Source organism: Rhinatrema bivittatum, chromosome 4 (genome assembly GCF_901001135.1).
Source record: "Rhinatrema bivittatum chromosome 4, aRhiBiv1.1, whole genome shotgun sequence".
Classification (NCBI taxonomy): domain Eukaryota; kingdom Metazoa; phylum Chordata; class Amphibia; order Gymnophiona; family Rhinatrematidae; genus Rhinatrema; species Rhinatrema bivittatum.
The window spans coordinates 99386262-99674619 of record NC_042618.1 but is presented as its reverse complement, the minus strand read 5'-3'; the positions used below and the strand labels follow the sequence as shown (position 1 = coordinate 99674619).

General features: G+C 45.5%; 2 protein-coding genes across 8 annotated transcripts; one reads left to right on the top strand and one right to left on the bottom strand.

Moving 5' to 3' along the window:
• Window positions 1–45361: 45361 nt before the first annotated feature.
• Window positions 45362–60120, top strand: SRP14 (signal recognition particle 14). Of its 2 annotated transcripts, none has more exons than XM_029598508.1 (5): window positions 45362–45516; window positions 56275–56347; window positions 58149–58261; window positions 58666–58698; window positions 59176–60120. In XM_029598508.1, exons 1-5 carry the CDS (start codon window positions 45493–45495, stop codon window positions 59263–59265), a joined length of 333 nt encoding a protein of 110 aa, XP_029454368.1. In that variant the 5' UTR covers window positions 45362–45492; the 3' UTR covers window positions 59266–60120. The 2 variants fall into 2 exon arrangements, with proteins under 2 accessions (XP_029454368.1, XP_029454367.1); XM_029598507.1 differs by lacking the exon at window positions 45362–45516 and adding an exon at window positions 45530–45716.
• Window positions 60121–95385: 35265 nt separating this feature from the next.
• On the bottom strand, window positions 95386–288045 carry PLEKHG3 (pleckstrin homology and RhoGEF domain containing G3). Of its 6 annotated transcripts, none has more exons than XM_029598500.1 (20): window positions 287979–288045; window positions 264323–264390; window positions 238629–238967; window positions 138688–139172; window positions 129149–129252; window positions 126120–126189; window positions 124239–124285; window positions 121765–121915; window positions 120681–120812; window positions 118804–118986; window positions 118145–118237; window positions 117922–118008; window positions 113765–113798; window positions 112308–112403; window positions 110150–110188; window positions 109075–109085; window positions 108333–108662; window positions 107347–107460; window positions 97883–99446; window positions 95386–97206 (listed from the first exon to the last, which is right to left on the bottom strand). In XM_029598500.1, exons 3-20 carry the CDS (start codon window positions 238891–238893, stop codon window positions 96284–96286), a joined length of 4728 nt encoding a protein of 1575 aa, XP_029454360.1. In that variant the 5' UTR covers window positions 238894–238967; window positions 264323–264390; window positions 287979–288045; the 3' UTR covers window positions 95386–96283. The 6 variants fall into 6 exon arrangements, with proteins under 6 accessions (XP_029454360.1, XP_029454361.1, XP_029454366.1 ...); XM_029598501.1 differs by having other exon boundaries at window positions 108420–108662; window positions 287979–288043; XM_029598506.1 differs by lacking the exon at window positions 108333–108662 and having other exon boundaries at window positions 287979–288036.
• Window positions 288046–288358: the final 313 nt, after the last annotated feature.

Here is a 288358-nt window from a genome sequence, read left to right as displayed (position 1 = left end):
TGCATGGAATATATCTGGACTTGGCTTCTAAGATGGTTTTCTTAAACAATGACCACACCTGATATAAACTTTCTTTGTAGCTGTACCTTTTAGTTATTTTCTATTTTCTTCATTTTATCAAAGTCTCCCTTTTGAAAGTTTAATACTAGAGTTGTAGATTTACTTAATATTCTCCCAGTCATTAAATCAAATTTGATTGCACTATGATCACAATGGCCGAGCAGTCCCATCATCATTACCTCTCAAATCAAATCTTGCGTTTCACTAACAATTAGTTCTAAAATGGATCCCCCTCTCATCAGTTCCCAAACCAACCGTTCAATGTAGCAGTTGTTTATTTCATCATTTATTTCTATAACAGATCTTCCACATTGTTAATCTGTTGGAGCTGGAGATGCAGTGATGGCAGCATTCACAGTCCCTGTGGAGTAGAAAGTCATGGTTCTTATTAAGGGTGATTCCTGGTGGCTGGATTTAGAATCCATGATAAAAGGGCTCTGGAAGGAGCCCTGGTACATGGCTCTCAGGCTCAAGACTGCTGCTGTAATGACCAAACTAGGAGTAGTGGTAGGGAGGATGCATTAAAATAGGGGGGAAATCCTTGGGTAGGTGCCAATGAATGTTCATGACATTCATTGGATCCAGCACTGGATCCAACTAAGCAAGAAGAAAGAGGAGAAAGGAGGAACTACTGGGCCAAAAAATATAAATGGGTCACATAACACCCTTGTTGAGACATGATTAGTCTCCTACATACTGTGATCAGTATAGACAGGAAAAGGATGCTAATAATTTTTTTTCCACGTACAGTAGGACATAACATAGTGTTGTTGGGCAATGATATGGCGCAATGCTCTTAAACCTTTTGCAGAAGCACAAGAAAAACATTGAACCAAGTAAACTATCCTTCTCCTATAATCTTCCTTCAAAAGACTCCAGCAGACTTCAGTGATCACTTTACCGGCTGATGAACATCTTCCCCGTGAGTTTCATGGAGGTCTCAATTCAGTGGTTTGGTGAAAGTTGTTGTGATGGCATGAACGTTAGCTCTAAGTACCATCTCTGACCTTCTCCACTTAAAAAAATGGTGTTTGATAGCAATATGCGTTATCTTGGACTTGTCCATATAGTTCTTGCAATGAGTGATGGATACTTTTTTGTCACATCTGACATACAGGCCGATACAGTATAGTGCGCTCCGACAGAGCGCACTGTTAGCCAGCATTTGGACGCACATTTTCGACACGCTAGCTTTACCCCTTATTCAGTAAGGGTTAACAGCGTGTCCAAAATGCACGTCCAACCCCCCCCCCGAACCTAATAGCGCCCGCAATATGCAAATGCATGTTAATGGCCCTATTAAGTATTCCCACGCGATTTCAGAAATTAGCGCCTACCCAAAGGTAGGTGCTAATTTCTCCAGGCACCGGGAAAGTGCACAGAAAAGCAGTAAAAACTGCTTTTCTGTGCACCCTCTGACTTACTATCATGGCGATATTAAGTCAGAGGTCCCGAAAGTTTAAAAAAGTAAAAAAAAAAAAAAATTTTAAATAGGCCCACAGCTCGCGGGTTGAAAGCCGGACACTCAATTTTGTCAGCATCCGGTTTCCGAACCCGTGGCTGTCAGCGGGCTCAAGAACCGACGCCGGCAAAATTGAGCGTCGGCTGTCAAACCCGCTGACAGCCGCCGCTCCTGTCCGAAAAGAGGCGCTAGGAACGCTCTAGTGTCCCTAGCGTCTCTTTTTACCGCTGGGCCTAATTTAAATAAATGTATTTACTGAATCACGTGCACAGGAGAGTGGCTTGTGCGTGCGCCGGGAGAGTGGGCGCTCGCCCGCGTTTTTTACTGTATCGGCTCATTAGATTGGTCCAGGAATAAATTGTGCCTGATCCAGCTGGAAACCAAGTCCATTGTCAATGTAAATTCTCTTTAGGGTTCACAGAGTTCACCTCTCAAGTCTCCTGCATCTACTCCTTGAAATTCTTCAAAACTCCTCCTTTGTCTCATAGGATAGGCATTCACATATCCCATTGCTTTGTTGACAATGTTATGAATATACCTTGCCCCAAGCCAGATCTGCCAGTCATTGCACGATTAATTTCTCCCCAAGTAAGAATACAGACTAGTGTGCTCACTGAGGGATCGATTTTAAAAGCATTGCTCGTTCTCAAATACCCACATGTGCACATATGTGGACTGTGCTTCAGCCTCGCAGATGTTAAAAGCCACGATTTATCCGTGAATATGGGAGCAAAAAATAAGGGGGGGCGGGGCCAACTGTTATGCGTGTAACTCCGTATTTTAAAACCAGAAGCCGCAGCACCCAGCAGCTTGTTAGCCACTTAACTTTACTGCTGCTCCTGATGAGAAGCAAGTCTGTAGATCTTGCTTTTTTTTTTTTTTTTTTAATAATTTGCTGTTTATTAGCTTTTTCAATGATTACAATATACATTGAATTGAAAATGTATAGCATAATAAGAAATTGATTTACACACAAATTCAAATAAGTAACATATATTATTACACCAACAATAAGCCCTCAATATGGGTGGGAGATCCTACACAAGGAGACGACTCTTTTAAAATATAACACATATATCATTAGTAAAGCGCTATCTCGAGGGACATTATTACAAACAGAACGGTTACTTCTGCTAAGAGGATACTATTCAATCACCAGCCTTCATTTCAGAATCAGTTACATCAATAGCTCTCTCATCTAGAAATTGTCTTAACTGAAAAGGCAAAAAAAAGTATATATAAGATCTCTATATTTTACAATACATTTGCAGGGAAATTTAATAAAGAGTTGTGCCCCCAGCTTCAATACTCTGGGTTTTAACTCTAAGAATTCTTTCCTTTTATATTGCGTTTCCTTGGCTAAGTCCGGAAAAATCTGTACCCTGAGACCCATAAATGGTTCATGTTGACTCCAAAAGTAAGCTTTTAAAACCCAGCCTCTATCCGCTTCCAGGAGAAAGGTTATAATCAAAGTAGCTGATTGTAGTTCTTCCTCAGTTGATGTTTCTAGTATATTAGTTCAAAAACAAAACGTTTCTTGAGGGAAAACTGCAAATTGCAAAATATCTATATTTTTATAAAAATTGCAATTTGCAGTTTTCCCTGAAGAAACTTTTTGTTTTTGATATAATAATTTGAGGGGGTGAGCCGTTATTTTTTGGAATCTAGTATATTAGTCAAATTTAAATTTATTGGTGACAATTGTTGCATCTCTGTATTTCCTATTAATACTTTTTTCTTCACAGGTATATAGTATATTTTTGAAAGTGGAGGTAGAATTTCTTGTGCTATATTTAAATTTTCCATAGCATATTTCTTCCACATTTCAGAAGGAGATATTGTCTTTTTTTTTTTTTTTTGGAAAATTTATTAACCTGAGATTTCTGCTTCTTTGTAAATTTTCTAATTTTCTTAAAAGGTAACTTATCTTTCATTATATCTTGTTGTTGCTTTTTCATTTGTCCCATATCTGACTTTATGATATCTTGTAGATCTTGCATTTTAGGGCTCACATGACAGGGTGAAGGGTCAACTGGGGGGCATGCAGGATGAAGAACTAGAGGGTCTGGATGACCTCGAGATTGACTGGATAAGCTGGTGGAGTAATTGGAAAAACTGGGAATATCCCTTTCACAAGCATGTTTTAAAATCCACTTACATATGCGCATAAAATCCTTATGGAAGATATAAGGAATAGGTTTGCTCGAGTTCTCTCAAAATTAGGAGCATACTTAACGCATGGCAGGCGTATTGTAAATCTTATGCGTGCCAGTGCGTGCACGATTTAAAATTTCAGTTTATCTCTGCTCGCATGCCGATACATACATGGATACACACATATATAGGTGCACATGCACTCATTTAAAACTTAGCCTGTAAACCTTTCAGAATATATCTGGGGTGGAGTCTCAATTGAATTATATGTAACTTACTTTTAGTGCCTACAGCTTCTGTAGTTCCTCCCACCCTTCCTTTTGAAGCATTTAGATGCAGAACGTGCCACTGCTGTTTTGTTGGCTGCCCCTTTGCAGATCTTTGCATGTTCTCTCCCTCGTCTTGATGCACACTTACGCACTTTTTCCATTTCATTGTTTTCGGGTCTCCCTTCATCCAGTTGGACAGTTGCCCACAAGTTGCATTCCATCAACACCAGTTTCATCTGATAGCTCCATGCAGTGAAGTTTAGGCCAATTTGTTGACAGCTGTAGACTTCATTTTAGTTGTATCTCCCAACATCTTGATCTCATAATGTTATTTACAATATCTCACTCGCCACACAGTATAATTGTATATCTTGGGGCCATAATCTTTGTATGTTAATAATGCAGTGCTGATGCAAGTAAATTGAGTTGAGAACTGGTCACAAAAGAGGCCCACAACTTAACTAGTTTACCGAACACCATAATCACCATAGACAGGAACAAGTTTTTGCTTCACATGCAACAGGACATGACATAGACTTGGCTAGGCCAGCATTTCCAAACTAGTGTACCATGGCTGAAGTGCAGCTCTGCCGTAAAATTTTCCTTCCGCCAGCTGGAGCTTAATAGGAAAGAGCTGAGTCAGGCCTGAGCCACCATCACTATTACCAACCATGGCAAAGTATTCACTTTTACCTTTCCCTCCCCAACATCTCCTGACCTTCAGGATGTCTTCCTGCCAGCAGCGGGAGTTGGCGAGCAGCACCTATCTGCTCATTGCTCCTTTGCCAACTTCCCTCTGCATTCGAAAGCATGCCAGGCCCCAGAGTCTTGCAAGACCTGCCCATCCTGTGCAGTCAGAATTGCAGAAGGGAAACGGGCAGTGGAGGAAGCAGTGGCAGGTAAGTGCTGCTCACTGACATCTGTCACTTGCAGGTTTTGCAGAAAGGGACAGATGAATGCCTTAGGGTGGTGTGGGGAAAGGGAAGGGAAAATGATGGTGTCAGGAGTATGGGAGAGAGGGAAGGTGATGGTGTGCCACTATGAAGTAAACCCTGTGACATGAAAAAGGTTGGGAACCACTGTGCTAGGCAATGTTATGACACAATAGGGCCAATGCAATACCGTGCACTAGCCTAACATGCGACTGGACACGCGTCCATAACCTCCGATGAAATACAGGGATTAGCGCGTTTAAAACACGTGTCCAAATCTCCGTGTAAATTCATGTAGATTTACTCCATGTAAATTCATGTAGGAGAGGCTATTGGCTAATCCCCGCGATCCAATAAATTTTCCGTATGGCCAATGCACCCTTGCAACACAGCAATTTTAGGTCAGCCTAGGGCTGGCGTAAAGGTGTGCCATGCTCAAGAGTGTATTAAAAAAAAAAAAAGAATAATCCTGATTTCTGTGATCCCTCCTAATGGTATCGTTGCGATACTAAGCAGGAGGAATCAAATAAAGCAGTTTTTAGTTTAAGAAAAAGTTTTTGAAAAACAAATTCTGGATGCCCAGGACACACAAGATACATGGTCGAGGCTGTGTATCTTGAGTGTGCCTATGCCGGTAGTGGGAGAACACGGACGCTCGTAGACTGAGCGTCCGTTTTCCCAACCCGCTTGAAAGCCACCACTCCTGTGCGCCCAATACCAAGGAGGCACTAGGGACGCACATTTGTCCCTAGCACCTCCTTTTTAGCACAAATTGAAATATTGGATCTCGCGCCCAGGATCGGTGGCTGGGCGCACATTAGGGAAACAATTATTGCATGGTCCCCAATGTTTTTAAGCATTTCACACACTGAGCCTGTCCTGTATGCAGAGATCTTATGTTTGTGTTATGTTGCCACCAAGTGGTTATATTTAGCATTGCATTTCCATGTTTATGAATCTAACAAAACAGAACGGAAACCTTTGGGGTGAATTTTAAAACAGTTGCTTGTATTATATGGCCCATATTCATGCCTTAAAACTGGAAGAATACATTCATATATGCGTGTGCAATAGAACATGCGAAAAAAGGCGCAGATTTGAGGTAGGTCAGGTGCATTCCAGGGCTGGGCCAACAGTTTCACGTGTAAATCCCCATTTTAAAACTGGCAAACGCAGCGTGAGTTGGGCTGTTACCTGCACATATTTACTTCTGCTCTTTTTTCAAGTATAAGTCTGAATAAAACTCATAGCCCAAAACTGACAGGGTGAGGGTCTGTTTAAACTGGGGGAAATACAGGCTGAAGAACCAGAGGTAGTCTTCTGTGACTCCTGCAGAATTCCCATCCTGTGCAACTGCACAGATTCAGCGCAGAATTTGGCAGGCCCTGGCGTGTCGCGAGCGGGCTGTCCCGCTCCTTCTTCGCCACAAGTGGGGCAGCCTCTGTTCGCAGCATGCTGGGACCTGCTTCATCTTCGCTGAGAGCGGAGGCCATCCTACTCGTGGCACGCCAGGGCCTGCTCCTTCTTTGCCACAAGCCAGTGAGAGTGAGTCTGTGTGTGTACAACTGTGAGCCTGGGAGGTGAGAAAGAGAGCATGTGTGAGGGTGCCAGAGAAAGGGAGCCTATTTGAGGAGATTGTGAAGGCGTGTATATAAGTGCGAAAGATTGGGAGCTGGTGTGTGTGAAAAGGGGATTGTGTATATGTGAAAGTGCTTGTTTGTGAGAGAGGGAGCCTGTGTGAAGGTTGGTGTATGTGTAAGAAAGAGAGCCTGTATGAAAGGATATGTGTGGGTGTGAGAGAGAAAGAGAAAGAAAGAGAGAGAGGAAGCCTATGTGTAGGGGGGGGAGTGAGCAAGAGAGGGAGCCAGTGTGCAGGGGTATGTGTGAGAGAGAAACATAGGAAGCCTGTGTGAGGGAGTATGCGTGAAAGAGAAAGGGAGCCTGTGTGGGTGTATGTGGGTGTGTGTGTGAGAGAAAGAAGGGGTCTGTATGAGGGAGTGTGTGTGCATGAGAGAGAGAAGGAGGCCGTAGGAGGGGATGTGTGTGTGTGAGTGAGAGAGAGAGAGCCTGTGTGAGGGACTAGAGAGAGGGTGCCTGTGTGTGTGTGAGAGAGAGAGAGGGACAGAGGGAGCCTGTGTGAGGGACAGTACTGAGAGAAGGATCAAACTCTGGGAGTGGAGATAGAGGGGGAGGGAAGAGATAGTGGCAGGTGGAAGAGATGGGGCCTGAGAGGGCAAAGTGAAAGGAGACTGGCCAGGGGAGTAGGTAGAGAGGGTGGAAGAGACACTCTTATAGTGAACCTCTAGGGAAATTCTGCTCAAAATATTTAAAACTCTGCATTTTTAAGTAATAACTTTTTTTCTGTATTACATTTGTGTTATTTTGACCAATATAAAGTATGCAGAATTTTAAATTTTTTTGCACAGAATTCCCCCAGGAGTAACCAGAGGGATCTCGATCATGTAGAGATTGGTGGACTAAGTGATCAAACTGGTTATTTCTTTCTCACACACGTTTTAAAATGTGCTCACTTGCGCGTGTAAAAGCTGACAAGTCCTAAGGAAAGACACGCGAATAACATTTCCTCGTACAATTGCTTAAAATTAGGAGCACACATAAGTGAGCCAGGCCTATTTTATATTATACACGTGCATGTGCGCAAGTTGTATTATTTCACATTTTCATTGTGTCTGTTTTTGTGAAATTTAATAAAAAGATTTTATCATAAAATTCCATCATACGTGCATTCGCGCCCACATACGCGCTTATGTGAGTGCAAGTTTGCTCATTTTAAAGTTACCATCTTTGCTTTGATTAGGTGAGTACGGGGCAGGAAGCTGTGTATTCTAGTTTCACTGGATGAGAAAATCTCCATTTTTACACAGCCACTTGGTTGAGCTTGTTGTTCCCTAGTTACCTCGGTCTCTGCTTTCTTCACCTGATTCAGCTGAAATTCAAAGCGTGCCTCAATCCATCTGTGACACAGTTTAGAGATTTTGTTCTAGTTATTCTTGTCTCCAGTAAGATCTGTGTTTTGCAGTTTTCTTCAATAAATTTTTTCGAGAATCAGTTGGTCTTTATGTACGAAGCTGAATGAAAGTGTTGCGTCCGTCGCTGCTCGACGCCCTCACTCCGCCCTCCTTACCACTGTGGCGACTCCCTCCGGGCCTGATGGACGGGTTGCTGCCGCGGCGTCATCTTGCCGTCTTCCTCCGGCGTCCCCGGAGCGGCACGACGCTGTGGATCCACCATGTTCCTGATGACGTAGGGTGCGCGCTCCGAAATATGTACCAGCAAGGGCGCGAACCTCAGGGGCGTCCCCCTGAACTGACGTCATCTGCTTCCAATATAAAAGGTCTCAGTATTTGCTAATGAATTGAGTTAGCAAGGATTCAACCAAGCTATTCTGCCTCCTCGGACTTACCAGGGGTACCCGCTCCTTGGGGGCCTCGCTCTCTTTTCTCTATTTCAGATTGCTGACAGGAACTGGTACTCGCTCCTCGAGGGCCCATGTTCCTGAACACTCTGAAGATTCTCTACTGCCTGGAAGCTATCGCAGATACAGACATTTGTGAGTTACCATCGCTCTCTCAGAGCTTTCCCTGGAATCAGGTACTCGCTCTTCGAGGACCTAACCCTTTCCAGCTACTGAGCTTTCTAAAGACCTTATGTGAGATCTGTCATCCAGTTCTGGCTATGAATACAGCATACCCTGTCTACTCACTATCTATAGTTTCTCTACAGCTCAGCAACCCTGGGATCGCTGTTCCAGTACCTGAGGGACTTCAGCCCTGACAGGCATAATCAGCTCACCACTGCCACCTCTGCTGGTTCTACTAACCTGTCTAATAAAAGAATTATCTGTGTCTGTCTCCGTACTCAAGCCTAGCTGGTGGTCCCTCTCAGGATATCCTCCTGGGGGTGCAGTCATCTGCCATCGGCCCAAGGATTCACCTATCTACATTCCTTTACAGCTGAGTGTCCTCTCCAAGCTCTCCGCTGGTAACAGATGGCTACTCCTTCCCCACCAGGAGTCTTCAGCAACAGATTCATTACAGTTTGTTACTACTCCCTCTACAGGAGCTGAACATATCAGTATACTAACTTCTCCTTCCTCAGGAATAGATTATAACAGATTGCTACTCCGTACGGAGATTCATAATAGATTGTTAACTCTTCGCTCTTGAGGTGTCATTCACAACCAGCTTGCTCACTCCTCCCCTTCATAGGAGTTTAACCATCACAGATAGCTAGCTCCTCCCTCCAGAGGAGCTCGCTCATAACAAAGATCGCTAACTCCTCCTACCACAGGAGCAGATTCCTAACAGAATGCTAACTCCCTAGCAGACCCTCAACAGAAAGTTTAGCAGTGAGGACAGAATAGAAAATTATTATTGTATCATGAAACCTGTTAAACTGTCCTCACGCCAATATTCATGAGATCTCTTCCCACATTGCCTCCCCCCCTATATTGGACAGATTCTCATTCTCACCCAAAAGACCAAGAAATAACCAACCTCGACTCCTAGTTTAGTTCCTATATTTGATTTTAGCCAAAATACTGTGAAACACATAAAACCAAACTGCTTATGAGCATCTTAACTAATGTCAGGCATTCTTGGGGGATGGTGAATCAGACTTGGCAACGCTACAATAGTCCATCCTTCATCAACAGAATTAACGTCACAACTGCCGATGATCGGGGTGGTGCTCCGTTCGCTATCGCAATCAGTAATCAGAGATACAATACAGAACAATACGAGACAAACGCTTCTTGTGTAGCAATAAAGGCCGCAGCTTTATTATATAGTTAATAACCTTGAGATGCACGAGTCTCCCATCATATTATGTCAGTAGCAAACCAGCAATCCAGAGTGCCACCCGCCATATCTCCGAGCAAGGCGGCCCCTTCACCAGCCTCCTGCCGGGCTCCTCCTAGCAAGGGAACCCCCATTCCGGCCTACTATATTCGGCCATGATTCGTGCACCTGCCACCAGCAATAGGTAGTGGCTACTTACCTCATGCCCCCCGCCCCCCCCCAAGCTGCGGCCTTTTCAACCTAAGAATAGTTTGATAGCTTCCTGGATGGAAATATCGAACAGATCACTGACGATATCTGACAGGTGTATCTTATCCAACCAGTATAAACCTTCACGTATGTCTTCTGCCCATTCGTGGCTGTGATGGCTCACCGTCCGTGAGGCCTCGAACGCCGCTCTTCCGTCTCCAGGTCTGAGTCGCCACCAGTTGCCCCGGTCTCTGGAGTTCGAAGGGTCACGTAACTCCTTGAGTCTGTGCCTCTGCTGGCCCTGGTTTTGCTGGACTTCTGGGTTCCCTTCGAGCAGGGTTGGGGGTAAGCAGTCCCCCCAATCCCCAGAGACAACACAGAGAGAGGGATAGTTCCTTCAAAGCAGTTTAATAAGTAACAACTGGATGCATTACATGGGGGTTTGTCCCCTCCCCCTCCAGCCCTCTGGTTCCCTTGCAAGCAGTGCTAGTTCAGAGCAATCATTTACCTCCTCTGCTCAGGACTATTACAAGCCCCAACACCACAGGCCCCTTTAGAGTAAAGATTATACGTCACCCCTCCACCTGGATTACTCCGTATCCATGCATGAACTGGAGGACTCCTCTATCCCTGAACCTACCTCCATCTCCTCCTCCTCTGACTCCAAAGAGCTGGGTTTTTGTGGCCAGTTCCACCAAGGGGGCACGTCCTCTTCCTCCACCTCCATGGACTCATCGGTGTCTGCCTCATTAACGTCTATGCCTGCCATCTATTCGCCTTCAGGCTTTCCTCCCCTGTCTGGTGGTGTTTCAGGGAAGCTGGGATTCGTAGTTCTTCTCCTCTTCCCCTGCGCCCCCTGCTGTCTGGCTCTGGTACTCTTGTTGCTCTTATGGTAGCTTGTCAGCTCCTGCCTGCGGCCGGGCTGCGCTACATCACAGTGGCGTATGTGCAGCCCTCCAAGCCTTATAGCCCAACGACCAACCTGTCAGTTAACCTTTTTTCGCCCTCTTGTCCATAACCTGCTATCACGCCATTTCAGTCGCAGTATAATCTCAGACCAGATCATGCAGTTATTAGGAAACATGGCAATGAATTTGCTCCAATCTTGTTTGGTTTATTTATTTTACAACTTTTTTATACCGACATTTGTGGGTACATCATATTGGTTTACAAAGAAATAAGAGAAATACAGCGAAAAGGGGGGGGAGCAGCGAGGGGGATAAACAAGGCAAAGGCATAACGTAAGGGAGGTTCAATGGGTGCAATTAACAAGAAATATAAAGAATATAATATGGTGCATAGTAGAAACAGAATATAAGCTAACACAAGGATAACATAAGATTACGTTTAATTAATGTCTTGCATGATATAGTTCCCAGGTCGTTGCCGCTGAGGTGAATGACCACGGGGACGGTTTCGCCTGGCCTCACCGCCGCAGGAAAAAGGGCGATGGCAGGGCGTGGCAGGCTTATATCGGTGCTGCGCCGCGCCGCTGGAGCGCGTCGCAGCCCGATGACATCGTGGGCATGTCGGGGGGGGGGGGGGGGGGGGGGGAGGCGCACGCTTACGAGTGGCCCGCCCCAGACGCGCTCAGGAAGACCGACGCCGCACCGGAGGACGGTGAGTCTGTCGTCCCGGCGGCGTGCCGTTAAGGGCGGGCACGTTTAGGTACGCTAGCCCTTCTATTTCCTGTTGGTGACATCTGATATCATTTCCCTTTCCAAGGCTGCTGTTGGTGTGAGAGTGCGCTGTAACCTCGCCCTGTGCTGCTGCAAGAGATCAACAGCAGGCCACTGTCAGATGGTGTGGACAGAGAACCTGCCCTCCCTCCCCACTCTGCAATGCCAGGGAGGTGGGGGGGGGGGAGGGGTTGCACTCCAGCTGATTTTCTCCAGATCCCACACCCTACTAGACTGAAGCCTGACTAGCAGCGTTCACTTCAAATCCGTGGCCGGATGGAATGGGCAATATACTCTGAATGTACTTCTATATCTTGGCGAGCTTCAAAGAGAATCTGAATAAGTAGATTGCCCCCACATCATGGGGAGCCTGCCCGAGTGACTACTGTTCCTCATGGTATGAGAGGGCATGGGGCATACTAGCTTTGGTAATTCAGATTGTCTTTCCAAAGCTCAATGTGATTTAAAAGTACATTGACAACATAGTTTTACCTTTCAGCATTACAGACAGTGGCCGAGTACTGGGCTTCTTGTGGCTGACATTTTGGGACTGCACAGTTATGGGGTGGAGGGGGGCGGACACTGCTTGAGAAGCAATTATAAACAATTATAAACCCCTTAGGTAAGGCGACAGAGCAGCTATAACAGTCCCTCAGGTCCCTACCTGCCAGTGACAAGAAAACTTGGAGTTTTAGGAGCCAATGCAAAATCATGTGCTCAACTTCCAACTTGGACTCACGTTTTTTTGAATGCACGCATCTCCCCTCTCTTGGGCGCTCGACCTAATATGCTAATGAGCCGGCATGCTAAAAGGGACGCGTCCATGCCATCGAGCACCCAGGAGAAGAGGATGTGCACAGGTAAGGAAACCGACACTCAATTTTCTGAGTCCGTTTTCCAAATCCGTGCACAGCCTTGGGTTAGGAAAATGGATTGTCCCTTTTCCTAACCTGACCGCTGTTGAGCTTTTTTTTTGTATTTGGGTTTTTGTTGTTGTTGTTGCAGCTTTCTGTGATACCTCCTGCTTAGTATCGCAACAATATTAAGTAGGAGGAACCACAAAAAAAAATATGCTTTGCTCTTCTGAGCATGGCTTGGGGTGCCTCAAAACTTAACACCAGCTCTGGGCCAGCGTTAAGTTTTGAGCGAGCGTTAAAACGTGCACGTCGACCCTACTTTTTTTTTTTTTTAATCGGGGGTACTAGTTAATAGCCTCATCAACATGGCATTTGCACGTGATGAGTGCTATTGGTTGTGAGCCTGTATGGATGCGCGTTTTGGACGTGCTAATCCCGATATTGCACTGGGCGTATGACTAGCACGTTCAAAATGCGCATCCACGCGCTGAGCTCAGCGCCCGATATTGCATTGGCCCCTATATGCAGTCTTTCTCCAACACTCTTCTGGAGGCACACCTAACCAATCACATTTTCAGGATATCCATAATGAATATGCATGAGATACTGTAATGTGCATCCACTGGAGACTCAGGGTATGTAAATCTCTTTCACGCATATTCTTTATGACAATCTTGAAAACCCAGTCTGGATGGGTGTGCATCCAGGAGAGGTGGGAAACAGTGCTTTAATGAATGCATTGCTACTTATCAATTGACGGTATTCAGCCTAATCTGACAATCTGTTATCCTTAAAACTAAGCCTGTTCCAGCAGCCTAGGACCAGAGTTTGTCATCCTTCACTTTAGATTTAGTATTTAGAGTGATACAGATCAAGAATTCAGGCTTGGCACAGGACTTAGATTACATAAAATGATCTTTAGTGCCTGAAGTCATTTAAGAAGGTGCTAAAGACTTACTTATTTACACAGGCTTTTGGTGTCAAATCCCTTAGATAACTTTCCAAAGCCTGTATTTGACTGCAGAGCAGGTCTTTTTCTTTTGGCAGTGTTTGTCACTTGTATTGTTATTTTAATGTATTACGTATGGATTTTATTGTAATCTGCCTCCAGCATCACATATATGCATGCAGAAAATACATTTTTTTAAAATAAATAAATAAGTTTTCTTAACTGTCAGTTTCCTTTCTACTAATTCTGATGTTGGACTGTCTCTGTCTCAGGAATATATTCAGAGCCCCCGATTTCCTGCAGCAGATTTTTCAAGATTCTGTGGCAGGAGTTAGCAAATTCTGTGCCAGATTTTTCAAAATTTTGTGACAATTATATGGCAAATTTGCATAATTTTACATAAAGATTCACAACTCTCATTATGCAAAAATGGTCAAATCTTTTATTGAAAAGCATTCATATTGTTTGTTTTTAAACAATATTCAAACTACATACAAAGAAAAAATGTACCAAGTGGAAAAATAAACAATTTATCAAGTTAGGCCATATAAGTTACAAACTTTTAACTGTGAAATGTCACTTTTGTTTTGAATTTAAATAGTGCAACCATCCTTTCTAAGCAAGTCCTTATCGTTTTTCCAAGTATATGAGCTTCCATATGCTAAAAATACTCTCAACATCAGGAGTTTGTCATGCTATTAATTGCACAGAAAGATACATGCACATATAAAAAGGGGTTGAATTATTACAAATTGAAACTTGTCAGCAGTAGTGTCAATCATTAATACCTCCTCTGCCAGCCGTGAGACACCAGCTGTTGCAGATTCCAAAACACATCTAGGTCTTTTTAAATGGTGTTTGACTGGCTAAATGTACAAGTGCAAGAACCTTTGTATAAAGATGAAATTTGATAGCAACATCACTCCTTCCAGGAATTATATCGAAATCATCTTTGGTTTGATAAGGATTTAAGAGAACTTTGAGAGATCAAACATCAGGCAGGATGGCCACAATAGCAGCCACGGGGCTCCTCGGCCGCATGGCTGAAACTGGAAGGGGCAATCACCTTCAAACCTGGGGGAGATGTCATGAAACTGGGTGCAAAGGGCAGGGGATTTGCAGCTCTGTCTCTTTGCCTAGAGGTTTGCAGCTTCAGCATCGTTGTCTCCTGCCATTCCAGTTTCCAGGCCACTCTATCCCCTTCCCTCAGTCTTCCCCTTCCCTGCGAGCTGGCCCTCTGCCAAGCAGCTAGGCTGGGTGGGCTAACGAGTAGGACTCATCCGCAGGAGTGACTGAGCATCCATCGCTTGGGAGTAGGAAGCAGCAGCGCGATACGCTGGCCACATAATTATCCAGCGCAGTTACTGGCATGTTCTTGCCATCATCTTTCAGGGCTGGTCACCTTCAGTCCATAGCGCCATCATTTCCTGCACTGTGTGCTGTCTTCCCACGGTCCTGTCGTCATCCTCAAACACTGGGCGCCTTCAGTCCACAGTCCCTTCAATGTCCTGCACCAGCTGCCTTCCCTCAATGATCCTGCCATCACACCTTGTGCAGAGAGCTTTCAGTGTGTGGCCCCCTCCTCCCATCCAGCATCATATAAAGGAAGGGGGAGCTACAGCTCTCACACAGGCCGATACAGTAAAGTTTGCAGGAGAGCGGGCGAGCGCCCAGGCCACTCTCTTGTGTGCGTGATTCACTAAAAAAAAATATTCAAATTAGGGCCCGCGGTAAAAAGAGGCGCTAGGGACACTAGCGTGTCCCTAGCACCTCTTTTTTGACAGGAGCAGCGGCTGTCAGCGAGTTTGACAGCCGACACTCAATTTTGCCGGCGTCTGTTCTCAAACCCGTTGACAGCCAAGGGTTCGGACACTGGACGCCAGCAAAATTGAGTGTCCAGTTTTCAAGCCGCGGGCCAATTTTACATTTCTTTTTTAATTATTTTTAACTTTCGGGACCTCCGACTTAATATCGCCATGATATTAAATCAGAGGGTGCACAGAAAAGCAGTTTTTACTGCTTTTCTGTGCACTTTCCTGGTGCCGGCAGAAATTAATGCCTACCTTTGAGTAGGTGCTAATTTCTGAAAGTAAAATGTGCGGCTTGGCTGCACATTTTACTTAGTGAATCGCGTGGGAATAACTAATAGGGCCATCAACATGCATTTGCATGTTGCGGGTTCTATTAGTTACGGGGGTTGGACGCACGTTTTCGACGCGCTATTACCCCTTACTGAATAAGGGGTAAAGCTAGCGCGTCGAAAACGCGCATCCAAACGCGGGTTAACAGTGCGCTCCGCCGGAGCACACTGTACTGTATCGGCCTGACTGTCGGGAGAGCTGTGCCTTGCGGTGCAACCTGATCCTATGCACACTCCTGTGATACTTGAGGGGAGCATTGATGAGCAGTCAAAGGAAGGCTAGAAGCTCTTGGGGGCTCAGGGCTATGGTTGAATAAACAACTCTGTTGTAGCAGTGATGGCTCCTGCAAAGAAAGTCACCATCAGAAGTGCCATCTGTGCCCAGAAATCAGGAATGCAACCAGCCACAAAAGGGCATTCCAAAGCCGCAGTCCCCAGCCAGCAGCAGGCAACAACTAGAAGAAAAGAGTCAAAGAAGCAAACACCACAGAGAAAGTGGGGAGCTAAACAGAGACCACATGCAGTGTCCCAGCCTGATCAATACCTCGTCAGTGAGGAGGCCACAGAGAAGATCATGCAAGCTATTTTCCAAGGAGTCACTGACAACAGGCTGGAAGGGTTGAAGTGCAAGCTGGAGCTCCTGGACCAGGATGGTAAGCCACGCAAATGAGGAGGAAGGGCACCTCATCAGGAGATTGCAATCCATTGGCCTAGCCTGGGTTAAGCTCTGATCATGGCCAACTAGATCAGCCCAGTGCGTGTGGGAGTTGGGAAGGGGGTGACGTAGAGGGAGCTTGGGGAAGTGATGATCAACTGCTAAATGAGGTATATTTAATTCAGCAGGCAGGGTCAGAATGGAAACCTAAAAGGGGGTAAGAAGAGAGGAAAGAGGCTAGTTAGGCAGGGATTAGCAGCATTGGAGAAACTGATGAAGAATGGGTGGGCAGGTAGGGCCGATCTGGTGGATGTGTGGGCTTCATCTGCCAGCGATTCAGAGTTATCATTGGATTCGTCATCTGGGGGGGGAAGGGGAGGAGAACAGCATTGGGCAAGTTCCATCTCCAACCGAGGCCCCTTTCATCACCCCCTCTACTGGACATGGGGCAAAAAGGGGCCAGAAAGCAGAAAGGAAGCAGTGTGTCTCAAATAACATCCATTACTGGTTATTGTGTTTCCATGTGTTGTCCAGTATAGTGGTTGAAAAGAAGCCCAAGGTCTTAGCAGGCAGGTTAACGTACTCTGTTATGATTTTGAAAGCACATAGATCATTTGTGGGGTGGGCATGGCTCTATTATGATGAGAAATGTAGGAAGAAATTAGCTATTGAGAGGTCTGTGGCTTGGATTTTCAAGAATATTGACTTTTGGCTGAATGAAATGATACCGCAACATCCACTGCCTTTTCAGGCTCATATATGGCTGAGTTCAGCCACCTTCCCAGCCAAGGAGGCCTGCTTTGCAGGTTAGGCAGCTTCACCCAAAACGAGCACCTCCCCAGCCTTGCAGACTTTTCAATGCAGGGAAATGTGCATGGCAACAGGCATGCAAGTTTAGTCAATGACGTATCAAGTATCTCCCCTTTAGGTAAAAAAAAATGTAGGAGATTTTTAAGAGATCTTTAACTTTTAGTAAAATTTCTGAATTGCCTAAGTAACTAGGTGATATACAAATCTTCATACACAGTTTAAAATAAACAAAACGTTAACGGCCATGGAGTCCGGGAAACCTACCTGGGGAGAAGCACAAGACTACAAGGCAAGACTTGGGATAAGACAAGGTCTGGTCTTCTGCCTAGCCAGCCCCTTCCCCTGCAGGTTGAGCCCTTGGGTTCTGGGAGCTAGTAGGTCTCTGTGGCGGCAGTACATCATAGTGGTGAGGCCACACAGGCAAGGCTTGGATAAGGCAGGCTGGAGACAAAGCTTGGAAATGGCAGGCAGGCCTGAAAGGCAGGACAAGACAAGGCTGGATACTAAGCAGGACCTGGAAATAGACAAGGATGAAACAAGGCAAGGACAGGACTCTGGTATAGGCAGGACTGGACAGGATACAGGAACAGACAGCACAAGACTCTGGTACAGGCAGGACTGGACAAGATACTGGAACAGATAGAACAAGACCAACAAGGCAGACTAGGGCAGGACTTAGACAAGGCAGACAAGAGAAACACCGAACAAAGAACACTGAAGCCTGAAGGCAGCAAGGTTTAGAACAGACAAAATAAGTCTGAAGCCCTCAGGAATGATACAAGAGATGATACAAGGCAAGGTAGGCCTGAGGGCCTCAAGGCAAGGCAAGAGAAAATTAGGAAGGCCCATCGGCCACAAGGCTGGGGTCATGTATGGAGCAGTAAAAGGCTTTATGGAAAGGATGGCCTATATAGCAGGAAGGAAGATGCTAAGTGAGAAACTCAGATCATATATTAACAGATATTTAAACTAAAGAATAGGGGTGGCAGGAGATGGCCAATGAAATTGATATGTCACCCCTAAGCAATACAGGAAGTGGGAAAAGAAAATAACAAAATCAATCAGCTCAAAAAGGCAGAAAAGGTATCTAGGAAATGCAACAAATCAAGGGAGAAAAATTGGAAAGCTATGACTACAAATGCTGGCAGTTTGGGCAATAAAATCCCAGACCTGCAGGCCCTAATGGTGGAGGTGGACTTGGACATTGTTGAGGTTACGGAGACATGGTTCATGGATTCTCATGATTGGGATATGGCCATACCAGGCTATAACTTGTTAAGGAAGGACAGAGAGGTCAGAAGGGGGGGGGGAGGAGTAGCTCTTTATGTCAAAAACAATATCCAAGCAACTGAACTGCAAGGAATGAGAGGTAAAGAAGAAGCATTATGGGCCGTCCTAAAAAAAAAGATGATGGTACATCCATTGTTACTGGAATGGTTTACAGGCCTCCAACTCGGAAGAACTAGACAGAGATCTGGTCGAAGACATCCAAAAGGTGGAAAAGAAGGGAGAAGTGTTGGAGATTTTAATCTGCTGGACACAGACTGGAGATTCCCTGCTGCGGAATCTACCAGAAGGTGTTCTCCAAGGACAGCAGGATGTTAGTCCTCACACACGGGTGACATCATCAGATGGAGCCCAGCATGGAAAACGTCTGTCAAAATTTCTAAAACTTTGACAGACACACTGAGCATGCCCAGCATGCTGCCATCCACGCGTCCATGCGGGGTCCCTCTTCAGCCTTATAATATAGAATTCATGAAAAATAAAATAACATTGAAAGAAGCCCAACTCCGCGGGGTGGCAGGTGGGTTTCGTGAGGACTAACATCCTGCTGTCCTTGGAGAACACCTGTTACAGGGAAGCAATCCTGCTTTCTCCAAGGACAAGCGGGATGGTACTCCTCACACATGGGTGGATATGTAGCTATAGGCTGCTCCCGACATAGGTAGCATTTAACAGGTGCAAACGTGTACAACAACTGGAGATGCTAAAACATGGGGAGCGAGCCTGCACCCAAAGAAAGGGCCCAAGGTAGGAAGAGCTGGGTTTTTCGAGGCTGAAATAGATTACGGAGGACCAACTGACCGAAATGACTGTCACTTTGTCCATCTTTGTCCAGGCAATAATGTGTGGAGATAATTCCAGGGCGCCGTCCTGCTAATCTCGTGAACGGGTACCGTACACAAATGAGCCAGCGAAACTGTCATGGCCCGAACTGAATGAGCCTTGATGTGGCCTTCAAGTTGTAGTCCCTCTTGGCATAGCAGAAAGAAATGCAGACCACTAGCCAATGGGATAAGGTCTGTTTGGACACTACGACTCGCAATCTGCTTCTGTCGAAGGAGATAAAGATTTGAGTGGACAGACGATGAGGTACTGTTCGTTCCAGGTTAAAAAAACAGGGCCCTTTTGCAATCCAGAGTATGCTGTGTGGGGAAAATCTACCTAATATTGTTTTATTGTACTGGCTTCTGTTCAGCAAAATAAGCTCTGATATTTTTCCAGAAAAATAATGAGTCACAGATTTTCCAGAAAAATAATGAGATTTGTCCACAAAAATAATGAGTCCTCTGATTTTCTCCTGGTTTTGTTCTTGTTATAATTAACCCTGATAAATTCCTGGGAAAACTTAAAAACCGAAAATGAAGGTCCCTACATACAAGGTAAAAGAAAATCTCTATTAATGGTAATGGTAGTAATATTATCCCTTATCATGCCTCAGCAGCTATGCAGTTCTGCACATATACAGCCTGAGAGACATGAACAAAGGCAGCTCTAGTGTGCACACTATTTCATCATACTCACATTCTTCTGAATGTGTGCAAGGTGAAAGAACACTAATAAAATTTAGGTCACAGGACTCCAAGCTACAATTGGGGCACCGCCTCTCCGAGATCATGTTTCCCAAGAAAGCTAAGGATCAGCAATTTCCAGCTACAAGAGAGGTAACGCCACCATTCTAGCTAAAAGAAAACCTTTAGCAACTTCAGAAAAACTTTCGGCCTCAGCCAGCTGTTTGGGTTCTATTACAGTGTGCACTTTCAGATATGTGAGTATACGACTGTGTGTGACTGACATTATTTGAACCAGTGTATGTACATTTGGATGATCATGTGGGTGCGCATTTAGTTGTACACATTCTTTGCATTCTTGTGATCAACAAATCTCAAAATTAAAAAATGAGACTTCTTATCTTGAGCAAAAATAACCCACGGTTATCAAAATGGGCAGAATTCAGCAGCAGAAAAGGATCACATTCATGCCCCTCAATTAATGTAGCATATATTACTCAGTGCAGGACATGTGAAAAGGGATGCTACATCAGTAAAAAGAGTCAGAAGACAAAGACCGTCACAGATGCAAGATAACATCACAGAGAAAAGCAAGGAAACAGCAGCAGATGGAGGCAGACAACACTGTTTTCCTGTGTGACATCACAGCCACTGCTTAGGAGGTGGTGCTAGCAGCAGGAACCCAGTATCCTGACAAAGCTTCGGGTCAGACCCCTAACATCTGAGAAGTTTCAAATATTAACCCCCGAGAAGAAATGTCTCTGCCCCCTACAACAAAAGGGAGAGACTAACCCAACCATACCTCAACACTGCCCTACCTCAGCATTCTAAGCAGAACAGTCGGAAAATATGCAGCTGTGCATCCCTGGTGGGTCCTGGACTGGTGTAGCAGGACTAATAGAAAGGAAATTAGCAGGTAAGAAAATTTCTCCTTCCCTCTCGTCCTGTTACACCAGTCCATCCTTGACAAGTGGGAAGTACCAAAGCTTCAATTTCCCGGGTGAGAGAAAGCGAGGGATGCCCGCATAACCCCCGTCCCATAAGCTGTTTCCTCTCCTGCTGACACGTCCAAACGACAGTGCTTCACAAAAGTATTGAGGGACGACCCCGTAGCGGCCCATCATCGAGCTGCTGCACCATCTGCTGGAGGCAGAAAATACTGAAGTCCTGCTGCCTGCACCACCTCCTAAGTAGTGGCTGTGACGTCACGGAGGAAAACAGTGTTGCCTTAGTCCATCTTCTGGTAGGGGGAAATAATCCGCTTGTCAGGGCTGGACTGGTGTAGCAGGACGAGATGGAAAGGAACATTTTTCCAGGCCACATTATTGTAACGATGACCTCAATGATCAACTGCAGCTATCACCATATGTGCTCCAATTCAAAAAGACAAAAAAGGTTACAACCCCAAAATCATCTCCAGGAAGATTGCTTGTTCACTTAAATCACCCATGAAAAAAAATCTATTTCAGCACAAAGAAAGGAAAACCAGAGAGCGTACCCGCTGTAGCTACATACAACCCAGAGCTAGAAAAACAGAGAAAATCATAAACTATCTATAGCCACTACTCCAGGGAGGATGAAGCACTGAAAGGAATGTACCCTGCTCCACCGGAATTCTCCTTTAGGTAATCATCTCATATGAAGCAAAAATGAGTAAACAGGAATTCAGAAAGAAGAAAATGGCACGGACCCCCTGCAATGTACCATGCTGCAAGCTATGCCAGCACATATCACAGGACCCCCATGGAAAAGACATTCAATGAAAGGGGATCAATTCAGAAGGCAGCAAATGTGAAGAAGAGTGCCCCACTGGGGAGCCAGGACAGACATTAAAGGCAAAAGTCAATTCATACAAATACAACATCACACCCCACACAGGGAAGAGCAAGGTGACATGTCCATGGGGGGGGGGGGGGAGCACGTCTCAGAACCAGACCACTGCTTCAACGATCGGGATTCTTAAAGAACATTTCAACACTATCCAGGAATATAAGACTTAAATAAAAAATGATCAGACACTTCAGCACCGACAAGAAAGGACTCAACAAAAACCGAGGTTTCTTAACTCATTATGAGCCATAGAATGCCTCTGCTTTTCATCTTCTGATCAGCCATCTAACCGCGTCCCTCACCACGCCGTCACTGGAATGCCTTTCATGACACTTACATTTCTGTTCTGACCTGAGGAAGAGAGAATCAGAGCTTGAAATCTAGACAAGAAATGTATTACGTTAGTCCAATAAAAAAATATCACCTTTATGTATGTTTTTATTTGTTAGGATACTAAAGGGAAACTTCAAAAGAATGCAAGACCTTTGAAATGAAAATGACGTAGCACAGTGGTTTTCTTACCCATTACCAGGCACAGTCCTTGTGTACCTGTAAAATGTTGCTGTTTGTCTCACTCGGTCTCTCCTCTCCACAAACACATCCGCCCCCTGCTTCAACCACCAACCCTTTTACCTTGTACTTTGAAAGCAAACCACCCTCGAACCACTCTGTCAGGGCAAATATCATCTCTAGCTCATTCTACTCTGACCTGAGGAAGGGAGCAGAGCTCAGGAAAGTTGGGTCTCAGATGGATTAAGTGAGTCCCTAAAACTTGTTTGTTGAACTGTGTGAAAAGTAGCACAAAATGACTTTGTGCCTCACAGTGGGGCAGGCTCTCAGTTACTGCTTCTCTTCCTACTAAATTTACTGGCACAGAAATCTTATTTAAGAAGGTATATGGTGGCCTCTACTGGTGCCAGAGCAGAAAGAACAGTTTTAAATTTGGGTGGCTGCTCTGGAATATGAAGTCCAGGATCTGGGCTCACACAAAGATTTTGTAAACTGATACGTTAAAGGTCTCCCAAGGCTTAAGAAACATAAGCTGGGAAAATAAGCTAACTACAAAATCTGATGCTAGGTCTGTGCATGGAGAACTCTTACGTGGTTCTCTTTCTCAGCACTGTTCTTGTTAAACACAATTGATATTTTTGCATTCTCTGGATTATTTTTTTATTTATTTATTTGTCGGTTTTTATATACCGTTGTTTGGAGCAAGCCTTCACAATGGTTTACAGTGATAATAACAGTTTACATCAAACAGAGTATAAAACTGGTTACATTATATCAGGAAAGTCTAAACATATGCTTAGAGGTAAGAATAACTATGTACATAATATTAGCATGTTTACATGGAATTGCATTGGAGTATGAGTAGTATGGGAATTAGGGGGAAGGGCGCAGGAAGATAAGATAAGGGTGAAGGTGATACTATGAAATTGTTGGAAAAAGCGTTAGGAATAAAGATTCTGGAACGTGGAAATTGGAGCATGTAACTGTGAAAGATGGAAGAGGTTTGTTTCTTTTGTAAATACTTTGGATCCAGGTAAGTCGAGTGTGGAAGTCCATGTTAGGTAATGGGGGGTTGGAGACGTATGATCTGTGATAGAAACAGGAGAGTAGTAATTTATCCTAGGCCGTCTCTATATCAGGCCAATAACCTGCCCTTGGACGCGCGTTTTCCCTTACCCCTTATTCAGTAAGGGGAGGAAAATGCGTGTCCAACCCGCGGCACCTAATAACGCCCTCAACATGCAAATGCAAATGCATGTTGATGGCCCTATTAAGTATGCCCGTGCGATACAGTAAAATGTGCAGCCAAGCCGCACATTTTACTTTAAGAAATTAGCACCTACCCAAACTGCTTTTCTGTGCACCCTCCGACTTAATATCATGGCGATATTAAGTTGGAGATCCCGAAGAGTAAAAAAAGTTAAAAAAAAAGAAAAAAAATGTTTTAATGGGCCGGCGGCTGTCGGGCCGAAAACCGGACGCTCAATTTTGCCGGCATCCAGTTTCCGAGCCCGTGGCTGTCAGCGGGCTTGAGAACCAACACCCGCAAAATTGAGCATCGGCTGTCAAACCTGCTGACAGCTGCTGCTCTGGGCTAAAAGGAGGCGCTATGGATGCACTAGTGTCCCTAGCCCCTCCTTTTGCCTGTTTCTACCGCACCACCTAATTTAAATATTGAATCGCACGCACCGGCGAGTGGCAGGTGAGCGCGCCGGGAGAGCGGGCATTCGTCTGCTCTCCCACGGACTTTACTGAATCGGCCTGTATGTTTGTTCAAAGAGCCAGGTTTTTAGGAGTTTTCTGAATAGTTTTATGTTGCCTTGTTTCCGTATGTTTTCAGGTAGGGTATTCCATAGGCATGGCCCTGCTAGTGAGAATGCTCTGTCCCATACTGAGATAAGTCTGGCGGAGGTGATTGTGGATATTGCTGGTAAAGCTTTATTGGAAGATCTCATGTTGCGTTTTAGGTTGTGAAATTGGATTGCATCTTTTAACCAGTTTATTTCCTTTCCATAAATTGACTTGTGTAGTATGGTGAGAATTTTAAACTCGATTCTTTTTTCAATGGGTAGCCAGTGCAGAGCTTTTAGTGTCGGTGTGATGTGCTCTGTTTTCTTCTGGCCGGTTAGTATTCTAGCAGTGGAATTCTGTAGAATTTGGAGTAGACGCAAGGTTGATTTGGGAAGGCCTAGTAGAAGTGAGTTGAGTAATCGAAACTCGTGAAGATTAATGATTGAAGAATGGTTCTAAAGTCTTGGGGATTTAGTAGGGGTTTTAGTCGTTTTAGAGTAAGAAGTTTGCTGAAGCCTTCTTTTATCTTCATGGAGATGGGCTTTTTTGAAATTGAGTTCGGGATCAATCCAGATCCCGAGATCTTTCACTTTGTCATTTAGTTTGACGATTGAATTTTCATTGTCATTGGTTTTCGACTATATTAATTACCATTTCAGCAAAGTAGAACATAGGGCCAACTTGATCCACCTTACAAAAAATGTTTATGAAACAGTCAGTAAACCTAATACCTTGTTACCTCCACAACTCATGAAACAGAAAAAAAAACCCCAAAAGGTGAATTATAGAAGTTAGGCTGACATCTGAGGGAATAGAAATCATAGGAGGTGGAGGAGAGAGGGTTTGCTGCTGGAGGGGCTTTATTACCTGCAAATTTGATTTCCTTCCCTGCGGAGCCCTTTCGAAGCGGAGGAGCTGCTGTGGAGATCCATTTCCGGATCCTGACGTCAAGGAGGCGGGACTTACTATCAAATAAGAAGCGACGCCCAGCAGTAACCCGGTGAGGTGGAGGAGAGAGGGTTTGCTGCTGGAGGGGCTTTATTACCTGCAAATTTGATTTCCTTCCCTGCGGAGCCCTTTCGAAGCGGAGGAGCTGCTGTGGAGATCCATTTCCGGATCCTGACGTCAAGGAGGCGGGACTTACTATCAAATAAGAAGCGACGCCCTGCGGCGCGGCGCCGAAGCCGCGCGCGCCAAAGGGGCGCGCGGCTTTGTCCTCTTCACAGCGCCTTAACAAGAAACGCCTGATAAGAACGGGAGAAAGTAAGTAACCCTTAAGATTGCAACTCTCTAACCGAAGCCTCCTCTTGTAAAGCTACCCAAATTTAATTGAGTAAAGGCAAGGAAGAGGACTCAGCGGCGAATTGGTTATTTGCCTCTGGTTTAATGCCTCATACAAAGCGTAAGGCTAAAGTAAGGGGGATGTCCACGTCGTCACCTTACTTGAGCCTTCACAGCCGCAGATTCCATCCTTCTTTGCCTCAATAGCAGGTTCAAACCCGGTGCACAAGGTCGCTGGAGGGGGCAGAGAGCAACTGTCTCCCTCCCTGACCGAAACCACCTTAAGTCCCGGGGCCCCGAGCACTCCTCCTCCACCAGCGCAAATTACTTCTGATTTCTTAAAAATATTAAATGATCCTTTATATGATGGAGAAGGAAATTCAGTCCCAAAGGGGAATTTGGAATCAGGTCTGCAAGAAATTCCAACATTGAAATTGGTAAAACCTGCGGAGATAACTTTGGACACACTTTGGGAAGCCATTAAAGCACTAGAGATATCAGTGCAGAAATTGACAGAGATAACATTGGACTCGAATCAGAAATCCAGAAATACTGAAACCTTGGTATCCCAGATGGAAGTTAAAGTCCAACACACAGAGAAAAGGCTAGAAAATCTGGAAGTATGGCAACAGAAGTTTGCTCGTGCTGAGATATTATATGACAGAAAATTAGAATTATTAGAAAACTCATTCAAGTATTTAAATCTTAGAATAACTAATTTTCCTAAGCATGATATGATATTGCCGTATGATATGTTTAAAGAATACTTGTTAGAGATTTTAAAGATTCCACAATCTATTATACCAACTGTATCAAAAATTTATTATGTGACTCCTAAGAATTTGATTACCCAAGTAAATTGCGAAGAGCAGAACTCTTTAAATTTAACTGGATTAATCGAATCAAATGTTGATACAGTTATTTCTAATAGATCTGTCCTACATGTGTCTTTTTCCTTTGCGACAGACAGGGATATTGTCTTTAAAACCTTTATGAAAAATAGAATGACTCCATTTCATGGAAGTAGGATCTGGATTTATCTGGACTTATCCAAACAGACTCAGGATAAAAGGAAAAATTTCTGGGTCTTAGATCCGAGGTTGAGGTTAAAGGTGGGAAAATGTTGTTAAAGTTCCCATGTAAGTGCGAAATAACTTTTCAACAGCAGAAGTTTATCTTTTTCGAAGTAACACAATTACGAGCATTCCTAGATTCCCATCCCCAAGATAGTGTGACTGAAGGCTAAGGCAAATAGAAATATACCTGCTTTAACTCAATATTTCAATTGTTCATTTTCCTCTGGTATTGCTCTGATTACGGTTAACTTTATGAGATATTACAGATTAGTTATTACACATGAATAGTTAGACAGGATAATTAATTAGCTTTGTTTGTAACTATGAATTGATTTCAGACTGTCTAATACTCAATGTTATTTTCAATTTTTGTTATATTGAAATGCATAAATAAAAAATTAAAAAAAAAAAAAGAAATCATAAAATATAGACTGCTGCCAAGTGTTATCACTCTTTATACACCACTGAGATTTGAACCTTCCAAGCCCAAATCTCACAGCAACTTGCCATTTCACTGCTCTCATCTTACTATCATTACAGGTGATCCATTAACAAAATGTATCAAGTCCATCGGATCTCTTCCGTATGTTTCTATGTAGAAGGCGAGACAGCTGGTTCAGAACGTGTCCCTGGTCAGTGTAACAAACATCTGCAAGTGGCCCCTTGTGTTTAATCGCATTCTAACAAAACAAGTTTTCTTTTTTGACCTAGTACTTCCTCCTTTCTCTTCCAGCTGTTAGAAGCAGTGCTGGGATCCTGGCACTTCCCGGGGATTTTCCCACTGATTTTAATAGACCCAGCCTCCCACTAGTCCTTGCAGCCCCTGTCCTGAGCCTGGGAGCCTGGCACCAAGACTGCTCCTTCTGGAACATGAGCTGTAAATCCAGCCACAAGGGGTCACCCTTACTGATAACTACAGCTACCCCCTTACCCCCTCCGGGGCTGTGAACACTGCCTCGGGGCACGGAAGACCCGATCCAGAAATCCAACCAGGGACCTTCCACTGAGCCATTAGGCTGGCCTGGAGAAGAAGCTTTCTAAGACTCTAATTGTGGTGTTCGTGCCACAGGAGGCAAAAGACTTTAGTTTCTCGCCTCAGGTTGAAATACTGATTTAAAACCATGTGCTAAAATGCTCAGCTTGCAGATCGGGTGCTAGCAGCTCTTGGTAGCCCCGACAAAAGCTGGAAAAAGATAATTTGACATGTTCGTTTCATGAACTTCACCGAGTTTTCAGAAAAGCTTCTGCCATTCTTCCACTAGATGCAGAAAGGCCATTTGACTGGCCAGCGGCAGTTATTACCTCTAACAAGGGCTTGGAGGGGGGTACCCTGCATGGAGCAGCAGTTACCACCCTATAATAAATAAATAAATAAAGCTTACTGGGCAGACTGGTTGTACCACTTGGGTGTTTTTCTGCCATAATTTACTATATCGGTCCTAATATCTTTCGGTTTGGTTATAAATTTAATGCATGGCTTGTAGCTCTTTCACTTCTAAAAGCTCAAATCTTCAAAATGTGGTCCCTCCCATTCCCAACCTGACACCACTGCTGCTGCTCTATACCCCCCTCCCCCAGTACTACTGCAAAGGGTGCCCGACACCTTTCCCCCTGCTGCTACTGTCTCCTGTCAGTTCTCTACCATTGCTGACAAGGTGCCCCTCTGGCCCTCCACCCCTGCTCAGCTCCTAACAGGTACATTAGTCACACAGGTGACTGAACATGGGGACCGTGAGCCAACAGGTGCTTGCAATCCCTGCTACACAGTGGCCCAGCCTCCCACCCTTACATTGGAAGTGTCCCCAGGGTGGAGAGGTGAGGAATTGGGACATCTAATACTGAGCAGAGACGTGAAGCAGAATTGTCTTGCACATCAATCAAATCAATAATCCCAGCGTGCAAGAAACAGGTAAACAAGTCCATCAAGAGACTTATAGTGAATTTTTTTTATTGAAATAATGCTTTTAAACAATCATTCATGGCAACTCCATAGTTCTTCAAACATGCAAGTGAAAAAGTCCCCCGACACGGTCCGTGTTTCGCGGTGGCTGCATCGGGAGGGACCCATGGTTAATTTAATCTATGATATAAAGAACAATGAATGATGGACCTTATAAATATGGCTACTAAACTTAAACAGGTTTTCAAAAAAGAACATACCTTATATATTCATCATGGAGCGCATCGGCTCGTACAACAAGTGAACTATTTAAAGAGACAGTTTTGGCGCCAAAGACAGGAGATATCGCGAGAAACTCTCAGCTAGACCCCGCCCCCACAAAGATGTCAACTAAACAGAAACCATTCAATATCTTTGTTAAGACCTTTTGGATGGACAGTAGACAATTTAAAGATCCACTTTTGTTCACGCCTACCCAGGATTTCAGAATAATCCCCTCCCCGAAGTGGGGGCACAACGACCTCTAAGATTGAAAATTGTAGATCAGCAATGGTGTGATGATGTTGAGCCCAATGTGTGACTAGAGGTTCGTCCATCCTGAGTAGACGGATGTTCGAGCAGTGTTCTATAATGCGGGTCTTGAACATCCTGGAGGTCTTACCCACATACAGTAAAGGGCAGGGGCATTGTATGACATAAACTACGCCCCTCGTAGTGCAGTCTGACTTGTTTTGGAGTTGGTGGTGAAATCCAGTAGCAGGATGAGTGAAGGAGTCTGACTGAGTGGTGTAACTACATACTGAGCAATGTCCACAAGGACTATGCTGGCCAGCCCTATTCTCCCTTGCTTGTCTATTAAAACTAGCGTGAACTAACTGATCCCGGAGATTGTTACCTCTCCGGAATGTGAACCGCAGTGGTCCTTGAAAAAGCGATGAAAGGGATAAATTCTCCCAATGTCTCCGGATCATAGCTGCAATAGCTTTACTTGCAATGGAAAAGGGTAAAATGCAGTTGAAGCATTGACTATCATTATCTGATGAGGGGAGGAATAACCAGTCATGGTTAGTATATAAAGCCCTCTTAAAGGCCTTTTTTACCACCCGCATGGGATACCCCCTGTCCAAAAACCGCTGAGACAACAGCTGGGATTGTTGCAAAAAATCTTTCCTGGATGAACACAAGCGTTTTAATCTTAAGAATTGTCCCGTAGGAATGTTGTCTTTCAGAGGTTTTGGGTGACAGCTAGAGTATGCCAAGAGCGTGTTCCTGTCAGTTTCTTTCCTGAACAGTGTAGTAACATATTGATCCTGTTCTACAGAAATAATTACGTCGAGAAATGCGATTTGTGAGGCATGAATACAGTAATTAAATTGGATGTGTGGGTTTAAGGAATTTAACCAGTCAAAGAACACAAAAAATTGGATATCTGTCCCTGTCCAGATAATCAAAATGTCATCAATGTACCGTAGCCATAGGGCCACATGGGAAAACCATTCAGAGGGGTATACCAGTGAGGATTCATAATGGTCCATATAGAGACAGGCCAGTGAGGGGGCCATGGTGGCCCCCATGGCCGTCCCTTTAATCTGTTGATAGTATTTTTGGTCGAACATGAAAAAATTTTTTGTCAGGGCTAGAGTGGCTAATTGCGTCAAAAATGAGGTAGACAACCGGTGAGGGGCAGGTCGTTGATTCAAGATATTTTCAATTAATTGTAGTGCTTCCGACTGGGGAATGTTTGAGTATAGGGAAATAACATCGAGGGTAACAAAGAAGAAACCCCCCGCAGGAACAGAAGAATTAGACAGTTTTGTGATCAAATGTGCAGTGTCTTTAACGTACGAACGGATCTGGGCAACGAATGGTTTTAAAAAAATATCAGTGAATTGTGATAATGGCTCCAACAATGAATTGATTCCTGATACTATTGGGCGGCCTGGAGGGGACACCAGCGTCTTGTGAATTTTTGGCAGAACGTAAAATAGAGGCATGACCGGGGCGGAATTCACCAAAAATTTTGCCTCCCTTGTCGTGAGCATTCTGCAGTCAGAAGCCTCCTGAACCAAGTCTTTGATTCTTTTTAACAAATCTGGTGTGGGGTCCTCTAAAAGCAGTTTATAAAAGGAGGTGTCGCTAAGTTGACGCAACACCTCCGCTTCATAGTCCGCTTTGCCCCATACCACTATCCCTCCACCCTTGTCAGCCGGTTTAATTACGATAGATGGATCTTTAGACAATTCCCTTATTGCTGTGGCCTCCCTTGGTCCAGGATGGTCAAGACCCACATTATAGAACACTGCTCGAACACTGCTCGAACACTGCTCGAACATCCGTCTACTCAGGATGGACGAACCTCTAGTCACACATTGGGCTCAACATCATCACACCATTGCTGATCTACAATTTTCAATCTTAGAGGTCGTTGTGCCCCCGCTTCGGGGAGGGGATTATTCTGAAATCCTGGGTAGGCGTGAACAAAAGTGGATCTTTAAATTGTCTACTGTCCATCCAAAAGGTCTTAACAAAGATATTGAATGGTTTCTGTTTAGTTGACATCTTTGTGGGGGCGGGGTCTAGCTGAGAGTTTTTCGCGATATCTCCTGTCTTTGGCGCCAAAACTGTCTCTTTAAATAGTTCACTTGTTGTACGAGCCGATGCGCTCCATGATGAATATATAAGGTATGTTCTTTTTTGAAAACCTGTTTAAGTTTAGTAGCCATATTTATAAGGTCCATCATTCATTGTTCTTTATATCATAGATGAAATTAACCGTGGGTCCCTCCCGATGCAGCCACCGCGAAACACGGACCGTGTCGGGGGACTTTTTCACTTGCATGTTTGAAGAACTATGGAGTTGCCATGAATGATTGTTTAAAAGCATTATTTCAATAAAAAAATTCACTATAAGTCTCTTGATGGACTTGCTTACCTGTTTCTTGCACGCTGGGATTATTGACATCTAATACTGCCCAGCAGCGAGGAGGTAGGGGATCCCACTAAACAGAGTGAGAAACTGAGGGGAGTGCTGCTGAGTGGGGTGAATTTGCCATGTTTTGTGACTTGCCACCCGAGTCACGCAGGCCCTAAAATGAAATTCTGCAATGCACATTCAGACATCCCAAATTTGGATTAAGAACTTCAAGGTAGGGTGTGAGAGCAGGGCTTAATGTATAGATAAAAGGAAGTAGAACTGTGAAGTCTAGGGGGGAGGGATGGGGAAGAGGGGGGGTCAGGAGTGACATGGTCGACAGGCAGGGGCCAGGACTGGTTGTGAACTGTCTCCCAAACACACACACATATTCCAAACGCATACTTACTCTCTCTCTCTCCGCTACACATATCCAAAACTCTGCTAAAATGTGTCATTTCTTTCTCTGTAACATCACCAACATCTGTCTTTTCCTTTTTGAGCACACTACAAGAACTCTTATCTACTCTCTCATCTCCTCCCACTTGCAACCTGCTCCTTCCAGGTCTCCCAGCGAGCCATCTTTCTCCACTACAATCCACCCTAAATTCAGCTGCATGACTTATCTTTCACCATAGTCACTACACCCATATAACTCCTCTTCTGAAGTCACTGAATTGGCTTTCTAGCCATCCCTGCATACAGTTCAACCTCCTCTTACCTGCAATAGCCTTCACTCTGCAGCTCAAACTACCCCTCCTCTCAACCCCGCTCGTCAGATAAATCACTTCTATCTGTGCCCTTCTCCTCTACCACCAACTCCCAACTCCTTGCTTTCCACCTGGCTGCACCATGTGCTTGGAATAACTTCCTGAGCTGTGTGTCATGCTTCCTCTCGGCCTTGCTTAAATCCCATCTAATAACTCACTTTTTAGAGGCTACTTTTAAATCTTAAACCTGATTGTCTGCCTTCAGACTCATTAACGAATTCATTTTAACCATTGTCTTACTATAGAAGCTGCCCAAGTCTCTTGACCTGAATGTTTGTCTTAATTAGATAACAAACTCGGGACTGTCTCTTATATGCTGTTTGTATAGCATTGCTATGTCAAGTAGCACTATAGAAATGTTAAGTAGTAGTAGCAGTAGTACTGAACACATTCTTCCTCCTTCTTATCTCAGTGATCCTCAGCCACCACCAGTGCTCAGCCTCTGGCTTCACCCCCCAGAACTGTTTTACATCATCAGCTCTGCTCCACTTCCTCAAGAGCTGGAAAAAAGTTTACAGATCACCATTCTAGATTGTTCTTTCAGAAATTAAGCCCTGGGTAACAGACACAAAAAGAGGTTGATTCCTGGGCAAGTTTGAAACTTGTGAGCAGTAGCGTAGTGGCCAGGATTGAAGCCTTGATAACTGATATTACTGCTCACAAGTTTCAAGCTTGCACTAATTCAACCTTTGTGTCTGCTGCAGGATCACATCCTCCCCTCCTGTTCTCCGCACAATAGGATGGGAGGGGAATGGCTGAATTAGGGAGCAGAATGGCTGTTCTTTGCTCTCTCTGCTCCAGGCATACCCGCTGCTTCCCTGCAGGCTGTCTGGAGGGGTGGGGGGCATGAACGCTGACGTTCTGCCTCTTAAATTTGAAAGGCAGTGGACAATTAAGCCTTATATAGTAGGAGAGAGAAACAAAAGTTACAGGGCATGCAATGCAACTCCACTCTATATTACATTCAGGTGGCAGGCATTACAGCTAGAATTTAAAAAAATATAACAGTAATGAAGACAGAAAAAGACCAAATGGTCCATCCAGTCTGCCCTGCAAGTTTCTTATCGTAGTAACTGCACTCCTTGCATGTTACCCCTATATTTCTGATAAGAGTAGTAACTGCCGCTCCATGTAAGTTACCCCCCCAAGCCTTATGTTAAGGGTAGTAATATTTACAATCAAAAAACAAGCAATTGTCAAACTTATAACAAAATTGCTGCTAGCAACATTTGTTCGGGGTGAGCAGCCTTCTTGATAATTCAGACAATGCTGCTTGAACACGCTTTGCCTTTGGATCATAGAAGCAGTCTTGTGCGTTCTCCCTAATGTTTGCGTATCAGTACCCCAGACCCTAAAAGTCAAGCTGTCTGAATCTAATTCCCCTCCCCCACCTCTGCCATCAAAGCAGAGAGCGATGTTGCAGTTGCCTCAAATGCATCAAGGCTAATTGGTTGATAGTAATCCCCTTGCCTTCTTTTAAGTGCCGAAACTGCCATTTCGTGCAGATTACCCTGTATGCACCCTTTTCTTCATTTACAAATTCTAGCTTGTAGGGATCCTGTAATCAGCAAGCTGGATTTTCAGTGTCCAGTCAGTACTTCTGATGGGACACTGTACAGCACAGCCAAAAACCTGGCTGTCCTGTCCATAACCGGGCAGTTGGCAATCCTACTCTCAGTCTGTGCACGTTAGTTATTCACCCACAATCACATATAGTTCTTTTGGATTATCGTACCCCAGATGCATGACTCTGCACTTCTTGGCTTTGAAGCCCAGCTTCCAAATCTTCGACCACTCTTCAAACTTTCTTAAATCACTTTTCATTCTCTCTACTTCAGCGCAGATATTAGTATCATGCACAAATAGATAAACTTTACCTTCTATCCCTTCTGTATTGTCGCCCACAAAGATATTGAACTGATCCAAAAAATGCATAACAATTAAATATTTTCCAAAGTCACATGAGATATTTTAATTGAAAATAGAAATATTTTTCCCCTACATCATACTAGTGTTCTCTTTTCTCTTCTTTCATTTTATCTTCTGTCTTCTTCTTACTCCTTTTCTCAGGTTTTCTTTACATTTTACTTTTCCTTCTATGATGTTCTTCCTTTAGCTAACGTTGTTTACCTTCCATATCACTTCCATCACCACGTCACACTTCTCATTCATTTCAGTCTTGTTTAGTTTTACCTCTTACCCCTTTACCTCCATCTTATTCTTCTATCACAACATCCCAGCCGTCCCTCGCTTCCCTCCAATCATCCATCTCTTACCAGCCTTATGTATCCCCTCTTTTCCTTGGCCCCTCCCAGCCTTCCTTCTCGCTATCTCCCTCATGCCTCCTTTGAACCTTTCACCTCATCACCCCTAGGTGCCCTAATTCTCATTCTCTCCCCACTCCATGCCCTGTTCCCCCCTCCCCTCCTCCTTATTTCATTCTCTCCTTCATTCCCTCCCCAGGCCCTTTCCATCTCTCTCCATACCCTCTCCTAAGGCCCCTGTCTTCTTGATGATTTCCCTCTCTCTCCCCTCTCTCTCTCTTACATCCTACCTCTCCCTTCCTCCCCTCCCTTCTCTGGGGCTCCCCTCTAACTCTCTCCTCTTTGCCCCGCTCCTGGGTTGCCAAGTTTTTGTTTTTTTTTACAGTAACAAGCCCTATTGACTGTGAAAATAAGCAATGTTGTTCTTTTACAAGGGTATGTAATACAAAACAAGTCTCCTCCCCCTCAGCCAGCAGGATAGTGGGCACTCTTTAAATGCATTAGTTCTGCCGGGTAGCATCAGAGATGGTTGAACTTAGGGTCTCACAAACATAAAGAAGAGTCTATCGGACAAGCGTTAAAACTGAAAAAAAAAAACAACTTAATAGGAGAAACACTGGATTTTCTCAGACCTTCTTTCTCGAATGACTGGGGCTGGCAGAGGGACAAGAAGGTAAGCAACGTTTGAAAGAGTGGCTATACATCATTCTACACTCTCTCATTCCAGATGGAACTTAACCCTCAGCCTCCAGTCTTCTGCAGCAGCTCAAGAGAGATTATGTAGCAAAAGTTAGAAAATTCTCCAGCGAAACGACTGAAATTCTGAAGCGAGTGTGCAGAACATTTACATATTAATGTAGATTTTTATTTTACTTTAGAAAAATAAAGGTATTTTCTGAAATTTCTTGTGTGTCGGGACATTTTATCTTGTTCTTGTCTGGGGGAAAGGGATTCAAGTGATGAAAGGGAGAAATAGAGAATAGGGATAGGGGAAAGGATCTAGAGGAGAAGAGAAGCAGGAAAGGGAAATTCTTCTTACCTATTAATTTCCCTTTCCACTAGTCCTGCTACACCAGTCCAGGCCATAACTAATGGGTTGTTTCCCCCCTACCAGTACATGAAAGCAGACTATACCGATTTCTCTCCGTGACATCACAGCCACTACTTAGGAGTGGTGCCAAGCAGAAGGAATCCAGCATCTCTGTGAAAAAAGCTTCGGATTAGACCCCCTGAATTAATCAGATAATAATCATGTAATAATAATCTAAACATCCCCTGAAGAAGCAGACAAAATCCTGAGAAGAAGCTTCCCTGAAATCTAAAGAGAACAGGGAAAGAACACAACGAAAGACAAATGACATAACAAACAATGTAACACACAGGAGACATAGCATCAGTACGACTGCATTTAAAGTTTTTGCAGAAAGATCGACTCGCTTCCCAGGACTTAGGGAAAGGAAATTAACATGTAAGAAAATTTCCCCCTTTCATTTTGTCCAGCTATACCAGTCCAGACCATAACTAGTGGGAAGTACCAAAGCTTTACCTCCGTAGGCGGGAGGAAGTGAGAACCGCCCGGAGTACTCTGGTCCCATAGGCCAACTCCTCTGGAAGGCCTCTGGATTTCATTCCCATGCCCCAGGATCTTACCCAGTGTGACTAAAGAAATCCACCTACACATTTTCCTATCCGGCGATATGGGCCGCCGATAGCATTTGTATGTTCTTCTCTGCCGATTCTTCATGGCTTTTGGTTCCCCCCCGGTGATTCACATACACCACCGCAGTTGTGTTGTCCAAGAGAACTCGGATCACTCACGCTCAAACCACCGGAAGGAAATGTAAAAGTACCAACCGAATAGCTCTAGTCTCCAGTCAGTTGATGAACCACGAAGCTTCCTCCTGAGTCCAGTGACCCTGCAAAACTTGAGTCGAACAATGAGCCTTCCATTGCGAGAGACTTGCATCCATTGTCACCAACACCCAGGAAGCAGTTAGTAGGCTAACCTCCTTCCACAGATGTGCTAAATCCATCAATGGAGTGACTTGCGCATCAGAGACAGAGAAAGGTGCACCCCGTAGTCCTGAGACTCGAGAGACCACCTGGACAGGAGTGATGCTTTTAGTGGGCGCAAGTGGGGTCTGGCCCATGGTACCAAATACAGAGCCCAACACTTGTAGATAATTCCAAGCCAAGGGACTCGGGACAGCCAGCAATCTCTGAACTTGCTGAACCATCTTGGACACCCTTTCATCTGTAAGGAAGGCCTGTCTGCTTCAAGTTTTGAAGCACGTTCCCAAATACTCCAGGGACTGGGTAGGCTATAGCTTGCTTTTGGCAAAATTGATAATACAACCCAAGCCTTCAAAGACCTGAACCACCCAGCGTGAAACATGCACTGCTTCCTGCTGAGGCACTGCTCAGATCAACCAGTCGTCCAGGTACGGGTGGACCATGACACCTTTGGGCCTGAGTGCCGCAGCCACCACAGCCATTACCTTGGTGAACACCCTCAGTGCCATTGCTAGGCCAATCAGCAATGCCCAGAACTGAAAATGTTCTTGCAACACACAGAACCACAGATATTTTTTATCTTGTTTTTGAATGGGACGGTGTAGATAAGCTTCTGACAGGTCGAGGAAGCATAGAAATTCCCCCTGCTGGACAGCAGCTAGGACCAACTGCAAAGTTTTCATGCGAAAATGGGTGATGGGCAGGCACCAGTTCATCCCCTTGAGATCCAGGATGGGCCGAAAGGCCCTGTTCTTTTTGGGTACCACAAATTTAACCAAATAGCTACCACATCCATGCTCTAGTGGAGGCACTGGTACCACCACCTGGAGAAGCTGAAGCTTGAGTAAGCTGAAGCTTGACTGCCCGCTGCTTAGCAGGAGCCGAATACAGAGAAATCATAAACGCTTCTTAAATGGGCTGATGCAGATCTAGCATGTATCCAGAGTGAATGATCTCCAGTAGCCACTGATCTGATGATACGTGGGTCCATTCCCTGTAAAACTCCTGCAGTCGGCCTCCTATAGGAGTAAGCAGATTATCATGAGGATGGTTGTCTGGCCCTGGAGGTGGAGCCGGCATCTCCTCTCTACTTTTGGGCATCATGAAAGGACTGTCCCCACCCTCTCAAAACCTGAAAGGGGACGAAGCAAAGAAAAAGCTCCCAAAAATTGTCTTCCCAGCCTGTAATGCTGGAAAGCCTGGGACTGCCCCCAATCCTGTCTGGCCCTGTAGAAAACCAAACCCCTATCATTTGGAAATCGTTAGGGCTTGGGGGTCTCCCAGATTCTTCAGCAACTGATCCAAGTTCTCATCAAACAGCAGCTGACCCTTAAAAGGCAGCTTACCTAAGCGGGGTTTGGACCAAGAATCAGCTGCCCAATTACGCAACCACAAGAGACAACACACCGCTAGAAAAGAGCTACTGAATACGCAGAGCACTGCAACAGGGTGTAGAGGGTGTCCACCAAAAAGGCTGTGGCATTCTGTCCACATCCTCCTTTCCGGGAATTGCTGTATCCAGCAGAGGAGAGCTCACACCACAAGATCTATGCAGAGAACCAGATGGCCATGGCCAAAAAAACAAATAAGCACCGTAAGGGGAGGCTCCATTTTGCAATCCTATGGATCCCGCAATGATGCAAGCCCCCCCCCCCCGCTTCCACTGGAATTATGGTATGACAAGTCACTGCCATGATTTGTGCATCCACTGCTGGCACCTGAAAAAACTTCTGGAGCTTTTCCAAGGGAAGAATATATAGCTTCCATTGGAAAAGTTTCACACTTTGCAGTGATGCCTCAGGGGACTCCCACTCAGCCAATATCATCTCCTTTATCTCTGAATACAGAGGAGAAGCTGTGAAGGATTTTCTCTTCCGCTTCATAAGATCCCAATGCGGAGCTACTTGTGGCTGCGAAGCCTCCAAACAAAGACAGGAGAGGTCCTACTCAATGAGGAAAATTATTTCCTTCTTGTGATACAAGTCATGGGGGAATTTCCTCTTCCTCAGGTGTTCCAAGTCATCAGCATCCTTGGGATCCTCCCCTCCAGTGCAGTGCTCCCACGACGGACCTGGCACAGCCACGTGCCCTTCACTTTCTTAGCAGATATCTGAGGAGTCAGAGCAGGTGGAGATGCCTCCAGGGCCTTACAATCCATCCTTGGCTGGGGTCTCCCAGGTGGGCAAAGGCACAAAACATCTGGTGCAAGAAATGAAAAAATTCAGGGGTAAATTCCCCATGTATCCCCTGAACCAGTACAGTCACCGAAACAGCTAGTAGGAGGGTCAGCGGCGATTCTGATAACCCCCCAGCCCCAGCAGACTCCTCCTGTCAAGGCCTGTCGATGTGGGAAAGACATCCAAAATGGCTGCCAGGGCTAAAGGGCCTGCAGCCAACTGCATGTCTAGGACTTCAAAGAGCAGCACTGTTAGCTAGCTGCCACAAGTGGGGAGGAGGGGGCCAAGCCAGTGACTGAACATGCTTATGGTAGCTCCCAAGTCTGACACACGCTAGGTACAATGGGCCTCTTTCTGATGCAGCCCTGAGCACGCCACAGGCCTTGCACTGCCACGTGTTGCCCTGTCCTTGATGCAACCTCCCTTACCAGCTCCGATAGCCATCCCCACATACCCCCAAACAAGATCTCCTCCTTACAGCAAAGACTCACCACTATCCTGCCATTGCTCTACCATCTCCGTTTTCTTCTATTTATTTTTTTAAAACTCTACTGACAGACATCAGGAAGACACATGGCTTAAGAACAAGTGGGGGGTGGGGGTGGAAAAAAGGGGGGAACAGGGGAGTCAAAACAGGAGAAAGGGACTGAGAATGCAAGAAAACATCCTCAGCCCCCTACCAGGCTCTACCAGAGCCTGATGGGAACAAGAGCGGCAGTGTGGGCTCACATTGCTGGTCTGAACCAGAGGCCTGGCCCAAGGTCTGATCACCAGTCCACCGACGAGCTGCACAGCACACCACTCTTTCCTACCATCTGCTGGAGGCAGAAAATACTGGATTCCTGCTACTTGACACTACCCCTAAGTAGTGGCTGTGATGTACGGAGAGAAATTAGTATAGTCTGCCTCCATCTGCTGGTAGGGGGAAACAACCCACTAGTTATGGCCTGGTCTGGTGTAGCTGGACGAAACAGAAATAGAATTTCAGAGGAGGTAAATGGAAAAGGGATCTCAGCGATGAGAGGTAGAGGGGGATAGAAGATTACGAGGTGATAGAGGGAATGGGGGACCAAGGAAGGGAAGGGAAGCAAAAGGAATCAAGAAAAGAAAGGGGCAAAAAAGGAGGCTCAAAGAGGGGGAAAGAGAAAGAAAGTGGATCCCAGATCAAGGAGGGGGAGATCTAAGACCACAAGTGGGTCAACTCTCTCATGCCCCTGCTGCCAACTCAAATCCTTCTTCTCACTCATTTATTCACACACACACATACACACATCCCACAACTTGTCCAATCGTCAACTCACTCATATCCTGTACTATTCTCACACTCATATACTTGTATACCAAACAGCCCCTCTAATCCTCACTTTCACACACAGACCTTAAACTCCTCCTCATTCCCAATTGCCAATCCACTCTCACCACTACCCTTCAGCTCACAATGATCCTCTCCCTCCTCCTATCTCTGCCACCGATCAGGACTTGGTGCTCAGAGGATAGCAGTGGCATGTCGGGCTGCTGTCTTTTTGCCCAGAGTTGGATTGTTGTGGTTTGTCAAACTGTGACACTGTATCCTTAGAGGATGAAAAAAAAGCTTAAGACGTTGTCCGGCTGCTGTCCTTCTCCAATCATCAAGCCCAGATCAGTGACAGGCGAAGAGAGAATATGAAATGAAGTTGGCAGTACAGGCAAAAACTCATAATAAAAACTTTTAAAAATATATCTGAAACAAGAAACCTGTGAGGGAATCGATTGGAGCGTTAGATATCCGAGGGCTTAAAAGGGCTCTTAGGGAAGATAAGGCCATTGCAGAAAGTCTAAACTAATTCTTTGCTTCCGTGTTTACTAATGAGGATGTTGTGGAGATACCAGTTCTGGAGACAGTTTTCAAGGATGATGAGTCAGATGAACTGAACCAAATCACTGTGAACCTGGAAGATGTAGTAGGCCAGACTGACAAACTAAAGAGTAGCAAATCACCTGGACCATACGGTATGCATCCTAGGGTTCTGAAGGAACTAAAAAATGAAATTTCAGATCTATTAGTTAAAATTTGCAATCTATCATTAAAATCATCCATTGTACCTGAAGACTGGAGAGTGGCCAATGTAACACCAATATTTAAAAAGGGCTTTAGGGGTGATCCGGGAAACTATAGACCAGTGAACCTGACTTCAGTGCCGGGAAAAATAGTGGAAACTATACTAAAGATCAAAATCACAGAGCATATAGAAAGACATGGTTTAATGGAATACAGACAACATGGATTTGCCCAAGGGAAGTCTTGCCTCACAAATCTGCTTCATTTTTTTGAAGGGGTTAATAAACATGTGGATAAAGGTGAACCAGTGGATGTAGTGTATTTGGATTTTCAGAAGGCGTTTCACAAAGTCCCTCATGAGAGTCGTCTAAGAAAACTAAAAAGTCATGGGATAGGAGGCGATGTCCTTTCGTGGATTACAAATTGGTTAAAAGACAGGAAACAGAGAGTAGGATTAAATGGTCAATTTTCTCAGTGGAAAAGGGTAAACAGTGGAGTGCCTCAGGGATCTGTACTTGGACTGGTGCTTTTCAATATATTTATAAATGATCTGGAAAGGAATACGAGTGAGGTTATCAAATTTGCAGATGATATAAAAATTATTCAGAGTAGTTAAATCACAAGCGGATTGTGATAAATTGCAGGAGGACCTTGCGAGACTGGAAGATTGGGCATCCAAATGGCAGATGAAATTTAATTTGGACAACTGCAAGGTGTTGCATATAGGGAAAAATAACCCTTGCTGCAGTTACACGAAGTTAGGTTCCATATTAGGAGCCACCACCCAGGAAAACAATCTAGGCATCATAGTGGATAATACTTTGAAATCATCGGCTCAGTGTGCTGCAGCAGTCAAAAAAGCAAACAGAGTGTTAGGAATTATTAAGAAAGGAATGGTTAACAAAATGGAAAATGTCATAATGCCTCTGTATTACTCCATGGTGAGACCGCACCTTGAATACTGTGTACAATTCTGGTCGCCGCATCTCAAAAAAGGATATAGTTGCGATGCAGAAGGTACAGAGTGTTGTGTTTGAGGCATTGTGGACCCTTGGTCGCAATGGAGATGACTCCGCCCACAGGGAGGAGCCCCGTGGGGAACTCCTGCGATAGGCTGACACAGCAGACACAGAATGGATAGAGTCTTTATTGAATTGCTGTAAATAGATGGTGATGCAGGAAGGTAGGGCACTGATCCACGAAGTGCCAATACGCTCAACAGGCTCAGAAGTATTGTCTCACCCAGATGTTCACGATAGGCAGGAGCCCGCAGTGCGGGTAACGCCGCGGCTGGTGGGTGGAGTTGGAGCGCCGGATCGTAGAGGTACTCACAGAGTGAAGGCATCTTCCTGATGGTAGAAAGGTGGGACCGAAGGTCCGTGGTGCAGGATATGAAGTGGATAGGCCCTCGAGGAGCGAGTACCCAATGGTCCAATATCCTGGAAAAAGAATAAGAGAAAAGACCCCCAAGGAGCAGTTGTCTTGGTTAGTGAGGACCCCGAAGGGAAATTGGAAGCGAGAGACCCCCGAGGAGCGGGTGTCTAGAGCTTCTGCTGGAGCGAGACCCTTAGCGTGAAAGTGGAGTCTAAGCGTACAGCTTAGAGCAGGCAGAGTAGCGAAGCGAAGTCTTTGCTAACTCAAATTGGTAGCGGAAGCGGAGGCTCGATATACCTGGAGATACTGACGTCATGCGGTGGGGCCGCCCCCGAGGTTCTCGCCATGACATGTATTTGAACGTCGGAGATGTGCACGCTCGCGCCCTAGGAAGCCACGGGAGTAAGCAAGGCGGATGGGGACGCCCATGCTGGTCTAGAAACGCCGAGGTCCTTGGCACGCAGCAACGGAGGTAGCCATCTTGCCCAGAGAGAGATAAAGGGAAGAAAAAGAGGTAAGGCAGAGCAGTCGCAGCCGTCTGTGACCGACGGATGCAACACAGAGAAGGGCGAACAAAATGATAAAAGGGATGGAACAGCTCCCCTATGAGGAAAAGCTGAAGAGGTTAGGGCTGTTCAGCTTGGAGAAGAGACGACTGAGGGGAGATATGATAGAGGTCATTAAAATCATGAGAGGTCTTGAACGAGTAGATGTGAATTGGTTATTTACACTTTCAGATAATAGAAGGACTAGGGAGCATTCCATGAAGTTAGCAAGTAGCACATTTAAGACTAATAGGAGAAAATTATTTTTCTCTCAGTGCACAATTAAGCTCTGGAATTTGTTGCTAGAGGATGTGGTTAGTGCAGTTAGTGTAGCTAGGTTTAAAAAAGGTTTGGATAAGTTATTGGAGAAGTCATTTAACTGCTATTAATCAAGTTAGGGAACGGCCTCTGCTATTACTGGCATCAGTAGCATGGGATCTTCTTACTGTTTGGGTATTTGCCAGGTTCTTGTGGTCTGGTTTAGCCTCTGTTGGAAACAGGATGCTGGACTTGATGGATCCTTAGTCTGACCCAGCATGGCAATTTCTTATGTTCTTAAACCTAGAAACATGCAGGCTGATGAAATACTGTGCACTGCAACCAGCGCAAAGTTTAACGTGATTGGACATGCGTCCATAACCCCCAATACAATACGGGGATTAGTGAGTCAAAAAACGCACGTCCAATCAAGCACAAAGCTAATAGGGCTCATCACATGTAAATTCCATATAGATGAGACTATTAGCTAATCCCTGTGATTCAAAAAATGTCCTGCGCGCTAGTGCACCCATTGCAACGCGGCAAATTTTATGCCAGCCCGGGCTCACTGGAAAAAGAAAAATTCCTGCTTTCTGTGATTCTTCCACTTAGTATCATTGCGATACTAAGTAGGAGAAACCACAGAAAGCAGATTGAAGTAAAAAAAAAAAGCCTTGAAAAAAAAAAATTCTGGTGCCCAATATAGACGCACAAGATAGATGGTCCTGGCCGTGTATCTTGTGCCTTTCTGACAACCACCTCTCCTGTGCGCCCAATGCCAAGGAGGGACTAGGGATGCACAATTTTCCCTAGCGCCTCCTTTTTAGCGCAACCCCTCATTTAAATAATGCATCACATGCTCAGGAGAGGTGGCTGGGTGCACATTAGGAGAGTGGGCGCTCAATCATGAGCACCTGTTTTACATGAACCAATATTGCATTGGCCTGATAGAATATGATAGTCTGCCCATCTATATCTCTGACTTAGCTTCTGCTCCCTCAGAAATCATGATTGTCCCATGTTTTCTGGAATTCTGAGATGGTCCTCATTTTCACCATCTCCATAAAGAGGTCATTCCATGCAACCACAACCCTGTCAAGATATATTTTCTTAGAATACTCCTGAGTCTACCTCCTTTCACCCTCATCTCACAGTCTTTCTGTTAAAAGAGGCCCACCTCCTGGTCATTTATTCGTGAAGATGTTTAAATGTCTCTGTCATGCCTCTTTTCCCTCCTATACATGCTTAGATCTTTTTAAGTCTGTCCCCATATACTTTATGATGAAGACCACTGACCTTCTGGAATAAATCTATTAGATTTATATAATTTTGAAGGTGGGAGTCTCCAGAACTGTACTCCAAATGACATCTCTTTTCCCTACACACCCAAGCATTCTTCTTGCTTTTGTTATTATAGTGGCCACATTAAGATAATTAGATGCGAACACCCCCAAATCCCATTCTTATTATGTATACAGAAAAATTTCACTCCCTATACTATACTGCTTCCTTGTGTTTTTAAAATCCAAACGCATAGGACTCTTCAGTTTAGAGACGAGATGGCTGAGAGAAGATATGATAGAGGTCTATAAAATAATGAGTAGAGTGGAACAGGTAAACACAAATCGATTATTTACTGCTGGAAATAGGATATTGAGCTTGAGCGCCCCTTTAACATGTGCCGATATCGCATTGGCCCGATTGTGATAATACAAAACAGGTGCACTATTATACATTCAGGCCGATACAATAAAGACACATGGGAAACAGTCGCTCAGTGTTGAGCACCCACTTTCCTAACTTGCGCCCAGCACCTCTCCTGGGCACGCGATACCATATTTACATGAGGGGTTACGCTAAAAAGGAGGCACTAGGGACAATTGCACATCCCTAGCGCTTCCTTGGCAGCAGACGCTCAGGAGAGGTGGCGGTCAGAGGGTTAGGAAAATGGATGTTCAATTTTACGAGCATCCATTTTCCTAACTTGTACACAGCCATGAGTTAGGAAAATGGATGCCCATTAACTGAGTGTCCCTTACCCTAACCTGACCACCGGCATACTTTTTTTTTCACCTTTTGGTTCTTCTGACTTAATATCGCCACAATATTGTTGGAGGATGTACAGAAAAGCAGTATTTTCTGCTTTTCTGTACACTTTCAGACCGATACAGTAAGGTGCGCTCAGCCAAGCGTGCCATTTAACCTGCAATTGGCGGTGTGTTTTTGACACGCGTCTATTACCCCTTATACTGTAAGGGGTTTAGGGCATCAAAAACATGCAGCCAACCACCCTGAAAACTAATAGTGCTCATCACATGTAAATGCATGTTGATGTGGCTGTTAGTCCGCGGGATACTGAAAGTAAAATGTGCGGCTTGAGCGCACCTTTTTTTTTGTATCTGGGGAAGATAGTTAATAGCATCAACATGCTATTAACTATGTGATGAGCGCTATTTGTTTCGGATGGGGAGTGGGGAAGGTTGGACACGCTAAACCCCTTATGGAGTTGTGGACTGGGGTCAACCACGGGTTAAACAGAGCGCTCAGCTGAGAGCACTGTATTGTATCAGCCTGATTGCTGGAAAGTGACTTTCGTGTCAGCTTTATCGAAGGGCTGCTTCAAAGTTTTAAAGTTAAAACAAATCAAAATGCACATGAAAGCATTTTTGTTTTTGGACAAAAATGAAAAAAAAAATATTCGTAAATAAAAACGTTTTAGAAATCAAGTACTACCTATTCGTGAAATATTTATCACATAACCCTTACAAGTTTTATAACACTCAGATTCAGATTTAAGGCTGACATCTTTGTATGGATTAAAATCTAGCCATGAAAAATCTCTTTCTAGGAAAACAAACACCCGCAACCATCCACCCGGGTGCTCCAGCAGTAGTGCAGAGAGGCGGAGGGAGGAGTTAAGTGCTCGCTTCCGGTTACGTATTTCCGGTGCCGGAGCGGAGCTTGGTATCAGCGTTCCTGCAAGATGGTGCTCTTGGAGAGCGAGCAGGTGAGACTCTGATGGCACAGCTCAGTCTTTAGGGGGAGAAAGTAGGGAGCGAGAGGGCCAGTCATAGAGTCATCGCCGAGACGTACGGAGTTACGCGGTCTTGAGAAGGTTTCTGTAGCCGGCTAACTAAGTACAAGTCATCTTTATATCGTGGTGAACGGCGGAAAATGCAATCACGCTTGGAATTTTATTTGAATTTGGTAAATGGTTGCGCCCCCCACCCCCCCTTTTTAACTTTAAATTTCAAATTAGCTATACAACTACTTTAATTTCTGTTTTGGTTATCCTGGTTTCTTACGGATATGAGACTCCCACAACAAAAATAAAACGAGCATTCTACTGACTGAGTTTCTACTGGGTGGAGAAGGGTGTGTGACTTATGGGAAATAGAAAAGGGCCTTACAAACTTTCCGTCTCTGTATTCCAGTAAAGTAAAATTCCGTTACAACGAACAAATGGTTCTCGAGCAATTGGGTAGCATCATTTATTTTCGTGGTAATTTTTACACTAATCCTAAAACCTTTTTCGTAAAATTAGAAAATAGAGCCAGTCATTAAGATCAGTGAATTTGTGGACATGGTACATGTTTCAAGTACAATTGTTTTGTTGCTTATGGGAAGAACAGCGTTCTGTTTAATAGATGAAGAAAGCTTTAGCAAACACAGATATGTTGACACTAAAAAAAAAAAAAAGTGAAATGCAGATATAATTCAAATGAATGTGTAACGTCATAAATTATATTACCTTATTTTTCTTGGCCCAGAGATTTTTTCCTGCTCCTTTTGGGTTTCTAGCTCAGTTGGAGCCAGGTCAGAGATCTGATGCTATAAAAACTTCATTCATAATTACCTGGAGATTTTTTTCTGTTTTACACCAAAAGGTCAAATGGTGCACTTTGAACCATATGCTTCAAAGCATGATATTCAAACTCCAGCTGGGGTGGAGGGGAGGACATGCTGGAGGAGGTGCAAGGCTCTCATCATCCTCCTGTTTGATGAAGAGTAACAACCTTTGGCACGGTTGGCACCATCAGCATAGCCACCACTCTCATTGCGGAGGAATTCGGCATCATTTATGTATTCATCGAAAGTGAAGTATGCAGCACGGTTAGCACCACCCAAGCATGTGGTACCATTGACACATTGGTGTTGTCAGTTGGAACCTTTGGTGCAATGAAAAGAAGGGTGTGGCTGGGCTGCAGGTCAGGACTCTGTGCTGGTCCCATCCTCATTTTTTTTGGGGGGAAAAAAATACCAGTGCCGCAGCCTCACTAATTCTACCCTTACTTGTCCCAGAAGGATTTCTGATGATAGGGAGAGGCACACAGCTTTCAATGCAGGTAACTCTGAATCCCATCACTACTGGTTTGACAGAAGTAGTGGGTTCCAACCAAGTTCAGGAGGTTGTCAGGGGCTCTTTTTTGTGGAGCTTGGGATGGGGAATTTCTCAATGTGATGACTCTGTGATGGTATTGAAGGAATAAGTACCTGGCTTTACACCCCTTCAGGCGGTGCAGCCACCAAGTCATGACATAGGTACTGTTTAGAGCCCAGTTCACATTGCTGGCCTCTGGCAGTAGGGACCCTTGCAGCCTTTGTTCCTCCATTTCTATCCTCAGCGAGTTCCAATTGCATCTAATCTCCTTCAGCAGCTCCTATCCTGGATGTTATTCCTCGGGATTTGGCTTTATCCCTGGCCCCTGAAGATGTTCACCAGATATCGGAAGGCTACAGAGGAGCTGGTTCCAGAGTGTCTCCGCAGCTTTCACTGCTAGGGCTTTCTTGATCTTCCACTAGATCACTGTGGTTGTCTTTAGGCTCATGGATGAGCGTCAGAAGTTTGTCACCAGGGACTTGACACGTGTGCCTTCAGACCCTCCCGCTGGACCTGCCACAATATACTACCCCCCCCCCCCCCCATCTCTCCCGAGGACCTATCTTACAGTAAATTTCTTGACAAGCTAGGAAAAATGCTTATTTCTTAGCGTCTAGTCAGATGAACCCAGAACCAGTGGGTTATGCACCTTTACCAGCAGATAGAGCAAAGCCGACATCATAGTATATATGCACTTGCAGTGACATCAGCCCGCCAGTATTCTCTATCTCCAGCAGATGGTGGATGTGCATCTCCCTACTGTGGATTGTTTTAAGTTTGCAAAGGAGAAATAAAGGCATTTAATTTTCCCCGCTCTCCTGTGGTGTTACCAATTGGTACTCCCCCAGTTGAGAATTCCTGAGGTGATTTCCATGGTCCCTCATATGCATGCCTTGATCTGGTAGCTGCTTTTCTCAGCCAGCGTAGACTTAGCTGTTAAAACAGCTGAAAGGCAGTGGATGCAGGAAGCAGAGTGTGGCGGTGAGGGTGTATGCCCTCTCCCCCCGCAGCTGGAGACAGTCTCTGTACTCTGCTGGGAAGGGTTGAGCTCACGTAGGGCTTTAAAAAAAAAAAAAAAAGGTAGAAGGGTTGTTTGTAAGGTCTCCCCCTTCCTCCAGTCTCTGTGCTCAGCATGCCGTTCTATGTTCGTTCCCTCCCCCGAGGGAGGTTAAGGGACATGGGTAGCCTAGCAGGTTGAGCAACCCGTGTGGGCTAGGCTCCGCTGTTAGGCTTTTCTCCATGCGCTGCGTGGTAGGCAACGGCTGCATTTTTGCGCACCTTTTCCTACACGTTAGGCTGCACTCTTCAGGACTGTGTGCAAGCGCGTCTGGCTGTGCACCCAGGTTTTGGACACTTATTGGACGCCTGCTTGGACGTCCAGGTGATAGCAGCTTTCGTGTTAAGCACGCGCTTGCCTGTGCACTTAAACTTGAGGCATCTAGCCTTGGGGTGCTTAAATTTTGGATGCATATTTTACAGCGTGAATTCAGCTGGATGTACACCTTCAGTCACCTGTTAAGCGTACTGACAGACTGATGGCAGCTGTGTGGCTAAGAAACCTAAGTGCCTTTCCCTCTGTCTTGCCTGTCATATTTGGGCATCTCAGCCTGGCGTACCCTCTAACTTGTGCCAGTGCTGCTTAGAGGCTTAGAGAGATTTTACTAAGCCTGGTTCTTCCCAGCCTGATGATGGCCTGGGTAAAGACATGTCAGGAGGGGTGCCTGACCTTGGAACTCCCTTAACTGGTTCATCGGCGGGGGAAGGTAGCTCGGGCATGGATCCTTCTACCTTTTCTTGGGTAGAATTTTCTTCAAGGATTGCAATCCCTTTCTTCAGGCACAATCCTCGGCCCCGTCCAGTCCTGCCAGGTCAGGGTCACAGGTGATGACCTCTCACCCAATACCAGCACCGAAGTACAAGTAGATCGGCAGCAGGTTCTCCCTATAGAAATCCGGATGGCATGAAGGATGGGGAAATTTCTCCGGGACTGGAACCGTATATGACTATGTTGCGGTTCTTTCATAGAGATGAGCAACTAGCTCTGATTTCCCAGACATTAAAGATGGTGGGAGTACCTGTGGCAGATCCCATGTCTGAACCAAAGAAAAATCCCATTTTAGTTTCTTTGCATAAAGCCTCTGGGGGTTTTTTCCCTGTTATGGAGGCTGTTCAAGAATTAATTGATCTTGAGTGGGGCACCCCGAAGGCTAATTTCAAAGGGGGTCGGGTTTTGGAAGGCCTGTATCCCCCTGGATCCAGTGGTGAAAGAGTGTTTGCATTTTCCAAAAGTGAACACACTTGTCTGTGCCGTCTCCAAGCGGACAACCCTCCCCATGGAGGGAGGAGCGGCCTTGAAGGATGTGCATGATAGGATTGAGGCCATCCTTAAGCAGTGGTGATGACCTTGCAGATAGCTTCTTGTTCCCTGCTGGCTCGTGCTGGTTTACTTCGCTCTCAGGAGGTTGATGAATCTGGAATGAATTTCAGGGCAATTATGGAGCCAGCAGCCAGCTTTTTGGCAAGACGCGGGCTGCGATTTGGTCCGCACCTCAGCCAAAGGGGTGGCTTTGGTAATAGTGGCCAGGCGTTAATTATGGCTGAGAAATTGATCTGCCCTTGTGATCTCCAAGGCTAATCTTACGAAATTCCCCTTTATAGGCTCACTTTTGTTTAAGAGCAAGTTGGAGAATCTCCAGATCCCTGGTTTCTCGGTTGCTGGAGGATAAGAAGCAGATGCCGCACTCCTTTGGCATGAGAGTTTCTGCGTTTTTGACCCTACAGAGGAGCGACCTTTCAGAGGACTCAAACTTTCGGTAGGTCTCAGTCCTTTCATCCCAGACAGCATAGACGGGGCTCAGGTAGTGGAACCTCTCAAGCCTCCCAGTGAAGGTTTGCCGACCCATCCCTGGGAACAAGAGATAGGAGGCTCCTCTCTTTTTTTTTTATCAGAGGTTGGTTGAAATCATATCGGACCAGTGGGTCCTGGAGGTGATACGGGAGGGATATACACTGAAGTTTCGCAGTGTTCATGGTGTCTCCCTGCCACTCTCCACAGAAGAAGCAGACAGTGGAGTGTACATTGTCAAGGCTTTTCAGTCTGAGGGCTGTAGTTCCAGTGCCCATGTCATTGTGCCCAAGAAAAAGGGCTCCTTTCGTCCCATCCTGGACCTCAAAGGGATCAACTATCATCTGCATGTGACTCATTTTCGCATGGATCATTGCGGTCAGTGATAATAGCCGTGCAATTGGGGGAATGTCTGACCACCTTGGATTTGTCCAAAGCGTACCTGCATATTCCTATCCGTCTACAGCACAAACGTTTACTGCGAGTTGTGGTTTTGGCACGCCATTATCCATTTCAGGCACTGCCTTTTGATCTGGCCACTGCATCTAGAACCTTTTTCAAGGTTAGGGTGGTGGTGGCAGCAGAGTTGAGAGGATGAGATCCTGGTACATCTGTATTTGGATGACTGGCTGATTTGGGCCAAGTCTCTGGAAGAGAGCTGCCTGGTAACCCGCAAGGTGACTTCTTTGTTGCAGGAGCTCAGCTGGGTGGTGAACCTAGACAAGAGCAGTCTTCAATATTCTCAGTCGCCAGAGTATCTCTGTGTTCAGTTCAACTCAAAGCAGGGCAAGGTTTTCCTGCTGGAAGCTCATGTTCAGAAACTGATGGTGCGGGTGCTTTTGTTGATAAACACTGTACGCCTGACAGTGTGGTCCTATCTGCAGTTACTCTATTTGATGGTGGCAACCCTGGAAGTGGTGCTGTAGGCAAGGGTGCATATGCATACTCTTCAGCACTCACTGCTGTCTCATTGGAGCCTATAGTCTCTGGACTATTCGATTTGGCTCCACCTGCCAATGGAAGTCTGCTCTTAACTTCAATGGTGGTTACAAGCGAATCATCTAAGAGAGGGAGTTTTCCTAAAATCACCGGACTGGTTAGTTCTCATAACAGATGCGAGCCTCCAGGGTTGGGGAGCTCACTGTCAGGAACTGTTGGGACAAGGGCGCTGGGATTCAGAGGAGTCTGTCTGGAACATAAATGGGCTGGAAGCCTGAGTGGTCCGGTTGGCGTGCTTGCAGTTCAGAGACAGTTGCAGGGTCGAGCGGTCCGGATAATGTCAGGCAATGCAATGACAGTGGCTTACATCAATCGGCAGGGAGGAGCCAAGAGCCAGCAAGTGTTGTAGGAGATAAACCAACTGATGGAATGGGTGGAAGTGCATCTGTAGGAGATCTTGGCCTCGCATGTTGTGGGAAAAGATAAGGTGAAAACAGATTTTCTCAGCAGGGAGAGTCTGGACCCAGGAGAATGGGTATTGTCAGAGGAGGCATTTCAACTGATAGTGGATCGCTGGGGCCTTCCATTTCTAGACCTGTTGGCGACTTCTCGCAATACAAAGGTTCCTTGATTCTTCAGTCGCAGGTGAGATCTGAAGACCTTGGGTATCGATGCTCTCGTACAGGAATGACTAGAGGACAAGCTGCTGTATGTCTTTCTCCCTCCGTGGCCCATGTTGGTTCAGAGGGTCGAGGGTCACAGAGAAATAATGCTTCTGGTGGCACCAGATTGACCCAGGAGACCATGGTACGTGCATCTGCGAAGTGCACAGGAATCTGTTGTGGCAGGGATATGTTCTTCTCGAAGATCCGACTTGATTTTGTCTTGCAGTATGGCCCTTGAGAGGGCTCACTTGCTGAAGTGTGGATATTCTACTGTGGTGATTTCTACCTTTACTACGGGCAAGAAAGTTCTCCACTTCCTTGACTTATGTGTGGATTTGGTGAGTGTTTGAGGCTTGGTGTGAAGCTCGAGGTGTTCTTCCTCGTTTGGTTAAGATACTGCTCATTTTGGAATTTTTGCAGGATGGATTGAATAAAAGGTTCTCTCTTAATTCCTTAAAGATACAAGTAACGGCTCTTGCCTGTTTCAGGAGTCAGGTGAATGGTGGTCCCTTGTCAGCTCATCCAGATGTTCCATTTCTTGAAAGGAGTGAAACATCTTTGTCCTCCCTTGCGGTTACTGGTGTCCCTGTGGAGTCTTAATCTGGTTTTGGATTTCTTAGTGGGCCCTTTGTTTAAACCGATGCATAACTTTTTTTTTTCCTTGTGGTTACTGACCTTGAAAACAGTGTTTCTTGTGGTGATTTGTTCTGTGCATCGAATTTCTGAGATGCAGGCCTTGTCTTGCCAGGAGCCGTTCCTCCGCGTGACTCCAGGGGCAATACAGCTGCTTATAGTTCCTTCCTTTTTGCCAAAAGTGGTCTCAGATTTTCACTTGAATCAGTCCATTTTCCTGCCGTCTCTGGATAGGAAAAGAGATGTAGAGGAATATTGCCTGTTGGGACCCTTGAATGTCAAGAGACATATTGTGAGGTATCTGGAGGTTTCTAAACCTTTCCGGAAGATGGATCACCTGTTTGTCCTCCACGATGGTAGTAAACAGGGCAAGCTGGCTTTGCAGGCTACAGTAGCTCGCTGGATTAAAGAGGTGGTTGTGGCCATGTACGTGGATGCTGAACAGACATTGCCTAGTCAGGTCAAGGCTTATTCCACTAGGGCTTAGGCAGTGTCATGGGCGGAACTTAGATTGTGGTCTCCCATCGACATTTGAGAGCTGTGACGTGGTCCTCCTTACACATCTTTTCCAGGTAATATCGTCTGGACGTGGAGGCCCAAGAGGGCACCTTTGCACATACAGTTTTGACTGAACCACGGGCAACCTCATGCCCTGTTCGGGAGTAGCTTGGGTACATGCCATTGGTTCTGAATTCATCTGACTAGAAGTTAAGAAATGAGAAACTACTACTTACCTGATTAATTTCCTTTTTCTTTAGGATAGTCAGATGAATCCAGCTTCCTGCCCTTGGCTGTCAAATGATTGTGCTATGGGCGTCCTGCGTGGCTATGTGTTCCAGGGGTTACTGGTGTTAGTCCAGGCCCTACACTAGTGTTAATACATTCTTTCTGAGCTTAGTGTTTCCTGTTGACTGAGTACTGAAATGCTTATCTGTTATTGATTAAGTGTTTGCTTGTCTCTCCACAGTTGGCTTTTGAAGAGAATACTGGCAGGCTGATGTCACTGCAGGAATATATATATATAGTGATGTCAGCTTTGTTCCACCTCCATCTGCTGGTAGAGATGTATAACATATTTAGTTTTGGATTCATCTGACTATCCTAAAGAAAAGGAAATTACTAGGTAAGTAATAATTTCTCAGTATTCCTGTACAAAAGAACAGTTATACCTGTTCCAAAATATTCAACATCTTATGTGCAAGAAAGCCCATCTGAGCTGGTAGCCCTGCCAGTGCACCACATTCTCCAGGACCTTCAGTTTAGAATGTTGTAGTCCCCGGCTTCGTGCGCACCAGTAGCTTGCAAATTAGACCTAAAGTATAGGATGCAACAATTCTAAGGATTTTGAGTGGGCCACCTTTAAAAAAAACAAACAAACAAAAAACAAACCCAAGAAAATAAGATTTTATTCTAATTATCTGCCTGGAAGGGATACAAGAATTCTGGATATATTTGAAAAAAACTCTTGCCAGAGTGCCATTGCTCGGTGCTCGGATAGCTAATCACCAGTATCTGCATGATTCTATTAACAGAATAAGACCTGGGATGGGTCACTGGCAGAGGAGTGTGACTTGTCACCTTGTCTGCTCTGTATATAAATCTTTTGACACGGTGATTAAGGGATCTGTGGCAGCTAGTTGAAGACCAAATGGCATGGCTGCGAATGCACGGGCTCAGACAGGACATTCACAATAAGTTGGCAGATGTTTCCTATTTGGGGGGATATCTTTATTTGGTGAGAAGGTCAGGGAGACTGTATTGCAGAGTAAACTGCAACCTATGCTACACCAGTCCATATCTTTTGCCATTGATCAGTCCTTGGTGCAGCAGAGACCGGTTTTCCCATATAGGCAAGTGTATTGCCAATGTCATCCTTTAGAGAGTATCAACGCTACTAGTCCCTTCCAGTGCAGCAGCAGCTACTTCTGCCCAGAGGACAGCCTAGAGAGCAGTACCAGCAGTGCCAGCCCAGCCATCACCTGCCAAATGGAGCCTAGATTTCGACCTTCCAGCAGCCCTGCTTCCCTGTCTGCCCTTCTGTAGGAGGGAGACTCCATCAGTTTGTCCATGAGTGGAAAGCTATCACCAAGACTGCTGGATATTTCAAATTGTGGATTCGGGACTGTGTATTTTGACCAACCGCTGGAACATCATTGGTGTCCTGTCAGTCTAGATCTATGCCCCTCATCACAATGTCATGCTGAGTTAGACAAACTAAAACTTTAGCATGTGATTAGAGTTAATTCTGCCATTGGAGCAGAGCAAGGGGTTGTATTTCCAATATTTTCTTTTCCAGATGAGACGAGACTGATAATTGAACCTGGAACTAAAAAAGGAGATATTCAAGATGAGCTCCCTCTGCAGCATCCTCTTTTATTCAAGCAGGAAACTGGTTGTGCCCTTTGGACCTGAAAGATTTATACTCACATTCCTAGTGCCCCCTTCTCATTGGCAGTACCTCAGGTTCATGGTGAATGTCCTACAATGTGGCCCCAAGGGTGTTCATGAAGTGCTTAGCAGTGGTAGCTGCACATCTTTGCCATCAAGGCCTATTAGTGTTTCCCTGCCTGGATGATTGGCTAGTGACTGGCCCTTCTAGCTTGGAATCCTTAATCACTGGAACAGATGATTCAGCTTCTCCAGTCCCTGGCATTTGTCTTTGTAGCTTGTTCAGTCCATGTGATACACTTTGCCTTCATTTGAGACCTTGCCAGTGGATGTGTTGATCACAGTGGGACCAACTTCGGCAACCCTCGTTATCCCCTATCAGATTGCCAAAAGTTTTAAGGTTGTGGCTGTGACCAGCAAGCTTTCCTTTGAGGATTCTATCACATCAAGTAATTCTAGCAATGGGCTGGTGTGCATATACGGGCCCTTATCAGATACAGGGAATATGATCATGGAGGGAAAGTACCTTCCAGGTAAACCATCTTGTACTAAGGACAGAGGACATACATCAACCTGAAGAGGAAAGTACAGCTCCATGCCATTATCATCCTTACAGTCTTCGTTCACCCAGTGATCTCAAGATTCATGAAAGGATTATGGCACAAAAACCTGCAGTTCCTTGGGATCTCAATGTGGTTCTTACAAGTTAATAAAACATCCTTTTAAACCATTAGACTCTGTTCTGGTGAAGTTTTGACCGACAGTTATTTTCTCATCACTATCACATCAGCAAGAAGGGTGAGCGAATTACAAGCGTTGGCTCCCTAATCCCTTCCTCACCCCAATGTGCAGTTTTTTCACAACAGGGTGGTGCTGCGCATGCGTCCCAAATTTCTCCCAAAAGTTGTATCTGCCTTCCACATTAATCAGGCCATTGTACTTCTGACTGCCCACAGCAGGTTTTTTGTTTTTTTTTTCATTCCTGTATAGACCTGATCAGTGACTTTCGATTTGGTTTCAGTCTGCCTCTCAGCAGCAAAACAATGGCTATTTCGCAATATATGGGTCCTAACCTGAAAATAAGAGGTTATTGTCTTTCGGAAATTTTGCTCCAAGGATATCCCATCCTCTTAAGTTCAAAGATTGTGAAATACCGATTGTGTAATGATTGAAGAATGTAGGGTCACACTAGACTCAAATCTGGCAATGCATGATCATGTTAAATCTGTAAAAGCAGATCCCTAGAAGTTCCCTTGTTATGTCATGCTCTGCATGCAGAGACGGAGAGAGGGCCACCTCTGCGGTTGGCCCTACTTTCTGGAACTCTTTACCTGGCAATCCTTTGCCTCTGTACACAGACTCTTCACAAAATGCTAAAAACATTCTTATTTCATCAGACTTGCTTAGGTTGGTACTAATTTGGAAACACAATACTCCCTTTGAACCAAGTGGATGATGTCAGGTGGTATAGTTTGAGGCTAAGTGTCTCTCTATTATATTTTACAGTTTATTTTATGATGTTTCTCTGCCACCTTGAGCTGTGGATTGAAGAGCAGGATATAGATTTTTAAATAGAATATCTATTTTCCTCTTAAGGCCTGCTTTTTTTTTTCTTTTTTTAATCGGAGCCCTCTCCTTTAGAAAAAAAAAATGTAAACAATTCTTCATACTGTTCTTGGAAGTTGACACATTTCAAATACTGATAGGTGTTCAATCTAGTTATTTGTGAACAGAGAACAGTATTGTTATGTTGAAGACGAAGTCTAATTAGAATTGAGCAAACATACTAAGCATTTTTTCTCATGGACACAACATGGGAAGATCCTTTTAGCACCGATTCTAATGGGTCAAACTGAAATTCTTGCTCAGTTGGTTTTTGAGCTGAATTAACAAGCTGTCTATTTTTTTTTGTAGTTCTTGACTGAGCTGACGAGGCTGTTCCAGAAGTGCCGGACCACAGGGACCGTGTACGTCACCCTGAAGAAATGTAGGTGGAAATATCAGAATGCCTTGTCCTTTTCATTCTCTTGTCATTAGTTAGGGAGACTTCAGGGTGGCTTACTAAATGGTGTTCTTCCCTAGTTTTGAATTCTGCACTACCTGGGGTCATTCTTTTACCACTTCAGTTATTGGATGGCGTAGGGAAGGCCCAAAGAAGTAATATTCTGTGTAATTTCTGCATTAATTTCCAGCTTGCCCAGTAGAGAGGGAAGCTGTATTTCAAGCCTATCCTTAATATGTTCATTTCAGATGGGTTGCGTTAGTCTTCCAAAGACCGGACACACCAGTCTCTCCACAGGCCTTAGTTAGTGAACACGAGGCTCTGCTTCAGTTTGGAGTTCTCCTCCGGGTCCAGGACGAATACTTCAGAGCCCCTATCCATGGGTCTTAACACATTGTCTAACCCCCTACTAGGATGGTAGAGGGAACTGAGCATAGCTGCAGGCAGGGCTATGGTACTCTACCGGTATGGAGCTGCCTTGCCCAATACCTTTTTCTTTTTTTTTTTTAATGACACAAATTGTAGACATTCAGTGGGATGTCTGTGAGAAAACTCTGATTTCTCTTTCCTCTTAAATAAGAGAAGACTGGGATTCTGGGTAGATAAGCTCTAAGTTTTTTGTGTCACTGACCTGTGCTGAGGAATTGCCATTTTTCTACCCCTCAATGTAATGATTGTGGCAGAATACCAAAATAGTGAATAAAAAAATGATCGATCATTTTGAATGCTGTCTCTTACACATTTCCAAGAATATAATGAGGCTGATGTAATAAAACCTGCTCTAAAAACTCACTAAATGGGGGAGAAAAATGTTTTTATAATCCATGGTCCATTTCATGCTGTAAAACAGAAAATCTGTTCTAAGGCTGAAAGGAGCTAGAAGGCAGTGACTAAATTCAGGCAAGATGGAATCAAGAGAATTGAAAGAAACGATTTATGAGGAAAGATGGACATGAACCGCCCTTTTCAAAGTCAGTCTGGAGATAGCAGGCAGAGGAGGGCTCTTGCATGGCTCTTCCTCGTGTGGCTGCTGGCGGGGAGGTCTCACTTGTCAGCAAGTCCATCTCTCCTCCCACATGCTACATACAGCCCAGTCTCCAGCGGGAGCCTGGAGCCATGAAAAGTTCTCTGCCACACCAACTTCCCTAAAGGCCAGGAGAGGATTTAGCAACAGGAATTCCTTCTGTCTCCACTGACGTCTCTTCAGATGAAGGAATTTGGGGAGAAAAAGACACGGCAAATGGTCATTTTTGCCTAATGGAAGGAGGCAGCTATGGAGCACAGAATAAAATGCAGGTGCAAATCTAGGATAAGGGAAAAGTGAAATGGACCAGTACTTGGCAGGAAGGGAAAAGTTCAAGAAAAGGATTTTCTTCAGTAATGGGGGGAAAAAATGTCATCGTGGTAGGCTGACCACTTTTACTCCACTGAGACCCAGGCATTAATTTTTAGCTGTTAAAATGTATGCAAAACAGTCTTCCCTTCTAATACACTGCTCTGCATTGTCTAGTAATAGCTAGTACTGTCATTTACATGGACTTAGTACATACCCACGTTAAGCCTAGCACTGGTTTCAGTCTGGCTTTTTAGCACTTGTTTGTTTTTTCTATACATGAAACTCTCTTTCCAGGGTTAAGTTTGAGTGGAAAAATCCATGCTAAGGTCAGTACGGCTTCTTACATCAGCTGCAGTGTTTGGCTGCATTTTAAGAAAAATTGTTTATCATCCCTGTTTTATTAATATATATAATTTTTTTTTTTATTAAACGCAATTTTCTACTATTCAGATGATGGGCGAACAAAGCCAGTTCCACGTAAAGGGCATTTGGAGAGCTTTGAGCCTGCAGATAACAAATGTCTTCTGAGAGCCACAGATGGGAAGAGGAAGATTAGCACAGTGGTAAGGGGACTTGGGAAGGAGATTCCAAAAGAGCCTTTATTGTCTGTTTTAAAATACGTTTCTGAGCTGTAGCCTAACCTAAACTGTTCTCTAAAGAACAGACTGGGTGAGGAATAGTTAGCATTCTCAGATGCACGCTAGAATAGGCTTGGGAAGGCCGATATGGCTGCCGCTGGTTAATGGAGGGGAGGCGCTAGAGGTGCAGATGGGTCACTAATGTGTTCTGTAGATGTCTGAAGAAGGAATGGGTGCCAGGACACTGGCTGGACTAAATGGCACCCGGGGGGGGGAGGGGTGGCCCTGACGAATGCCTCCCATGGTCTGGGTTGTGCTGCATGTAAAGGGGTAACTCGTGTGATAACACTGTACATGTGGACAGACTAACTAGTTCCTTTATTTTACAGGTCAGTTCCAAAGAAGTGAATAAATTTCAAATGGTGAGTTCTGTAATGCAGTTCTCTAGTGAGGCTCATGTTTTAGTCCTGAAAATTATACATGCAGTCTGTTGAATGCACTTGTGTGTTGCAGGGTTATTATAGTTCACTTATGAGACACAGTTTGAGTGTTTTCTCCATAAAACATCCAGCTTCACCTTCCAGAAGTATGTAACATCACTTCCCATTATTTTTCCACATGTTGGACATTCTTTAGGGGGCATGGAGCTAAGTGATCCCCGTGGAAAGGATCTGACTCGGCCTTGACGGCCTGTACTGTAAGGTAGCTATGGCCAGGTGGAGACCTAGACATTGAATAGCACGTCAAAAGCTTTTTCTGGGATGAAACCTGCTGTATAAAGAGGGCTGTAATTTGATTTCCTAATTAGGGTAAAGTCTATTGAAATGATGTAGGCTGATTCTGGTTTTTTAGTTTATTTAATAGGCACAGGAGCCATTAAGCATTTTGTTGTACCACAGGCTTACTCTAACCTCCTAAGAGCAAACATGGACGGTTTAAAGAAGAAAGACAAGAAGAGCAAAAGCAAGAAAAGTAAAGCTACTCAGTGATGGAGATGGACCAAACATGGCCCCCACCCCTGACACTAACTTTATTTGATTCCAGAAGCATGGACTTGTGGGGGGTTTTTTTCTTTTTTTCTCTTTTGTCTTTTATTGTTTCCAGTATGAGTGGTGGGATATTGGCACTGATGTTTTGTTGATCTGAGCTGTTCTAGCCAAGCCTCTGGAAAATCCAGAGGAGACATGGATGGTTCCTAGTGGTGGCTCCTATCCAGGCGCCCTGCTGCAAGCAGTTCTGGATGTGTTGACAAGTGAGAGATTGTGACTGAAGAGAGGCAGAGCGTTTTCATAAATTGCAACATTAAGTTTTCCCCCTTACTTATTTTACTGCCTGATGTAATAGCTGATGAGCAGCCTGGGGAGAGCTGAAATGGTTCTTTTCCTCAAGGGCTGTTCAAAGTTGCTTTAGAGGCAGTTTCTCGGCAGGTTGCTTATGTCTCTTAGACTTACAAGGAGTACTGTAGTTTAGGTGGCAGAGTGAGTGAGGTTGCTTAATGCTGCTTGTATGATCATTGTGCAGCCACACATCACAACTCTATCAGTATCACTTGCTGTGGCCAGCTCACTCATTTCTAGTAAACCTACTGCAGCAGAACTTGAATAATGCTGAACAGCAACCTTTAAGACCAAACTAAATTGTAATAGTCTTTTATGTGGGTTTTCTCTGCCTATCCATTACCTTTAACCTACTGTGCAAAGGCTGACTTGCCAAGTTACACAGCATCTAATTTAGCCTGATGCTTTGTTTTACTAATCTGACTTTTGTGTTAAAGTATTTGCAGCACATCTCTGTACATTTTTATTTACATGAATTTGGAAAGAAATAAAACTAATCTAAGAGGACTACTTTGTCAATTTGTGCTTATGTTTGAGGATCCTTGGACCAATTTTTATTTATTGGGATGTGTGTATACTGGCCCAGTAATGTACCCAGTTTTGGTTCTTAATAGCATGTTATGTCAGGATGGATTCAAATTTGACAGGGCCCAGTTAACTAGTTTTAAATCTTTCCTTTAGTTTCCCTCTGTGTAGAGAGATATACACGGGGCTGTGGCATTTGATGTGCATTCATTGGAGCTCGTTCTCTGTGCAGGCATTTGGACAGCTAGTGATAGTAACCCTTGTATTGAGCTCAATGATGGTGAAGGCACTTACTCATAATGGAGCTATGGGGAAAATGCTTTTCCTAATCCTTGCTAGCAGCAACATGTCCTTTTTTACTAGTGGAATTAACTTCCAGTCATCGAGGGCACCTATGCTAGGGATCAGGAGGCTCCTAATGAATATGCATGAGAGCTTTTCAGGTACAGTACTCAATTGTATACAAATCTCCCATGAATAGTCAGGAGAAGTCCCCTGAAAACCTGACTCATTTGCAGTCCTCTGCATTCCATTGGTTTAAGTTTACACTTTGCAAATATTTTTATTGTTATCAGTTGAAGTAATAGATTGGTGTAAATATCCTGCATTATTCTTGGCTATCACCCATTTTCAGTGTGAGAACGGAACATACAGATTTTTCTCGAGTACTAAACCTTTAGCACCCCTGTAAGCTTTAGCAGTCTCGTCCGTGTCTAGAACGTTCTATATACAAATATAAGCTGCTGAGGAGGGTCTTAAAGCAGCTGCAGTTCATACTAGCCTGCTCTTCCCGGAGTGCTTATACTTTAGACCCAGCTGCATGCTTTAATGAATCGCTCCAGTGCCCCCTCCTGACTTTATAGGGTAGGTAAGTAGTTTAATTTATTAAAGTATAGCTCTGTTTCAGTAAACTTATACCTGCTGTAGCAAACAATGGGGTACCCACTTCTTTACAAGCAAAATGGATAGAACAGCCTTGCTGTTAAAGTACCAGTCCTAAATGCTAATTTGAGAAATTGTTAACGTTTCATCTTGGCGATGTCTTCTGCACTTCCTTTCCCCCTCAGTTCTACATTTTATTAATTTTAGAAAGTGTCAGTTCCTGATTAGTTCTTAGATTTCAGTACTACTGTACTCTGTGTCTGCATTATGCCTAGACATCTTTCTCACTCTTGCGCTCTCAATAATAGGTACTCGGTCCTTAAAGGGAGGTGGGGTGGTGTTGGGGAGGCAGCTGGCAGTTTCTTGTTCTTTAGGATGTCCAGCTGCGTTGAAACCAGGGCTTGGAGTTGGTGCTGGGAGCCTTGATTTGCAACTAGCTAGAGATTTCACCCCTGTTCTACTCCCTCCCAGTTCACTTAGCTCAGTTGTCCGTGAAAGTCCTCAGCCAGGCACCATGCGTCAGAGCTTCTGTGATGCTACATGTGGCCACTAGGTGTCACCATTGTGCAAAGAAAGACCTTCCCGCTCCAAAGGGCTCTGAACATTGCAGCCCGGGTCTAACTAAAGAATCAAACCTAGCTCCTGTCAAAGGGGCCTACATCCCAAGGTGCATTCTTTAAAAAAAAAAAAAAAAAAATTACTGTCACTAAACCCTGTAATAACTTGCTATAGATAAAAAATTTTGAAAGAAGCACCTGTTTTTAAAACAGGTTTTGTGTATGGAGGGGGAAGGGTATGTGTATATTTTGTTCCTGTAGGACAGGGACTGTTGGAAACCAGTGCTACTGTGACTGCAGGCTTTTCATGGCTGTAGTAACACTAAAAGCCCAAGTCCCTTAGCACAGCACTGTATTAAAATATATAAAAAGAACTGTTTCCAAAATGTCTTCTAGGGTCTTACAATGACTATAAAATATATACTGTATAAATGGGACATAGTCAATGGAAAACGAGTCAGAAGCATTGTAGTTAAATACAAACTAACTCCAAACCTATGGGGCTCAGATAAACTTGCAAAGAGAAGAACAGCAGTCACGATGGTATCTAATAGAGAAGAGTGCTATTCTTTAACACAAAACAAAGATTCTAGTAATCCTTTAGCTAGTAAAGGAAAAGGTGGGAAGAATCCAAGAACTCATGTTTAAATGAGAAGCTCTGACTAGTCTTAAAATTGTGAAAGAGTCCTGATATGCTGTCATTTTATGCAAGGCCCTTCTAGTCTGCTCAACTCACTTCCTTTTGCAATGTCATAGACCACAGTTGCTCTCCGGCTTTCTGTTGATTTCTTTGCAGCCGCAGAACCTCTGTGTTTAACCCACGCTTCTCTGAGTTCTGTTACTGCTTTTTTTTTTGCCTCCACCGCCTCCCCTCAGACTGTGCCTAGCAGCCATTGCCCTTTCTAGAAATATTTTCTGATGCTGCTTCAGAGTGTGCCCCTAGTCTCATACAATAAACTCCTCGCTGCTGAAATAGTTTTGGTTCTTGTACATTACGGAAGTAATTATCAAAGGAGTTACATGCGTAAATGAAACATACTATCATAGCAATTTACTCCAGTAAAGTGCACTTACGCTAATAAATCCTATGGACAGATGCAATTTTCAAAAGTGAATTTTCATGTTAAAAACAATTTTAAGCATGTAAATGATTTTAAAAATCCAGCCCTAAGTGTACTTTCCTAGCGTGTAGCAGATGGACTCAGGGACCAATGGGTACAGTGTACTCCTGATAGCAGTTGGAGACAGATCAGATTTCAATCTGACGTCAGCCCCTAGTATATATACCCCTGCAGGAAGTGCAGCTCTTCAGTATTTTCAGTCTCCATAGCAGTTAAGGACTATCTGCACGCTCTCGCAGCGTTTGAACCAATTCAACGAAGAAAACCCAAATTTGAAGAAAAACCTACCTCTGAAGATGAGCCCCGCTCTCCTGCGGTGATACCCTCTGGTCCCTCCCCCAGTTGAGATTTCCCGAGGTGATTTCCGTGGTCCCTCTGAGGTGAGCCTCGGTCCGGCAGCCGATTCGCGGCGTGGACTAAGCCCCCGGGCGCAGCTGAGAGGCAGCGGGTGCACCCTCGAGCACGGCGGTGAAGGTATTTGCCCCCTCCCCCCCGCAGCTGGAGGCCGCCCAGAACAAAACCGGGAAGTGCCAAAGACAAGGTAAGGTAGAAATTTTCAGCGTTGACTCTGGTCTCCAAGGTTTGAGGAGTCGCACAGGTCGCCGGCCGGGACCAGTGCCGCCGGGTTGATCCGCCCTAGCAGGGCCAGGCCCCAGTTAGTTCCAAGGGTCTACCCACATGGAAACCCTCCGAGGTGGTCGCCATATTGCCCACATGGTCGCAGTCGCCATCTTGGCCCTATTCGCCTCTCTGTCGTCTTGATCCGGGCGCACAAATTACATGTGCACATAAAGCTACAGGCACATAATCCTTGTACGCTTAACTTACACACACACAAGGGCCGTGCGCACAAGATATACGCACGTCTCATGCCTACCGGGCTGAGCGCATAACCACGACTTGGGCGCACAACTGCATGCACAACCCACACGCACATCTTTGACGCGCTGGAGCGCATAAGGGTTTACGCACCGACAACCATGGCACCACCAGAAACTGAGATAAAGGCTCAAGGCCTCTGCCCAGCATGCCATATCAGAGCCGCACAAAGCGAGGAGGCCAACGCCCTGTGTGCTCAGTGTGAGGAGGCCCTGGGAGATCCAGCCCAGGGCCAGTCCCACCCAGGGCCGAGTAATAGCTCCTCAGTGGGTACCCCGGACCTACCAAATCCCAGCGGGACAACCCCGCAGACGGGGACCCCCAGGGATCCAACGCCCCTTAGCTTGGATCCAGTGTCTTATCTCATGGGTGGAGTTCTTCAAAGGGCTACACACCTTTGTTCACATGCAAACGGAACCTCTGGCTGATCAGCCACACCTTCCGCCAGAAGACCTTTATGCCTCAGGCCCCTCGAGGCCTAGACAAAGGTTTCCACTGCCCAGAAGCCCCACCTATGGGGACACGGACAACTCTGAAGAGATGCCAGCCTACGAGGATGGGGAGCACACTGCGAGGAATTAACCGCCCAAGGGCAGTGAAACGCAGAAGAGTCGGGATGGAACATCAACCGCCTAGAAGCGCGGGCGGTCAGACTAGCCTGCCTACGATTTGCTCACAGACTCCGAGACAAAGCGGTCAGAGTAATGTCAGACAACCCCACAACAGTGGCCTACATCAACCGGCAGGAGGGAACCAGAAGCCAACAGGTGTCTCTGGAAATAGACCCCCTAATGGCATGGGCGGAAGTAAACCTCCAGGAGATCTCGGCTGTCCACATCTCCGGGAAAGACAACATCATGGCAGACTACCTCAGCAGGGAAAGTCTAGACCCAGGAGAATGGAAGCTGTCGTCCGTAGCGTTCCAGTTGATAGTGAACCGCTGGGGGACACCAGACATGGACCTTCTGGCAAAGTACCCAGGTACTTCAGCCGCAGGCGGGAACCTCAGTCCCAGGGGATCGATGCCCTGGTACAGACCTGGCCACAGGGGACCCTATTAAATGCCTTCCCACCGTGGCCCCTATTGGGCGCAATCATTCACAAGATACAGCTACACAGGGGACTAGTTCTTCTGGTGGCCCTGGACGGGCCAAGAAGACCGTGGTACGCAGACATGAGAAGATTACTGGCAGGGAACCCCCTTCCACTGCCTCCACACAGAGACCTGCTTCAACAAGGACCGATCCTCCATGAGGATCCAGCTCAATTCTCTCTTACGGCCTGGCCATTGAGAGGGCTCGCCTGAGAGAGCGGATATTCAGGGGCTGTAATCGACACCCTACTCCGAGCACGCAAGTTCTCCACATCTTTAACATACATAAGGATTTGGAGAGTTTTTGAAGCCTGGTGCAAAGACCACGGCATCAAGCCACGCTCAATTAAAGTTCCCGTGATCCTATAGTTGAGACGCTGAGCACAGCACACCCAAATTCGTTTTCTTTCTTTTGGAATTTCAGCTTAAACCATGCCCTCGAAAAGGAGAAAGGGAAGGTAAGAGTCTTTCCACCCGAAGCCTTACCTTCCTCCGGGCAATTGGACATCTTGCGGTTCATGCGACAACTGGAGCTGGAAGAGGGAGCCGATGATTTCGATCTGAGCCCCTGCACGGGAGAACCAGGAGCTCCAACGAACAAGGTGTCCCTCAGTCCTGAGGTCAGACCGCCTCCGGCACAGCGTGACCCCCAACGAGTCGCTCCTCAATCGCATGCTGATGACGTGGCTGGAGTGACTGGGGGGGTGGAAGGTGACTCGGGAGTGACGCTGGGTGTAGGAGAGTCCGTTCGGGCTGGAACTAGTGTGACCGGAGCGGACCTCTCGAGAACTCCGGGCCAGGAGGCTTGCCCCGGAGGGAGAGAGCAGGATGCTGTGGAGGTCGGAGTTTCGGAGACAACACCCCCCGGCGTTGCTGGTGAGTCTGCAGGTTTGCCATCTCGACCGGAGGCAGTGACACTTGAGTCACTATGGGACCTGGTAGCTGGGCAGGGACTTTTTATGAAAAGAATGGAAAATAAAATGGACTCCTTAAACTACAATTTTCAACAAAGGATAATGAATATTCAGGAACAGGCCACAGTGACTGTTAATAAAGTTTCGGAGGCTGAAAATAAAATTCAGTCCCTCCAGCTAGTTAATGCTGCAGTTGTGAGAGAACAGATGGCCTGTTCCAAACGCTTGGAAGTCCTAGAGAATAACATAAGGCATCTTAACTTGCGTTTTCTGAACTTTCCCAAAGTTGCTGGCGAAATTCCTTTTATTACACTGAAGAGACTCTTTAGGGAAGGTCTTGGGTACACTGAAGAAAATATGCCGTCTATAAATTTTTGTAGATTCCTGAATAATAGACCTCCTCCTATAGGGACTACACCGGTTGCTTCCATTCCTATAAATTTGACCAGTTTCTTAGAAAATTCTGACACGGATGTTTTACAAAGAAATACTTTGCTTGTAGCGTTCATTACTGTCCAAGAATTGAATGGTGTAATGAATAATTTCTTTAGAAAATTTCCATTAATGTTCTATGGTCAACAAATAAGAATATATCTGGATCTGGCACAGATTACACAGATGATAAGGAGAGAATTTTTATCATTAAGGCAGGATGTTGTGTCTCTAGGGTACACTTTTACACTTCGTTACCCCTGTAAGTGTATTCTTAAGAAAGGAGATGAATGTTTTATTTTCTTTCAAGTAGAACAACTACGACAATTTGTAGATGCCCGCAAACCGATTACATCTTCCCCGGCTGACTAGTAATGGACATTTAGGAATGTATAGTTCCAGTTATACTATGTTAATGGCCATTGTGTTTGATTCTTAATAATCTCTCAATATAATCTTTCTTGCCTCTATACCGAACTTGACTTCCTTGTGAATTAGGATAAATATAATATAGAAGGTGTTAATTACGCTAATATATGCTTTCAAATATTTTCTTTTTTTTCTGTTAATGAAGAATCTGGATAATTGTTTTTATTTCAAGGAATAGAAATGTTAACTTCAACTTGAATATATTTTTTTTCTTTTTTATCCAGAATGTTTGTAATTACACCATATAGTAATTATTCTTTAAAATTGTATTGGAAAATGAGAAATAAAGTATAATAATAAAAAAAAAAAAAGTTCCCGTGATCCTGGAATTCTTACAGAAGGGGCTGTCCCTCAACTCCATGGTAGAGGTTGCCGCATTGTCATACTACAGCTCCAAGAGCGAGGGCGACAGCACAGCTTCTCACCCGGACGTGTCACGCTTCCTGAAAGGAGTCAAACACATCCGCCCACCACTAAAGTGGCTGGTACCTCTGTGGAATCTCAACCTGGTCCTGGATTTCCTAGCAGGAACCTCCATCAGACCCCTCAGAGGTCTGTCCCTCCGCCTGTTAACTTTGAAGATAGCATTTCTGCTGGCAATTTGTTCAGCCCGCCCATTTCAGAACTACAAGCACTGTCCTGCTGTGAGCCGTTCCTCAGGCTCACTCCGGGATCCATCCAGCTACACACGGTCCCTTTGTTCCTTACCAAAGTGCGTATTAAGGGATAATAGAATTTGGAGTAGGATTTAGTATTTGTAAGTATTATAATTGGGAGTTTGCAATGCATTCAGAAAGTATTCAGATTCCTTCACTTCTTACATAAGAACATGCCATACTGGGTCAGACCAATGGTCTATCAAGCCCAGCATCCTGTTTCCAACAGTGGCCAATCCAGGCCATAAGAGCTTGGCAAGTACCCAAAAAGTCTTTTCCATGTTACTGTTGCTAGTAATAGCAGTGGCTATTTTCTAAGTCAACTTAATTAATAGCAGGTAATGGACTTCTCCTCCAAGATCTTATCCAATCCTTTTTTAAACACAGCTACACTACCTGCACTAACCACATCCTCTGGCAACAAATTCCAGAGTTTAATTGTGCACTGAGTAAAAAAGAACTTTCTCCAATTAGTTTTAAATGTGCCACATGCTAACTTCATGGAGTGCCCCCTAGTCTATTATCTGAAAGAGTAAATAAATTCACATTTACCATATTTTGTTAGTCTTATTCTAAAAAGGATAATATGCTTTTTTTTTCCCCTCCTTAGTCTACACCCAATACCCCATAATGCCAAAGTGAAATCAGGCCCCCAGACAACCTAGACAGGACGAGGGCATGGCAAGCAATACATGGGCAAAGTAGGCCACAGGAGACCTAGACAGGACAAGAAGGCAGCAAGGGCTATGGAATGTTAAAGGGATTTACGATTTGACTTGTGTAAAGGATTTGATGGATGTATTTAAAAAAAAAAAAAAAAAAAAAAGCCTTTTTTAAAAAAATATATCAGTATTGATCCTCATAGAAGTGGCATAATCCTGTGAAACATAAGCTACCAGCATTCAGAAATTTGTCCTAAAGCTAAGCAGTAGCAGGCAAGGAGGATGGCAGATATATGGGTGCCTATGAGAGGGGAGGCACAATGGAGTTCCTTCATGTAGGTTTTGTATAATTATTGTATTCTTTTTATTTCCACTTTGAACCCCAAAGAAAAGTGATATAGAAAATAAATAAAATACAATATTCAGACCATTGCTAGGGCTCAATTCCCCTGTGCCAGAGCAGCAGTACCATTTACAGTCGGCAGTAAGATTACGAATCACACAAACAATCGTGCAGTTTAGAGTGCACGATCTGATGCCTGGCACCGGCCTCAGTCCTTACTGGTCGATCGTGCTCGAGAGGTAGAAAAGCACGCAATGCAAACATCATTGCTGTTATCTCTAACCGACTGATAGACCACAAAGCCTCTTGTGCCGACGACTGCCCCTATGCTGACCGAGTCTGGCATACCACTCCCCATCTGGAGAGACTGGCATCGGTGGTAGCTATTATAGAATTCAGAACCTTCAAATCTACTCTGCGACCTAACTGGTTTCGTCCAAGCCATCACGAGAGACTGGATCTGGCTATCTCCGTATAAGGTAGTGGCAGATGAAAGTGCAGTGACAACGAATTCCACCGCAAAAGTGACACCCTCTGCAGAGACCTCATAGGAGCCAAATGCCCAAGGAACCAGCTCCAAAATGGAGGTCATGGAACTGAGAACCTGCAGGTAATCCCAGACCCTGTGGACTGCTCTCTCCAATAAACTGAGAATCTGCCTCTGCAATTTACAAATGCGTTCCCTGGTGAGAAACCCTTTCCCGATCCTAGTGTCAAAATGTGCACCCAGGAACTCCAATACCTGAGTAGGGGTAAGAAGACTGACAGATTCACTACCCAACCCAGGGCTCTCAACCACTGTACCATCAATGCCACTGCCTGTCTGCAAAGGACCTCTGACTTTGCCCGAGTAAGCCAATTGTCCAGATATAGGTGAACTAGGATGCTCTCCTTCCTGAGGGTTGTCACCACCACGACCATCACCTTGGTTGAATGTCCTCGGCGCAGTTGCCAACCCGAAAGGAAGGGCACAAAATTGAAAATATGTGTCCCAAGGATTATGAACCTCAGGAACTTCTGATGATCCGGACGGATCGCTATGTGCAAGTACACCTCTGTCAAATCCAGATAAATCCTTTGCACACCGTTGCAATGACTGAATGCAGAGTCTCCATCCGAAAATGAGGAACTTTGAGAGCTACATTCACCTTTCTTAGGTCCAAAATCAGGTGGAAGGTCCTGTCTTTTTTTTTGGGACCACAAAATAATTAGAATACCTTCCCATCCCCTGCGGGAATGGGATCAATGTCTCCCAGCATCTTTATGGTTTCCTGTACCATCTGCCTTTATGCCACAGAAGTGTAAGGGGAGACCATAACAAGTCCTTTAGCCAACGAGCACATTTTAAAGCATAACCTCTTATCACATTTAAGACCCACCTGTCTGTCATTATTATTATTTATTATTATTTCACATTTTTCTATACAGAACTTCATGGTTGAATACCATATCAGATCGGTTTACATCGAATGAGGGATAGAAACTTGTAACAGAAAACGGAACAATAAGTTATAATCAGAAAGAGAGCAAGAAAGTTACATTGAACAAGGACTATAAACTTGGAGGCTTTACAGCTTGGAAGTAAATAGAGTAAAAAATGCCCGAGCAGAGCCGTAACTTAAAATTCAAAAGTCATAATGAGCTCAGTTCGAGCAAGATAGTTTAATTGCGGAGGTATTGGATAAAAGGCATCTCAAAGAGGCATGGTTCCATGGCTCGTGAGTAGGATGGTAGATTATTGTGTGTCTTATTATCTTGGCCCACTCATTATAAAAGAGTCAACTGACCCCCTATAGCTAGTACCAAGGAGTGGACTTGCCTCACTTCATTGAGCAGACTTGGCTCCATCAGCATCCTGGCAAGAACCATCTCTGTTTGGCTTTCGATATTGAAAGGACTGGTTTCCAGATTGTTGTCTTCCTCTGCCTTGCCTTTGATCTCCCAGTGAAGCCCTATTCACCCTAAAATGAGAATGCATAGGAAGAGATCCTTTTCCCCCTTTTGGTTTATCCTCTGGCAACCCTTTATTTTCATCTAGATGTTTCATGAGCTCTTTCAAGTCCTCTGCAAGAAACAGTTTCCCTTGAAAACGTAATGCTCCTGAGACTTGAACCAAATATCCGCCGCCCAGTTCCATAACCAAAGGAGTCTTCTGGCCGAGACCCCTGCCATCATAGTTCTGGAAGAAGTTCTGATGAGTTCATATGATGTATCCGCTCTATAGGCCACCACCGCCTCTAGCTATTCGGCCTGCTTTGCCTCTGATGCAGACGTCACTTTTTCTGCCTGCAACTGCTGCACCCAACACAGACCAGCTTGAAGCATAAAACTACTGCAGAACACAGCAAGTATGCCTAGGGCAGACACCTCAAAAATCTTTTTGAGATGGACTTCCAGCTTCCTGTCCTGCATATCCTTCAAAGCTGCAGAACCGGCCTCCAGAATCATTATCTTCTTAGTGACCCCAGACACAGAGGCATCCACCTTTAGAAGTCTTAACGGCTCAAGCATGTCCTCTGGCAATAGATATAACTTATCCATTGCTCTGCCGACCTTCAAGCCAGGCTCTGGAGTATTCCATTGCCTGACCACTAACTTCTTAACTGTCTTATGAAAGGGGAAAGCTTTTACTGGACCTCTTAAGCCATCCATGACTGGATCCACCTCCTCCTGATCAGATTCTTCTCACGGAACCTTAATCCCCAGCTCTTTAAGGACATAGGTGATCAGGAGCCACACCTCTTCCTGTGGAAAAGACAAACCACCTTTGGGTCGTCCCCCTCAACAGCTGGGGCTTGACCCAGCCCGTCCTCTGGATCCTGTCCATCCAGAGAAGGATCTATCTTAGGAGGGTCCTCCACTGGAGGATCCCCATCTTCAGAATCCTCAGAGGCCTCTTCCACCCTGTCTGACTGTGTAGACCTACCAAGGACTTGCCGAATCCTTGTCACAGCATTAGCCCACAAAACTCTGGCTCTCTTCCTGGGCCGTAAGCCCATCGACCCCTCTTGCCTGGAAACACATCACCCCCTGACTTTCCTGGCCAAGTACACTTTGTGCAGGAATAAAACAATCTGATTAAAGAGACACAGGATCATCAGAATCCTCCCCTGACTGAAAACCCCACATAAAAATGTATTGATTAAGGGTAATAACCACCATATCAGCAAGTTACTCTCATGCTTGTTTTCCCAGACTGTGCAATTCAATGTCCTTGTTGGTTGCTATCTGAATCTAATTCCCCTTTTCCCCCTGCCATTGAAGCAGAGAGCAATGATAGAGTTGCATCAACAGCATAACAGCTTATTCATTAAAGGTAGTAACCACCACACCAGCAAGTTACCCCCATGCACTCTTTTCTTCATTCCCATCCTCTAGCCTTAAAGGATCCACTGTGTTTATCCCATGCCCCTTTGAAATCTTTTACTGTTTTTGTTTTCACCACCTCCAGCGGAAGGGCATTCCAGGCATCCATCACCCTTTCTGTGAAGAAATATTTCCCGCCATTAGAGATGACTCAGAACCAGAGTTTAATTTCTTGACCCCTACGTCTACTGATTTCTTTCCAACAGCAAAGGTTTGTCATTGATTGTGTATCATTAAAACCTTTCAGGTATCGGAAGGTTTGTATCATATCTCCCTTCTACCTCCTCTCCTCCAGCGTGTACATATTTAGGACCTTCAATCTCACCTCATAAGTCATTTGATGGAGACCACCCATCATTTTGGTTGCCCTTCTCTAGACCACCTCCATCCTGTCTCTGGGTCTTTTGAGAGAGAGTCTCCAGCACTGAACACAGGACCTGTACAAGGGGATTATCACCTTTTTCTTACTGGTTATTCCTCTCTCAATGCAGCCCAGCATTCTCTGGCTTTTGCTATCACCTTGGCACATTGCTTCGCTGTCCTCAGATTACTAGACACTATCATCCCAAGGTCTCTCTCTTGCTCCATGCACAACAGACCTTCACCCCACATTACATACAGCTTTTTTGGATTACTACACCCTTGGGTACTTGCCAGGTTCTTATGGCCTGGATTGCCCACTGTTGGAAACAGGATGCTGAGCTTGATGGACCCTTGGTCTGACCCAGTATGGCATGTTCTTACCTTCACTTTCAGATGAAAATAAAAGTGCCCAGAATGCCAGTGGTAAAACCATGAGCTTTAGCTTAGGAATGGCTGGCTCAGTGACATGAGCACCTGTGCCTTTTACCTCTAGGTGACAGGTTCACATCCCAGGTTAGACAGCCTAAGTCCAGTGCGTGCAGAAGCACTAACCTGATGTTCTGCTCAGACTGCTGTGACTCTTGCAGTATGCCTGCTCATGAGCTTGTGACAAGGACACAGAAAGAGCTTTTGCGCTGCCAGCTTGGCTGGACACCTGTGTGTGAGCATTGGCTCCAGGACTCCAGCTGCTGTTTATTCCTTTCTGCAGCATAATCTACCCAAAAAGAAATCCACCCACTTCCTTCGACCCCTAATCTGGTTTGACTCAAGTCTGTTGCTGGTGCAAAGGCTAAGGGGTAGATTTTAATACGTGCGTGCATGTATTTCCCGACCCGCACACATGGACACGCTGATTTTATAACATGCGTGCTGGATTTTGTAATCTGCGCCCGCAAAGGTGTGGGGGGGGGGGGGGGGAGAGGACTTTTACGAACTCCGTGCTGCGATGCAATCCGGGCTTCCCCAGTTCCCGCCCAGGCTGCTCCAATTAAGAAGCGGAGTGGGAGGAATCTTCCTTTCCATTCCCTTCCCTTCTCCTCCCCACCTCCTTAACCTACCTGGCTGGAATTTTATTACTTGTTGCTCCTGTAATTTATGTGCCCTGGCCAGCTGCTGGTGCACACCTTCCCGGCACCGCAGTTAATGGCCGCCGTCCCGGCCGGCCTTCTAGCCCGCCCCTTATTCGCGTCCTGGGGTTTACACATCTGGCCAGGCCCGTTTGAAAATTCGCCTGGTGTGTATAAACCCCGGGATTTATGCGCACAGGGGTTTTAAAATCTACCCTTAAATGTAAAACCATATTTTCTCATTTTTGGAGAAGAAAAGAAGAGTGAGTCCTGCTGCCCTGCAGAAACTCCTCTGGCAACATATCTGGATTTGTCAATGGGCACATTAGGCCTGCGCATAGGGTGCAAAATAGCAAGGGTGGCAGGTGGAGCAAATACCTTACAGCCTCTGCTCTGGGCAACTGAAGAAAAAAGTTGTGACCCCCAACCTTGGCTGAGAGCCACCCAGCCACCAACCTAGCTCTGGGGGTGTGGTGCCCAACAGAGCCTCCGCCCATCACCTGTTGTGTCCCACGAGCACTGGGGCCAAATAAGAAATAAACATTGCTGATGATTCTGTCCATGAGACCCCAGGATTAAAGAGCCACTGCCCAGCTCTCCTCCTGCTGCTGGGCTGAAGGAGGGGGAATGAAATCAGTTAAGGGCTTAGAGCTGAGGTCCTAGGAGGGGGGGGGGGGATGAAATCCAAGATCTGCACTTGTGGAGTATTAGGGGATGGGGGAAGGTAAGGAATTATATCTGATGTTGGGTTGGGGTGGGGGAGGAAGAAAGTTACATTGGAGGTAGGAGAATGAAATCAAAGTGAAGTCAGGGCAGGGGATAGTTAAGGGATGAAATTTGAAGGCAGGGCCTGGAGAGAAGAGAATGGAATTGGAGGATGGATGGGGGGGCGGCTTGAGGTGTGCTCACTGGACGATGGAAAGGATGAAGGAACATGGGGAAAAACTTTAAAATACTTGACAAGCTTTGGTGGCTTAGGGGAGGATGAAGTCTTCCTCAGAGGAGAACATGAAGGGATGAGGGGCTTCATCATGTGAAGTTGCAGAAGAGTACAGAGGACACACTACTTTGCTGGGAGAGTGGTTCTGGTGGAGGTAATGGCAACCAAAGCCATGACAGAATTTGGAAATGCTTGGGACAAACGCAGACTATGATGGTTGGAAGCTGGTGGGGGTAACAGCTAGAAGACATGGGTGGGGCAGGTGTGGAGGATGGTAGTGGGAGCAGGTTGAAAGGGTGGGTGAGGAAGTTGGCTTTGGTTTGGACAATGGGAATTTGTGAACCTATCTACCCAAAGCGATACAGAACCAGCGAGAAAGTCTCAAATATCTGGGCAGACTGGATGGGCCACCCTTTAGCGTGTTACAATGGAATGGAATCTGAGCTTGGTCGGGGGAGTTAAGGAATCACAGCAGAGATCGGAGGGGGGTGGGGGGGGGGGGGGGGAAGGAGCAGCACTGCCCCAACAGCACCCAAGGCTGCCAAAATACTAAATCCATCACTACCTGCTGCTGAATCCTTTGAACCTCCCTCCTGAGGCCACAAGCCCGTAACACATTTATGGGACACATTTTCATCCCAGCAAAGAAACACCGATCTATTCAAGCAAAAGTAAAATAAGAAATGGACGTATGTTAGATTATGATAAGGCCGAGATTGTGCTCTGAGTTACTGGAGACAAGGGGGAGGGTGGGGACAGGGACCTGAAATCTTATGTAACACTGTGCAGACAGTGGCCCAAGATTCATAAAATAAGAGAGCAGATAAAAGGTCAGCCTATGCTGGATACAATAACAGAGAACCCCTCCAATCTTCACTAAAGATCTGTGAACTTCTCCCAGGCTTTCTTGAATTCTCTGGTACTGATTTGCCTTCACCCCCTGCTTTGGAAGGCTATTCCATGCATTCACTACCCTTTCTTTGAAGAAATATTTCTTACCGACACTCCTGATTCTAACCCCTTTGAGCCTCCTAGTACTACGCTCTCTTCTTGAATTTCCTTTCTACTGAAATATGTTTTCTTCTTGTGTGTTACATATACCTTTCAATTATTTGAAGGGCTCGATCATATGGTTCTTATGGCCTGGATTGGCCACTGTTGGAAACAGGATGCTGGGCTTGATGGACCCTTGGTCTGACCCAGTATGGCATTTTCTTATGTTCTTCTTTTCCCCTCCCAGGGTATACATAGTAGGGTGAATAATCAACGTGCCCACTGTCTAGGCCAGGAGCAGACCCCTCGAGTGCCACAAGCCAGTCAGGTTTTCAGGCTGTCTAAAATGAAGATGCACGAGATAGCTTTGCATACAAGGAAGGCAAATGCATTGCATGCATATTTAGTGTGAATATCTTGAAAACCCTACCAGCTTGCAACTCTTGAGGACCAGCATTGCCTACCCCTGCTCTAGGCAAAACCCTGCTGGCAGTTTTTATCTCAGGGATTTGCTAAAATCAAAGCAAAGCTATGTCGATAGTTTTGCTTTGATTATTGCCTCATGAAAAATACCCACACAAAGTTGTGCCTCCTTTATGTGTGGGTACTTTTAAAGGTATAAATATGCAGTACTTTTAAGGATTCAAGGCTTAAATGCCTCCCCCTGACCAAACCCCAGCCCAGGGAGGCCTCCACAAAGACGTGGGTGAAATTACCTGCATTGCTGACAGATGTGGGTGCTTTACCTGACAGAGGGTGAGCAATAACCCAAAGGCCCATTCTGGGAGTAAAACAGCAGATCACAGCACAGAGACTCCTTGTCACGATGATTTTGTCCTGGGTTCTACTCATGGAAAGGATCCACAGGAGAAATGTCATCTTGAATAAATTCTTACCTCTCTCAGGCAATGGTTAATCATCCCAGCTTTACTTAAAGGGGAAACAAAAAATCCCCTTTAGGCATTAATGAGAGGAGTCTGCATCTTTTCTTGTGGATGGTGGGGCATGAGACATGGGAAGGTCCAACTTCAAGAAGTTGGAAGAGTCTGATGTAATCTACCTATCCCTGATTAAATCATAATTGCTGCATGATGGGAGGCTGACATGCCCTTAGGAGAACAGGAAGAATATCAAACCATTGTCTATTGTGCCAGAGCTGAAGATGCCTTTATAACTTCCTGCAGGATGTGGAGCGTCCCACTGGGATCCTTGTCCAGTCATTGCGCTGGAATGCAGCGGAGTGGCTGAGGGCTGACATTGACTACTCTGGTGCAAGTGAACGGCAGAAAGCCTGCGATAATGAGCACAGGAGATTAAGTAACGTCGAAGAGCAGGCTGCCACATATTGCAACAAGAAAGGATAATGAGCAGGTACGGATGAGCCTGAGGGGGGTCACAGCCTGCGTTTCTGTGAAAGTAGTTAAAGAACACTATGCCTCACCCCAGGGAAGAGGGGGTAAACCTATGATTCATCTTTAGGAAAATATTTGTACTGTAAAAACCCCTGTAGAGTGTTGGACGAGCTATTGCAGTTGGGAATGAGATGAAACTGGAAAAAATGTAGATTTTAACACAAGTCAGAAAAGCAATTCTAATAAGAAATATGCATTTGCAAAGTGGAAGGGCAGTAAAATAAGTATTTACAAGCATAGAGATCACTCCCTGTCACTCTGCTGACTTTGAACAAGTCACATCACCTCCTCCACACCTGCACCCATTCTAAGTTCTTTGGGGCAGGACTGGTGCATTCACAGGGATTATTTTACAGGGGGTTCAGGGGCTGCCAAGCGTTCAGAGTGAAGTACATCTGAGTTGCCCTGCTCTTTCACAGTACTTAACTCTATTCAGTCTTCCTCTAATCCACCTACATTAGCAAGTGATCTGTGAATACCACCTGTGACATCTCTCCACACTTTGCTTCTGGTCGATAGGCCATGTTTTTAAAGAAAGTATTAGATACGAACAAAGGCAATGACAGTTGGGCTAAACCTGAATTCCAGTGAAATGAGCAAATGACACCGGGACCGAACAGGATTATGCAATACGTGACCTTCAGAAGCCCCTTATAGTCCCTCTGAATACACTTTTGCTCTTACTGCTTTCCTCTGCTGTTTGCTAGAGTATCTCAGGGTGGCGTTTTACAGAAATAAAAAAAGGGGGTCACTAACAATATGTAGCTTGTATTTAAATACCATCATTCAACCAAATAGGAGCCCCGTGTGCTTGACGATTTGATACTTCCTAAGCAAACCTGCAGCCACTTCTTCCACTGCATGAAATTTTCCAACTAGCAGAACAAATCTTTACTTTGTTTTTGTAAGGACTATAATCCTCTGTTTTATGTCAAAATATTCCCTCTGCAAAATGTTGGTGCAGCCAGATTTCAGAGTTATAATGTCTTAGTGTTCCAAAAGTTAACATTTCTACCACCATCAAAATCTGAAAAGACAACTACAGAAATGGCATCCTGGCAACACTTATCTAAAGAGTTGCAGAGTAGTTACGAGAGGAGCCGGGGAGCAGCTCCCAGCGGCTGCAGCAGCCTTTCCCCCCCTCCCATTCGTAATTAACATTCGGAGTTTCCAGGACTCCTGAAGGAGCTGCTGCTGGGTTTGCATTTTTATTTTGTAAAGTTGCCTTTGGTGGAATGCCACAAATGGGGAAGGCCTTGTAGGAGCCATGCCAGGAGCAGGGCCAGAGCTAAGAGTTTGGTAGCCACAGGCAGCGTGCCATGGCCATGCACGTTTGAAGCTGTATTGGTACATGACCCCAAAACAAGCACAAGCCTGGATATTTGCTCCCTTCAATCTCTGGCACCCTAGGCAGCTGCCTTTGCCTCCTAGGCCTAACTCTGGGCTTGGCTGGGATCAGAAGGGCAGGAGCTCCGATTGCCATAATAACCCCTAGCACTGGCAGCTCTCATTATACCATACCTGCTTTATGCCTTTTACTTCTCTCTGTGGACAGGGCTGGTTATTGGACAGAGACTGGATCTTATGCTCCCTTTAAGGCTGACTCCTTTTACCAGAACTTCCAGCATTTCTTCTCCATTTTTTCCCCAAAAACTCTAAAATGCAGGGGGTCTTATGTTCGGGCACAGGGGGAAATACACTGCAATAGTGTTGCTCTGCTCAGTTGTGCAAATTGTGGTTTCAGCTTTTTTAAATTTTACTTTCCCCTCTTCCCAGAACTTTGCCCCCTTAGTGGCTCAGCAGCTGCCGTGGCTCAGCTGCCTATACCTTGGATAGTATTAAACGCTGGATTTTATCAGGAAATGAGGAAGTAGCAAGGGTCAGAGTCCGACAGGTGAATTGCAGCGCTATTGCTGAGAGCAGTGGTCTTGCCAGAGTGGCAAAGTGATACTGCAGGACGAGCTGGAGAAACATTGCTCAGTGCCAGTTACACTTTCCAGCGCTTACTCCAGGTGAAGGCCATGGCCCAGTTCCCAAAGAAGGGCAAGGAAGATGGGGCAACTACTTGGTCATGCCCAAGAAGGGGGCTCCTTCCAGCCCATTCTGGATCCAATTCTGCATCCACATGTTATGAATGCCTGATCCACATGCCCCCCCCCCCCCCCCACACACACACCCCTCCCATCCCCAGACAGCAGGGCTGAGATGGCTGACTAGTCCTACACGGGGTGGGCTTCTAGCAACCATGCTCATACCCCTTTAACTGCAAGGAATATGAGCACATGACCTTTCTTCAAGGCCCTTTCACAGCAAGGGCTTCCAATCGTAAGTTGTATCAGCCTCGGCCCTGAGAACCTACAAATGTGCTGCGTGCTGATGAGCCCTGAATAGTCAGTCTATAGCCTAAACTCTGGGAACAGAGGAGAACGTGGGACCACCACCAAGGCACGGATTAACGCTATCAGGCCTAAAGTAGTGGGGCGCTGGAGCCTGGACATGGTTAGCTGTCGCACTGGGCCTACTCTCCCACTACCTAAACTATATCAGACAGCACTGCAGCTTGTACACTCGCAGCTGTGCTGGGCTTTCTTGCCCCAGCTACCTTAAGTGCTGCACTTCAGGACGAGGACTAGAAGTCAAACAAGTATGGACCAGAACGTGGTCACCATGCGCAGCTGCAGGTTAAAAGGAGTAATACTTCTCAGCACGCTGCGTCGGTGGCAGAAGAGTCCCAATACGGACACGGAGCTAAATAAGCAGCGGTTGTAAGTGCCATGTCCATTCCAGACGAGCAATCATGGTTGGGATTCTTGGCAGGATCGGGCAGTGGTTTGCTGCTGCCTTCTGCGGCCCAGCCCACAGCACCCAGGCTGCCTCAGTGGTCTCCCATTTAAGTACGAAGCAGCTCTGATGCTGCTTAGGTTTACGATGGGTGAGGGCAAACATTTTGGCTCGAAGGCCGCACTGGTGGCCTTCTCTAAACTGCTGGTTACTCTGGTGGAGGTCCCCTTAGCTCCAGGCAAGGAGCAGGGAAGGTCCCCATTGGGGCAGCAGCAGAGTGGAAACCTGCATATCAAACCCAGCCTTCCATGGAGATCAGAGAACAGCAGAGGTGATGGTGGGGTTGGGAGGGGGGGGTCCCAATTTTTGTGTGCTTTTAAGAATTTGGCACCCTAGGCATGTGCCTGTTCCTAACGTTGGTCCTGACAAGAAAAGCAAATAAGGGGAAATTCCAGGGGCAAGCTTCTGACATAGATGTTTACTGCTAAAATCTGTGCTAATTGGCTACGTTTATGATAGATATTTGTGCTGCTGCAGTTGCTGTCTTAAACCTAACGGTCACAATTTGACTGGCTAGATTTAAGAACATTTTCAGCAGAAAATGGAGCTAGTTAGGTTCAGTTGAAAATTCCTCTACAGATAACTGGGTAAAAGTAATTGGTTTCCTTATCCATCCAATGGACATCTGAAAACCGACCCTGTCATATTTTATCCCTAGCTGGAAGGTCTGGCTACATCTTCAGAGAAATCAGCACACAAGCACCTAAGCTTATACCTTTAGGACTAGCTTTGGAGAGTTACTAGTGCAAAATGAACTTCAGCACGTGTTGCTTGACCATACTAGTAAAGTGCTGGTGAGATTGCAATACTTGTGTTGGTTTTAAAAGCCCCAACTAGATTTATTGAACACAGGGAAGGGAAGATGGATCTGGACTGAATTTGCTTGGAGGCCTTTCCAGTTATTGAATGTCTTTGTTTGCTTTTAATGTGCGAAAGATTGTGAGAAGCGTGAGGCAGGCGAGAGAAGAAAAAAAAAAAAAAGATCCCCCCACATCCTTCATGGTTATTTTCTCTCTGTGGCGTGCTAGTCTTGTGGTTGTGATGTTTCATTCTTACCTTTAGATTCTGGCCCTAACCTCAGTACAGGGTCCTCCTCTTCCAGCACTGGCTGCTATGCATTGCATTCACAGAGGTGCACGAGAATGATTCTTTACTATTCTTATGAAACAATTTTGTCCATCCCTTTCAAACTCCCTGCTCTCTTTCAATCACCCTTGCCACACCTAAACCGATAAAGTCATTCTACTCTCCGTGCTGTTGCCTGATACAAATAACTTTTGGTAGCGCAGAGTCCTCCTTCCTGTCCCCAGATATTTTGGTCAAGACATGGGGTTGCTTCAGACATGTCACTGAAACCCTGATCTTTAGTTCATCCTCATGTCCCCCACAATCTCCCTCACCTGCTCTGGAAATATGCCACTGAAAGAGCCCACCCTAGACAGTGTCCTGAAGTCTTCCACAAAAATCCACTAAGTTGCTCCTCAAATACAATGATCCCTCTCATCTTACAGAGCCAAGTTGTGGCATAGCAGGAGATTTGCTCTAATTTGATTAATTTACATAATTTTGATGTTCTTCCATACAGAATTATTGACAGCACTACAGGACTGGAGTCCCCCATCCATATCTCAATATCAGCCCCATGTGCCCCATCACTTGCTGAATTAAAAAACTGTTTCTTCCTTCACAGAAGCATTTCTTCCCAGGGGATCTGCTTTAGGATATTTTACGTGATACTCTAGTTAGTCGTAATGCCTCCTGTCATCTTAAGAAAAACCATGCTTAAAGGAGCAACATGAAAAGCTGCAGTGTAATCCGAAAGATTAATTACATCACTAGAGTTCACTAAACATATTTCTCACTCTAGCACTCTATTTTAATTGCTCTCATGATGAGCCCTATAAAGAGATCTGAGAAGTGGAAATGCAGATTTTAAAATCTACATGAGAGATGAGACAGAAAATCCATTTTGTGCAAACATACATGTATTTTTGTTGAAAGGAGGAGATGTCGCCTTAAGAGTAAAATGAAAGAGATACAAAACATTTGAAGAAGCAGTTGTTAGTAAATACAGTAGCGCATTACATGCTTTGCTAATGAGTATGCTGAATATTAATGCCGCATTACCATAGCATGGGCAGTGTTGAAACTGCTGGGCATGAAGGCAGGGAGCCTGGGCTGGGTATGGTGAGGCACGTCGCTGTGGCCTGGCATTTCAGAAGGGCAGTGCTGGACTTTCCTTGTTATCTACCAAGCCCCCCTGGGGAGACTTGGCATCTTCAAAAGGATATAAACAGGATGGTGTCATTCCAGAGGGTGGCTTCTCAAATGGTGAGGGGTCTTTGTTCTCAAGCATAGGGGGATAGACAAAGATCTAACAGGTACATGCTGGAGGAAAGGTGAGATAGGAAAGACATTCAAATATTTGACAGGTTTCCATGCACAGGAGGTGAGTGTTTTTGAATGGACAGGAGGCTCTAAAGGAGAGGTCATGGGATGAGGGTGAAAGAGGGTAGACTCAGGAGTAATCTTAAGAAATATTTCTTTACAGAGAGGGTAGTAGATGCATGGAATGGCCTCCCAGTGGAGGTGGTGGAGAGAAAAACAGGATCTGAATTCCAGCAAGGGATAAATACAGGGGGGGGGGAGAGGTCTCTGAGGACGTGATGAGAGTTATAGTGCTAAATGAATTGTGCAGACTGGATGGGCCATACGGTCTTTTTCTGCCATAATGTTTCTATGAAAAGCAGTACATTCCCCACTGCGAAGCTGGGGGTTCTCAGAATACAGGCCATTTAGGAGAGATCTTCAATATGGAAAACGTCGGCAGCTTGAAACTAATTTCCATTCCCTACAACAACTGCTTCTGCATAGGGCACAGAGACATGCCGAGTACTAAAAATGACTTCATCCTGAAAACAAATTGAATTATTTTCACAGCAAGGTCTTTTTATGGGAAATATTTTGTGCAATCGCATTACGCTAACAAACTGAACACACACAGATGCACTAAAATTCTATAATATAACTTTTTTAGCCTACAGAATGTTACTGGAAAATCTGATTTGAGGAGGGCAAGAGCTCACATCATTATTCAAAACGTTATCCACACCTGCTCTGACCCTCCTCAAAGTACGCGATTATCAAAAAGCCAAACGTGATGAAAAGCATCCATTAGAAAAAGACAGCAACATCTTTACATATTAGTTAAGGGTTTGGGAGAATAGGATGCAGGCAGCAGGGTACAGAGCCTTTCACCTTTACATCATTTATTTGGATTACACTTTTGCTCAGTAGTGGTCAAAAGTCATTACTTTCCTAAAGCAGTAATGTATATGAGAAAACCAAAGAGCCGATCCCAAGTAGTCATAGGTTCACATCAATGAAACAGCTTCCAAACTGAAGAAATGGCATCCTAAGCTGGTAAGTGCTGAACTGACAAGGGCAGGGTTGAAGCATGCAGGTGTGGGAGGTAAGGAAAAGGGCTCTGGTACTCCAGATATATTGCACCTGCCCTCCGCATAAGGGACACCACTTTTTACTTTCATAGCCTAATGCATATAAAGGGGCTTAGAACATTTCATTTTCAATCTGTGCTTTTAATCACTTTAGCTTAAAATGTGAAGGACAATTCTCAAAAGTTTCCTCAGCTTTACTAGCTGAGATTTGCCCCAAAGTGCATGCAAGCTTCCATGGCACACAGGCGTTTAGCTAGGGAGGTGTTCTCTGGGGTGTGCCTAGGGCAGGATTAAAAAAGGACACACAGACTGGATTTTCAAATCTATGTGCATTGTTTTCCAGCAAAAAAGCTGTTCACAGAAAAAGCAGATAGCTGCAAAGTTTGAAGGTCCTTGGCATCTGTGATCAGTTTTCAAAGGAAAAGTACCCTTTTCAAAATTAGGTATAAGGTCTGCAGGACTTTACGCCTTAGGTGGGCTGTTTTGAAATTTGCTTCCTGTCAGGATGAAGCAACCATTCAGCTGAGTCAGCAGCACTTTGTTCCTTAAAGCTGGCAAAACAGACGTGGGAGATGTCAACAGGTCATACAAGTGCTTTTGGTTTGAAGGGTTAAGTTTGTCCATAAACTGACAGCAGGGGAATGGTGCCTAATATCCATTATTCCCCACCTACATCATAATCCTGATGTTATCCAAAGGCAGGCAAGAGCACCAAGATCCAGACTTCTTTCTCAATCTAAAACAGAAACTGCTTGGATGGAAGCTTGCAGCTCACGTTTGTAAGCATAGTGTCATGGGAGAGTGGATTACTATTTGCTGTCCAGCTATGTGCGACTCCCAGAATCCGAGGACTTTGCCTTAAAAGCCCATATCTTGAGAAACCCTTTCTATTTTAAGTCATACTCATAATAAAATCCTACAGTCTGGCAGCTGTTTTCAACAAAACGTTTTACCAGGCTGTCATTGGTTAAACCTCCAGCACACTGTCACACCACCATACTGTCAAAGGCTGAGGCACATAAAAACAGAGCTGGAAAAGTATAAAGCACAAGAAATACTTCATATAATGAATTTTCTGCATCATTCTGGAAGGTATAGAGCTCAGTAACTATGAATTTCTGGAAGTGGCAGACTTAGTACATTTTTTGTCTCACTTGCAATCTGAAGGCAATGGACCTCAAAGTTACAAACGAAAGAAAGAGGCCTATTAATGCTGGAAGCGATGGGATCAAATCCGAAATACTAACAAGTTCTGTGTTACTTTGCTGCACCATTCTGCCCCATGTCTACAAAATATTTTCTGGCTTGTCATCAAACATTCCCTTGTCCAACACAATTGTGCACATGAGACTCCAAATGGCTTGACATCATGAGGGCGCTATCATTGATCCAAGGTGCATCAACATGAAGTACAACTGGGCAGCTCATTAAGCCAAACCAATGGCAATAAAACTCTGGCTAAACTAGCAGGTTACTGCCATTATTTCGAGTAATATAGCAAATCAGACAAGCACTTTATAGATAAATGCCGATTTATTGAAAAAAAAAAAAAAATCCCCACAGAAAGAAGTCATCTTTTACATCCTGGCTGAGAAACATGTATGGCAATTCAAAACCATACGAGTTATGTACATACAAGCCTGTACCAATACAAGAGAGTTTTAAAATAACAATCCTCATCACCGGAACAGATTCTTCCCAGATTATCTTGGTTTTCAATTCATTCCTAATCTTTTCTGCATAGGAGTCATTAGGCTGACATCTAGAATGTCAATATAGCTCCCCTGAGCTTTGTTGTGTGTAAGACCATGAAGAAAATTACTTCACAGCTAGAAGCTGTAAATGTAACACAATAAATGAGAAAATTGTTTGGTCCTGTTCTTTTGCACAAGAGCCATTTTGCTGGGGTAGAGGTGTGGGAGGGTCCTACATCATCAACAATTGCAATAGACATGATAAGCTAAATAAGTGAATATTTTCCTCTGTTTCTACTAACCGAATAATCACAACACTCTATCCATAGGTCTCCATAAAATCCAAAATCCCATTTAGCTCTAGATGTTCTTTCGTTGAAAATCATAGAAGACCATGGAGAACAAGCAATTCAAGAACCAAGCACGGAAATGTTTTAATTTACCAGAGAGGCCTCTGAATAAGGACAGAATGGAGCCTAATTTATTAAGGGTCATTCCAATAACTACACAATAGGCAGGGCTTAATCTGTGGGGGAATGGCACTGTTTTCAGGTTTAAGAGCCAGAGCAGCAAGGGGGGGGGGGGGGGTTGTGTGCTGCTGCTCCTGCTCCTAGCCTTCAGGGAAAAGGAGGGGGAGAGGTGAGCCGGAGTGGACAGAGCAAGAAACAACCATTCTGCTCCCTAAGTCAATCCCTCCTCTCTTATTCTACAGGGAATGGGAGGGAAAGGTGTGTTACTGAAGCAGAAACTGCAGAGGAAGGTTTGGATTAGTAACAAGTTTGAAACTTGTGAGCAACGGTGCCAATCATCAAGGCTTCAACCCTGGCCTTGACGACTGGCACCAAACTCACAAGTTTCTAACTTATACTAATTCAACTCCATTCTGTGTCTGTTACCCAGGGCTTATTTTTTTTGTTGGAACAACCCAGAATGGCGTTCTGCCACCTTTTTTCCCCAAGACTCAAGGAAGCAGCGTAGAGCCAGCAGTGAAATTCAGTTCTGGCTCCCCACAGAAATGGGGCAGAGGAGGCAGTGTAAACCACTTCCAACTCCCCTGCAGAAACAGTGCAGAGCTGGTGGTGGCACGTATCAGCTTTTGCCATCCCAGGCCCCAGAGGAAGCAAAGCAGAGTGTGCTGGAGCTGCTTACCAGGAGATGGAGCAGCCACCTGGCCTTGATTGTTATGCAATTATAGTACAGTTGAGGAGGCCCTGAGGGATAATGGTGAAGGTCAGACAGACACAAGGTACATTTCTTTGGGCCCCACTGATTCTGCCATTACTGGGTGTGTCAAGCTTCTTGGCCAGGTTGCTGCTTATTGTATTGGTTTCCTGGGCCCTGCTGCCGGTTACCACACTACAGGAGGGGGAAGAGTGAGTGAGGGGATGGTGGGAAAGCAAAGCAAGAAAGTGAATGAGATGTAGGGGAGGAAGAGTGAATGAGGAGATCGGGAGGGAGGAGAGGACAAGTGAGTGAAATGACTGGTGGATCTGTAGTTTGTGTGTAGAGGAGATGATAAGTGAGGGGATCAACCCTGTGGGATGTGAATGAGTGGATCAAAGGGACTGTGAAGAGCCAGGGAAAAAGTGAATGAGGGGAGGGAAAGGGATTTGAAGAGGCAGGGAAAAAGTGAATAAAGGGAGGGAAAGGGATAGGAGAGTGTGTGGTGGGAAGAGAGAGATTGCATGATGATTGCATATAGTGCTGCTCCCTTACTTCCTCCCCTAAGGAGGCAAATAGAAAGATCCACTTCTGAATTCCAGGCCCTTTCCCACCCTGTCTGAGGAAACTGAGAAGAGCAGGTGATGCATGCTAGTCTGCCCCCACCCCTAAGGTAGAGGATAGCTGGATAATTCTGGCTCAAAGAGAAAGCCTATACCTTACTGGGAGAGGAGGAGAGATGCTGGAGAGAAGAGCTTTCCAGGAAGCAGGATGTGGAGCTCAAGAACCATCAGGGACTGGGGATATTTAGGGGCTTTAAGATCACTGACGGGAGAGGAGGACCACTGGATGAATCGTGGGGAGGAGGGGCAGGCTTGGGATAGAGAACAGTATTACCAGGGCAGAAAGGAAGGGAGGCAAAATGGGCCTCATTCTCTCTATACGTCTCCTCCTCCTTACCTCAGTAGCCTTCCATCCACAGCCCCCACCGGTGTTTGACCCCCATTTGTCCTACACCCACCAGTGCTTACTGAACATTGATGGGCGAAGAATGGGTGGAAGTTGAGCACTGGTGGGGGCTGGGAATGAAGGCTCACTGGAATAAGGAAGAGTAAGAGTGTGAAAGTGAAATGACTTCTTACCTGATAGTTTTCCTTTCTTCTAAGGAAGTCAGGCCAATCCACACTGGTGGGTTATACACGCCTACCAGCAGATGGAGACAGAGACAACTGACTCACTGATGTCACAGACATATAGCCCTACTCCAACGTCATCCTGCCAGTGTCCCTAGTGAAGTAAACTGTGGACATCTGATTCTACTTGACACATGATCTTAACAGTCAAGGACTCATCATCTCCACTTAACTCTGACGCACTGAACTTAGATAAAATATCAATTACAACTGATAACATAGGCTGTTTCTCACTTACCAGTCCTTCAAACGACTCAGAACAAGAAGCAATTTGCATTGTCCCTGAAGGAAAGGACAAATTGAAAACAAAACCACAAGTAGGCAGCCCAAGGTGGGATCGGGGCTTAGCCTGCCATCCTTAGAGAAAAGGAAATTATCAGGTAAGAATTAATTTCACCTTCCTCTGCACTCAGGCCAATCCACAACACTGGAATGAACCAAAGCTACTCCTGAAATAGGTGGGAGGTTGCCTGTGCTCCTGTCAACACAGTCCTTGCAAAGGCTGCATCCTCTTGATCTTTAACATTTGCCTGCGCTCTAGTGAAATGTGCCCTGACTTGCCCAGGCAATGGTACCCTTGCACCTAAATAGGCTACTATGACAACCTCTAACCTAACGGGCCACTACAGCCGTGACGCCGGTTCTCCATGTCTATCTCCACCATGGACACCAAACAGCCAAGCAGCCTTTCACCAGTAGTTGGCGACTCTCAGGTGCTGCAACAATGTCACTTCATATCTAAGGCACATAATGACCTATTCCCACTCAATTTTGCTCCTGTCCAGTGCCGGCAGGGAAATAGACTAATTCAAGTGGAATTCCAACTCCACCTTCAGTAAACAGGAAGGTACAGACCTTATCTGTACTGCCCCTAAAGTTATCCACAGAAAAGGCTCACGTCAAGATAAAGACAATAGCTCGGTAATGCGCCTAACCAAACATACAGCAACTAGGAAAAAAAATCTTTTTCAAGGTAAATAGCCGGAAAGAGAGACCACTCAGATGCCGAAGGGTGGGGTCTGCCAAAAAAATCAACACCAGGCCGAGGTCCCCAAGGGGCACCAGCAGACGCCAAGGAGGATGTAGATGTTGAACTGCCTCCAAAAAAAGAGAACAAATGTCTAACATAAATAAGACCTCTATAACATGACATAACATAACCAAAACCTGTAAGGAGTTTAGGGCCAGACCCTTATTAATCATTCTTAGAGAAGACCCAGGATTAGCAGTATTTCCAACTCTGACAGGGTCAACATCTCTCAACCAGCATCTCTCAACCAGCATCAACTTTTCAACTCTCCAAACCGTGATATAAGCCAGAGATGTAGAAAACTTCCTAGCTCAGAGCAGTGCGGACACCACTGCCAAAAACAACCAAGCCTCAGCAGTCTAGCCCTCAAGGGCCAAACGTTAAGACAGAAACAACCCAGATTTTCATTTCGATTAGTCCCTGTTGTAGAAGATCCTTGAGGACTGTCGCCCCACAGGACTACAAAACATGGTTTCCATGACCAATCTAAGCCACCAGGCATACAGACCTGGGATGACGTGCAATCCTCCGCATTATCCTGCCGAAAATTAGCCAGGGAGGGAATCCATATAGCATCTTGCTCCACGGCTCACTGTCTAACAAGAGCATAGATTCCCAACATCCCTGGATCCTGTATGTGACTATAGAACTGTCTCACAATCACATTTTGTTAACACCATCAGATCCCGATATATCTGGCCCCATCGAGAGACTAAGAGCTGAAAAATATCCTCCGCCAGCTCCCACTCTCCTGATTCAAGTCAGGGCTGTTGAGAAAATAGGCCCTCACATTGTTTGTCCTGGCAATATGAGAGGCTGATATCATTTGGATATGTTGTACTGCCCATTTCATGAGAGCCTCTACTTCCACCTATCTCTGATGACTACTGCTACCTTGATGGTTTATATAGGCGACTGTGATGGCCTTGACTGACATTACCCTTACTGTTTGACCTGTCAGCTGCACAGCGAACTGTAAGCACGCCATGTGATCCACACGAGCTTCCAATTGATTGATGGTCCACTGCTGATCCTCAGCATTCTACCAACCTTGCACCATCAACTCTTGGTAGGGAGCCTACCAACCTAGGGGCTTTGCCCCCATTGTGCACACCTACTATTCCGGAGTCTCTAAGGGTACCCTTCTCAAGAGCAGTTCACTTTTGCAACCACTACAGCAACTTCATGCTCACTTCAATTGGCCAGGCGACCTTACAGCCTATACCTGTGACTGCGAAATCCACTGCACCAGTAGAGCCTGCTAAAGTGGATGCATATGCACCCTCGCCCAATATACTACCACCAATGTTATTGCCATCTACCGAGACCTAAACATAACTCTTCACCATTGGATAGATGGACAATCTCAAGGACTGAACCTGAGTCTCCAACTGTCACATATGGTTCTCTGGCAGGTCCTGCTTCATGCCATATTGAATCTCATTCTGAGGTAGTCCAAGTCTGTTTCAGCTATAGACTGCTTTTGGCTACATTTACCATGCAGCCCAGCTTGAGCAGAAGGCAAATTACCTTGTGAGACGCTCCTGGACTCTCTTTCACATGCCTGGTACAAATCACCCAGCTGCCCAGATATGGATGGACCAAAATACCCTCCTTTCTCAGAGATGTTGCTACTACCACCATGATCTTGGAGAAGGTTCTGAGCACTATAGCCAGGCCAAACGGCCAGGCTTGACACTGATAATGCTGTCCTAGAATAACAAAATGCAGAAACTGCCAACATTCCTTTCATACGGGAGTATGTACATATTCTTCCATCAGATTGAGAGATGGAAGTTGGTCCTCTTTCTGCACCATCATGACGACGAAATGCAAAGTTCCATTCCAAAGTGTGCTACACACAAATGACGTTTGACCTTTTCAGATACTCTTTCTTCTTGGGCATGACAAAATAGATTTAATAACACCCAGCATTTTCCTTTCTACTGTCCCTCTCCTCACTAGTGAGTTGCATGGATAACACGTAAGGGCTGAAGGAGTCGAAGAAACTCTAGAGCCCAGCTGCCTCTTATGTCTTCCAAGACCGGCTGGTCCATCTTGGATAAAAGTGAGATAGTCATCAGCCTTTCTCCGGAACCTGTAATTGAACCCCCACATCTTCATTTTTAGGTCTGAGGTGCTCCGGCACTGAAGCCAGAGTCCTTATTTAGTTCTCTGGTCGAAATGACTACGAGCCTTCAACTGAACGTGACTTCTGATTCGTCGATCCCCTGTAGAGGCAAAAACAATGAGAATCCCTGGAGCGGTCCCTCGCCCCAAAAGAAAGAGTGTACAGCCGCTCTCTAGTGCTCTGGAAAACACAGAATCTTAGAATCATTCTATCAATTCACCATCCTATCCAACTCAGTTCCTAACAAGAGACAGAATCCTGAAAGGGCAATTGTGTAAAATTCAATTCAGAAATCATTTCTGCCGACCAGTTCCACAGCCACCGAAAGCATCTTATCACTATAACAGAAGCTATTCCTCTATCAGTCAGAGTCACAGCTCGCGTCAGCTAGAAATGTGGCTCCTAGTTCCAACGCAGGTCTTAGTGAGACGCAAGCCTGCTCAAGGCACCATACAGCAGCAAGAAGCTATTTGGAAATGCATTGCCACTAGCTCAAATGCCAGTTTGAGGATAGCCTCAATCTTTCCATCCAGAGCTCATTCAGAGCTGCCCCTCCTTCGACCAGGATGGTGGGGACCAGGGCTTTTTAAAAATACTTTCTAATGCCGTAAACAAAGGGGGGCAGTAGAGTGAAAACATATTTTCATACTTCCATGATCATATACATAGTTGGGAAAAAGAATAAACTGTGAATAATTGTACCAGAGGGGTTAAAGATGGCAATAGAAGGCAGTCGGGGGGGGGGGGGGGGGGGGCAAATGCCAGACTGGAAAAGGTAAAATCAGAAAAAGGAATCACATACAACGTGATCAATGATCGGACAGGTTTACCCTCATAAGTGAGTGACTATACATATACACCCAAACCGGTGTTTCAAATCTCTTAAGCACTTTTAATTTATGTGCAAGCACTCATGAAATAATCATAGGGTATCCCAAATTCTCTTTTTTTGTTGAATTTTCAATTTTTAGAGAGTCCTTTTGTTGCAAAACACGTTGTGAAAATGCCGTACTTAAACACACATGTGAACTATTCCTTCTTATTTTTAGCAAGGATAAACTTCTAACACCACTTAAATATGGAAAAGTCCACTTATCTTTTCCAAAGTTTGGAACAAACGGCTCCTCAGCCTTGTTCAATCAAAACGCCAGACACCGCTGGTGTTTCGAGAAACGTCTTCAGGGGGCCTTAAAGTGAGTTAGAAATGAAGAAGTCAACTCCTATAACATACGGCATAGAACAGCCATTGGAGTTGGCTTCTTCATTTCTAACTCACTTTAAGGCCCCCTGAAGAAGTTTCTCGAAACACCAGCGGTGTTGGGCGTTTTAATTGAACAAGGCTGAGGAGCCGTTTGTTCCAAACTTTGGAAAAGATAAGTGGACTTTTCCATATTTAAGTGGTGTTAGAAATTTATCCTTGCTAAAAAAAAAAGTTTACCTTCGCTAAAAATAAGAAGGAATAGTTCACATGTGTGTTTAAGTACGGCATTTTCACAACGTGTTTTGCAACAAAAGGACTCTCTAAAAATTGAAAATTCAACAAAAAAAGAGAATTTGGGATACCCTATGATTATTTCATGAGTGCTTGCACATAAATTAAAAGTGCTTAAGAGATTTGAAACACCGGTTTGGGTGTATATGTATAGTCACTCACTTATGAGGGTAAACCCGTCCGATCATTGATCACGTTGTTGTATGTGATTCCTTTTTCTGATATAGCGTTTATTACATCACATACTTTACCAGTTCTTTGGATTTTTATTAGACTGGAAAAGGAGACATGTCATTGCGTATCACAACCAATAAGAGGGGAAGATCAGGGACAGTGGCGCGAAGAGTTTGTAATGCGAGAAGAGCAGAATGCTAGGCCCAAAGCGACACACCCAGCCTATATAAAGGGTGGAGACAAATGACAAGAAATTAAGTGCAGACTGGCCATCGAAACTGAAGATACAGCTGGTCCTGTGAAGCACTTCTCAGTGCTGGTTTCCACAATTCCTGTTCCCATGCAGTTGCTTCACTTGCCTAGAGATCCTGTCTGCAGTTAACTCTTCGACTGCCTAGAGACTCTGCATGCAGTGATCGCCTCCTAGAGCCGATTTTCTCAGGAAAGTAATTTGCCACCGATTTAGAAACATAGAAACATAGAAATGACGGCAGAAGAAGACCAAACGGCCCATCCAGTCTGCCCAGCAAGCCTCACATGTTTTTTTCTCTCATACTTATCTGTTTCTCTTAGCTCTTGGTTCTATTTCCCTTCTACCCCCACCATTGAAATATCTAGCTTGATTAGTTAGGGGTAGTAGGGGTAGTAACCGCCGCAATAAGCAAGCTACACCCATGCTTATTTGTTTTACCCAGACTATGTTATACAGTCCTTATTGGTTGTTTTTCTTCTCCCCTGCTGTTGAAGCAGGGAGCTATGCTGGAAATGCGTGATGTATCAGTCTTCTCCCATGCTGTTGAAGCAGAGAGCCATGCTGGATATGCATCGAAAGTGAAGTATCGGACACAATTGGTTTGGGGTAGTAACCGCCGTAACAAGCCAGCTACTCCCCACTTTGTGAGTGCGAACCCTTTTTTCTTCTCCCCTGCCGTTGAAGCAGAGAACTATGCTGTATATGCATTGAAGGTGAAGCATCAGGCTTATTTGGTTTGGGGTAGTAACCGCCGTAACAAGCCAGCTACTCCCCTCTTTGTGAGTGTAAATCCATTTTTCCACATTTCCTCTTGCTGTTGAAGCTTAGAGCGATGTTGGAGTCACAGTAAGCATGTGTATGTTTATTGAATAAGGGTATTGTCTCCAGGCAGTAGCCGTCATTCTGGCGAGTCACCCACTCTTCATTGGCGGCCTCTTGACTTTATGGATCCACAGTGTTTATCCCACGCCCCTTTGAAGTCCTTCACAGTTCTGTTCTTCACCACATCCTACAAGATTTGTACAGACCTTGGCTCTCTATTCAATTTGCTCTTTATTATCATTTATATTTTATGTTAATCTCTATTATAATCTATTTTATTATTGCTAGAAGAAATATATTATCTTATTATAGCTAAGAGACAAATATAACCACTTTTTACCTATAATTACCCTGAGTGTTATTGCTATTTATGTAGGAATATAACAGACAGGAAACTGAGGGAGGGTAGATTAATGCCTGATCAGTTCTTATAAGATGGTCATTAGGGGGTTACAAGGGCTGACACAGGAACCTCCAACAAAGGTATACAAGATTGGGCAAAAACCGAGGGATCTGCAAACCTACGTCCAAAACACTTAAGGTGACCAGGATGGACACCTTCCTCTGCACTCCCGTAACGCCACTCCCGTCCACTCCAAATGTTTTCAGGGTCTGAGTTAATAAACTCGGCCCTGTGGAAGGGAATGAGCAGAGATCTATGTGGCTCCAAGTCAGGCGGGATTTCACTTACCTCCAAAGGTAAGGAGCCCAAATCCTCCCTGGATTATTCGTCAAGCCTATCTTTACGGCCCTTGACTGACTTGGTCAGAGAACAAAAAGGGCTAGGATGCTTTTCTTCCTTACAGAGACTATTTGTCGTCTTCTAGGTGCCCTCTCAGAAAAGTTTGCAAACCTTGGAAAAATTTTCCACCCAGGAAAAGGATGCCGAATCCATCCATGGGTCCATGGGGCCGACCAAACGCTCTCCCCACTCCCCTAGGGAACCAGGGGGGGGGGCTGTCACTGACCAGCGCATCGCCTCCTGTGCTCCCCCCTCCACCAATTCTCAGTTGGCCAAGGAGACACCCGAACAGGAGCAAAATTCTTGCAGAACAATTCTCCTTGAGCAACTAGGCAACACTGGTCTGGGCGAAGAGAACGTGATGGCTGGATTGCCCTTATTTGCCAAGCAGCACCATGGGAGGCTTCTCAGTCTCTCTAATCCTCGACGCCATTATCCTTCTCAAAGGATAATGCTAGAACACCAATGACTGCACACGTATACACGAGTCTGTGGTCTTGCGTGCATACCTGTGCGCATGTATGTACATGCAGAACTCCAGGTTACGGCCTTATTGCGCACACTCAAATGCATGGGAAAAATTCCAGCTGCAGCCTTAGCACATGTTGCAGTGGCCTAACCTTTCCTCGTAAGGCCAACATACAGGAACGGCAGTGCGGGAGCCCAGAAGTGTGAATGCCACCCCAACACTGGCATCTTCTGTTCACCTTCCTATTCTTCTCCCTGGAGATCAATCGGAGGTGGGGAGAAAATGGCCTGCTAGGGAAAGGAAGGCCCCCTGTATTCTTTTTTTTACTTGATCTCAGATCTCCGCCGACTGAAGTCATGACAGAGTTGGTGGCTACGAGGGGAGAGGGCACAATCCATCATCGCTGAGCTACCCCATTCCTCCTCTTATTATTTTTTTTTTTTATGAGTCTAAATCTGGCAAGGCACAGTAGCTCAAAATCCTCAACTGCGGGAGAGCCCTAGACTGGGTTCACCTCAGGAGCTGAAATCTGTTTCATTTTATTTATTTATTTTTTAAACAGGCAATCCCCACTAGGGAGATGCATGTCCACCATCTGCTGGAGATAGAGAATACTGGCAGGCTGATGTTGGGGCAGGGCTATATGTTGATGACATCAGCGAGTCAGCTGTCTCTGTCTCCATCTGCTGGTAGGAGTGCATAACCCACCGGTGTGGACTGGCCTGCTTGAGTGCAGAGGAAGAATATGATTACCTATGTGTGAGAATGTGTTTAGGGTAGATTTCTCACCCAGCCCTGTCCTGGCCCCCTCACCCAACACAGGTCACACCCTACCCTGGCTCCTCTCCCCCGACCACCTCCTCCCTCCCCCCATGCACAGTTACACCTCCTTTTTGTCTACAAATTAAGCCCTGACCATAGGAGGCAAACTCTGATTAATCAGTTCCATGGCTCCTTTCTTGTGACTTACTGCTGAACTTTATAACCTAGGCAGGCACTCGAATACCAAATAATCTGACTTTAGGGATATTTGTCCTACAAAAAGAAGAGGAACAAGCTCTCGGTCGAGACGTTTCCCTCATTTATTTTGTGCAAATGCTACACAAACTCAAAGGAGGCAAAGTGTAACATTGAAAAATGTAACTATTAGGATGGCTGGAAGTGATTCTATGGTCATTTCAACCAGGATATAGGATAATTTACCCTGGCTCCCATGAAGGGAACTTAATTTTAAGAAAATGCAATACTTGAACCCAAAAACTTTAAATCAATTAATATGTCAGTTGGAAGTTTTTGCCGAGCCTCCGATGCCCGATACGCCCTTGACAGAATTTGAGCACAAAACCAATGGCCCTTTGGCACAAAATTAAACCTGCATTGCAGATTTTGTATTCAGTGTGAACATTTCCTGGAATTTGGCCAATGTAATAACTATTTGGTAACAGGGTAATATATTGAAGGCCAAATTCAGTGCGAGTCGTAGCAGCCAAATATATGAAGCTACTGTAGGTCGAAGTGACTATTATTTCTTATGTATGCCTTTACAAGAGAAGTTTAAGAAGAACCACCTCTTATCTTATTAAGAAATAATGTATGTCAGCTCTTGGCTCAGGACAGTACAAAATCCCTGGCATGGAAGCAAAGAGTTGTACCTGCACTAAAGAATTAAAGCAACTGCTCCGTTTGCATTATTCCACAGGTTTTATAGACTGAAATGTATTTACACGACAGGTAAAGAGAGAGACATTTTCAGCAGACAAGTCAGTGACAGTACCATCATGGAGCAAACTCCATTCTTTTGAAAATATTAACACATTGAAAATATAAAAAGGTAATAAATAATTTTTCTCTTACATCGCAGTATACATAATCCAAGTGAACTGTAAAATGGTTTCTGTGGTTTTGGAACTCATCCTTCCAAGAGGAAAGGATTTCCTGATAACCATGCGGATCAGGAGGGTCCAAATCCTGCATTGCTCAGGACCACTGGCTCGCTTAGTGCACTTGAGTTTAAAATTAGTTCACTGTTAGATCAAGAATAACTTTGGAGAGAATTCATGAGAACATCCAGCATTCTAAAAAAATAAATCTTTGTCCACTTTAAAAAAAGGAAAAACAAAGAACTGCAGTGCCCTTTTTCTCTTCCATTTCCTAATCAGTGTGGTATTCACCGCAACCACATTCTGTGATTTTCACTTACCAATTAAATACTTAATTGGGAAAATTCCAAAATATACAAGGATCCTAATTTAGTTTAAATTAAAAAAAAAAAATCAGCTTTACAAATATTACTATTCCTCCCACAACGGAATATTTCAGCAGCATTAGATTTACAGCTAAATGGGAATCAGTGCTTACGTAACAGAGAAAATAAGGCAACAGTGTTCTTGCTGCTGGCAGGTTCTTTCCCAGCCATGATCTCCAATCGGAAGAGTGTGAGAGAGCAAGTTCCTGCCTCCCAAAGCTGCCTTCGAGCAGTCTCTGCTGTCAAAGGGTCTTTACAACTGTGCACGTCGCTAGGAAGCCAAAGGTGACATTCCCAGTGTCCTCCCTGAAATTACTCAGATTAAGTTAATTCAGCTGTTAGAACTCAAAATCTGAAACTTCTCTCGGAGGTTTTTCACACGGCCCTGCTTCTTCTGATCCGTCATTTCCAAAAGCACCTGTTGTGGGACCCTTTCTGGCTCAGGACATGTTTTTGGCTCCTGTTCATCTTCTTCTTGTTGACAATATTCCTCAGACTCTTGGTAGGTTTTACATTGTTCAATGACAGCCTTGAATGAAATTGTCTCCCGAGATGGAGGTGATGATCTCTCTAAGTAATTGTCCTCGTTTTCAAGGGCAAGGATCTCTCTGTCAGGACCGTCCAGCTCATCTTCTACAGGAGACAGCTTCTCCACAACAATGACTCTTTTACAGTTCTCCAAAGGTGCTTCTGCACTGATATAGTAGGTTCCACCTGTCTCATAGCTTTGATTCCTATGGTTTGGTGGACTTTCCAAGATGCCACCATTAAGCCTGGCATTTACTGAAGTTCCTTCAAACGTCTCTGTGTCTTGCTGGCTTTTACTGCTATAATACTGCTCACCTTGCTTGTTCCTCTGGTCTGCCAAGTTACCTGTCTGCTTCACGTTCATGCTGCAGGAATGACCAAGCTTTGCTTTGGTTTGGCCTTCCAAAGGTTCTTCTGCTATTCTCTCTGGCACAGACTGACTCCTGTTGACAGGAAGTGCTTTTTCTTGGCTAGCACTTGCCTTGGAAGCATACTTTGATCTTAGTTCTCGCACATCAGGCCAGTGGAATTTCTCTGGGCTATGAGGACTCCTGCAGCCCGATCTGCTTGGAGAAGAAATCCCTGGGCTGGTAGAAGAAGGGCTGAAAGTAAACCTTTTGGGTGATTTTTCCCTGGGCGAACAGCTGGATGCAGGCGTCAGGGGCCCATGCTCTTGAATACTGACATGATCATAGCTGGGAAGTGACAGCGCCAGGTTCAAATTACCTAGAAAAGAAATAAAGTGTAATGAACAGGTGTGGCATTATCTAACAAACTTCTGCTGAACAGGATGAAGCCATTAATATTGTTTCAGAATCTTGCTTGCTGGGTGTGAGTCTTGTAAAGACAGAAGACACGCCAGAACACGTCTCCTTCCATGCAAATCAGCACGGTGAGCAGAAACTTAAATGTTGGAGGTTATTATCAGTCTTATTCAGATATACAAAAATGGAAAAAACAAACAGATCTGCTGAGAATATGGAAATTTAGTTTGCAAAGTAACCCAAACATTATAGTTTTTGGATTCAGTACACACTCTATTATCTTATTTAGAAATACCACCAGACACTTTAAATACCACAACATGGGCACAATATCAGTTCAGGTTTACAATTACTTTTAGCGCTGGACAGAAAAGAATGGACTTTTTCCAAGTGTCCTGCTGGCAGATAAAATTACATTTACAGTCAGGAGGTGAAAAAAGGACAGTGAGGGATTGGTTAGCCCAAAGAGAAATATTTGCGTTGGAATTTCACTGTCCCCACACCTGAATTAGGGCTAAAATTGTTGAAGTCAATACCCAGTAGGTTATAATGATTTCTTTCCACACAGAAGCAAAAGTGCTTCCAGGACTAATGCCAAAAACTAGAATATAAAGGTTATCCCTTTCTGTAAAACTTACTTTTAGCAGTGGGATCTTGCTTCTCCTCCTGCAGTGAGGATAGGCCATTCCCTCTCAGATCCTCTTCCAGCTCCCTTAAACGTCTCTGAATCATAGGCTTGTTGCACTTTATCCTTTGGCTGTACTGACGTGCCATCTGATAGACCTTGTTCTTCACCTTCTCTGTCATAGCTCCATCCATGCTGTTTGCTAGCTGCATAATCTTTGGGTGAAGCTTTAAAGGTAGGTCCCCTTCAAAGCTGCTCAGGTCCTGGTCAGGGTTAATGGCACCACATGTTAGTTTAGCAGGCTCTGCCTGGCAGGGAGAATTACTTTGTGGAGAAGGGGCCAAGGACTCCTCTGTTATTGTACTGAGGTCACTGTCCTCCAGAATGAGGAGAGGTTCATGCAAGTCAAAGCCATCGTCACTGGCTTTATTCACGTGATCATTTCTGGAAGTATTATTTTTATTCTCTCTATGAACAAGGGTCATTTTTGAACTCTCTTTGTCTGCCGACATAAGAACCCCATAGTCTTTTGTCCACGTTTCACTACCTGCTTTTTCAATCTCTTCCCACACTCCAATCATCTCTGAAGGCGATTTAAATTCAGTTTCCTTGACTGGGAAGTCATCTTCTGGAGCAGCATTTCTTGACAGATGGTCACTCAACTGTTGGCATATACTGGAAGGTTTAGAAGCACCATGTCGCACTGAAGCAGGTACATCCAGCGATGCCCAAGAGGCAGGTCTACTAGGACCTGTGCTGCTAGAGTTGCTAGACGTGCTGTCTATTCTATTCCTTCCAGGAAAATCCCTAATAGATTCAGGCCTGGGGAGGCTATTAAACTTAAAGACAGAATTCCTAACCACACCTACTGGGATGTAAGATAAACTCTCTCTTCGTTTAATGCTGAAGGAGGCATCATGGTGCTCTGCATAGTCGTAGTAACTTTTAATTTTATCAAGTAACAGTCTGTCCTGTGTGGATAACATAGATTCCTTTTTCTTGAATGAACCTCTATCTCCTTCAACTGTATTCTCCAGACTGGGCGATAATGCCCCTTTGAGAGGTGAGATGCACTCTGTCACGATGTTTACGGGATCAGAGGAGACTTCCTCTGATGGTTGGCAGGTTTGCAGCTCACAAGAACTGTTATGGTGCTGTGGTTTTTCAAGGCACTCCAGGCTCAGGATACTGGCACTCCTGCTGGACAGTCGTGGTGTGAGGCAGCCAATGAGCTTCCCATCATCTAGAGCTAAGCTGTTGCGCCGGGAAAGGTTGTTTATGAACCTTTCAGCAATGATACTAGCTTGGTCCAGAACAGACGGAGGAAGGATCCCCCCAGTCTCATGAATGGCTGCCTCGTCTTCCTCATCTTCACTACTCAAAGGCTTGAGGTCCTCCAAGTTCTCAGATTCTGTATGATCCACTGGGTCATGGACATCCAGATACTGGTCACTCTCAGACTCTCCTGTCTGGGCCCCCAGAACTGGTTTTGGGAGGTTAACTGACCCCAAGTCAGAATGGATTTCTCCTGGGTGCTGATCTTCCTGCACTGGAACCAGTTGTGTTTCTGCATCAGCCTGTAGAAACAGTAAAAACAAAATGTGAGCGCCAGTCTAGCAATATACTCCCTCGCTTGGCACACTCCCCAAGCAATGAATTTCCAGAGTAATCATCAGTCTGGTTAATGCTGGTACTCGATGACCAGATTTTTTTATTTTTACCAAAGCAACACTAGGAAAGCTGAACTTTGTCAGAATGGGGTTATCTTCCCCCATGTGTACTTATCCATCATAGCTTTGCCCTTGTCTTGTCTCTTTTCTCTGCAAGCAAAACGTAACGTGTATTTTGGGTGGAAATCCAGCCGCATTAACGCAGCTAAATTGTTCTGAACATTCTCCTCCCTGTGGGTAGTATTCTCTTGCAAATCCGAGAAGCGACATCCATTGCGCCCAGCATATTACACAATGAAAATTTACAAAAACAGCATTACCAGAAATAATTTAAACAGAAAATGTGTGTGATATTTCATGCTGAGATATTCCTTTACTGAAACATACACCAAGTTACACTCCAGGGTAAAGATTACTCAAGAGAGGTATCACCATTGGCATGTGGATGGTGACTACCTTCTATCCTCTCCTCCTACTAAAACCAGTTCAGTTCCCCTCGGCATACAGGAGCTTCTCATCTCGGACATTGCAATATATACATATGTTACTTGCTAAGCTAGAGGTCAATTGTTGTGCAAAATGGAGAAATTACTTACTAGAGGTGTGCATCCGTTTTCCACGTATTTGTAATCCGCAACTTATTTTTTGCTGTTAAATACGTGGGGAGGCGAAACGCATCGCGACTCACCACGTATTAAACATATTTCTGTTTTATTCGGCCTAAATAAAAATTTAAACCCCCCCCACCCTCCTGACCCCCCCAAGACTTACCAAAACTCCCTGGTGGTCCAGCGGTGGGGTCCGGGAACTCACTCACACCCTCTGTGCTAGTTTCATCATGGCGCCGATAGCCTTTGTCACAGGGGCTACCGGTGCCATTGGTCAGCCCCTGTCACATGGCCATCGGCGCCATCTTGTGCTGCTACCATGTGACAGGGGCTGACCAATGGCACCAGTAGCCCCTGTGACATAGTATGGGCAAAGGCTATCGGCGCCATTTTGAGTCCTGGCGTCAGACGGCAGGTCGCTCCGGGATCCCCGTTGGACCCACAGGGACTTTTGGCCAGCTTGATCCCCACAAGACTTGCCAAAAGTCCAGCGGGGGTCCAGGAGCGACCTCCTTTCACGCCGGCCGATCCCAATACTCAAAATGGCGCCGATCGCCTTTGCCCTCACTATGACGGCGATCGGCGCCGTTTTGAGTTTTGGTGGGATGGCGATTTTGAGTCTCAAAACGGCGCCGATCGCCGCCAATACTCAAAATGGCGCCGATCGCCGTCATAGTGAGGGCAAAGGCGATCGGCGCCATTTAGTATTGGGATCGGACGGCCAGCGTGCAAGGAGGTAGCTCCCGGACCCCGGCTGGACTTTTGGGAAGTCTTGTGGGGGTCAGGAGGCCCCCCCAAGCTGGCCAAAAGTCCCTGTGGGTCCCGGAACGACCTGCCATCCGACGCCAGGACTCAAAATGGCGCCGATAGCCTTTGCCCATACTATGTCACAGGGGCTACCGGTGCCATTGGTCAGCCCCTGTCACATGGTAGGAGCACAAGATGGCGCCGATGGCCATGTGACAGGGGCTGACCAATGGCACCGGGTAGCCCCTGTGACAAAGGCTATCGGCGCCATGATGAAACTAGCACCGAGGGTGTGAGTGAGTTCCCGGACCCCACCGCTGGACCACCAGGGAGTTTTGGTAAGTCTTGGGGGGGTCAGGAGGTTGGGGGGTTGTAGTTAATTTAGTAGTAACGTATTTACAGATCGACAACTTATTGAATTCTCCATACTTCCGCATGAAACGGAATTGACCCCCCACGAATACCTATCGCGTACGCAACGAAAACTTTTTGCCTGCACATCCCTATTACTTACCTGATAATTTTGTTTTCCTTAGTGTAGATAGATGGACCAATGGGTTATGTGCTCCCCTGCTAGCAGACAGAAATGGAGTCAGTTTTCAAAGCTGACGTCACCTTAGAGATATACCCCTGCAGTGACCTCAGCCATTCAGTATTCTCTTCAAAAGCCATTGTGGACATACTATTGAAAAACTTGAATACAATTTGAATACAACTTAATAACTTGATTAAAAAACTGGTGACCATAACATTTCTCAACCAAAATTAAGTGCTGAATCTCAGCATTATTATAGATGCCCTGATCTAGGGACAGGGCAACGACTTACCCGTAACCTCTTGGAATCTAGATTCACCTCATGGGTGATTCCTTGGTGCTGTTCATGGGCAGCCGTGGGCAGGATGCCAAGTCCATCTGTCTACACTAAGGAAAATGAAATTATCAGGTAAGTAATTTCTCCATTTTCTAGCGTGTAGCCAGATGGACTCAGGACCAATGGGATGTTCAAAAGCTACTCCCGAACAGGGAGGGAGCCTGCTCATGGTCCATTTGGTACCTCCCTCGCAAAGGCTGCGACCTCTCAGGCCTGGACGTCCAGACAATAGAATCTGGAGAAGCTGTGCAAGGAGAACCACGTCGCTGCTTGACAGATGTCAATAGAAGACAGTAGTTTAGTTTCTGCCCAGAATACTGCCTGGGCCCTAGTGGAATGAGCTTTAACCTGAAGTGGTAAAGGCTTCCCTGCCTCTACATAAGCTCCTGTGATCACTTCCTTGATCCAGCAAGCTATAGTAGCTCACGAAGCTGTTTCGCCTTGTTTCCTTCCACCGTGAAGAACAAACAAGCAGTCCGTCTTGTGCACTGGTTCTGAACATTCCAGATACCGTACTAAAAGCCTACTGACATTTAAGTGGCATGAGAGGCGGTAGTCTTCCATGTCCTTGCATCTTTCTAGGGACAGTAAGGAAATGGACTGGATCAGGTGAAACTCCGAGACTACCTTTGGCAAGAAGGAAGGAACAGTGCGAAGTTGTAATGTTCCTGGAGTAAACTGAAGGAACGGCTTCTAAAATGATAGCGCTGTAGTCTAGAGATGCGATACGCCACCAAGAATACACTCTTCAACATTAATAGGCATAGAGACAGACTGCACAGCGGACAAAAGGAAGGCCATGCTAAAAAAGCCAGTACTAGATTGAGGTTCCATAGGGGACCGGCCACTTTAAGGGTGGTCGGAGGTGTTTAACCCCTTTAAGGAAACGGGCCAAGTCCATTTCCATTGGCAGGTGGGCTCTGTTCACCTCGCCCCTGAAACAGGAGAGAGCCGCCACCTGGAATTTCAAGGAGTTGAGTGACAACCCTTTGTTCAAGCTGTCCTGTAAAAATTCCAGAATCATGGGGATCTTGGTTGTCCGAGGGGGTACCCCACGTTCCTCGCACCAGGCCTCAATTATTCTCCAGATCAGCATGTACACCAAAGACATCGAGAACTTCCATGCGTGGAGCAAGGTGGCAATTACTGCCGCCAAATATCCACACTTCGTCAGGCGAGTCCTCTCAAGGGCCAGACCATAAGACAGAATCGAGTTGGGTCCTCGTGAAGGACCAGACCTTGTTGGAAAAGGTCCCTGTGCAAGGGGAGACTTAGGAGGCTCTCCACCAGAAGCTTCTGCATGTCTGCATATGACGGACGTCTGGACTAATTCTCTGTGGCGTTTGATCTTGCGAATGAACTTGCCCAGCAGAGGAAACGGAGGGAAGGCATACAGTAAGTCCTCCTCTGGCCAGGTCTGGACAAGGACGTAGATCCCTTGGGAGCGCTGATCTCTTCTGCGACTGAAGAATTGCAGGACCTTTTCTTTGAGAGATGTGACCAGGAGGTCGATGGAAGGGAGGCTCCAGTGATCTACTAGTAGCTGGAAGGCTCTGATCAACAATGCCCTGCTGAGAAAGTCTGCTCTGATGTTGTCTTTTCTCGTGATGTGGGCGGCCGAGATCCCTTGTAGATTTAACTCTGCCCATTACATAAGGGGGTCTATTTCCAGAGACACTTTGTGGCTTTTGATTCCTCCCTGGTGGTTGATGTAGGCTACCATTGTTGCGTTGTCCGACATCACACAGACTGCCTGGCCCTGGAGTCTGTGGCTGAATTGCAGACACGCTAATCTGACAGCTCGGGTTTCCAGGCGGTTTATGTTCAGCACGCCTCTTCCTTAGACCATCGCCCCATGGTTGTCAATTCCTGACAGTGAGCTCCCCACCCTCAGAGGCTCATGTCCGTCGTGAGGACTAGCCAGTCCGGTGGGGACAGGCTTACACCCTTGCTTAGATGAACTTCCTGTAGCCACCACTGTCGCCGAGAACATACTTCCATTGGTAGGTGGAGGCGAATTGAATAGTCTTGACACAGTGGGTTCCCAAAGTGACAGCAGGGAACGTTGGAGTGGCCGCATGTGTGCCCTCTCACAGGTACTACCTCCAGGGTTGACGTCATCAGCCCGAGGACCTGAAGATAGCTCCACACCCTGGGGCGCATTGTGTTCATCAACTGACACACTTGGCACATCAGTTTCCTTATCCTCGAGGGAGGAAGACTTTGTTCTGCTTGGTGTTGAACTGGACTCCCAGGTACTCTAAGGACTGGGAGGGCTTGAGACTGCTCTTGTCCATGTTCACAACCCAACCAAGTTCCTGAAGCAGGGACCTGACCCTGCTGATCACCTGGAGGCTCTCTTCCAACAAATTTGGCCGGATCAGCCAGTCGTCTGAGAAAGGGTGCACCAGGATCCTTTGTTTCCTCAGTGCTGCCGCACGACCACCATAATTTTGAAGAATCTTCTGGGGGCGGTTGCCAGGCTGAAGAGCAAAGTCTGGAACTGATAATGGCGGCCCAGTACCACAGAGCGTAGGAAACGCTGGTGGTCTTGATGAATTGGGATATGAAGGCAGGCCACCTAGAGGTCCAAGGAGATTAAGACTCTCCCAGTTGTACTGTCATTATGATGGAGCGAAGAGTTTCCATGCAGAAATGAATTATCTGCAGATGATGATTTACGCTCTTTAGGTCCAGGATGGGGTTAAACGCATCCTCCTTCTTGGGTACGATGAAATAACACCCCGTATTTTCATGGGGTATAAGTACCTGAGTTATAGCCCTCAAACTGAGGAGCCTTATCAATGTAGATTTCACTGCCAGTTTCCTGTGCTGGGAGTGGCAAGGTGACATCAAGAACATGTCCCGAGAAATGCTGCAAAATTCCAGAGCATATCCTTCTTGTATGATATCCAGTAGCCACTCGTGATCTCGGCTCACCTCTGATAGAAGAGGGATAGTCGACCCCCTATCTCCTCATCCTGAGGATGGGTCAGCAAAACTTCATTGGGAATTTCGGGCCAAACCTGAGCCCGAACCAGTCTCTCCTTTTAGGTTGTCAGCTCCGAAAGGACTGAGACCTCCCCGAGGGCCAAGATGTCTGAACTGTCGGGTTTCTGTAGGGCCAAAAGTACTGGGAGCCCCTGGTCCACCCCTCTTAGGTGAGGGGCGCTGCGACCTCTTTTTCTTATCTTCTGGCAGCTGAAGCACTAGAGATTCACCCCATTTACTGGCTAACTTTTCCAATTCGCTTCCGAATAGGAGGGATCCCTTAAAGGGCATCTTTGTGAGGTTTGCCTTAGAGGTCGCGTCCACTGACCAATTTCACAACCATAGTTGTCTTCTGGCTGCCACCGAGGCCACTCCTCTGGCCGAGATATGAACTAGGTCAGAGCTGGCAACCACTAGAAAGGCTGTGGTGGGCTCCATCGCCTCTCTGGATGTGCCCCTCAGCCACCTGCCTCTCTCGAGAGAGAAGCAGGCTCGAGCGAGCCACCAAGGCACAACAGGAAGCAATCTGAAGTGCCATTGCTGTCGCGGCAAAGGCTTGCTTAAGAATGGACTCCAACCGCCTATCATGTGCATCATTCAAGGACGCTCCTCCCTCCACTGGGATGGTTGTTCACTTTGAAAAGGTGCAGACCAGGGCATCCACATTGGGGAAACGCAGGCGTTCTCTGGCCGTTGGGTCCAGGTAGTACAGGGCCTCCAATGCCTGACCTCCTTTAAAGCTGGCTTCCTGAGCATCCCATTCCAAGTCAATCAACTCCTGGATGGCTTACAGCATTGGACAATAGCAAGAAGCTTTCCGTAGAGACACCAGGATGGGATTCTTCTTCGGTTCCGTCATAGGGTCCATGCTGGAGACTCCCAGAATTTTCAGGGTCTGGGAAACCAGGGCCGTCAATTTATCTCTGTGGAAAAACCATAACATGTCCGGTATGGTTCCAAGCCTGGAGGGATTTCCCCATCCTCCAACGAGCCTACATCCCCTTTCATCGTCTGTGGTGTCCAAGTTCCCATCAGGGATACCTTAGGTGATACGAGGCATGTCTCAAGGCATGCCGATAGGGCTGGGAGGGCTAGGCTTTCCAGTCTGGGGCTCGGTCCGGGCAGAGGCAGGAGCTGACTGTACAAAGGCTTGAAGACCTTGAAAAAAATCTACTCGAGAAACGGCTGCTAGGTCCATGTCTAGCCCAGGGAGAACTGGGGTAGGTGCCGCAGAATTGCCCTCTCCCGAGGCAGCCGCAGCCCCAGGATTACTCAGATCCAGCTGACCCATCTGCTGAATGGGAGGGACCGGGCTTGGAGAAGTTCTGGTCCAACCTTCCCTGGGCATCCTCACAGTGGTGACATAGGAAGGATTCCAAGTCAGACTGTGTAGCCCTAATATGGCAGGCAGCATAAAGAGTGTGTTGCTTGTGCTTCTTTGCTGCCCGAGTCATAATAAACTGTAACTTGTGCATTCAGCTGGCCAGCGCTTGAATCGGGTGTACACAGATCCAATGCGCGTAAGTGTAAGCGCCCTTAAGCGCAAATGTACGCGTCCGGTTGTATGCATGCATATGCATGCACTCATGCGCGCAGGTATGCACGCGTTAGGCAAACAGGGCCGACCCACACCGTGCATACCAACGGTCTATGGGGGAAAACCGCTCGCAAGATGGCGCCACCGCGGCCTGCCACGTGGCGTGCCGACCAAGCCTGAAGTGGGGCCTAGCCCATCAGGGGGCCGCTCAACCCGCTCAGAAACCCCCTTCCCTTGCCCTAATGAGATCGGGAACTTCGTCGGTATGGAGCACCGAGCAAGGAGACCGGAGGAAAGACTTACCGAAGCCCTTCCATGTCTCTGAATCGGGGAACTTCTTTTACTTACCTGGGCTCAGCATTACCGGTTGAGTACAGACGCAGCCTCGGCTGCGGGGGGAGAGAGCTTTGGCCATCACCGCCTCTCTCAGTTTCCTGCACCTGCTGCTTTTCAATTGCTTCAGCAGCAAAGTCCAGCCGGGAACCAGCTTCCGGACCAAGGCAAACCTCTGAGGGATCTCGGAAATCGCCTCAGGAATTCTCAACGGGGGGAGGGACTCGAGCGGGGCTCGAGCTTTCTCCAATTTAATGGTGAATTTTCCTTCTTCTAATTAGTACTGCAATCCCGCTAAACCACCAGTGCTGGTGCAAGGATAGCAGGTCTACATCTTCTAGGAAATGGAGAGATACTGAATGGCTGAGGTCACTGCAGGGCTATATCTAAGGTGACGTCAGCTTTGAAACTTGACTCCGTCTCCATCTGCTAGCAGGGGAACACATAATCCCATTGGTCCTGATTCTATTCGGCTACACGCTAGGAAATCTCCCAGTGCTTCCCCCAAACAGCGCCAAGAGTCAACAATTGACCCACGAACACCTGCATGACGTATGATAATATACAAGTGCTCCGTGTTCACTTTTCCTGGGCAATATTTTCTATATTACCACACTCATCCACATCCCCTGCATTTCCAGGTGCTTTAGGAACAGATTAGATAACAAGGATGCTCCTGGGTGGTCTGGTACCACCGACAGCTTGCGGGCCATACTCACCGGCTCTGGGGCAGAGGGCACTTCCACACTGCGGCGTTTCTCTGCATTCCCTGAGGACTGACTGTTTTGCCTCTTGAACCCTTTTGGCATCTCTTGCTCTCTAGTTTCCTTACTCTGAAAGCAGAACAGAAGATGAAACTTGAGAAGACAATCAAGCAGATCTCTCATTTACGTTAATGCAGCCTGAGTGATCTTGCATCACTAAAATATTGGGTTACCAAGCAGAAAAGCTGATTTTTAGTCTTATGGACAAGCTGGGTATGAAAGCACCTCTTACCCCCAATGAATGCAATCAATTACTTCCTCTACTGCTTTCCACAAGCTTCCTTTTCTACCATTTAAAAGTGGCTTTCCTGAGTACAGGGTTTGCTTCCTTCATGTGATATTGTAATGTGAAAGTACAGAGGCTGGCTTGGATCCTCCGTAAACACAGCAGGCCACTCTCAGTCCTAAATGGATTTGTGAGCTGAGCTGCAGAACCACAGAGCTTTTTATCCTTAAAATGTGTATATTAAATTTTGATTCTCTGATATTTGAAAAGATCTCTGTTATGCAAGTCCCAAACTGAAGGCTTTGGCAGGCTCATGAGCTTAAAGTAGAGGTGAGGTATCACCAAAATAAACCACAAACATTTTCCTTGTTCCTGTCACCTATTTAGTCAGCTGGATTTGAACACAGATTCCACTGTTGTCATGATTCATAGGGGTTTGGGGTTACAGAACTGGAAAGAAATATATACATATATTTTGTCTCATATAAAGTGTAAATGAAATCAGTGTACAATACACAAGTTCATCAGCTGATCAAGTCATGCACTTCAAAGCCTCGGATGCTAGGATTAATGGCAGTTATTGTCAAGTAAAGAACAGCCAGGAAAGAGTTAAGAGATTATGATAAGAGGAGGACGAATGGCTCCAAAGAGCTCAGATGTAAGCCATGCTTAGCACTTAGGCAGAGCAAGACAAAGGACAGAGACAAACCCTCACCGTGGATCCAGGTGTGAAAAGCAAAGCCTGGGCCCTATAGTGCCAGCAGTGTATGGCTGCCAGCATGGAACTGGCAAAGTCTGCTACCTGGTCTTCTCCCATCAGAATCTCCTCCTCCTCCTCCTCCTCAGAGGCTGTGTGCTCCGCCTCTGTTCCCTTCCTCTTGCTGTCACTCAGATTCAGGTGCTCTAATGAATCCTCCTTATAGGGCACTTCCTCCTCCACATCCTCCCATCTAGTCTTAGGCTGCCCAAGACTAGAAACCAGAGTGTCGGTACCCGGCTGCAGGAAGTCCCCAGTGTCCAAGAGGGCTCCGGCGCTGCCTGAATGCTGTTTTAAGGTTATAAACAAGGTTTCCCTTTGAATCAAGCTCCTTCAGTTACACCTCAGCATCAAACGTACCAGCATTATTTTCAATGGCTAAGATCATAACATGCTCCTTTATTGGCAACAAGAGAGAAATATTGACCTCCTCACAGCAAGGAATACGTGCCTGAGTGTACATACATGCAAGTGCACACGGAACAGTCCATGCACTAGCACCCGACTGAGTGAAAGCACATATGAGTGAGCCGCACATCTGAACGTCCTAAAGGCTGGCTTCTAGCCATTCTGGCAGAGAACTCTGCCCACGGAATAGGCGAGGAGGGCAGTGAAGCAGAAGAACAGAAAAAAAAAATGACAGAATCTGACATCACTGGCTTAAGTCGTTATCAAAATTAGCAATGTGCATTTTTCTTACCTTTAGTCTGACTGCCAGGGTCACAACACATGAAACAAAAAAGAAATAACAGCCATTAGACAATATAAAAGCAGAGCAAAAGCCCCCTTTTCCATACAAAAGAAAAATCACTAGCAAGATCTCAAGGTAAAATGATTTACACAAGTGTCAATGAATCAACAGAATTACATTTTGGCACACTCCTGCTATCTGTCCAGCTGCAGACTTTATCATATCTCAGACCACCCCCACTCTCCCCAAAACAAGAAAACATGTCAAATTCTCCTGTAGGAAACGTCTGGACTACTCCCTGCTGCAGGAGGAAATGACAATCTTGTGGCTGGAAAAATATTTTGATGCTGTGCAGTGTGTGTGTGAGGACTCCCAGTCTTACTGTGGTTGGGAACATAAGAAATGAAAGAAGAAAGGAGCTCACCAGTCAAAGACTGCCAGAGGGACAGATGTGGCTGGTGGGGAACAGACTCCCACAATCTGATTTTCAAGAACCCCCAGTGGATTTAAGTTTTTGGGATTTCAGAATTAATATTCAAGAGATAAATTTGTTCTAACAGTTCGGTTACCATGAAAAACAAATTTATTGGGGGTTCCTGAGGACTCCATTTAGAAACCACTGCTCCGACAGATTTCTGGGAACTGCAAAGTGTCAGCAGTCATTACTGTAGCCTGTATTACTTAATCCTAACCCTCTGGTGGATGTGCCAGGGGATCAGGTCTCCAGGAACAGCAGATATATAAACAGCCACTAATCCCTGGTAGCATAGTTCTAAGATGCAGAGGGTGCTCCAGGCTATAAGAGAGCACCCTTCAAGCTTTACTCTGACTTAATGCAGGAGCAAAATGAAACGCTATGAAAACCTTTGGGTCATTAAATTAGAACTTCTAACATGTAAAGAACCTGAAGAAGGAGCAGCAGGCAGATTTCATTTATGCATCAGCCTCTAGCTTCAAGCCCCACCACATTGCTCTCCTGTAGAATAACTTCGTCAAAGAGGCTGGTCCATGTCTCAGTTAAGGTCCTCAAATTGCCAGCATTTCTCTGGGTGTACAAAAGGGAGGATGGAGAACGTTTACTCACCCTTCTCACCCAGCTGTTTCAAGATGTTCTTGCTTGGCTCTGTGAAAAAACATATGCAACTGTTACGTTAAGAAACATCTGCCCATTATCTTTCTATATCATATACAATTTTGCAGCTCCTGGTTTTCTCTCACTTCTTTGCAATAAGATATCCTCTCTCTCACTGCGCTCACAGATGCCCCTAACACTAACCTCTATTGCATCATTCAAAGAGCTTCACAGCACCCTTTGTCTTCATTCATCCACCCTGCAACTGCACCCTTGCTTCAGTTCAGAGAGCATCAATCACTGCCAAACTGTGCCCAGATAATACCTACCCACCTTCAATCATAGACAATTACAAGTGTCCCCTTGTAATGGACTGACTCTGTTTTCCTCCTTGCTGTACGTGCAGGACCAGGCTAGACGCCTGGTCCAGCTTAAATCCCACAGAGGGCTAGCACTCTGTGGGCGGGACCCTGCGGGTAGGGGAGAGGCCTGAGGGCAGGACCAGTTGGGAAGCACAGGAGTGTAAACCTAGCTGGGTTCCGGAGGCCCCTGTGTCTCCAGGAGAGGCTGCTCCTGTAAATTTATCCTGACCAAACCAGAGGGAGTGAGTATACACTGTCCAGAGGGAAGGCAGTCTACAAACCCCCTATATAAGTGAATACTGCTGAGGTAAGACAGTCTGCATTCCGTTGAAGTGTTGTATATAAATAAAAGTTAAAATTGTTTTGAAAGGCTCAGTTTCCCACACCCCTGCTAACACACCTTCCTTCATACCAAATAATTTAACACTGAGGACAGCATAATTATAACACCCTTGATCACTCCCAGATTTCACCCCTTCAGCATCCTTCATCAGTTTCCAAACTCTCCATGTCAGCTGCTATATCAATGATTTGATCTCACACCAGACTGTCTGCGACCTTTACTCCTGGATGTTGAACCATCATATTGAGATTGGAAGTATATTGTCTCCTTTGCATTGCTGGTCTTGTTACATGCAATGAATGGGCTCTAAGAACAGGACATGGAAAACCTATTAGAGTCATGATGTGACTACAACAACCCTTATCTTCTCTTCAAACATTTGGTAAGGAGCCTATCACTTTCCACTCACCAAATTCAGATTCTGGTGTAGGCTATGGGCCATGGCCCCTGCCTAGTACAGCACAGGCTTATTATGGCCTTTCGATTATTTATTTATAAAATTTCTAGCCTACCTAGCCACAGTTCTACACAGGTTGCAATAAAACATTTACAATACGACAATCAAATCGACAAACAAAATAGATTAAACAAGAAGAAAAATACAAAGAATAAAATTGTCCTGTCATAATATATATTGTGGAGCCCCACCACTCCTGCAAGCAATATGTATAAGAGCAATGTGCAATCACTGATAAGCACCAGCCATGGAAGGGCTCTGGGGCCCTGCACAAGCTATGGAAATGCTCTGAACCCCTTTTCTTCCATTCTGGAAGTGCTACCGCTAAGTCCAAGAACCCACAACCATAGCCTCTACTAACCATTCACACCAACAAGCATCAACTCCAGATGTATTCTGGAAAAGCTCCCCTACACACTATTTCCAGGAGAACTCAGGCAAAGACCTTCTACAACCAAGCAACAGCTCCTGATGCACTCTAACACCAAAATGGAGCATTGGAGAATGCCATTACTGTACCCCCAAACACCATCTTCGCAAGCATCATCCATCTCTTCTCTTTCTCTGGGGATCAGCTCCATGAGTACAAGGGCACTGACTCTGCCCCCCGCCCCCCCCTCCGCATCAGCCAAGATGAGTATGCAGGCACCAACTCTGCTAAGTACCAGCTCGATGAGCACATGGGCACAGAGCCTGTGGCACTGACCATCCCCTTCCAAAAGCTCTAGGTCTGCAAGCAAATGGGCCCCGTTATCCCTCCTCTCCCCAAGCGCTAGGTCTGTGAGTATGCAAGCACTGGCCCCAGCACCTGTTCCATGAGCACATGGGGCATTCCCCCATAAACCCAAGCCCTGGAAGTATCCAGGCACCAGCTCAAAAAGCATGTGGGCTCCACCCAGAAGCCTGTGTAGCCCCTGCAAGAACAAGCTACTAGCATGCACATTACTGCGAGCAAGGCCTGGATATGGAGACTGAGGCCAGGAACACTTCTCCCCCTTCCCAACTCACCTGACTGTCTGCGGCCCTGGCGTACCGGCACCATCTGTTCGTCCGTGGACATTGCTTTCTTTATCCGCTCCGGACTGTACTTGTAACGACTGGAGTCTGAATGCAGAAAATGGGAACGGGTTAAAATTCTTGGCCTGACATAGGTTCCCGGTCACACAGCACAGGACAAAAGTGGGGGTCCTGTGACTTGTTAAAGGCTTTTCTCACCTAGTACCCCAGCCTGATGTGACCAAGGATATCATCCTATACCCTGGAGGGTGGCATGACTCTCCTAGGCATATGGAAGAAGCCTGGTTAACCCACTACCGAGGTAAGAAAAATCATTTCCTGCCTTCTGCCCCATTCAGGTCTGCAATGAGTACAATTCCTGCAAGAGCACGGATTAGTATACTCGTCTGGGGACTGAACAGGAGGCTGGCACTGTATTATAATGTTTACAGATTACTGAACTATTGCACTAATCAATATACGCACACTCATGTGCCGAAGAATTTCACGCACTTGAATACAGAGCAGCAGAACGGTCATGAGACAGGGATGGAAACCGAGGAGGAAGGGAGTGCAGAGATTGTACACAGACTGATCCTGATGGTTGGAGAACAATTTTCAAAGACTTACCCGAGTAAATTAGCCCAGCTGGAAATTTCCCTCTGGTGAACCTATAAGGTACACCCTGGGCTGCCCAGGGCATGTACTATTGGCTGGGTTAAAGAGGGGCATTACCAGAGGTATATTTAGGCAAGAGAGGGAAAACTGTGTACAAAAATATAATTTTCAAACCATGGGCACTATTTTACTCCCATTCAGCTGCCCGTACAAACAGCGCTCTTAGAAAAACTAGGAGCAAAGTGCCCATGGTAAAGTACCTGCCTACTCTGCTGGAGAGAAGGTTCAACCCACTGTCTGGACTGATCTGGGTACGTACAGGGAATGTGTAATTATGTGGGCTCTCCGGTAAGGCAGACAGATGCAAGATACGTGGGTACTTTTTTCTTTTATTTTACTTGCACACCTTGTAGCTACTTTTCAGGGAAATTACCAGGGTAGCTTCTCTTTGAAAATGAGTTACAAGGTATGCGGATAAAAAAAATCTAAATAAAATGTGCTTACATGCCTTGCACCTGCTGTACTCATGGGCCAACTACGCACAGGAAAATACACATGCGTCTCTCTGAAATTCAAATATACACATGAATTTTCCTACTCCAACCCAAATGCGCCGCACAGAATGCCCATTTTTTTCAGAGCTTACCATAGCCATGTTGTCAAACAATGCGGATAAATCTAAACTGCTGTGCTGGGGACAATTTCTTAACCCAGGGATCTAGTTAAAATCTGTGGTTAGGCACCTAGATCCCTTTGGAAACTGACCTCTAGAAGGTAGGCAGGTTTGCATGTGAGGAAGGAAGGGAGACTGAAATACCACATCTTAACTAGGAAGCAGACAGTGCACTTACATAGGGCATCCATTTCCAAGATGGCTTCCTTGGCCTACAGCAAAGAAAGAAGAGAAACTGTTACTAGAATGTAAAAGGCAGAAAAATGAGCTTCATTCAAAATACTGTGAAGCTCTCAGTTTTCTCCCCCCCCCTTAAAAAAAAAAAAATTCTTTTTTTCTAGCTATGTATAACCAGGGGCGGACTGGCCTATCGGAGGATTGGGCATCCCCAGGTGGGCCGGTCACTCCCATCACGTGATTTTTTTTTTTTTTAAACTTCCCGGCCAAAGATGAAGAGGGTCTGCTGGCGCTGCAGCCCGAAGAGAAACCTAAGGGCAGGGCTGGTGGAAGCACTAGGCCTGGGGCACCGCGAGCAGTGGTATCCCGAGGGGAGCCAATGCCCCCAGCGCAAGGAGGCTCATGCGGCGCAGCAACAGGCAGATGGGCAGGGCCGTGGTGAGGCTCACGTCACCATGGCCCGAAGAAAAAGATCGTGTTTAAACGCGCTGATGCTCCTCCTCCTTCCTGCCTGCGCGGCCCCGAAAGTAAACGTTGCACGGAGCCGCGTGGGCAGGAAGGAGAAGGAGCATTAGTGTGTGCAGAAGAGAAGCAGCGCAGCCCGAGAAGAGGAAGAGGCCCAGTAGCAGGGCCGCTGCGGCCCGAGAAGAGGAGGCCCAGAAGTGAGAGAGAGGCTGAGGGTCTGTAGAGTGTGTGTGTCTGTGCGTGTATAAGATGAGTTGAGAAATTGTGTGTGAGAGTGAAGACCTGAATGTTTGCAAGGATAGCATGTGAGAGCCTGTGTATGTGTGTGAGAGAGACAACATGTGACAGTGAGAGCCTGTGCTTGAGCAAGACAGCATGTGGGAGTGAGAGAGAGCCTGGGTGTGTGAGAGTCAGACAGCATGTGCCAGTGAGAGACTGTGTGTATAAATGATTGTATGAGAGACAGCATGTGAGAGTAAGAGCCTGTGTGTGTGTGTGTTTGTGTGTGTGTGTGAGCGAGAGAGAGAAAGCATGTGAGAATGAGAACCTGACTGTGTGTTTGAGGGAAGAAGATGGAGAGAAAAGAAATAGAAAAAAAGACAATATAAAAGGAATTGGCAAAAAAAAATAAGAAAGGGAAGGTGGAAAAAAAAAAGCCTGTGACCAACCGATTAGAAAACTAAGATCAGACAGCAAAGGTAAAAAAACAAAAAAAATTACTTTTTAGTGATTGGCACATGTAATCTTTGGGAACGTGCAAGAGTAGCACTTTCTCTATGCGGATCTCACAATGTATGAGATCAGCATGGAGAAAGTGGAAGCCCACGGGGCCTGCACAGAGGAGGCAGCAGAATGGGCTTCAGTGTCAGTAGCAGCAATCAGCACCTCCCCAATAGCCATGCGGCAGCAGTGACAGTGGCAGCAGAGGAATGAGAGAGGTTCCGAGGTTGCTGGCAAAAGAAAGAGAGGGGGGTCTGCCTTTAGCGTGTGCATGTGTATGAATGGGATCTGCCTGGGGGTGTATGTGTGTGAATGCACAGGTGCCTGCCTGGGGGTCTGTGTCTGTGAGAATTAATGTGTGCATGCCTGGGGGATGGGGGGAGTGGTGTGAAAATGAATGGGAGCCTGCTTGGGGGTCAATGTGTGTGTGTGAGAATGACTGGGAGCTTGCCTGGGTGTGTGTATGTTTGTGAGGGAGCCAGTGAGTGTGAGAGCATGAGTGTGTATGAGAAAATCCAAGGGTGTAAGAGTTTGTGTGTGGAGGGGGAGAGAGTGTCTTAGAGCCTGAGAGTGTCTCAGTGTCAGCGAGAGGTTATGGTGGGTATAAGAGCATGAATGTGTATGTATGTGACAGTGTATGTGTGAGAGAGAATGAACATGTGAGTATGTGTGAGAGAGAGAGGATAACCTCCTAATCCTCGACAATATCAGGGTGCGTGGAAATCAAGAGCTCCCACAGAAGGGGACAGCAGGGGCTTTTTAAAATCCTTATTAGTTTTAATTATTGAATATTATTTGATGTCTGCTCTTTTTGAAATATTTTATTGGTGTTATATACAAATTTTTGAAAATTTCCCTGAGTTAAATTACTGGAGGTTCCATTCATCAGCAGTTTTGAAATATATATTTTTAGTATGATTTTCCTATTGTGATGTTTTATAGTTCTTGCTTTTATTGTTTGATGTTTTATGAGGAATGATGATATTTTCTGTTTTCCATTGCTGCATTACATACAGTCTAACTTGTTGTAATTTTCAGTTCAGTTTGTCTGTGCATAAAAAAAGGGACAGGAGCAACCTCCTACAGGTAGTCAAACTTGTATGGCTTATTTTCTTACTGATTATTAGCTTTTTAAAAAGAAAGTTAACTTATGATTATTTTGGGATCTCCTGAGTTCTCCTGACCTAGACTGGTCACCGTAGGAGAAACGATACTGAGCTCAATGGATCTTGGTCTGACCTAGCACGGCACTACTTATGTTCTTATTACCAAGTTCTTGGTTTGAATAACTAGTCTAATTTGGATGTGCGGTAGTATCTACTTGTCATTATGGAGAGGGATGCTGGAAATTATTTTGACTGATTTTTGTAGAAAACACATCTCTTTAAGGAATAGCGCAACATACTGACTACTACTACAATGTATTCTTATGCCTATAAAGGAATTGAGAAAAATGTCAACAAACAGAAAACATGGATGCTCCTATTTTTCTAAACAACTGATAGAGAGCATTGAATTAAATGGCTAAGCCTATTCGAGGTTTGAACTCCAAACCTTAGAACAAGTAGATTCAGACCAGCTGTTCCATCCTATTGCTGGTATTTATATATAGGAATCATGGGAATAGAAGATGTCTGACTGTGATTTCTAACAAAGGCCAGGAGAGCTCTCTTACCAGGTCATTCATCAAAATGTTTATGGTGTTAATGCATGCATTAATGCCATAATGCATCCGAAAAGAATTGTAACGCAAGGTGCGAATGCAAATTTTTGGGAGGGGCGGGATCGGGGAGGAGTTTGAGCGAGATTTAGTTAAATGAGGGGCAATATTGCACCGTGCGATTGCATAATGCATGCTATTGCACAGTTTTAACGCCAGAAATAACTACACCTTTTTTCCAGGCATTAGGCTGTGCGATATGCTCGAAATGGCCATAACGCAATTCGCAATAAATTTTTGGAATTTCATTTTGGCCATTTCTGGGCTTGGGAGGGGGAGAGGTGGAGGAGAGAGAGAGAGAGAGAGAGAACCTCTGGCGAGGGCCTCACTGTGTGCACCTATTTATATCTCTATAGGAGAGCCACCTAATATGTCGAGGTGAAATCTTCACCAAGGTGTACTGTGCTGTTCATACATCTCACTCTGCATGTGAAACTGGCCACTAAATCCTCTCTCCCCCCCGCACCGATGCAAAGTGTAAGTTACTGCATGTTGCGGTAATTGTAAAATTTCCATATACACGCCCCTTCTCTTAACGCGGGTGATATGAATGCGCTATTAATACTTTTTGATGAATCTAGGGGTTAATGCTGAATTCATTTGAATAGGAACGATTCCAAGTAACCTTCTCCCTGGTTAGTGTTATGGAACTTTCTGGTGACCTTATTTAGATTTGTGTTGTATTTGTACAACTGCTTTATTGAAATTTCTAATAAAAACACAAAAATGAATTTTAAAATAGTGCTTTCTAGTTTGCATACTTATACAAATGTTACATTCCAGTTCAATAAAACCTCAGAACAGTTTCTTTCCTGCAATGGAAAATAGATATAGCTAACAGGAAGGACTCTGCAGAAACTGTAAAATGTTAGAAAATGCTACACTGATACTGACTCAGAGTAGGAATTCATTCCCATGTGGGCTAAAGCTGGATAGAGGGAAAGGATGTCTAAGGGCAGGATACAGCTGTGCTATGATAAATGTATAATATTAGCAAAGAAAGTCGTCCTCCAAACCTTCTCATGCTGGAGCTAAGGGCCTTGCTATCCTATTTCTTTGGACGTGGAGTAAGAGAGGAGTGACACTGGCACTGAGGAAATTATGGAAGTAGGCCTCATATGCTCCTAGTTGCAGGCCGTCCCGTCCCCCCCTTTTCCAGTCATGAAAAGACAGCCCCTCCCTCTCCTAGACCTCATCTATCACCAGAAAGAAGAGGTAGAAACCGGTTCCCTTATCTTTCGCCTCAGCATTACCTTCTGGGGAATAATTGCATGGTGGTTTTCCAGGATGAGTTTCTTTATGTGGTGAGTCCACAGACGCTTTTCTTCAACTGTTCTGGCCTTCAGTGAAAGAAGAAGCAAAGGGGGGTGTGTTAGAGCATGTTCTGTTACTATCCGCTACAATGACGACCAAAAAGGAGGATGCAGATCCCATTCCCCTATTCTCCAGGCCCACTCCACCATTCCCAGCTCTCACCTGCACACTGTGCTGCTGTTTGCTGTTCTTGTAATGGGTTACACTGAAGCACAGAGAGTCCTTGCTGCTTTCAATTAGCATCAAACTGGAACACTGCCAAGACAAAAATAAAAGCTCCAGTAAATTATGAAGTGACCAAAGGAGCAAAAAAAAAAAAAACCACTCTTCAGAAGAAAGAAAGGATAGGGAAGATACAATACAGACAGGTGTCAATAAGGTCCCTGAAGGAAGCTCCAGGATATGAAACTGAAGGGAGAAAAGCACAAAAGGAATGCAAGAAAATACTTTTTTTGCTGAAAGGTTGATGGAGAGAGCAGAGGTTATAGGAGCTAAAACAATGGCAGAATTTAGACACAAAGGAACCTTAGTGGTGGGATGGAGACTATAGATTGAATAAACCTGTGACATAACTGGACAAAGGGGCCCTTATCTGATGACATCAGGTAGTGTGACACATTTTGCCCCTTTAGCTATTGGAACACAAGGCAAATTACTAAAGTTTTTCCCCATTTTATGTTGGTTACCGCTTGTGCTAACTGAGTACAGAGTGAATGAGGACAGAGAACAGGTTTATACTCTACCACACATCACCTCCTGCTGTAGGCATAACAAGACAAGACACAAGCTGAAAGGAAGCACAGATGGGACTAGTCACTTACCAGAATGTGTGTTTTGTAGGTAAAGTGATCCCCACGCTTCTTGGTGATAAAAAGGGCTTTGTCAAACAGGAACAGGGTCCTCTCATTCCGGGCTCGCTGAACACGGAAAGTCCCTTCTAGAATCAGCTCACCGTATGTCGTCAGATCCATCCCCTTCCAGTTCAGTAACAGGGACTGAATTTCCTACATAGCCAGAGAAGTGCAGAGTTGTCACTGTTCAGATACTAGGTTATTTTAATTAATGGATAAAAGTAACATAGTGATGCAGGCAGAAAAGGACCAAATGGTCCATCCAGTCTACCCAGCAAGCTTCTTATGGTAATATCTGCCACACTGTGTAGGCCACTCCTAAGTAGTTCATGCAGTTACCCTCAGTCCTTATTATAAGGGTAGTAATATTTACAAACAACTGTCAAATTCATAAAAAAAATAAATTACTGCTAGCAATAATTTTACTGGGTGAGAAGTCTTCCTGAAAATTCAGGCAACACTAACTTGTTTTGCTTTTGGACTTGGCCATAGACGCAGTCTGCATATCAGTACCCCAGATTGTAAAAGTCAGGGCCCGTGTTGGTTGCTATCTGAATCCAATACCCCTCCTCCCCCCGCCATCAAAGCAGAGAGTAATGTTGCATTTGTGTCAAAAGAATCAAAAGCTTATTGACTGAAGGTAATAATCCCCATGCTTCTGCTAAGGGTAGTATCTGTCACTCCGAGCAGATTACACCCACGCACTCTTTTCTTCATTTCTGTCCTCTAGACTTTAGGGACCCAGAGAGTTTATCCCATGCCCCTTTGAATTCTTTAACTGCTGTTATCGTCATCATCTCCTCCGGAAGGGCTTTCCAGGCATCCACCACCCTCTCCATGAAGAAATATTTCCTGAAGTTGATTTTGAGTCTTCCTCCCTGAAGTTTCATTTTGTGACCCCTAGTTCTATTGTTTCCTTTCCAACGGAAAACGTTCGAAGTTCGTGCATCATTAAAACCTTTCAGGTATCTGAAGGTCTTTATCATATCTCTTCCAGGGTATACATATTTAGATCCTCCCCATACATCTTCTGATATTGACCCTACACCATTTTGGTCGCCCTTCTCTGGACCGCCTCCATCCTGTCTCTATCCTTTTTAAGATCCGGGCTCCAGAACTGAACCCAGTACTCCAGGTGAGGCCTCCCCAAGGATCTGTACAGGGAAATTATCACCTCCTTTTTCTTACTGGTTATTCCTCTCTCTCTCTGCAGTCCAGCATTCTTCTAGCTTTAGTTATCACCTTGTCACATTGCTTCGCCATCTTCAGATCACCAGACACTATCACCCCAAGATCCTTCTTTTGGTTCGGGCACATCAGTCTTTCACCCCCCATCACATACAACTCTTTTGTATTACTGCATCCCAGATACATGACTCTGCACGTCTTGGCATTGAACCTCAGCTGCCAATTCCTCGACCCGTTATCAAGCTTTCTTAAATCACGTCTCATTCTCTCTTCTCTTTCCAGTGTGTCCACTCTGTTGCAGATCTTAGTATCATCCACAAATAGACAAACTTTACCTTCTATCCCTTCCGTAATGTCGCTCACAAAGACATTGAACAGAACTGGTCCCAACACTCTACTTAACACTGAAATATTAATGTGTTTTGATATATCACTTCTATCTGAAGCAGTCCAGAGAAAAAAAACGCACAACTGCTGTTAAACTCGTTATGACTGGTACTCGTTCTGAAGATCACAAGGCTGAATGGACCATGACAGAATTTGATCCTACAAGCTAAAGGGTTACACACGTTAGAGACAGACAAACTAGACAGCAGAGCCATTCCAGCCTACACACAACGTACCATCACTTGCACTCAACTCAGGACAATCTCGCTTACCTGCAGCCGAATAGCGTGTTCATGCTTCCTCTTCATGTCGTTGATGTACCAGGCCACCCCCGTCATCGTGTCGATGGCTTCCTCCACCACCTCGTACCCATCCTCTTCCACGTCAAAATGCTTCGCTATCTCCTGTGTAGGAATGCAGAAAACCACAGGCTGTAACTCATTTTATATACCTTGCAGGCATTTCAGTCCTCCTGTTCTTTCATGTAGGTGACAGAGCCAGTAAGAGGCTCGGCAGCGGGTGCAGGATCACTGGCAATTCTTTGCAATATTCCTAATCTGTCAGGGCAGCCAGGACAGCGCAGATGCCACACACTGAACATAGCAGTAAAGCTACAAGAATTCTGCTTCATTTTGGCACAGCAAGAAAATACATGAAAACAGGACTAGGTCCTCAAAAGGTGTTAGCAAGTTTTTGACTGCTTGGCCCCATCTTCATTCACTTTGCTACTTCCTTGCCTTTGGGACACTTGGCATTTTTTGATTGGACATAACTGTTTTCTAGAATTTTTTTTCTTTGACTTCTCCCAATTCTCTATTGTAAGAAAATGTAACAATTGCACTTCCACAGCAATGCTGTGTAAAGAAGAAAAGTAAACCAGGAGGCAACCAAGAAGCTGACTGGAAATCCAAGTAGCTGTTTGGGTGGCAACAAACAGCACCAAGAGCAGCAAGACATGGAGCATGCTGAGAGTCGACAGTATGGGAGCGCGGCATCCGCCATATGCAATATCCCTTGTCAACCTCACAACTCTCTCCCCCGATGATACTGTCCATTACTTACCTCCCACTACCAATACCCACTCCAGCCTTCCCACTGTGAATGGGGCGCATTGAGGGGATGAAGCGGCATTCAATTTACAAGGTCAGGACAGCGGTACCTGCCATACAGAATTACGGTGAAAACCTCACCCACACCAGTGAAATTAGGAGGCTGCAGTTTGTGTTGGGAGGCTGCCATCTCCTCAGAGGGGGCCGGGGCGGGATCAGTTTGTGTTGGGAGGCTATTTTATTTTCCAGCAGGAGGAATTCTGTCCCGTGTGAGAGTGAAACATGAATTTGCGAAGCGAAAGCTTACCTGCAGGAGTAGATGGTACTTGAGGATCCTTTGAACAGGTTTTAGAAGGTACGATCCCAGCGGGAGTGAATGCTTCAGCTCCTCCTGCCTCTCCCGGAAGAACGTGGCCAGCAGTTTGTTCCTCATGCATTCTGTCAGAGCTGCTACAGAGCTGTAAGGGAAGCGCAAGAGGAAGAGGAAGGTGGGAGAGGAGGGAGAAGGCCAGAAGTGACATTTAAAGCCTTTCCTTAATGATTACATCCCTTCAACGTAATAATCCTGAATTACTTAAGAGAGTGCTTAGTCTGATATTATCCTGGGTATACACTAAAGTTGGCTGAGAAGTTAACTAGGACCAGACAGAGTTAATTCTCATCTGGGATACTTTGCCGAAGTAGCTACGGCTCATCAAAAACTATGGAGTCTTTTGACATAGATTAAAAAGCATGCTTTTTGAAATAAGACAGGATGGAAGGGTATGATGATCACTGGAACTCATAAATATGATGTTGGTGGGGCTTCAAATGATAAAAATTAGTTTTAAAAGAAAAAACTTTTTTGCGTGTCATGCTTCTTTGATTTATGTGGATGATGACCTCAGGAATTGTGGGGGCGTTCTACGGAGGTTTTTAATACAGCCAGGGAATCGTTATGGGTCTGGAGGTCCGGTACACCATATGACAAGGGAGCCCATGAATCTGGGTGGTGTTTATGGGGGTTTTATGCAGCTGTGTAATTGTCACGGGACCAGTGGTTGGCAAGCTAGTCACAGACACAGGGTGATGATAGGGCATATTTAATAATTTATATTTTAATTACCTATTTATGATTAGATTTGTTTTGTACTTTATATTTCATTCTCACAATGCTGTTGTATCTTGTTTTTTGTGTCCCCGATGTGATTATGTTTCTAATATCTGTTGTAACATGCTTTGAGTGATTTGTTTGTTAAAGTATGTAAGAATAATAAAGCATTCTTATTATCAGCATCATGAAGGGGGAGAACTGGCACAGCTGGAACAGCTGGGCTGGCAGCTGTGGGTGTCACGGGGCATGGCACTGCAGGAGCCAGAAACACTCAGATAACGATGACACATTAAAGAATCGATGGTGCAGGGTCCCCATTCAAAGGTGTGCATGGACTGACGTGGGCAGGCATGGACCACCAAGCCAAGATTTGGAGAAATCCAAAAACAAAACTGCCAACTCTTCACACTATTCAATACACAAAAGGGTTATTTCCAAGTTCCAGACAAAACATTTGCTGCTCTGCCATCAGCAGGAGACAGGATAGAATGAGTGAAGCACTGGTGATCACCAGCAAAAGCTCCCTATCCAAAGACACTACTCTGCTTTAACTCTGGGGAGCTTTAGGTCACACCCAGGTACCCCTGGCAGAAAGCTAAGATCTGCTATAGGGTCTGGGTGTCGGCCAGATGTCACATTTGTAGTTAGGAAAAGAAGCTGGTGATTAGCCAGCAAGTTCTCCCGGTCCCGGTTTCTGCTGTTCTACCTCAGCTGATCTGAGCTTGCTCTAGCAGTTACTGGAGAGCTGCTGGGAAGAGACCCAGTTTCTGAACAGCAATCGCCTAAATATACATGAAAGGATTTTAGGTTTCAGTTTTTATTTTATTTTTTCCTGGGAATTTCAATGCTATAACAACAACAAAAAAATGTAGAAAACTGATTTTTTTTTTCACTAATTTTTCTCCTGTTTATGTCATTTTTCCACTGATCATTTTTGTTTTAACACCGAAATTTCCAAGAAAAATCAAATAAAAATTGAAAATGAAGGACCCTACGTATACATCAGACAGCACTTGGTGGGGGTCAGTGAAGACGCTGCCAGCCTCCTGCTCCACAGCCCTTCTGTACATGCTGGAGAGAGCCTGGAGGTTGCAGCCTCCAGAGCACCTCTGTACATGCTGGAGAGAGCCTGGGGGTTGCAGCCTCCACAGCACCTCTGTACATGCTGGAGAGAGCCTGGAGGTTGCAGCCTCCACAGCACCTCTGTACATGCTGGAGAGAGCCTGGAGGTTGCAGCCTCCAGAGCACCTCTGTATATGCTGGAGAGAGCCTTGGGGGGGGGGGGGGGGGGGGGTTGCAGCCTCCAGAGCACTTCTCTTCACCTGAAGGGCCCCATTGTTCAGTTCTGGATAAATAATCATGAGAAACAGGATCTGATTCACAGTGTGATTTCTCCTTTCCAATGTATAGCTTCTCCTTAAACCGACAGGAGAGGACTCAAAAAATAAATCTACCAAAAAGAGTCAGACACGTTAGCAGAGAAAGCCTTTCCATGGTTTTATAAATCCCAAACCACACACCTCTTTTTTTTTAATTATTTTTTTTTTAAAGGGCTTCCCAAATCTTCCTGCTTGCTCTCTCAGTCTCCTGTTAGGACAGGTTAGAAATCACTCCTCCATGGTCACCACCCAACCCACATTCCCTTCCATGCTCTATGAAGCTTTGTGTGTTTATTTGCAAGTACTTACTTTGGGTAGTTGGTGCAGTACTGTGTATAAATATCAAAGTCTTGGCTCTGCAAATAAAGGACATGTTTCAGCAGTAGTGTCAATACATGCAGGGAGGGAGAGCCTGTCCTGTAGCTATCTTTAGGAGCCTGGGACAGGAACGACGACTGGGGGAGAAGTCTCCAACATTGACATCCTGCAGGCGAGCAAGCATGTACGGCTGACAGCTGGGAGATATCCTGAGTAAATGTTACCAAATATGAATAATCTCCTACTTACATCAAAATGAGGCAACACCTTTTGTATTCTGAATCATCAGAATTGATTTGATTGCTTGGCTCAAAAAGTTAAAAATGACTAGTAAGTTAAAAGAAAGAAATAGGGTTTTATGTTATTTCTTCAAGATTGTTTGTTTTTTTTAAGAAATAATCTTGCATCCTATAAGAGAAGTGCAACCTACCCCCCATACATTTTGCCTTGCAATTAATGTTAATATTTCACTCTATACTATACTGTAAATTTTGATTTAGCGTTTCTATCACTCTGAACAGACCAACCAGCTTCCCCCATTCTCTTTTAGAATTCCAATTTTGATTTGGAAAAACGAGGATCAGCATTGCTTTTCACTGTACTAGTTTAAAATTAAAAACATTATCTATAAAGCGTCATGAGCTGCTCCAAAGATTTTATCACCAAGCATGGAGGGGGTTTGGTGACAAAGGAAAAAGGATGGCAGGCCTTACTAGCACACAGGGCTGTAAATATCTCCTATGGTTCTTAGTTACATTTCTAAACTACCAACCGGATCAGACACCCAAACTCACCAGTGTACGATGCTTAGCAAAGCCCACTCCTGTAATGCAAACTTCCTTGCAGCAGTGCCCGTTCCACTAGTCTCAGACTAGAGTCCTGCAGCTGGACCATCTTCAGAGCAGTGCCCTGTCACTCCAGCCGGGACTCCCTCACTGTGCACTTCCTCAGAACAGTGTCTGGGGCAGCTGTCTCCAGTTGTCAGTACTGTCCTGGCTAGTGCAGTGTTTTCCCAACCAGTATGCTGCCTTCAGACCTGATCAGTGTGCCACGGAAAAATCACCACTGCCTGATTCTCAGAAGCAGACCAGAACGTGGGCTTTGCTCTCAGCACCTCACAGCATGAGTCACCAGTGGTGGCTCTTACACAGGTAGGAGCTCCTTTCTGAGAACGTGTGCAATCCTGCATGCCTAGCTACAGCATGAGCCCCGGAGGGCATAAACAGCTGGGTCCCACGTTGTGCAGCACACAGCACCTCCTCATTTTCCCCTTACTGAGCCTCCTCCTTCCAGTCCTTCCAGCCTTTGTCTTACCCCCAACGCTGAGTGAGACAGGGAGGGCTTTCACTGAGCACTGGATGGGATTCATTTTGTGGGGAACAGCAGCAGTGGAGTAGCTCAGGCAGTCACAATGTAACTAACTGAGCCAGCTGCCAGCACCACAGGGACTTCTCCCTTACCCTGCACTTGGATATTGAGGGAACTGATTCAAATTCACGAAACTTTATTGGTATGACAATTTTACAGGTGTTGCCAAAGTAATATACATAATGATTAAAAGAAGAGGAGAAAGAAAAAAATTATAAAATAACAGTAAAGTAAAACTGGCCTACTGTGATGAGTCTCTCTCTGCCCCTCTCTCCCTTTGTTTTAAAGTTTGAAAGCTAAGTTTCCTTTTGGCTATAAAAGAGTCCTCTTCATGCTCCATGGAGGCCGGGGTTCCCACACAACATTTCTTTTAATGTAGAAGTGCTTTGGGCTTGAAAGGCTGGGAAACGCTGTGCTAGCAATTGCTTTTTTTTTTTTTGCCAGGGGAGAGGAGTTCCTGTCACGGCAATGTACGTGAAGTGAAAAGATTCCATCTTGCCTTACCTTCTCCACAAAGCAGCTTGCGACAGTGACGGGGTCATTGTGACAGCTGTCCAGATCCTGCAGGAGCTCACTGCGGGATGAAAACAACCCATTAAAATCCAGAATGCTCCTCCCCCACTTCACATCAAACTTCCCCTTCTTTGTTAATGAAAACCAAAACTGGACATGCCGGTAAAACATGCAGTGGTAATAAACTGAAAAGTTTCTTAGTCCAAATCATTAACTTGTAATAAGGAAACAAAACCCCCCATAAAACAAAAAATCAAGGCCAGAAAATCCATCACAACACACAAAATCTCCTGAATTAGTCCAAGCAGAAGACACTCCAAGAGAGGTGACAAAATCAAGACTGGAAACCAAGGCAATGTTTGAGCAGCACGAGCCATTACCCACCTCCGGCAAGGGAAGAGTCACAGGGCTGGGGCAGGTATTTAAAAAATACACAAAAAAAAAAAGAGACAGGAAATGTTTTAGACAGGCAGAAATGCAAGCAGGCTTCTCTTCAGAGTGCTGCCCCAGCCTTGGGCCTGGAACATTCTGTGTCTGTGGGGTCTGGTTATCACAATAAGCACAGGTAGCTTGGAAGCCTGCTCTTTGTAATATTTTCTGGGCTGTTGCATAAGTGAGCAGGGCTGCAAAGCTGCGTCACCTCATTCTGTGCAAGCAACAGTGACATAAAAACAGAGGAATTGCCAAGATGGGTCACAACGCACATCCCTACAAAAGGGGCAAGGAGGAGTGCTTACAGGACCTTCCAGTTTCTAGCAGTCATGTTTATAGGGATGCCCTGAATTTGGGGTGACCTCCCTGGCTGTTAGGATAAATACCCTGAGATTGATTTGATGTCCCATAAATTTGATTACTCCCTCTTTGAACCCACAACATCGTACAGAACTGAATTCTAGACATTAACTCTGCTTTGTGCAACACCAGTGCAAAATATCATGCAGGGTCCTATCACCCAAACCCAGATCTCATCACCAAGGGAAGGCCCATGAGAGCTCAGCCCCAGTGTCCATGCTCTCATCAGCAGCACTCACGGCACTTAACGCCTATCGCAGGACTTCCCAAGGGACCCCGCAGCCTGCCAGGTTCTCAGGATGGCCCCAATGAATGTGCATGAGAGAAATCCACGTATACAGAGTCTCCAGTGTATGCAAATTTAGCTCATGCATATTCATTGTAGAAATCCTGACCGGCTGTGGGGTCCCAGAGACGGGTTTAGGCAGCCCTGACCTCGTGTCTCTTTCACACATCCATCCCACAATTCCACCATCTCTGCTCTCAGCCACGCTGCAGCTGGAGGAGTGTGAAGGTCAGGAAAACCTCTGCAGGTGCTGCCTCCCCTTTGACACCTATTCTAGCCCATGGCAGAATGCAAGGAGTAATCACCACCCAACATTCAAATGTCCACCATCTGTGTCTGCGAGCACTTGTGCAGGGATCCATCAAGTCTGCTGTCCCAGCAGCGGACAAAGCCGTCTGTCCAACCACCGAGATCCTCGTGCCTGACTCACTGGTGCCCATTAAAGGGACAATTGGCTCTTACTGTGTGTATAAGGCACAGACCACCTCTTGGATATCCACTGGAAGGACAAATCCCTTTCTAGTAACCACACGGAGCTGAAAGGAGACAGTTATTTAAAGGAACAGCTTCAAAGTCATTCGGAGGGGCAAAAAGCATTTTACCCACGGAGATGGACTATCCCTCAGTGCTGCTGAAAGCACGCTGCTTGCTCCACACAGAGGCGCCCTGGCCAGGGACAGAAAAGAACGCCCGGAGATTTCATTTTAAAATAGCGGTGTCATTTTCCAAGAAAAAAAGCAGGTGCAAAAGGTACTCTGCACCTGGCCAACTTTCACAAGGAAAGGGCACACATACTTGCTCTTTTAAATCTGCTGCAAAGTTTTCGGGTAAAAATGTACACACACCCCCCCCCCCCCCCCCAAGCCTCTTGCCAATGTGGACATTGCCCCCTTAGCATGCCGTCCTTTGCACAAACTCAGAATGAGGCAACAAACATAAGTTTCAACGTTATGATTATGACGGACACATCATCTGGTCTCACCTCTGTCCCAGGATTTCTATCACCACATAGGGCAAAATCCAGGCAATAGACCCCCAGCTCTTACTTTGCATTAAATACCTTAACACGAATGACATAACATTCCCTGGTTTCAAAAAAATCACTATACTGTGTGTGTGTGTATATGTGTGTATATATATATATATATATATATAAAAGGATGATCTGTTGCCCAATGTCTATATACTAAGAAGGTATAGCCCCAGTGAAACCCAAAGTCTGAACTCCTGTTACACCATCACCTATATCTTTGCTCTCTCCTGAAAAATCTTCTCTTCTCTCCTCTTCTCCTACCCCCTCCCCTCTTTCTCTTCACTTCACACTCCCCTTTTATATCTCCTCTGCCCCTCCTCAACCGTTCCTCCAATTTTCTCTCCGTTTCCCCTCCCTCTCTAACCTCAAGCCTCTGCAGCTGGCACTGCATGGCTTTTTTTTTTGGTTTTTCTTTTTTACATGCATTTGTAGACTGGTTTGGGAAATCCCTTGTGATGTCAGAACCCAGTGGGAGGCAGGAGGGGAGAACCAGCATGCAGACTAACTAGACTGTAAGCTCCATGGAGCAGGGACCATCTTTGTGTCTGTCTATAGAGCGCCACATGTGGCTAGTAGCACTTTAAAATTAAGTAGGAGTAGTGGAGGTAGTGTCACAGCAGGAGTCAGAATAGGCCCAGGTCAGGAGGCAGCAACAGCAGCAGCATAGTTGGCAGGAGGGGAGGTGAGCAGGCTGGTGAAAGGAGGCAAGGGAGATGTGCAGATGGTGAGAAAGGCAGGTGGGTGGGACGAGGCAGGGGAGATGCCCAGATAGTGAGGTGGAGCAGATGGGAGAAGGCAGCTGGCTGTCAGTTCTGCAACAAGAAACCTTTGCGGTAGTTGGCACGGGAAATCTGGGGCTGTAATACTAACAAGACCACCACACAGTGTTAACAGCTTTAAAGGACTCACCTGTTCAGCTCATAAATGTCTTCAATGTTCCCGAAGAGCGCGCTGACCTGCTCTGGCCTCATGGGAAGCTCCTGGGCTGTGTCGATAATCTTCCCCAAGTAATCCTGTCACACACAGACCAAGTGTCAGGGCTTCTGCTGTGTCCCACTCAGGCTCCGACTCGCTCTCCTCGGATTGTGTAACATGCCATCATGAGACGGAACACACCACACCCGGGCACAGCCGCTGAGAATGCACACCTGGAACCCACTGCTGCACCAGATGTGCCTTCCCTCTCTTGGTCTAATTCCAGAGTCTTAGGCCATTCTATTTGTGACGTTATTGTTCTTATAGCTCACCATGAAATAATGCAGACAAGAGGGGGCATGCAACCGTTTTTAAAAGGTAAATGTCACACAAGTGTCAATAAGCAATTTAACTGGCACCATCAGCCCATCAAACAGGTCTGTTTCTTAGCATGTAAGCATAAGAGTACCTTTTAGGCATAATGTGACTCCATAGGCACAAAGGCAGAAGCAGGAGATGCAAGAATAATTTTATGCCTAAAAAGCGAAGTTTTTCTCTCTCTCAAAATATACTTTTACTCAAGTACTAGTTTTTGAATTAAGAATCAACTTTGCACCTCAACCATTTTGTGAAAGGTGATTCCTGGTAACCTGGTTTACAAATCAAAAGAAATGCAGTTTAATCACAATGCATCTAATTATTCAAAGCTGCTGGTGCATTTCTGGATCAAAAGCCATGGAGAACACAGGAAGGTTAGACTGGAGGGTTCTTTCTACAAGTGGTCACAAGTTCTGCATGCACCAACCAGTCCAGGAAAGGAAAGATAAAGCAGAGTTACTTACCTGTAACAGGTGTTCCTTGAGGACAGCAGGATGTCAGTTCTCACGCCTGAGTGAAATCATCAGATGAAGCCCGGCACGGAAAACTTATGTCAAAGCTTCTAGAACTTTGACTGAGTCATATTGAGCATGCTCTCGCATGCAATACACCACGTATTCACATTGGGTCCCCTCAGTCTTATGTTACAGAATTCAGAATAATAATAAAATAAAATAATGAAAAAAACCACATTGGAAACCCAACTCCACAGGGTGGTGGATGGGATTTGTGAGGACTAACATCCTGCTGTCCTCAGAGAACACCTATTATAGGTAAGCAAATCTGCTTTCTCTCAGGACAAGCAGGATGTTAATCCTCACACATGGGTGAATCCCTAGCCACAGGCTGCCCGCAAACATAAAAAAGATCCAACAAAACACCAAAATAAGTACAACCAAACATAGAAACATAGAAACATAGAAATGACGGCAGAAGAAGACCAAACGGCCCATCCAGTCTGCCCAGCAAGCTTCACACATTTTTTTCTCTCATACTTATCATTTTCTCTTAACTCTTGGTTCTATTTCCCTTCCACCCCCACCATTAATGTAGAGAGCAGTGATGGAGCTGCATCCAAGTGAAATACCTAGCTTGATTAGTTAGGGGTAGTAGGGGTAGTAACTGCTGCAATAAGCAAGCTACACCCATGTTTATTCCCTTTACCCAGACTATGTCATACAGCCCCTATTGGTTGTTTTTCTTCTCTCCTGCAGTTGAAGCGGAGAGCCATGCTGGTTATGCATTGAAAGTGAAGTATCAGGCCCTTTTGGTTTAGGGTAGTAACCGCCGTAACAAGCCAGCTACTCCCTGCTTTGTGAGTGCGAATCCTTTTTTTTTTTTTTTTTTCTTCTCCCCTGCAGTTGAAGCTATTCTGGATATGCGTGAAGCCTCAGCTTTTCTTATTCCCCTGCTGTTGAAGCAGAGAGCTATGCTGGAAATGCTTGATGTATCAGCCTCTCCCATGCCATGAAGCAGAGAGCCATGCTGGATATGCATCGAAAGCGAAGTATCAGGCACATTTGGTTTGGGGTAGTAACCGCCGTAATAAGCCAGCTACTCCCCGCTTTGTGAGTGCGAACCCTCTTTTCTTCTCCCCTGCCGTTGAAGCAGAGAACTATGCTGTATATGCTTGGAAAGTGAAGTATTAGGCTTATTTGGTTTGGGGTAGTAACCGCCGTAACAAGCCAGCTACTCCCCTCTTTGTGATAGCGAATCCTTTTTTCCACATTTCCTCTTGCCGTTGAAGCTTAGAGCGATGTTGGAGTCACAGTAAGCATCTGTATGTTTATTTAATAAGGGTATTGTCTCCGGGCAGTAGCCATCTTTCTGGTGAGCCACCCACTCTACATTGGCGGTCTCTTGACTTTATGGATCCACAGTGTTTATCCCACGCCCCTTTGAAGTCCCTCACAGTTCTGGTCTTCACCACTTCCTCCGGAAGGGCATTCCAGGCATCCACCACCCTCTCCGTGAAGAAATACTTCCTGACATTGGTTCTGAATCTTCCTCCCTGGAGCTTCAAATCGTGACCCCTGGTTCTGCTGATTTTCTTCCTACGGAAAAGGTTTGTCGTTGTCTTTGAATCATTAAAACCTTTCAAGTATCTGAAAGTCTGTATCATATCACCTCTGCTCCTCCTCTCCTCCAGGGTGTACATATTTAGATTCTTCAATCTCTCCTCGTACGTCATCTGATGAAGATCCTCCACCTTCCTGGTCGCCCTTCTCTGTACCGCTTCCATCTTGTCTTTGTCTTTTTGAAGATACGGTCTCCAGAACTGAACACAGTACTCCAGGTGAGGCCTCACCAAGGACCTGTACAGGGGAATAATCACTTCCCTTTTCTTACTCGATATTCCTCTCTCTATGCAGCCCAGCATTCTTCTGGCTTTTGCTATCGCCTTGTCGCATTGTTTCGCAGACTTCATATCATTAGATACTATCACCCCAAGGTCCCTCTCCTGCTCCGTGCACATCAGCCTTCCCCCCCCCATCGAATACATTTCATTCGGATTTCCACTCCCCATATGCATGACTTTGCATTTCTTTGCATTGAATCTCAGCTGCCATGTCTTCGACCACTCTTCCAGTTTCCTTAGATCCCGTCTCATTCTCTCCACTCCTTCCGGCGTGTCCACTCTGTTGCAGATCTTAGTGTCATCCGCAAAAAGACAAACCTTACCTTCAATCCCGTCCGCAATGTCGCTCACAAAGATATTGAACAGGACCGGTCCCAACACCGATCCTTGCGGTACACCACTTATAACCGCTCTCTCCTCAGAGAAGGTTCCATTTACCATCACACATTGTCTTCTGTCCGTCAACCAATTTGCAATCCAGGTCACCACATCGGCACTCACTCCCAAGCTTCTCGTTTTATTCACCAGTCTCCTGTGCGGAACCGTATCAAAAGCTTTGCTGAAATCCAAGTATATGATATCGAGTGCTCTTCCTTGATCCAATTCCTTGGTTACCCAGTCAAAAAAGTCAATCAGATTTGTCTGACAGGATCTTCCCCTGGTGAATCCATGTTGCCTCTGGTCCATCGATTCTCCGGACTGTAGATTGTTCACTATTCTCTCTTTCAGCAGTGACTCCATTACTTTTCCCACCACCGAAGTGAGGCTAACTGGTCTGTAGTTTCCAGCCTCCTCCCTGTTGCCACTCTTGTGAAGCGGGACCACCACCGCTCTTCTCCAATCACTCGGCACCACTCCCGTTTCTAGGGATCTATTGAACAGGTCACACAGTGGAGCCGCCAGAACATCTCTGAGCTCCCTCAATATCCTTGGATGAATACCATCAGGCCCCATGGCTTTGTCCACTTTCAGGTTCTTTAGCTCTTCCCACACATTTTCTACTGTGAAAGGATTTTCATCTATTCCACTTCCCTCCAGTTTCTTGTTGTGTAGAGATGGTCCTTCTCCAGGGTCTTCTTTAGTGAACACAGAGCTGAAGTATTCGTTTAATATTTCTGCCATTTCTTCGTCACTCTCCACACATTGATCATTACCACCTTTCAATTTTGCTATACCACTTTGGACCTTTCTCTTTTCGCTGATGTATCTGAAAAATGTTTTGTCACCATTTTTTATCTCCTTGGCAATCCTCTCTTCCGCTTGACTTTTTGCCAACTTGATTAATTTCTTTGTCTCCCTCAGTTGATTCAAATATGCTTCTTTGTGCTCCTCCCTTTGGGATCTTTTATATATCTTGAATGCTGTTCTTTTAGCTTTAATTTTGTCAGCCACCTCCTTTGAGAACCAGATAGGTTTCAGTTTCCTTTTGCTTTTCTTTACATTTCTAACATATAGAGCAGTTGCCTTGGTGATTGCTCCTTTTAGATTGGTCCACTGCTGATCCACATCTCTCTCGTTCTCCCATCCTTTTAGTTCTTCCTCCAGGTACTTACCCATTTCCTCAAAGTCTGTGTTTTTGAACTGTAAAACTCGGGTCTTTGTGGTTCTTTTCCCTGACTTTTACAGTCTGGTAAACTGATAAGCATGGGGTAACCTGCATAGTGCAGCAGATACTGGCATAAGCTTGCTGGGCAGACTGGGTGGATCATTTGGTCCTTTTTTGCCGTCACTTCTATGTTGGTAACAGGATGCAGGCAGCCGGAAAAAAAACAACGGGCCCTAGATGGGAACAGAATTGGCTTCTACACCTCAAACAAATTCCGAAGGACTGATTGGCCAAACCTGCTGTCACGTCAGCCAACCCTTTCTAAACAATATGATGTGAATGTGTGAAGATAACTCCACATCACAGCACTCCTCCATGGGAACTACTCATAAGTGGGCCACCCACACTACCATGGCTTGAACAGAGTGAGCCTTGACATGACCCCAAGATGCAGTCCCAACTGGGCATAACCAAATAGAAAGCATCTGCTTGGCAACGGCGAACCCCAACTAATTCCTAGCAAAAGAAACAAAAAGTTGGGTGGCCTGTCTATGGGATTCTGTCCGCTCCAGAAAGAAGGCTGAGGCTCTTTTGCAGTCCAAATTGTGCAGGGCTTGTTCACTTTGATGCGAATGGGGCCTGGGAAAGAATGTTGGCAGGATAATGGGCTGGTTAAAATGAAGTCCAACACCACCTTAGGTGGTAACTTAGGGTGTGTATTTAAGACCACTCTGTCATGAAAATAATTAGTATAGGGTGGATAAGTCATTAAGACTTGGAGCTCGCTGACCCCGCATGCTAAAGTGACCGCCACCAAAAACATGACCTTCTAGGTCAGGTACTTCAGGTTCACAGGTTGCTCAGCAGCTCAAAGAGAGATTTCATTATCTGAGTTACCACCACGTTGAGGTCCCAAGACAGCAGGAAATTTTAAAGGAGGCTTCAACTGAAGCAGGCCCGCATAAAACTTACAACTATAGATTGTACAGAGATGGGCTTACCATTTACACCATGGTGATATGTGCCATTCCTCACGGAACTGGTCTTCAAACTAGCTTCTGATAGTTTTTGTGGGGAGCAGGAGAAAGGATCTAAGATCTTCTTCTCACACCACACGGAAAACCTCCTCCACTTTAGTCTGTAGCACTTTCTAGTGGAAGGCTTTCCGGAAGCTACCAGGACCCAAGACACATCTTCAGAGATCAAGTGGTTACAATATCAACCTCTCAATATCCAGGCTGTGAGCGACAAGAGCTTGGAGGTTAGGATGGCGTACTGGCCTCAATCCTGGGTAATGAGATCTGAGGAAGTCCCCAGCCTGATTGGTGTCCAGATGGACATCTGTTGGAGGAGTGAAAACCAACTCTGTCTCAACCAATGGGGGCTATGAAGATCATAGACCCTTTGTCCTTGCAAAGCTTCAAGAGAGTCTTTGCTACCAATGGAGCTGGAGGATACGCATACAGGAAACCTTTGCTCCAGTGGCAGGCAAAGGCATCTGAGGATGGTTTGCCACATATCCGTGATAGACACCTGGGGCATTACTTAAAATCAGAAGTGGACATGTCGTAAAATAAAAGAGACGCGAGTTCGAAACTGATGGTGGCAGCTGTCAATGGCCAGCAGGCATTGAAGGTATTGCTGCCCCGGGGGAGTAACAGCGAAAATAAACTTACCCTAAAACGCCAAGAAATCTATCTAGGATGCTAACAGGAGAACCCCATGTTGACCATGCGAGCAAGCTCGAAATTTGAAGTACAAAACAGCATTTGAAAAAAGCATGAAAAAAGTGAGACTCACTCAACTGTGAGACACAAGGCTCTGCAGAAAAGAAGAGACTGAGGGAACCCCGCGTGGACATGTGGTATATCACATGGTGGTATACTGGCTTAGTCAAAGATCTAGAAACTTTGACATAAGCTGTCCATGCCAGGCTCCATCTGATGTCATCCATCTGTGAGGACTGCCATCCCGTTTGTCCTCAGAGAATCCAAAAACAACCAACTGCATATTGCACCATCTCGTCAAAAAGCACCTAGGAAAAACCCAATAGCTTTGATCTACTCCTAAACAAAGTAAGACTTTGGGACATTGCACAGGCAGAGCAAAAGACTAAGCACATATGTGCCCCACCCTTTGCTCTTGGACAGCACAATATGGTGAAATGTGCGTTGTATTTATATGTCCTCATGGGGTGTCCCAATGTTTTGGGGTTTTACCCATGTTCTTGTTTAGCAGGATGTTGGAGTGTGCAGCTGGGTTTTTTTTCTATTTCCTGGAGATGTGTTGATCTTTGGAGATGGATGAAGTTAGGGGAATCTTCTTGTATAATATAGAAATAGGAGCTCCTCCAATATTAATTCATGAGCGCCCCACTCCTAAATCATGCCTGTTTCACTTCCTACCTCAAAGGCAGAACTTTACACGTCTTCCAGAAATGCCTGGCCAAGTCTGATAGAGCACAAAATCTAAAGCCTTGCAAACACAGCTCTGGATTCTGTTGTGCCAGCCCTTCACTTTTACACAATTCCACAATGGTCTTAGGATTTTGAGAAGTTTCTGCAAAAGTTGCTTGGTGGATATTCAGAGAAAAAAAAAAAAAAGGTGATTCCGTTTCTCTTAGTAACTTTGTCATCACTACTCTAGAAAGATTACACCTGCTGGCTCCTTCAGACTAACCAGTGCCAGACTTGCTACCTTTTTGGGAAGAAAATTTAAGGGAGTAATTTTGTAACAGCATGCATTGTAAAGTCAACAAAAAAGTGCACAAGTTACACCAAATCTCAAAGCAAGCTTAGACAAGTGAGTTCACTTTGAAAATTCTCAGTACGCAATTACACTTGCTAGAATATAGATGCAGGAACTTTACATGCATGCGAGTGCAATCCCCTCAACAGAGCCTCCACTCAGCCCTGGGCTATTTCCCCGCAAACAGCACGTCCCCACATATCAGGTGGGCAGGTTTAGAAGTGCACACCTCCGCAGGTAAGGCATGGTTTTATCCCTGGAAATGCCTTTGAAAAGGACCCCTCTCACCTGGCAGTTTGAGCAAATGAGAGCGGGTTATTTTTTTAATTTTACTCCCCTTCTAAAGAAAACAGTGTTCTGGATTGGATTTCTCCTACTGTAAAGCAGTATAAAAGATGCCTGCACTAGCATGAAAAAAAAGTCGATTAAGCAGTGCCAACACTGGCTTAAAGGAGGAAACTGAATCGCTTTCTTTTCTCTGACTTGATCTGCCTGGGGACTCTTGATCAGAGCAGTCTATTGTAAACTTGGTGAATGTTAAAATAAATGATGCGCACAGCTAGCTGGGGGAAGGCAACTCTTGCATTCCCTTATTTGTTTGAAAACAAAATTTAAAAAAAAATCCTCGGGGCCTTCCTGTGACCTCAGTATAGCAGCCAACCTTGGAGGGAAGCGCTAGTGAGCATCTCTCCTACGCTACATGGAGAGAGAGTCAACCTCAGTGAGGAGCTAGCGGGCACCTCCCTCCCCCGCTGCACGGACAGGACGATTTTCAAAGCCATTTACCCGGGTAAATTGTCCAGCTGCCCTCCCAGAATCTGGTAAAAGCCTGCGGGGGGCTCCTTAGCTCTCATACGTTTAGCTGAATTGAGGGAGGTGTTCCTGGGGCGTGTTTTACCCAGGATCAGAAAATCATGCACATGGCCTGAATTTTATAATCTACAGGTGTTATTTTCATAGAAAGTTTATCTGCTGAAAAGGCAGGTACAAACGTCTGCGGGTACTTTGTCCTCGTTGAAATTATATCTGCGAGCACAAAGTACCCAAGAGAGAAGGCAAGATTATTCATTACCTGGCAGGCAGCAGGGCACACGACTAGAAACCTAAAACGTCCCGTGAACCTGTACGCTGACAGGGAGGGCCGACCTTAGGAATCATTTCCCCACTGACAACCTCCACTTCCACCTCGAACGGCAGAAGGGGCCGCACGGGTCCGACGTCCTCGTGACTCCGTTTCAGGAATGTGGACAACGAGGAGAGAGACTGTGACCGAATGGAAAATGAGCCGTGCCAAGAGCAACTCCAAGCTTTTATTACTGTTTTACACGCAGCTCACTGGGCCGAGGGATGGGGAAAAAAAAACAAAAACCCAGCCATGATCCAGATGATCTTCAGAGTGCGCACGGCGGCTGGGGCAAACCGTCGAGCACAATCGGGCGCGCTAATTTGAAAACGAAGGCAGGCGGGCGTGATGCAGGAACGCAATACACACGGAGGTTTGACTATGCAATCTCCACCTGTACCTTTGCCCTCTGACCCCCCTTGTCCCCGAACAACACAGAGACTTTCAGCTGCAGAGAGGGGGGTCCCCAACAATGAAAATGTGGTTTTTTTCCAGGAGAAAACATGCGACTACCCTTAGGCTGCTATTCCTTCAAATCCCACTGCCCATTTCCACTGGTGCTTCCAGTGTAAATGAGAAGGCGGGCGCAGGACTGGGCGCGCTTCCCTGACTCATTTAACTGACTGCTAGTTCAACCAAACGCAACGTCATAAGCATCAACAAGAAGCCCAAAGATGCAGGGGGACACTGCCAGCCCCTCATTAAAAAAGAGAGAGAGAGAGAAAGCAGGGTCGCAGGCCAGCAGAATCCTTACCAACCCCCCCATGGCCATGACGGGCGGAGGCGCAGCGCCCGCAGAGGGGAAACGAGGATTTGGGTCCCGCTGGGATGTCCCTGTCCAGTAGGGTCATTTTCAGCCCACTGATCCTTTTTACCAGCAGACTTCGCACACGTGGACTTTCTCTTTGAAAACAGCCAAAGGAAAATTCTCCGCTTTTCTGTGCGGGTGAGGTTTTTTTTTGTTTTTGTTTTTTCACTAAAAAATAGGGGCACAATTTTGAATGTTCAAAAACAGGCGCTGAGTTTCAAACCCCCCCCCCCCCCATGCATGCACACAGAAGCCCTACACGGGCTCGTGGACCTGCACATGGGATGAGCAATATTCAAAAAGCCATTCTCCCACCACTGTTTTACCTGCAGAAAAGGCTATGAAAATTATCCAGCCAGGAAGCAGAGGAGCCGCCGGACTGCACGGCCTGGACTCTGAAGATCAACTCAAGCACAGGAACTTCTTGCTTACCCAACCAACTAAATGTTTTGTGGCAAAGCTGCAGGTTTCCTTCCCAAGCAGGAAGATGTCACAGGGGTCTGAGGGAGCTCAACAGCAGCCAGGCTGCCACCCTGACCTCACCGACACTTCACTGGGGTCACGCACTCACCTCCACAATACTCCGCAAGTCTCGCACGTACATCCGCTCTGTCTCCACAAGCTCCAGCACCACACGCTCCACGTAAGTCAGATTATGGGTATTCCTGGTGACTTTAGAGGAAAAGGGGGAGAGAGATCTAGAGCCTCTTAAACCCCGGCAACTGCCCATATTGTTGTTGTGCGTCTGGTTACTTTTAGGGGACCTGGCAGTTTCTGCATCCTTGTAATCCATCTGTAGGGCCTCCTCTGTGCTGGGAAGCAGCTCCAAGTGCAGATCCAGCCTTCGATTCCGGAAGCCATCAGGCGGCTGGGACATGCCGGCTTCCACCCCGTTGCTCTCGTAGACGTAGTGGCTGTCTCGCAGGGAGCCGGACGACGCGTTGGACACCAGGCTCACGGGACGTTCCGAGTCAGAGATGTCCGTGCTGAGGGAGGCCGAGCTGGACATTCTCTCATTGCTGCTGGAGGACGAAACGGTGGAAAGTCTCTGGGATTCTAGGAACAGAAACACACAAGATGACGTAAGAGACAGGCCTACAAGAAAATGCCAGGCAAAACCGGTCACGGCTCCTCTGCATTATGATACCTTAAGAGGTGGAGCGAGGGGGGTAAAAAACAGCTGGGAGAGGGGCTCTATGAAACAGACGCCACCTACACCTGCAGCCACAGACCCTTCCTCACCTCTGCGGCTTCCTTTTCACTCCTACCTGCACCCTCTCATTGCGGTCTCCATCTGACAAGCCTCACTGTGATCTCCTCTAGCAGCAGCTCTGCGCCATCACCGTATCAGAACCCAGAGAACGTGGCTTCACGCTCTGCAGGGCACTTTCCTCACTAACACCCACAGGCGGCCTGGACTTGCTCAGCATGGATGACCTTCCAGTCCAAACCGGACAGGAATGCAGAGCGAAAGCAGCCTAGGCAAATACACAGGCAGAGGCATCAACTGTTCAAAGCCTTGTGTGACTAAATGTCAAAGAAGCACTGGTCAGCAGTGGCAGAGCTCCCCTGATCCCCGTAAGAATGATCTTCATTCAACCAACGTACGGCTGTATCCAGATCTTATACAGTAGGGCTTGTTATGAAGCAGTGGCAGCTGGTGGAACAGGCCAAAGATGGCGCAATGCTTGTTCTCTCGTAATACACACTTGCCCTATCTAATCCCTCCGCTGTTTCCTACCTCTTTTCCTCCCATCTACCTCTCCCGTCTCCTTTTCATCTTACCATGCCCCACCCACTCTCCTCCACCTACCTTTGCCTCCTCTTCCATCTCCTAAATTGCTCCCTTTCATCTTGCCCTCTCCGAATGCCCCATACACCACCTCACCTTTCCTAAATCCCACCCGGCTACCATCACATCCCGCACCTCTGCTGGCGGCTGCTTGCACCTGATCTACCCTTGTACGACGACCTGCTTAATCCACCTGCTGCCGGCCTTTCCTCGTGATACGTTCTATGGAGCAGTCTGCACGACCAGAACGTATCTGCAGACACCCTTTGGAGTTAAGAAGGGCTTTAGAAGAAGAAAAAAATTCAAATCCCTTATGAATAATCTCACTCACAGTCGGGCGTGGAGCCTGCTGAACAGATTCAGAGCAGGCCAGGGCCCTTGCACTACCAGGCTTCCTTACAGAGCCTTTCTGTAGCTGTGCCGAGATTCGGATAGTCCTCAACAATACGTGACTTTATTTCCTTTCTAGATTTCAGGGAGGTCTAACACAACTAAACTCAGCACGCGAGGAGACTGTCTCTTGGCTCTGTGGTTTTGCATTTGCTAAATAAATATGTGCCAGCCTCAGCATCGAACATGACAGCAGATAAAGACCATCCAGCCCATCCACATCTCCTGTTCAGCCTTAGTGCCCCTTCCTCGCCCCCTGAGATCCTCTGTGCCTGTCCCATGCTCTCTTGAATTCCAATACTGTCCTCATCTCCACTGGGAGGCAAGGCCATGCCTCCACCACCCCTTTTCTGTAAAGACATTTTTCCTTATATCAGTCCCGAGTCTACCCCCTTTCCCTCTCATCCTACAGCCTCCTTTCCATTGAAAGAGGCCCACACCTCCTGTGCATTTATTTCTTGAAGGTATTTAAATCTCTCTCTCCCTTCCCGCCTTTCCTCTAGGGTATACACGTTTAGATCTTTAAGTCTACCCCTATATGCTTTATGATGAAGATCCTTGACCATTTCAGTAGCTGCTCTCTGCACCGACCGCTTGGTTCATATCCTTTTGAAGGGGCAGCCTCCAGATCTGCACACAGTACTCCAAATGAGGTCTTACCAGAGACCGAGAGGCAATATCACCCCCTCCTTTCTTGGCTATTCTACTCCCCATGCAACCAAGCAGCATTCTGGCTTTTGCTGTCACCTTATCTGCCTGTTTTGCCACCTTAAGATCAGATATGATCACCCCAGATCCCGCTGGGTTTTGTGCACAGAGCTTCATCTACATTGGCCTCCTCCTTTGGGATTTTGTACTCCTAACGATTAACCCGGCATTAAAATCTTAGCTGCCAAATTACAGACCCATTCCTCCAGCTTCACTAAATCCTTCCTGTTTTTCCCACCCTTTAGGACATCATTGGCAGAAGGCAGAAAGACGGGCTTACTTTCCCGCTGCCTCCTTTCTCTACCTCAGCAGGACCCAGGACTGGCGGCCTCAGCAAGGGGCTCAGCTCCACCCTGCCTCCTATATCTTGCCGCCAAGGCCTGGAGCCATCTCTGTCCCGCCATGTCTTCCACTGTAGCAGAGGGAGCTTGCAAATGGCTTGCTCTCCATCTTGTACTAGCAGCAGGGGGTCCCATCGGAATCCGAAATTCCTCTGCCCCTAACCCTGGGAGGCTGAAGCTAACGGCACCACAGGATCCCACTGCGGTGATACTTGCCAGCGGTCCACAGGGCAGCGCTGCCCGTGTGACTCTCACCCCCCCCCCCCCCCCCCCACACACACACACACACCGCTAATCCCTCTTCTTTCTGTCCCCCCCCCCCCTCAGATTCTACACCAGGACCCAGGGAGAGCTCATTAGCATCTTTTCCAATAAGGAGAGATGGAGTGGACTGGGACAAAAACCTGGGTTGCTCCACGAAGAGGTAGATGGTTATTTTGGGTCCTTTAACACCAGCCACCAAGGTTATTGTACCCCACCCAAAACTTTGCATGGCAAGTTATACGTTGCTTAAATAAATAAATAAATAAATAAATAAATAAATAAATAAAAGAGTCTCCCATGCTGGCTGATTTGAACAATTTCTGGAATTTGGTTCTCTCTTTTGAGTCGACAGAATCCTAGCCTGATGCTTTAGCACACAATCCATCCTTCATCCATCTTCAGCCTATTAAACTCTGCATTAAAAGAAGAGGCTCCCCCCGAATGTGCTTTCAGGATAAGTACAAGGCAGGCTGTGCAGTCAATGGCAGTGTCCCCCTCCTCCTGTATCTGGTGAAGGGGCTTCTTGGGTCTTGTAGATCCCAAACAAAGGTGCAAGGGTTCTAGCCTTAGCCGAAGGGCACTCGCCTCCAAACCCAGGCTTCGTGGATTGCACACACGGAAAATTAACTCTGTGCACTAATTCTGTGCAAGAGCTGAAATGCATTCAAATTAGAAAAAGAGAGAGAGGCGCACTGGAAAAATTTCTATTTCATTTTTCACCTCGTTTTTCTTTTTTTTTTTTTGTTTTATGCAAAATGAAAGAAAAGAAAAAACAACAAGAAAACAAAACAAAAAACTGTCCCCTCTTCTCCACCCATCCCCCTTAACTGAGAGGCCTCCTCTGGGGTAAGAACTGGGTTGGAAGAGTCAGGAGAGGTCGGAAAGAGACTTTCATTACTGCAAGTTTGCTGAGCAGGAAGGAAGCAGCGATATTAAGTCGGAGGCCCCAAAAATAAAAAAAATGGAAAAAAAAAAAACAAACAAAAAAACCTGCCCGCCAGTTGGCAGGTTCGAAAATAGACACTCAATTTTGCCGGCATCCGTTTTCCGAACCCGTGGCTGTCAGTGGGTTCAAAAACAGACGCCGGTAAAATTAAGCGTCGGTTGTCGGACCCACTGACCGCCGCCACTTCCACTAATAAGGAGGCGCTAGGGACGCGCTAGTGTCCCTAGCGCCTCCTCATTAGTGCGGGCCCTAATTTAAATACAAAATCGCGCACCCAGGAGAGGTGCCTGGGTGCGCGTCGGGAGAGCGGGCGCTCAACACGGACCAAATGATGCCTCCAGAAATGTCCTCATTTGGCGCAGCTAAACACAGGCACTTAGTGAACACAGGTGAAGGGGAGGGATTTTCAAGACCTTGGATCTAGCTGGCTAGGCCCGTTTGAAAATCTACTACTTTAAGGCACTGCTTCAGGAGCACATGTACAAATCTGACTCAGCAATTAAGGGTCTTCCATCTGACAGAGAGAAGTTTGTACAGAAGGGAAATGAAAGCAATCTTCTAGCCACCCAAAAGGCTTCAACGGCTGATGCGGAGCTCCGATCCTCACATTACCTGAAAACATTGACTTGGCAATATCAAATTCAGCATGCGACTATCACTCCTCCCTCTCAGTCGGAGTTACCACGGTTTGGCTCTCCCCCTGCTCATACGGTTTCCAGTCGCACATCAAAAGACCACACGCAGCCAGGACAGGAAGTCCAGGTGAGTCCCATAGATCGCCCGAGCCCTGAATGCACTCTACAGGCTCGCTGCCCCTCAAAAAGCAGCAGAAAACGTTCAATCAGACTCAGGAGCTTAATTTCAGGGTTGCCCGAAGGCTAGCACAGGGGTAACAGGGACCCAGCTGGGAAAGCTCTTATTGATTTTTTTTGTGTCCACGCGCGAAGAATGCTAAACCTAAACCTGGCTCTTAGCTCTCAGGAGCTCTGATATGGGGCATTTTACGTAAGAGACAGCAGCTAAAACCGCCTACTGAAACCAAATCAGTTTCCCATGTGCACACAGCACATACCTCTGCTCTGAGAGCTTCTACCTGCTGGCTAAGAAGAGGGAACTGCAGAAACATCGCCTATCACCACCTCCTAGTCCACATTTTCCCTCCAAGGTCGCACTGGAGCTTTTAACGTGAGAGAGACAATCTCCCAACTGGGCCCCCAAGAGCATTACAGGACCACGAGCGGAGGGGCAAGTCGGCTCCACATAAATTTCCTTTTTGCTTCTCCATCCCCGACATCAGGTGGGAGAGGGACAAAGTCACCGAGCTCTTCCTACCGAGTCCCTGGACGAGCAAACCTTTGTGCAGACAGCAGGCCCCCCTTCGAGAAAATGCCGCATGGCTTTCCCCCCCCCCAATGCATCAAGCCCTGCCTCCCATTGTATTTATTTATTTGACACCTGCTGCAGCAGCCCCGGCTTCCTTACCAAAGAGCTTGGAGATGCGCCTGTTCAGTCCCTCAAAGCGACCCTTCTCCTCCAGGGGGAACATCTTTCCCTGTCCCAGTCTGCACTGGCGGCGGCTCCCAGAGCAGGCACAGGGAGCCTCTCCCCTGTCTGACTCACTCCTCTCAGCCTGCAGCAGCCCGTTCCCCTTTCGCGGAAACTCCCAGCTCTCGACAAGCGGAGGAGAAGGTGTGGAGAGCAGCAGTGTCGTCAGCAGCCTTACCTGCATACTCTCAGTCACCCCCCCCCCCCCTTCCCTGCTTACAGGAAACTGGATGTCGAGATGCGGCCCAGCCCCACCCACTGAAAGCACAACACCACCAGGAGAGAAGCGCTCTCAAAGGAAACGTTCAAAGAGAGAAACCCCTGGCCAACGTCAATACCCGCCAACAACACAACGGTTACAATTAGCCAAGAGGGCCGTTCAAGCAGGCTTCCTACCTGGGAGTGAAGTCCGGGGTCCATCACGAACCAAAATCTGTACCAACAGAGACGCTGCACCCCGTGTCAGAACAGAAACATGGAAGGGCAACAAGGAGGAGCTAAACTGCTACAGATCCCCCCGCACAGTGGCAATTTTCTTAAAAAAAAAAAAATCAAAAAAGTACTGCGCCGGGGCTAGCGACAGCCTTCACCTTCCGTTCCAGCAGCAACGGGGAAAAGCAAGCGAGCAACCAACGAGGGCCCCGACGTTGACGGCTTGGGAAACTGAAAAGTATGGGGGTGACTTGTAGGCGCGGCAGAGACTGCCATAAGCCTGCTGGGCAGAGCGGATGGACCGTTGGTCCTTTTCTGCCGTCACCTCTGTGTTTCTACATGAGTTCAAAAGGCTCCAGGGTCAGCGCGAAAAGGCTCCAGGTTGCTGACCTGGCAGAAAATCACCACTCATGACACACTTGGGGTCGGATTTTTAAACCTGCGCGCACAAATGTACGCCCGGTTTTATAACATGCGCGCGCAGAGCCCTCGGGGAGACCAGCTGGCTTTCCCCGTTCCCCTCCCCCCAGCCCAAACCCCCCCCCCCCCCCCCGTACCTTTGTTTCACAAGTTACGCCTGCGCGATCCCACGGCCCAGCGGCCTTGCAGAGGCCTCTGGCCACGCCCCTGCCCATTTTTTCAAGCCCTGGGACTTACACGCGTCCCGGGGCTTTACGCGCGCTGCCGGGCCTTTTGAAAATAGGCCCGGTGCGCATAACCCCACTTACGCGCATAGGCTTTTAAAATCTGCCCCCTTGGACACGCACACATAGAAAGCAGACTGACCTTTTACCAAACAGAGAGGAAAGAAATAGAAATGAACTGGAAACCTCAGGAAGCCAGGTCCTGCATGCAGACAACACCGGAGAAAGAGAAGCTAATAACAGCAAAATATGTTGCATCGCGCCAGAAACCCAATCTGACCCAAGACAACACAGACCAGCGCCAGGACGTGGAACTGCCATTGGGTTTTCTCCACCATACTTTGTAATTCTTTCCTTTTACTACTTCTTGCATTTCTTTGCCAGCACATGAACAAACTGTAGTGTTGGTTTACTAAAGTCAGAGAGAAAGAGAGAGATAACAGTTGCAGTACACTGAGTGGAAGCTTTTTGTGATGCACTTCAGTAAGGGCCACAGCGGCCCTAGCCTGACCAGAGTCTGGCCCACCCGCAGAACTGCTGCGGGAGATCTAGGGCCGGGTGGAGCGGGCTGCAGCTGCTCAGTGGCAGGAAGAGGAGAGCAGCGGTGCAGCCGCGATCTCCACCTCTGGGCCCGGCCGCACAGCCGCGTGGTTCAAAGCAGCAGTCGGGCCCAGCCAGCAGAAGAGGACATGGCCTGAGGCACCTCTGCTCTCCTCACCCCCATCGTGGATCACCCATGGAAAGGGGGATGGGGATGTAGGGCAGAGCGGGGAGGGGAGAAAGACTGGTGGGAGGCAGGGAAACGAGGAAGGTGATGTTGAAGGGAAACTGTGGGTGTGTGGGGGGGTGGCAGGAATGACTTGTTGGCTTGGCGCGCCCCCCCCCCCCCAAAAAAAAAATGGTGTTCCGCTGCCACTGGTAAACTTTTCCATATATAAAAAAGCATGCTGACCACAAAACAAGACTGCAGGCAAAGACCTCAACCCCCAATGCCCATCCCCTCACCTACAGATAGACACCAACACCAACACCGATTCCCAATATCCATCCCCCACTGCAAGCAGATATTCCCACCATGAGATTAATAGTGGGAGGTGGAAGCATCTTGCACCCGTCTTCTCCCCCCCCCCCCATCATGCATTACAAGCAAACATCTATCTCCACCCCCCACCCCCCCACACCATCCACCCCCCCCCCCTTACTGCAGGCCATCCTTCCACCTCTCATAAAAAGCACAGGCTTTCATCCAGTCCCAACTCTATCCCTGACTGCCTCCAGTGTCCACCCCCGCCAGCTCTCCACCCCCCCTCACCATCCAGCTGCCCATTCCTCAGAGACAGACACATCCGTCTTTCACTCGCTGCTGGAAGATCTCCCACCTCACCCCACGCCCGGTCGGTGGCTCCTCCGGCCTGACTGCCTGCTGTGACCCACCATCTTCAAGTTTCAGGCTCCAAAACCCAAATACAGTAGGATTCACCCAGCGGCATCTGGGCGACGTAAGAGTGACACGTTGGGCATGGTTACACAGTCTCAGGGACGGTCTCACAGGCCAGGCATTTGGGGGTTAGCCTCTCCCAGTCCACTTATGTCACAGGTGCCTTTTCACCCACACAGGAGGCCGCAACCACCGCCCACGGAGTCTGGCAGTGAAATTCCAGCCAGCACGGGGTGGAACCAGCCCGCGTTTCCTGCCACAGAGGAAGGACTGGAACGGATGATTTCTCCCTGCAGTGGTTGCTCTGGCTGCGAAACGCCAGGACCTGGCAGCTTAACAGCTGCTCGTCCTGGGGACAAAATGAGGGGCTGGGAGAGCGAGGGCCTCCCCTCCGGCGAAGGACAAACGACTGGAACTGCTCTCGCTCCACACTAAAGGAGGGGCCAGAGCACAGCCCGACAGCAAGCACTATCATTATAGGAAGGACCACACGTCGGGATTTGAAGGAAAAAAAACAAAACCAAAACAACAACAGTGGTTAATCAGATGTTTGGGGAGTCCTGTGTGTTTGCGTCATCTGCGCGTATACACCCACATTTTTTTCCTAAGAATATGTTAAAAAGAATTCATAAAGTGAGGCAAAAAGATTTTATATTCCACACAAGACAATGACATTTCTTCTAAACTATACAGCAGCCCTGGATTAACCATTAAGCAAAATAAGCACGTGCTTAGGGTATGAAGGGAAGGGGCGCCACAGAACGTTGAAAGTGTGCATTTTTTCCATTGCCCCCTAATTATAAGTAAATAATCTGCTTAGGTTGCTTACTGCTATTTAGTGTTAAATAATAAAATGTAAAAAGTTGATATTTAGCATAGTTTGGCCTGGAAGAAGCACTTATTGAGTCTTAATGTCTCGTCAGTTAAGCAATGGAAGGGGCGCAGGGCTTAGGGCATTACTTAGCCTTAATCCGGCCCCGACACCCATACGCGAGCCCTTAAACCACAGGCAGCCACCTCATGCCTCCAGTGCTGGGTTAGAGGGTGGGGAACGCGATGCAGCTCCAAGCACAGCGTACAGAGGGTTACACGGGACCAAAAAGGTTATGTAATTTTTGTGTCACGGACATTGGGGTATTTTTGGATTCTCAAGGCTGCGCCAGACGTGCTCTTTCAGAGCACTGCTACCATGAGGCGTTACCTGCAGACAGAAAGCAGAGATGTGTGAGAAGCGCAAGCACCAACAGGCTGCAGGAGACACATCCGAAGGCAAGCAAGGAAATGGAAATGGACCAAGGACTGTAACGGAAGAATACAATCCCCAAAACTGCCAACACGGAGATCAAAACCCACACTGCGAGTAAACAAGCCTGCGGCTCCCATTGCTTCCAGCAGAAAGGACAGTGTAAAGTCCAACCGTCGGTCTCAAATGAAAAAATAGATACTGCATGCACATGAAAACAATGACGTTTCGGTCCAAGTAAAGGCACCCTGCTGATAGGGGTGAAAGGTCATGTTCTCTCATGTGGGTATAATACATGTTTTGTTTCAATGCTAAACCACAAGAGCCGCTGCTAGAAGCTGGAGATGTCCGCACCCTCCGTGGGTGTCGAAGCACATGGCACAGACAAAAGCCCTCAGCCACACAGGGCTCGGCTAATAACAGGGTATACCAGAAACCCTACAGTGCCTCCACACACTGAGAGAGGAGATGCACGACGGACTGCACAGGAGTCACGTCAGAAAGGGCGGCCACAGAGCTGCAAACTACGCCGAGGCCCTCAACGAGCGTATTTTCCACAAACTGACAAAGGGGAAAGCAGTGGCCGCACAGAACACATGTGAACAGAGAGTCCTCTGCACCTATTTAATTCAAGCAGCGCGGAGTTGAAAATCACTGCACCCACGTTACATCAAGGCCTCTTTAATGCAGCTAAGCGACTATGGGAGCCCCGAGTACTTGGAGCCGCACGTGCCGGGGGTGGGGGTGGGTGACTTCAGCCATTATTATTCTCTAGCGTCCGTCCTCTCACAGTTTGGCTTGCCGGCGCAGCGTACACACACATTTTTCGTCAAAAGTCTGCGGACTGCGATACCTATAACTGGACCAAGTAATAATACACGAGCTTCCGAAACCGCATGACCCTTTCTTCAGATGTCGTCCGATGTGAGCTGCAGCGCTCACGTATCGTGCTCTGGGGAACCGCGGTGGCACAAGGAAGAGGGGATCGCGAACCACGAAGCTGCTAGAACCCCGCACGACAGTGGCCGGATACATTTTCGCCTACCATCTTGCTGCTGCCGTGCCTTCCTGAGGGTGGCCTACCCCATCCACACTGTCACAGCTACGATTTTACTGTTAATTGCAATGCTGTGTAATTTTTTTTTTTTTTTAATTCCTTTTAAACTGTGTTTAGGAGCGATGTGTATTGTGTTTTACAAAAAGGGGAGGAGGGGAAGACCAGAAGGGAGAAAAGGGCAATGTTTTGTTTTCCCCTCTTCGATGTTTTTTTAGGATTGTCCTTTCATGTTTACTTTTGTGCATCGCTCTGGGCATGTTATGTGGAGAGGCAGTTTATATGCCGAAAGGAATAAATACATTCAGTGCTCACAAACCAAATGGCAAACATGTCATGTTGCCTGTTATTTATATTCCACCTTTCAGGCGCTTCAAAGCATGGAAAGGAAGCCGCCAGTTAACGGAGGAGATATTCACCCCGTCCCGCCAGGTGGCCCTGGTACCTAATTTTGAAAGGGAAAATTTGCGCGAGCTTTCCCTTGGAAAACTGCCACAGGTAAAAAGCATCCACTGACTTTCTGCGCTTGTATTTTGTGAGAGACAAATTACTACAGAACTGAAAATACAATCCACGTGGGTTAACTTTCCACTCCTGCCCTCCCCCTCAATCCTGCCTGCACGATGGAAACCCGCGGGGTCCTTTGAGCAAGGGAGGGTATTTTTCATACAACCAGTGTCCCCCCCCTGGGTAAATGGCTTTAAAACCTGTCTTCAAACCAACTAAAGGAGGGTGGAGTGGGACAGGGGACCTGTTTGAAGCATGTACTAGATGATGCACACAGGCCTTTCTATTTTTAAGTGCTACTTTTTCTTGCAAGCCACCGTCCACTTCTCTTTCTCGGCATGCGACTGCGGAGTCACAGGATGGCTAATCGGTGCTCAGCCTCTGAGCCCCAGTGTCCCACCAGGCAGCTCCCACTCACACACGCCCAATCCCAGGCCTGCCAGAGTTGCTTGCTGACTACCTTCCTACAGGGAGATGCCAGGTTGGACAGAAGTCGTTTGACAAAGTCCTTCATGAGATAACAAAAAAAGTCATGGGATAGGAGGCGATGTCCTTTCATGGATTGCACACTGGTTAAAAGACAGGAAATAGAGAGTAGGATTAAATAGTTTTCTCAGTGGGAAAAGGTACTCAATAGTGCCTCTGGGATCTGTGCAATAGTGCTTTTCAATATATTTATAAATGATCTGGAAAGGGATATAACAAGTGAAGTGATCAAATTTGCAGATGACACAAAATTATCCAGAGTAGTTAAATCACAAGAGGATTGTGATAAATTGCAAGAGGACCTTGCGAGACTGGAAGATTGGGCATCCAAATGGCAGATGAAATTTAATGTGGACAAATGCAAGGTGATGCGTATAGGGAAAAATACCCTTGCTGTAGTTACACGATGTTACCAACCAGAAAAAAAGATGTAGGCATCATAGTAGATAATACATTGAAATCGTCGGCTCAGTGTGCTGCAGCAGTCTTAAAAGGAAACAGAATGTTAGGAATTATTAGAAAGGGAATGGTGAATAAAACGGAAAATGTCATAATGCCTCTGTATCGCTCCATGGTGAGACCACACCTTGAATACTGTGTACAATTCTGGTCGCCGCATCTCAAAAAAGATATAGTTGCGATGGAGAAGGTACAGAGAAGGGCTACCAAAATGATAAGGGGAATGGAACATCTCACCTATGAGGAAAGACTAAAAGAGGTTAGGGCTATTCAGCTTGGAGAAGAGACGGCTGAGGGGGGATATGATAGAGGTGTTTAAAATCATGAGAGGTCTAGAACGGGTAGATGTGAATCGGTTATTTACTCTTTCAGGTAACAGAAGGACTGGGGGCACTTCATGAGTTAGCAAGTAGCACATTTAAAACAAATCAGAGAAAATTCTCTCTCAATGCACATTTAAGCTCTGGAACTTGTTGCCAGAGGATGTGGTTAGGGCAGTTAGTGTAGCTGGGTTTAAAAAAGGTTTGGATAAGTTCCTGGAGAAGTCCATAAACTGCTATTAATCAAGTTGACTTAGGGAATAGGCACTATTACTGGCATTATTGGATGGCATCTATTTAATGTTTGGGTACTTGCCAGGTGATTGTAACATGGATTGGCCTCTGCTGAAAACAGGATGCTGGGCTTGATGGACCCAGTATGGCAACTTCTTATGTTCTCCTGAAACATGGGTGCCTGCAGTAAAAGTTCAAAGGAAAAACACCAGGACCACATGTACCACAATGCATTGCTACGTGAAAAAAACAAAACAAAAACACAAGTATTGTGCCCATTTCTGGAAGCCATACCTCCAGGAGGATATAGATAAGAGCAGAGGCAGTTCAGAAAATGACTTCCAAAATGGTGCTAAGTCTGCCCCCAAAGCTGCCGTAATTAACAAGAGAAGGCGGAGACAGACCTGCTGGACCTAAGGCAATGCACCACAAAGTAAACTGAGCAGGCAAGATGGTCCCTTATCTGCTGTGATAGTCCATGTTCCTATGAAAGAATCAGGAGTTTCACTACAGAAACTGAGTCACTTGCAGCTATCTTGTGCCTGAAATATAAAATTAGCTTTTTATGGAAAAAAAAAAAAAAGACTGTTTTTAGCTTTGTTCTTCTATTTCACAACAAATGGGGAAGTCTAAAAAAGGAAGTGCTTTACAGCAAAAGAAACGTACTAGAGTTAAATAGTTGAAGGCAGTACAAACTCCTGGCTAATAATGGATCAGGGAAAAAAAAAAAAGAAGACTGAATTCTGGGTTGTTTTGACCTATTCTACTGCTGTATCTTTGGGAAATGTTTCCTTTCCATGTTATGAATGGAAGGAAATAGCAAGTCGTTCTTGTGATTCAGCCTGTGCAGGGGAATCTGACCGGCAGGGTTAACTGAAGCAAAGCTGTGACGGGGACAGAGAGTTAAACAGCTTGTCAAACCAGTTCCCAGGTAAGCTATTACATTAGTCCAATAAAAAGGTATCACCTGTAACTCATCTGTTGACCTTTACTTCCAGGTAATAAAGTAAATCCAGCAAGGAGTGAGACTGCCATCAGCCTCCTGAAAGCCAAGATCACCCAGAGCTTGCAGAAGTCGTGTGCCCAGGTGCAATAGATCACTTACAGGAGGAGAGACAGAAGGAGAAAGAAAGAGTGCTGTAACTGGAGTATTTTAGAAACTACATGGAGTCAAGTTTAAAAGATTTTCTTGGTAGGGCATGCAGGCACCAAAACGAATGACCCTGAGCAGGAGTTAAGAAACCTGAGCTGAGATTCGTTCCAAATCCAGTCCTCCAGAGCTCCCAACTGACTCAGCTTGAGGGTCATTTCTAGGCTTTGAGATCACATTCCTATGCAGTTTGGGTCTTGCTTTTTCCATTGATGTTAAGTAGAGACCCGATTTTATCACAAGAACATTTTTATCAAGGACATTACCAGCATCTGCCGATGTAATTTATTTAAAGATTTCTATATACCGACATACACTTTTAGAGTATCACATCGGTTTACATGAAACATGAACTTGGCTTAGTAACCCTTTACAGGGAACTATTCGTATATACGAGTAACTTGAAATTTTAAACTTATAAATGTGACTGCAATGAGAAATTACTGGCCACTGCCACAGACTGGGGCTGTGGAGGGAAGATCAGGCGCCTGTATTGGAAAATTGGGGCCTGGTGGGGAGGGAAGAGGCCTCAGCGGCAACAGATCAGGGCACGGGAAAGAGGAAGGAGGTCAGGGAGGCGCTGTACAGATAAGTCACAAAAAGTAACACAGACACATGCAAAAAGTGCCCTTTTCTTTTGATGAAACTGCTGAAGAGAAACACAGTAAAACCAGGTCTCCACATGAGCAGTGAAGTTACCAAGAGGCTTTAGGAGGCGGTTTTAGAAGGGCAGGGGTGGCCAAGTCTCCTTCCAGAAACTGGGTCAGTGGACAGCCGTGATCCTCTGCCTCATATGCCACACACGTGATGGTGCAGATGAGCTTTAAAGGAGGCTGTTTTAGGCAGCCTAAGCTTTAAATAGTTAGCATACCTCTGGCCCTTTGCCAACCCTAATCTTCCAGTCTCATACACTGTACAGAAGACACGGGTCCTTTAAAAGTAGAGACTGCTCCTCTAAAGCTTCTTTATTTTCTGAACAAGCAGACAAGACGAGGAGGAGTTTCCACAGGAATCCCAACCCCGGTGCTCAGTGCTGCAAGCCCAGGCCTATCCGCAACTGGTGGAGCCCAGGTTTCCCTGGTGCAAAAAAACAGGAGGAGAACAGCTCTCGGAGGTGACCCAAGAAAAGAGCTCTTGTTAATCCCACTCCCTCCAGTGTCCACTGCTCATTGACAGCTGGGGAAAAAGACGAGCAGGGGCAAATGGGAGAAGTGCTCCAGAACATCAGCCACCACCCAATCTCCAGAATTACGAGTTGCAGGAAAATTCTGCCCTGTGTGCGCTCTACAACATTTTAACAGGACCCGCAGCAGGCAGTAACACACACCTTCTAACAATTACAAATTCTGCTCTTAAAGCACTGCTTTGAAACGTGCTTAAAACCGCTTCCCTACAATTCCCCTGGATTCCTGTAGATAAGCCACGCTTCACAGCAGTGCCCCCCAAACACCAACATGAACCTGAACTGGATAGGTTCATGTAGTAGGCGTGATGTCCTATCACCCTAGCTATCGTGGACTAAATAAATACATCTTTCAACAATTGCTAATTAGTCTGAAAGAGTGGTAACTCTACCCAGCACCTGTATTCTTCAAGCAAAAACTAAAGCTGATGCTTAAAGCAGGGAAATGGTGGCTCGTGATTCAGCAAAATGGCATGGGCACAGCATTGAGGTAGAGATGCAATGGGGCAGCAACAGTGGGGTCTAGACTTCAGAGGCAGGCGTAGCAGGGGAGCCGCAACGGCATTCGAATCCGGAGCATGGGAGTGGGAGCAGCTGCAAGTGGTCCAGGCATGCGGGACACAGGGCGCAGAATGAGCGGCAGCAAAGGGTTGGCAGGAAGACGAGGCCAGATGTCAGGCTGCATGCAGAGGTCATCATGAGGGCCAGAGCAGCATCGGTCAGGGTCAGCTGGGCATTAAGTATTACGAGAGTTGCAGTGGGGGTCTGGCAGGAGGAGGAACACCGCAAAAGGTGGCACTGGAGCAACAAAGGCAGTTGGGGGGGAGGGGAGTAGCGATATTGACATGGGCTGGCAGTTTGGCAAGCCGGGCTAGAATAGCGGCACTCAATTGAAAGAGCTGCAGCACCATGGTTCTGGCCAGCACCAAGGCGGTGGCAGATTCTCAAGGGTGCGAGCACAATGCTAGGAGCTGCTGCGAGGAAAGTGACATTTCAAAGAGGTGGGACGGTCATACAGCAGCATGCTCCCAGACAATCTATGAAGTGAGACAAGAAGCACCCATATACTTGCTTGCTGCAGGTTATTTATTTTAAAATATTTATATGCCGCATCATGCTGCATCCTTAGTGGCTCATACAAAACATACACAACGCGTCCTTAGCATCGGGTTGTTTTATGGAATGATTTACCAGTGGAGTTAAGGGAGCTCACTGATTTCAAACTGTTTCGTAAAACTGTTAAGGAAATTTTATTCATCGAGGTTTTTACGTACTTTTTATTGTTGATTGTTGTTTGTTTTATAATAATGCTGAATGTGTTTTTTTTGTAATCCGCTTAGTAAGGAATTGCCACTTTAGGCGGAATAAAAGTGTTTTAAATAAATAAATAGCGGCTCACATAAAAAAACATACACAATGCTTATAAAACAAAGGACCATAACCAAGAAAGTAAAGGCAGATTCGCAAACCAGTGACGCAGGAAAACATGAAATCAAAACCTTAAAATACCTCCTTCAGCAAATGTATTCGACAGCGACCATCCACAGCGTAGATCTGTGTGGCCTACTAGTGGAGTTGCAATTTCAGCAAATGGAACTACAGTCGTCAGCTTTCCAAAGGAAAAGGAGAACAAGCAGCAGAAGATAGCAAAGAGAATGAATCATCAAAGACCAGGCTGACAACAAAGAGAAGGCTGCAGGAGTGAATCTGGGACCAACATGATTATGGACAGGGGTCTCTGAGGCAAAGCGGGTAAATCCACAAAAAGGAAACTAAGAAGAGTGCAATAACGACTCTCTCTTACTAAATGGAAAAGAGGGAAAAATCTAACCACCAGGGAGATGATTAGGTTTAGAGTTGGTGACCAAGAGGCTCAGCAGAGATTTGGGCATGAAGGAAGCGGTGAAAAATCAGAGTGGATGGGTGGCAGAGAGAGGGACAGAAAAACATGTTGCTCACATTAGAAAGGATATTCCAGGTTGATAGCAGGGGCAATAAAGGAGGTCAACATAAGCAGAGGACAATGAGACGGCATTTTAGATCAAAAATGTCAACGGAGAAGGAGACTACTACATTACAGAAGTACTGGGAAGACTGCAGAGGAAGGAGTGGAAACCACGATTAAAGGCAAGAACAGGGAAGTACAGCAGAAAGAGGATAAAGCGTGTTGAGTTACAAGAGGGTGCTGGGCCCCAAAGTCAGAGGAGTCACCAGGTAGGTGTGAACGAAGGCGCATGACTCCATAACCCAACAGACTGGTCAAGGTAGGCAGAATAGGTCTTTTTTGAAACAATTTCCATTCTGACCCAGAGGAAAACTCCGTTAATGAGGTCTTGCATCCCAAACTTCATTTGGTCTGTTATGCATTCCCAGACCCAAGCAACTAGCTGAATTAGTAAAGGCCCTGCTGCTAATAAAAGCAGACCTGGAGTTGGTCTTCTAATGTTTGGGTACGTGCCAGGTTCTTATGGCCTGGATTGGCCACTGTTGGAGACAGGATGCTGGGCTTGATGGACCCTTGGTCTGACCCAGCATGGTGTGTTCTTATGTTACCAATGCATCTTGACACTTTTCACCTGCTAGGTTTTCAATTTAGGATGCGCTGCTCTGGCAAACGCGACCTTGTGGGTTACTTGGTTTCTTGACATTGCTTCAACCAATTCAGCAGCTTTTTTACAGCAGGAAGTGAGACAGAAAATTGTCAAAGCAGCAGTGCTGCATTACTTGGACAATTTCCTATGTGTGGGACCAGCAAATTTTATTAGATGGCATGGGAAGTTTACACTGGAAAAGCGAGAGACTAGGAGTTCTGTCATCGCACAGTAAGGCAGAAAGACCTAGCCAATATAGGACATTTCTGGCAAAGTAGGACATTGATGCAATGAAAATGAAAACAAGGCTCCTGCCTGTAAAATTATAAACACTTAAAGCACTAGTGAAAGCAAGAGGAGCACCCAAGAAAATGTTTATGCAGTTGCAGTCTCTAACTGGTTACCTGAATTTATAATGCCAATAGACAGCACCTTCTCGAAGAAGCTGTCCAATGCAACAGCAGGGAAAAGAAGTCATCACATCACTAGAACATGAAAGGTCGTGAAGGGGGATTTGGGAATATGGGCAGTCTGGGGTTTTATACAATGGAAAGATGCTACGGAACGGCTGACCCGATGGCTCAGAGGCAAATGCTGTGCATTTCCAAGCAAAAGGACACCGGTTTGATACCAAATCAAGTCTTCCACATCCTGGATCAACCGGGGATGCTGTGGAGGCAGCGTTGGTTGCCCTGGGGGAGGGAGCAGTGGTCATCAATAAGGGTTCAGGAGGGAGCTCTGGTGCACGACTCCCAGCCGCAGGACTTCTGCTGCAATGACCAGACTAGAAACAGTGGGAGAGGGGGAAACATTCACTGGATAGTTACAAATGTGCCAGGATCCCAGCTCTCGTTCTCGCTGGGGAAAAAAATGAAAGGAGGAACTTATCGGGCCAATTTAAAAAAAGAAGGATATTATGGAGGAGTACAGAGGACCCCAATACAGATTTATGGCATTTTATCAATGCAGGAAGGATAATCCTGCGAATGGCAGAAAGTCTAGTCTGAAATTGCCTTTTTACGGCAGCTTCCCATTGTAGCCATGGCAAATCTATGGGGCATGGATTTCAACAACAAGAATGTGATTTTTTTGTTCCGACACCCCTTGTGGTGGTTCAGACCATAAACAAAGAGATGGCTAGATCAGAAATCAAGGCTGTCAAGGAACTTGATTTTACTGAATCTGGAATCCAATTTTGATTTTGAGGTTACTCCCGTTCCGAGCAGCAAAACCAAAATTAGTGATGCTTGACGAGGCATCATTTCAGACTGCTGGCATGCAAGGGCAAGGCATGAAGCTTCAGGATAGCCTCTGGTACCTGGAATGGCACGATTACTATAAAGGCTTACACAGAGCTAAGACATAGCGAAGGGATGGAAACATGTTCTAAAATTTAAGATCAAAAAAGCAGTAGTAGAAAAAGAACGGCATGAGAATTAGCTGAATTTTAGTTGGGGATAGAGAAAGAAGGGTTATCAAAACTGCAAGTGGTTTTGCAACCCAGCAAGGGTGGCTTTGGTTATGAAATCAAAGGGACAAGTTGATCAGACAAAGATTTCCAATGTAAAATGCTGCTGAAGGACTGGGAGAAAAACCCAGGAGACCAGCAAAGTAGAAAAGGAAGGCAGCTACAATTCCCCTGCTCCAACCCTGAAGAATATCCCTTGCAAAAGCACAAACTGAAAGAGAGAGTCTTGAATTGCCTCCACTTGGGCAGCAGCCGAGGCGTGAGGTGCGTTACTCTGCAGACAGCACCAGCAGGAAGGCTGGACGAGGGTACAGACTGAGCAGACAAGCACTCACAGGCCTCGCAGCAGCCCTATCCCCCTCTCCTCCCACACCATCTTAAGGAAAAAAAAACCAAAAAACACTGAAGGCCAAAAAAAAAGGACTTCCCTTCCTGTCCAGTGTGGCAGGACCTCTTTCACCCGGTCTGTGATACATTCTCACTCCACTCCCGCCACAGAAGCGCCAGGCACGATCCATCTTTACACTGAGGAGGTGTCCTGACTGGTCAGGAGAGTGTCTGTTAAACATCTGTATAGTTGCCTTCAACTTGGTGCAACCTACAGCTCCAGCCATCTTTTCATCTTATGTACCACGGTGACCTCTTCTGGCTGACAGCAAGACACAAACTGTTCCACTGCTGCTTCTAAAGCAGCGATTCTCAACCACTGTGTCGCAACACACCAGCGTGGCCCCAAGCACCGGCAGGTGTCGCGCACTCCTGCTGCTCTTCTCTCACTCTTTCACCCCAGCGAGAGAGGCAGACCTCCTTCTACTGCTGCCACTGCCGCCCGGGCTGTCAGCACGCTCAAGCTGGACGGGAACGGCACCGGCAGCTGTTGACGGCATCGTGGCTTTTTCTTCTTCTCGCTCCCACAGCCCGGAAGAGGAAGTGCTGTGTAGTGGGGGCGTGGGAAGAAAAAAAAAAGGCCATGCTGCATTCAAAAGAAGACAGCATCGGCCTGAAGAACAGAAGGGAATATAAAAACAGAACATCAGCTGACGATCCGCAATGCGAGAGATCAGCTTTAGTCCCCGTGGCAGATGGGATTCTTATTTGGACCACAGGGGCTGGAGGAGGAGACTGCTGCAGCTCCCATTTGAGTTCCGGGAGGGAAGTGAGATTGAGAGCGAGCCAGCATATCTATAAGTGAGAGAGTGAAAGAGAGAATGTGTGTGATTGAAAGTTTGTGTGTAAGTGAGAGAGAGAACACATGTATGTGAAAAAGAGGGAGACTGGTCAGGGAGATAAGTGTGTGTGGGTGTGTGTGTGACAGTGAGAGGCTGGTCAGGGAGGTGACTGGTGTATGAGTGAGACTGGTCAGGGAAGTGACAGAGAGAGACTGGTCAGAGAGGTGACTGATGTGTGAGAGACAGAGAGAGACTAGTCAGAGAGGTGACTGATGTGTGAGAGACAGAGAGAGACTGGTCTGAGAGGTGACTGATGTGTGAGAGACAAAGAGAGACTGGTCAGAGAGGTGACTGATGTGTGAGAGACAGAGAGAGACTGGTCAGAGAGGTGACTGATGTGTGAGAGATAGAACCTGGTCGTGGGCCCTAAGGAAGAGGACCGTGAGGACAGAGCTTCAGCAGCCACTACTGCTTCTGGTGTGTGCTACTGGCCTGCAAGGAAAAGGAGTAGGAGCGTTGCTGAAGAGGGTTGGTTAAGGTGGCCTTTTAAGTTCATTTTTCTTAATCAATTATCATTTTAATTATTGGGTACAATGTGATGTCTGCTGTTTGAAATATTTTATTGGTGTTTGGAGAATTTTTAATAATTTTTATGAGTTTTTAATTATTGGATGTTACTCAGTTGTTTTGAAACATTTACTCTATTATTTATTTATTTAGTTAGTTTTTCTATACCGGCATTCGTGATTAAAAATCACATCATGCTGGTTTACAGATAACAGGGGAAGTGAGTCAAATAACAGAACATTAACAAGTAAAGTTACATTAAAACAGGGTAAAGTCTAACTGTGGGAAAGAATTAGAGCAGGAAAACTGTTAGTATAATTTTATGCTTCTTATCGTCGATACTTATCGGTCTCTGTAAATATGGGTAAATTCCTGCCGCTTCTGTTGAGTCGAAGCCGCATGCAACATAGTTAAGGAGTCGCATACAAGAATGATTCCGAAAGAAAAAATATAAGTGTGTTCTAGAGTCCTTGAAAGTACGAGGTGGCTACAAGAAAAAATCTCTCCGAGGTCCCTGAAGCAGACAAATAGTTGTCGAAACACGGCCGATGTCAGGCAGGCGGCTTCGACTCAACAGAAGCGGCAGAAATTTACCCATATTTACAGAGACCGATAAGTATTGATAATAAGAAGCGGAAGCACTCTAAGAGGATCGAGCCGACTGCCAGGAAGAGTGAAAATCAAGGACCAGATATGTAATAAACAAAAAAAGAAAAATATACAAAAAAATAATTTTGAGAATAAAGACGGGGGCTATCCAATGGGATAATCACAGAGTGGTTATCTCGGATATAGCTAACGCACATCACCACACATCAGGGTGTTCCCTTGATGGTTAGTAGTTTTTCTTGAGTCCTGACAGACCAGTCCAGAGCTCACCTCGAAAATAGAACAGTGGTTAAAAAAAAAGTAAATAGAAGAGGAAGTACAACCATAAAATAGTTGTAAGGGAACTAACAGAATTAAAAATATATATATTATAAACATATATGTAATGAGAAGAAGTAGAGAAAAATGGGCTCTTTTCCAGGAAGGAAATGCAGCCCAGGGAGAGGCAGGTGAGGTAATTATCAATCCCTGATTTCTTTTCCATTTTATGGAAGGGTTTTTTTTGGGGGGTTTTTTTTTTTAAAGATATTATCCTTTATTTCACCAGGGGAAGATCCTGTCAGACAAATTTGATTGACTTTTTTGACTGGGTAACCAAGGAATTGGATCAAGGAAGAGCACTAGATGTCATCTACTTGGATTTCAGCAAAGCTTTTGATACGGTTCCGCACAGGAGACTGGTGAATAAAACGAGAAGCTTGGGAGTGAGTGCCAATGTGGTGACCTGGATTGCAAATTGGTTGACGGACAGAAAACAATGTGTGATGGTAAATGGAGCCTTCTCTGAAGAGAGAGCGGTTTTAAGTGGTGTGCCGCAAGGATCAGTGTTGGGACCGGTCCTGTTCAATATCTTTGTGAGCGACATTGCAGACGGGATAGAAGGTAAGGTTTGTCTTTTTGCGGATGACACTAAGATCTGCAACAGAGTGGACACGCCAGAAGGAGTGGAGAGAATGAGACGGGATCTAAGGAAACTGGAAGAGTGGTCGAAGATATGGCAGCTGAGATTCAATGCCAAGAAGTGCAAAGTCATGCATATGGGGAGTGGAAATCCGAATGAACTGTACTCGATGGGGGGGGAAAGGCTGATGAGCACGGAGCAGGAGAGGGACCTTGGGGTGATAGTGTCTAATGATGTGAAGACAGCGAAACAATGCGACAAGGCGATAGCAAAAGCCAGAAGAATGCTGGGCTGCATAGAGAGAGGAATATCGAGTAAGAAAAGGGAAGTGATTATTCCCTTGTACAGGTCCTTGGTGAGGCCTCACCTGGAGTACTGTGTTCAGTTCTGGAGACCGTATCTACAAAAAGACAAAGACAAGATGGAAGCGGTACAGAGAAGGGCGACCAGGAAGGTGGAGGATCTTCATAGGATGACGTACGAGGAGAGATTGAAGAATCTAAATATGTACACCCTGGAGGAGAGGAGGAGCAGAGGTGATATGATACAGACTTTCAGATACTTGAAAGGTTTTAATGATCCAAAAACGACAAACCTCTTCCGTAGGAAAATAATCAGCAGAACCAGGGGTCACGATTTGAGGCTCCAGGGAGGAAGATTCAGAACCAATGTCAGGAAGTATTTCTTCACGGAGAGGGTGGTGGATGCCTGGAATGCCCTTCCGGAGGAAGTGGTGAAGACCAGAACTGTGAAAGACTTCAAAGGGGCGTGGGATAAACACTGCGGATCCATAAAGTCAAGAGGCCACCAATGAAGAGTGGGTGACTCGCCAGAATGATGGCTATTGACACAATACCCTTACTAAATAAACATACACATGCTTACTGTGACTCCTACATCGCTCTAAGCTTCAACAGCAAGAGGTAATGGAAAAAAGGATTTGCACTCATAAAGAGGGGAGTAGCTGGCTTGTTACGGCGGTTACTACCCCAATCCAATATGCCTGATACTTCACTTTCAATGCATATACAGCATAGCTCTCTGCTTCAATGACAGGGGAGAAGAATAACTGATACTTCACACATCCAGCAGAGCTCTCTGCTACAACGGCAAAGGAGAAGAAAAAGGGTTCGCACTCAAACGCGGGGAGTAGCTGGCTTGTTACGGCAGTTACTACCCCAAACCAAATGTGCCTGATACTTCACTTTCCATGCATATCCAGCATGGTTCTCTCCTGCATCGGCATGGGAGAAAGACTGATACATCACGCATTTCCAGCATAGCTCTCTGCTTCAAGGGCAGGGGAAAAAAAAAAAAAAAAAAAAAAAAACCTGATGCTTCACGCATATCCTGCATAGCTTCAACGACAGGGGTGAAGAAAAAAAAGGATTCGCAATCACAAAGCGAGGAGTAGCTGGCTTGTTACGGCGGTTACTACCCCAACCAAATGTGCCTGATACTTCACTTTCAATGCATATCCAGCATGGCTCTCTGCTTCTACAGCAGGGGAGAAGAAAAAAAAAACAAAAACCAACAAGAGCTGTACAACATAGTCTAGGTAAAACAAATAAGCATGGGTGTAGCTTGCTTATCGCGGCGGTTACTGCCCCTACTACCCCTAACTAATCAAGCTAGATATTTCACTTGCATGCAGCTCCATCACTGCTCTCTACATTAATGGTGGGGGTGGAAGGGGAATAGAACAAGGAGCTAAGAGTAACAGATAAGAATGAGAGAAAAAATGTGTGAGGCTTGCTGGGCAGACTGGATGGGCCATTCGGTCTTCTTCTGCCGTCATTTCTATGTTTCTATGTTTCTATTTCAATTCTAGGAGAATCTTATGCCTCAGCTTGGGCAAGAGACTACTGATACCTTCCTTGCTGTACCAGACTAAATAGACAGACATTGGGTCAAAAACTGCTTGCCCTCTGCCTCCATCTGCTGGTAGAAGGGACAAATCACATTTGTCTGGAAAGGTCTGTCAGGACTCAAGAAAGACAAAGCAGGTAAAAAATCTAATTGAACCGTATAAATCTATGACATGTTTATTTTTGTGTTGCTCCCTTTGTATACTTGTTGCTTAAGGTATACAAGTTAAGCAGAGCAACTAGAAATTACCACCACAAAGACCAAAATATGATGTTAACAGTCAAGCTCCCAAGAAATGTACTTAATTGGTTCCATTAACAATGACACAAAGTGACCTAAATCACTTGCTATCCCTTCCCTTTCTGATACAAAGCAGTACTTTCTCAAACAGATGATTAGTAATTTATCCTCATCTATGATCTTAATCTGTTTAGCTATGATCTCTAATAGGTCTTTTTTTTTGTTCAGATTTATTTCACATTTATTTGTCCAAGGTCACTAATAGATACAGTTATATACAACTATCCAGAACCCTCTTTCAGTTTATAAAGTGTGTTTTTGTATCTATTAAATGGGTTCTCTAGAAAGAATCCTATTGCCTCGGCTACTAAAGATCAGACCAACTGAAAATTACCTGAAGTATTTACTATAGGATTGTTAATTAAGCTTCACCCTGAACTTTAAAAAGTGTTCTATTTTTACAAATGTCAAATATATCTAAATTATAAGACTATAAGAAGTTGTCATACTGGGTCCATCAAGCCCAGCATCCTGTTTCTAACAGTGCCCAATCCAGGATACAAATACTGGCAAATACCCAAACAGTAAATAAATCCCATGCTACTGATGCCAGTAATAACAGTGGCTATTCCCTAAGTCAATTTGATTAATAGCAGTTTATGGACTTCCCCTCCAGGAACTTGTCCAAAACTTTTATAAACCCTGCTATGCTAACTGCCTTAATCACATCCTCTGGCAATAAATTGCAGAGTTTAATTGTGCATTGAGTGAAAACATTTTCTCAAGATTTGCTTTTAATGTGCTACTTGCTAACTTCATGGATTGCCCCCTAGTCCTTGTATTATATGAAAGAGTAAATAACCAATTCACATTTACCTGTTCAAGTCCTCTATCATATCTCCTCCCCCCCCCCCGCGCAACCATCTTTTCTCCAAGCTGAACAGCCCTAATCTCTTCAGCCTTTCCTCAAAGGGGAACCATTCCATTCCCTTTATCATTCTGGTCACCCAAGTTTATCTTTTTTGAGATGCGGTGACCAGAATTATACACAGTACTCAAGGTGTAGTCTCACCAAGGAGCGATACAGAGGATTGATGACATTCTCTGATTTATTCACCATTTTTACATTTAACTTACTAATGCTTGTGCTTTTTTCTATTTTCTTTGTAAGAACATAGGAACATAAGATATGCCATACTAGGTCGTACCAAGGGTCCACAAAGCCCAGTATCCTGCCTCCAACAGTGGCCAATCCAAGTAACAAGTACCCAAACATTAAATGGATCCCATGCTACAAATGCTGGCAACAGCAGTGGCTATTCCCTATTGATTAATAGCAGTTTATGGACTTCTCCTCCTGGAACTTATCCAAATCTTTTTTAAATCCAACTACACTAACTGCCTTAACCAATTGAATGGATCCTTCTTCCAATTTTTGAAGGAAGTCCTTTTGGCTAAAATAACCTCTTTCACCTCACCTTTTAACCATGCCAGCAGTTGTTTGGCCTTCCTTCCACCTTTTTTTAATATGATGAATAAATCTGGATTGCATTTCTAAAATGGTATTTTTGATCAATGTCCATGCCTGTTGTACAATCATAACCTTTGTAGCTTCACTTTTCAGTTTTTTCCTATTTTCCTCATTTTATCAAAGTCTCCCTTTAGAAATTTACTGCTAGAGCTATAAATTTACTTATTATCCCCCTTCCAGTCATTAAGTCAAATTTGATCATGTTTTGATCACTATTGCTAAGTGGCCTCACCACTGTTACTTCTCACAACAAATACTATGTTCCACTACAAATTGGATCTAAAATGGCTCCCTCTCGTCGGTTCCTGAACCAATTGCTCCATGAAGCAGTCATTTATTCTATCCAGGAATTTTACCTCTCTAGCATTTCCTGCTACATTTACTCAGATAGTATTGGGGTAATTGAAATCTCCCATTACTGTTCTGCCAAATTTGTTAGCTTCCCTAATATCTCTCATCTGTTTGATCATTTTGTCCAGGTGGACGGTAGTACACCCCTATCACTTTACTCTTCCCCAACACACATAGGATTTCTATGCAGAATGATTCTACTGTGCATTTAGTCTCCTGCATGGTCTTTATCCTGTTGGACTCTATGCCCTCCCAAACAAAGTGCCCCCCCCCCCCCAAGTTGATTCATCCTATCACTGCATTATAATCTGTACCCTGGTATAGCATCGTCCATTGGTGATCCTCCTTCCGTAGATCTCTGAGATAACAATTCCATCTCTCTCTTCATTCAGTGCTATACACTCTAGCTCTCCCATCATACTTCCTAAGACTTCTGGCGCTGGTATACAGACATTTTGAAGTATGTTTTTTTGTTTGTATTAACAATCTGCTTATTAGTTGACAGGGATAATGTGTAATCTTTTAACTCAAGTGGATCTTTACTTATAGACACATAGACTACACTTGCTTTTATTGGAACCTCTCTGATGGGATGCTCCAACTCTCCTGTTCCATTAGTATCTTTTGAAGATACCTCCCTCCAAACCATGCGCTGCTGAGCGTCTGTCGGCTTTCCCCCTTGTTCTAGTTTAAAAGCCACTCTCTCTCTCTCTCTTTTTAAAGGTTAGCGCCAGCAGCCTGGTTCCACCCTGGCACAGGTGAAGTCCATCCTTTTGGAAGGGACTTCCCCATCCCCAAAAGGTCACCAGTGCCTTACAAAACTGAATCCCTCTTACCTGCACCATTGTCTATTTCACACATTGAGGTTCTGGAGCTCTGCCTGCTTCTGAGGACCCGCATGTAAAACAGGGAGCATTTCAGAGGATGCAACTTTGGAGATTCTGGATTTCAACTTTCTACCTAAAATCCTAAATTTGACTTCCAGAACCTCCCTCCCGCACCGTCCTATATCGCTGGTGCCCACAGGTCCTATGACAGCTGGCTCCCCCCAGCACTGTTTAAAATCCTGTCTAGGTGATGTATGAGATCTGCCACCTTCCTCGTGTTTCTCTGCCAACAAATGTCAAGTTATTCTATGTAGTCCAAACCCCTAATTAGAGGATTAGTCTATAAAGTTAAAATGGAAGGTAAGGATGGGTGGGAGTGGGGGAGGAAGCCCGTTCCCTTCTAAAAATTCCTCTGTAAACCTAAGCAGTAATATTGGCTGAAAAACAAAGCAATACAAAGATTCCTTTTTCAATAATAAAACAAACACAATGAAAAAAAATTATCTCCCCTTCAAAATAAAATCTCAGCAGTTGAAAATCAAGCCAGAAAAATTACCTCTGTAACTGAGCTCCTCTAAGAATGGCAGTTTTTTTTCGCAGCTTGGCTGACCTATATACAATTAACACAATTAATACTAACACAGGTAACGAGTTCCTTTCAGCTCCCAAGGCATCAAACAAAAATTTCCCTTTGAAGTACTAAATCTAAAGGTAGAAAAAAAAGTCTATCCATGACTACCCATCTTCTAACCAGGAATACACAAGTGAAATCTGAAATGTATTAAAACTTAGAGCTTGTACTTATCACAAACAGCACAAGGCAGATTACAAAACATTGCATTCACAAAAGATGTGGCAGGGTCCCTAAATAGGGCCATTATTGTAAAAGCTAGAAACATACTGTAGTCTAAAAACCTTACTTACACAATGTATATCACCAATGGGAAGCATCAAACTGGTCCACTGAGTTAGACTTTGGAGGGAAGAGAATTCTGGTTTGGAGAGGGACTGGGGAATCAGTCCATGAGAAAATTCTGCTGTTGGGACCAATTGGAGGGGGCAGTCTGATTCTGGTTGGAGATTTGTTGCGTGAATCCAAAGTGCAGAGGGTCCAGAGTGGAAAGTAAGTTTGCTTACCATAAATGGGGTTCTCTGTAGACATCATCTGACAAACTCTTCTCTCCCAGCTCATAAGCCCCTCAGTTGATTGCAGAGTTTAGCTTTAGATAGGTAGTCAGGGAGGCAAGCAAGTATTAAGCTTGGCTAATTCATCCTGCTGTCTACGGAGAACCCTGTTTACAGTAAGAAATCTTTGATTTCTACATTGACAAGCAGGGCTGAATTAGCCATGAAACGTGAGTTCCAAGCTGAAACTACTTCTGAAAAACCAACCAGGACCTCACCCCCACCCCAGTGGACTACCGGGTGAATAGGCTGCATAATACTGCTTGTCCAAAATTACTGTCACTTTTTGATAGATTGTCCAGACAGTAACGGGACATGAATATGTGAACCGATGACCAAGTTGCAGCTTTGCAAATGTCTCAGGTGAGCCACTGAGGTAGCTATGGCTTTCACTCAATGGGCCTTGACAGACTATGATCAGGAGGCCAGCCAGAGCATAGCAATATAAAATACAGTCCGCCAGCCAATTAGACAACATGTGCCTGGACAACTGCTATTTCTAGTCTTTTAGGACTGTAAGATGAAAAGTTGAGAAGCCCAACATTATGGTTGAGTTCTCTTCAAATAAGTTAAGGCCCTTCTGCAATCCAGTGAATGGAGGGCCTTCTCCCCTTTATGTACACTGAATCTTCTGTGCAATGCAATGGTGACTTGGAATTCTGTTATCCAGGTGAGGAACTTTAAGGAAGCCAACTAATAGTTTGAAAAGCAGTTTCATTAGTTGTGCTCATATAACACTGAGACCCCAAGACACCAGTGGCTTGGCAACTAGAGGTTTTGTATGCCACAAGCCTTTCATGAATTTTGATACTTAAGGATGTATAGATATCTGTTTGCATCCACTTGAATATGGTATGCTGCAATGGCACTGAAATGCTCTTTGACCGATGATGTACTGAGATCTAAGGGGGAGAGGGAGAATAAATACTGCAGCAACACCTTTGGCTTACAGCCAAATACGTTCAGAAAGCTTGCTCGACAACAAGATAAAAATCTTTTCCATTTAAAATTGTAAGCTCTTCTAGTAGAAGGCTTCCTGGTAGAGATTACAATATCCTCATTTTCCTTGGATAATGATAACGATAAGACTAGCGAGCACTCAACATCTATGCTGTCAAGCTGAAAGAGGAAAGGTTCGGATGACATATACAACTTTCCTCTTGAGTTAGCAATATCTGATCGGATCCCAGAAGGATCAGAGGGCTGAATGACAAGCTGTCGAGATAAAAGAACTATGCTTGTCTAGGCCACGCTGGAGCAATGAGGATCAGGCATGGTCCTAGAGTGCCTTATGCACTATTCTCACCATCAACAGAAGTGATGGAAAAGCGTATAGCAGACCTACATCCCACTTGAGCAGAAAAATGTCTGGAGCGGATCAGATATTACTTTGAAGAATGGAGCTGAATTTTTCTACTTTCCTGTTGTACTCTGATGTGAGCTAGATTGATGGTTGACCCCAGAGACTGAACAACCTGACACTTTTGATCTAGGGACTACAAATGGAGACGAAACACTGCTGAGGTGATCAATGCGTTGGAGATCTCAAGAAGGTAGGTTGTTTGTAGGAAGGCCTTGTGCCAGCAAGCCCACTCCCAAATTCTTAGGGATTTCTAGTAGAGGATCCATGACCCTTCCTTGTTCACTTAGAACATCGCTACGGGGTTGTCAGTTTGGATCAGAATTCTCTTTCCCTGAAGGAAATATAAAAAACACTCAATGCATTTCTAATTGCTTTTAGCTCCAGGAAATTGATCTGAAACAGATGCTCTGTTGATGACCAGACTCCTTGAATTTGGAGAGAGCTGATGTGCACGCCCCATCCGTTACCAATGTTATTTGATGCAGCAGGAACTGAAGAGGAGCTCCCATCTCCAAGAGATGTGGGCCAAGCCACCACTGGAGAGACCCTTTTATGTCTGTGGTAACCGTCAATGGGAACAACAGCTGAAGCCACTTATTCCACTGAGCGCAGAGGCCCCAGTGGAGAATCCGCATGCGGGTCATGGAACTACACACACTGCTGTCCTCATGTCTCCCAGGACAACCAAAACTTCTTGGGATGGAACTTGATCTCATATAATAGGCTCTGGATCAAGGCTCCAAGGCAGAATGCCCTCTCCGACAGGAGGAATGCTCTCCCCCCCAGAGTGCCTATCCATGCCCTGAAGAACTTAATTCTTTGGGTCGGAAGAAGGTTCAACTTGGCAAAGTTGATAATGAACTACAGCAACTGGAGGAGCTGCATCATCTCTGCAGGGAGTCAAACATCCCTATTTGGAAAGGCCCCATCACTAACCAGTCATCCAGGTAAGGAACGACACAAACTCCCTGACAACAAAAGTGCACCACTGCTACCACTAGGCATTTCGCCAACAGCCCAAAAGGGAGGACCTTGTACTGATAGTGAGAAGAATCCATTATGAAATGGAGGCAGTTCCAGTGAGAGTGACAAATGGTATATCATCATATGCATCTTTGAGATTCAGGGCACACATGCAGTCTGCCGCTTAAATGGTGTGGAAAGAGTTCATTTTGAACTTCTCTCCTAACAGACTCTTGTTCAGTCACAGTATATCCAGGATGGGTCTCAGTCCCCCTGACTTTTTGGAGATAAGGAAACAGCAGGAACAGAACCTCTTGCCACAGTCTTTGAGAGGGACAGTTTCTACTGCTTGCTGGCTGAAAAGTAGCTCCATCTCGAGACGGAGCTGGACTGAAGGACAAATAATGGTACGGTGCTGGAAGGTGGGAAAAAATGCCAACGGTAACCAAACACAATTTTGAGGACACAACAGTCTCTGATGATTTTCTGCCGCTCTCCCAGGAAGAGATGGATCCTTCCCCTTAGCAGAGGGGCTGAAGCCTGTGGGTCGAGTCCAGTCATAAACTAGGCCCAGACTTAGGCTGGGCTTGTTGCAGGATCTTTGGTTGACATCTCTTGCACTGATGTCCACAAGTCAGAAATTGCTGCTGTGGAACCATAGGTGGTGCATGATAGGACTGAAATTGGCAGGCAGAGCATCTCTGGAAGAAGCAACATTTATTTAAAAGTGAAGAACGCCTAGAAAGAGATTGTTGTTCTGGTCCTGACAGGAGTCACTGTATGGCATCAGGCTGCTTCTTAATTTGGGTGACTGTTTCTCTGACCTTGTCTCTGAAGATATCATCCCTAGAACAGGCCAAATCACCCAACTTGTCATGAATGTCCTTATGCAAGCTGCTGACTCTCAACCAAGCCATCCAGCTTTAACTGAATTGAGGATGCATGGAAACCTGAAGCACCATGGGGCATATCTGATCTGGGATCTCCAGACAAAGAACTTGTTGAAGGAGACAGGATCAGCTCACAAAGCACAGTGAATCACTCAGGAACTCTCGATGATCATTCCCTCCTCAAATGCATCGACTGCATTGATGAAGCTGGGGACAGATGATCCAATTGTGCCTGGGTGCGGAGCATTGATGGAGCAGATGCTGAATGCATCAATGGTGCATCAGCTGAATCAAGGCCTGATGCATCGACTGAGACATGGGGCCCCGAGGTCCTGTGTGTCAAAGGAACTGGGGCCCTATGCATCTAACCATGTTCTTGGCGCCATCGGCTCTGATGCATGTGGTTTTGGTTACATTAGTGGCTGGGGCACTAATGTAACCAAATAGTCTACATTTGTCCTTGGCCAGAAAGAGGATGGTAAGTGAGAAATTCAGAACATACATTATCAGGTAGGAGGTGGCCAATGAAACTGCCATGTCACCCCCAAGCAATAAAGGCATTGGGAGGAGAAAACAAAATCAATCAGCTTAAAATAGCAGAAAAGTGACTAGGAAGAGCAAACCAAAGGAGAAAAGCTGGAAAGCTATGACCACAAATGCTCGTAGTCTGGGAATTAAATCCCAGATTTGCAAGCCTTAATGGTGGGAGTGGACTTGGACATAGTTACTGTTATAGAGACCTGGTTTACTGAGTCTCATGATTGGGATACCATCATCCCTGGATTTAATTTGATAAGGAAGGACATAGAGGACAAAAAAGGGGGATGAGTAGCTCTTTATGTCAAAAACAATATCCAAACAACTGAAATGCAAGGGATGTGGGGTAGGGAAGAAGCATTATGGGCTGTCCTAAAAAAAAGAGAGAATGGTGCTTCCATTTACATCGGTGTGGTCTACAGGCCTCTGACTCAAACAGAAGAACTGTACAGAGATCTGGTTGAAGACATCCAAAAGGTGGGAAAGAAGGGGGATGTGTTGCTCATGGAGAGTTTAATCTGCTGGATGTGGCATGGAGTATCCCCTTCTATGGAATCTGCAAGAAGCAGAGAGATAGTGGATGCTCTTCAAAGGGCTCTGCTTAAATAGATGGTTATGCAACCCACGAGGGAACGTGTGATATTCAAGCTAGTGCTCGCAAATGGGGAAAATGTCTCCAATATCCGTGTAGGTACCCACCTGAGCACCAGTGACCATTAGATAGTATGGTTTGCTATTGCAAATAAGATACAGAGAAGTCACATGAATTAAAAAAAAATTACACACTTGGCCAAAATAGGGATGTTCCTGGATTAAGAACTAGAAGACTGATAGAAAATGGATAAGGTGGAACAACAATGGGCCAAAATAAAAGGTTCCATTACAAAGGCAACAAATAATCTGTGTGTTAAAAAAGTAAACAAAAGTAAGAGGAAGAAGAAATTGATCTGGTTCTCAAAGGAGGTTGCTGAAAAAATACAGACAAAAAAACTGCTTTCAAGAAGTATAAAGGATCCCAAAAAGAGGAACACAGGGAAGAACACCTGGTGAAACTGAGTGAGACAAAGAAAGAAATCAGAAAAGCAAAAGGTCACGTGGAAGAAAGAATGGCCAAAGAGGTAAAGCGAGGTGAGAAAACATTTTTCAGATATATCTGAGAAAGAAGAGACACCGGAAATGGCATAATGAAACTGAAAGATGATGAGGAGCAATGTGCGGAGAGAGATGAAGAAATAGCAGAAATATTAAATATTTCAGTTTGGTGTTCTCAAAAGAAGGACCAGTGCTGAGGGAGAAAAGGAATTGGATTCAGATGACAACCAACCTGAGCTCTGACTTTTACAGTCTGGGCTACTGATACACAGACATAAGGGAAAAAAAACCCACAGGACTGCTTCTATGGCCAAGTCCATAAGCAAAGCACGTCAAGCAGTATTGTCTGGATTTTCAAAAACGCTCAACACTCAGTAAAAATGTTGCTAGCAGCAAATGTTTTATGGGTTATTATAAGGCTTGAGGATACCTGCACGGAGCGGCAGTTGCTACCCTTAAGAGAAATATGGGGGCAAACTCCACGGCACAGCAGATACTCCCATAAGAAGCTTGCTGGGCCGACTGGATGGATCATTTAGTCCTTTTCTGGCATCATTACTATAACATTATGTTTCTTCTTATATGCTGATGAGCCTTATTAGGCCTGCGAAGGGCTTACAGACTTGTTTGTGGCACTTCCCGGCTTGCTGACGGAGAACTGGAACTAGTTGGTTGGCAGGAGGTGGCTATCCCAGCTACAAAAACAGTTCTCACAGAACAGTCTGGCAATGGTTCTTCCTCAAACTATCAGGGGCTGATGCAATAAGAATGCAGCTACATTCCCTGGGCACCCGATGCAGTATTTAAATGAGGGGCTGCACAAAAAATGGCACTAGGGAAGAATTGTGTGTCCATGGTGCTCAAATGCATCAGGCAGCCACAATTGCAACGAGCACTCAATATAAACGTCCGTTTTTATCCCGCTTCTTCAGACCAATTTCTTTTGCTGAGGTTGCTGAAAACGTCCATAGCTAAGCGCCCCTTGCTATGGGAGTCTAAACTGTGCACCCATAAGAATTTTCTTTTTTAAATCAAGTCAATATACATTTAATTTTCAACACCGCAAGCAGTTACTTTAAGTGTCACAGCCATACTAACAGGCCGATACAGTAAAGCGCGGCTGCGATTACCCCGTTTCTAACCCGCTTTGTACCCGCAATTTGGCCGCGTAAGTCCAACCCGCGATTCTCTATCCCTTTTAACCCAGCCTTACTGCTTCTTTAAATCAACGGGTAACCCTTTCCGCCCGCGGCATGTATATGAGATGTAAACGCTCCGATTAGCTATTCCCTCCCATACAGTAACGTGCGCCCCCGACTATCGCCTTTTTAACCTGCAGTTCAGCCGCGTCTTTAACCTGCTAAATTACCGCCTACCCTGTCCCCTGTGTTAGAGGGTAGGCGGTAAAGTTTGCCCGTGAAATTTCACGGGCAAACTTTCCCCCAGCCCCCGCTCACCTGCCCTGGCTGCGCCCATGGGTGCCGGTCTCCCGTACGGGGACGTTGACTCACAAATGTCCCTTCACTTTCTCTTTCAGCATGCCTTCTCCTGCTTTGGCTCACAACCCTTCACTCTCTCCTCCAGCATTCCTTCTTCCGCTTTGGCTCATGTTGTCCCTTCACTTTCTTTCAGCATTCCTTCTCCCGCTTCAGCAGCCCGGGGCGGATCGGGCGCTCTCCGCGAGGCGGCTTCCAGCAGCCCCTGCCGGCGAAGATGCATGAACGCACGCCTGTACTTCCAATTTGGGCGCTCAAGGCACCTTCGCTGGCTTGAGCGCCCAAATGGGACGTACAGGCGGTGCGAGCTCATCATGCCAAAAATATTGCACCGGCAGGCAACTGGAAGATTACCAGAGCGGCAGAGCCAGGGCCGGGGGGGGGGGTGTGTGTGTGGGAGGGGGTGGGGCGGCGGCTCCCCTACCTTTCCTGCATGCGGGGCAGCTCCGGCTCGCCTGCCTCCGTTCCGCCGCTCACTGCCTCCCCAGCGCCATCTTGCAGCTTGTGACATCACCCCTGACCCTTGAGCGCCCAAACGCCGGCGAAGGTGCATGAACGCACATCCAATTTGGGCGCTCAAGCAGCGAAAGCGCATGAGCGAACGCCGTGACCTCGCCCATCAGGCGCTCAGGCAATCTTCCAGTTGCCTGCCGGTGCAATTATTTTGGCATGATGAGCTTGCACCGCCTGTACATCCCATTTGGGTGCTCAAGCCAGCGAAGGTGCCTTGAGCGCCCAAATCGGACATGCATTCATGCACCTTCGCCAGCGGGTCTGCTGGAAGCCGCTTTCGCCGCCGGCTGCCCCCGGGAGGCAGGGGAGCCGCGGTGGGCGCCTCGGGAGGAGGGGAGAGAGGACTGCGGCTGCTGGAAGCATGCAGTAAGTTTACTTTAGTTACAATTTCTATTTTCTTAATAACATGTCGAGTCGATTTTCGCCCTGCGCCTTGCTTCGGGAGGGGGAGAGAGGACTGGCAATCCCCGATGCCCGAGCATAGGAGAACCATCCACTTCCTGGTACCTGACATTTCAAATCTGTAAGCCCTTCGCAGGCCTAATGAGGCTCATTAGCATATAAGAAGAGGTACCAGCGCACCCATTTTACTGTATAGGCGCTGTATAGCGCTCTATACAGTAAATGGATTGCGCTTCATGGACGCGGCTTGCATTTGCATGCCATTTAAATACTGTATCGAGCGGTATGTGATCCAAACTGTGCGCGCGGCAAACGAGAGTGCGCCCGGCACTACCGCACTCTTTCTACCGCGTCTTACTGTATCGGCCTGTAAGTAAGAGGATACATAAAGGATCATATATATATATATATTTTTTTTTTTTCATTAGCCCTTGACTTGGGAATTGACTTTACGCCACCACCGGGGCTGGAATTAAATTTGCAGCCTTAAGAAGTGTGTGTTGGGTGCCCTGTGATTTCCTGCATCGGGGGGGGAATAGGCAATATCCTCATCTACATGGAATGTACATGTAATGGGCACTATCGGCTGCGCATTTGTTTGGGCACACACTTTTCAGATGTGCTAATCTCCTTATTGCATCGGGTACTAGTCTAGCTCGTCCCAAACGTGTGCCCAACCACGCAGAGACCCCTGCGCTAGGCTGAGCGCACTTTACTGCATCGGCCGCTCAGCTCGTGCAGCAACCTCGAATGAACTTCATAAGTGAAATCCATTTATGGGATGGGTCTGAACATCTAATAACCATGCTTACTTGGGAAGAACATAAGAAATTGCCATACTGGGTCAGACCAAGGGTCCATCAAGCCCAGCATCCTGTTTCCAACAGTGACCAATCCAGGCCATAAGAACCTGGCAAGTACCCAAACATCAAGAAGATCCCATGCTACTGATGCCAGTAATAGCAGTGGCTATTCCCTAAGTAAACTTGATTAATAACAGTTAATGGACTTCTCCTCCAAGAACTTAGCCAAACCTTTTTTAAACCCAGCTACACTAACTGCACTAACCACATCCTCTGGCAACAAATTCCAGAGCTTAATGGTGCAGATGAGTGAAAACACCTTGGAGTCCTGCAGGCTTGGCATGACTAATCTGATCAATCAACTGATCCTAAACACCTCTGGAGGGTATGTCCCCAGCTCAGATATTCCTATGATGTAGACACAGAGTCTGATGCCAGCTTTGATATTTAGAAGTGCTACAACCTATTGCATCTGAATGAGCTAATTTACATGCTTGTGATTGCTTTAAACAGGAACATGAAAGTCTTTATCTGTGATAATCCTGTTCATGCACAGATAGAACTGTTTTGTATCTGTCTAAACTACAACCACTAACAATAAAGCAAGCATTAGGAAACAGGCTACTATTGTATGGAGATTCAGTTTAATTGCATTAGTAAAAGCAGTGCTCTAATATGGATAGCCAGGACTGACTTTTCTCCCAGCACCCACCCTCTCACAAATCAATAACAAGCAATGCAATCGATAACCTGGACGAGACTTAGGCAAGAGTGGGATCAAACAGGCCGCAACTTTATTGTACAACAATTAGGTGCCCGAGCCAGGACTTTACATCAGCTTCCCTGCGCACTCGCCACCCGCCAGCAAGGTGCACAGATATTAACATTGCACTATACCCACGACCCCCGCCACCATCAGCAAGGGGTTGTGACCACCAGCTCCCGCCACTGGCAGCAAGGAGCCTCCCGCAGGACAACTGCACCAAATTATCCTGCCCCTCAACACATTGCCTCCCAATTGGCTCGGGCAACCCCGCCTCCCCCGGTTGCGAAAACATCGGCTCGAAGAACAATATGAACATAATAACATAAACAATATGAACATAATCACCTAACATAAACAATATGAACATAATAACTTAACATAACAAGTGCCATGAGGGTGGGTGGGCGGGATGCGAGCCCGGGGAGCGTCGGCAGGCAAAGAGGGAGCTGCCGGCGCTCCCTGGGAACCTAATCGGCTGGGTTCCAGCCGATTGGCTTCCTTCCTCTCTGAGAGCCAATTAGGGCTCCCAGCCTGCCTCCCCGAGGACCAGATTCATCCTCGGGGATGGCAGCCAATGAGTGGGCACGCTGGCGCAGGCATGTGCGCACAGCAGCCCGCTTTCCCCGCTCTAACCTCCCACCCCACCCCCACCCCCCCCGGGGTGCCGGTGCGGCGTCTGCCTGGCACCCACATTATGCCCGGGCACCCCGATACTCCATCGGGGTGCCCTTCTGTTCCTTCAGAGAAGGTCCTTTTACTCTTTGGAACACAGCACAAAATTTATGTTAGCATGTTCAAATTTTACATAGCCTAAGAGAAGCAGGGTTACAGACAATTTCAGCTACACCTCCCGATCCTGACCAGGTTCAAGAGACAGGAATGAATCTGGCCCCTCAGTGATTTCTTCCTGGCCTGCTTGTAGCCAAACCACAGTGGACTGTCAAAGATCTCCTCACCAATCCAGAATTCATGGCAACAAAAACCACAGAAAAACCTCTCACCCTCCCCCCACCCCCTAATACTCTCTCCTCCATCAACAAAAGCTCACAAAACACAGATGCTGTCCGAGAAAGAACACCTGCGGCAGCAAAAAAAAAAAACAAAACACAACCCTGGAAGTACTTTCTTGGAGTACCAAACCCTGTCAGAAATGAAACCGTCCTGTCTGTCTGCTGCTGAGGAATTAAGAAAGGGACGTGTGCGCCTGAATGGAATCTCCAAATCCAAAGGCAAGACAGACAACATCAGAACTACGAGAGTATTGGAGACTTAACCCTAACAGGATGGTAAAAGACTGGAACCAGCCGGTCCTTATCAACCTGGTGACTGCAGGCTGTAACTGCCAGGAGCCTCTGTCAGGCCCCCACAGCTGTAAAATATGCTCTGCTGAGCGCACTGCTTAACCCGCTGTTGGACGCGCGTTTTCCCACACGCGTCCATTACCCCTTATGCAGTAAGGGGTTTAGTGCGTCCAAAATAATAGTGCTCATCACATGTAAATGCATGCTGATGAGGCTATTAGTCACTCGCCCGGGATACCGAAAAACAAATGTTCGGCCGGGCCGCACATCCGAAAAAGTGTACAGAAAAGCAGGAACTACTGCTTTTCTCTAGTCTATCCCCTCCGACTTAATATCGTAGCGATATTAAGTCACAGGAACCAAAAGGTAAAAAAAAAAAAAAAAAAAAGTGGCAGCAGGTCAGGTTAGGAAAACGGATGCTCAATTTTAGGAGCGTCCGTTTTCCTAACCCGTGGCTTATGCACCGGTTAGGAAAGTGGGTGCTCTTAAAACTGAGCATCCAATTTTCAAACCCGCTGACAGCTGGGCCAAGGAGGTGCGTAACCGTCCGTTGCACTTCCTTTTAGCGTGACCCCCTCATTTGTATCGTGTATCGAGCACCCAGGAGAGGGGGCTGTGCACGCGTTCTCTGAGAGAGGGTACCCAAACGGACGCCCTTTTTTTTTTTTTAGCTGTCCGTACTGTATCGGCCTGTTTGATGGGGAAAAATAGATTTTAAAACCTCTAACTTCATCCAAAATAAGTCCAAGAACAAGAGGATCTAAGTGACTTTATTTTAAAATTTTTCTGAAAGAGTGCCCAAGGGCAGGAAGTAGATTCCCTAAAATATTCACATGTTTAACTCTGAGGAGTCTCAGAGGAGAGATCTGTCTCAACCATGCAGAAGGCATGGATCCAAGGAAGAAACGCAAGCAGGACCCAGCCCAGCTAAATCAGCCTGTTAATTAGGATTATGCTGCCGTCTGCGATTCCTCAGTCTGCTGCCACTTCTCTCAATGTGGACAGTTATTCCTTTGTACGAAAGGAATTTTAGACAGCGCTCCATTTTAAAATGTGTATCTAAGTGTACATAATTGTACATCAGAGGAAGCCTATTCTTTAAAAGATATCTTTTCAATGCTGTAATCCCAGGCTGCTACGTACACATTGGGGAAAGTCTGAGCCTCTCTCTGCTTGGAGGGAGAGCGAGGGGGGAAGGGAACCAGAAATATCTGTAAAAGGAATTGATCAATTATATGAAAGCTTACTTTTCCTCTATAAAAGCACTGGGGAGCATTTCAACAGAGCCAGCTTGGAAATATCATCTGTGGGTGAAAGAGGAGTCCATTAGTGAGCGTGAGAATTTAAGGGTCTGTAACTCATTAACAAGCAGGAGAGCCTGAGGGCAGAGCCAGAGCCTCAGTTAAACTGCATTTGGAAGCAAATGATTTCCAAAACTGGTTTGTTTTTTTTGTTTTGTTTAAAATACAGGGTCATATTGATATTTTTATCTTCCAGCAAAACAGGAATACTCCCAAAATTAGATCCATGGATTTTTTTTTTTATTTGTTTCACTTCTACAATTTAGCATTTCCCATGAGATGGCAGCTCCAACTCTGCTTTTAGTTTGAACAGTGCTAAATTTTCATGCTGGGTTTGCAGAAGCTGTATTTCATTTTTGGTCTTTTGGTGTCCTTCTCTTCCACTGCACAATCACTTTAAAAAAAAAACAGCACTTCCTAAGCTTTTATCCATTCTGATCTCATAACACTTGAAAATTCACACAACCCCAGACCATAACAAGAACAAAACAGACCCCCCCAAAATCCCCTACTCACCCAAAGTGGAAGAGAAGCAGATAGAGGAAACAGCTGCAGTAGTCAGCGCATGGTCTCAGGCCTAGGCCCTCTGCCTAAGTTTCCAGCCTAACAGGAAGCCCACGCGGGAGGAGGGAGACGCGGCCTGTAACAGGAAGCCCAGTGCAGGAGAAGGGACACGCAGCCTGCAACAAGAATCCCGTGCAGGAGGAAGGAGGTACAGGCTGTAACAGAAGCCCACTCAGGAGGAGGAACAGGGCCTTGAATGCTCACACGCTTCTGGACCCAGGAAACGACTGCTGGTTGCAGATCGAAGTGGCAGTCTGGACTAGCAAGGGGAAGCAGCCCTTTTCACGTGACATCATTTGGGGGTCACAATTCAGTTTGGGAACCGGCTTTTTGAAACAAGGTAGTCTATCTTTAAGCATTTTTCACCCTGTAAGAACTTGGTCTGCATTAATTAACAGGACAGCACACTTACCATCAGCAAAGTAAAACGGGAAAACTGGGGAGAGATAGTGGCTTCAGTTAAGGAGCAGGGCCTAGCATGGGTCCTTCCGACCTTAGAATACAGAGTTCAGATCCAGCCAATTCTTCTGTGATAAGCTCTGAAAATATGCTGCTACAGTTATTCCAAATATCTGGTTTCTCAGCAGCCTACTGGCTGGCCCTAAGGATGTCTGAAGCAACTAACTACAGTCATGAAGTCAGGCGGGAGCAGGCAGTGGTGCATGGGCTGAAAATGTCAGACAGACCCTGCAGTGCGAACACCCCCAGCTTCAGGAATCCTGAGCAAACAGGGCCCGCCAGCTGCTTAATCAAACAGCCCAGTGGAGACTGCTCTGCTATGCAGCCTCACAATTAACTCTGGGGCCTCTTTAATGAGCTGAGCATTAAAACTGTGCACTGAAATTCAGCACATAGGATACAAATGCTAATTTTATTTTTGCTAATGCCTTGGGAGTTTTAAAAAAATGCTCACAAAGGCAAAAATCAGGCCAATACAGTAAGAGTGCGGGAAAATGGGCGCTCAGTGTTAAGCACCTGCTCTCCCAATGTGCGCCGATCCTGTATTTAAATGAGGGGTCACGCTAAAAAGGAGGCGCTAGGGTCAATAGCGTGTCCCTAGCACCTCCTTAGCAGTGCAAACCCAGGAGAGGTGGCTGTCAGCGGGTTCAGGAAACCAACGCTCAATTTTACGAGCGCCGATTTTCCAAACCCCCTGACAGCCACGGTTAGGAAAATGGACACCGGTAAAATTGAGCATCCGTTTTCCTAACCTGACCAACAGGCATATATATATATATATATATATATATATATCTAAAATTATTTTTTTTTACATTTTGATTCCTCTGACTTAATCTCTCTACAACACTAAAGTCGGAGGGTGTACAGAAAAGCAATATTTTCTGCTTTTCTGTTTACTTTTTCAGGCTGCTCAGAAATTTAACGCCTGCCCTTGAGCAGGCGTTAATTTCTGAGCGTAAAGCCGCACTTTTTTTTTTTTTTTCCAGTATCCCGGGTACATAGCTTAATAGCCTCATCAACATGCATTTGTATGTGATGAGTGCTATTAGTTTTGGGATGGGGGGTTGGACGTGCGTTTTCAACACTTTAAACCCCTTACTGTATAAGGGGTTGAGGACGCGCTCAGGTGAGCGCACTTTACGGAATCGGCCTGTTAGCGGGTAAAGAAAATGCTTAAGAGTGCATAAAACGGATATATGCACATAAACCATGTTTTCTGCACATAAAATCCCAACCACAGGTCCCAGCACCGAAGTTCTGCTTCTGCCCATGGACTAACAGTAACCCTCGAAATCTTACTCCACCTTGGTTTAGGAGTTAAGTTTCCAGTGCACCTCTCTGCGTAGAAGGGATGATAGTTAATGCCATTATTAGCAGCATGGGATTTGCATGAGAAGTTGCTAACCTGTACATACATCGTACCGAAGTTCTGCTTCTGCCCATGGACTAACAGTAACCCTCGAAATCTTACTCCACCTTGGTTTAGGAGTTAAGTTTCCAGTGCACCTCTCTGCGTAGAAGGGATGATAGTTAATGCCATTATTAGCAGCATGGGATTTGCATGAGAAGTTGCTAACCTGTACATACATCGTTCTGCGCATATTTTGTGTGTGCAAAACTCCTTGCTGCATTGGGAGTAAAGCTTGCACACAAAAAATGTGTGCGCAACCACAGATAAAACCATGCGCTCTATCTACCGAGTGCAGCTTATTATATCGGCCCCTCTAGGGCACGCAGGAAAAGAAGATGCAACACACAGGACCCATCCCTCAAAAACAGTCCTGGGTGACGTCTCCATCCCAGACGGACTTCAAGAAGACGTTCCCAAGAGGAGAGGGCACAACACGTGAAAACTTTGTTCCACAAATACATAAAAACAAGGGGGAAGTTACTAAAAATAAAAAAAACAAGGGCCGAAACCTCCCCCCCCCGGCTGGTTTTGTTTTCATTTCCTCTTGGATTTCATATTTAATGTCAACTCAGTTGTGGATGTTTTTACTCTTGGCTGGAGGCCACTACCTGCATTTACTGTTTCGGTTGAGCTCATCACTCAAGACTGCGAAACTTGTTTGATCAGCACAAAAATCCTCATCCCAGACTACCCCTAGTCAGAGTCATAAGAACGAGAATCACTCTGAATAGCAATATCCCCCCCCCCATCCCCTAAAACCCTTTCTCCCCACCCCCCAAGCAACCAGAACTCCATAAAATGCAGATATTGGATCACTTCAGATGTCTGTGGGGAGGTTCTCCTTCCCTACCAACCTCCCCACCAGCTGACCCTTCGTTCTACTAAACTATCCCTCCACTAAATACCCCACAATCAGAGGGAATGCCTAAACAGTTCCCATCGGGACTCCCAGAATTATCACCAATATAAAGATCCTGCAGCCCACAGCGAGCTTCATCCCAGCCTCTTTCAGTTCTCAGCTGTGACCAGGAGGGCCTCCTAAAAAAAAAAAAAAAGCTTCTGGAGTCACCGTTTTCGATCCAAACCTCCCATGACCATCACCCTGATCACCAGTAACTTCACGTCACAATCTGCCACCTTTATCAGATCAGCAGTTAAGATCTTAAGGACCCATCTGCAAAAGAAGAGAAAAAGATGAAAGCTCTTTTCCACTCCAGCCATCACCTAGGCGCTCACCTGCCCATCCACTATGGGGGCAAACAGTCTGAGCACACCACTGGCAAGAGTGAGCATTCACCCTGCTGATGTGCAAGTCAACAATGGCAGGCAGGGCGATCCTCCGTTGCATCTCCTTTTCTTCTAATGAGAGCCACAGCTGCTACAGGTCCCTTGCAGGCCTCTCCCCATCCTTAAGATCTGTGCTCGTGGACATCTGCACCCAAACGCTGGGGCCATATCACAAAAGGCAAAACTGTTTTATATTGCACTGTCGTCACAAGCTAATTTTTCCAGAATAGTGTTTCCCAACCTGGTCCTGGAGCCTTCCTTGGGTCTCTAATGTAACGCAGATATGTCTCGTGCATATTCACTATGAATGTCACATGCAAAACCAGACCTCTTGGGGGAGGCTCCAGGACCAAGCTGGAAACTACTGCTCTGTCAAATCTCCAGGTAAAGCAAACCTCTCCCTTTCTCTGACAAGCCCGAGAGAGAGAGAGAGAGAGAGAGGAAAAATGCAATTATAGGTTCCTGTTTTAAACTTTCTATCACTTACCAGACACATTAGGAAGGCCGAGGACATGCAGACAGAAGGCACAGCTGCAAGAATCAGACCTCACCGGCCAAGCACTCGTGAAAACAGGACGCCAACAGCCAGAAAATGGCCACTGTCCCTAACAATCCACAATCCCTCTACACGAGAGAGAACAGTGACATGGAGCTTGTCACCTCCAAGGGTCTCGTGTATCAGACAGACTTTCCCATTTTGTGTCTGTGGCACAGAAAGTATATGTACAAAGAGGTTTGAATAGCACAATTCATCCCCTTTTGTGTGACTCTTACCATGTGTCCAATATATGCGCACATACATTTAGGTGCAATTAGGAAGAATCTGCATATGTACCAAGAATATTCTTTACTGATCCCCTCTATGGCAGAGATCATCACTTGGCTGTGAGTGTACCAGGAGTACTTTTCATTAAACTGGAGAGTCTAAAGGCCTAAAAAAATTAAACAAACATTTGAGATTTATATAGAAAGAGGTCAAGAATCCTTGCAATGAATAATAATTTTTTTGGGGGGGAGGGTGTTCTAACTTTAGCACCATTCCCCAGGACAGCCTCCCAGATTTATTTTTTTTTTAATATGCCTGTCTCCCAACCCCCCCCCCCCCCCCCCCCCCAATCCTCTTCCCCTGGACAGCCATATAAATTGTTCACTTACTGATATTTCAAATTTCCCAAGACACCACCTTAAGAGTTTCAGCCTGCATACTGCCCGGCCATTTCTGATCCAGGCATGCGATAAGCAAATGAGTGTTTTGTTCTCTTCTCCACTTTAGATATATTTTTAAAAGAGCACTACATTATGAATGTATACAAGATGCATGAATGCACAGTAACCAGGGTTGAAGCCTTGATGATTAGTGCTACTGCTCACAAGTTTTACATTTGTGCTAATGCAACCCCTTTTTTTGTGCCTTTGGCATTAATGCTTAGTTCACAGGCCCCTAAATTACCTTTTCAAATCCAGCTCAGACTGGTACTGGACAAAAATCACTACTAACTGAAAGCCATTTGGTGACCTATACAAAACAAGCTGTGGTCTGCATCCAACACCTAATGGACATGTGATCCATGTCACTAAAAATAGACCATCGTAAGTCAAACAAAACCGGCACCCTTGCTGGCAGCTGAGATGCCAGCTTGGCATGGGGATTGTACAAGCTGCTCATTCACAGGAGCTGGTCGCAAGCCGCACTATCAGAGCAGCAACGGGAAGCTCACACTGCCACTATTCATGCTGTATGTGCTCTGGATTTCAACATACAATTTCTTTCACAAGCATTACATGTGCTAGAAGAGTTTTAAAAAAATGTAAAATACTGAAAAGATATTTTAATACTGTTACAGTTGTTCCTACAGGAAGTTTATGGATCTCACATAGAAAGATCTGTGCAGCAGTCGACAGTAGCTAAAGGATCAGACCCATGACGATATTTCTGGGACATCTCAGACAGCCAATTATGTCACAGGAACTGTTCTTGGGTTTTCCTAATACTAATTAACGATTGCAGATTGCTAATGAACAAGCACAGATCCCATCATAACTCAGTAGCTTAGAACTGACACTATTTATTACAATTTATCAACCACCTTTGTGAAGAGATTCACTCAAGCTGGCGTACAAGCTAGACTGACAGTTGGTACCCAGGGGCATCAGAGAGGTGAACCCGGCAGTCTTACATTAGGGTACAGCTGGGCACAGACCTATACTAGTGCCACTCAACTACAGTTTAAACCCGGCTGAAACAATCAAATCCGAGCATCAGATGCTGCAACTCTGGGGCCTTTCCACGCTGCCTGATAGGGTAACAGTTTAAAATGTACGCCACAAATTTGGTTCTCACACAGTGCACTACAGCACTAGCAACATGGATTAAAATAACGGCAAAAATCCTAACACAATCTGAAGAGATGGAATGCATGAATACCAATGAAAATATTAAATATATGATGGCAACAGATGTGAGCCACATTTCACAACATATCCACAGCACAGAGTGGTGTCAGTCCCCACATGGAAACCCCCTCCGATCCCTGGAAACTGGTAATATTTGGATATCTTTAGTGCATTTGAAGTAGTGGTATGGATCCTGGAGAAACTGAGAAGTGCCCCTTGTGATCGTAAAAGCACATTGGAAAGGCCATCTAAGACAGGGCCAAATTTGAGAGTTTTGAGTCCATAGGCAGGGAATGAGAGTGTGTGGTGTGGCAGGGGGAGGTTGTGTACACTCTGGGGGATCAGAAAATGGAGGAAGTTCCTTTCCCTCCACCATCCCTAAAAGTCCCCGAGTGCCACAGCAGCAGCCCTTTTGACGTGGACTGCTAAAGCAGGCTCCCTTCCTTGAGACAACCGCACTTCTTTGGCCTGGGTATTTTTAGGCAATTGGCTATGTTGCCCGTACCTAAATCCGAGCCTGCGTCCAGGGGAGGCAATGGAGGGAAAAGTCAGTAACAAAATTCAAGGAAGCATGGGATAAGCACAGAGGATCCTTATTTGCGAAGAGATCACACACCAGGAAATAAATTATGAAGACGAGATGAGCGTTAGGATCTTTATCTGCCATCGCATTCTGGGTTTCATGTACTACAAACTTATTTTGCTGGTCCTTTAGAAAGTTATCCCGACCAGCAAAGTCTCCAGTTTTCAAAAGACCAATATGGCCACAGTATGGAAGATACCACAGGTTGCCACACAGCTTGGCAGATCAGTCAATAAAAAGATCAGAAACACAACTAGATTGTGACATCTACTTCACAAAAACATGTAAAAACCAGAATACCAAACCCAAAGGACACTGGATGTACAACTCTCTAAGAATCGCCTACAATTCTACTAATCCCCACTACCGGGTGCCACAGAATGACAGAAATCTTCTCATGACATCTGAAGAATATATTTTTAAATTAAAAAAAAAAAAATTGTTACATGCTTGGTTTTGGGTTTTTTTAATTTAATATTTATTAACTGTAGCAGAATCAGATATACATAACTCTGAAAACAATCGCCGTACAGAAAGCCATATAAACCTGACAACATAATAAAAGCACAATGAAAGATATGACTGCTAACAGAATTTTTTTTTTAGTTAAATTATATCCCCCCCCCTCCCCCACTGCAGGGCCACAACGCCACAGCATAAACAGGCCAGGCTGAATGGGTGACATAAGTATACCACAGTCTGAGGGGGAACCCCCCCAGGAGAGAATGAACATAATGAAACAAGAAAAAGTGAAAGGGAATGGAAATCCCCAGCACATATATATAAGTTGATCAAGGAACAGGTGAGTGCACCCAAAGAGGCAACATTAAGGGAGCCAGTGGTACCAGCGAAGAAATGGCTCCCAAAGCTGGAAATGAATAGACACCTTGTCCTTTCCAACGGCAGATGGACAGGAGATCCCAAAGCGGTCGAAATATCGATGTAGAAGAGGGCACAGCCTCCCGTTTCCAAAAGACTGCCCCTTCCGGCCATGCCGCACACAATACACGGTTGATCATGCTCCTTTCAGCAGACGACCAACTAGATGGGTATTGTGAAAGGAGATAGATTTTAGAATCAAACCTAATGTCCAGGGAAGTCAATGCACATAGTAATGAAGCAAGCCATTTCCAAAAAGGAAGAACTTTTGGACAGGTCCACCAGATATGATAAAAAGACCCGGCTAGCCCACAAAGTCTCCAACACTTGTCAGAGTAATTAGGAAAAAATGTATGCAATCTTAGAGGGGGTGAAGTACCACCTATACAACATTTATAATTAGTTTCTACAATTGCAGCCGAGATGGAGCTCTTAGCTATAGTTAGGTAACCCTTCTCCCACTGCTCAAGGAACCACCGACTCCCCCAGTCAGATTCCCAACCAAGCACATGTTTAAATGGTGGATTATGTTTGGGAAATAGCAAAATATACAATTTGGAAATGAGCCCCTTAACGCGCTGTTGAAAGCATAACTCTTCAAAATAAGATGAGACTCTAGCAACACGAGTTTTAAGAAACGAGTAAGTGAGACAATGAGATAATTGTACATAACAATAATGATCAGAATCTAAGAGATTAAATTGTAGCTGTAAATCAGCAAAGGTTACTAGCTTAGAATCATGGAAAAAATTGCCTGCAACACCATATCCCCTTCTGAATCAACTGGGAAAACAGAGAAAAAGAATCACATAGACTATAAACCCCTTTGTACAAGCCCAAAGGTGGCAGTGGAGAATAATATTGGTGACCTGTCAAATGCTTCCTCCAATACCGTCATAGCTTCAACGTCAACTACGAAAAGGGATTGGTACTAGTAGGATACCTCTCCAAACCTGGCAAACCCCAACTTCTACAATATAATGAATTTTGATGGAGAGCAGTCTGCTCTATATAAACCCATTGCTTATGGGCTGATCGGGCGGACCACTTAAACAGCTCACAAATTGGATGCAGCATATTATTTCGTAAAGACAGGGACAGCCAGCCTACCCTTACTTTTGGGAAGAAAACGTACCGGCTTAGACACTCGAGGTGGTCGTCTCTTCCAGATACAATGAAAAACTTTCTTATGAAGTGAGAGCAGAAAAGCATGGGGGACGTCAATAGGAAGAGACTGAAAGAAATAAAGTCACCTGGGCAGGACAGTCATTTTAATAACAGCTATGCAACGCAACCAGGAAAAATTATAGGGAGACCAAATATCCAAATCTTTAGAGGTCTTGTCTAAGAGAGAAGAGTAATTCATAACAAATAGTTGCTTCCAATCTGTCCCCAATTGAATACCTAAATAACGACTATTTAAAAGGAAAATATTTTTATAAAGGGAATCCAATTAGGTATCATTAAGGGAGACATTCAACAATTCCGATTTACTCACATGAACCTTGAAATCAGATACCTTGCTAAATCTATGGAGTTCCTGAACTAATACAGATAAAGACAGATGTGGTTGGACAATAATAAATAAAATATAATCCGCAGATAACGGTATCTGAATTGAATGTGGCCCACTAGGATACCTTTAATATCCCCATTTTGCCTAATCATTCCCGCCAGTGGTTCCATCACTAATGCAAATAATAAAAGAGACAACGGGCACCCCTGCCTGGTACCCCTACATAACTAAAAAATATTGGAATAAGATCCATTGACCTCTATGAGATGCCTTATAACCAGGTCAAGAAATTTTAACTCATCCCAATCTTCCATAATAATTCAAACTTAAAGCCCAGTATACCCGATCACATGCCTTTTTGGCATCGATAGCTAATAGAACCGATGGTATGTCCCCTGCCCTCACATGCCAGATCAAGTTCACAATTTTACAAATATTATCGGCGGCTTGTCTGCCCGATATAAAACCAGACTGATCTACATGAATCAAATCTGGCAAGACATTATTATATCTCCCAGCCAAAATCTTCACCAAAATCTTTAAATCTAAGTTTAGTAGTGAGATTGGCCTATATGAGCAACATATGGTACTATCCTTACTGGACTTGGGCAGAATTATAATCCCTGCCAACGCCATAGAAGGAGGTAGAACTGGATTATTCAGCAGCTGATTAAAGAGACGCTGAAGCAGAGCGATCAACAAATCTCTAAAAGTTTTATAAGACAGGTCCGTATAGCCATCCAAACCAGGAGCTTTATTCTTAAAGGAAGCTATAGCCCCAAAGATTTCCACCTGGGAAATCTCCCCATCCAATATTTTGAGAGACTTGTTTCGACATAACTGACAAGGATACCTCAGCCAAGAAAGCATCTATATCAGAATCTAGTATAGAACTATCACAGGTATATAGTTCCTTGTAAAAGTGAACAAATCTATCGCAAATTAAATAATTATCATAAACAAAAGATCCTTGTCCGTTTTTTATTTTCAATATTTGGCTATGGGAAACCCACCACTTCAACTGCCAGGCCAACAATTTACTGGGTTTGTTATCCTCCTCCTCCTCAAAAAAAAAAAAAAAAAAAAAAAAATCTGGCGAGACCCATCCAATTTATGTTGAATGTTACTACTCATAATGACTTGCAACCTACCCCATTGTGCATCCAGTTCTCTCTGTGTTCTCGTTCCCCCAAACTGTTTATGACACTGTTCCAAATGTTTAATAGATAATAAATCTGATTTTTCTATTAGAACATTCTTTCGTACTGCCACAGCTTTAGAAATAAGCCTACCAAGTAGAACAGCTTTAAAGCAGTCCCACAGGGTCTGGATAGGTTCATCACCTTACAAAGGCTCTTATCAGTCAGCAATGAATTGTTTAACCACCAACACTGCTGACCTTTATCATTCTGCAATAACTGGAAATTCCCATAAGTGGGGGCATGGTCCCACCAGGAAACTGGACCAATGCCACACGAAGTGCACCTTGGACCCAAACTTTATCCCCAAATAGCATGTCTATCCTGGAATAAGAGCCGTGTACTCTGGAATAGAAGGTATACTCTCTCCCCGAGGGATTCAAAATCTGCCAAAGATCTTGGAGGTCCCATGAGTCTTGAAAAAAAAAATCAATCTATTTCTCTGTACCTTTAAGACCATCCCTATGTATAGAAGAGTTATCAACATGAGGATTGGGTGAGAGATTAAAGTCCCCCCCACCAAACTGTGACGCTGAATAAAATCGCTTAGGTCTTATTCAAGTCTCACAAAAAATGCCCCTTGGGCGACATTAGGAGTATACATATTTATTAAAGTTACTAGGGTGGAGTCTATCTTAACCAATAATGCTATGCATCTCCCCTCCCTATATTTCCTGCTATCCAAGACTTCAACTTTTAAATCTTTAGAAAACCTACACCCCCCCCTTTTTCTTTTGCAAAGCACTGAAGGCTACGCATATGTGTGGAAAAGATCTATTCTTCAATAATCGTTCATCTTTTTTTTTAATAAAATGCATCTCGAAGAAAAAAGAAAAACAGAGGCATGACTAGGCCTAGGCTCCTCAAATAATAATTGCCTCTTCCAAGGGATATTTAGTCCTTTCACATTTAAAGGATACAATTTTAATATCAGCCGTATTGTACCAAGAAGATAATCTATAAAGAAAATAATATCAGCCAACCCGCCTGACAAATTAAATAAGAGCCTGGAACACACTAGGCCCTCTAAGCCCCTTCCTCCACCCCAATCCAAAATAATCCCAGTGAGGAAGCAAAAAAAAAAGTGTGATAAATGCATCACACCAAGCAAGAGGAATGACGTCTCCGGTTCTGGCATATCGATCGCAAACTTAAACAGAGGCTATGGAAATACAATGACCATAGAAAAATCAGCAGATAAAGAGAATAAAGAGCATATTTGACAACTTGAAGGAGTAATGCTGGAAACAAAAGTCAGGTTCCATCCACTGGTTGAGGGATATCCCTGCTAGAATTTCCTCCACAGGCACTTGCCCCCTTTGCCAATCCGCTGCCATCGGGTCATGTCCTTACGAGGGCCAGGATGAGGGTCCACACTGGCCTCCTTAATATCACTACCCTTCTGACGCAGAAAGCCTTCCGCAGTTTCTGGTGTGCGGGCAGTATAGGATTGCCCACGGATGGTAAAAGAAATGCCAAGTGGATACTACCACTTATATCGGATGTTACCAGCACCCAACAAATCTGTAATATACTTCATGTGCCGTCGTCGTTGTAGGGCAATAGCAGAAATATTGAAGATCTGTAGCCTCATTCCTTGCCATGAAATCACTCCCATATTTCTTGCTTTCTGCATTATTTTGTCTTTTCCTGGAAAACCATGCAGGCAGGCTATAATATCCCTAGGTCGATTATTTGGCGCTCTCCCCAGGGATCTATGAGCCTTTATCAATCTGCACTGTTGGCACATCTGGATCCGAGGATTCAAAATATGTTTGCAGATATCTTGAACCAGTATACGATAATTAGGAGAACCTTCCTCTTCTTTAACACCTCTAATCACAATGTTGTTCCTGGGGAATGATTTTTCCAAACCTTCCATTCTATCAGCAAGTTCCTCTGTCAACTGCTGAACGGGTTTGGATTGCTGCATCACATCTTCTGAGTGCTCATCCAAACTTTCGTTCAATATCCGACACTCCCTGGCCCAGGTCGTCAACATTGCGCCACAAATCTCCCACAGTGTCCTGAATTTCTTTTTTAACGGCCACAATATCATTCATTAGAGCTTTAAACCAGGCAGAGAATTCTGCTCTGGTTGGTCCCGCCAGGTCACTGTCTCTCTCGAGTGGAGCACCGCCAGCCACGCCGGGGTCTGTTTCCTTCAGGTAGGCCACAGCCCCGGGGAAGGAGAATTATTTTAAGTCCACGGTTCTCTGGCAGGTCACCATCGATTACAGAGTAATTTCACAGAAAAAAACAAGGCGCAAAGAATGCAGAATCACATATGAAAGCCACTTTTAATGCAGCGCCATGCGGAGCATAAGCTTCAAGTAGCAATACTGAGTGGCTGATGTCACTTCCTTGACCATTACATGCTTATTTTAACAAATTCTAAGCAAATTACAATAAGTCAAACAAATAATCAATCACATTACAAATCATAAATCTTACACTGCATTAATATATGAGCCAAAAAGATACAAAAATATTTAAGACAAAGCAAAATAAAAAAAAATTTTAAGTATGCAAAAAATAACAAGAGTACTGATTAACCAGAAAAAGGTAAGTTAAAATATAAAATCAGAATGCTTGTGAAAATAACCAACTAAGAATTTAAGTGGTCTTAACAGCTCAGGCATGCATGCCATCATCTTTTCTACTGATACAGTAAAAGGAATCATAACCTAAGGTTCAGAGTTTTTATAAACCTCTATTGTACCTGTTTATTTTTGGTCTGGACTTCTCTTACTTCCTTTCAGGGTTTCCAACTCAGCTGGAAATGAGACTTGGGCACACACGCCTTCATTCACAGCTACCCAAGGTTTCCTCCCGTTCATGCCCAGCCTCGTGCCTTCCTCCGGCTGAGAGGAACAGACAGCAAGCAGTTCACTCCGGAACCCGGCACAAGCAGGCCCCGTGCACCAACAAGTGCCCGCTTCTGACCCCACCCTGGACAGATCTGCAAGACTTACACCCACCCTGCATGCGCCAGCTCGAACCCCCCACCTGAGATTTGCCTGAAAGGCAGAGGTGATAGGTCTGCAGAGGTGCCTGGAGGCAAATGTTTGTTATCTGAGCTGTACAACACACAGGAGACAGAAACAAAACAGAGATTTTCTGGAATGTGAAACCGATCCTGGATCGCACCTGTCCAAAGGCCACACTCACTACACCTACTGTACTACAATTCACTTAACCGAATTCAGGGAGGCCCCCCCTCCCCATCCCAAAAAAACCCCCAAAACATTTTTAGCACACTTTTCATAACCCCTGCTCTTAAATTAGAAAGCTGAAAAAAATGTGAAAAGCCTAAGGCTCTCAACAAGCTGCAAAGTATCTGTAGTATACTAATATCTAACTTCAGACATCTCTGAGCTTACCATCCTGGCTGCCAAACTACATGGCTTCTCGATCTATTCCCCCAAAACCTCAGCAGCTATATATATTTAAAAAAAAAAAAAAAGAGCTGGAACAACTTTTTACCTTTGGGTGGCAGGTTCAGCGTCTTTCAAAGGTCCCCAAAGAATTTACAAAAATAATAATAATTAATTAAAAAAAAAAAGCAGCAGCAGTGGAATCGCGTGGTCCGCAAGTCAAAAAATGCCGATCAGAGCAGCCGCCCCCGGAGCGTGCACCCTGCCGGAGGCTCGCAAGATGCCGCCGATCGGCCCCCTTCGCACGTCCATTTACGAGGCGATCACCCAAAGGGAGCGGACGGTGGGATCCGGGCGAGATCAGCCCCGGGACGGGAGCCGGGAGGACTTTAGCGCTTGACTCCTCAGCCTCTCACGGAATCGCGCCAGTGCGCACAGGACGCGAGCAGCCCCCGAGCCTGCAGGAAGACGTAAACACTTCACTCCGCTCGGCGGTCACCCGGCTCCGGGCTAATCATTAACGGAAGCGACTACTGCCAGGGCACAGTTAGCAGCCGCCGAGAGCGCGCGCCTCGGCGCAGGAGCTCACATGCCTTCCCGGGCGGCAGCTGCAGAACCATCCACCCGGAAAATAACCAGACCTCGAGAAATTAGATGAGCGCAGAGAGCTGCGAAAAAGCATCTGCCTTCACGGCCAGGGCTTGCTTGGAAAAGCCACAAAGCATGGATTGACTATCAGCTTCGGGAGAGTGGTTCCTGCCACAGCTTCATGCTGCCAGTGTCAGGAGGGAGGGAAGGAGGAGGAGGGCGGCCTCTGGGAATTTTGCACGCTGCAGCCACAGGGAGTGTGCCCCCTCCCCCCTTCAATGCCAGCGCTCAGGCCATGCCGGCTTTACCCGCCCCGCATGTCAAAAGCTCCAAGGTGACATTACCAGCGAAGCAGGACGACCTACAACTCGCACCGGGCAGCTTATTGCCTGAAGGAGTCTGAGCAGCCGATTGTAGCAATACACAGCCCGGCAAGGAAATTTAGTGAACCGAATCTCCAACTTAGAGGGCAATTTTTCAAAGCCGTTTACTAAAGGTAACACAGCGATTTACCCGGGGAAATAATTGTCCGGTCTGAAAAATGGCAAGTTTTGAGCTTTGTTGGAGAATCATCATTGCACCTTGTCTATATTATTATTTAGTAATGTACTGCTTGAATGCTGGAATTGGGTCGTTGAGCTGCTCATTTAAAAAAATAAACAGTGTAACAAAAAAAAAAGGGGGGGGGGCATATTTTATTGGGCGTGTTTAGCGGGACAGAAGTAAACAAGCACAAGTACATTTCATTTTCAGAATGCACAGGCACTCTTTGCCCCCCTAGGGCTGCCAACACTAATAGCAGATGCAAACTGTACAAGTGTATTTAAGTGTACACTATGCGACTACTGATTTTTTTTAAAAAAGGAAACCGCAGTTGGCTTCCCTTTGAACACTGGCGGCTACAATGTATGCAGGCTAGAAGGGCCTGTTTACATTGCAAAGGATGCAAGCTATTCAAAATTGCTACCTTAATATTTAGCACTGGAGTGTGCACGTGCGTAAGGATGGTTGTGAAAAGGGGCCTCAGTGGAGGACAATCGCACCAGAAATCTTTTGGTTTACAAATGTGTAAAGACAGGAGGAAGTAAGGATGTGCATTTGTTTTCAATTAAATAGACAATGGCAATTAAATTGTCGATGTTGCCTTGTGTCAGGAGCACCCCAAAACAAAAAAAAATGACAACATTTTGGAAAAATTAGTATTTCGTGTTAGTACACACTAATGAGACTTAGTGCATACTAACATATAGTTAGTGTGCACTAAATCCCATTAGTGCACACTATATTTTTCCTATTTACAGACTTACAGGCCGATACAGAATGGTGTGCACCGTTTAACCTCCATTTGGCCACATGTTTTAGACACGTTCTTATTACCCCTTATAGTGTATAGGGTAATAGCGCATGGAAAACGTGTGGCCAACCCCCCCCCCCCCCCCCCCCCAAAAAAAAAACAAACAAACAAAAAACTAATAGCGCTCATCACATGCAAATGCAGGTTGATGAGCCTATTAGTCACCCAAAATACAGAAAGTAAAATGTGCAGCCAAGCAGCCCTGAAAAGGATACAGAAAAGCAGAAAATATTGCTTTTCTGACCACCCTCCAACTTAATATCCTAGCGCTATTAAGTCAGAGACACGAAAAATACAAAAAAAAAAAAAATCTGCCCGCCGGTCAGCGGGTTAGAAAAACAGACGCTCAGCTTTGCCAGCATCCATTTTGACAGCCATGGGTTCCAGGCTGGGCTCCATCCAATGATGTCACCCATGCGTGATGACTGCCATCCTTGCTTGTCCTCGGAGAAACAAAAACAACCTTTTACTAATTTTTTTTTTTTTTTAATTATTATTATTTATTTACTGGCTGTTGCAGGTGCAGAGCTATCAGGTGCCTTCTGATGCCCTGCAGCTCACCATAAGGAAGGATGGAGCTAAAAAAAAAAAAGGCCTTAGAACCAGCTCGGTGGCTTGGCGACTGTATTGGGCCCTGTCCCCGCTTCCCAGGTCAGGGCTGGGGGATGTCACTAAAGCAGCCTTCCCACAGGCCCTGAGAGGAGGAAGTTCCAGCAGTCACGCAACAGTGCCCTCCAAGTGGCCACCTCTAGGGCCCATGAGTCCTAATACTATGCGCCTGGCTGAGGACCATCACTGCAGCGACTGAACCGAAGTAAGTCGGGAAGGGAAAAATCAAACAGGAGGAAATGTTCCTACCGGTTCCAACTGAGCTGCACGCCTGAAGAAGCAGGAGGAAACGAGCAGGCCCTAGAAATAAGGACGTAAAAGGGGCGCTGCCCCATTCCCATTAGGGCAGGCATAATATGGGTTCAGGGTATCCTGGGAACAAAATCATTAGTTTATGGTTGTACGATTCCTTTCCACCATAAACAAAATCTTTTTTTAAAAAGATTTTTTTTCCTTTGAAGGGAGCAGAGTGCAATAGTATAGCCCATAAAAAAGGCAATTTTCAAAAGTCATTGACACAGGTAGAAGGGCTTTAAAAAAAAAAAAAATAAATAAAAAAAATTTGTTCCCCCTCCCCCACAGATAAAAGTACTTTTTACCTACATTGAGTAAGGAATACAATCACGCAGTGTTAATAGCCTACTTTGGGGACAGTTCAAAGTCTGTAGGATGTTTCTAATGTTTTTTACATTCTTATGTTCATTTCATATCACTCCCCACCTTGAACTATAGGATGTGTGTAGGTTATAAAACTTTTAAATAATAACACGTAGTTTGGTATTTTCAAGACTACCCGTGTTTTGAAGGGAAAAAGCAGGTGCATTGATCTGCAGGGTCTTTAGCCCAGGACAATTCTCAAAGCGAAAGTTATGCACATACGTTCCCCTCTAGAGCTGTAGCAAAATCCGTGGGTTACAGCGACTGCTCCTGAGGGAATGCTGCAGACTTTGTGTGTTCAGATAAAACAATCTGAACACTGTCTTTGAGTCATAGTTAACTTTTTTTCTGCATTGCATTATAAATTAGTACTCACAGATACAGGATTTTACATTTTTTTGTGTAGCTTTTTCCCATCATTAGGCCTGGCCTCTCCAGATTGCTCTCCCATGTCCCAAGCTCAGTGACCCTCCCCAGCAGTATTCCCCTTATGCTTGAACACCCTCCCCATGCTTGATCTCTCCTCCCCCTCAGATCAATTGCCCCGTTCACTTGCTACCTCCCCTTCCCCTTCCCACTAGGGTTGATCCCTCTCCTAGCCCTTCCCCCCCCCTTAGATTTCTCTCTGCCCCCCTTCTATCTCTTTCCACCCCCGACACCCAGGAAGCTCCCCACATGGCTTAAACCACTCCCCAGCTCCCTGTCGTCCTCACCCCTAGGCAAGATCCCCTCTTTGTCTGCCCTCACCTCTTAGCTCTGTCTGCCCCCCCCCAGGCTTGATTCCCCCTGTAGTTCTCACACCCCCCCCCCCCCCCAGCTTTCTCTCTAGGCTCTTGCCCCTCTTTAGCAAGAGCCTCAGCTCTCTCCTACTTCCCCCCAAGCTTGCCGTCTATCTATCTCACTTGTTGGGGCTCTACTGCTCCCTCCTTTGGTTGGGCCACTAAACATAAGGCAGACACTGCAGGCTCATCTCTTCCAGCTTGCATGGGCCAACATTGGCTCTCCCAACTCTCTTCCAGTCCGCATAGGCTAGGCCACCGCTTCGCCTCTCTCCTTTCCAGCTGATGTCTGTGCTATTCTGTCCTCCCTTCTGGCCCTCACAGACCACCACTGTCCTTGCTGCTTCTGCGTTCTAACCCCCATCCCTGAGGCTGTGGGGCAAATACAGAATTCAGTGCACCACAGGACTCCCCCAGGAGTAAGTGCCCATGCAGTCTCAAAAGATGCCCTCTAACTCCAAACAGGGAACAGTTCATCCTCTGCAGTCTGCTGCGATGCTTTAATGCAGCAGTATGAGCTACTCCTCTCGGCTCAATTATCTCTTCTTTGGGACTTGCTCCTTAGTGTGGAGAGTGCTTGGATAGCTCTGGCTGCAGACTGGCAGCTGTAAAGTAGGGGGTGCATGGTGCCTGAGAAGTTGAGTCACTAGGACTGGATGCAGAGAATGCTACACATTCTCCCTCTGCAGATACAGACACAAGGCTGGTGTATGGTATCCAGATGAAAGGAAGATAAAAGTAGAGATACATGCTGTACAGTCCTGTGAACCCACCTCCCACACCCCCCCACACACACACACCATAAAACTGCAGAATAGTTCAATCTAGTTTCAAAGGCCCAATATTTTGAACAATGGCATTCAAGATCAGTTACTGACACTTTCTTAAATAACATTAGTTAAAACCAACTAAGTACTTATAAGGCTAATTAATATTTTGGCACAACTAATCTCTTAGAAACAAACATGACAGCAGAAAAAATGTCCATAGGGCCCATCTGGTCTGTCCATCTGCCCAATTAATTTAGCTTTACAGTTCCCATCATTCCCTCATTCCCTCCCATGCTTTCTTGAATTCAGATCCTGTTTTTGTCTCTACCACCTCCATTGAGAGGTTGCTCCATGTATCCACCACCCTCTCTGTAAAGAAATATTTTCCAAGATTACTCCTGAATCTCTCCCCTTTCACCCTCATCTCATGACCCCTCAAATTCTAGAGCCTCCTTTTCTGATGAAAAAGGCTCAGCTCCTGTGCATGGAAACCTTTGAGATACATCTCTATCATATCTCCCCTATCTCGCCTTTCCTCTTGCTCATATGATTAGATCTTTAAGTCCATCCCCATATGCTTTAAAAGAAAAGACCACTGACCATTTTAGGAGCCGCCTTCTGGACAGACTCCATCCGGTTTATATCTTTTGAAGGTGCAGTCTCCAGAATTGTGCACAGCATTCCAAGTGAGTCTCACCAGGGACCTATACAGGGGCAATATCACCTCCCTTTTTCTGTTGACCATTCCTCTCCCTATCCAACCAAGCATCTTTTTAGCTTTACTATCACTTTTATCCACCTGTTTGACCACCTTAAGATGAAATACAAATTATCCCCAGCGCCCGCTGCTTTGCTCTTAGAAGGATTTCACCTCCAAAACTGTACCTGGCCCTTGGGTTTTTGCAGTCTAAATCATTTTTTTGTGGCATTAAATCTTAGCTGCCAGACCCTAGACCATTCCTCGAGCTTCACTAGATCCCTCTTCATGTTTTCCACACCTTCCTGGCTGTCTACCCTGTTACAGATCAGCAAAAAGACAAACCCTTCCCCACAATCCTTGGCTATATCACTCACAAAAATGCTGAAAAAGAATCAGTCCGATCCCTGAGGCACACCGCTAGTAATGCCCCCCCACCCACTGAAAAATACTCCATTTACCGCTAACCCTTTGTTGCCTCTCACTCCGTCAGTTTCTAACCCAGTCAGTCACTCTAGGTCCCATCCCAAGCCACCCTTAAGGACAGAACATGTGGCAAGTGGATTCAGATTAAAGGTTCATCGAGCCCGGCATCCAGTATTCAACCCCGGCCAAACTGGGTCACCAGGAACGACGCAGCAGATCCCAAAGAGCAGATCCATTCCTTGGTGCTCACTTTTCCAAACCCCTTTTACATCCAGTTAAGCTAGAAGCCTACACCACATCCTCCAGCACCAAATTGCACAACTTGATTGTACATTGAGTGAAAACATACCTGCTCCAATTTGTTTTAAATCTGCTACTTGTTAGTTTCATGGATTGTTCCCTAGTCTTAGAACTGTTTAAAAGGCTAAACAATCATTTGCTATTTATCTACCTCACTCCTGATTTTTATTAAACTCCATTGGAGCCCCCCCCCCCCCCCCCCCCCCCCCCATGAGTCATCTTCACCAAGCCAAAGCACCCTCATTTGTTTAGCCTTTCTTCATGAAGGAGTCTAGCATTTTCTGTGTTGCCCTTCTCTGCATCTTTTCTAGTTCCACTACATAATTTTCTGAGATGCGGCGACCAGAACTGCACCCAAGACTCAAGGTGCGTTGCAGCATGCATCCCTACAGAGGCATTGTGATATTCTCAGCTTTATTCTCCATTCCTTTCCTAATAATTCCTTGTATTCTATTTGCTTGGAGCACTGGCACCTGCTGAGCTGAGGATTGCCCTATATCGTCCATGACGACTCCAAGATCATTACCCTGTGTGGTGAATCCTAATCTGCAACCCAGCATTGTGTACCTATAGTTATCCACTTCTCCACATTAAATTTCATCTGCCACGTAATAGCCCAGTTCCCTGACTGGCAAGTGCCTTTATTGTTCTTCACAGTCTACTTGTGTTTCATCAACTTTGAATAATTCTGGGTCTTCTGCAAATCTGGCCACCTTGGGGCCGATGCAGTACAGTGCGCTCAGCCAAGCACACTGTATAACCCGCGGTTGGATGCAGGTTGAATAGGCGCTAATGAATCCCCTAATGCAATAAGGGGATTAGCGCCTATTCAACGCACGTCAGACGTGGAGTGAGTCTAATAACGCTAATCACGTGCAAATGCATGTGATTGAGGCTATTAGCATTCACTCCAGACACACACACACAAAAAAAGTGTGTCTAGGTCACACATTTAGCGCTCAGCAATGAACACCTGCCTGGAGCTTTTTTGTACTTGTTTTAAATGCTTAAAGAAACTGCACTTAAAAGTCGGCCAAGTTAGGAAAACAGGCTCCCTTAAAATCGGCATTGGTTTTCCTAACCAGCAGACGGCCGACCCTCTAATTTAAATATTACATGGTACCCCCCCTTGGAGGCGCCTGGACGCATTAAGTAAGCAGACGCTGAGCGTTCAGCGCCCGCTTTCTACGCACTTTTATTGCATTGGCCACCTCCCTTATAGCTCCCTTTTGAAGCCAATCCTCCTTGGAGCCTGCCTCTGGCAAGGACAAGACTTTTCTAGCTCTGAAATTTTGCACCTTTAAAGCATTTGTTAGTTTTGCAAAAAGGTCTCGGACACACCCACCTAACTCTGTTGATTTTCTTTGAACCTGGGCTGAAGCAAGCTAATCCCCTTCTACTACTTTCTGAAGCACATAGTTATGAATTTCTGCTTCTCCTCTTCTCCGTGTTTACCATGGGATTCTCTTTGAAGGTTTCTGCTTACAAAGGACTCGGTCTCTGGCTCCAGGACAGGCAAGCAAACAGCAGAAGTAGAAATGAAAGTAATTTAGAAACCTGGAGCTGAAACTCTTTTCCCTTTGAAGGAGGAATTATGAAGCAGTTTCAGGAAAGCAATAATTCATCTTGTATTACTCCTACTTCTAGGCCAGCCGACCACTGATAAGCAATATCCTGCTGGCACAGCACCTCCCTGCACATCCTGCTCATACTTGGGGGAATGACTCGCCCATGGTATTAGCTGCAACAATGAGACACCACTGATAAGACTCAGTGTCAGCAACTCCAAAGTCCAGCACCTCCGAAGCAATCCCTTTTCCCTGATCATTGCAACACAGGACATAAACCTGGACCAGACCACAGATATTTTGTTCCCGGTTAAAGAAAAAAAAAAGTTTGTTGGGCCAGATATATCTAAATATCTGTTTTCCCCATTTGCACAAAATATATATCTTTAAAAAAAGTTTGTAATTGTACGTAAACAGCTTTCGTTACGTAATTCATTTGGCAGGGAATTCCACAGAACTGGGCCAGTGACAGAGAAAGCACGTTTCATCAAGAGCATAGCTGCCGCGGTGAAGGGACTTTACAGTTCACGGCCTCCTGATTTCTGATAGCCCCGAGTGCTCACAGTACTCTCTAGATTTTTTTTTTTTTACAGCTCACTGATGCTAAGTGAAGCATCTTATGAAGAGCAGTATTTTAAAATTTAATTTTCTGTTGCAGTGGTAACCAGTGGAGAGCTTGTAAAATCAGGGAGGTCAATATTTAAAGCGGGTTCAGCGCTATTCAGCCAGATAAGTGCAACTTATGCAGCTAAGTAGCAGCTGCTGAATATGTGCCCACGTTCAGTGGCCGCCGCTTAGTTGTATAAGTCCCTTATATGGCTATAAAGTCAGCTGCTGCATATGTTGTGGGTCGATCAGGGTGAGCAGTACAACTTATGCGGCTATTCAGACTTAAACGCATAAGTTGTACGGCTAAACTAGATGTGCCGTAGAGCAGGTCTAACTTTAGCTGGTTAGACTTATTCTGCTAAGTGCTCAGTTAATTGCATATATTCAGCTCAGCACAGCATAGCCATGCCACTGAATATGCATCGGAACTTAGCTCATTAGAATGGATCCAGCTAAGTTACTTAACTGGCCAGTTTTGAATATTTACCCCGGGGTGATGTGTTTGTTTCATCTTGTACCTATTAGACTTGGGCTGCAAAGTTTTCAACCTGTACAGCCCTTAAAATGGTTTTTGGCAGCCCATGATAACGAGTTGCAGTATTCGAGGCTGGTCAGGGTACGGGCCTAATGGACAGTCCGAAAATCATCAGCACTTAAAAGATTTAAGTTTTTGCAACAGAGGCCATTAAAAAATGATCCCTTCACCAAGGCTCTGACCTGTGCTCGTAATAAGTTATGTTCCAATATTTTCACTCGAACACAGACAGGAACAGTAAATTCCTCAAACTGGAAGGATAGTTGGATTTCTGGAAACTCAGATATGCTATGGATCACCCTTTCAATCTTTCCAAGATTCAAAGCAAGCTTATCATATCACCTTTTTTTTTTTTATTGCTTTCAAACAGCATGTAGCGTGTGACAGAACAATGAATATGGTTGACGAAAATGGGAATGAAAACCTGAGGGGGCAATATTCAGTGTCACTTAGCGGTTAAGTGAAGCTGCATGAATATTTGGCCATGCTGAGCGCCACCACTCAGGCAGCTGTTTACCAGACTAAAAAGTGAGCCGGATAAATGAGGGGCCAGACAGGGGGTTCCAGGGTGGAGCTATTGATTTGGCTTAGAGCTAGATTCATCAAAATGCTATGTTTATAGCAAAAAAAAAAAAAAGTGGCTGTGTTAGAAAAAGGGGCATGGCTAGGCAAATCTACAGCCTGCCATATCGCATCAGAAAATTAAGTCACGCGGCGTTGCGGCATTGGACGCCACGATTTCAGCTGTGCTGATATCTTTTCCCCTGTAGCACCCAGAAGAAAGGTAAGGGTATTTCCAGCAAAATTTGAATGACCCCCTTAGCCAGATAAGTGCCGATTTTCAGCCTTATCCGGCTTAGTTAACTAGATAAATTTAGGAGAGCTATTAATTTGTCCTAAAGTTAGCTGGATAAACTTGTCAGGCTAACTTTACGGTAGCCGAGTATATTCAGTTTATCTAGCTAACTTAGGGAGCCATTTATCAAAGTGCTTTATCGCGTTTTCGCATGCATTAAGGCATTTTCACATGCAAAAAATGCCTTTAATGCATGCGAAAAGTTTTGTGTAGCCATATTGCATGGCTTTAATGTGAATTTTAACTACACCTTTTTCATTTGTGTATAGCCGTGCATTAGGGGGTTGTGATGTTTGAGTGGTTCCTCCTGCAGAGGGAGACTAGCCATGATGCCCTCACGCTAGATATAAATATCTGTCTCTATGGGAGGCCCACCTAGTAACTCGAGGTGAGGTTTAGGTTTTAGTGTAGGGGTTAGGGGCCACTTTCACATTTAATGTGAGACGTACGAATAGCACAGTGCTCTCTTGTGAAGATTTGATGACTTTCGGAGTGGGGAAACTCACCCAAAGATGAGATTTGTGCAATGTTCTCTCAGTCTAGCTTGATGGACTCTCTACCTGGGTAACATCAAGCTAGGTTGATGTTACCCAGCCGATATACAGGTCGATACAGTAAGGCCGCGGTAGAAACAGTGCGGCAGTGTCAGGCGCACCCTTCCTCCCCGCACGCACAGTTCTCTTCACTTAGTCCCCGATACTCTCTTCTAATTGCATGCAAATGCATGCCGCGGCTTTAAAGCGTTAGGGAAGGGTTATGCCCGCGTAACCCATTTTACTGGGTTACGCGGGCATAACCTGGGTGCGCTGGTACCTGTCATTTCAAATGACAGGCACCAGGAAGTGTAAAAAAAACAACAAAAAACCAAAAATATGTAAAAACCTGAGTGTTATAAAAAAAAAAAAATTTTTTTAAATACCTGTCACTTTCATGCGGTCATCCAGGCAGCGGCGTGGGTCCAGGCGGCCGGCGGGCGGCGGCAGCAGGAGCCGGGTGTTCGATAGAGGCCGCGGGCGGGTAGGCGCGTGTTCGATTGGGCGGGCGCGGCAGCGGGATCCGGGGGGCGGGTGGGCGCGTGTTCAAACGAGGCCGGGTCGCACAGGCGCGCATTAATTCACTGCCGGTGGGGGTTGCCGGAGGCCGCTTTCGCCGCCGGCTCCCTCCGCCTGAATTAATGCGCGTCTGTGCGACCCGGCCGGGTCTCACAGGCGCGCATTAATTCAGACGGAGGGAGCCGGGTGGTCGTGCATTCATCCAGGCAGAGGGAACCGTGGGCCGTTTTCGCCACCGGTTCTCTCTGCCTGGATGAATGGCCGTGCGATTTCAGCGCTGAAGGCAGTCACATGCCGTGACGTGACGTCACGGCATGTGACTGCCTTCAGCGCTGAAATCGCACGGCCATTCCTTCACTGCCGGTGGCCGTGCATTCATCCAGGCAGAGGGAACCGTGGGCCGTTTTCGCCACCGGTTCCCTCTGCCTGGATGAATGGCCGTGCGAAATCGGGAGGAAGGGAGAAGGGACTGCCGTAGCAGGCCCGAGCCTTGCTACTTTTTCGTTTTTTGGTTTTTTTTGCTTCGGGAGGAGGGGACCGGACTGGGGCTACACCGGAGACCGGACGGGCTGGACCGGAGACCGGACGGGACCAGGGCGGGTAAGCAATGTTTTTTACACTACACTACACTAACTCCTACTAGGGGGAGGCGGTAAACTAACACGTTAAGGCCGCGGCAAAACAGCGGGTTACTGAGGAGATAGTATCAGCGCCCGTTACAGTATCGGAGGGAAATAGCTAATTCCTTCATTATACAGCTTTTTCGTTCATTTACATGCTGGGTGCGGAAAGGGTTATGCGTCTGTTTTAGGAAGCGCTAGGGACGCGTGAAACTGGAGACTGTATCGCTGAATCACCTTACTCGTCTGTATTGTGCGCTCCCAGCACGTTACAGACGGGCAATCTTTAACTGCACGTTACTGTATCGACCTGATAGTGATTCTGAAGAGGAAGAAATGGGATAATAGTTTGCCAGATCAAATTGGTCTAAAATGAAGTGTTCAGTTTATTTTTCTTTTGTTTGCATTATTTTATGACAAAGAAAGCACTGCTTTCTTCTTCTTGGTGAAAAACAGTTACTGCCAACTGGCTGCCCTTTGAGAGTGAGCAGGAGGAATTATTCCTGGGGTATAGGTTACAGGTTTTTTTTTTTAATTTTATGGTTGTAAGGACTTGGACAAGGCTGAATTATGAGTGGGTTATTGGAGTGAAAATGTGGTGGATGGGGCGTTGGGTTTTTAAGAGTTTTTTTTAAATACATGAGAATAGTGCATCTGGCCCAATAAATGAAAAAAAGCAGAGTAATACATAGGCATTCAAGAGTTAAGAAAAAAAATAATAAGAACATAAGATATGCCATTCTGGGTCAGGCCAAGGGTCCATCCTGCTTCCAACAGTGGCCAACCCAAGTCACAAGTTCCTGGCAAGTAATCCAACATTAAATAAATCTCAAGCTAGTATTGCCACTCCAGGAGAGAGGGGGTGCCACCATGGCCATTTGGCTAGGGCCTACAATATTCGAGGAGCCTACTTTTGTTGGGCAAAATTAAAAAAAAACAAAACAGCTAAATATACCTATTTCTAACATGTATAAATCAAAATTTCAATTGTAATTGAAGAATTTGCTAACAAAAATAGCTCGTAAAGCCTTCTTAAATAAATAAAAATTATTTGGGAAATTTAGAAAACGATTTCTCTTCTTAAGTATCACATCAGAACCTTACATAGGGGCCTACTTTTCTTAGCTGGCACGGGCCTAATTCCTGCTCTCTCTGGCCCTGAGTATTGCTTATTAATTCCTAGCAGTTTATGGATTTTTAATAGTTTGTGACTTCAGAGTTATTATACCTTCTAAAGGACCAACAAGAGAGAGATACATGAGCTTTTAAGACCACCCCCCTCCCCCAAGCCAATTCAGACATAACAACAAGGTGGTAAAAAAAAAAAAAGCTACTATTGGCTTCCCTTCACAGAAGTCCCAGGAATGCACATCTACACTCCCTGCGCTCACGAGAGGGAATATCTTGGAGACGGCTTCTGCTAAGACGAGATCAGCAAGACAAGCCTTCTCTTGTTCCACATCTGTGGAATATGCTGCTGTGTGAGCGTCAGTTAGGTCATACTGTGTGCATTCTCTTTAATCTGCTGAGCAAAAGGGATTGAGTGAGCAGAGTTTTAAGGGCTTTTGAATGCAGGAAACAAAAAACTAGAGCATTTTTTGTTGCAGGCCCAGCAATATGGAATACACTGAGTGGTGTCTGAGGACAGAAAAGAATTTTTTTTTTGGAATAAGTTAAAAACTATGGGGCAGATTTTCAATGGGATATGGGCGTACCCCCCGAAAACCTGCCCCAAGTTCCCCCTGCGCGCGCCGAGCCTATGTTGAATAGGCTCGGCGGCGCGCACAAGCCCCGGGACGCGCGTAAGTCTCGGGGCTTTCCTAGGGGAGCCTGTCGGGGGGGGGGGCATGTTGCGGCGGTGCGTCATTCGGGGGCGGGGCTGCGGCCGAGGCCTCCGAAACAGTTCCCGGGCCGGGGAATTGCACACCAGCTGGCAGGCATAACTTTTAAAACTAAGGGGGGGGGGGGGGGGAGGTGCAGGGGGTGGAAGGAAAGTTCCCTCGGAGGCCGCTCCGATTTCGGAGCGGAGGTAGGCTGCGCGGCTCGGCGTGAGTAGACTGCAGATTGTGGGCAGCCTTGCGCGCGTCGACCCCGAATTTTAAAGGCTATGCTCGTATCTATTAAAATCCGGCGTACTTTTATAAAATCTACCCCTATGTTTAGGAAATTATACAAAAAAATAAGTTTTATGAAAATAACAGGTGTTTAATTGTGCTACTTTATGTATGTTAATTTGTAAACTACACATCCAAATTTGTTTGGATGATGCAAAATACAACTAAGTAAATAAATAAACCATAATGGGTTTTAGACAATCTCTTAAGACTTGATTTAAATTGGGCTATTATGGATTAGTCTTTTTATTATGATTGTGTAGGGCATTCAGTGGGGATACAGAAAAACAGATGGAAATATGAATATTACAAGTTTTTAAATAGGTTTTCATTATGTTTAAATTGATTATGGCTATATTTTTATGTTAACATTGACTAGTGATTTTATTTGTGTATTTATGTTGTATTGATTGTAATTATGATTACTATGTATCATTTGTCTTGATTGTCATCAAAAAGACAACATAAATACCACTAAATAAAGATTATATATATTATCTACCACATCCATCACCCAGCTCGGTACAGGGATACTGCAAGCAGTAGCACATGCAGAGAACCATGACATGTACAAAGATCTCGAAGAGTGCTTGCTGCCCCTTTCATTAGAGCTGCTGTTCACTGTATGAAATGAGCACCGGACAACATTCAGCTAAACCAAGTGAGCTCAAACAGACGGGGGTCCCTTAACAATGTAGATGCGCTGCCCACAATAAAACTGCAGAGATCACAAGCTGCTACTGGACTGCCTGACAGACCAGATCTGGCCATAACACCATCCAGGCGCAGTGCACTGCCAAAAGGACACCCCCCTTTCCTCCAGCTAGGCCTCGCGGACTCCTCCAGGGTCCTCCTCTCAACTCCCTTCAATATCCCTGGTTCATTGCAGGGGTAATTTTGCACACACAGAAGTTGGCAGTATGCGCCTAACTTTCACCAATGTTCTAAGATGACTCATGAGCGTAGGTCCGCTTTGAAAAGGATCCTACCAAATTTACCTGCACAAGTTACACTTGCTAAATCGTCTGCCCAACTTTTTCAAGAAAATGCAAGCCCACACGTTTTAAAATCCCAAAGTTGGTGCAGAATTCCAAAGCCCTCCCCAACTCCACCCCCGCTAATGCCTCCACTCAGTCTGGATAAACCTGCGCACAGGAGTTTACCTGCCCATATAGAGTGGGAAAGTTTGCAAGAGGAGATTCCTGCTCATAAAACACGGTTTACCCACAGAAGTCCCTTTGGAAATTCTCATCCTGGGGAGGACGACTCCGAAACAGGTCAGATTTTGCCCATCCCATGACAGGGATGAACTTCACCCCTAAGTCAGGGTGTGTTGGGAGTGATCTCACTCTCTTAAATGTACAGTTACATTGCACCAAAGAGCCGCCTTCTGGAGTTCACAGGATGCAATATTTATTTTAAATACTTATATCCCACATTATCAAATAAATACCTAAGCGGGTTACATATCGAGGTATGCTTGGAGGTTCTTTTGAATCAAGCCTATGACTCCCAGTACAATCAGGACTATTTCTGTATCCTTCTCCCACATTTTCTTTGCCTCTGCTCACATCTTTTGGTACGCGAGTATCTTCTCTCCACACGTTCTAGAGAATAGTCACTATCACTGATAGGGACCCGTCTATGAGCACTGAATATGCCGCTCTTGTGCTTTTCACCTTTACTTACCCCTCCCTGCGTTCTCATACACAGATAGGGGTGACTGAGCAGTAATACCAAGCTTGCCGTTTGTTAGGACCTTGTCATGACCTAAGTCTTTTTTTTCTCTTTTATGAATCTCTAATAGACCCAGACCCCACTAACACTGTGCTGCTGGAGGGGGTCATGTGATGCAGGAATGCTGAGCAGACGTGAGGAGAGGGAGCTCCTGGGGCATGGCAGTTAATCCTCCCAAAATAGCTTACGCTGAAGTTTAAAAATTACATTTTTGTTTCACGTGTAGGCTGGCTTCTGCTGTATGAACAGATTTCTGAAGAGGAATATGGAGGATAAGGCAAAGAGATCCTTATGAAAGGACAGAGAGAAGGGGGAAGGCTGACCAGTTCTAGATGGCAACTGCAGAGGCCAAGAGAGCAGATACAGCAAAAAATGGCAATAAAGTCAATAATGGCAGCAAAAGAAGAGAAGCGGGGAACGATCCAGGAACTGCTGGAGAGTTTTGATTACCGAGAACAAGAGCAGGCAGTACAACACCGTGCAAGCTGAGGTGCAACTGAAAGTGGAGATGACCTCTCTGCTGAAAAGCCTACAGAGCTGGAGCAGCACACAGAAGATGCTGAGACTTGGGAGAGCCATTTAAGATTCTGAGAGATCCTAGCACGGATAAAAGCAAGAGACACTGCAGATCTCTGTTTAAACTGGTTTGCCAAGATGGAGAGAGATTCAGATCGAGGACGCACAGCGTAGGTGGTGAAACAGAAGGCTCGGTTAAGACCATGGTCAATAATTACTAATACCCTGGTCTTAGATTTACACTGGTTTCCTATATCATTCTGAGTTAGGTACAAAATTGCCATATCCATTCACAGCCTTTTACATAGTTGGAAGTCTCCATGGATCAGCTCTGTTTTAAGAATTCACACTTGCACTCGAATGCTTGGGTCCTCCAGTCAGTTCTTATTGTGTGCTCCTCCTCCTACAGCAGCCAGACTAGCATCTACACCTGAATGCTCCTCTTCAATCTTCGGGCCAATTCTCTGGAACTCACTCCCCCTTTTGTTGCATCTCACACACGGATATAAAGATATTTTAAAAAGCACTAAAGACTCATTTATTTAAGGGCACCTTCCAATCGTCCTTTTTGCACCAGCTTTAATTCTACCTTGCAGATGTTTGTAATATTTTAGTATGTTTTCTTAGTTTGTTCATTGTTATTCATTTTATTATGAATATCTTATTGAACCCCCGCCTCGAACACTGGAGAGGCGGGTAACAAATGCTTTTCAAAATAGATAAAATAATCATAAAAGTATGAAATTATCCTGACAAGATTAATGCGCTGGCTGCATACTGCAAGGTGAAAGAAGCAACATTTAAAAAATCAAGAGTATTTTAGAATTTCACGTCGAAAGCAATGCTGAAAAGATGATCTATGGTGCTAATATGTAAAGACCGGATTAAGCTCAATGTTAAATGTGCTCTGATTTTGCCCCACCAAGATTAGAATATTTAGTGATCAAGGTGCAAAACTTCTTGAGATCCCTGAAGAAAAAAAGAATACCTGAAATCCCTAAAAAAATAAGTGAAAACGGAGACAGCACTGCCATGTGGAAGGTCCCTTGCTTAGTCAAGCTGGGGGCTGGAGATGCTGCAAAGGGTGACACCTAGTGGCTGGATTCAGGGTCCTCACTGCAGGTTCTGGAAGGTGCTCTGGAGCATGGCTCCTTGCCCAGGACTGTCACCGCAATGATGATGTTAGGTAAATTGGCGGTGAGGGATGCAAAATAGAGAATAAAATCCTCAAGGCTCATAAGATGGGACGTATAAAGGAGCAAGAGAAAACTACCAGGTCAAAATAAAACAAACAAAAAAAAAATTTAGAGACTTTTGTTCAGAAATGGGAAAGAGTGCTGGTCTCTATGAATGTTAAAGTAACAGACCACACTAATGAATATAAATATGAAATGAGTGAATAGTAGGGCAGGGACGATAACTTTCAAACCGGTGCGCGTTATGTGGGCCCACGCCCAGAGACGTGGCCATTTTATAACATGCGCACGCAGATCGTGCACGTTATAAAAGTCTGGCCGCTTGCACATGTGCGCCAAATTGTAACAGGGCACGCACAAGTGAAAGCAAATCCCGCTTATACCGTGTAAGAAGGGGGATTTTAAAAGCGACATACGCCACCACTGCCAGTTAAACCAGTTTGTTCCCAGTTAAGGGGCAGGACCTCCAAACCCCCTCTAGTTTAATAGCCTTCCCTCCTCCCTTTAGCCCTGACCCTTAAAACCCCACAGATCTATTTTTCTTTATGTTATAACTTACACCTCCTCCATAGCAGAAGTAAACTTACGCAGCAGGGGATCATCTGGGTGCGTGCCCAGGCGCGCAAGATTTTAAGAGCACATCTCTGGTTCATGCCCCGCCCCTTTTTGAAAACTTTGGAGATGTGTGCGCAGCAGGAGACAGGCGCGTATCTGGGCGGCTTTTAAAATCCGCGCATACCCTAATTAATGCACGCACCAGGCTTTTAAAATTCACCTGTTAAGAGTATTCATTAATGTTCCTTTCTGAAAAATGTTGAAAGTGATCAAAGCGGATTATAAAAGTTTAAACCTGGTTGAGAAACGTCAGATTTACTGAGAATGTGAATGGGGAGAATGGTTGCAGCCACGTGCACATAAGAACCAAACAGTGAAAGGACTCTAACATTACAAAATAGAAAGGATGAGGTTTTTCAAATCTTCACAAAGTCTCTGTGGAGAATGTGAAAGCTATTAAAGCTGGTCCCTATACATTCTGTTTTGTTGCTTTTGTTATTCAATGTCTAAGCAGTTTTATTTGATTGCTAAGTTGTAAGCCTAAGCCTTTTTTTTTTTTTTTTGGAGGAATGAGGACTATCTACAGCGACTTCCTCAGAGAAGCCTTATTGTGGAACAGAGATTGCACCATTATGATTAGGCGACAGCTTAGGTAAAATCACGAAGATCTAGGGCTCAACTGGGAAAGCTGGAGAGATACAACCTGGATGGGTGATGAGTTCAGTTAAAACGGAGACTAAGTGAGCACGATGGAAACACTTCAGAGACATCAAAACAAAGAAAATCTCAAGGAGACTGCCCTTAGACTGTGTATGCTCACGAGACCTGAATGGAGAAGAATCTGAGACTTATGAATCTTTCTCTCTCTCTCTCTCTCTTTTGGGAAGGACTCTAGAAGTAAATCACTGAAGGACTGAGTCTCACTGGTTTTTCTGTCTTTCTATATTTTTAGCTATAATTCTTTTTGGAAATCAACTGTTGCCTTTGTGCATCTTTGCCAGTCAGCTACATTTAATTTAATTTTATATTCCACCTTACATGACGGGTCAGCCACTTCAAAGCAGATTACATTCAGATACTAAGAGTATTGCCCTGTCCCAGAAGGATCACAATTAAATATGCACCTGAGACAATGGAAGGAGAGGTGATTCACCCAAGGTCACAAAGAGTGGCAGTGGGATTTGAAGCCTGGGCTTCCCTGCTTCACAGACTGCTAAGCCACTCCCATACAGTATAAACCATTCCCCATTGACTCATTTTTTATGTATGTTTATGTGAGCAAGATTTGTTATGTATGTTTGTGTTGACCTATTGTAGATTGCCAACTGGTTAAAAGATAGAAAATAGAGAAGGGCTAAATGGTACATTTTGCCAATGGAGAAAGGTGAATAATGTGCCCCAGGATCTGTTCTGGGACCACTGCTTTTTAATATATTTATAAATGACCTGGAAATGGGATCAAATTTGCTGATGCTACAAAATTAATCAAAATTGCTAAATCACAGAAGGATTGTGAGAAATTGCAAGAGGACCTTGCAAAATTGGGAGACTGGGCATCAAATGTTAAATACAATTTAATGTGAACAAGTGCAAAGTGATACGCTTAGGAAGAGTAACCCAAATTGTAGCTACAAAATGCAAGGTTCCACATTAGTCATCTCCATTTAGGAAAAGTATCTAGGGGTCATCGTTGAAAATATGTTGAAATCTTCTACTCAGTGTGCAGCAGCCAAGAAAGCAAATAGAAAGCTACAGCTTATTAGGAAAAGAATGGAAAATAAAACAGAGAATATCATAATGCCTCTTCATCGCTCCATGGTGCGACCTCATCTTGAGTACTGTGTGCATTCTGGTCACTACCTCTCAAAAAAGATATAGAATTAGAAAAGGTACAGAGAAGGGCGACCAGGATGATAAAGGGAATGGAACAATTCACCTATGAAGAAAGGCTAAAGAGAAGTCTAAAGGCTAAAGAGAAGTCCATTACCTGCTATTAATTAAGTTGACTTAGAAAATAGCCACTGCTATTACTAGCAACAGTAGCATGGAATAGACTTAGTGTTTGGGTACTTGCCAGGTTCTTATGGCCTGGATTGGCCACTGTTGGAAACAGGATGCTGGGCTTGATGGACCCTTGGTCTGACCCAGTATGGCATGTTCTTAGGTTCTAGGTTAGGACTCTTCAGCCTGGAGAAGGGACGGCTGAGGGGAGATATGATAGAACATAACATAAGAATTGCCATACTGGGTCAGACCAAGGGTCCATCAAGCCAATCCAAGTCACAAGAACCTGGCAAGTGCCCAAACATTAAATAAATCTGAAGCTACTATTGAGTAATAATTAATAGCAATTTATGGATTTTTTCGCTAGTAACTTATCCAAACCTTTTTCAAACCCAGCTACACTAACTGCTGTAACCACATCCTCTGGCAATGAATTCCAGAGCTTAACTATGCAATAAGTGAAAACAAATTTTCTTTGATTTATTTTAAAAGAGCTACTTGCTAACTTCATGTAGTGCCCCCTAGTCCTATTATCTGAGACAGTAAATAACCAATTTACTTTAACTTGTTCAATTCCTTTCACGATTTTGTAGACTTCTATCATATCTCCCCCTCAATCATCTCTTCTTCACACTGAACAGCCCTAACCTGCCTTAGCCTTACCTCATAAGGCAGCCGTTCCATGCCCCTTATTTTGGTCACACTTCTCTGCACTTTCTGCAGTGCAACTATAACTTTTTTGAGATTGGTGACCAGAATTGCACACAGTATTCACGATACGGTCTCACAATGGAGTGATATATGGGGCATAATGATATCCATCATTTTATTTGCCATTCCTTTCTTAATAATTCCTAACATTGTTTGCTTTTTTGATCTCCACAGTAAATTTTAATCAGTTGTTTACTCTTTCAAAAAGTACAAAGTCTAGAGGACACACAATTAACTTATTAGGTAATACATTTAAAACTAATAAGTGAAATATTTTTTTACTCAATGCATAATTAAGCTCTGGAATTCATTGCCAGAGGATGTGGTTAAGGCAGTCAGTGTAGCTGTTTAAAAAAAAAAAAAAGTTTGTGCAAGTTCCTGGAAGGAAAGTCCATAAACCATGATTAAAGTTGAGTTTCAGAAATCCACTGCTTATTCTTAGGATAAGCAGCTTGGAATATATCGACCCCTTGTGATCCTACTAGGTATTTTAGACCTGGACTGGCCACTGTTGGAAACAGGATCCTGGGCTTGATGGATCCTTGGTCAGACTCTGTATGGCAAGTCTTATGTTCTTAAGATGATTATTTTTGTGTGAAATATAAGGGAGCTACTTAAATAGGGCAAGTTTACAAAGATATCTGGAATTTATAATAGCTTATCCCCCCTTATTTTGTTCTCATCTTATTTCGAATTGATATTTAATAATTGGCACCAATAACCTGTATACGTATATACTCATGTACAAATGGAGAAATTTATGCCAGCAAATAAGCCCAAAAAAGCTGGCTCAACTTATACACACGTATAAAACAGCCCCAACCCTTCAAACCACCAGGGACTTTGGGTGAGTCTTCAGGGTGATTTATATTTAATGAAGTTTGTTGGGGCTGCTTATGGGGTATTTTAAACAACATTTTCAGGAAAAAAAAAATCTGATTGCTCCTGGCCCCCCTCCCATTGGACCACCAAGGACAGAAGGGGCAGCCATGGGGGAGTTTTTACCCTCGACTTATCCACAGGTGACAGATAAATCTTGATTTTGGGGCCCCAAAAAAATACCGTTGACTTCTACATGAGATCAACTTATACACGCATATATCCAGTAATTTCTTCTTGGAATCTTCCATTCATGGGATCTGTGGTACTGAGAGATAGACCCAGCAATATTAAAATACTTTTTTTGTTTCTGCAACTGTCAGTGTTTGCTGTAGGTATTAGTAAGGAAGACTGGATCTTTAAGTACATTCATTCTTATTTTACATCTCAAGAGGGGAGGGGGGCGGGGAGGGGAGGACAGCCCTGTCCTGGCTCTTGGATTCTCCCCTTTCCATATCCGACCTCACCCCCTGCAGGGTCCACCTCAGGGACTGCCTAAGGCGTTAACGATGTACAGTTGTTTACTGATAAATGTTTGATTTGGGTTTCTTTTTGTTCCTGAAGATAGGTGGGGTCCTTATCTCCCAGAAGAGAAAGAGAAACATTTCATGCCCAGGAAGGGCTCAGAAGATGTCTATTGTGCATATCCAGTTCCAAATTAACTGGCCCACATTATTTTCCCTGGGAGAGGTAGTTTTCTAATTTACCTGTTTGTCTCAGCTGATTTCTGTTTATTTTGTTTGTAATTACATATTTTTATTGTAACCGTAATTGTATACTGTTTTTATTACATCATTTTGGACACCACTTCAGATGCTCTCCCAAAATCGGGGAGGCGGTACACAAATTATTAATAAACACATACATACATACAATGTTGTAATCTTTCAATGATGGGCATAAATAAGCATTTGTATTCCCAATGCCTCTGGTATTCATTCTCCCAGAAAGAGGAAAAAGATTTTATTACTGCTTAACAGAAATGACACACACATTGCACTCTTACAAGAAACATACTTGGAAAATGAGGAACACATTAAGCTTAAAAGGAAATGGTTAGGTTGGTGTTTTTTTTTATACTTCCTAAACAAGAATGAAAAGAAGATTAACTAAATCGGTACATAAAAATATACTTCAAGTAGAAAATTGCTATTTGGATATGAAGGATAGGTGCATCTTACTAGTAGGCGCTCGGAAGAAAAAACTGCTCTTTGTAACATCAAGTCCTTACAAGACACGTTTCAGCAATATTAAATTTCAGTACGACCGGTGTAGGAATACTGAGGGGTGATGACCGCGGACAATAATTTTGTGTTAGATCTAATGAAGGTTAGACAGCAGAGTGTATTATAAAAGGGATGAGTATCATTTTATTAATAACAAGTGCCATGCTGGGTCAGACCAAGGTCCACTGAACCCAGCATCCTGCCTCTGGCAGTGGCCATTTCACATCACGGGTACCTGGCAGGTCTACTTCAAGGGATCCCATTTCCCGTTACTCGCTTCTTAGGATAGCAGTAACTTTCTTTAGTTTCTATGGCTAATAATATTTAATGAACTCTTCCGCCAGAAACTTATCCAAACCTGTTATTTTTTTTCCAGTCTTTTGTTTATAATTTGAGTCATTTAACACCATTACAAGAACAAAACTTAACCCAAACAATTCGACAGGATTCCTCCCCCTCTCTATAAGCATCATAACCCCTCTCCCCCCAGTCTCTTTCACTTAGTTTACAATTCACAGTTGGTGGAAGGCAAGTTGTTCCAAACCTCTTTTAAACTTCTCTATGGCAGTCGCCTAGACCGTGTCCTCTGGCAATAGATTCCAAAGTCCGATTGTGTGCTGAATAAAAAATACTTTCTACGATTTGTCTGAATCTGCTTGCTCTTAGTTTCATGGAGCGACTCCTTTATCTACACGTTCGACTCCACTCAGGATTTTATAAACTTCTATCATGTCCCATCTTAGCCATCTTTTTCCCCCAAGGTGAACAGCCCTAACCTGGGTAGCCTCTCATCCTAGGGGAGCCATTCCATTCCCTTTTACCGCCCTCTTCTGCACCTTTCCTAGTTCCGCTGTCTTTTTGAGATGGGGTGACCAGAGCTGCACGTAATACTCAAGGTGTGATCACACCCTGGCGCAATACAGAGGGATTATGATATTTTCTGTTTTATTCTTCATTCCTTTTCGGATCATTCCTAACATTGTTTGCTTTTTTTGACTGCCGCCGCATATTGAGCTGAGGATTTCAATGTATTGTCCACAAAAATTCCAAAATCCTTTTCCTGAGTGGTGACTCCCAGCACCGCATACCGATAAGTTAGACCCAAATTTAGGCACAAGCAACATAGGCAACTGCTTAGGACACCAAATACCCAAGACTAAAAGGAGCCTTCTCCCACTTACTTTATTGCATTCTGGCAAAATAATCCTCCCCTGCTTTGCAATCGCTGGTGGTGAAATCCCTGCTATCCAAGCTCCTTGGATGGGGATGGGGACCCTGACCTCACCCTATGGTCCTGCCCATGGGTGCTAAAATCTTAAATTTGGCCCTGCCTGAGGTTGGGAATATTTTTCCCTCTGTGCATCATTTTGCACTTTTCCATATAAAATTTCATCTGCCATTCCCCAGCCTCACAAGGTCCTTCAGCAGTTCCTCACAATCTACTGCTGCTTAAACAACGTTGAATAATTTTGTGTCATCTGCAAATCTGATCCCCCTCACTTGTTCTTCTCTTTTCCAGATCATTTATGAGTATGTTAAACAGCACAGGTCCCAGTATTGATCCCTGGGGTACTCCACTAATGACCTTTCTCCATTTGGAAAATTGACCATTTAGTCCTATCCTCCTCCCACCATTTTACTAGTTCCCACTCCATAGCAGGACACTGCTTCCTATCCCATGAGGGGTCTCAGGAAATTACAGTAATGGGATAGGAAGCAGTGGATCAAGATGGATGAAATACTTCACATTTATATCAAAACCAACAGATTAAAGTTCAGATTGGATTAAGAGCAAAAAAAGTGTCCTACTGGGTCAGACTAAAGATCCATCAAACCCAGCATCTTATCTCCAACAGTGATCAATCCAGGTCATAAGTACATGAGAGCGGGGATCTATGGGCAGTTCTTGCTTCCTACCGGCAGAGGCCCTCAGTGGGCCATGTGTACTAGCTGCCTAGTCCTCCAGGCTCTGTGGTTTGGAGGTTCTGCTGGCAGCGAGCCTCACCTCATGCTCAGTGCTAGTACTTGGTCCTGTAATGATCCTAGCCTTCACTCTGACAATTGTCTCAAGTCTTATGCTCTCTAACTCTGATCTTCAGACCTAAATTTATGGCCTTATGTTGAGCCCACTGTCAGGTTATGGATTCTGTGTCTTGTTTTTTCTTAGTTTGTTTCTTGTATGCCTTTCTTTTGTCCTAGTTTGCTACTGTTACTCTGCATGGTTCTAGTTTGGTGCTGTGTTTCCTGGTCTTGTTTTTCTTTTAGTAAGCACCTTCCTGAATACTGTCTCTACAGCAGTCCTGCCCTGCTCTTGTGGGCTCCTTCAAGTTCTCCAGTGTGTGTCTCTGTGTGTCTCTGCTGACAGCCACCAGCACCTGAGTATTCAACATGAGGGGAAGGTGGCCAGTACAGGCAAAAGATATCCTGTTGCTGTCTTGCTCCAGCCAGCCTTATCTAGGTCCAGCCCCGCTCCTCCTGGGGTCACAGCACTAGCAGCATACTATCACACCCAGCAGAATACTAAAATCCTTACTCATAAATAGTGATAAAGTCGTGGTTTTCCCCAAGTCTACATGACTAATAATGGTTTATGGACTTTTTCTCCAGGAACTTGTCCAAACCCTTTTTAGTCTCAGCTATGATAACTGCTTTCATCACATACACTAGAAACAGATTCCACAGTTTTGTGTGCTGAGTGAAAAAATATTCTCTCAGATTTGCTTTAAATGTGTTACTTAATAGCTTCATATAGTGCCCCATAGTCCTATTGGAAAGGGTAAAACTGTACCCCATTTACCCATTCCACCCAAGATTTTATAGATCTCTAACACATTTCCTCTCAGCAGTCTGTTTTCCAGGTTGAAGAGCCCTAACCTGTTTAGCCTATCCTCATAAGGGAGCTGTTTGTTACATCCTCTCATTTTGATCACCCATCTCTGTACCTTTTATAGTTCCACTGTATCTTTAACTGAGATGAGATTACCAGAACTGCACACAGTACAGATCTCTGGGGCATTCCGCTATTTAACTTTCCCAATTGAGATAAACGACTGCTCAGCCCTACTCTGTTTCCTATCTTTTAGCCTGTTACCAACCCACAATAGGATATTGTCACCTATTCCATTACTTTTTCATTGCCTGATACGCTTCTTATGAGGGACTTTGTCAGACGCCTTCTAAAGATACAGATCGATCCACTATTGTCAGCTGACTCATCCTTATTCACGTTTAACAACGTCCTCTGAAAAATCTAACAGAGTTGCAAAATTCATGTTGGCTCTGCCCCATTAAGTGTGTCTATCCAGATGGTCAGTAATTTTGTTTTTCAAAATAGAATTTCTCTTGTCGGAGAAAAGGAGTTATATAATTAACAAGATAAAAAATGGGGTAGCATGCATCTCAGATTACATCTCAGTTTGGTTTAATTTAGTACCAAAAGAATGCAGACCTGAAAATTCCCTCTATAATTGCACAAGGACATGGAATTTGTAAAATGTTTACAAGATAGATGGGAGGATTACTGTACAAACAATATCAAGAGACAGAAAATCTGTTGTCTGGGAGGCAACAGGCCGGTACTGTTTCACCCGCAGTTGGATTCAAATTTTCGGCGTGCGTCCACTACACCTTATACAGTAAGGGATTTAGCACGTCCCCCCCAAAAGTAATAGTGCTCATCATATGCAAATGCATGTTGATGAGACTATTAGTTATTCACCCGGGATACTGAAAAAAAAAATGGGCAGCCAATTTGCACATTTTATGCTCAGAAAAAGTGTACAGAAAAACAGAAAATATTGCTTTTCTGTACACCCTCAAATTAATATCCTAGCAATATTAAGTCAGAGGAACCACAAATGTTTAAAAAAAATGTATTTTTTAAATTTAAAAAAATGCACTGGCCGGTCAGGTTAGGAAAATGGACACTCAGTTTTATCGGCGTCCATTTTCCTAACCCATGGCTGTCAGCGGGTTCGGAAAACAGACACTCCTAAAACAATGTTGGTTTTCCGAACCCGCTGACAGCCACCTCTCCTGGGTTTCCACTGCTAGGGAGGCACTAGGGACGCACTATTGTCCCTAGCGCTGCCTTTTTAGCACAACCCCTCATTTAAATACAGGATCACGCACGCAGGAGAGGTGGTTGGGCATGCGTTGGGAGAGCGGGCGCTTAACACTGAGCACCCGTTTTCCCCTCAGACTTTACAGAATCAGCCTGTAAGGTGGTAATTAGAGGAGACATTATATCCTAATGCTCAAAGGAAGAAAAAGCTGGAAGTGAAATGGAATTGCGCAATAAGCTATATAAAATTCTAAACAGAATGTGTCATACCCAATATAAAAATATTGCATATGAATTACTCAAATCCACATATAATCATTTAGCACAAATCAAGGCAGTCTCATCCTTAATGAGACCTAGACACAAATTCCACTTATATAGAAATAGACCAGACTACTGGCAGGAGCAAGATGATCTGGCAATGAAGTCTTGAGCAAAAAGAGTTACTTAAAGGGAAGAGATCAAAGCTATTTAAGGATTATTGCCAAAAATAATAAACCAATTCCAATAGTGCTAGAATTCAACAGGGAGAATATTTTTTCTGACTTGGAGCCAACTACGCTGGTGAATGAGGAAGTGAAAAAGTTTTTTAAAATTGTCCATTTCGCTAGTAGAAATATAAAATGTGAATAAAAATCTGAAGCTGAAAAAAGCTCCTGGGATAGATGGATAAGGAGCAGAATTTTAGAAATTAATGGTTAAAATCTCCTCCCCACTGTTAAGAATATTCAGTGATGCATTACAGAAACTCAAAACTCAGCTCTTATGACAAACACCTAAAGAAGGCAGAGATGGTGAAACCCTGTGTTTATACGGCCAATTGCACTTAGAAAGTCTAAAGTTTTGGCAGATAGATCAAGAAGTTACATTCCTCAAATAATTCTTAAAGATTAAGTTGGATCTGTTGTGGGGAGGCATTCAGTAGTAAATACAAGATACTTAATTTCTATAATACATTCAGCTAAGGATAACTCCCTAATGATGACGGCAATACGGAATATGGATGCTGAAAAAGCTTTCAGCATGGTGGCAAGGCAGCATCTATTCTGGGTACTTAGAAAAATTGGGTTAGAAGGAAATAGTTTGATGCAGTTAAATGTATTTTAGATAGGGCCTCCAGCTATTGCCTTATTTAATTAATTACAATCTCAAGAATTCAGCCTTTAGAGTTACACTGCAGGGCTGCCATCTTCTGCCATTATCATTAGTGCGTTTATCTATTAAATAAAAAATAGAAAGATTATAGAAATATTTTGTCACTCAAGAGGAAAAGTATGTTTATTTGCAGGTGATGTGATTTTTATTTCTAGAGGAAGTAACTGAGGCAAATCCTAAAATTCCTGTGTATAATTTGCTATTTTTAAAATTTTGTTGGTACCGCTTATACACTGGTGCAACTTAGCTGCTGCTTTTGTTCTCTCTTGCTCGCTCCCCTACCATCAGCGCATCCGTGGCCCCTCCATACCGCCAGCCAAAAGCCACTCAGACACACTTCCGGCACTGGCCTACTATGCGAGATCCACCAGTGCGGCACAGCAGTCATTAGCATACGCAGCCGCTCTCTCTTCACGGAGGACAAACAGGTGCATCTTATTACAAACTTTTTCAGGCCCATTGCTCTTTATGGAGGGATGTGACTAACACACCAGTGTAACTCTTACACCGGAAAATACGGTAAAAACTGTGGTGAATTTTCAGAGGTGTTATGCATGTAAATGTATTATTGTAGCAATTTTCAAAAGCCCACTTATTTGCTTAAAGTGCACTTATGCATGTTAAACCCTATTGACAACTCAATGGCCTGTACTGTACAATTTTCAAAAGCCCACTTAGACCTGTCAAGTGCATTTACGCATGTAAAACCCAATTTTAAGCATATAATGCTTTTGAAAATCAGGCCACAGTAGGTGGAATGCCTTTCTGGGTGCATGGAAAAGCAGAATGTTAAAACTATTTGTAAAGAGTCTGTAGTTTGATTATGGTTTGTTTTTGCATGCAAAAGAATCATACACTGCATATGTATTCAGAGGATTTATTGCTCCCGATGTGGCGAGAACCTGCTCTCTCTTGTCACACTGTCTTTCTTTTCTCTTCTTTGGATTTTAGCTTTCCTGTTTCAGAGAATTTTTTTCACTTCCTTTCTGGCGCGCATGGAGACCATGTAGATGTCACCTCTGCTGGTAGAAAGTCAGGTCTGGCGGCCCGCACCACATTATACCCAGAAATGGAACTGATAACTCTTGTGGGGGTGCAGCTGGTTGTGCCAGTTATGTGTAGGTTCTATTTGCTGGCTTTCTCGTTCCTTAAAACGAACACAACTTTAATTTCTGCAGCAATGGTTATCTTAGGGCATGTTCAGACAAAATGAATAAAGTTTCCTATGGGCCGATGCAGTAAAGTGCGCTTGGGCTGAGCGCAATGTTAGCCCCCGTTTGGCCGCACGTTTTTGACGTGCTATTTTTATCCCTTATACAGTAAGGGGTAATAGCGCGTGGAAAATGCGCTATTACCCGTGGCCCGGAAGACGGACACTCAATTTTGCCGGCTTCCATTTTCCGAACCCGTGGCTGTCAGCGGGTTAGAGAACCGACGCCGGTAAAATTGAGCGTCGGCTGTCAAACCCGCTGCCTCTTTTTACCGCAGGCCCTAATTTGCATACGGGCCGATACTGAATCATAAGAATATAAGAAATTGCCATACTGGATCAGACCAAGGGTCTGATCCAGTGTACAATTCTGGTCGCCGCATCTCAAAAAAGATATAGTTGCGATGGAGAAGGTACAGAGAAGGGCAACCAAAATGATAAAGGGGATGGAACAGCTTCCCTATGAGGAAAGGCTGAAGAGGTTAGGGCTGTTCAGCTTGGAGAAGAGACGGCTGAGGGGGGATATGATAGAGGTCTTTAAGATCATGAGAGGTCTTGAACGAGTAGATGTGACTCGGTTATTTTCACTTTCGAATAATAGAAGGACTAGGGGGCATTCCATGAAGTTAGCAAGTAGCACATTTAAGACTAATCGGAGAAAATTCTTTTTCACTCAACGCATAATAAAGCTCTGGAATTTGTTGCCAGAGGATGTGGTTAGTGCAGTTAGTGTAGCTGGGTTCAAAAAAGGTTTGGATAAGTTCTTGGATGAGAAGTCCATTAATGGCTATTAATCAATTTTACTTAGGGAATAGCCATTGCTATTAATTGCATCAGTAGCATGGGATCTTCTTAGTGTTTGGGTAATTGCCAGGTTCTTATGGCCTGGTTTTGGCCTCTGTTGGAAACAGGATGCTGGGCTTGATGGACCCTTGGTCTGACCCAGCATGGCAATTTCTTATGTTCTTAAGGGTCCATCAAGCCCGGCATCCTGCTTCCAACAGTGGCCAATCCAGGCTACAAGTACCTGGCAAGTACCCAAACACTAAGTAGATCCTATGCTACTGATGCCAGTAATAGCAGTGGCTATTCCTTAAGTCAACTTGACTTTTCCTCCAAGAATTTATCCAAACCTTTTTTAAACCCAGCTAAACTAACTGCACTAACCACATCCTCTGGCAGCAAATTCCAGAACTTAACTGCATGTTGAGTGCCCCAGGACACTGGCCTGTGCGCGCGTCGGGAGAGCGGGCACTCGCCGGCTCTCCTGCGACTTTTACTGTATCGGCCCGATAATTAGTACAATCCTGAACTGCTGCCTAATCTCTGGTTTCCATGACAACAGCACCCTACAAATGTATGTATCTCCATTCCTCAGCTGTATAATGGTCTGAGGAAATGTGCCTCTAAATTTGCAGGCAGAACACTTTAAACTTAGAGGATGCCCAAGAGAAAGCAAGGCAGCAGCAGCGGCAAAATCCCTCAGAAAGTTTTCAATCATCATGTCCAGATGAATCCTAAATAAGTCAAGACACTGCGCCCCACCTCATAAATCAGCGAGATCAATATGGTTACATTTAGAATGTTTAGAGTCACTGCAGTGTATGTTGATTATTGCACTGTAAAATTCTGAGTCACACTGGGCTACAGCTGCATGCACTGCTGTTTACACTGAATAAAAAAAGATTGCAATTACAGGGGGTAACCACAAAGAGCTGAAAATAAAGTGATCTGATGATGAAATAACGTCAAAGAGACTGAGCTGGATGCATGAAAGGGAGTAAGCACAGAGCAGTATGAGAAGGGCTATTGTGAGGAGGTGGCTTGGCAAGGCCCTTAGAAAAACAACAGGTTAGGTGGAAGAGGAAATTCAAATACTGACAGACACTCAACAGAACGTCAAAGCAGGAGGAGCAGGAGCAGGGCTGAGCCTAGGAACTAGTGAAGCAGTAAGCAAACGTTTCCCTGGCACATCGTCTCAGGGAATTAAAAAAAAGACAGGTATTTATTTATCTGGTTCAATTAAGATATGACCAACATGAAATAACAGGAGTTCAATCATGCAGAACATTCTTAGAACTTGAAAGAGAACTCACAATAAAACAGCCTTTATAAAAAGTCTTCTATCCACTAATTGTGAATTGCAAAAGAGTCTGGCACATGTAAGTATAGTAAACTTATTAATATGAGCATACAGTGGAGTGCAAAAGTATTCAACCCCCTAAAAAGTCAGATGTGTGGATTACAAATGACACTTACACAGATTGTTCCAAACAGTAAGTTTATTGAAACCAGAATGTGCTTAAAGTAAATTCTCAAAGTCACAATTCATTATTTCTCTGCTTTTGTAAAAATAAACTGAAAAATGCGGCTTGCATAAGTATTCAATCCCATGTGCTGAGGAAGCTCCATGTTTACAGAGATGAAAGATATTGCCTTACAACTGGCTTCTACATGCGAATCATTAAAGGTCAGCTTTTCTGGATAAAAGACACCCCCCCCTAATTCCAGTATCATTGGTCAGACTGTGAATCTGATGGAAAGCTGTGAAATTGAAGACCAAAGAGCATTCTAAGGAAATGAAAGATAAAGTTATAGAGATGCACAAGATAGGAAAAGGCTACAAAATAATATCTAAGTGCTTGGATATCCCAATGAGCACTGCTGAAATCAACTGTGAGGAAATGGAAGCTGCATCATACCACCCCAGACACTGCCTAGACAAGGCTGTCCCTAAAAATTCAAGGTCAGAGCAAGAAGGAGACTTGTTAGTGAAGCCACAGAAAGGCCAACAATCACTTTGAAGGAGCTACGGAGTTCAGTGGCAGAGACTGGAGTGGAGGTGCACCAGTCAACCATATCAAGAGCTCTGCATTCAACTGGCCTGCATGGGAAGGTGGCTAGAAAGAAGACATTACTTAAGAAAAAATATATCTGAGTGATCCAGCTAAAATGTGCGATAAGGTTTTGTGGTCAGATGAGTCAAAAATGGGGCTTTTTGGCCAAAATTGAAAACCCTATGAGTGGCACCAACCTAACACTGCCCATTCCTCAGCAAACACCATCCCAACAGTAAAGTATGGGGGCGGCAGCATCATGTTGTGGGGATGTTTTTCCTCAGCGGGGAGTGGACATCTTGTTAAAATTGAAGGATGGAGCAACATACAGGGAAGATACTGTAAGACAACCTGCTTCAGTCTGCTAAAAATCTAACTCGGGAGAAAGTTCACATTTCAGCAGGATCATTATCCCAGGCACAAGACCAAAGCAATACAGGAGCGGTTGAACAAAAATGTGAATGTTCTACAATGGCCAAGTCAAAGTGCAGATCTCAATTCAATCGAGAATCTGTGGCAGTATTTGAAAACCACAGACCATAAGCATCATCCGATCAACCTGGACCAAATCTGCCAGGAAAAATGGGCAAAAATCACTCCCAGTGTGCAAAACTGGTAGAAAACTACCCCAATAGACAGAGATGTTATTGCAGCAAAAAGTGGCTCTAGCAAGTGCTAGCCTGAAGGGGTTGAATACTTATGCAAGCAGCATTTTTCAGTTTTTAATTTTATTTTACAAAAAAAAGCAGAGAAATAATGAATTGCAACTTTGAAAATTTACTTTAAGAGCATACTGGTTTGCAATAAACAGTCTGGAACAATCTGTGTAAGTGTTATTTGTAATCCACACCAATCTGCTGACTTTTTAGGGGATCAAATAGTTTGCAAGCCACTGTGTGTGTATTATCCATTCAGCTAAATCCTTAGTGTGGGCATCCAGTCCTAGGTTTGGGTCAATTTGTTCCCAATCTGTTGTGACTCAACTTCAAGGACAACAGCCGTGAACTCAAACAATAATCAGGTAGGTTGTGGATGGCAACAGTAACAAATCTATATAATGAATCTACCACAGTTTTCCATGTTCAAAATTTTCTGTAACATTCAGCATCTATTCTAGCTGACACAGTACCGCATTAGTCCACTTGAATGCCCACAAAAGATGACATTTACTAGAAAAGATCAAGCACTAAAAAGAAGACCAAGGTGACATCTTTCATTTTAATTAATTTTTAATTTCATTTTAATTCATTTATTTTAAGTGATTTAATTTATGAACTAATTAAATCCTTTTATTTCAGTTTTATTTTATGACCAAATTGTATTTAAATTGTATAATTTGATTTAAGTATCATGTCTGTTCTTTTTTAGATTTTGTACCAATGTAAACCGTTGTGAAGGCTGAAAAACTATATATTTCGGTATATAAAACCAAATAAATAAATAGATTCCATGTTGCTTATCCCAGGGATGAGCAATGGATTCCTGCAACTCCACTTTAATAGTTTATGGATGTTTTTTTCAGGAACTTGTCCAAACCTTTTTAAATTCAGCTACACTAACAGCTTTCACCACATCTACTGGCAACGAATTCCAGAGTTTAAATATATGCTGAGTAAAAAAAATATATATATTTTCTCCTATTTGTCTTAAATGTATCACCTAGTAACTTCACTGCATGTCCTCTAGTCTTTGTACTTTTTCAAAGAGTAAACCAATTTGCGTTTACCCATTCGACTCCATTCATGATTTTATAGACTTCTATTCTATCTTCCCTCGGCCATCTCTTCTCGAAGCTGAAGAGCCCTACCTCTTTAGCCTTTCCTCATAGGGGACATATGATAGCTCTCCTGACGGGCCGTGCACCCCAGAACCGCACTGCAGGAAGCTCTTGTACTCACCCAAGTAACTGAATCAGTGGGAATGGTACCAGGATGCAAGGGGAGAAAAAGCCAGGAGGGGGGGTCAAAGAGCGTTGCCGTCCCCTTCATGCAGCCACCAGTGAGAAAAGGAACAACGCCAGCTCCCCATTGTTACCTCTCTTCCTGCTCCTCCATGTTTGAAAGGCTCCCTCCTGGCTGGCTCCACGTAGTTCTCAAGTCACTTTGAGCCACACAGTGCCTGCATTCCTCTGCTTCTCACCACTCACAGCGAGGAGAGCATAGGACTATGGATATCGCGTGGCTCAAACTTCCTGAGAGCCACGCAGAGCCCGGATTTATAGTAGCATAATAAATAACAGCAGAGAAAGACCAAAATAGCCCATCCGATCTGCCCAGCAAGGGCTTCAGGGCTGTAACCTGCTGCTTTGGGCAGGTTAACCTGTGGTAAATTTTCTCTGCCTGGGGTTATCGTAGTGCTTTATTTCCTTCCTTTTGCCACTGGGGATCCTCTGTTTATCCCACGTCCTTTTGAATTCTGTTACTGTTCTTGTCTTCACCAGCTCTTCCAAAAAAGTATTCCAGGCATCCACCACTCTTTCCATGAAAACATAATTTTCTGACATTGTTCCTGATCTACTCCCGCTGGAGCTTTATATCATAATCCCTAGCTCTACAGCTTCCTTTCCATTGGAAAAAGTTTGTTTTTGTGCATTTTTAATACTTATTAGGTGTTTAAACGTCTGTATCATTACCCCCTCTCCCCAATCTCCCCCCCCCATATCTCTCCTCTCGGATATTTTGGTACTCATCTCCTGTCTTTTGGTGCAGACACTCCACCATTATGGTTGCTCTTCTCTAGGTCACTTTAATATACCCCCCCGGGGTTTCTACTACTTGCAGTGGGGATGTTCTTGGGGCCAAGTGGCCCCCTTTAAGCATTGGTGGCAGCACAGTCCCTGGGCTGCCATCATGAGTTGTGTATGGGGACCTTTCGCTGCGCTGGTATTTTCCTCGTGGGAAAAGTACCGCGAGATTCACCAAGTAACAGGGTCGTTTACCACGGCTTGGTGAAACCTGCAGAATTGCTCCATCAGGGAAAAATACCACAGTTTAGTGGATGATGCCTTAAGTTTGTACGTGAGGCAAGGGAGGGTGAAGCGACCTCCCCAAGGTCATGAGGAGCAACAGTTGGATTTGAACTAGGCTACTCTTCTCAAATGGCCCTCCTCGGGCTACGGCCAGATTAGCTTGCATGAGACTTCATGCATTCATTTGCTGCGTCCCAAACATTTGCAGGGGAGGTGTAGCCTAGTAGTCAGCACAATGGGGCTATGCACCAAGCAAGCCAGGGTTCAAATCCCACTGCTGCTCTTTGTGACCTTGGGCTTCAGGTAGAAACTTAGATTGTGAGCCCTCTAGGGACATGGAAATAACTACAGTACCTGAATGTAATCTGCATTGAAATGGCTGAAAGACAGAATATAAATCTAAATAAATACAATACGCCTCGAGACTTCCTACCTTACCTTTTGAAAAAAAAAATATTTGGACAAGACTTCCCCTAGATTCCAAGGCAGAGATTCTTCCTTCTATTGCCTGATTGCCAGGACTTCCTGATCATGAGCCCACAATCTCATCAGCCACTGGACTACTCCTACTGAATCCTTATATAATAAACATAAGAAATTCCATATTGGATCAAACCAACAGTTTATCAAGCCACCGACAGGCTGCTCATTTTATTCATGAGCCTCCTATGCAGGACAGTATCAAAATGTGTTACTGAAATCCAAGTAAATCACATCTACTACGTGCCCTTAATCTAATTCTGTAGTATTCAGTCAAAAAACAAATTGATCAAATCACTGACACAATCTTCCTCTGGTAAAATCATGTTTCCTCGGATCCTGCAAACCAGGGAATTCACCATCCTTTGCTTCAGCAGAGTCTCCATTAACTTTCCTGCTACCGAGGTGAGGCTAACCAGCCTGTAGTTTCCAGCCTCCTCTCTATTACTATTTTTTATAAAAAAGGACCATTAGCCACCCTGGTTTCCAAGAATCCATTGAACAGGTCCTTCAGCAGCACTGGCCAAAACTTCTCCAAGCTTCCTTAGGATCCTAGGACAGTGGTTCCCAACCTGGACTCTGCCAGAAAGGGAGCAATCAACATGCATGTGCTGAGAAACAGAGCAAGCTGACCTTACCTCCCGCTGCCTGATCCCACACTAGTGAAAGGAAGCGTGCAGCCTCAAGATACCCAAGCTGGCACGGAGAAGAGTGCGGCTGATTGCCACCCCAAAGAGCCTGAAGCTGCACTGAGAGGAGGAGGAGGAGGAGGAGAAGTGCACTGTCACCAGCACCTTCAGCAGCCGCTGCTCCACCTGACCAGAGGTGGCAGCAAACAGGGTTATGATCCCAAGTAGCATTTCTGGCCACTACTAGATATGCTCTGGCTGTCCCGCTGGCCTGATAGTGACAGGGAAAAAAAATAGCACCGAGTAGTCTGGCCATGGTGGAGAGCTGGGGAGGGCGGTCAAGGAAGAGATGGAGAAAGGGTCACAGGGAGGAGAAGGCAAGAGGCAGAGAATGGGAGTGAAAGCACATGAAGAGAACCTTAAGAGGGTGGAGGGCGTGTTATAAATTGTTTGGCACCTTATAAAGATACCAAACATGCTGCCTCAAACTTATTGCTGTGCTGAGCTGTTTGTATTCTTAGCCAATTAGTCCTATGTTGATTTAACTGAGACGTGTTGTATTCTTAAGCCTGTTGACATATTCAAGTTTAGTCCTGTTCTGCATTTTTACCTAGTTTAGTTCGGTTGTTAATGGATATCAAGTTTAGTTCTTACTGACGTCATCTTCAGACTAAAACTTAAGCTGCCTTACCCATGGGCCTCTGACTGTAGGATATCTTTCTAATATGCTGTACCTCAGGTCTGGGTGACTTTCCTATTCAAGAGAGTAAGTAATAAATCCAAATAAATAAATAAAAGAACACTTGGGATGGGACTGTGGGGAGAGGGAAGGGAGAAATGGAGAGAGAACAGGAGACAAGGCACTCAAAAGGAGGCCATACCAGGATGGAAGGAGGGAAAGCAGTTGGGAAGGGGCCATGGAGGATGAGGCACTCAGAACAGGGCCACAGAGGGAAGGGCAGGAGGGAGGAAGGAACACAGGAAAAAAAAAGCACTTGGGAAGGGGGCCTCAGGAGGAAGAGGACAGAAGTGAAGGAATCGGGGGCAAGAGGGAAGGCACTTGGGGAACGAGGAGAGCAGGCAGGTTAGTCCTTAGGAAGGGGTCATGGCAAGAAGACCCAGAAGAAAAGCTGCAGGGGTGAAAGAGGAGGAGAGAGCACTCAGGAAAGGGCCATGGCTGGAGGGAAGGTAATTGGGACGGGACCATGGTAGAGGTGGAGAGTAGCACTCATGAAGGGGCTATAAGATGAGGGCAGGAGGGACAGCTTAGTTTACGTTAGAAACTATTCTTTATTTAATATTAAGTTTCATACATTACAAATGATTCTGAAGTGCATATTATTACATTAATCAGTTTTCTGAATAGCAGAGTTGCTTACCTGTAACAGGTGTTCTCCTAGGACGGCAGGATGTTAGTACTCACATATCGGTGATATTATCTGATGGAGCATGCCACTATCCACACATCCACGCAGGGACCCCTCTTCAGTCTTATAACAGAATTACGAAAAAAATAAAACAAACATAGGAGAAACCAAACTCTGCGGGGTGGCGGGTGGGTTTCATGAGGACTACCATCCTGTTGTCCTAGGAGAACACCTGTTACAGGTAAGCAACACTGCTTTCTCCTAGGACAAGCAGGATGGTAATCCTCACATGGGTGAATCCCTAGCTACTGCTCCCTAACCACAAGCAAGACCAGACATCTAACCAAGTGCCAATGGGCACAACAACTCAGGCGCTGTTGATAACAGAAGAAGACAGCCTGAACCTGATCAATGGGCCGTAGGTAGGGTTGGGTTCTACAGCTGAAAGATTCTGTAGGACAAACAGGCCAAAGCTGCTATTGCGCCGGCCTGGCAAGAACTCCATATTGCAGCCTTGCAGATCTCCTCCACAGGGACCACTCACAAGTGGGCCACCGAAGTTGCCATGGCTCGAACCGAACGAGCCTTGACATGGCCCCAAGGTCCAGTCCCGCCTAAGTATAGCAGGAGGAGATGCAATCCGCCAGCCAGTTGGACAGAGTCTGCTTAGTTACCGCAACCCCCATTCTATTCTTATCAAACGAGATGAAGAGCTGTGTGGACTGCCTATGGCCTACTGTCCGCTCCAGGTAGAAGGCTAAGGCCCTCTTGCAATCCAGACTGTGCAAAGTACCGCTCGACCTGGTGTGAATGAGGCTTGGGAAAAAAAGAGGTGGGCAGGACGACAGCCTGATTAAGATGGAAATTCATCACCACCTTAGGCAGGAACTTAGAGTGCATATGCTGAACCACCCTATCATGAAAGAACTTTGTGTAGGATGGATATGTCACTAAGGCCCGAAAGCTCACCGACCCTGCGTGCTGATGTGACCACGACCAAAAATATGATCTTCCAGGTCAGATGCTTGAGGTCACAAGAATGCAGCAGCTCAAAAGCTGCTTTCATGAGCTGAGCGAGCACCACACTGAGGTCCTAGGACACAGTAGGAGGCTGCAGGGGAGGCTTCAACTGAAGCAGACCCCACATAAAGCATTCCACTACAGGTTGCACAGAGATGGGCAAACCATCCACACCCCAGTAGTAGGCACAGACAGCACTCAGGAGTACCCTAATGGAGTTAATCTTCAAGCCAGCCTCCGAAAAGTGCAGAAGATAATCAAGTAGCTTTGGTGTGGAGCAGGAGAACAGATCCAGGCTGTGGTGTCCACACCACATGGAAAAACTCTTCCACTTCAGGCCATAAGACTTTCTAGTGGAAGACTTCCTGGAAGCCACCAGGACTTAGACACATCCTCCGAGAGGTCGAGGGGCTGCAGAACTAGCCGCTCCGCATCCAGGCCATCAGGGGCAAGGCCTGGAGGCTGGGATGGCGTAGCCTGCCCCAATCCTGCGTGATGAGATCTGGGGAAGTTTCCAGACTAATTGGGTCCCAGAGGGAGAGGTCCCGCAGGAGCAGGAACCAGATCTGCCTCAGCCAATGAGGAGCTATGAGTATCATAGTTCCCTTGTCCTGTCGAAGCTTCAGGAGAGAGGATATGCATACAGAAGGCCCTTGCCCCATTGATGGGGAAAAGTATTTGAGGCTAGTTTTCCATCCCCCTGTACAGGAAGCAGAATTGACCCACCTTCCTCTTGCAGGGGGAAGTGAACAGTTCCACAGCCGGGGTCCCTCACAGGTGGAAGATTCGATTTCCCACCTCCTAGGTCAGGGACCACTCGTGGGGCCGGAAGGCTCGATTCAGCCTGTCCACCACCACCACATTCTTCGTTCTGGCTAGGTACATGGCTCAGAGAACCATACCCTAGGTTAGAGCCCAGGCCCAGATCTCTGCTTGTTGATGTACCACATTGCCACCACATTGCCAGTCTGGATCAGGACAGATTTGTTGAGCAGGCGATCCCAGAACGCCCAGAGTGCGTGCCAAGTCACGAGGAGCTCCAGGAAGTTGATATGACACTGAGCTTCCTATCTGGACCATATGCCCTAAGTGCAGAGTCCCTCCACATGGGCACCCCACCCCAGGTTGGACACATCTGTAGTGAGTACAATCCAGGAAGGGGGAGGTTGAAAAGGTACTCCCTGCTCCAAATTGGACAGACTCTCCCAAGACAGGGAGTCCCAGAGAGGTGAAGCAATGCGAATGTGGACACGGAGGTCCTAGGTGGCCTGCCGCCACTGGGACCACAAGGCCCACTGAGCTCTGCACATATGCAAACAAGCAAAGGGAGTAACAGATCATGGAGCCATGTGTCCCAAGAGGTGCAACATGCGGTGAGCTGAGATTTGCTGGCTTCGCCAAACCACTTCCGCAATGGATACCAACATGAGTGTCCGATCACGTGGAAGATACGCTCGGGCCTGAGCTGTGTCCAAGAGAGCGCCAATGAAGCTCAAAGGATGGGATGGGTCTAGATGGGACTTGGGGTACTTGACATTAAACCCCAGGGACTCTAACACCTGAATGGTCAAGCGCAGGGATCGCATTGCTCCCTCCTGGGTTGGGCTCTTGACGAGCCAATTGTCCAGGTAAGGGAGTACCTACATGCCCAACAGACGGAGGTACGCCCATACTACTGTCAGACACTTGGTGAAGGTGTGGGGGTGGGGGGCGCAGAGGTCGAATGGCAACACCATGAACTGAAAGTGTCACTCGCCCAATGCAAACAGGAGGTACTTCCTGTGACTGTGGAAGATCTCGATGTGGGCATTGGCTTTGCTCCCTCAACCTCACCAAAGCCTATCTCCCCCCCCTGAAGGAGAGGAATCAGGGCGCCTAGAGAGACTATCTTGAACCTTTCTCTTTTTAGAAACCTGTTCAAGGCCCTCAAGTCTAGGACAGGACAGAGTCCCCCTGTTCTCCTTGGAATCAGGAAATATTTGGAGCAGAACTCCCGCCCTTGCTGACTCAGTGGAATGGGCTCAACGGCTCTTGCAGCCACGAGGGTGGTGAGCTTTACCAGAAGTATTTCCTGATGCAAGGACTGACCCCAAGAAGGACGGGGGGAAGGGGGGGGGGGGGGAAGAGTCCGGAGGGACACCCCAAGAATTCAGTTGGTACCCTCGACGAACAATGGACAGAACCCACTGGTCTGAGGTAACTTTGGGCCAATGGTCCATGAAGAACTGCAGCCAACCTCTGACCGGAGGACCTGCGTCAAGGATACAGATGGTTGGCTCACGCTCCCTCGTAGCGGGGGCCATGTCAAACACCATAGGTGGAGTGCACCTCATGTCTGCCACATTCAAGGCCCTGCTGGACAACCACCAAAAAAGTGTCCTGCTGCTGTTGGGGCAGGCATTCGGTTTCCCACCTCCTAGATCAGGGACCACTCGTGGGGCCGGAAGGCTCGATTCAGCCTGTCCACCAGAGATTTTGGGAATACTGTGTTATGTACAGCTGGAGGGAGGCGATACGAGCAATTAACATAGCGCCCTAAAACACCTTCCTACCCAGCACTCTGTACTCCTGACCCGGGGGGCAGAGGGATGGGTGCAGGAACGCTTGGCCTTCTTTAGGGCAGACTCCACCACAACCGACTGGTATGGGGGTTCACGCTTCTCAAACCCCAAGGCATGCTGTACCAGATAAATAGCATCAGGCTTCCTGTTCACCAGAGGCACAGAGATGGGGTGCTCTCTAATTCCTAAGGAGCAGCTCCTTGAAGATCTCATGGACAGGAACAGCCACCACCTACTTCGGATCATCCACAAACTGGAGAATCCTCTAGCATCTTGTGCCTGGCATCCTCTTCCGTCAGAAGCTGGAAAAGAATGGTTTCTGCCATGGCCCGCACAAACCCAGCAAATGTTAAGTCCTCAGGTAGGGACCAACATCGCTCCTCCAGAGGAGACAAGTCCGAGGGGAAGTCTGAGTCATCAGAGGAATCATCTCCCCATGGGTCGTAAGGGGCGTCATCACGGAGATCACCTACAGGCGTCCGTGGTCGGGGCCCTCCCCAGCCCAATAGCTTGGGCACCAAGGGCATTGAGGCCCACGAAGGCCCTGAGAGCAGTCAAGGCAACGCTTGACACAGAACCAGTGTCCTCGACGATGCCTTCAGCCTTGAAGGACCTTCCTCATCGGCAGAACCTGCAATGGATATCACACCGGAAGGAGCCGGCAATGGTGGCCGGTGGGACATAGACAGCACCCAGACCACCGGCATTGGCTACATGGGGAGGACATCGCGAAGAAAGTTGAGGGGTTCCAGCAGCAGCGCCAACATCATTGGTGCAGGCTCATTATTGGTGGAGGCACCAGCGGGGCCGGTAGCTCGATGCCCTTCAGAGTTCAAACAACTGCCAATTGCACCCTATGCTCCAATTCCTACTTGAAGGCCGAAGACAACAGAAGGAGGAGGCGTAACCGAACCTCCCTCGGAGCCCTGAGGGAGATCGGTAACCGGCACCATAATTGGTGGGGAATGCCTTGGACCCCCGGCATCAATATAGGGCAGTGCCTCCTCACCGCAGGGTCGCTTCAGGGGGCATCACAACAAAAGCCGGTGCCAACCCAAGCTTGGTACCATGCAAAGACTGAGACAGATGGCGCTGCTTCCGGGATTTCCCCCAGTGCTGAGGAAGGAGATGATTTAGACGTCTGAGTGAAAGGAGACTGATGCCAGCCAATCTCTGGCCCCCCTCTCCACCAGAAGCCCCGGTGGCGGGGTGGACACCAAGGAATCTGTGTCTATCGGCAATCTCTGACCTTTCGGAATCAATGCTCCCGATGCCAGCTTCAATGGTTCAGACTTCTTGGACCCAGACAGATTCTCCACCTTGTCCAGGCAGGCAAAATAGGCCTTGGGGGTCATCTGGTCACAAAATAGACACCTCCAGATGTCGTGTGATGCCCCCAGGCAAAGGACACACATCTCGTACGGATCCGTGAGGAATATCGTCTGAGGGTATTGGGGGCATTGGCGGAAACCAGATGACGGCATGAGAAAAAATGGCCGGCAAGCAGTCAATGACAGGTGAATCCCGAAGGACACCTTACCCGGAATCAACTGCACAGAAGGGAAAAACTTACTGCGCCGCCCTGTAAGTAAAGCCAGGAGAATGGAGAAAGATCCGGCACAGGAAAAAAATACGTTTTCCAATAAAAAGAACACAAGCTAAACAACCGCATGATGATAGCTCTGTGGAAAAGAAGAGACTGAAGAGGGACCCCGCGGGGACACGTGGACAGTGACATGCTGGGCATGCTCAGTGTGCCAACGTTTCTAGAAACTTTGGCATAAGTTTTCCATACAGGGCTCCATCAGATGTCACCCATGTGTGAGGACTACCATCCTGCTTGTCCTAGGAGAAAGCATTTAACAGTATGTAGAACTTAGACACACGTACAGGAGTCCTCAACATTTTTGGAATTTAGAAAGGGGTCCACGCTCCCTAAAAGGACAAGAACATCTGTCCTAAGATGTATCTTATCTGGCCCCATACCTTTGTCCATTTATTACGCCACTGACAAAAGAGTGTGTATATCTACCCCACTCCTATACATATCCTGGCCAACCAGCAGCAGTCCTTCTCTAAGGTTTTCTTCAGTGATTGCTGAACAAAAGTATTTAACATTTCTATTTTTCCTCATCTGTCTCTTTCTCCACACGTGGCTCCTCCTCCTCTTTTAATCTTACAATTCTACCTCTGGTCTTCCTCCTTTTTCTCTTAGTGAAAAAGAACACAAGAACATAAGACTTGCCATAATGGTCAGACCAAATGTCCATCAAGCCCAGTATTCTATTTCCAACAGTTGGCAGGATCCCAAAGGGTAGACAGATTTCAAGCTGTTTATCCCAAGGATAAGCACCGGATTCCTGCAACTCTACCTTAGTAATGGTTTATGGACTTTTTCATCAGGAACTTGTCCAAACCTTTTTTAAACCCATCTACACAGGGGTCACATGATAATATGAAGGCATGTGGCTGTATAGGGCGTGCTCTCCAGGAGCCTTCCCGCAACTTTTCATTACAATCGGGTCTCTGAAATTTTTTTTTACCCCGCTGCTGTTTACCGCTGCCGCTCCTCATCCGAATGTTGCCTCCTGAGTGCAATTTCACCACTCCAGTCCAAAATATGTTGACATGGACAGCTAAGAAGGAGAGAGAAACCTTCTAAGATGGTGCTTGGGGAGAAGACGACTATGCAGTGGCTCACACATCGGAGCCATTAGGCTCCCCTTTCCGTGGTGGCGACAGCAGTGATCGTGGCCTTAGAGGGTCATTTTAATGCCCTTTCCCAACAAATAGAAGGGCTAGATGCTAAGCTTACCAACTATGGCTAGCACATCCAGGTGGCTGAGTATCGAGTTTCCAATGTGGAGGATATAGTGCTGCACCTAGAAGCTGAGCAACAAAAGCTGCATAAAAGCCACACTTTTCTCCTTAATAAAATGGACAACTTAGAAAACTGTTCTCAGAGGAATACTCTTCAGCTGGTGGGTATCCCTGAAGGTGTTCTTCATTCCACCTTGGGAACAGCGCTGGAAGAATGACTTGTCTCCTTACTGGGCCTTTCTGGAGCTCATGGGCCACTGCAGATAAAACAGGCTCATCGGTTGGGATTGCTGTCCCAGAACCAGAACCGACCACATGTTATCCTCTGAGTTTTGAACTTTGTACACAAAGTGGACATACTACGTGCTTATCATAAGATGCAGCCTCTTCTTTATGACAGTAATAAGGTTTTAATATTTCAGGATTACTCCCAGGCAGGGGTAGAGAGGTGTAAATCTTTCTCCTCTGTGTGTGCACACAAGTGACTCAGAAGAACTGGAGGATCATGCTGCTATTCCCTGCTAAACTTAAAATGATCCATAAGAACAAGGCTTTATACTTTGAAACAGTGGTGGTGGTGGCGGCGGCAACACAATTCCTACATTCATTGGAAACATTTTTATGGTAGTTGGTGCCTTGATTATTTTTTCTCTCTCTCCATTTTTGACTGGAGTACTTATATGTTTATTGACTATGGGAGGCCCCCCATGGCTATACACCCAATGACCCGCATCCAGGATGGGCTAGTGGGACGGTGTGCGGTTTGCCCTGAACTGTTGGTTCTTTTTACATTTCTTTAAAATATTTTGAGTCCTTTCTGGGTTTGGCTTGGATGGAGGGATGTCTACCCTATAGGTAGTGTTAAGTGGTGTGTTTTTTTCTATCCCATATTTTGCTATTGGGTTATCAGCTATGGGGGGAGATCCTGGCTGGGAGATCTCTTCCCATTTGAGAATTCTGTACACTCTTTTCCTGTCATTCTCTACCAGTTCACTAAAGAAGACCCTGGAGAAGGACCTTTGCTGGTTGACAAGACCATAGGTGGAAATGGGGTAGATGAAAATCCATTTACAGAAGAGAATGCATGGGAAGAGCTAGGAAATCAGAAAATGCACAAGGCCATGGGGCCAGATGAAGTTCATCCCAGGATACTGAGGAAGCTTACAGATGTGCTGACGGGTCCGCTGCAAGATCTAGTCAATAGAATTCTGGAAAAGGGAGTGGTGCCGAATGACTGGAGAATGGTGATGGTCCCGCTCCACAAGAGTTGTAGCAGAGAGGAGGCTGGAAACTACAGGCTAGTTAGCATCACCTAGGTGGTGGGAAAATTAATGGAAACTCTGCTGAAGGAAAGGATAGTGAACTATCTACAGTCAGGAGGATTGCTGGACCCGAGGCAATATGGATTCGCTAGGGGAAGGTCATGTCAGACAAACCTGACTTTTTTTTTTGATTGGGTGACTAAAGAATTGGATCGAGGTAATAAGAGAATTTCCGAGGCCAGGGCTCTGGGCCTGACCCTAGGTCCAGGATGAGACCCCAGCCTCGGGACACAGCCATCAGGCTTGGGCCTAGGGGCTTAAGGTCCATGTTGAGGTCCTGGTGTTGGGGCTTGACCTCCAAGCCGGGCCGCAGCGCTGGGCCTGGGTCCTGGCTCTGGCCTAGGCCAAGGCATTGGGATCTGGCTTCTGGGCTGGGCCTTGGTATTGGCCTGGGTTCAGATCCCAGCCTAGACTGAGGCCCAGCATCAATATCTGGCCTCTGGCGTCTGCACTTGGTCAGGCCATGTTTCAGACAGATCAAGTAACTAATTTTTCAGGGGGTTCTAGGCCTTTGCTCGGGTCTTGGCCAAGGCCCCACCGCTGCGCTTGGGCCTAGACTGCAGCCTTTGCTTTGGACCTCTGCCCTACCAGACAATGTAAACAAAATAAACAAATAAAATTTGATTAATTCGATTTCAGGGGGCCCCTCAATTCCATTCATGGCCCTCCACATGAAACAAATTGCCCCTTATTCATTGCATTTTGTAAATTCGTTTAAAACAAATGCACATCCCTAATGATCATAGCTCAAGTTTATTGTAAAACTTGATATAGATAACAGTGTGGTGCAATTTATCCTTTCAGGATTATATTTCTAGATGACACAAAAGGGTATGCCAGCTGGCTTCAACTGTTAATGCCTGGTTACATTTCTGCCTTCAATAAGCATGGTATGTTATAAAGGTCTATGACAGAGAACTAGAAAAATATTTTCTAGCTTACCACAATCATAGATTAATGCCTCATTTTAAAATATATGTAATTCTGAATTATTTCTCTCTGAACACCTTATACCTATAACAGAATCAATGGTACCAAGATTGTATATCCAACATGCCTAACATCTGTAAATGCCATCTTACTAGTTATGCTAGATCAGAGGTGGCCATCTCTGATCCTCAAGAGCCACAAACAGGTCTGGTTTTCAGGCTGTCCATAATGAATATGCATGAGATAGGATTTACAGACACTGCCTCCATTGTATGCAAATATATCTCACTCATATTCATTGCGGATAGTCTGGAAACTATACCTATGTGTGGGCTCTTGAAGACCGGAGTTGGCCATCCTTGGGCTAGATGTTTCATACCCTTTGCTCCGCCCCAAAACTATTTATTTGATACTTGACCCATAATACATTTTTTTTTGCAAAGGTTTATAACAAGGCTTCACCAATTGATATATTTGAAATTAGAGTGTCTTCCGGTTTATTGTCTATGTTGACATTTTAATTTTATAATTTGAGGATTTAGAAAAGTTGCTAAAGAATGCTGTCAGAATGCCAGATGAAACACCAAACAATAAAATGATCTTCACAAATTTTAGTCTCTTAGGAGATGAAGTAGTCAATCTTGACAGGGAATTCCTCAAGAGAAACAATTTACTCCCTAAGGCAAATTTTTAGAAATTAAGTTACAGAGTCTATACAAGACTATATTAAAGAATCTCTGGGGAAAGCAAAAAGACTTAATCATTTAGACAGGATTCCAAAAATACCTCAAACCTCTCTCAAAATGAGTCAGGTCATTTGCAACTCCCACAGAGACTCAACATTATTTACTGCAGACCAGTTCCTAAAAGGAACCCACAGACTCAACAATAAGCTTACAAGGTCTAACTGAAGGGACTCTCAAAGCGTCAGACTAGTCCTTCGACCTAGGATTTCTCTCTTAACAGGCCCGTACAGGTTCAAATACATTTCCTGATTTCATAGCCAAGTGACTTCAGGCACCAGCCCCGATATCCTGCTACTTTCCTAGAAGCCAACTAGTTCACAAAAAAATGAAGATTTTCAATAAACTCCCAACCACCTCCTCTCTCCTATTAAGGCAATTTACCCTGTTACAGCTTAATATACCTTATTCATTGGCATCAGCAATTCATACTTCATTAATGCAGCCTACTGAAATACTAATCTCTCTAGAACTTTCAAATCCTGGTAAATTCTGTTGTTACTGACCTTTTTCACATGGCACCAAGGAGCCCACCGAGAGTGTGTCTATAAGAGTATGGGCTCCTTCCTTTAATTCTGGTGCTTTGGAAGCAGTGGAGCGATATTCTTTATATATGTAGGGCTGCTCCTCTAGTCCATGTGTGTTTGAAGAGGTTAAGAGAGGCTCTTCCAATGCAAGTGGATCCTCAGCGCGTCTTGCAGTCTCCAGAGAAACAGAAATTTCAGGCATGTTCAGCCCCTCCAGTACTGGAGCCTTGGACCCTTCAGACATTTTAGGATTGTCTTAGTCTGGGAAACTCGTTAAAACTAGAGAAATCCTTCAAACACGCAAGGTATTTTCCAGTCCTGAAAATCCAGAGAATAAAAACCATGAGTCAGAAGAATCAATACCAGAATCTATTTATTCATCTGTATAAAGCCCTCTAAAAAACTCTTTCCCCTTGCATATTTCTCACATTTACTTGTTGTCATCTTTATTTTTCTCTTCCCTGCAATCTCTGTTGCTCCTCCTTTCCAGAAGGCATGCTTTGGTAGCACCTGTACCCATCATCGGCTCTAGAGCTGCAGGGGTTTCTCCACCAATAGCATACTCTCAGTGCCACTCTCTTGACTCTCTCAGGTTGCCTCAGTAGTGGCAGCCATCTCGACTCCCCTCCATGGACCCAAGCACACTACCTACATAGCACACCTAGCCCGGACCAGTAATTTTTTCTGACCAATGTTATTCTTACAGCTCCCTAAGGATATTGGAAGATTATGCTGTTCAAACCTCACTCTGAATAAAGTGCAGTTGCTTACCTGTAACAGGTGTTCTCCTAGGACAGCAGGATGTTAGTCCTCACATGTGGATGCCATGCCCAGACTGCTGCTATCCATGCATCCACACAAGGTCCCCCTTCAGTCTCGTAATATAGCAAAAAAACTATGAGCGAGAAAAACAAAACAAACCGAAGGTGAACCCAATGTCATGGGGAGGCGGGCAGGATTCCTGAGGACTAACATCCTGCTGTCCTAGGAGAACACCTGTGATGGGTAAGCAACTGCGCTTTCTCTTAGGACAAGCAGGATGGTAGTCCTCACATGTGGGTGATTACAGAGTTCCAGACCGCCCAGTGAAATCAGAGGGACCCACAGTAGCCAAACAGGGTGCCAATGGGCACAACACAACTGCGGTGCTGTGGGGAAACAGGGGCGGTCTGGTCCCACAGAGAGCACAATGAAAGATAGTTGGGTTCAGGACTGGAATAGATTGCGCAGGACAGACTGGTCAAAAGCTCTGTCCTGGCAACTATCCCTGTCAAGACAGTAGTGAACCGCGAAAGTGTGGAGAGCACTCCAGGTCGCGGCCCTGCAGATTTCAGTGACAGGGACCACATGCAGATGGGCCACTGATGCCACCATAGCCTGCACACAGTGAGCTTTCACTCTGCCAGCCAGCTGAAGGCCTGCCTGCTCATAGAAGAATGCAATGCAATCCACTAGCCAGTTGGACAAAGTTTGCTTCCCCACTGTTGCTTCCAGCCTATTGGGTAAAAAAGACACAAAGAGCTGGGTGGACTGCCTATGGGCCGCTGTCCAATCCAGATAGAAAGCAAGCTCCCGCTTGCAGTCCAGGGGGTGGAGAGTACGTTCCCCCGGATCAAAAAGAGGCCATGGGAAGAATGTGGGAAGGATGATTGACTGGTTGATGTGGAAAGCAGTCTCCAACTTTTGCAGAAATTTTGGATGCATGCGCAGCACCACACGATCATGAAAAAATTTTGTGTAGGGAGCGTACGTGACCAGGGCATGGATCTCACTGACCCTGCGCCACCAGGAACATAACTTTCCAGGTAAGTAACTTCAGGTCCCAGAATTTGAGAGGTTCAAATGGATGCCGCACTAACCTCGCCAGGACAACGTCGAGATCCCACGGGGGTCACAGGCGAAGTGAACAAGGCCCCTCATGAAGCACCCAACCAGCGGCTGGACTGAAATGGGCACACCAGCGACACTCTGGTGATAAGCGCTGAGGTGTACCCGGACCGAGCTGGTTTGGAGGCCAGACTCTGATAGATGCCAGAGGTAATCCAGCAAGTGGGGAAACGGAAATGAGAACGGGTCCAGTCCATGGCCACCGCACCATATGGAAAAACGCTTCCACTTCAAATTGTAGGATTTCTGGGTGGAAGGTTTCCAGGACTCAATCAAGACTCTGGAGACATCATCCAAAAGCTGCAAAGGCCGAAGGATCATGCACTCAACATCCACGCCATGAGGGCCAGGGCCTGGAGGTTCAGGTGGCGCAAGATGCTCTGTTCTGCGATATGAGGTCGTGGGCCGTTCCCAGCGGGACCAGCGTGCTCACTGACAGATCCTGAAGAAGAGGAAACCACAACTGGCTTGGCCAGGAAGGGCCACCAGGATCATGGTCCCCCCCATCCTCCTGTAGTTTCATCAGAGTCCTCGAGAGGAGCGGGAGAGGGGTATGCATACATGAGACCCTGTCCCAGTAAAGGGAGAAGGCATTGTAGGCTGGATGGCCCTGCCCTGGAATCAGGGAGCAGAACACGCTCACCTTGTGATTGCAGAGAGAGGCGAAAAGTCCATGTCCGGCGTGCCCCAGTGACGGAACAAGTCAGCTGCCACCGCAGGGTTCAGGGACCACTCATGTGGCCGGAAGGACCGGCTGAGACTGTCCTCCAGCATGTTCAGGTGACCTGGCAGGTAGGTGGCCCATAAGTACACCCCTCTGCAAAGGGCCCAATCCCAGACCTGTATTGCCTCTTGGCAGAGGAGGAAGGAGCCTGTGCCGCCCTGCTTGTTGATGTACCAAATCGCCACCCAGTTGTCCATTTTGATGAGGACAACCTTGGAGGACAGCCTGTCCTGGAAGGCCCACAAGGCATATCAGATTACCCGAAGCTCCAGGAAGTTTATCTGGTAGCGGGCTTCAGCCACAGTCCAAAGACCCTGGGTGTGCAGGCTGTCTGTGTGGGCCCCCCACCCCTGAGAGGAGGCATCGGTGGGGAGAGCTGAAATGGAAACTCTGTTTCCAAATTAGGAAGGGCTTCCCACCAGGCTGGGGAGAAGTGGAGGGGGCTTGTGACAGGTGCCTCCAGATGCCTCCAGATGTTGGAATGCCAGATGTTGGAATGCCTGCCTTCACAGGGACCCTAAAGACCCCGCTAACTTCTGCCCTATCTCTAACCTGCCCTTCCTATCCAAAATTATGGAAAAGATTGTAAACATCCAACTTACAGAATATCTAGAAAGCAACAACATTCTGCATCCAGCCCAATACGGCTTCCGTAAATACCTCAATACAGAAACCCTCCTGCTCTCCCTCACGGACCACTTACTCATAGGCATGGACCGAGGCAACTGTTACCTCCTCGCCCTACTCGACATCTCAGCTGCCTTTGATACCATCAACCATAACCTCCTCATCAACCGGCTATCCGAAATAGGCATCTCAGGCCTAGCCCTACTATGGTTTAAATCCTACTTATCTAACAGAAAGTTCTCCGTCAAGATAGGAAACGCCAACTCCACACTCTATCCCTTGTCTCAAGGTGTCCCACAAGGCTCCTCCCTCTCCTCCACCCTTTTCAACATTTATCTCACACCTCTATGTCAGCTCCTCACAGACCTCGGCCTCAAATTCTACCTCTATGCAGATGACGTTCAAATAGTCATTCCCATTCACAACTCTCTCTCAGATGCCCTTGCCTTCTGGAACACATGTCTTGCCAACATCAATGACTTCCTCACCAACATCCACCTCGCTCTAAAACTCCTCCAAAACAGAGCTGCTCCTTATCTCTCCTCACCTCCCTCCCAAACCACCGATCTCCAACGATCCAGCTTTCAACGTCATAACACCCCAACCCACAGTAAGAGACCTTGGGGTTATCATAGATCAACAACTCAATCTCAAAAAACAGATCAACTCCATCCTCAAAGAAGGTTTCTTCAAGCTTCACATCCTGAAGAAACTCAGACCCCTCCTCCACTATCATGACTTCCGCACCGTCGTCCAAGCCACCCTTTCCTCAAAGCTGGACTACTGTAATGCCCTCTTCCTTGGCCTACCCTCCTCCACCACCAAGCCCTTACAAATGCTCCAGAATGCCATCGCCAGGGTCATCACCAACTCAAGGAAAGCTGATCACATTACCCCAATACTCAAAGAACTCCACTGGCTCCCCATCGCATCCCGAATTCTCTTCAAAATTCTAACCATAGTGCACAAGTCCATCCACTCGCACAATTCCAATTGGTTGGTTGGTGAAAGTGCCTCACAGCCACTACCAGCTTATAGCCGGACTATCCCCCTCTCAGCTGTCGCCACCTGGTGAGCATTGCAATCTTCACCATTCTTTGCTCTACATACCTGTTACCAGATGTACATTATCTCACTGTATGTAACCTGCTGCACTGTATATCAAATAACTCCCCTACTGCACCCGTCTCCACCACCCTCCTCCTCTTCTCCTCCTTAACCCCTACTACACCACCCTACCTGACTGCTAGCGGTGCCAATATGGCTGCCTACGCAATCCCTCGCATCCACCACCCACTCTCCAGAATACCTCCCCCCCCCTCTCCTCCCCCGCCACACCCCCCCTCTCCGCAAATCCCTCATCCCCATCCTTACCTCACCGCTTACACAATTCCTCGGCCTCACCACCCTCTCTATCATTCTTATCAACGCGCAATCCCTATCAAAAAAGACGCCAATCCTCAATGACCTGCTCACGGACTGCACACCAGACATCTGTGCAGTCACTGAAACATGGTTCAAAGACTCAGACACCGTCCATATAAACCAACTCCCAACCACCCTTTATGACATCTTCCCCATCCACCGACCCAAAAAAAGAGGAGGTGGAATCCTCTTAGCAGCTAAAAAATTCCTCAACCTCAAACCCATCAGCATAGCCACTCCACCCAAACTTGAAATAGGTCTATTTAGGGCAGATGCCCTGCAAATCTGTCTTGTCTACGCCCCCCCCACCATCCTTGAGTCCGACCCGTCTCCCTTAATTGAATTTTTTGTAGAATGGATAAAAACTGACACCCCCTCCATCATCCTCGGAGATTTTAATCTCCACGTTGACTCTCTCCCCCCCACTGCATCCTGCGACACCTTCATTCAATCCCTCCTTGCCATAGGCTTCCGACAAATCATAGTAACCCCCACCCCACAAAGCTGGCCATACGCTAGACCTGATGTTTATCAACTCTAGCTTCCAAACCACCACCACACCCACCTGCACCCCAGTGCCCTGGTCCGACCACTGCCTCATTGAAAGCCGACTCTCTGCCATGAGACCTCTTCCTAGTAACCATACACATCACACTACCATAATTTCCAGAAAAACTTGCCCCAGCGACAAACTTACAGATGCATTAGCCTCGTCCTTACCAAACCTAATCTGCTCTGACCCCGACACAGCCTTAGCGTCCTGGAATAGCCTTACAGAAGACATAGCCAATAAACTATGCCCCCTCTCTAAACGAGTCATAAACACCTCTGCGAAACCCTCCAAGCCCTGGTACACCCAAGAGCTAAAAATCCTAAAAAATAATCTCAGACAGAAAGAGAGAATATGGCGCAAGGACCCTACCCCGCAACACTCCTCTAGCTACAAAACAGCATTACACGAATACAGACTATCTACACTCAAACACAAACGTGACTTCTACTCAAAAAAATCCATGACTATAAATTCAACCCCAAAGTGCTTTTCTCCTATGTTGCCAGCCTCACCACCCCCATCCCTCCTACCATACCAGACTCTGAGGCAGCCGCCAAATGTGAGGAACTGGCCATCTACTTCCAGAGTAAAATCGCCAACCTCCTCTCCAGATTTCCGTTCTCCAATCTCTGTGCCCCCACCACCCTTACTCCTATCCCCGCCTCATCCCAACCCACAATGGCCATTCTTGACTTCACTTCCTCTAAGGAAATCATTAGCCTCCTTCGTAAACTTAAGCCAGCTTCTCACCCTAGCGACACCATCCCCACCAAAGCGCTAATAGCCATCCCAAACAGCATAGCTAGAGCCATAGCAGACATTATCAACTGCTCCCTCACCCATGGGATGGTCCCAGACTCACTTAAGCACGCTGTCGTCAAACCCCTTCTTAAAAAACCCTCCCTAGACCCTAAAGACCCCTCCAATTTCCGCCCCATCTCCAACCTCCCTCTTATTTCCAAGCTAATGGAAAAAGTTGTTAATTCGCAACTCATGGATTACCTTGAAGATCACGCTATCCTCCATGTTTCCCAATTTGGCTTCAGAAAACATTTTAATACCGAATCCCTACTCCTCTCCCTAGCCGACTACCTCCTCAGAGGTCTGGGCCAAGGCCACAGCTACCTCCTTGCCCTCCTTGACATTTCGGCGGCTTTTGATACCATCAGCCACCACCGCCTCCTGACACGGCTAGAAAGCATCGGCATCTCAGGAATAGCTCTCGCCTGGTTCAAATCCTATCTTTCAAACAGAAAGTTCTCTGTCAAAATTGGAAACAACCTCTCTGCTTCACACCCTTTACAACAAGGAGTCCCGCAAGGCTCATCTCTTTCCTCAACCCTCTTCAATATTTATATCACCCCCCTCTGCCAGCTCCTCACTGACCTTAAACTCAAATTCTATCTCTATGCTGATGATGTTCAGATCATCATTCCCATTCATAGCTCTATATCTGACGCCCTGGAGCACTGGGAAAATTGCCTTGCAGCCATCAACTCCCTCCTCACCAACCTTCAGCTTGCCCTCAACGCAAACAAAACGGAACTCCTCCACATCTCCTCGCAACCGCCTGACCTCATACCTAATGACCCTAAACTTAACCTCCTCTCAGGTCAACCAGCTGTTAGGGACCTCGGAGTTCTCCTTGATCCCAACCTTAGCATGAAACCACAAATCAAATCTATCCTCAAAGCAGGCTTCTTCAAACTCAACGTTCTTAAGAAACTCCGACCCCTGCTGTACACCCAAGATCTCCGCACAGTGATCCAAGCCACCCTTACCTCCAAACTGGACTATTGTAATGCCCTCCTCCTAGGGCTCCCCTTATCTTCAATAAAACCCCTTCAACTTTTGCAAAACGCCACTGCAAGGCTCATTACCACACACACGCATACACGAACATATTACCCCTGTCCTCAAGGATCTACATTGGCTTCCCATCCTTTTCCGTATACACTACAAGACCCTGACCATAGTACACAAATCTATCCACACACACAACTCCAACTGGCTTGACCTCCCTTTCACTGCGCCCCTGTCCTCCCGAGCCACCAGATCTGCCAACAAAGGTAATCTACATGTACCGTCCTTGAAGGCAGCTCATCTCTCATCCACCCGTGACCGCTCCATATCCATTGCCGGCCCCGCCCTCTGGAACTCCCTACCCGTCCACTTGCGCCTTGAACCCTGCGCCATCAAATTCAAAAAGAAACTGAAAACATTCCTGTTCAACCAAGCCTACACAGAATAGACCCTCCCTTCCCTCTATTGCTCAAACCCCCTAGGTGACCGCCCTTTTCCTTATATTAAGGAATCTAATCACAATGTACATTGTTGTCTCCTTGTTATGACCTCTTGTTGATTTCTTGTTGTTTAATCTATTTTCCCTACTGCTCTAGGTTAACCCCCTGCCCAGTTCGCCTCCCCTGTTGAAATGTACTTCTAAATCTTTTGTTAATATGTGAACCGGTATGATGTCCCCACTAATACCGGTATATAAAAGTTTCTAAATAAATAAATAAATGAACCCTTTCGTCCTATACGCACTGAACGACCCACTCGCACTGTCAACAAAGGCACCCTCTCCATTCCCCCTTTGAAAAAAGCCCACCTCTCCTCCACTAGGGACCGTGCACTATCCATTGCAGGCCCTAAACAATGGAACGCCCTCCCTACCACTCTCAGGCTAGAGCCATGTTACGCCAAGTTCAGAAAAAAACTTAAAACATGGCTCTTCCGACAAGCCTACCCTGATTAAGTACACCGACTTCTGCAAGTATCTTGCCTACGCCTTGTATATTCCTGTAAATAGTCCGTTGCAGCTTTTATTTATTGCTTTAATTCCTCCATCTCCTGCTCTTTGTATACTCCTCCTTGTTCGCCCTCCCTGTTCATTGTAATTTCTACCTTTAAAGTTACATTGTAAACCGGTATGATGTATGCATACTAATACCGGTATATAAAAGTTTTTAAATAAATAAATAAATGTGGAGGCGGGCCATGGGGGTCACATGGAGCAGCAGACAGGGCAGTACAATCTTTCAGTTGCAAATGAGGGCGGTCAGCAAGGAGAGGGCAATCGCCCAATCCTTTGGCAGGAAAGCCTTTGCCTGTACCAACCTGGCACCGATGAAATCTAGCTGTGGAGACAGGCAGAGATGTGACTTGGGGAAGTTGATGACAAACCCATCATCTGCAAGGTCTGAACCGTCAGGGCCAGTGCATTCAAGGCCCCAGAGTGAGAGTCGCTTGGGATCAGCCAATCGTCTAGGTGTGGAAACACACGGACTGAGCGACACCTGAGGTAGGTAGCCACCACCGCCAAGCATTTTATGAAGACGCATGGGACTGATGCCAGCCCAAAGGGCAGCACTTTGTACTGAAAATGTGCCATCCCCACCAGAAAGTGCAGGTACTTTCTGTGGTAGGGGACAATTGCAATATGGGCGTAAACCTCCTTTAAGTCGAGGGAGCAGAGCCAGTCTCCTCTTCAGAGGAGTGGGATCAGGGTGCCCAGAGAGACCATTTTGAATTTCTCTCCTATGAGAAACCGGTTTAACGCCTTGAGGTCAAGAATGGGGCGCAAGCCGCCATTCCTCTTTGGAATGAGGAAGTACCTAGAGTAGAATCCATGGCCCCGTTGCTCGTGAAGAACCGGTTCCACTGCACCTGCTGCTAAAAGGGCAGAGTTTCGATTGAAGGATGACCTGATGGGCAGGCAAACTCCATGATGGACATGGGGGAGTGGTCTCTGGGAGCCTGCTGAAATTCAGGCGGTAACCCTGGCGGACAATGGAGAGGACCTAATGGTCCAAGGTGTTCACTTCCCAATGGCGGGCAAAGCAAAGGAGTCTGCCACCAACCAGGGGATCGACCACCAGGGGAACCAGCTTTTGCCTTGTGCCCCCTCGCTGCCAGTCAAAAGCCTGTTGAGGGGGTCTGTTGGGGAGATGATTGGGTCCTCGGAATTCACCGCTGTCAGTCACGACCTCTGGGGCTGGTTCAAGGAGGGCATGCACGGGTGGCTGGAGGATAGTATTTCCTCGGCCGATAAAAGAGCTAATAAGGTCCCAGCCTAGAGGACATCCTGGTGAAGGAAGGGCCTTGAGAGGGGCTAGCGGAGAGTTGCTGAAGAGATTCATGTTGATCTTTCAGCTGCGCCATAACCTCTTTCATCTTAACCCCAAACAGGTTCTCGCCTGTACAGGGCCTGCCCTGAACCTCTGGTCAGAGACCTGAGGCTCAGAACCAAGCCAGCCATCTGGCGCCGATGCCCCCGGCAGCTAGGCAGGCTGCAGTCTCAAACACATCATAGGTAGACTTCACCTCGTATCTACCCGCCTCAAGGCCCAGCGTGGCAGCGGCTGCAAGAGACTCCTGCTGCTAGGGAAGGCCCTCTGCAACGTCTTGGACCTGCTTCCACAGATTGCAGTTGCATTGGGTCATGTATAGCTGGTAGGCCACAATGCAGGTCACCAACATAGCCCCCTGAAACATTTTCCTTCCTATACCATCAAGCTCCCTGTGCTCACGCCCCGGAAGGGCAGAAGCGCGTGTCCATAGCGTCTGGCCTTTTTAAGCGCAGACTCCACAACTGCCAACTAGTGGGGGAGGTGCCGCCACTGGAAACCCACTGCCTGTTGCACCAGATAGGTTGCATCGGCCTTCCTGTTTACCGGGGACACTTACATACGGAGAAGGAGCTCCTTAAAGATGTCATTGACAGGCTCCGCCACAATTTCCTTGGGAATGTCTATGAACCAGAGGACCTCCAGCATCTTGTGACAGGTATCCTCCTCAGACAGTTGGAAGGGGATGGCTTCTACTATGGTCCTTACAAAAAATGGCAAACATCTTCGGGTGGAGACAGACACCTTTCCTCCGGAGGCGAAGCTCCAAGAGGGGGTCATCGGAGAACACAAAGGATGAGTCCGAGGAATCATCGCCCCATGGATCATAAGGACCCTCCTCCTCGTTGGGGCCCAGATGCTGAGGGCAGGGGCTGGGAGGGGCACCGGTGGCATTGATGGAAACCCCGGCATCGAGGGGGGCATCGGCTGCAGTATGTCAGGAGGAACCAGTGGTGGCCCGGGGAACCGCGGTCAAGGGTGCCCGGTCGCAGAGGCCTCATCCTCCTTGGAAGACCCGGGAATTGGGATCGTTCTGTTGGATGGCGTCTGTGGCCGAGGAGGTATCGAAGGCCTCTCAGGCACCAGTTGTGTCAGGAGAGCACCAAGGACATCCAGACGCTCCAATAGGGGTGCGAGCATCGATGGCGGAGGCTCGGGCACCAGTATGGGGGCCGGTGGTGCTGGCAGCTCGACGCTCTGTAGCGCTTTAAGCACTGCTGACTGCACCCTATGGTCCAGCTCCTCCTGAAAGTCCTGGGTATTTAGGAATGATGGAGGGGGACGAGGTGTCGCTGGCACATCCTCTGAAGGATCACGAGGAGGCAGAGCTACCGTTGCCAGTGGAGGAATGGCTTGGGCCACCGGGGGGCACCGGAGGATGGGGCCTCCAGTGGCCGGCGCCTCTTCAATGGTGGTTTGGCAGCCAACAATGCTGCTCCAGAACCGGAACTGTGGCTAGATGGTGACTGGTGTCAATGCTTCTTGGGTATCTGGTGCTCCGCCCAGTCTTTCCCCAGCGCAGAGGATGACAATAACTCAGAGGTTGGGGGGAGGGGAGAGACCACCAAGGTTCGATCTCCCTCTCGCCGATCCATAGGGGTACTGGAGAGCCTGACCCGCCAGGGGAAGAGACGGGGACGGTTCCCTGAGGTCATTGGGCGATTCCCCGAGGTCCTTGGGCGTCAAGGATACCAAAGCCAAAGTATTGGGTTTTGGAGAGCTTCTCCATTCTGTCCAGGTGCGCTTGATGCCCTTTGGGGGTCATTTGGTTGCACAAATGACACCCCCTGGACATCGTGCGAGGCCCCCAGACAGAGGATACACACCTCATGCGGATGCATGATGGACATGGTCTGCAGGCACTGGGGGCACAGTCGAAAACCGGACACCATTGCAAAAAAAAAAAAAAAAAAAAAAAAGAGGCCAGTGCGCAGTCGATGACCAACGGGCACCACGGTGTGGAAGTCTGGAATCGACAGAGAAGAATGAAGGCAAAAAATCAAAGGTACCTACCGAACGGAGAAACCAAATGCAAAGGGGGACCTGACGCAGAAAAATCCTCGAAAAAGTTCGAAAACAATTTCAAGGAGTTGGAGCTCCACCACCACGAGGCTACTGCACCAGAGAAAAGAAGAGACTGAAGGGGGACCTCGCATGCACGCACGGATAGCAGCAGCCTGGGCATGCTCAGTCTGCCGGTCAAAGTTTCTACAAATTTTGACAAAAGTTTTCCATGCCGGGCTCCATCAGATGATGTCATCCACATGTGAGGACTACCATCCTGCTTGTCCTAGGAGAAAACAAGTATCCCAAGCCTCAATCTGAATTACACTTGTAAAGGTCAACCACCATCTGTAGGCTAGCTCAAAGGCAGTGAGCTTTCTCTGGGGAAAAACAAAGGAAATCACAGTGCACATAAAACCTCTGTTAGAGAATTATTGCTAATATTTTGTGCCCTGATTGGTCCTTGAGACACAGCTCACAGAGAACTAGTTCTGAAGTTATTATAATTCTCTAGTCTTGGCCAGGAGTAGAGAAAGAGAAGATCTCTATGCTAAGGCCCTGCTCCAGCACCAGTGGGTAGCCCATTCCTGAAGCTCCCCCAGGCACTAATACATACACGGGTAGATTTTCTAAGGCGTGCGCGGAGTCCATGTGCCGATTTTATAACATGCACACGCCAGCGTGTGCATGTTATAAAATCGTGGGCCGCACCCACATGCATTCAGGATTTTGTAATCTCTGTACGCATGTGCGAGCAGCACGCGCAAGTGGGGGTAGGCTTTGGCAATTTTGTGCGGCGATGCATCACGGCCTTCACCAGTTCTCTCCCAGTCCCAGTAAGGAGCGGACTGGGAAGGAACTTCCCTACCCTAAACTCCCTTCCCCTGCCCCTCTCCTCCCCACCTGCTATCCCTCTTCTATATACCTGTTTTTTTGGGGGGGGTTTTGGTTATTTTTTTTACCTTTTGCTCCTCAACAGGACAGGCCCCTTTCTAAAATGCGTGTGTAACCCCCGGATTTTACATGCGCAATGGATTAAAAATTTGCCTGACAGTGAAAAGTGTTTAGCTAACTTTTGCTGTTTAATCCTCATTTTACCCATTTATAGCCCGCTGATCCAAAGACCTCAGTGTTTACAAAATGAATTTTTTTTCCGTTCACTGTTCCTGCTCTTTGTTAAATCTTCAGTTTTTTAGCTCTGTCCTGAGACAGATTTGTGATCCCAGTGTTTTTCTGTATTGATCAGAGGGTGCATTTCTAGGAACTGTGAGACCCCTGGGTTGTATAGGGTCTCTGTGCCCCTAAAAACCACTAGAAAATAGCTTGTGGGCATGGTACTTGCTCAGAGGCAAGTAGGAACCGACCTCGTAGATGAGATTACCAGTGTAGGAACTTGTGCAGAGATGCAGCAGGACCCTCCAAGTGGCCATAGGGTTACCTGAGTGGGTGTTAGGGGTAGTACTGAAGCATTGTGTGACCAGGGATCTGAACTTAAGCCCTTTTCCCCTTTCTATCAATGCCTGTTGCTCCTCCCTTTCCATCTTTTCCTCATCTCCTTTAATTCTCCTTACATATTTTACATCAATAGAATAAAACTATTTGCCTCATGTCATACTCCAATTATCAACTTTTTTTTTTTTTAGTATAATTAAAATTTTATTAAGGCAGGCAAACAAAATGTATCTTATAACACAGAGTAAAATAAGCGAGTCACCAAGCCAATCTGCATTACTGAAACTCAAAACAGCAATTTCACTTTTAATTGCCCCCCACCACCAAAGCACCCAAATGAATAATCTTAACGAGAGTGATAACTTTATGTTTGGACAACCAATTAACTACTTCAAACATTCTGAGGTTTAAACGCAGTACAGAAGTAGAAGGACACCTAGAATCCTCCCCCTTTTACCAGGACTTTAACCAGCAGAGAAATGGAAATTTAAGCCCAGGGAGCATTGGACCTCAGGGACTGTGGAGGAGCTGTTCATGGAGACCACAAAGAGGAAACAGTATGGCTTTGGTTTGTTTTGCTGTTAACAATCATCTTCAATTCCCATGAAAGCTAGCTCATAAATTACTGAAAGATTATTTTCTCTGAATGAATGTGGTATGTGTGACTGTGGACCAGGAAAAAGCCACAAGCTATGCAAAAGGCCTTTGCTGGGCCAGGAGAAATCCAAATATAGTAAACTAAACAGGGCTTTAAAGGGGTCAGAGGGAGCCACTATAGTCCAAACTCATGGGAGGATGTATGCAACCCCAGTACAGAAAGGGAAATGCAAGTCTCATTCAATATGAACAGAAAAAAGGACCCCGGCTGCAATCACTGAAGCCCCAGTGTGCATCTAATTAAACTCACAGCTGGTGTCAGGCAAAGTGCTCTACAAGGAGAAGGGAGGAAGGAGTAATTACAAAGCCAGCAGCAGGCCCAGTGGAAAAAGCAGCAAATTAACATTTAAATGTATTTAGATCTACTCTTTGCATTAGTTTGAGAAACCCCTTCCTGTCCCCTCACAGGTGTAAAAAGGGGGGGGGGGGTCCTTCCTCTCTCCAGTAACATTTTAGCTTCGGTAAGTACAGCAGGCACGACTTTTAATCCAGTGCACGTCCTGGGCGTAATTTTCAAAACTATTTATGCAAACGCACCCTGGTTTTATACCCATAAATGACTGTTCTAAAACTGACCTGAGCCGATTGTGCATAAAAGTATGTGTGCTACCTCTGGGTAGGCGCTAATTTCTGAAAGCAAAATGTACGGCTTGGCTGCCCATTTTACTTTCTGTATCCCGCGCTCATACCTAATAGGGCCATCAACATGCATTTGCATGTTGCGGACGCTATTAGGTTCGGGGGGGGGGGGGGGGGGGTTGGATGCACGTTTTCGACCCCTTACTGAATAAGGGGTAACGCTAGCGCGTCCAATCCACTGGAGCGCACTTTATTGTATCTGCCTTTAGGAGAGGTGTTCTGCGCACCCCTCTTGATTTTAAGAGTATGTGACCAAGTCTACACGCACGTGTTTCACCCTCCAAAGAGGAGCTGCAACTTTACGCCAGTTAAAGTGTGCACATGAGGAGGGGGGAAATTGGCTCTGATATGTTTGAAAAACTTTAATGAAAAGAAAATCTTTAAAAAAAAGTTAAAGCATGCACACACTCAGCCCTTTCCCCGAGTACTTTCAACCTAAAATGTATGCACACTTTACTGCTATGCGGCCTTTTGAAAGTTATCTTCCTCCAATGAAGCATTCAAACCCAGAAAATGCCAACTGAAATAAACAACCTGCAGGATTAAAATGGAGACAACAGAAGGAGAAAGGAGTCCATGCTGCTTCAGTGGACATAATCGCCAGATTATGCCTCTGTGTCTAACCGTGTGCTGGAGACTCAGGAGGATGCACAGTGCAACCCAGGCTAAGGTGAAAGGGCCAGTGCTGGAAAGCCATAAAGAACAGAATTATTCTAAGCTCAGAGAGGAAGGCATCACAGCCAGAAGGAACCCCCAGTGGAAAAAGTCCGGATGAATGAAATTTGGTTCCTGAGGCCGACAGCCGTTGCAGGCCCCTGCCACAAGGCCGGAGGGAGGGAACATGAGAAAGAGAGGCTGGACTGAGACATGGGGGAGGAAGAATGTGGATTGGATCAGGGGAGGGAGGCTAGAAAGAGGGCAAAAAAAAACAAAACCCCAACACACACCACTGCTTTCCAAAAATTGAGTAAAAAAAAAAATAAAAAATTGCAAAATAAACATTTGAAAAAAAAAACCTCAAACAAAAAAGAAACGTTAAATAAACATGCAAGATAGAATACATTGTAAGAACAAAACAGTAGTTTTCCCTGGCTCCTTAAAATGTGGCTGCGCCCAATTTGTCATAACATTTGCCACCGCAGTACCCAGGCTCTGATGAGATCTAAAAACCACAAGGAACCCAGACTCTTCCAGCAGAGAAAACTGCCCAAAATAAAGGAAGCATTTTAGGAATGCCAAATTGTCAGCTACCATAATCTTCTTCAGCCCTAATGCAATGAGTCAGGCACAGTTCCCTTTAACCCCTTTGTCTGATGGGATTTAAGGGAAAAAAACAAACCAAGGAGTAGAAGTGAATTTGGTCTGACAAGTTGCCCCCCCCCCCCCCCAACTAAAATCACAGCAAGTCAGGGGCAGTGAACCACAGCAGAGATGTAGCGATGGCTTCCATATCCTTTGAGCCCAAATGAAAGAGCAAGGATTGTACAATGATTTAAAAAAAAAAAAACAAAAAACCACACTAATGAAGAATCAAGATAACATAAGCCTTGGCATAGAAAATTAACAGAACAAAAAAAACCAAAACAAACAAAAAAAAAAAACAAAAAACCACAAACAATTAGTATCTTCCAGCCACAGAACACAATCAAAAAAACAATTCGTATTTTACAGCCACAGCATCTTGGGTGTTTGATTATATTTATCCTTCCCTTTCGGTGGAACAAAAAGTATATTAACTCAGATGCCAAGGTAATCAAGTCTTGGTTGTAAGACTGCAGACCAAGTAGCAATAAACCTTCCTTCGGTCCCTGGAAGGCACCCAGGGTGATAAGAGGAAGTCTCCTTCCTGTGCTCATTTCACTTCCATGGATGAGGGCTTAGCTTTGCTTATAAGCAGCATCTCAACCAGCACATCAATGGGTTTTCTGCTGCTCGGGCAGCAGTGGGAAATTCAGCACTCTTGATCAGTGCAGCCCTCCCCTCTTCCCATCAAGGCTCACCATCTGAGGACGCCTGTCAGCAAAACCGGAGCAAAGTGCACAAGGAGAGGAAAACGATGTCCAGTCCCCTACCTGCCTCAGCAAAAAGGCTCCACTAACCCCAGAAATGAAATCGGGCTGGAGAAAGCGAGATCGCCAAACTTTACAGGGCTGGGAAACACACCGCCCGTCTCCTCCTTAAAGGCTGTTGGGGTGGAGAGGGACCAGTAAAACAAGGTGAGCGACTCTTCAGGGCCTGTCTGTGAAGACCCTGCTCTACCCGAGTCCTGCACCAGAGGGATCATCAGGCTGTGCGGCAAAATCCAGGGACCAAACGCGGCCTCCCCTTCAGCGGGAAAACATGTTGCCACCTCTTCAAAAGCCACTTCCAAATGCAAAGCGAGCCATCTGTCAGAAGCAGTCAAGGAGAAACGGTGTGAAAGGGGGAGAAGAAAGTCAACATCCTGGCTCCCAACTGTGCGCTGGTGCTCCACCGCAAAGCAGGAAGTAAAAGTGACTCTCAAAAACCTGGCATGAGACTGCATGCAGCAGCAGCAGAACTCGTGAGAGACAACCACCCGGGCTACCTTCTGACCGTCCTCCCTTTTCCCGTCATATGCTCTGCTGCATGTTTCTGGAAGAGCCACGTGACAAGCACCATTAGATGGGAGAGAAAAGAGGGACAAGCATATGTGGAGGCCAGGAAAAGAGTGAGAGAGTTAAGCAGAACGTGGAACAGGATGATCTCACAGGGTGGGGAGGAAATAGCCTCTGGCTGTATTCCCACCTAAAATGGAAAATGTAAATCTATAAAAGATTCTACTTGCTCTGCGTCTTGGAGAATGACAGAGGGTGGCTCTCCCTGAAAGTACAACGTTCAAGTAACAATCAAACGCACCTACTGATCACAACAGCGGCTCCCAAACTCCGCACTTCCTAACCCCAGGAGCACTCTGTGTGTGACCAAGCACAGGCCCCTAAAATCTAAACAAAAATTCCGATCACACAAGTAGCACCCTGAAAACTGAGCCCTCAAATCATATACAAATAGAACCCCCCCAAAAAAATGATCGCCATTTAATCATATACTAACACATCACAAAACAAAAAAACCCTCAGAATGTTACCGTCAGAAAAGAGGCCCCAGACAATTCCCTCCACGAGGGAACACAACAAAACCATTTCAAGCACATTCAAATCACACTGACTACGTCTGACAGGAGAATACACTGTTCACCAAATGCTCTATGCAAAGGGAACAGCCTCATCTCACACATTCTACCCCAGTCCACAAAAATGCACACACACACCCCACTACACTCTACACAAAGAACATCTATGGATTTTGCACACAAAATTCCAACCCATTAAAAATCAAATGCACAAGAATTGGCTGCTCCCATCAGCAGAGGGAAAGGCTCAGATATTGCAAAGCTACCTGACTGCTGGAAGAACAGGAATCAGGATGAAATGTCCCCATGCAAAGTCTATTGCTAAGGGTAGCTCGCGCCCATCCCCAACAGTAGTAGCATTACTGGCTGCCAACCTTTGCTCCAGCAGCCCCTGGTGAAGGTGCTGGTGAAATACCCCCACTGCCAAACTCAACTTTGCCCATGTGGTGAACAAGCAGCAGAGACTGTGGCAGAAGCAGTTCAAGCGATACGCTTCAACGTATGTTCCTGAGTGGGGTAGTGGGAGGGGACCATCGGGTGAACTTGGATGCCGGGGGCCACAGAAGGCAATAGCAAACATTCTGCCCAGACCAGGTCACAGGTGTCACGGTTATCCCCTAACCCCTCAACCCCCAGAAATGGGTAGAAAGAGGACAGGAAAAATAAACTAAGACAAGGCCTCTTCGGAGTCCTATAGAGCACGAGAGAGAGGAAAATCAGTATCAGGGTGACGTAAAGACTCCCCCCGCTCCCTTCAATTTCAGTATTTTATTTTCCCCCAGTGATTTATCAGGGTTTATTATGGCCAACAAAACAGGAGATAATCATTGTGTGGGGGGGGGGGGGAAAGAGTGTTTTTCACTGATTTTCTGCTTTTTGGTTGGTTATAAAAACTGATAAAATTCCTAGGGAAAATAAAATAGAAACTGAAAACAAAGGTCCCTACACATGATTAATAAAAACTAAAGAACCGGAGAAATTGCTGCGAGGGAAGTATAGAAAGGAAAAATGAGGTACCACAGGAAAGAGAACAGCAAGAGCACTAAATAAGTGCTGCACATGATAACTGAGAGGCTCTACAGAGCACCACCATAGTGCAGGGTTTCACGTATCGTGGAAGGTGGTTCATCTGTGTTATGCGGCTTACTCTGAAACATTTCAATAAAGATTAAATTGTAAAAAAAAAAAAAAAAAGGGGGACAATAAATCTCATCTGGAAGGGTGAACAAGCAGCCTCAGAGGAACCTTAGGTTGTGTGGCCATGAGAGAGAGAGAGAGACAGCAGACTGTGCTCTTCATTGCAAAGAGCACAAATGGTCCATGGAGTAGGATGGAGGGAGAGGGGGAACCAGAACTTTTTGAAGACCTGGAGCGTGGGGGTTGCTCCCTTCCATGTCCCAAGAATGGAGCAGCCTGGTGTGGACGAGTAGCCTGGTGGTCAGAGCAGCAGGCCGAGAACCAGGGAAGCCAGGGTTCAAATCCCTCGTGGCTTTGGGCAAGTCACTTCACCCTCCATTGCCCCCAGGTACCAACTTAGATGCTGAGCCCTCTGGGGACGGGGAAGTACCTGAATGTAACTCACCCTGCTAACGCTGAAAAGGCGCGAGGTAAATCCAAATAAATAAAGCAAGAGTACTGCAATCCCTCACAATCAAAAGAGCGCATACCCTTCTGGATGTGCCTCAGACCGAGCAGAATACAATAGGCAGAGTCACATGACTACAAGCATAATACTGCTATTCTGCCCGAGGAAGAGAGAAGACATTGTCCAGGGAGCGCATGCTGTACGGAGAAGCGTGAACTCAGCTCTTATCTCTAAAAGAAATGATTGTTTTACACAACCTTTCCAACTGCAGCATTCAGCCCCAACGCGCACACACACGCGCACGCCCATTTACAGATCCAAGATCCACAAAGCATCAGTCAAAGCACTGATTGGCATACACTAGCTCTGGGCAAATATCATCTAAAACAAACATGCAAATGAGACAGTCATGCAAATAGCACAATTCTCACTTCAGTGTCCTACCAACAGGATCTACGTGTGTTGGGAGCAATGAGCAGTAGGATGGATTGATTAAACCACTCCTGCACAGCTTTGGTAGGCTTCTGTCTTCTGTTCCTAGATACTACCCCCCCCCAAAGCTCTGCCTGGTTCTTCAGGCCATCCACACAGCAGGAGAATACTTTTTCCATGTAATTCACTGTACTCTGTCCAACACCTTGGAGCTTTTTAAGAGAACCCTTTACATCCCTGGAAATATTCTTCACCACATACTCTTCTCTCCAGCCTCCAGCTGACACTTGCCCCCCACCATATCACAGAGGCCTCCCCTTAGTGCCAGTCCGCTCCAGCCATGTCTAACTCATCTAGTACAACCATCCCTTAGCTTCACTTATTCCAAACCTGAAAGCTGCTGCTTTTCTTCACTACAATGTACAGATCCTGCAGCCCCAGGAATGCTGTTACACACAGCTGTTGAGAGAAAGGGGGGCTGAGAATATACAGAACAGAAATACCCATTCTTTGCCTGCTTTAGAGGACTCCCCATCACGTATTCAAACATTAGGGGCTGCCTAGAGGAGCCGTGGGAGGGGAGGGCCTGGCTCACCCCCCCCCCAGGAAAGCCTTGGGGGGGGGGGGTCAAGTCCAAAAAAAGACCAGCCTATACATTTTCCTCAGGTAGCATTTAGTAATTTTGTAAGTTTAGGGAAGAGAAGATCAGCCAGCCACGCATACGCTTCACTTTATGTAGAGCCAGATAATTGCAATTCTTCACAGTTGCTATACTTTCCTTAATTCCTGCTTAAAGTGCAGCTACAAAGAAGAGAGGAAATACATAGGAAACAAAACAATCTTTAATAATAATTCCCATAAAAAGAAGCATTATAGAATAGAGATGGCAATTAAATGTTCTTTTGTTTATCATAATTGTGTAGATTTGCCTCCGTGTGATGGATCTCTTTCATCGTCAAACATCTGGTACTAGAATTACAAACTGTTAAACCAACCTAGCAGAAAGATTACTGGCAGTCACAGCACAGTACCCACCTAGCCTAAGAACAACAATCACCAGGACGTCGGCAGATATTCCTTTGGAAGAGCCACTGGAAGCACAGAGCAGACTTTCTAGTCAATGGCATCTCGAGAAGAAGGAACTGGGGGGCATATTAAATATGGAGGAGGGGAGGGGCAAGTCAAAGTGATATTTCCATCCCTTTAAATTGGCTATAAAGGGACACTAATAAAAAATCCCAAGGGCCTTCTGTGTAATTTTAAAAAAAACCCCAGTCAGTCAGTTTCCACTTCCCAGCAAAACCACCATTAAACTCAAGATCTTGATGCAGACCAGATAAGGGGCATTGAAGAGAGAAGAGCCTGAAATATTTACAGGCATTCTTGATGACTCATAACCCTAACAGAGATACACATTCTTTTCAAGGGGGAACTACTGTGCATTCCCTCTGTAAAGGAGGCCAGTTTGCAAAGAACTTTATCAAGGGCATTTTCAATGGCAGCTCCTACCTTTTGGAACAGTGTGCCAAGAGAATGTCAAAGTAAGAGGGATCATCAAGAGTTTCGTAAGAAGGTTAAAACCTGGTCATTTTGTTTGGAATTCCAGGTCGTTTAAATGAGTATAACCCGTAAAGTATGATAGGCATTGATGATTAGGGTAAAAAGAGTAGTTACTTTATTATTTATATTATGAAGTTTGATTTAACTGATTTATTGTATTTATTATATTGTATTTTATAGTTAGATTATCTGTATTTAATTTGCTTGATTGTAAATCACAGTAATCTTATAGAGGTGAGCAGCGCTGAATTAGCCATTTGTGGAGAGTCCCATGCTGAGAGTTGCAGCAGAGCACTTACTGAATAAAACAGACCCCACCATTGAGAGTGAAATATTGGGTGAACACGCTATGCAAAACTGCTTGTCCAGATTTACTGTCCCTTCTTGATAGATTGTCCAGACAGTAATGGGATTTGAAGGTGTGCCCTAATGTCCAAGTTGCAGCTTTGCAGATGTTGACAGGCAAGGTTCTCACCTGATGAGTCTTAAAGGAATCTGATCTGGAGGCTAGCAAGTGCATAACAATGCCTCATACAGCTGCTAGCCAAATGGATAATCTTCACCTGGCAATTGCTATGCATGCATGGCCCAGATGGTTAGAATCTTGAGATGAACAGTTGTGAGCCTTGACAATATAGCAGAGTTCTTTCAGTAGTAAGCCAATGAATGAAGGGCTTTTTCATCTTCATGAACATGTGGCCTTGGAAAGAACAGTGGTAGCATAATGACATAATTTATATGAAAAGTTGACATCACTTTTGATAGAAACCTGTGAGCACCCCCCCCCCCCCCATTACTGGACAATCTGGACAATCTATCAGCTTTCTAGTTGAGGACTTTCAGGCAGATATCAATAAGTCTTCAACTTCCTTGGATAAGGTTAGGGATGTGATCAGTAAGCGCTCAACATCCAGGCTGTAAAGCAGAGAGAGAGAAGATTTGGATGATACAGATAGCCCTCTTCATGAATCAATAAAGTCAGATAGGCCCCTAGAGGAATCGGGGGGGGGGGGGGGGGGGAGCTGATGGCCAATTGTGCTAGGTACAAGAGCTGTACTTGTTTGAGCCATGCTGATGCAATCATCAGGCAGGCCCGGTCTTCGAGCACTCCTGGCTATTAGCTGATTCGGTGGAAAAGAATCTTATGAGAGCTGTATTCCAGGTAAGCAGAAAAGCAACCAGAGTGGAAATAAATGGTGACGAAACACCCTGCTGAGGTGATCTGCCAATATGTTGGAAATCTCCGAAAGGTAGGTCGCTTGCAGAACAGCTCGATGGATGAATGCCTATTCCCATATCTTTAGGGCTTCTTGGCAGAGAGCCCATGATCCTATGCTCCTTGCTTGTTGACATAAAACAAGGCGACTTGGTTGTCGTCTGTTTGGATTAGTATCCTCTTTCTTTCGAGGAGATAAGAAAAAGCTGTCAAGGTGTGTCTGATTGCTCAAAGCATCTTGAACTTTTCTTTCTTGATGAATCTATTCAAAGCCTTTTGGTCTAGGATGGGACAGAGTCCTCCTCTTTGGAACCAAGAAGTACTTGGAGTAAAATCCCTACCCTCTTTGCCCTTGTGGAACGGGTTCGACCACTCTGGCCATTAAGAGGGAGGAGAGCTCCGATAACAGTACCGCCTGATATGCTACCGGGCCCCAAAATGGTTTCTTAGGGCAATTTGGTGGGGCATCCAATAGGTTTAATTGGTACCCTTGATGAACAATGGAAAGAACCTACTGGTCAGAGATTACACTGAGCCACTGGTTCACAAAGAACCGCAACCTCCTCCCAACCAGCAGCTCCATCGCCCCAGGTATGGGAAACTGGACTACGCTCCCTTCAACCCAGTCAAATCCCCATCCCTGGAGATGACTGAGGCAGCAGCAGCTGGGGCTTTGGAGCTCTTTGCTGCCTGGGACGGCTGCAAGAGCTCTCGTATTGCTGACAAGAACGAGAGAGCAGAGGATAGTACTTCCTTTGGTGAAAGAAAGACTTCTTCTGCCCCGATCTCGCCAACCTCCCAGATGAGGACAGGTTCAGATTGGTAGTGGAAGGTTATCGAAGGGTCTCATAGTGGTCCCTGATCTGGGCCACCGCATCCTTAACCTTATCTCCAAAGAGTTTCTCTCCAGTGCACGGCATGTCAGCAAGTCTTTCCTATATCTCTGGTCGGAGATCAGAGGCTTGCAACCGTGCCATTCTACGAGTACTGATTCCTGCTGCAGAGACCCTCAGTGCTATTTCAAAATCATCATAGGTTGCAAGGACCTCGTGTTTTCTTCACTCCGGGCAATTATGCACCAGCGAGATGAGCGTGTCCTGCTGCTGCTGAGGCAACTGCTTGGCCACCTTCTGCACCTGCTTCCAAATGTCCCACAAGTAGTGGCTCATGTAGAATCTGTAGGAAGCTATGTGGGCAATGAGTAAAGCCCCCTGAAAAGCCTTCCTCCAAGAGTGTCCATCGCTCTGTAATCCTTCCCCAGGTGTGCCAAGGAATGGGTCCTAGAACACTTGGCTCTCAAGAGCAGATTCGACCACCACCGATTAGTGAGGTAGGTGTCACTTATCGAACCCGGGGGCCTTCTGGACGAGATAGACCACGTCCATCTTCTTATTCACAGGAGGTACTATGAGAGGGTGTTCCCACATCCTCAACACCAACTCCATAAGGATCTCGTGCATTGGGTCTGCCACGATTTCCTTAGGAGGCTCCACAAACTGCAGGATTTCAAGCATTTTGTGCCTGGCATCGGCTACATCTGTTGAGTCATCCCCCCAAGGGTCATAGGTACCCTTATCCCCACCATCATCGACCAAGGTTGGGGCCCTGGGCACTCTGCCTTCATCCAGCGGCACAGACATTGACAGAACTGGATGGGGGGGCCTCAGGTCTCAGTCGACCTTGGCGGGGCTTCCTCCTCTGAGGAACCAGCGTGACCACTGTATCAGCAGGAGGAGGCAGTGGTGTCCTGAAGGGTATCGATGACATCCCAGGAACCAACACAGGCTGGGTTGTTAACACCCCAATGAGCGCATGTAGAGATACTAACAGTGGCTCCAAAAGGGAAGGTGTAGACGTCAGTGCCGTTGGTGCCAATGCTCTGCATTGCCTACTCGACCACCAGCAGCACTTGCCTCAAGTTCCACTTCGAACACTGCAGATTCCAGAACCAACTGGGACGGAAGAGGCATGATCAGATCCTCTTTGGAACAGAGAGGAGGATCTGTGGCTGGCACTGGGACCAATGGACTCCGTGATGTACCCCAGCATCAATGGAGGACTAGCTCTCCTAATCACGGGGTCACGTCAGGGGCATCATAGCATGAGCTGATGCATCCCCGTGCCCGGCACCATGCATCAATTGTGACATATCTATACTTCTTCGGCTTCCTTCAATGCTCAACATGGTCCATCCCTGGTGCCAAGGCCAATGACGAGGAACCTGACCTCCCTGGTCTGGAGGAGCTCGACGATTGTTGGTCGCTGGCAGCCCTATCAGTAGACGGCATCGACTGAACCGACGGCCCTGCCAACGTCAATGGCTCGGTGTCCATCGACGTGGCAGCATGCTCCCTCGATGCTGATGCCTCTAATGCCAATGCTAATGGCCCGGTCTTCTCCAACCCCAAGAGGCGCTCCATCTTATTGAGTAGGATCAGACATCACTCCAGGGTCATCTGCTACAACTCTGGATGTCATGCAATGCCCCCAGGCAGAGGACACATCTATCATAGTCCTTGTGCACCAGAGGCGGACATCATGGGACGAAATAAGAGAGACATGATGTTGAAATAGATGGGAGTCTGGCATCGATGGCCAGTGGGCACCAACCGCACCACCGCCCCGGGGGGGGGGGGGGGGGGGGGGGTTTCAAGATGAAAAGAAACTTACCAGAAGCAACAAAAACCCTATGTAGGGAGATAGAGGGGGAAACAAGGGTGACCCAGTGGCGACCGCACAAGGCAGAGAAGAAATACGCGCCAGAAAACAAAACCACGTGAAGCTTTCCAGCACAGGCCAAAAATGCCCAAAAAAGTGAGGCTCAGTCAACCGTGAAGTTGCAGGCTCTGCAGAAAAGAAGACTGACAGGGACCCTGGATATGTGGTTTATGCATGCTGAGCAGGCTCAGAGAGGCTAAGTCAAAGTTCTAGAAACTTTGACACAAGGTTTCCATGCCAGGCTCCATCTGATGAGGTTATCCACATGTGAAGACTACCATCCTGTTTGTCCTCAGAGAAGAACATATGCAACCAACTAAGCTCAGAAGGGCTTCCCATGAAGCTCATTTTCTGCCAGAGACAAAGCTAATCTCAAATGGATCCAACTGAATCCATTTGAATGACTTGGCTCCTTGCTTTTGGCATTTTAAAGTGAGTGGTCCCAGCAACCTCCTGCAATTTCAAGAGATACGAATCCTACCATGCATCACAACCATAATGGGCCTCATCATCAACGGAAATGTTTGAATGCCCTGGCAATAAAGCATAACACGGTTATAATGGAGTTCATCTGCGCAGCATTGCGAAGGATAACTAATATACAGTGTGCACTGAAAAAAAAAAAAAAAAAGGGTGACCCCAGATTAGAAACCTGCTGCAGATGGAAGAAGAATGTGCAGTGGATAGAGGTGAAAACGCATTAATAGGAACTACAAGATAGATCAGAGGAGCAGACTCTTCCCTCCTCCCACCACCAATAGCAAGCACAAGGGAGCGTAAGGAAATGCCTTTCCAATTATACTCTGGTGGCAGCATCTTTTAGCAGGATAGACAGAGTTTAGACTGTGGCAGTCAGATGTCAGATACAGCCTCCAACCCTGGGAGGAACACAAGCCAAAGTGCCTCCACCCACCTCCTCTCTGCAGCCAGCACGCCTGGGAACCAGCTCCTCTGCTTTCTGCCACTCACAGCTGGGACACTCTGTGGGAAAACGGAAGAGAAACTAATAAGCCAGAGAACACTTCTTAACCCTAGAGACAGCTTATACTCACTAAGTCACTTCCTACTTGACTTTTTTTTTTCTTCTCCCCCTTAATGACTGCAGTCTGCCAGTTTTGGTGCACTGTATCAGAAGTCGGGCTGCATGAACACCCGTGAGTCATCTGCAACAATCCCAGCATATCCTGCCCTACCAGCCTGGGTTCGTGCAATTTCAGAGGGAAAAACTGGGAAGCCAAGCAGTGGCGCGCACACACACACCCCCATCTACCAGAACCACAAAGACACTGAGAGCATGCATGCAGCCACATTAAACAAATTAGGTGTGTTTTTCGGCGGGCGAGCAAGGTACAACAATGCTGTCACAGCCTCTGTATCAGAGGGGCTACCCTATTCCCCCCTAAGGACAAATTAGAGTGAAATGTGGTAAAAGGGCTGAAATCTCAACAGGAATCTCTCCTGCTAAATTCCATCGAAATTCATAGGGGGCCAGTACCCTTGATACAGGTCTATGAACAGACACAGCAAATGTTATGATTGAGGACACATGCCTAAAAATTGCTTTTTGTACCATGGAATATTTTTAAAGTGTATGGTGCACATAGTAAAATTAATTCCGTAGCAATTTAAAGTTTTACTTTCAACTTGTTTTTTTGAGATACCAGGAACTACCACAGTTAGAGAAGAGGCACACCCATTTGTATCAGATTGGTTAGTGTGATGTGGTATGTGCGTGATGTCATATGTGTCATCACAGTCAATGTTGATCAACTGGATCTGGCCTATGACATACTATGCGGCTTTCTACAAATATTTTTTCTTACAACTCTATTTACCAGTTTTTTGGCATACAACAGAGGTGGCAACAAGATAATTTCACTGTCACAAACATGCAATATGCAAATTGAGATAGTAAGCTATTATACAAGATCTTCACAAATATTTTTTCCATAGATCCAATCTTTGCACCAAAGTGCAGCTCTCTCTCCAGCAAAAATACCAGAGAAAACATCAAGAAGCTACTAGAGATAAGCCTGGCAACCAAATCATCTTTTTTCTGCGATAGTGTTTGTGCATTCCTAGATTATTCAGGATGGGGCAATCCATGTCCTTTAATCTCCCCCCTACAAAAGGGCACAATTAACAGAATAAAAAGGCAAGATCAGCCTCAAAATATTTGGAAGACAAACTGTGGCATACAAAGCAAATGAGCAGACATTTTTTGCTGCTGTGTATGCGCACACAACTCACGTGTGATAACTGCAATCAAACCAAACTGAACAATAGGAAAGAATGCACAATTTCAGTCTATCACATTTCTATGTATTTAAAGTGTGTGTGAACAGGCATGACCACGTTCTTCATAATTGTGTGTGTCCCCATTTAACTAAGGACGGACCCAGAAAACAGCAAGGAAGACGGTCTATCAAAGCCGTGAAGAAAACAAAGAGAAGATAGATCCAGGAGTCCTTTAAAAACTATTGTGTGTAGATACAGATGATAAAAATGCCCGACTCTGGCCTGAGTTTCTCCCTCTCATATAGGGCTGCTTCAGGGGCTAAAAAGTAGTAATTAAAATAAAATTCTCATTAATAAAAATAGATATAAATAAAAATACATCCTACATAATTATCAACAAATTCAATAAATAAATATAGCTCTCACATCAGTAAAAAACAACAGTACATAAATAAATGAACCCAATATAACTTAAATAAACACATAAAACAGACAATAAAGAACATTAAAAGTGGCATGAATCATGTTATCTCTAGAATATTCCCTTTATCTGGAAAGGTAAACACAGAAAAGTCTTATGTTTTTAAAGGGCTCCCGGATCTATCTTCTCTTTTTTTCCCCCATTTAACTAAGGGCAGGGACTCTGTTGCTCTTAGGGTCATGAACAGACATTCTCACAAGGCAGTAGTAACTAAGAGGGGAGAAAACGGATTGTAATCAGGAAATGCAGACCTTGCAGATCCCTGGGCTGGAAATCACTCGGCAGAGGCCGTGCATGGAACTCAATGTCCTTTGGTTTCAGGCAGTGCTTTCTAGCTATGTCCAGATGCCTTAACATTATTCATCTGATAGGCAGTCTGTGCAGTCCCATTTTGAGGCAATACTTTGTGAGTTATTTATGATTTCACTTTTTTTCATTTTCAGAATCCAGGCCGCTCCGATGTCCTGGCTCTTTTGCTGTTTGAATCCTCAATTTAGTAACAAAAATGTTCACTAAGGCATGACCATTGTAGCCGATTCTGTAAAGCTCCTTGGAGTGATGGATGCAGGATACAGTAGAAACAACATTTTCATAAAAAAAAAAAAAAAAAAAGGTGCAACATCAGAAAACCCAAAGCAGGAAAAAGCTAGATGGGTTCATGCATGTACCTGGTCAGCTAATAAATTCTAGGGACTTAAAGATGTATTATTTATAAGGATGTGTACTCCAAGGCAATGAACCCATGGCAGGGATGCTACAGAAGACCACCAGCACCACCCCAAATTTACCATAATGATAGAGACTGCATTAATGATTGATGGGAAATGTCCTCCCCTCTAGTACCACCCAGCAGGAAGAGTTCAAGCAGGAAATGTTAGATACACAAATTTGTCACTTTAAAAGGCTTCAATGTGTGTTTAATGCACAGCAATGGGGTATTTTCTCAGCCAGAAAGCCAGCTAAGGTACCAAATGCAAGAACAGGTTTATAATATCCTAAATTCTGTCCCTTACTAAAATACAAAATTTACCACTGAAACACTACATAGTGCTTGTGTGGGGGCTGCCCAAGGTGGGAGACGCTGCCCTCCATTCGAGACCCCAGTCGCTCACCCTCCAGTGGAAACCTTCACAAAACAGAAGGCATTAACAGACAGGGGGGGACAGGGCACATCCCAACAAGAGACTTCTTTCATGTTATACCAGAGAAGGAAGCGAGAAAAGAATACAGAAATCACTTGGGGAAAGGTTAGGAGGCAGAGTTCAAGTGAGGATAAAATGCCACACGAGTAAGGTCCAACTGAAAGGCAGGAAAGAAAACATGAAAGAAGCCTCTTGTGCCCCCCAGTCCCTCCCGCTAATCAAGCTTAGTCTATAAAAGTATTCCACCGTCTCCAAGCCAGCCCGAGACGCAGGAACTACTCCAAAGAACAACTTTTTCAGATTTTCTCCTCCATCCAAAATAGCCATGCCGGAGATGAGCTTTCCTGTAAAGCGCGTCGCATGTTCTCAGCTGGCTCCACCCTCCCTTCCTGAGTGCCCTGTGAAATATTCCTGCACTGCTGGTAAGTGCAGCCATTCTCGGCCACTGGAGGATGTGCACTAGCTCAAGCAAACTGGCATAATACTGCGGACCAAGCTCCAGAAATGCTTCTTTAGCTCTGCTAGGAAAAGAGAGTCTGGAATCTGCCATTCACCAGAAACGCTACTAGGATTCTCTCAGTGTAAAACAGATCATCATCATCTTTTTGCAAAAGAAAGAGTCAGCCTGTAGGTAAGAACATGCGCAGTATAACAATCCAGAAGAGAAATTATATTGGTAGCCTTTATTCTTAAAAGTACTTAAAACTGCAAAGGAAATTGAAGTGGCAACTTGCATTCACACTATACTTTGGTTGACTGCAACTAGACTAGAAGGCTCAACTAGGCCAACCTTATTCTAATTACTACAATTCCCAATAACATACTTCAGTACTTGAGAATCCCAAAACAAAAATGCTCTAAAACCAGTGGTTCCCAAACCAGTCCTAATGGCACATCCAATGCCGGGGCAAAAAAGAGCTTGAGCCAGTTCATTGGTGACCCGCAAGTCTGAGAGGCAGGCTATCGTCTCCGAGCCACTTGGCTTGCTTGGAGCAAGCAGAAAGGGGACTCAGATCAGTAACCCAACCCCAGAGGATCTGGATTGGTCCTCAGGGATGTAAAAGTGGCTGCTGGAACACCACAATGTCCCCGACAATTCTAGGTCTGAGGGTCAAGCCATGAGGACAAGCAAATTTTGTGTAGAAGTGTATCTGTGCCTGCAGGGTGCAGAAGCTAATTTTATTTTTAAACTCTTTATTTAACAATCTGTAGGCATCCAATGAGAGCAACACCTTTTGATATACAATTATCTTTCGGAAGGTATTATACATTCCCAACAACTTAGCACAATACAAATCCTTGTAAATGGACCAAATCTATGTTATCCACGCACTCATTAGAAGTCACAGAAGTTGTGAATCCTTTCCAATTTAATCTGGATTGAAAAAGTTAACTTTGTAACTTGATCTGGATTTAAACTATGAGTTTGCCTTCTGAATCTGCTTAAGTTGATGTTAAATCTGAATCCTCTTAACAACCCTAGAGAGATGGGCCCTGTAATCTTGTACCAAAACTTGCAAATGTAAGCCAGGGCATACTTGCTTTCTGCAACAAGCATATACTAAAAGAAAGCAGAGTTGGGGAACCCTGGAGTGCAGTGGCATGGCTTACTTGCAGGTGGCCCCAATAACCTGACACCTGTCTAGTTTTCAGGATATCCATAATGAATATGCATGCAAATCTATCTTATGCCTATTCATTGTGTCTATCCCGAAACTCTCAGGTTAGATGTGCCTTCAAAACTGGATTGGGAAACTGATCTAGGCTGCTGCTAAATAAAGGAGACAGGTCCATCTTTTTTCCTGGCCTATGAAGACACTTCAATAGCTCAAAAGCAGCTAAAAATGCAACATCAGAACTCTTTACAACTAATGTCCCCGAGTCCCTGTCAAAAAAATGAAGAAAGTCTCTAGGTATATTACACACAGACACACACCAACTATTTTTTCTTCTTTTTGACTGACCACACTAGCTTGAAGTGATGCGATGTTACCAACAGACTGTGGGTCAGGAGTGGTCCTATTGCCGTGCACGCAATAGTCCTGACCCACAGCTTTGCGTAAAGCGCACATAAATCCCCAACTACAGGTCCAGACATCGGAATTCTTGCTTCTGCCCACAGACTGATACTAGCATCCGAAACGTTACTCCACCTCAGACCAGAAGTAAAATTCCCAATGCTAAAAGTCCATGAGATGAGCCAGCGCCCCTCTCTGCATTGGGCAGGGTAACAGCTAATGCCTTCCTTAGCAAGGAATTTCAGGGCAAGGATGCTAAGCAATACCCTCTGTTTTACACACACACGTTATCTGTGCACAAAACGTCTTGCTGCAATGTGAATGAAGTCTGTGCACAAGTGCAGGGAAACCTGTGCGCTCTGCTGAGCGTACCTTATTACGTCGGCCCCTTCAGTGAGAGAAGCAGTGCGAAGGTATTGCCAGTCCCTTTGATACAGGGAGCGCTGCAGTGATTTCCCATTCGCTGCTACAGAGGCAGTGCAGCAGAGAGCCGGCGAGAGCAAGCAGTCAGCTTCGGTCCAACTGCTGCTCATAGTACAGGCTATCGTTATGGCCACAGGATAGACCTGAATCATGTCAAGGCCCCTGAAACCCACCTTCAGGGAGCTCAACTGAGCCCGAGCAGTGACTGACTCTGCAGCAAGGCTTGAGCAAGCAAGCAGAGCAGAGAGCAAGCAAGCAATAAAAGAACCCGGAGACACCGCTTCCTCCTAGCAGTGAGGTGCAGACAGGTGCTTAGGTGACCTGCCTAAACGGTACTCACTTTGGAGGGCAGGATGGTTAGGGAAGAAGCAGCATGCAAGAAAGATCAAGGACCAGCACAGAATGGGGCAACCACTGAAGCGAGCGGGTACCACATGGCGGCTTTTATTTTTTATTCATCATCTTGTTATGAGCTGTGTTCTCTTTTATGTTGTGATTGGTATTGCTTTGTAGTTCACTTTGGGCACAGACGTGATGAGTATTAAATATCATAAGTAAAAACCCACTCCCACTCCAGGTAGAATACTACATTTTTTTTGCAACCGATATGTTTTGCTGTGTATGGGGGAAGAGAGGAGCTATGTGAGCATCAGCGCGCGTAGTTCTGTGTGTCGAATGGTGCAGGCAAGGAATTGGCTGCTTTAAATCAACTTGCCCTGGAGCCCCGATACCGGTTGAGACAGGCTACGGCCCATCAGTGTTCTCCTGTATTCAGGGGCATTGTTAAGCAGTGGCACACAAGCCTGTGTCCTGATTCAAACTACTCGCTCTCTTCTGCCATCACCCCCAGAGGAGCTGTTGCCTTCCAGTGCTGTGCCGTGCTTGATCTCCTCATCACAAACAGTGGAGGAGTTCAGGCTCTGCGCTACTCAAACCCACTCCAGGAGAGAGAGGGTGCCAGCATGGCCATTTGGCTAGGGCCTACAATGTTCAAGGGGCCTACTTTTATTGGGCAAAATTTTAAAAAATGCTAAATATATCTAATTTCTAACATGTGTAAATAAACATTTCAATTGTAATTGAAGAATTTGCTAACAAAAAAGCTCATAAACCTTCTTAAATAAAAATTATTTGGGAAATATTAAGTATCACATCAGAACCTTACATAGGGGCCTAATTCCTGCTCTCTCCAGCCCTGCTCAAACCCACCCGGAGCCACGCAGCTCAGAATAGGAAGGTATTGGCAGGGAGCATGGGCCGAAACAAGGTGAAGGAGACATTGAAGGATTGGTACAAACTGGCTGGGGGTGGGTTGGAGGAAGGCAGCTGGAAACTGGTTAGCTAGAAGGCCCTCCTCCAAAAGACATAGGCTCTGTCTTTCTCCAGTTGGATCAAATGGCACCTGCTCTACCTGGGCAGCCCCTCTGTCCAACGGGACACTGCCACTTGCCAGAACGTGGATGAGCACTGCCCTGGAGGGATGGCTACCTGAAACGAACAGGCACCTTTCAATCGCAAAGTGTGCCCAAAGAACCTGCATCTTCGGAAGGGGGATCCCCCATGTCCTATAGGGAGGGATTCCCAACTCAGATTGTCCTAGGGCTTATCCTGAGCCCTGATTCTTGTAAGTACCTGGAAACGCCCCTGCCTATACCAGCAGTGCCCTGTGAAGACCCCATGTAGACTCCGGCGTAATGCTAGCCCTTTCCCTCTATGACCCAGTCCTGACCCCATGAGATGCTACAGGAAATGGAGAGCTCCTGCAGAAGTTAATCTGTGATTTGTGACCGGTTACTGGGCACTGCAGTAAACATCACAGAGCAAGGCACTAAATGACATTTTTAGCTATTCCCACTCAAATGTCCAAAAAAGGCTCAGAAGAGAAAGGTCCCCCAGAAATGTTTACTGAAGAACTAAAGAAAGCGCTCAGATGACAAACTGTTTCCATCTTCTTCTCTTCCAAACGCAGAGAATCCCATGGAAAGAATTTACAGACCATCCAGCTCCCAGAGCAAAATCCACTACTGACGGGCACAGTGCAGGGCACAGCCAAGCAGCACAGTATGAGGCAGTAAAGAACAGGAGCCACAGCACAGCAAAGAGCAAAGCAGGAGCCCTCAACTGCCCCTGCACAGCCCTTCCTTTCCCCTCCCCTCTACAGTCTTACTCCTGGGGAATTCTGCAAACAAAGTTTTAAAATTCTGCATACTTTAATATTGGTCAAAATAACAATATACATCACAGTCTGAGTAATTAATATAAAATGTAATACAGAAAAATATTACCGGTACTCAAAGACGCAGAATTTAAAACATTTTCAGCAGAATTCCCCTAGAAGTACAGTGTACGAGTGTCCCTTCCATCCTCTCATCCTATTCTTGTGGCCAGACCTCTTGCTCTCTGCCCTCAACGCCTCTGCTCTCCATTCTACCCCCCAACTTCCAGGCTCAACCCCTTCCATCCTATCTCCATCCCCAACCCTCCACTCCAAGTTTGATCCATCTCTCATACAGACTCCCTCTCTCTCACACACCCACCCTCTCACAGGCTCCCTCTTGTCCCTCTCGCATCAACAGGCTTCCTCTCTCTCTCACACACTCAGACTCCTTCTCTCACATACAAACACACACCCTCACTCCCACACATACACAACTTCTCTCTCACACACACACACTCTCACTCAGGCAAACAGGCTCTCAATCTCTTGCTCACATGCACACTAACCTCACAGGGTGTCTCTCTCTCTCTCTCTTACACATACACCCCTTCTCTCTCACAATAGGCTAACAGAATATGTCAAAGCTGCAGACAAGATGGGCTCAACCCGCAGCTATCCTGGGCCTCTCGTGTCTTCGGCTGCGAGCCAGATGGGCTTTGCTTGCAGCCTACCTGCCTCTCCAATCTCTGGCAAGGAGCAGGATGGGCTCTGCTCGCTGCTTACTAGCCTCTTTGTTAGTCACCACAAGTGGGATGGGCGGTGGGCCTAGCAGGTCACTAATCCAAATTCTGTGCAAAAAATTTAAATTCTGCAGAGGAAGAGAATTCTGTGTAAATTCTGCACCACACAGTAATACAGAATTCCCACAGAAATATACAGTTAACAGTGAAGAAAAACAAGATTTTGAAAAAAATGCAAAAAATAGAAAAAAACCCTGAAAGTGCAGCTACAAAGTTTAAGAGTGTACAATAAGCGTGGATATTGTTTAAAAATACCATCTTAGAAACACAGTCCAGATATATTCCACGCATTAAGAAAGGTGGAAGGAAGGTCAAACAATTCCAGCATGATTAAAAGGCAAGATGAGGTGAGTGTACTTTAGTCAAAAGAACTTCATTCAAAAATTGGATGAAGGATCCATCTGAAGAACATAGGAAAAAGCATAAGCAAGAGTAAGTTAAATGTAAAACATTAAGTCAGGCTAACAGAGAATTTGAAAAGAAGCTGGCTACAGAGGCAAAAACTTATGATAAAAACTTTAAAAAATATATCCAAAGCAGGAAGTCTGCGAGGGAGTCAGTTGGACCATTAGATGATAGAGGGGTTAAAGGGACACTTAAGGAAGATAAGGCCATTGTGGAAAGACTAAATGAATTCTTTGCTTCAATGTTTTCTTATGAGGATGTTGGTGAGATATCCGTTCCGGTAATATTTTTTTGAGGGTGATGATTCAGATGAACTGAACCAATCACGGTGAACCTGGAAAATATAGTAGGCCAGACTGACAAACTGAACAATAGCAAATCGCCCAACGGTATATGCTCCAGGGTTCTGAAAGAACTCAAAAATTAAATTTCAGATAGATTATAAATTACTAGTAATAGATCATTAAAATCAACCATTGTACCTGAAGATTAGAGAGCAGCCAACATAACCCCGATATTTAAAAAAAGGGCTCCAGGGGTGATCCGGGAAACTATAGACTGGGGAGCTGGATTTCAGTGCCAAGAAAAATCGGGGAAACCGTTATAAAGAACAAAATCACAGAACATACAGACAAACATGGTTTAATGTAACACAGTCAGCATGGATTTACCCAAGGGAAGTCTTGCCTCACAAATCTGCTACATTTTTTTTGAAGGAGTTAATGAACATGTGGATAAAAGGGAGCCGGTAGATGTATTTGTATTTTTTAAGGCATTTGACAAAGTCCCCCATGAGAGACTCCTAAGAAAAATTAAGTCATAGGATAGGAGGAGATGTCCTTTTGTGGATTGCAAACTGGTTAAAAGATCAGAAACAGAAAGTAGGATTAAATGGTTGGTTTCCTCAGTGAAGAAAGGTAAATTGTGGAGGGCCTCAGGGATCTGTACTTAGACTGGTGCTTTTTAAAAAATGTATAAATGGTCTGGAAAGATGTACAACAAGTGAGGTGATCAAATCTGCAGATGACAAAATTATTCAGAGTTGTTAAATGATAAGCGGATTGTGATGAATTGCAGGAGGACCTTGTGAGACTGGAAGATTGGGCATCCAAATGGCAGATAAAATTTAATACAATGTCACCCAGTATATAAAAATTTTTATCATCCAACTTATAGTTACTCTTTTTATTATGTCTTTTTTCTTTTTATATATTTCTTTGTGGGACCTTCACGAGTACAGTTTATAATCAATTGTGGTATTTGTGTTGTTTGGAGTATGTCCCCAGACTACTGATTGTTTGGGCTTATAGTTTATGATCGATAGATAAAATTTAATGTCAACAAGTGCAAAATAATGCATATAGGGAAAAATAACCCATGCTGTAGTTACACAATGTTAGGTTTCATATTAGGAGTTACCGCCTAGGAAAAACATCTAGGCATCATAGCGCACAACACATTGAAACTGTCAGCTCAGTGCGCTGCAGTGGTAAAAAAAAAAGCAACAGAATGTTAGGAATTATTAGGAAAGGAATGGTGAATAAAACATAGAATGTCATAATGCTCCATGATGAGACCGCACCTTGAGTACTGTGTACAATTCTGGTCACTGCATCTCAAAAAAGATATAGTTGCTTTGGAAAAGGAAAAGAGAAGGGCGACCAAAATGATAAAGGGGATGGAATGGCTGCCCTGTGAGGAAAGGCTAAAGGAGTTAGGGTTATTCAGCTTAGAGAAGAGACAGCTGAGTAAGTTAGAGGGCTGCAAAATCATGAGAGGACTAGAACGGGTAAATGTGAATCGGTTATTTACTCTTTCAGATAATACAAAGACCATGGAGTGCCCCCTACAGTTAGCAACAGGGGCGGTTCTATAATGAGGCAGGGTGAAGCAGCCACCTCAGGCAGCAACATTTTGGGAGTGACAGCAAGGGGTCCCCCCAAAAAAAAAAAAAAAAATTAAAACTGAAGTGGCTGCCTCACTTTGCATTTTAAATTCTAATGTAAGCGGGTTTCCCACACCTCACTGGTAGCATAAAGCAGTGAGTGCTGGTGGGGTTCCCATTCCCTGCCAGCAAGAGGAAAGTCCAGCAGCCGAAGAGGGTCTGTGATGCCACAGACATTTGCCCCACAGCCAGTAGCTGAAGAAAAGTTCTAGAATGTGTGTGCAAGAGTGTCAGACTAGCCATGTGAGAGAGTCTGCGTTTGCGCGCGCGTGCATGTGTGAGAGTGAGCGAGAAGGTGCCTGTGTGTATATAGCCATATATAATATAAAAGAATGCATGTGTGTGAAAGTGCCTGTGTGTGTGTGTGAGAGAGGTTTAAGCTTGTGCACCCTCCCTCCAATTTACATCAGTCTCAGAATTACTGGAAATCTGAAGTTCCCAGGTATGGAACATGGGAGATTATTTTTATCCTTGTTAATTTTAATTGGATGTGTTATGTCTGTTTTGAAATATTTTATTAGTGTGTGGTAATTTTTTTAACATTTTTGCATGTGGTTTTAATTTGGATGTTCTAGTCATCAGCTGATTTGACACTTTTTATTGGTATGCTTAATGTTTTATATCGCGATTGTATTTGCACTGCATATGGTTTGGCTTCTTGTGATTTCCAGTTCAGTTTTTGTCTTCACATTTTAATTTATATTTTATGGTATTTTTATTCTGTGTTTGGTGAGAGTGTGTTCTGCTAGCATGTACTTTCTGTGTAGGGATTTACAACCTGGCTTTAATCTGTTTTCCTAATAGGAGGTGCATTGGTGTTTAGGGCCTGATATAATATTTGCAGTTGCTTTTTCTTAGGTAGGGCTGATACTGTTGAAGTATTGGCAGTAATGATATGGAAGGCTTACTATATTGGAATTGTAGTTCAGTTTATTCATGGCTTTCTGTGGGCGAAGTCCACACCCAGTGCACTTTACCATAGCCCTAATACCATATGGGATCCAGTAAGATACCTTAATTACCATGTGAAAGGAGGTTTATTAAGCCTATTAAACTATTACTGAAAGTATCTCATTTCACAGTGCATATAAATATACATATTTGTAAGTGATAATTTTACTGCAGAAGATTATAGTTTGAATGCCCCTTTTCCATATACAAGCTCCCTTTTTAGGTTGGGGAAATGGTTACATTTTAAAATGGAATACATCATTTTTTATTGTGTGGGGAGGGGAGAAAAGGGGAAACCAAAGACTGTAAGGTTGGTCCATGGCATCTAATATCCTTGCATTGGTCCTAAAAGTGGGTGCCACATACACAGACTCCCACATCCCCAGGGGGCAGATGCTAGGGAAGGGGGAGAGGCAGGCGATAAGGAGCAGCGGGCTGCAAACCAGGTAAACCAGGGTTCAAATCCCACTGCAGCTCCTTATGACCTTGAGTAAGTCACTTCACCCTCCATTGTCACTGTGAGCCCTCTAGGGACAGGGAAATACCTGCAGTACCTGAATGTAATCCACTTTGAAAAGACAAAATAGAAATAAAATAGGGTTCCCAGGAGTGTGGCAGGGTTGCCAGCTTCCTAGAAAGAGTATCAGTGATAATGATATCCACTCCTTTGAGATTCTTGACTTCTGCCACCCTTCCCCAGTATTACAAATCACCAAAAGGGACCCCCCCCCGACCATCTGGGTGATTTCACCTCTGTCACACCATGGGGGAGGGGGGCACCATTTCATCCCTCACTTCAGGCAGTAGATTGCCTTGAGCCGCTTCTGTTTAGCAAGTAGCACATTTAAAACAAATCGGAGAAAATCCTCTCACACAATTAAACTCTGGAATTCATTTCCAGAGGATGTGGTTAAGGCATTTAGCTTAGCTGGGTTTAAAAAAAGATTTGGACAAGTTCCGGGAGGAGAAGTCCATAAACTACTATTAATCAAGTTGACTATGGGAATAGCCACTGCTATTATTGCATTAGTAGCATAGGATCTATTTAATGTTTGGGTACTTGCCAGATACTTGTATCCTCGATTGACCACTGTTGGAAACAGGATGCTGAACTTTATGGACCTCCAGTCTGACCCGGTATGGCAACTTATGTTCTTAGTCTTACTCTGTTACTGACCACTTCATGCAAATATTTCAAAATCCTGAGAACTATTCCAAGATACAAAGCATGGCAACCCTTGCATAGCGGCTGATTTGATTATCATGGCTTATATTCTTGGAGATCACGGCCTCCAAAGTGATCCCCCAACAACAAAAAGCAGAGTCAGAGAACCTACCTCTTCCACAGGAACTGCAAGAGACAAGGCAAAGAAGAGATCGCTGCCAATTTCTAATGATCCTGCTGCCTGCTTGTACAACATTCCTGTCACGTTTATAGGCGGGACCCAATGCTCATGCACTACAGTGTCTTTGGATTAGTTCCATATTGATCCAACTTGCAAAGAAGCTGTTTTTTTTTTTCAGGATCAATTCAGCCACGAGAATCCTGCATGAAGCATTGCTAAGGCTCTGCTTGGACACCAGACGAGCAGACAATGCGTCAGCACCTGTGGTCACGTAACAACTATGGAATAACAGGATGGACAGGCGTGCACCATGTGTAAGCATCTGCTGTCCAGGCATTAAGGGGCCGATTCAATACCGTGCACTAACCGCTGCTCATGGCCTAACACACGACTGGACGCCCGGCCACAACCCCCAATCCAATATGGGGTTTAATGCGTCCAAATCTCCACGTAGCTAATAGCGCTTATCACATGGAAATTCATGTAGATGACACTATTAGCTAATCCCTGCAATCCAATAAATTTTCTGTGCGGCCAATGCGCCCTTACAACACAGCAAATTTTACGCCTGGCCGAGGCTGACGTAACAGGTAGGGCACGCTCAAGGGTGCATTGACAAAAAGAAAAATCCTGCTTTCTGAGATTCCTCCTAATAGTAGCGTTATGATACTATGTAGGAGGAACCAAATAAGATATACGGTCCAGGCCATGTAACTTGTGCGTGTATATGCCGGTAACAGGAGAAAACAAACCACCATCTTCGCCAAAACCGACTACTGCAACTCCCTTCTCCTTGGCCTTCCCAACAACGCCATTCACCCCATTCAAATTTTACAAAACACAACAGCCCGAATCTTGACCAACTTACGCAGACACGACCATATTACACCTGTTCTAAAAGATCTACATTGGCTCCCAATAGCTTCCCGTATACAATATAAGACTCTCTCTCTCATCCACAAGGCTCTTTACAATCCTGAAATGAACTGGTTTAATGAATCCTTCCGCTTACACCAGTCTAATAAGCCTACTAGACACGCACATCTCGCAACTATGCCCATCCCTTCCCCTAAACTCTACAAACTAACATCTACCAGAGCCCGTGCAATATCGATAGCCGGGCCGACCCTTTGGAACACAATGCCAGTTGAACTACGGCAAGAGGAATGCATCAAATCGTTCAAGTGGAAGCTCAAGACCTGGCTCTTCACCAAGGCATACACCTAATTTCTCCCTCCTCTCTACTGCCCACCCTTCCTCTCCTCTGCCCCCCCCTCTTCTGGTCCTCCTTCCCCTCACTTCGCCCTTCTCCTACCTTTTTCTCACCCCTTCCCTCTGCTCATCACTCCCCCCTCTCCTCCTAGCACTCCTAAATTGTTTATCTCTTAGTGTCTTCCTTTTGTACATATGTATATAATTACAAACCTAGTTGAGTATTTAATGCAATTTTCCCCTTGTTCACACCCTCAATTATTCATTTGTTAACTTGTTTTATTTGTTCAATGTAAAGTGCCATGCTTGGCGTTTGTTTGTGTTACACTGTAAACCGATGTGATATCCTGGATGAATGTCGGTATATAAAAATTTTAAATAAATAAATAAATAAATAAAAACAGATGCTCGTAGACTGAGCGTCCATTTTCCCAACCGGCTTGACAGCCACCTCTCCTGTGCGCCCAATTCCAAGGAGGCACTAAGGGGACACATCCGTCCCTGGCACCTCCTTTTTAGCACGATCCCTTTTTTTTTTTATTAAGCTTTTTAATAACAAAGAAATCTACTGGAAAACTTGTATACAATTCACACATTAGAGGCAACAACAAACCAATACATTTACTGCATCACAAGGACCCAATAATAAATGGGGGACAATTTAGGATATTATATCTAAGAAATAAGAAATCTTGGAGAGAGGAGAAAATATTTCCTATTAGGTCCTAATTAAGTTGTTACAGATGGACTCACATTTACCTCAGATTTTTTTTTGATCCCTCATTTAAATATTGGATTGGGAGCTCAGGAGAGGTGAATGGGTGTGTGTTAGAAAAAAAACCAAAACAGGCACTCAACATTGAGCACCCGTTTTCTGTGCACATTTATTGCATCGGCCCCTAAGTGTCTCTGCAGCACACACCCATTCACCAGCTCTCCGTACAGGCCCAACAGTGCAGTTAACTAGCCCTTTGCTAGGTAATGGAGGACTTTTCTGCACATGCATTTGTAATAAGTCATTACAAGATGCACCAGCTAGCTGATCTATCCTATCCTGGAAGGAAGGTACAGATAAGTGGACAGAAAGTGAGGCATAACTTGCCACTGTACAAACAGATACTGCCTCTCACGCTGAAGTCAGCAGTTTACCAAAAGCAACACAAACACACCAGATACTGCAGCACACCAGTATAAACCCAGACTAAAATGAATACTAGCATTTTTTCCCATATTATGCACGCGTGCATAATATGGGAAAAAAATGTCTTCATCTGTTTTTATGGGCAAATCACTGATTAAAAAAAAACCAAAACAAAACACAATAGTCACAAATTTTGATTTTTCTTAAAGCTATATTCCTCTTAGTCGCTACCATATGGTTTTAGCACTGGATAGTTGCCTTCGCCTGTCAGATGTTCTTGTCCTTAGCTTGTAATGCCCACTCATGCTGTCAGCAGTAACTTATGAGGGGACCATTAGCCCAGGGATCATCATGCAAAACTGAGAAATCAATGGGGGGGGGGGGGGAGTACTACAATTTGACAGCATCAGAAAACAGGCAGTGCTCTCTGTATCGTCGATGAAACCTGTCTAAAGCTTGCGAAGCCTAGAACCAAATATCCCAATCTGCACTGAGATCCCGGCCTGGACACTGCAAGCGACAGATGGGGAAGGCATGTGGAGCTAGGACTTTGCAGGAGATTCTCAGTTTCCCACTGGTGCCCTTCATAACCGGAGTTTGTTTTGTTCCCAGCTGTTTAAACACATGTGCTTGAACCGTCTGCTTTGATTTCTGCTTCTCTGTTTGCTCAGGTTTTGGGCTGGTGTTCTTCTCCCCTGGCGAGTGCAGGCAGGCAGGCTTCCCGGCCCTCCCTCCCCCACCCAGCAGCCCTGGCTTTGGCTCTCCTCAGACTGAGGAAACCTGATCCTCAAGCCCGCTGTTACACAATCACCGAGGCCAGCAGCCCACCCTTGGAGAACACGAAGATTAGAGGCCCCCCTCCAAAGATTCGTCAAGAGTTAGCAAATTCTGCGGCAGATTTTTCAAAACTTTGCAGCAATTATGTGGCAAATGTACATAGTTTTACACAGAATTGCAATTTAAATAGTGTAATTTTTTCATCTTTATCAAAATTAAATTGATTTCTGACATTTCTGTATCCAGTTAATTTTGGTTCTTTATTAGAGGAAAAGGGTTCTTAGTTATTGGGGCTGGGGAGAAAGGAGGGGAGGAGAGAGATTCTCAGAAGAGGGAAATGCAGAAGGAATCTTAAGCAGGAAGGGTAGAAGGATAAAGGATGTAGGAAGAAAGAGGCAGAGAGGGTGAGGGAGAGAGGATGGGGGATTCAGGGAGGATAAGAAAAGGCAATGAGCGAAGGGGAGGTAAAAGGGATCAGGAATGAGGAGGAGGAAGAAAGGGAGTACTGAGGATGGGATGAAGAGGAGGGAAGAGGGAGAACTGGGAATGGAGAAGGAAGTCACAGCCCCCATCCCCCAATTCCCCCTCCACTCCTTTTGCACCCACAATGATCCTCACACACATTCCAATCTCCTCCCTCACATTCACAATGGCACTCTCTCCCATCCCACAATCCTGTAGTCAGTCACTTTCCTCTCATTCATTCCCCTCACTCACTCTTCCACCCAGCCCCAAGATCCCCTCTCACTGTCCCTCATTTACTTTCTCTTAGCATTATCTCCCATCTCCCCCTCCCATCAATACCTCATTCACACTTGCACCCACTCCCAACCTCCTCATGCTCCCTGGATCACTCATTCTTCCCCCACCCCCATCCTCTCATTCACTCCCTGCACCCCCAATTTCCTCACTCACCTCCTTTCACACTCTGCACTCTCCAAACCATGAACCCCTCACTTATTCACTCTCCAACCCACAATTCCCTTAACTCACCCTCATTCACTCCTTGCCCCCTCCATGATCTCCTCACACCCTCTTTCATTCCCTGCACCCTCCATGATCCCCTTATTTACTCCCTGCACCCCCATGATCCCTAACTGACTCACAAGCAGGCCGATACAGTAAAGTGCGCTTTGGGGAGTGCACTGTTAGCCTGCATTTGGCTGCACATTTTACTCTCAGAAATTAACTCCTGCCAAAGGCAGGTGTTAATTTCGGCCGGCACTGGGGAAGTGTACAGAAAAGCAGAAAAAAAAACTGCTTTTCTGTACACGCTCCGACTTAATATCATAGCAATATTAAGTCGGAGGCCCCAAAAATAAAAAAAAATTTAAAAATCTGCCCACGGCCTGCGGGTTGGAAGACGGACGCTCAATTATGCCAGCGTCCGTTTTCTGAACCCCTGGCTGTCAGCAGGTTTGAGAATAGACGCCGGTAAAATTGAGCAGCGGCTGTCAAACCCGCTGACAGCCGCCGCTTGGGATGTGCTAGTGTCCCTAGCGCCTCCTTTTATCGCGAGCCCTCATTTGCATTTTTTGTTTTTCTGAATCGCTCGCCTGCGGGTTTTTCTGTATCGGCCTGATTCTGTTGGAGACAGGAGGAGGAGAGCGGCCTTGCAGTGCCTCTGGCCATGTCCTCATCTTATTTCCCAACAGGAAAGCGATTGATGGGATTGGGGTGGGGCAGAAGGGATACAATGCACTGTCCCACTACCACCAATGCCACTTCTCTTCCAAGGAGGTGGGGTGGGGGTAGGAGAGCGGCCCCAAAAGGCGCAATGTGCTGTTCCATTGCCATTTCTCTTCTGGATAGAGCCCAGCCCTCCATGGCAATTTGGCCAGGACCAGACAATTCAGCAAGACCCAAATATTGCGGCCCTTAGCACAGCATCACAGGAGACCAGGGGGTCCTGATATCTATTTATTGCAGTTTGAAATAAGATGAAGGCATGTTGGAGGGTTTGGCGAAGAAACATTGGAATCATGAAGAAGAGATCAATAGGCAATCCATCATTATTACTGCTCGACAGCTAGTCAAGAAACATTTTAAGTTCATCCAATAAAAAAAAAAGTTATTTGTTGATCTTTATTTCTGTGCATTCAATTGGAGTAACAGTACTATATCAATACTACCTTCAACCTTACTTGTTGTGTTCATGGTGTCTTTGGATATTGATTGACTTGAGACTCTTGTCCCGAGTCCATGCAGACTGATGGCAAGAAAGTCAGTTACACCCCGCTCTTATTTCCATGCACTGCCAAAGCACAAAACTGAAGTCTTCCCTTCACTTTACAGGGACAGCCCATGCAGAAGAGCTAAAACCCAACAAAACCCATCAACGTCTTCCCTCTCCTAACCAGAGATAAGAACATTCCCACCAGTCTACTACCCAAGAAGCTACCAGCTTTAAATGAAAATGACTCAATTACGCTAAAGGCTTGCAAATACTGTAACTTTGCTTTTCATGTCAAAGCTAAAAAAAAAAAAAGAAAAACATGGAGACCAAAGCTAGCCATCTACAAATTTAAAGGGCTGTGGGAGAGGAAGCTTGAAAAGAAACCACCATTGTTGTTTTCAAATCTACCACTCTCTTTTGCTTAGGTAATTACTGGTTAGGGAAGTAAAGTCAAATGTGGAGTTACAGCCCAATAAATTATTACATAAGAGGAAGATCTAGTGTTATGCTCCTTGCATACAGAAAGCATTGTGTCACATATGAACTATCATTCCTTTGTTTTCAAGGATTTATTTTACAGACTTATAAATTATTGCCACAGAACTAACTCTGTATTTTAAACAAAGATCATTTCTAGAACATCAAACCACAACCTTTTCTCATTGAATAAACCACATCATCAGGAAGCTCAGTCCTAAAGAACGTCATTCAAATAGAGTTATTTGCAAAAGTTTAGGCACCCCTGGTCAAACCGTATGTTTGAATTAATCTCTAGGAGAACAGAAGCAGCCACAACCTCTACGTGATACAAAGTTCATTGCAAACCTTAAGACAGAAACCACCATTGCACATCTCCGGTTGTCACCTGCATTGCTTGAAAGAAAATCAACTATGCTCCAATGTTGAAGACTTCAAAATTCAATCCTATGAATTGGGTTGATTCTTCTATTCAACGTGGATGTGTGCGTTACAGCTCTCAGTAGGATCTAAGGCAGTTCAGGATATAAAGAAACACTATTTTAAGTGTGGAGCCAGTGTTTACTACATTATTTCTATTTGCTTTTTGCTGAGTGAGATTATTACGAGATCAGCTAGTACATTCTGAGTTTCGTTCTATTGCACAAGAACCATGTATTTATGTTGGATATTATCCGAGTGGCGATGTACAGTCTGTCCTCAGTCTTTCAGGTACTTTATTTCCTATCACAGCAGATCAGACAATGCAGCTAAGGAGTGCTAATCCTTGTGCTTCGTCTTGGGTTGTACATGCAATTAAATGCCCATGACATCTTCTTTATAAGGGAAAACTTTGCGCTCTCTTCCCATTGGCATGATAGAGCATTGGAGCTATCTTCTCATGTAAGGTAGAGAAGCTCTATTGGTAACGTACTGTTTGTCAAAGGCGCACGTATTTGAAGATTTGCATTTTACAGCTATTGAATGTCTACAAAAAAGTTCCTGTTGGGGTGATCGCGATCAGCTGCTTCTCTAGTGTGAACGACGGATTTTTTTTTATACCAATTACCATTTTTCCATCTGGATTGAATAATGAATTACTGTAAAAAAAAAAAAAAAAAAAAAGTCCAGATAGGCACTCTAATTGCCTTGTTCTCACAGGACTTAGAGCATGCTCAAAATGTACTATTTGATTAGACCATGCAAACATGCAATTGTAGACAGCTTCCACATGCCGTTAAAAGATTTAAAAGACGTCTGTTTCCTTCTATTGAACCATTGTGGTGATGCTGTTTCTGCCCATTATGAGACTGAAGAAGGAAAGTATTTGAGAACTGCAAAACAGAACCCACAGATCACTGCCAACCTACTGAAAATGTTAGGTGCCACTGAAGTAGCTGTTCACAGGTTCATAGTACAGTATTGCTTGTACAACAACATTCAGCACTGAAAAGTTGTCTGACATCATCACAAAAAGTTCTTGCCTAGAGCAGGGAGTTCTCAAACCAGTCAAGTTTTCAGGATATCCACAATGAATATGCATGAGATAAATTTGCATGCAAAGGCTGCAGTGCCTGCAAATTTCTCACCTGCATATTCATGGAGGATATCCAGAAAACCAGACTGGTTAGGTGGGTCCCAATGGGTTAAGAACTAGTCTAAAGCATGCAAAACAAGACCTTGATAAGTCTGAATCTTTTTGGAAAGAAGTGCTTTGGACTGAGGAAACTAAAATAGAACGGTTTGGCCACAACACATAAGACACGTTTGGAGAAAAAAAAGGGTGAAGCATCTGAAGAATAGAACACCTTGCCTATCATTAAACAGAGGGATCACTATTGTGCTTTGGGGTTGTATAGCAGCCAGTGGAACAAGACATACTGTCAGGGTGAAAGGAAGAATGGATTAAACTATACAAAAATATCCTAGAAATTAATTTCCCACAATCAGTGAAGAAATTGAAAACAAGGTTGAGGGTGGATATTGCAGCAGTGTAACCTTCCAAAGCCCACCTCAAAAAAAAATCAACCAAGAAAAAAAAACACAGGAAAAAAATAAGCGCTGAGAAGAAGGTGTGGCAAGGTGCAGCACAACCTGCGCGCCAAGTTAAGCACGTAAAAAAAAAAAAAAAAAAGTTTGGGCGTATAAAAAGCAAGTCCAAAACCCGAGTGCACAAAGCATGCCCAGAGCCGATGCACCGTACACAGACGGCCTATAGATGGAAGTAGCACATGCACAAGAGCGTGCGAAAACGACCACCACGGCCTACCACGCAGGTGCAAGAACAAATCCTAAGTGTGGGCCCTAACCGCGAGACCGTGTCAATGGCACCCCTCCTCGTTAGCACCTGGGGTGGACTGACACACCCCCCCCCCTCTAGTATGCCTCTGAGGAAGAGCACTCGATGTCATTTATTGGGTTTCAGCAGAGCTTTTGATACAGTTCCACATAGGAGTCTTGTGAACAAAATGAGAAGCTTTGGACTGAGTGCCAAGGTGGTGGAGTGGATTGCAAACTGGTTGACTGATAGGAGACAGCGTGTAATGGTAAACGGAACCTACTCTGAAGAGAGCAGTGTTAAGTGGAGTGCCACAGGGCTCGTTACTGGGACCAGATCTGTTCTATATCTTTGTGAGAGACATTGCGGAAGGGACAGAAGGTAAAGTTTGTCTATTTGTGGATGATTCCAAGATCTGCAACAGAGTGGACATCCCTAAAGGAGTAGAGAGAATGAAAAGTGATTTACGAAGGCTTGAAGATTGAATCCCAACTGCCAAATCTCGACCAATGCCAAGAAGTGCAGAGTCATGCATCTGGGATGCGGTAATCCAAAAGAGCGGTATGAGATGGGTAGGGGGAAAGGCTGATGTGCACGGACCAAGAGCGGGATCTTGGGATGATAGTTTCTGGCGATCTGAAGATGGCGATCCGACGTGACAAGGCGACAGCTAAAATCGGAAGAATGCTGGGCTGCACAGAGAGAAAAAGCCAGCAAGCAAATAGAGGTGGTGATGCCCCTGTACAGAGGCAGTCCAGAGAAGAGCTACCAAAAGAGTGTGGTCAGTATCAGAAAACCTATGAGAGACTGAAGGATATGAATACCTTGGAAGAGAGAAGGCACAGGGGCGACATGATACAGACCTTCAAATACCTAAAAGCTTTTAATGATGTGCAAATGTCAAACCTTTTCTTTTGGAAAGAAATCAGTAGAACTAGGGGTCACAAAATGAAACTCCAAGGAGGACACCTCAGAACCAATGTCAGAAAATATTTCTTCATGGAGAGGTTAGTCGATGCCTGGAATGCCCTTCCAGAGATGGTGAAAACAAAAACAGTGAGAGAATTTGAAAGGGCATGGGATAAAATCTGTGGATCCCTAAAGGTTAAAGGATGGACATGAAGAAAAGAGTGCATGGAGTAACTTGATGGTGCGACGGTTATTACCCTTAACCAATAAGCCTTGATACTGTTGATACAACACCATCATTGCTCTCTGCTTCAACGGCAGGGGGAAAAGGGGAACCGGATTCGTTCAGCAACCAAGGGCCCCAACTTTTATGGCCTGGGGAAACAAGTATAGGGATAACTTACTGATGCCGTGGTTACTACCCTTAATCAATAAGCCTGATACTTTGATGTAACTCAAACATTGCTCTCTGCTTCAACAGCAAAGCATAACAGGGAACTGAATTCAACAGCAATTTAGGAGGGTTAGTGTGGGAAACTGATAGGCACCATGTAAAGGGGAACTGGATTCAAACAGCAACCAATGAAGGCCCTGACTTTTATGATCTGGGAAACAGATAAACATGGGGTAACTTACATGGCAGAGCAGATACTACCATAAGCTTACTGGGCAGACTGGTGGAAATGTGGTCCTTTTCTATGTAAAAAAGACGATTAATAAACTAAAACATTCTGCAACTGGCATACCTCAGGCGCCAAAAACGTTGCACATTCTTCACCATCCTCATTAGAAGGCTATCACCCCCTTCCTCAGATTCATTTAGCTTGAACTCGATACCATATGTCAGACAACCCCTGAAATAACTCCCTTTCCAAGGTGCAGAATATATTAACAACCAATCTAGGGATCCAGATTTTTTCCCATTCTGTGTCTATGGGATTTCATTAGTAAACCAAACCCTAAGTCAATTTTCACAAAATATACTATTTTGAGACGTGAGGTTGAAGGACATGTCTTAAACATTACACTAAATTATTTCGGAGGAAGCAGAAAAATGCTAAAATTTACCAATCAAAATGAAAGGATGTCATCACAATCGCAGGACAACCAAAATACCTTTTTTCCCCAAAGCTCGTGGCATTCTTAAGGTGGGGACTCACAAAGATGCACTGCAAAATAGGGCATGAAACAGATAGTTGGAAACTCAAACGGAGAGGAGGTGGACATAGTCCTACGAAAGAAGCAGTTAAAACCCTCATCAGCCCCTTTGCTTAACTCCCAGTTCCCCGGGTTCTTGCCTCGAGTCTGCGCTGGGATCCCGGGAAGTACTCAGCGCGCACTCTGCCGCCTTGACTTTTCCTTTCTCCAATTCGGTCACTTTTCAGCCCAACACTGGATCCACACGAGAAAAAAAGACAAACGAGCACGGTGAGTCCCGCCCGCACACGTTACAGTGCGGTCGGGACGCGCTACATTCAAATAGCAGATTTCTCAGCCCACAGGCAAACCACGCCCCTAACTCCTCCAACCCAGCCCCCAAATGCAAACCACGCCCCAATCAGACCTCAGCCTCCGCTTCAATCCCAGCCCCAAACGAGGAGCCACGCCCCCAACTCTTTCCTAGCCCCCAAAACTAAACCACGCCCAAACTGTATCCCAGCCCCACACTGCAAACCACGTCCCCAGCTGTGATCACGCTCCCAAATTACAGACCTGGTCTATCTGGTTCCATGAAATGAAAGTCGCGCAGCTGATGCCTCTGTCTCTGCTCCTCAAACATAAAGGGCTCCCAGATTTTATATCGGTCTATCCCATTCGCAGCCCTAAAAGAACTGTAAACCATGACACGCAAAACTTCAAACCAGACCTTTAGCTCCTCCCGGACAGTACCAAAGCTGCAAACCACGCCCCTTAACTTTTTGATCTCTGATCTTTAACCCGGAAATCATACCCTAAACGTCTGTATAAGCAAGTTTGCTTACCGTAAACGGTGTTTCCGTAGATAGCAGGATGAATTAGCCATGCTGTATGGGACCTGTCCGTCAGGCACAGGAGGCGGAGCTTCCAAAGAGAAGTCAGAGCTCTGCTCTGAG

Coding starts and splice junctions, on each gene's coding strand:
- SRP14 (XM_029598507.1), top strand. CDS start 45,684: ATGCAATCACGCTTGGAATTTTATTTGAATTTG. Junction 56,348..58,148: donor GTACGTCACCCTGAAGAAAT/GTAGGTGGAAAT, acceptor TCTACTATTCAG/ATGATGGGCGAACAAAGCCA. Junction 58,262..58,665: donor AGAGGAAGATTAGCACAGTG/GTAAGGGGACTT, acceptor TTTATTTTACAG/GTCAGTTCCAAAGAAGTGAA.
- PLEKHG3 (XM_029598500.1), bottom strand. CDS start 238,893: ATGTCTGAAGGGTCCAAGGCTCCAGTACTGGAGGGGCTGAACATGCCT. Junction 120,813..121,764: donor AGTACCATCTACTCCTGCAG/GTAAGCTTTCGC, acceptor ATTCCTACACAG/GAGATAGCGAAGCATTTTGA. Junction 97,207..97,882: donor GCAAGATCCCACTGCTAAAA/GTAAGTTTTACA, acceptor TTTCTTTTCTAG/GTAATTTGAACCTGGCGCTG.